This window comes from Eschrichtius robustus, chromosome 10 (genome assembly GCF_028021215.1).
Source record: "Eschrichtius robustus isolate mEscRob2 chromosome 10, mEscRob2.pri, whole genome shotgun sequence".
Taxonomy (NCBI): Eukaryota; Metazoa; Chordata; class Mammalia; order Artiodactyla; family Eschrichtiidae; genus Eschrichtius; species Eschrichtius robustus.
Window position 1 is genome coordinate 75,153,761 of NC_090833.1, and position 265,494 is coordinate 75,419,254.

Below are 265,494 nucleotides of genomic sequence, written 5' to 3' on the forward strand. Positions count from 1 at the left end.
CCTAATAGGTACTGGATCCTGCCTGCTAGGATTTGAGCCCAGGCCTGACTAGCTTCAGAACCACACTTTTTCCATTACCCGTGCTCTGTCCGCTGGTAGTGGTAAGCCCCAACATGAGCAGTGAGCTCTCAGTGACCAGTCAAGCCACTGTGGCTGGCGGCTTTGGCAGTTAGGGGTCCCAAGATGTTTCCTGGATGCTCTCATGACCAATGGGAGCTAGGTCAGGAGTTTGCCCCTGTAAGGCTTAGTGTCCTGGGAACAGATGAATTATCTATTCTTGAAGGCAGGGACAATCAGAGGACCTTTTTCCCTGGTGTTGATGTCTACCTAGTAGTGAAACTGACTCCTCGGTGACAAACGAGCAGCACAATCCTAAAAAAAAAAACCAGTCAACCACAAGCACAGGAAATGCTCAACCAGTGCCACCCTTGGTCACAAATCAAAAGATAATGGGACTGAAATAGTCTTCCTGAGAACTCATTGGAACTTTGACCACTTATGAAAAGCTGAGGATTGAAGCTGCATTTTTACACAGTTGCTGGAAACACCCCTAATAATTTCAGTTGCACAGGTTCAGGCTAAAGCCAGAGACCTCATGGTACGTTCTTTTCCTCAGGGAAGTAAGTCTACCAGAGCAGGGGGAGATTTTCATTTTCAATTTAGAGATTTCAGTATAGTTTAAACGTGCTACTGTTGAATTTTAAAATATAATCAAAGGGGAAATTCCACAGACCTTCACTTTATATATTTTTCCTTATGATCAGCCTGCAGAAATACGAAAACTGCCCAGAGCTCATGTGCACTGAAAATCATCACAGTGTCATTTGTAAGAGGAAAAATGGAAACAAGCATTCAATAATCTGGTAATGATACGTACAATGTTACAAATTGATTTTATTCAATTTTTTAAAGTTTTTAAATAATCTGGTAATCCATGTGATTAAAAACTATGTACACACACAAAAAAAACTATGTACACATCAAACATATTTCAAATACTAATTTAATAATATAGGGTAATATTTATGATTTGTTACATGATAAAAAATAGGGTACAAAAACAGATATTCAGTCTGATCCTGAAATGCGTGTGGTGTGTGTTTACGTGTGTGTGTCAGGAAGGGAATACCAACAGCAGTGATATCTGAATATGTATAAAATGCTTTCCTCCTTACTTTTATATCTTATCCATTATTAAAATACATATATGCTAAATGTAATGTGGTACCTCAGCAGATTGGATCCTGGAACAGAAAAGGAATATTAATGGAAAAACATGGAATCTGAATAAAGTCTGTTGCTTAGTTAATAGTAAGGTAGCAATGGTAGTACTTTAGTTTGACAGCTGTACGATGGTTATGTAAGATGTTAACACTTGGGGAAGCAGAGGATAAGGCTATATGGAAACTCTCTGTACTATCACCGCAACTCATTTATAAATATAAAATTATTTTTCAAAATAAAAAAAATTTTTAAATACATATATGGCAAGCCACAGTGGAACCATAGTGGCAGAAAAGCCGTTCTTCTTTATTTGTAAGGGCTGCATAATTTAGCATGTATAAACTGTCTCATTTTCTAGATGTATCTTGTTCTTCCACTTAGACTGTTAACTTCTTATGGGTCAGAGCTATCTTGGGCTTCTCTGGTGTTCCCCAGAGAGCACGTAGACCAGTGCTGGGCTAAGGATGTACAACCAAGACCAACAGCTTCATTGGTTGGTTGACTTGTCCTGAGAAAGAAGACACCAAAAGGGACACCAAAAAAATCCATTGTTGTGCCACTTTTCTCCTTTTCTTTCAAGCACTTATGGCTCATTTCCAAGTGTATTTTAGATGAATGATAGAAAATATTAACAAATTAATAAGTTTGAGCCATATGAAATTGCATTTTTAGGCCAAAGATGTCTAATATTTACATCCATATGGTGCAACTTAAATAACAAGTATTTTGTGTTAATCACTGAGGGAGGCCTTCAGAGGCAATACCTTATAAGCAACAGTCTACACTTTACAGCCATTATTATTTCCATGAGTTCCTCTTCTACAGGGTTTGCTATTTTTCACTCTCAACTCATGCATTTTCTTCTTCTCCAAAAGTTATATGAGCAGTAAAAATCTCCCCAGTGGTTTGGAACTAATTTCTGAAACACCAATTCAAAAGATCACATGTCCTGACACACTGATATGTCTTGATTAGTTGTGAGGTGTGTAGCAAATCGTTCATTATTATTTTTTAATCCAAAATGTACAATGGGTTTGTCTTGTGCTTTTTCATATAAATTAGAACAAATTCAAGGTAATCCTTCTAATAGCCTTATACTCACACTCAGTCACTCTCAATGTGGTTTCTTGAGCAGGGAAGAAAGAGGTGCAAGAACAGCCAGGGCTCTGGGAACCATATACACCTGGGTGTGTCCATGTGGCATGTGTCAACAAAGCATCATCAGCCTGTGCACATCTGCACACGGAGGGAGGGTGAACACCACTGTTGTAAAGACTTAGCAACTGCTACATGTTCCGAATTCAGAATACAAGAGTCTGTTTAACTATTTAACCACACATGAGAAGTTGATGTGAAAGGTATATGCAACCTGACATCTGTAAGAATATCTCTTGGGCTTATGGTGACAATCATTTAAAGCAGTGCTTTTTAAACTTTTTTTAAATTAGGGATGACTTTTCTTTAAAGAAAAAAAAAAAGCAATCTTACAGTGTGTTTATTTGTACAAAAATTCTTCCTGAGTGCCTACTACATGCTAGGAAGTGCTGTGCCACAGTAATTAATAAAACAGATGTTGTCCCTCTGCACAAGAAATTAGTTGTAGAGACAAACAAAAAGTCAGGCAAACACTAAATAAAGAATTATAAGGAGTCAAAGTGTCATGAAATAAATGAACAGGCTCCAGGTGAGGGGGGGACCCACTTAGGCAGAGAGATCAGGGAAGGATTATTTGACGCAGTTACGTTGAAGGTGAGACCTTAAGAATCGGAAGAGGACAGCCACGCAAATAACAAGGAGATGGTGCAGGAGAAAAACAGAAGTCCCTGAGGCTGGAAAATAAAAATGTGTACTGGTGCCAGTTTGCAGAACCATGTGATTTCCCTCTACTGATGCTTGCTTAGCAGACAAGGTAAAGGACACAGAAGACATATTTTGAATTGACACAGAATTGGGAATTGGCAGTGAGCGTCACTAAAGGTCTAAGATGTGATAGAAATGAAGGTGCTTTGAGAAATATGCAAATGTTAACATTCGGTAAGAGACCAGAGAGATCCAATATTTACCTATGCAGAACCTTTTTTTAATACTCCTCTGCCAGCCTTTCCAGAGGTCTGAATGTTTCTTATCCATCACAGAGACACGGAGACACTCAGAATTGTCGAGCAGATTTCACTAAACCTGGAGGTGTCTGGAATAAAAGTGAAGTTCACATCATCAGGATTATACCATTTCTTAGAAGACAGCTGTCATCTATATATCAACAAATGGAGCCTAAGGCAGCACTTTCTTCAGTACTTTTCTGTGATTCCATCCCCCGCCTAAAGGAATATTGCCAAGTCCGTGATAACTTGCCATGTCTCGCATATTATCCACTATTAACATAAATCAAGTTTTCGTGTTTGTAATTTATGTTTCAGCACTTAGGGAATACCTTGCTAGTTATTTTAGATAGATAAATCAAATCAAAATTTTGTTAATAAAGTATTAGAAACGTCATAAGACCTCTGATTTATTTAAAGATGTCTAACATTCTTGATCTCCATTTATTTCAAGTTTTAGGAAGAAAAATGGTTAGCTGGATCATCCTGCTCTTATTTTTATTCCTTCATTTAGGAGATTACATCTCAGCTCCAAAACCATTTTTAATAATAAGATATGCAATTTTTAACTGTTGATCTTTTTTAAAGAATAAACACGATTAAGATTAATTCATGCCATCCCAGATATACTCAAATAATGGATTAGTCTGTATAGCACATTGGATTCACGTCTGATAGCCAAGCTTTTTTTCATTTTAGCTTCATCCATATACTGTATACAGAAATTTACTCCTTTGTTTGCATAAAAGCCAGAACTACTTATGCAATAGAAGGAAATGAATGTAGACTGAACACTGCTAGGTAGCATATACCAATTACCCAGCTTACAAATTGTATACATTTACAGGGAATGCCTAGGATATAGCAAATTAACACTATAAAACAAAAAGCAAATGGTGTCCATGGATTACAGAGAGGTCTTTTTCAAATGTAGAGTGTCAGGAGATAAGACTTAAATATATGGAAAAAAAAGGAAAAAGAGCAGCCGAAAACTTTTGGAGGTGATGGGAAGGTGTAAAGCACAGATTGTAGTGATGGTTTCACAAGTGTATACTTATTTCCAAACTCATCAAGTTGTACACATTAAATATGCACAGCTTTTTGTATGTCAATACCTCAATAAAGTGGTTTAAAAAACAAACAAAAGAATTAAACAAATGGAAGACACTGAAAGAAAAAGACAAAATCCGGATAAGCACACAGAGGAGGAATGGAATGGAAACTTTCCTTTTCTAGCAAAGAGTTAGATCCATGCCAGATCTCAAGTCAGAAGCTGATTCTCCATTTTAGGTGCTGCCTTATTTACACTTTCCCTCTGGGAGTCCGAGGGACAAAAGGTTTGTCGTTGACCTTGGAAATAATTAGCAACATTCTTCATTTACTACTTGACTCATTTTTGGCCTCCCTGCACTGGTGAACATGTATATTTTAGACGCTGATGAACACTCAGACAAAACAACGTGATGGAGTTAGTCACTGCTTTTACAATTTCAGAGTGGACAGCTAAAGGATTCATAGTCTGGGATCATATTGGAAGAACTTAACATTGATTTGTCTAGTATTTGCCAAATAATAATAAGCAACAATATTGAACATCCAAGTAACATTTAGTGTAAAAGTAATAAATAATTCATGACATAAAGGTTAAAAATGCAAAAAGAAGCTTGCAGTTCTTAAGGTCATTCTTACTTGGTGTTGACTAAACAAAGCATAGTGAGTGTGGGGGGGCGGAATTTAACTAGGCTCAGCAACTAAGTAGCCAGGTGACCTAGAAAAACTCAGGAGCTTCAGTTTCACTATGGACAAGGAAAGAGTATGAAACAGTATGACTTCTTAGTACCTCTTTTAGCTATAAAGTTCTATGATTGATCTAAGAGCCATGATACAGTTGCCTTCCATTTAGTATAGAATCTTATACATTAGTTTCTGCCTTCTAAGTATGCTTAACTAATTACTGGATAGTCTAATAAAATACTACACTTTTTAGCTTAGGTCTTGCCTGAGAAATACTGGACCATACTATTGAAAGAGGTCTTCAAAATTAGTTATCTGTATAAACTCCAGCCTGAAGTAACATCCTCCTTTCAATTTCATTTCTATTCCTTACATGACTTGTTCAAAACCAAAAGAAGTCAGACACTGTTCTCTCCTCTCATTTAGAGGAATTCAATACTCTATTGCACACACATTATTCATTGTATTCACACTACACCTTGCACACATATTATAGAATTATCAAAAGAGTAAAAAGAATCGTATGGTCAAAGAACAAATGGTACAAATAGTGCAGTTTGCCACAGTGGCAATTTCAAAACCTCTAAATATTGTAAAGGTTAAATAAGGAAGAGAAAGAATTGCTTACTATGCCCAAAGAGGCATACCTGGGTACAATTAGGAAAAAAACAAAAGAGTAACAAGGATTCTCAGTAATACCTAATACACACCGAAGCCATTTCTTAAGGAAAATAAAGAGGAAAAATGGTTAGCACTAAGCTTAAACTGGGAAAAGATCAAGTTGCAGACTATAACTTTAAACAGAGTTTTATAGGATGAGACAACCTAATGGTGAGTCTTTTTTATTTCTTCCATTTTCAAATTCACAATTTCTGTGACTCCTTCCAGAGAGGTTGCCAATACCATACAATGGTAATGAAAAAAACAAATGAACAACCAGCAGCTACAAGAATGAAGAAAGTCTCTGTATTCCTACGCCCTCAAAGTTAAAATCCAGAGTCACCATTCCAGAGCCTGTCCAATAAGATAAAAGAGAAAAATTCAGATACTTGAATTTAGTCCCCAAAATCGCCCTGCTACATAAAGTGCTTCGCAGTCCTTCTCTCTCTGAAGCTATTGTCATGAGCCCTTTCCATCCCTGTTCCCATTAACACAATAGCATAACTGCCTCTGGCACACATGGGAAAAATGTAGTAGCGCCTCGATCTAGCCTTTCCAGTTGCAGGGAATCCAGAGAAGGCTGCAGTGGAAACACACGTCTACTTGCCCAGTAATGCTAGGTTTTACCTGTAGAGTATGAGTGTGTAGAGTATGAAGATGTAGTGGGTTGGAATAGTCAGGCAAACCAGGACGTGGAAGATCTGACTTTGCCTAATGACCTAAAGAGAAAGCCACATACGCCCTCCAATTTCTTGGGCGCAGAGAGAAAGGAGACTTGGTCTGCCTCTCCCAATTCCTGGACATCCCTTTGCTCTGTTTGGTGGGACATTAGGTGTCATGTGGCCCTGAAGAGAGGCCTCAAATCCCATATCTAAACTTTAAGGAGAGGGACTTCCCTGGTTGCACAGTGGTTAAGAATGCAGGGGACATAGGTTCAATCCCTGGTCCGGGAAGATCCCACACGCCATGGAGCAACTAAGCCCATGCACCACAACTACTGAGCATGCGCTCTAAAGCCCGTGAGCCACAACTACTGAGCCTACATGCTGCAACTACTGAAGCCTGCGAGCCATAGAGCCCATGCTCCGCAACGAGAAGCCACCGCAATGAGAAACCCATGCACCACAACGAAGAGTAGCCCCCGCTCACTGCAACTAGAGAAAGCCAGCGCGCAGCAACAAAGACTCAGTGTAGCCAAAAAAATAAATAAATAAAATAAACTATAAGGAGGAATATGTTATCGCGAGATAGGGAAGTGCCCCACTCCCTTGCTCTAGCCATGGCTTCCTCATTGCACCCAGGGATTCAGGATGATGGAACCAGACTCATGAGAACTTACTGCTTTATGATGACCTTCAACATTAACACTCTAAAGAAAAGACAACTTATTTATACCCTAAGCTCAGAGTATAGAAGCAGGAACAGTTGTGTATCTCAACCTTTGCCTAACCTGCAAAGGCATCATTGTGACGGTCCTGCCCAATCTCCTTGAATTTAACCTGTGAACAGAACATTCAATGTGTAAGGTTCAGGCATCCTTCTTCATTTCTCAATTACTCCTCTTTCAAATCCAGGTTTTTCTTGGGTCTCTAACAGCTTTCAAAAGTATTTCAGGCAATTCCTAGTTTTCTACCAAGGTTGAAGGGGCTAGAATGAAATTGGTTAATGTTAACACTAGATCCAGCACCCAGCACAGAAGAGGCTGGGATTAACAGGGATCCAGTTACCTGCATCTGACACAAATGGCCTTTTATTTTAATAAACTGCCTGTACAAGAGGCTTTCTAACAGAGCAAGAAAGAAAAGAAGCTTATGATCTGGCAAAATGTTCTGAGAAGTGTGCTAAGTTTGAACTCAAATTGAAAAGGACCTTATTAACAAAGTAGTCTTTCTTAGAAATTGAGCCACAATCTTATTAGGCTCTCAACATCTAAATGCCAGTTAAAACCAATATACAGTCGGCACTCCACATCTGCAGGTTCCCCATCTGTGGATTCTAGCAACCGCTGATGGAAAATATTTGAAAAAACATTTTTTCAGAAAGTTCCAAAGAACAAAACTTGAATTTGCCATGGCTAGCAACTATTTGTGTAACATTTACATTGTATTAGGTAGTACAAGTAATCTAGAGATGATTTAAAGTATACAGGATGATGTGCGTAGGTTATATGCAAATACTATGCCTTTTTATATAAAGGACTTGAGCATACGTGCATTTTGGTGTCTGGGGGGAGGGCTGGAACCAATACCCTACAGATATCAAGAGACTTCTGTAGTAGATAGAGAAACAAGTTAAATGAACCTTAAGGAAACTTTAACCTCAGAATGTAGGACACTCTACAGGACTTCTGACATGGTTTCTCCAATAAATTGATGCCATTAAAAAAAAAAATGTGTGTGTGTGTGTGTGTGTACTGTTTAGAATGAATAAAATTTTAAAGATGTAACAACCAATTGCAACTTGTAGACCATAATTGGATCCTAATTTGAACAAACCAAATATTAAAAGTCACTCATGATAATCAGGGCAATTTAAACCAGACTGAGTATTAGATGATATTAGGGAAAAGCCTTTACCAGTTATAAGTCTATCCTGAAGTATTTACACATGAAATGACAAGCTACTTGAAATTTTCTTTAATGTCCTCAAGAAAAAAGTGGGGGAATAGATTAAACAAGATGGGCAAAATGTTGATTATTGCTGAAGCCTAGTGATAGGTAGATGCAGTCCCTTCTAGACTCTTATGAATATTTCACAATTTTCATGATTAAAAAAAGGTTTTAAAAGATAATGCATTACCATTAATCTAAAAAACTACATAAGTATCATTATTATAACAATTTATTGCAGCACAAAATGGAAATAATCTAAATGTTCTACAGGAGAAAAAAAATTTTTAATCTCTGATAAACCAATCTGATGAAAACTAGGCAGCCATTAAAATGACAATACAGAAGAGAGAAACAAAGAAAATGGTTATGGAATTCTTATTTGTAGAATAAGGCCTACATTCACATTACAATCACAACTCTTTCAAATATGTGTGAATATAAACAAAGAATAGACTAGTGTATAAGAAATATAAAATAGCAAGTTGATGTGTCATAAAGTGGTGAAATGTTTTTCTTTTTGGTGATATAATACTGTTTCTGAAACAAATAAAAAACTGATATGAACAAAACAACAAAAATTGATATGGACCTACATATGCTGAAATGTACCCTAATGCAATGGAAACAGCACTGGCTTTGGAGTTAGACAATCTGGGCGATTTCTTTAAACAATCTGAGAATCAATTTCCTCGTCTCTAAAATTAATGTAAAATATTGGCCCTTTAGGGATGCTACAAGGATTAGAGATGTAAGTAAATATCTACCACAATACCTGGCATGTATATAGTAAACATTCTGTAAACAGTATTTACTACTATTATCATATTAAAAATGGGAGAGTTTTGAAAAAAAAAAAAAAAAAAAACAGATAAAAGGTAGGTGAGCTAATGGTGAAATGGCCGCAGATTTTCATGGTGGTATGGCTTTTACACAAAAAACGAAGATAGGGCAAAATGCAAGGAGGTTTTAAAATCTTATCTGGGCCAGTAGGAGGTAAGGATGAGCTGGAGAGGGGCCAAGGCTTGGATGAGGGCTGGTGTAATGAGGCAAAAGAGGCCACGGAGAAGAGAATAAGGTCACCCTACAGGAAGAACGGGAGCAGCATGTAACACCACATTCAAATTACCCTGCAGCTTCAAGGCAAAAACTATAGTTCTAGAGGAAGGAGAAGGAGGGAAGTAAGAAAAAGTACCTAGAGGACCCCAAATCTGAATAAGGTACAAGAAATTTAAGTACCTTATTTGGGGGCTAGAGAGATGGGGCTTCTTGGCACTAACAGACAATCCCTAACCGGGATGATTATGATAGATGATAGAGTTTCAGAGCTTGAATGACCTGGAGTTCTTATAAAATTATCTCATCCTGTCTCTCCATTCTACAAGATGAGAAAATTAGGTCCAGAAAAGGGAAAACTCCAGGAACTGTGACAAGATTCTATGGCAAAGCTCTGCCTAGGATGCTGGCTTATGAACCTGAGACCAGGGTCCTTGTCCTACCTCATCATGCCATCCTTCAGGATGGTTCAGCCCATAACCTCACCAAGTCAATCATTTTTTCCCATATTTATTAAACATATGTAGCCTTCCATGTCTTCAATAAACAATACAATACAAGCAGTTAATCTCTTCATTAATATCTTGCACGTCAGAAGCTCCCTATTAACTTCAAATTATTTTGTTGCATGAAACAAAAGAGAATGTACTGAATGTTTGTTTATCAAATGTGCCATCAGCACCTACTATGTACCACGCACATAAAAATGAATGGCACAGACCCTGTCGCCAAGGAGCTGACAATCCAGTGAAAAAGACGAGCATGCCTGCATAGAAGCATAATCCTACAGGTACAGGTTACAATGCTTGTGCTGTGGAAATGAAGAAAATGGAGCTCATTAGACCTGAGATGGGGGGAAAGGAAGAGAAAACTTCATTGCAGGTGATGCTGGAGGAGACCCTGAGGATGAATAGTTGGTCAAAAGGCAGGGACAAGAAGGTGGCTGGTTCCAATACATGCCTGGCACAATAGCTTAGTGAGAGGTGGTAAGGGAAAATACAGCAAGTATATACAGGAATGAGAGTTGGGTGGGACTTGTGGTAAGAAAAATCAGTCAGGCAAACTGGCAGCAGAGTCAAGACCAAAATAAAAACCAACCTCTTTTAAGTTGTAAGAAAATATAAAAGAGAGGGAGAGAGAAGAAATGTATTTCCTATCTCTGAGCTCTAAGTATAATCAGGTGATTAAAAATGAGTCATTGACAGCTGAGGTATAAGAAGACTCCAAGAACAGAGCTAATTCCGGTCTTGGAGAGATTCCAGCAGCTGCCAGCAAACCTACATCTGGGGGTGCTAGTCCTGGGGTGTATATACAAATTCTGGCTTCCTGGCAAAAATTCCTTTATTCCCTTTTTTTTCTGGGATCTGGCCTCTCTTCTTCTGGCTTGTCCCCCCCTTGCTCTATAGATCCGTTGTGGTATTTAGATTAGATATTCCAACCCAAAAATATTTGGTCTCTCCTCCCTGGACCTGTATGACTTTCAACAAATGATCCTTCAAAACTACCCGATGATGACAGCCCTCAATACACAGATGCTCCCTCTCTAAAGAACAACGTCAATGAGCATCAAATTATAGGGACATAGTATTACAGGGGGGAACTATCAATATATACTCAAATCCAAAGTCTACTCCAAGGAAAACTTTATGAGAGCTGCAAAATACATGTGGGCCACACAGGAAGGCGAAGTGAAAGTTCCTGAGGAAATGGACCACTTCCTCGAAGCAAAAAAGAGCAGGAAACGAACACTGCTTTATATGTACCCCCTTTGTGCTGGGCACCACCATGGGTACTTTACACATGTTACTGAATGTTTTTCTTCCCTTCCTTCCTCATTTCATTCAGTTTTATTCTTTCAAGTATCTCTCAGTAGTTTATACACATTATGCCATTTCTACTAAGGATGAATTTGGAGATGATGAGAACAAGGAGACAGCCAGTGCTAGAATCAGAGAAAACCTATTTCTTCAAACTCATGTACATATACTCTTTGTAAGAGTTCTTACTAGTTTTCAGATGACAGAGCATTTAAGGATATACACTGATATGAACATTAGTATTTCTTAAAATACATTGTGGGCATAAAGAATGCTAAATACTCTATGGGTTTTGCCTTGTACCAGCACATTCTTCTGTTCAAAATGAGTACATTTTCTGAAACTGGTTGCTGAGATGAGAATGAAGCCAGGAAGAAGTTAAGAAAGCTTTATGAGGACTTAGCTCTCCCACCTGGCAGACTCTCTGGAGACCACCCAGCAACCCTGACAAATGATTTACATTCTTCTCTGTTGCATGCTTGCCTGGGCCTATTAGACTATTACAATATTAAAAGGGTCTTGGTACCTGTCATTATTAATTTTAGAGAGTAACAAGGACATGCTGAGCCATAGTATTGATAGATTTGTAGAATATGTTAATCAGAGCACTCATTACTCAGCTAAGTTACCATTTTTTTTCAGATGGGCTTTCTCCACCAGTCATTTTTGATATTTAACAATTTGTCATTTCCAACTATGCACACTTGTTCCCTAGAAATCTATTTATAGGGACTTCCCTGGTGGTGCAGTGGTTAAGAATCTGCCTGCCAGTGCAAGGGACACGGGTTTGAGTCCTGGTCCGGGAATATCCCACATGCCGCAGAGCAACTAAGCCCGTACACCACAACTACTGATCCTGCGCTCTAGAACCCGCGAGCCACAATTACTGAGCCCGCGTGCTGCCACTACTGAAGCCCGTGCACTCTAGGGCCCACATGCTGCAACTACTGAGGTCGTGTGCTGCAACTACTGAAGCCCGCACGCCCTAGACCCCATGTTTCACAACAAAAGAAGCCACCGCAATGAGAAGCCCACGCACCACAACGAAGAGTAGCCCCTGCTCGCCACAGCTAGAGAAAGCCCGTGTGCAGCAACGAAGACCCAATGCAGCCAAAAAATAAATAAATAAAATAAATTTTAAAAAAAGAAATCTATTTATATACATATTTTGTAATGTCTTGATAGCAATGATTTATTAAACATTTGTGCCTCATCACGGAAGGAAAAAAAATCTTCTGACAAGTATCTGGAGAATTCAGCTAAGAAATGAGTGGATTATGAAATGTGGCATAAAAATAATATGTTTCTGCTTTTGAAATGAGAAAGCTGAAGCATAAAGCTAGATGAATTCCTAAGAACTAACATGCATGAAGATCTAATCTCTTCTTATTCCAGAAGCTTGAAAGGTACCAAGTTTAGATTTGGGGTGTGCATTTAACAAAGGCAAACTCAGGTATTTTTCTGGGTCAGGGTAAACAACTCAAATATAATTGAAAAAGTAAGAAATATTTTTCTGTTACCTAAAATACAAATTCTCTCTTCAAGTAATGATTGTTTTGTTTTTTTTGTGGGTGAAGGCCATCACACCCATATATCTCCCCAGTCTTTTTATTCTCCTCAATCTATTTCCACGATCATTTCTAAAAGATCAGTACTTTATCTGCCCAAAACAGAGATGGTGGTAGCAAAACACATAAGCCACAGTCTTAAGTCAGAGAGGCTTATGCTTCATACCCAATTATGTATAGCACAGTCTATGTTGAAACACCCAGGATGGTTCAATGCTCACACTATACTTCAAACAACTGTGTTACTGCTTACTTACTGCAGTAGCCTGGCTCTCCAGGACAGGGGCTCTGATGAAAGGGTGAGGAATGCAGGTGGAACCAGAGAAGAATTTGTCTGGTTGCAATATCACCATCACTATTTACAAAATACCCCTTAATGTGGCTTTAAGCAGAAACAGAAATGTTTTCAATTTGGAGGCTGAAGTAGCCTCAACTGGGCTTTGTCTAAGGTCGTCTCTATCACAAATCAGGTAGTGATATATCTCTTTTTTGACATGGCCATGGCTCTTCATGGCCCAGACTCATTAAATGACAAGCTAAAATAACAACAGGGACTTCCCTGGTGGTCCAGTGGATAAGACTCCACACTCCCAATGCAGGGGGCTTGGGTTCGATCCCTGGTCAGGGAACTAGATCCCACATACTGCAACTAAGAGTCCGCATGCCACAACTAAGAAGTCTGCATGCCACAACTAGAGATCCCATATGCTGCAACGAAGATCCCTCGTGCTACAACTAAGACCCGGCACAGCCAAAATAAATAAATAAATATTTTAAAAAATAACAACAGACTGCTTTGTTTGTCCTCTTGAGCCAAAACTAAAGTGCAGAAAAACCTCAACCAACCCAACCAACCAAACAACAAATGAACTGTTGAGGAAGGTGTTTTCCATTTTCAATATTGTACAGTTCATGTTTAAACTGACAGTCCAGATCTATTCTCATGACTTTGGAGAAGCTCACATTTTTCAATTGTACAGTGTAAATCTCAGCCCACCTCCCCAAAGTATTGAATAATGAATTCTGTGAAAAAAAACATATAAAATGGGATGCTCTGGAAATAGGGTGTTATAATAAACCCATGATTCTCCACAAACTCCTTCTTACTTTCTACTCCTGTCATTAGACATCTGAAAATTAGTTCTTTTTCCATCCTTTATATTCAGAATATAACTGAAAACTCTTCGGTGAGTGAGCCTTCCAAGTGGGTTCATTTATCATTCTGAAATCAGTGATCAGTCCACGTTACAGCAAGGGTGAAAAGTGTGATAGAAAATACAAGAGAATGTTGACACCATAAGTATCCTGAAGCCGTGGCTTTCCCATTTTGTTCCTGACACAAATGCTTTCTCTTGTGATCTTTTTCCTAAGATTTGAAAGTGGGTGTGGCAGGGATAAGTGAGTGTGGGTGTGGGTGTGTGCGAAGAAGGGATGAAGAATATGGCCATCAAGGGCTCTGGTTCATTGACATTTGTTCCATCGTGGACTGAACTAGTAATATGCTTCATGTCAGCCTTGTTGGCCACACAGTAGCTCTCTTTGTCTCAGCCTTAGTAACTTTGCCACAATAATACAACTGGATGATGCTATGAACTGTACCACCGCCCCCCCAGATTCATGTGGTGAAGCCCTAACCCCCAAAGTGCTGGTATTTGGAGATGGGGTCTTTGGGAAGTAAACAGGCTTAGGTGAGGTCATGAGGGTGGGGCCCTCATGATGGGATTAGTATCATTATAAGAAGAGCCATCAGAAAGCTTGCTCTTTCTCTCCCTGTGGATGTACAAAGAAGAGGTCAAGTGAGCACCACTGGAGATGGTCATGGTCTGCAAGCCAAGAAGGGAGACCTCCCCAGAACCCAGCCATGCTGACACCTTGATCTCAGACTACCAGCCTCCAGAATTGTAAGATAATTCATTTCTGTGTCTATGGTATTTTGTTATCACAGCGCGAGCTGGCTAAACCAGGTGAAGAGACAAAGACATTCTGGGAAGAGTGATCTCCATAAAGATATAGTTGTTCTAAATGCAATGGACAGTTATTTCATCTCCTTCGTACTCGTATTTAAGAAAGTTTCATTGAAATAGACATCCCTTGGCCATGCCCAGGGCTACCACCCTTAGAACAGGAAACAGAAGGATAAGAACTAAGGAACAAGAGGGTGGATACAGCCCTTCTCAGGAGATGGAGCAGTCGATGCCATTTTCTATATCTGATGTCTAGTCCAATTGCAGCAGGTACAAGCAAAGGCACTTCCTGATCCTCCCACCGGAGAGGCCAGCACTGGGGCAGACTGTGGGCCAAAGAGCCCTTCTGCACCCCATCGCCACCCTCCCTTGCCTCTGTGGTACCGGGAAGTGAATTAATTGAAGAGCTCACCTGCCTCCATCAAAGAGTAACTTAAGGAAAAGAATATAAAATGAAAAAGAAAGTATATATATATATATATATATATATATATATACACATACATATACATATATATGTGTATATACATATATATATATATATATATATATATATAACTGAATCACTTTGCTGTACAGCAGCAATTAACACAACATTGTAAATCAACTATACTTCAATTTAAAAACCTAAAAAAAAAAGAGTAACTTAAAAGGGGAGGAAAACTACTAAATTCCACTATACAAACCAGGTTTGTTCAGTTCTTACTTTTGCAAATCTGAAGCATTCTATTTGACTACTTGTGGTTCTGTTACGTTAGGACTTGTGCAAGGCCAAGATAGCTAGGTTTACTAGCTGCCAAGGGTCAAAAGTGAAGAAGCTCTCAGAGACAAATAAGCTTCTAATAAACTAAGTTTTCCCTGCTTTAAAAAAAATAAGAATAAAATGTCAACGCTGTGCAGGCAAGTTTACAGAGATGGAAATGAAAGCTCTGCCTATCACCACAAGCTTTATTTTTTTTAATAAAATTGATTTGGATCAATTTGAGATAACTGCTGGGAGATGCCAGGTTTTATTTTAGAGACATCATTTGTTTTTGTTTCTGATCTGGGCTCAAAAAGGAACATTGCCAGTGTTTTTCCAGTGGCACAATGCTGTTCTAGAAGAATTGAAATAAGAAACCGTACCTGCATAATCTGCCAGAAAACACATGAGAGGAGCAATCAGCTCTGGGAAGAGTTGCTCTGAATGAGGTTTTCCTGGCTGCTTTAGGCCATGCTGTTTGTCAGTCTTTCAAAATTCAAGTCATTACCAGATGCTGATCTACTATAATATTGTGATATTTTATCTGATTACACTTACCTGATTGTGCCTTATCTGCTATTTGCCTTCCCATTATTCCATGTATATTAAATGCAGGTGCTTTTATTATTCTGGGAGCTAGAAAGTGTTGACTGCTCTGAATATAAATGGGGATATTATATCATTAACTTGCTCCAAAAGCAGGGCCATTCACTGTATAAATCACATGCAAGGCACCTAGTGGAGACACAATAAACCATAATGTCTTGAGAAAGAAAGCAACGAGGAATGGATAAGGAGATAAAAATTTAAGACATTGTTAAAGAAGGGTAATCTTCAAAACCCTATTTGGTTCTTTCAAACCAGCATTTGTTGATAATACAACCTTTATATTAGAAACTTTTTTAACTTCATAAAAAAAGCTCTGGGGGGAGGCATCATAACATAGAATGTTATCACTATTGGACTGCATAAAAACATGATCACTAACCTTCTATGGCTTGTCTAGGTTAGAACATTTTGGGAGTACCAGTCTAAACTTTCAGAGACGTATACTCTGCTTTGGCAGATACAGTCTTACCCTCCCTGGGTTGTTCAGCTTAAACAAGGTGAGCAAATTGCCAAATGCTTTCAGCACTTCCAGACATTAAAAGGTGAATAGTTTAGAATCTGGTTGCAAATTTCAAAGGAAGTAATATGCAGCGAATTAAGGCAGAACCGTGACCACGTGCGGCTGCCCAACAGTCTGGGGTTATACGCTCTGCTTAGTTTCCACTATGTTGGCCTCACTAAAAAGTTAATCCACAGCTATTTAAGTGGAAAGTTTCAGAAAATCCATTTTCAGAGCAAATGTTTCAATGAGACACTGCCCTCTGTTGGATAGACGACTATCCGATGGCCTGTGCATTTATCAGAGTGTCAGATTCCTCCACCATGTAACAGCTGGGAGCCAGGCCTTGGAAAGGAACACAGGTGACACTCTGCCTGAAGCAGGGTGGCCAGAGTCATCATCTGACTATCAGATCTGAACATACGAAGACAGAAAAGAACAAGTTATGAGGACAACTGGGAACAGGAGGAGTAAATTTCTCTCTCCTGTGTCATCAAGGAGGATGTGGTTTCTGCTCTCACTTTCCTCCCAAATTCCGTGCGAGCAGACGAAGCCCAGCGTGTGGATGCTATTCTTGTCTCCCCGCCCCTCACTGTTACTTATAAATGCACAGAACAGTCCATTTTCTTTTAACTAAACAAACATATGTTTCAAACCTCTTTAAGTCAAGGTTGCTCTTTAATCAGAGAATCCTTTATTATTCTTAAATGATAAGATATTAAATATCTTAAATGATATTATTCTTAAATGATATTATTCTTAAATGATTCATGTTCTTGAAAACAAAGCATGAATATGGAAGATAGTCTGATCTTTTCAATAATCCCATGTTTATACATATTTTCTCTGGAAAGACATTGTAATGGGTTTCTTGTAATGTGATGTTGGGGCTCAGGGCAGGATACCCCAAAATATGCCACAATGACATATTGATTATTTTGAATTGAAGTTACTTGAGAAGCAGAGGACCCAAGGAGGAAACTCTGATGTTCCTCTGTCTCCCTGAAAGCAGGAAATAAATCTCTCATGTGAAAAGTGCAACCCCTGCATTTGGAAGTAAGACAGTCTTACCGCAGAGATGGGGAGTTTGGGCCGAGAAGCTTCTATAAACAAACCTTGTTACTTCTTTAATTTACTACCACAAGACCAAACTCTGTTTAGATTCTTCACTAATTAAGCACCCAAAGCCTAAGTGTCTTTGTCCTGTCAATTCCTCACAAATTGTTTCTTTGACAGTTTATACAACTCAATATCAAAAAAACAAACAACGCAATCAAAAAATGGGTAGAAGACCTAAATAAGCATTTCTCCAAAGAAGACATACAGATGGCCAACAGGCACATGAAAAGATGCTCAGCATTGCTAATTACTAGAGAAATGCAAATCAAAACCACAATGAGGTATCACCTCACATGGGTCAGAATGGCCATCATTAAAAAGTCTACAAATAATAAATGCTGGAGAGGGTGTGGAGAAAAGGGAACCCTCCTACGTTGTTGGTGGGAATGTAAATTGCTGCATCCACTATGGAGAACAGTATCGAGTTTCCTTAAAAACACTAAAAATAGAGTTGCCATATGATCCAACAATCCCACTCCTGGGCATATATCTAGAAAAGATGAAAACTCTAATTCAAAAAGATATGAATACATGCACCCCAATGTTCATAGCAACATTGTTTATAATAGCCAAGACATGGAAGCAACCTAAGTGTCCATGAATAAATGAATGGAGGGACTTCCCTGGTGGTTCAGTGGTTAAGAATCCACCTGCTAATGCAGGGGACATGGGTTCAATCCTTAGTCCGGGAAGATCCCACATGCCACGGAGCAACTAAGCATGTGTGCCACAACTACTGAGACTGCACTCTAGAGCCCATGAGCCACAACTACTGAACCCACATGCCACAACTACTGAAGCCCGCACACCTAGAGCCTGTGCTCTGCAACAAGAGAAGCCACTGCAATGAGAAGCCCATGCACCGCAAATCCACCAGAGGGCAGACAGCAGAAGCAAGAAGAACTACAGTCCTGCAGGCTGTGGAACAAAAACCACATTCACAGAAAGATAGACAAGATGAAAAGGCAGATGGCTATGTACCAGATGAAGGAACAAGATAAAACCCCAGAAAAACAACTAAATGAAGTAGAGATAGGCAACCTTCCAGAAAAAGAATTCAGAATAATGGTAGTGAAGATGATCCAGGACCTCAGAAAAAGGATGGAGGCAAATATCGAGAAGATGCAAGAAATGTTTAACAAAGACATAGAAGAATTAAAGAACAAACAAACAGAGATGAACAATACAATAACTGAAATGAAAAATACACTAGAAGGAATCAATAGCAGAATAACTGAGGCAGAAGAACGGATAAGTGACCTGGAAGACAGAATTGTGGAATTCATTGCTGCAGAACAGAATAAAGAAAAAAGAATGAAAAGAAACGAAGACAGCCTAAGAGACCTCTGGGACAACATTAAAAGCAACAACATTCACATTATATGTGTCCCAGAAGGAGAAGAGAGAGAGAAAGGACCCGAGAACATATTTGAAGAGATTATAGTCAAAAACTTCCCTAACATGGGAAAGGAAATACTCACCCAAGCCCGGGAAGAGCAGAGAGTCCCATACAGGATAAACCCAAGGAGAAACATGCCGAGAAACACAGCAATGAAATTGGCAAAAATTACAAAGAAAAATTATTGAAAGCAGCAAGGGAAAAATGACAAATAACACACAAGAGAACTCCGAAAAGGTTAACAGCTGATTTCTCAGCAGAAACTCTACAAGCCAGAAGGCAATGGCATGACATATTTAAAGTGATGAAAGGGAAGAACCTACAACCAAGATTACTCTACCTGGCAAGGATCGCATTCAGATTCGATGGAGAAATCAAAAGCTTTAAAGACAAGCAAAAGCTAAAAGAATTCAGCACCACCAAACCAGCTCTACAACAAATGCTAAAGGAATTTCTCTAAGTGGGAAACACAAGAGAAGAAAAGGAACTACAAAAAGAAACACAAAACAATTAAGAAAACGGTAATAGGAACATACATATTGATAATTACCTTACATGTGAATGGATTAAATCCTCAAATCAAAAGACACAGGTTTGCTGAATGGATACAAAAACAAGACCCATACATATGCTGTCTACAAGAGACCCACTTCAGACCTAGGGACACATACAGACTGAAAGTGAGGGGATGGAAAAAGATATTCCATGCAAATGGAAATCCAAAGAAAGCTGGAGTAGAAATTCTCATATCAGACAAAATAGACTTTAAAGGCAATTACAAGAGACAAAGAAGGACACTACATAATGATCAAGGGATCAATCCAAGAAGAAGATATAACAATTGTAAATATTTATGCATCCAACATAGGAGCACCTCAATACATAAGACAACTGCTAATAGCTATAAAAGAGGAAATCGACAGTAAAACAATAATAATGGAGGACTTTAACACCTTAGTTACACCAATGGACAGATCATCCAAACAGAAAATTAATAAGGAAACACAAGGTTTAAATGACACTATAGACCAGATAGATTTAATTGATATTTATAGCACATTCCACCCAAAAACAGCAGATCACACTTTCTTCTCAAGTGCACATGGAACATTCTGCAGGATAGATCACATCTTGGGTCACAGATTAAGCCTCAGTAAACTTAAGAAAACTCATATCATATCAAGCATCTTTTCTGAACACAATGCTATGAGATTAGAAATCAATTACAGGAAAAAAAACCTGTAAAAAATACAAACACATGGAGGCTAAACAATACGTTACTAAATAACCAAGAGATCACTGAAGAAATCAGAGAGGAAATCAAAAAATACCTAGAGACAAATGACAATGAAAACATGACGATCCAAAACCTATGGGATGCAGCAAAAGCAGTTCTAAAGAAGTTTATAGCAATACAATCCTACCTGAAGAAACAAGAAAAATCTCAAATAAACAATCTAAACTTACACCTAAAGGAACTAGAGAAAGAAGAACAAACAAAACCCAAAATTAGCAGAAGGAAAGAAATCATAAAGATCAGAGCAGAAATAAATGAAATAGAAACAAAGAAAACAATAGCAAAGATCAATAAAACTAAAAGCTGCTTCTTTGACGAGTTAACAAAATTGACAAACCATTACCCAAACTCATCAAGAAAAAGAGGGAGAGGACTCATATCAATAAAATTCGAAATGAAAAAGGAGAAGTTACAACAGACACTGCAGAAATACAAAGCATCCTAAGAGACTACCACAAACAACTCTACGCCAATAAAATGGACAACCTGGAAGAAATGGACAAATTCTTAGAAAGGTATAACGTTCCAAGACTGAACCAGGAAGAAAGAGAGAAAATGAACAGACCAATCACAAGTAAAGAAATTGAAACTGTCATTAAAAATCTTCCAACAAACAAAAGTCCAGGACGAGATGGCTCCACAGGTGAATTCTATCAAACATTTAGAGAAGAGCTAACACCTACCCTTCTCAAACTCTTCCGAAAAATTGCAGAGGAAGGAACACTACCAAACTCATTCTATGAGGCCACCATCACCCTGATACCAAAACCAGACAAAGATACTACAAAAAAAGAAAATTACAGACCAATATCACTGATGAATATAGATGCAAAAAACCTCAACAGAATACTAGCAAACAGAATCCAACAACACTTTAAAAGGATCATACACCATGATCAAGTGGGATTTATCCCAGGGGTGCAAGGAATCTTCAATATACGCAAATCAATCAATGTGATACACCATATTAACAAATTAAAGAATAAAAACCATATGATCATCTCAATAGATGCAGAAAAAGATTTTGACAAAATTCAACACCCATTTATGATAAAAGCTCTCCAGAAAGTGGGCACAGAGGGAAACTACCTCAACATATTAAAGGCCATATACGACAAACCCACAGCAAACATCATTCTCAATGGTGACAAACTGAAAGCATTTCCTCTAACATCAGGAACAAGACAAGGATGTCCACTCTCACCACTATTATTCAACATAGTTTTGGAAGTCCTAGCCACAGCAATCAGAGAAGAGAAAGAAATAAAAGGATACAAATCGGAAATGAAGAATTAAAACTGTCACTGTTTGCAGACGACATGATACTATACATAGAGAATCCTAAAGATGCCACCAGAAAACTACTAGAGCTAATCAATGAATTTTGTAAAGTTGCAGGATACAAAATTAATATACAGAAATCTCTTGCATTCCTATACATTAATGATGAAAAATCTGAAAGAGAAATTAAGGAAACACTCCCATTTACCATTGCAACAAAAAGAATAAAATACCTAGGAATAAACCTACCTAGGGAGACCAAAGACCTGTATGCAGAAAACTATAAGACACTTATGATAGTAATTAAAGATGATACCAACAGATGAAGAGATATACCATGTTCTTGGATTGGAAGAATCAATATTGTGAAAATAACTATACTACCCAAAGCAATCTACAGATTCAATGCAATCCCTATCAAATTATCAATGGCATTTTTCACAGAGCTAGAACAAAAAAATCTTAAAATTTGTATGGAGACACAAAAGACCCCGAATAGCCAAAGCAGTCTTGAGGGAAAAAAACGGAGCTGGAGGAATCAGACTCCCTGACTTTAGACTATACTACAAAGCTACAGTCATCAAGACAATATGGTACTGGCACAAACACAGAAATATAGATCAATGGAACAGGATAGAAAGCCCAGAGATAAACCCACGCACCTATAGTCAACCAATCTATGACAAAGGAGGCAAGGGTATACAGTGGAGAAAAGACAGTCTCTTTAATAAATTGTGCTGGGAAAACTGAACAGCTACATGTAAAAGAATGAAATTAGAACACTCCCTAACACCATACACAAAAATAAACTCAAAATGGATTAGAGACCTAAATGTAAGACCGGACACTATAAAACTCTTAGAGGAAAACATAGGAAGAACACTCTTTGACATAAATCACAGTAAGATCTTTTCTGATCCACCTCCTAGAGTAATGGAAATAAAAACAAAAATAAACAAATAGGATCTAATGAAACTTAAAAGCTTTTGCACAGCAAAGGAAACTACAAACAAGATGAAAAGACAACCCTCAGAATGGGAGAAAATATTTGCAAATGACTCAACGGACAAAGGATTAATCTCCAAAATATATAAACAGCTCATGCAGTTCGATATTAAAAAAACAAACAACCCAAACCAAAAATGGGCAGAAGACCTAAATAGACATTTCTCCAAAGAAGACATACAGATAGTCAAGAAGCACATGAAAAGCTGCTCAACATCACTAATTATTCGAGAAAGGCAAATCAAAACTACAATGAGGTATCACCTCACACCAGTTAGAATGGGCATCATCAGAAAATCTACAAACAACAAATGCTGGAGAGGGTGGGGAGAAAAGGGAACCCTCTTGCACTGTTGGTGGGAATGTAAATTGATACAGCCACTATGGAGAACAGTATGGAGGTTCCTCAAAAAACTAAAAATAGAATTACCATATGACCCAGCAATCCCACTACAAGGCATATACCCTGAGAAAACCATAATTCAAGAAGACACACGCACCCCAATGTTCACTGCAGCAGTATTTACAATAGCCAGGTCATGGAAGCCACCTAAATGCCCATCGACAGACGAATGGATAAAGAAGATGTGGTACATATATGCAATGGAATATTACTCAGCCATAAAAAGCAACGAAATTGGGTCATTTGTAGAGACGTGGATGAATCTAGAGACTGTCATACAGAGTGAAGTAAGTCAGAAAGAGAAAAACAAATATCGTATGTTAATGCATATATGTGGAACCTAGAAAAATGGTACAGATGAACCGGTTTGCAGGGCAGAAATTGAGACACAGATGTAGAGAACAAATGTATGGACACCAAGGGGGCAAGTGGGGGGGCGGTGGTGGTGGTGGTGTGATGAATTGGGAGATTGGGATTGACATATATACACTGATATGTATAAAATGGATAACTAATAAGAACCTGCTGTATAAAAACATAAATAAAAAAAATAAGAAGCCCATGCACCACAACGAAGAGTAGTCCCCACTCGCTGCAACTAGAGAAAGGCCACGTGCAGCAACGAGGACCTAATGCAGCCAAAAATTAATTAATTAATAAAAAAAAAAAGAGTGGATAAAGAAGATGTGGTATATATATGCAATGGAATATTACTCAGCCTTAAAAAAGAATAAAATATTGCCCTTGGTAGCAACATGGATGGACCTAGAGAATATCATACTAAGTAAAGTAAGTCAGACAGAAAAAGACAAATATTATATGATATCACTTATATGTGGAATGTAAAGAATAATATGAATGATTTTATTTATAAAACAGAAACAGACTCACAGACATAGAAAACAAACTTATGGTTACCAAAGGGGAAAGAGAGTGGGGGAGGGGTAAATTAGGCATATGGGATTAACAGATACACACTACTATATATAAAATAGATGAGCAGTAAGTATTTACTGTATAGCATGGGGAACTATACTCAATATCTTGTAATAACCTATAATGGAAAATAACCTGAAAAAAATATATATATGTATATATACCTGAATCACTTTGCTATATAACTGAAACTAACATAATACTGTAAATCAACTGTACTTCAATTTTAAAAATTTATTGTTTCTTTGTTTAAAAAGTATAAAAGCTGCTTGCTTTGGTCACTTCTTAGGTCTCTGTGTGCAAAAATTAACATTTGTTTCTCCTATTAATCTGTCTTGTGCCAATTTTATTACTAGTCCAGCCACAGAACTCAAGAAGGGATAGAGGGGGAAATTTCCCCCTCCCTAACAGTGAATAAAATTCATTTATTTGTTTATATATATAAGAAATTTAACTGGATATTATTTTACATAGCTTAGGAGATCCATCCTTGAAAAATTGTGAAAATTAGTGAAAAAGTGAAATAAATATCTTAAACATAAAAGCTAAAACTATAAGACTTTTACAGCAGAGTATAGGAGAATATGTTCATGACTCATGAGTAGTCAAGATTTCTTAGGTCACAGAAAGCAATAACCACAAAAGAAAACAAAAACAGGCTTCATCAAAATGAAAAACTTTTGCTCATCAAAAGACTCCATTAAGAAAATGAATAGTCAATCCAACAGACTTGGAGGAATCATTGGCAAAACATATATCTCACAAAGGACTGTTATCCAGGATACACAAAGAACTGTGGCACTTCAACAATAGAAAGACAAACAACCTATTAAAAATGGGCAAAAGATTTGAAGAATCAAAAATATATGTAGCTGAATGGCCAATTAGCACATGAAAGAAGTGCTCAACATCACTTGTTATCAAAAAATGCAAATTCAAACCACAAGGAGACAGGACTACACATCCATCAGAAGGGCTATAGTCAAAGAGACTGACACCAGTCATCCATGGAAGCAGGGACACAGCACCTGGAGCAATGCTATCCACGGTGGGGTAAATGACACAACCACGCTGGGAAAAGGGCTGGCAGCTTCTTCTAAAATGAAACATACATGTACCCTATGACCAGCAGTTCCACACAGAGGTATTTACCCAATATAAATGAACATACGTTCACAAAAAATACTTGTGATGTTTATCGTGGCTTTATTCATATAGCCAATAACTAGAAAGAGTCATAGTGCCCATCAACCGAAAAACAGATAAATACATGGTGGTAAGCAATGAAACTAGCAACACAAAAGAACAAATGACTGATACATGAAAGAACATGGATAAATCTCACAAGTATTATTAGGCAGAGCAAAAGAAGTCTTACACAAAAGAGTATATATGGTATGATTTCATTGACATGATGCCAGAAAATACAGAACGAATCTACAGTGGAAAAATTTCAGAACAGGGGTTGCCGCTGGGGTTTAGAGGAAGGATTCACTAGGAAGGGGAGTGAGAAAACTTTCTGTGTTCTGTGTCTTGATAGCTTATATGTGTATATACGTTTGCCAAAATGCAGCGAATGTTCACTTAAGATGGTGCATTTCATTGTAAATGTACATCAAAAGAAAAATGTCAGCAAATATTAAACTCTAATGCTAATGATATGCCTCTGAAGTATTTAGGGGAAGTATACTGATGTCTTAGATTTACTTTGAAGTACATCACAAATACAAAGATGGGTTTATTTATGGGATTGATAACTAAGTAACAAGGCAAGTCCAGTAAAGTGTTAATAGTAGAATCTAGGTGCTGGGTATGTGGGTGTTCACTGTAAAATTCTTACAGTGTTGCTACTTGTTTGAAAATTTTCATAATAAAATGTCAGAAAACATGAAAAAAAAAAGTGAAGTATGACATGCATGGCAGTAAACTTCCAGTCTGGCTATTTATTAAGGTTCAAATTACAATTGTAGCAAAGGCTTATTTGCTCAGGTCTTAAAAACACACAAACAAGCTTAACTTTATTAAATTCCACAAAGCAGGGAGTTTTGCCTATTTAACAAATTATAAGCACCTAGCATGGTGTCTGGCATATAGGAGGTGGTAAATAAATATTTATGGAATGAACTTTTTTACATATAATTCTTAATCAGACTATTTCAAGGCTTTCAGAAAGTGAGATGTGATCTAAGCAATTCAAGTGTCTTCTACAGCTCAGCCCATGATCAGAAGTATTCCTAAACTCAGTATAGATGATTCTTACACTGGTTAATATTAGTTGCCTAACTAAATTGATTTTTTTTAAGTTTTTTTTTTTAATTAATTAATTAATTTATTTATGGCTGTGTTGGGTCTTTGTTTCTGTGCGAGGGCTTTCTCTAATTGTGGCAAGCGGGGGCCACTCTTCATCGCAGTGCGCGGGCCTCTCACTATCACGGCCTCTCTTGTTGCAGAGCACAGGCTCCAGACGCGCAGGCTCAGTAATTGTGGCTCACGGGCCCAGTTGCTCTGCGGCATGTGGGATCTTCCCAGACCAGGGCTCGAACCCGTGTCCCCTGCATTAGCAGGCAGATTCTCAACCACTGCGCCACCAGGGAAGCCCCTAAATTGATTTTTAAATGATGATGGGAGATAATAAAATACAAAGAATTTCAAGAGTTCTTGTAGTTTATTGATCTAAAACTGAGTTTGGCATCAGAATTATCTGAGAGTTTTATAAACATTACAGTTTTCTAGGCTATACTTTGGAGATTCTGATTCAGTAGTTCAGTAGATTTTTAAAAAGTCCTCATGTAATTTCATAGCATATCTAGGTGTGTCAATCAATGACCTTGTTCATTTTTTTTCAACTACTTCAAATATATCTTCCAAATAAATGGCAAGAGAAGTAACTTTTATTTAGCTTTTTCCACATACTAGGTACTGTTCATGTTATCCCATTTAGATCATACAATGACCCCTTCAGGTGAGTATGATTAACTCCACTTTACAGTTTGGAAAATTGAGACTAGGCAATGTTAAGTAACTTTGACTCAATTCCTTACAGCTAACCGTAGAGGACCCAAGATTTGAAGCCAGATGTGTCTACAAAGCTACAACCCTAGAACTAACCTTTTCAAAAAAGATAAGGGGAAAAGTTCTTAGAAAAGTTAGTTTCTCATCTGGCATTAGCAACTGTGATATCATGCAGCAAGTTCTTAATTTATTACTTAAATGCCCATTGGTATAATCTCAGCCTCTGTCTTGTTCCAGTATCAATGGAAAAGAGCAGCTAATGTGACCGTTTATATACAGCTTCCAGAAGAGCTTTGGAGGGAGGGGGGAGGAAGAGAGTTCTAGATCTTTATACTTCAATTCTTTCTATACCTAGATTGCTCTACTTCAATTCCTCAGAGTTCTCCAAATAAATGTCCCAAATTAAATATTGCATTTTCCTCTCTCTCACACACACAAAAATCGTATTTAGCTCTTCACTGTTTAAACATATCTTAGGCAAACTGTCATCTGCCTCACTGCTAGGATAAAGAATTTGTGGTCAAGGTCAACAGTAAATTGCTACCTCCTTCCTGGATTGCTGAAGTGACTGTTTGGGCTTTAGTTCTTTTAAGCTGTTTCCAGGTTTGAAGACAATCTAATTACAGACAATACCTCTTCACACACACACACACACACACACACACACACACATACACACGTTTTTATTAAGATTTTCATATTCCATATTGTGTTGCACATTATAAGTCAGGGTCTTTTCTCAGGGACATTTGGGATCAGGAATCAGGTGTTGAAAATTTAAAACCTCCATCCTTCATTATATGGTTTCACAGCAGAGGTGTTCTAAGTCTTGGCGCTGTTCTCCCTGCAGGGGGCTCAAGACATCCTGCTGTTCATCCCTTTCAGAAGAGCACTGTCTCAGCCAGACACACTCTACTGCCGAAAAGATCAAGCCTTCCTGGGTCCAATTCCTTTTTAGTGCCCAACTTTCCTCTTTTATCCTAAATATCTCCTTCTAAGGAGGCATCACTGTGCACATAACGACTTCATGTGATACGTGAAAGAAACATAAACCCTAATCTGCTATAACAGCCTATGATTCTTTCATTAACAAATAAGATAAATGCCTAAGTCACAAAAATAGATGTTTTTTCAATCTTCCTGAGCTTCAGATTCTTCAGCTATATAAAATAAGGAAGTACATTCCATGATCTCTATGATACCTTCCAGTTATAAAATTTTGGTATTAGACCAAAACAGGATTCGTTGGTTTGGAGAGGGTTCTCATCCACTTGGTCCTTAGAAAGGGTGATACCAAGTGAAAATCAAGATGCACTTTCAATAAATACTAGCCTAAATTGGGCAGGATGTTAGGTTAGAGGTGTTGCACAAAACTCAGAATGTGCCTATACGTAATAGGTACTCAAACCATTTTTGTATTAATCATAATTAACATTTATTGAACACTTTGAATGTGCCAGGCACTGGTCTAAGAAATTTACATATATTAACTTATTTAAACTAACAACTCTTTGAGCTAAATACTATTATTACGCCCCATCTCATAGATGAGGAAAACTGAGGCACAGAGAAATGTGAGGCCAAAGGTCACAAAGGTGCCAGGATTAGAACCAAGAGGTCTGACACCAGAGCAGAATTAGTATTTGGTTATACTCTGAGAAAACTACCCGGTACTTGAGGGTCTTTCTGGAATATATTTTACTGATCTAACAAGTGGTGGCAAACTCATGACTCACTAGCTCTTCCTGCATCTTTGGCAGACATCATTAATAGATCATGGACCACCTAGAGGGGTGGGATAGGGAGGGTGGGAGGGAGGGAGATGCAAGAGGGAAGAGATATGGGAACATATGTATATGTATAACTGATTCACTTTGTTATAAAGCAGAAACTAACACACCATTGTAAAGCAATTATACTCCAATAAAGATGTTAAAAAAAAAAAAAATAGATCATGGCCTCCAGGTGGGTTCTCAGAATGCTTTGTAACATAGAGCTCAGAGCAGGCCTTCCTGTCATTTGGAGTTGACATGTGAGAAACCTACTATCCCTCACATAAGATAGACCACTGACTGAAAAAGAGACGTATATACAGCTACCAATTATCTGCCCTTACTTTACTTTCCCATTAAATGAAAATACCTACTTGGCACTTGCTCATGCACCATCTATGATTAGTGACTTCTATGCTATTGGAGCACAGCTAGAAAATGTAAAATGCCTCTATCAATGATTAATGATGCTCTTACCCACTGCGTGCAGCTACTCAAGTGGGGAGACGCTGCTTCCCCTGACATTCACAGACGGTCACCAATGGCATTCAGGAACAAACAGGGGCAAAGTGGTTGATGGTGTGTGGGCGCCACGCTTCCCCAGGGTGGTATTCCAGTGATCAGACAAAACCTCCTGTCACCATCAAGGCGCTTTGTTTATTTTCTTGGCTCATAGCTCCAGCATACATTTTAATCTATTCAGATCCTCGGAGCCAGGAAACCATTTGTATGGGGTGTGAAAAAGTCTCTGGTTCCAGAATTAACTTTGTCTCTCCATAATCTGAGAAAGTTAAGAAGGTCCCTATCCTAAAATTATGTCCCCTTGTGATATCCAAAATTCCAGTTACCAGCCATTCATAGTAGAAAATCGTAACACAAAGGAAAGAGCCTGGCTTTGGCGTCAGACAAACGAACCTTGGCTCTGCTATTTTCCTGTGTTATTGTGGGCATGGCATCTAAGAAATGGGGAGAACAATCACTCCCCACTGGTTTCATGGTGGAGGACAATGTATGTAAAGTACTTGGCACAGTGCCTGATACAGGTAACTCATTATCATTATTAGTATTACCATTACCTTTACTGCTAGCATTGCCATTTCCCTGGGTTCTCTCTTAAAATGTCACTGCTCTTGGTATGTGTAATGTATTAAGTCCCCACTGTCTTTGTTTGATGGGATTTCTTCCCTCTTTGGGGCCCAGGCAGCACTGATGGCACTAATCCCCTCAGCAGGAAGGACACTTCAAAAGAGGCAATGGGTTGCCAGAAAGGCACTTGGCCTATTTCACAGCTCTGTCTGAGGACATCCATTCCAAATTAGTTAACATTCCCCATACAGTACCTTTGCCCCTGCCAAGGGCCATACTGAAATAAAAATCTTTTTAAAAAAATACCTCAGCTTGTCCAAATGTAAAGAGGCAGTAAAAAGCAGAGCAATGAGGCAAACCCTGTATGAAGGCTATTAAAAATGTGACACAATTTTTTAAACTCTGTTTTCAAACTTCTAACCACCCTGCCTGCCTACACCTGCCAAAAGCCTGAGATAATAGCTGATGGCACCTTAGGGACCATTTCAGGCATCTCCTGGTTCCTCGTTCCTCATATGCAGAGATGCATAAAGGACTGCTTGGGTCCATATCTCACTTGAAAATTCAAATCATATTCACTTGCTTTTAGATCATCTCTTTGTTCATTTATAGAGCCAGGGAATGTTGCTAGGTTCCAAACAGGGAAACAGGGGCTGTTAGGCAACATACCTATCAAACAACTACAAGTTTAGAGTCCCTGCAGCATATTTATAGAGAAACATGGCAAGGGCAGGAAATGTCTTTGGCTACCAAGGTTATACTTTTATACAAGGCAATTGACATATAGATAGATAGATGATCTCAAAGACACCACATAACCCAGCCTCATAAATATGCCAAAAATGAAACTACACAAATATTTTATTGGCAGGTTTTCACAGATCTGATGAGGTTTTCACTGATGAAATCTATACTTTCTCATCTCACGACATCAGGGTCAAATTCAACTCACGAAACAGTCATGGCAAATTTCCATGATAGCAAGCGCAGTCGAGTGTCTAGAAGCAGCACAGGGGCATCTCTCACTGAAATTACAATGTGCCTCCACACACCAATGCTCAGTGGTTGACCAGTTAGTCTCTGTTAGTCTGTAAAAATTTCTTGACCTCCAGAGACTCACTGAAATCCAAGGGTCTGGATTAGAAAACCCACAGAGCATTCTTAAAAGTCAAGAGAAGTTGAGTAGCTCTTTGCTTGCAGACTAACTCATCCATCTAGAGATAGATCTCTGCCAAATTCTCCGTGATTCTGTTATGCTGTTATTTATGAGGACGGTGGCATCACGTTTCAGAAATTACCATCCAGTCAGCACCGATGGGTATGTATTTTTCTTGCTCACTCAGTGGCAAAACACATATATAATAAATTCTTAGGAACTTCATCTCTTTCAGGGAAAGTCGAAATAACTGCTGGCTCAGTGGTCTGCCACAAAATCTATTCCTGGATAAAAGGGAGGTCCACCCCTTTTTTATTGAAGTATTTCAATACTTCAGCATTTCCAACAAGAACAGAGGAGTACCAATGAGAAGCAAAATAAGAAACTATGTTCCATGACTAAGAAATTGTTTCTGAATATTTTTATACCATTTTAAATTTGTTCTCAATGGAAAGATGGCAACAGATTAATTGCCCACATGCCCATTTGACAAAAAAAATTTTTTAAAAACAAACTTATTTTACTTTTATGGCTGCAGATAGGAGTTATTAACCATCTGTCTTTGTATTATTTACACATTATACGAATAAACATTATTTTACAACCAGAAAACAGTTATTCATAGAATTGTACATTTATTCCCCAATAATTCTTCTTTGCCACTTTAATAAGGGCCTAAAGTTACCATCATTTCAACTCTCTTTAAAATTCATTACCTATATTACTAAGAAAAACAGATGGCAATACAGTTGTTTCATTGCAAATGAAGAAGGCCTAAAAGAGATTTTTAAAAAATTTATTAGCAGTATCAATTATCTCTAAAATTAAGAGGGAAAACTGACAATCTAAATTATAACTCACACTGTTAGAGGAAACGAGGGTAACACAAATAACTACCAGTTGACGGCTGCACTAACTAATACTCTTACATAGGCAAGTATCCTATTGCATAATAACAAAACATGGATAAACAATTAACATTTTAGTTCTCTACCTCTATGAAACACAGAAATGAGTATGTCTCCAGAATCAGACAACACATCATATAAGATAAATAGAAAGACAGTTCTTTGCTATGTAGGGTGAGGGAATAGAGGAAAATAGGGGTAAAATGAGGCAGAGAGATAAGGCTTCAGATCACCTGAAGGGAGTATGATAAATCTAGATTTATTAAGACTAGAGAAACACCCTAAGGAACAGAAGTCAGAAAAAACTAGCCAAAGACAAATCTGCACTGAAGACAAACTCTGACTTGCACTCTAAACCAGAGACAAGAGAGCGACGCAGAAAGAACTCTGCAGAAGTGCAGAGGCCTTCTCAAGTACTCAGCTGAGATTGAACAGGGAATGCAGGTGAGGAAACTGCCAAGGCCAGGAGAAGAACCACCATAAGGACAGGAGGTAATAATGCCCAGCATTCACACAAAGCTAGGAGCAGTGCCTGTTCACAACAGCCAGACTGGAACCTCATGACTCACAGAGCGCTAGGCTAAATACACAGAGGGCTTTTCTTCAGTAATGAGGACAAATTACACCTAGCATAAGCGTGTTCCAGTTGGGCCTAACAAATCTTAAAAGCAAGAATGGAAAGGATCAAATTGTTTACAAGTAACTTAACTATGTCCCAGTAAAAAGGCTCAAGACCATTTATATGAATAAAAATATCCAGCACCCAACAAAGTAAAAGTCATATTGTCTGGCATTCAATCAAAAATTGCCAGGCCTATGTAGAAACTGGAAAATGTGACCCATCATTAGGAGAAAAATTCATCAATTGAGACTAACTGAGAACTGACACAGAATAAGCAGACAAGGACTTTTTAAAAAGTTACTATAACTATTTTTTATATTTTCAAAATGTTAAACAATGATATGAAAAATATAAAAAAGATGCAAATCAAACTTCTTAAATTGAAAATTACAATGTAAAATATGAGAAAGTATTAGATGGGATTAACAGCAGGTTAGATATTACAGAATAAAAGATTGTGAATTTGAGAGACGAAGAGAAAAGAGACTTTAAAAAAATGAACAGAGCAGCAGTAAGCTATAATAAAAACTTAAAGTACTCTATATATGTGTAATGGGAGTCCCCAAAAGAAAAAGAGGACAATTAAAATTATTTGAAGTAATAATGGCTGAAAATTTTCCAGATGTGATAAAAATAATAAACTCACAAATCCCAGAATACCAATGAACCCCAAGCACAAGAAATATGAAGAAAACTACATAAAGCCACATTGTAATCAAATTGCTCAAAACTAGTAATAAGGAAAACTGTAAAAGCAGTCAGAGAAAGACATGTTATATACAGAGGAATAATAATGACAAGAGATATCTCACTGGAAATAAGCAAATGAGACCACAGTGAAGCAACATCTTTAAAATACTAAAAAAGACAGACAATTACATGTATTGCCAAGGAAACTGGAACCTTAGTACATTGTTGGTAGGAAAGTCAAATGGTACAGTCATTGGAAAAAAGTTTGCGAATTCCTCAAAAAGTTAACCATAGAGTTACTATATGACCTAGTAACTCCACTCCTAGGTATGTATCCAAAAGAAATGAAAACATTTGTCCACACAAAAACTTGTACATGAATGTTCATAGCAGCATTATTCACAGTAGCCAAAAAGTAGAAATAACCCAATAATTAACAAACTAATGAATGGATAAATGAAATGTGATATATTAATACAATGGAAAATTATTTAGCCATAAAAAAGGAATGGAGTACTGACATATGCTACAACACGGATGGATCTTGAAAACAACAAAGCCAGATATAAAAAGCCATGCATTGTAAGATTCCATTTATGTGAAATATCCAGAATAGGGCAAATCCATACACAGAAAAGTATATTAATGTTTGCCAGGGGCTGGGAGAAGGTGTGCATGGGAAGTGACTGCTAATAGGTATAAAGTTTCTGAACTGTACACTTTAAAAGGGTGATCTTTAGAATTCCCTGGTGGTCCAGAACTCAGCGCTCTCACTGTGAGGGGCCTGGATTCGATCTCTGGTCAGGGAACCAAGATCCCACAAGCCGAGTGGCAAAGCCAAAAAAAAAAAGAAAAAAAGGGTAAACTTTATGCTATGTGAATTATATATCAACAAGACTGTCAAAATAAAAAAATGATAGAAATATAGTGTGGAAGATATCTAAAAGGTGAGAGATAGTGTTACATATCATACACTATGTGCAAATACATATAAAAAATAAACTGCAATGAAATTTAAAAAAATAAAGTCAGAGATTGTAATATTGGATAAAAAAGTAAGACCCAACCATATGTTACCTACAAGAATCACAATTTAAATATAAAGACACAAATAGATTAAAAGGTAGGATAAGATATACCATACCAACGCTAATCAAAAGAAAGCAGAAGTAGTTATAATACTAAGAAAAAAATAGATTTCAGAGCAAAGAACATTACCAGGGATAATAATGTTATTCCATATGATAAAGAAATCAATTTTTAAAGAGGATATAATAATCCTAAACATCTATGCACCTAATAACAGAGCTTCAAAATACTTAAAATAAAAATGACAGCATTACAAGGAGAAATAGGTAAATCCACAGTTATTGTTAGAGATTGTACAACTCCTCTGTAGTGGGCAGAATTCTAAGAACACCCCCAAAATTCTCACCCCCTTGCTATAAATGCCCTGTATAATTCCTTACCAAAACCTGTAAATCTGATGGAATTTCACTCCCATGAACCTGTAAATCTGATGAAATTTCACTCCCATGACTAAGTTATGCTATATGGCAAAAGTAAAGGGATTTTGCAGATATAATCAAGGTCACTTATTAGTTGACTCTGAATTAATTAAAAGAGAATTATCCTGGGTGGGTCTGACCTACATAGGTGGGCCCTTTAAAGTAGGGTGTAGAGATTAGAGATGGAATAAGTCAGGGACTCTGTCCTATTGGCTTTAAGAAAAAAAGCAGGCCATTGTGAGTTCTACAACTGCAAGGAAGTTGCCAAACACATGAGCTTAGAAGAGGCCACCAAACCTCAGATGAGATCGCAGCCCTAGCTGACAACCTCATTGCAGACTTCTGAGACCCTGAGCAGAGGACCCAGCTAAGCCATCCACAAATTTCTGACTCATGGAAACCGTGAGATAATAAATGTGTGCTGTCTTAAGCCCAATTTGTAGTAATTTGTTATGTGGCAGTATAAAACTAATATGGCTCTCTCTCAATAAGTAAAAAAGTATACACAGAAAATCAGTAAGAACATAGAAGATTTGAACAACACTATTAACCAACCTGATCTAATTGACATTTATACAACAACCCACCAGACAACAGCAGAATATGCATTCTTTTTAAGTGGTCAAGGAATACTTACCAACATAGCCTACCAATATGGCCTATTTTAGACCATACTACAAATCTCAATAAATTTAAAAGGATCCAAGTCATAAAAAATATGTTCTATGACCACAATAGAATTAAGTTTAAAATCAGTAACAGAAAGATTTTAGAAAATCTCCCAATATTAGGAAACTAAGTAACACATTCCTATTGATAAGTAACCCCTGAGTCAAAGAAAAAATTAAGACGGAATGATGCCGTCAGAATATTGCAAATCACTGCAAAGAACGAGCAGTTATAGGATCACAAAGTTTTAGGTAAAAGAATAACCAAATGTACACTTAATTATTGTATTTAAATATTTTAACATGCAACTATTATAGAAGACAATGAGCTTCTATTGCAGGTCTAGAAACAGGATTGTTATACTATCAAATATTTTTCCTACAAGCTGACAAAAAGAAACTGTCTCTTAGCCTGATGGCAATAAAAGACAGAAGATGAATCATTGTTTGTGCAAACCAATTTATTTAGTCACTTTGGACTGCCGTTATTTATTACTTGCCAGCACATGCTGTTAGTTCAATTAAATACAAAAATTGTAAGTTCTCTTTTTTTTCCCACCTCCATCTTTAAAAAAAAAAAAGACACAAATTTAAAACATTAAAAGAACATTTTAAATTTATTGTGTTTCAGGGGGGCACCTTCAAGATGGCGGAGGAATAAGACAAGGAGATCACCTTCTTCCCCAAAAATACATCAAAACTACATCTACATGTGGAACAACTCCTAAAGAAAACCTACTGAACGCTGGCAGAAGACCTCAGACTTCCGAAAAGCTGAAAGGGTCTTGGTGCTCTGGCCAGCTGTCAGGCCTGAGCCTCTGAGATGGGAGAGCTGAGTTCAGGACGTTGCCACCAGAGACCTACCAGCCCCACGTAATATCAAATGGCGAAAGCTCTCCCAGAGATCTCCATCTCAACACTAAGACCTGCCTCCACTCAACGACCAGCAAGCTACAGTGCTGGACACCCTATGCCAAACAACTAGCAATACAGGAACACAACCCCACCCATTAGTAGAGAGGCTGCATAAAATCATAATAAGTTCACAGACACCCCAAAACACACCATCGGACGTGGTCTTGCCTACCAGAAAGACAAGATCCAGCTTCATCCACAAGAACATGGGCACTAATCCCCTCCACCAGGAAGCCTACACAACACACTGAAACAACCTTAGCCACTGGGGACAGACACCAAAAACAACGGGAACTATGAACATGCAGCTACGAAAAGAAGACCCCAAACACAGTAAGTTAAGCAAAATGAGAAGACAGAGAAACACACAGCAGATGAAGGAGCAAGGTAAAAACCCACCAGACCTAACAAATGAAGAGGAAATAGGCAGCCTACCTGAAAAAGAATTCAGAATAATGATAGTAAAGATGATCCAAAATCTTGGAAATAGAATGGAGAAAATACAAGAAATGTTTAACAAGGACCTAGAAGAACTAAAGAGCAAACAAACAATGATGAACAACACAACAAATGAAATTGGAATCAATAGCAGAATAACTGAGGCAGAAGAACGGATAAATGACCTGGAAGATAAAATAGTGGAAATAACTACTGCAGAGCAGAATAAAGAAAAAAGAATGAAAAGAATTGGGGACAGTCTCAGAGACTTCTGGGACAACATTAAATGCACCAACATTCTAATTATAGGAGTCCCAGAAGAAGAAGAGAAAAAGAAAGGGACTGAGAAAATATTTGAAGAGATTATAGTTGAAAACTTCACTAATATGGGAAAGGAAATAGTTAATCAAGTCCAGGAAGCACAGAGAGTCCCATACAGGATAAATCCAAGGAGAAACACACAAAGACACATATTAATCAAACTATCAAAAATTAAATACAAAGAAGAAATATTGAAAGCAGCAAGGGAAAAACAACAAATAACACACAAGGGAATCCCCATAAGGTTAACAGCTGATCTTTCAGCAGAAACTCTGCAAGCCAGAAGGGAGTGGCACGACATATTTAAAGTGATGAAAGGGAAAAACCTAAAACCAACATTACTCTACCCAGCAAGGATCACATTCAGATTCGATGGAGAAATTAAAACCTTTAGAGAAAAGCAAAAGCTAAGAGAATTCAGCACCACCAAACCAGCTTTGAAACAAATGCTAAAGGAACTTCTCTAGGCAGGAAACACAAGAGAAGGAAAAGACTTACAACAACAAACCCAAAACAATTAAGAAAATGGTAATAGGAACATACATATTGATAACTACCTTAAATGTAAATGGATTAAATGCTCCAACCAAAAGACATAGACTGGCTGAATGGATACAAAAACAAGACCCGTACATATGCTGTCTACAAGAGACCCACTTCAGACCTAGGGACACATACAGACTGAAAGTGAGGGGATGGAAAAAGGTGTTCCACACAAATGCAAATCAAAAGAAAGCTGGAGTAGCAATTCTCATATCAGACAAAATAGACTTTAAAATAAAGACCATTACAAGAGACAAAGAAGGACACTACATAATGATCAAGGGATCAATCCAAGAAGAAGATATAACAATTGTAAATATTTATGCACCCAACATAGGAGCACCTCAATACATAAGGCAAATGCTAACAGCCATAAAAGGGGAAATCAACAGTAACACAATAATAGAAGGGGACTTTAACATCCCACTTTCACCAATGAACAGATCATCCAAAATGAAAATAAATAAGGAAACACAAGCTTTAAATGATACATTAAACAAGATGGATTTAATTGATATTTATAGGACATTCCATCCAAAAAACAGCAGATTACACGTTTTTCACAAGTGCTCATTGAACATTCTCCAGGATAGATCATATCTTGTGTCACAAATCAAGCCTTGGTAAATTTAAGAAAATTGAAATCGTATCAAGTATCTTTTCCAACCACAACGCTATGAGACTAGATATCAATTACAAGAAAAAATCTGTAAAAAATACAAACACATGGAGGCTACACAATACACAACTAAATAACCAAGAGATCACTGAAGAAATTAAAGAGGAAATCAAAACATACCTAGAAAGAAATGAGAATGAAACCACGATGACCCAAAGCCTATGGGATGTAGCAAAAGCAGTTCTAAGAGGGAAGTTTATAGCAATAAGTCCTACCTCAAGGAACAAGAAACATCTCAAATAAACAACCTAACCCTATACCTAAAGCAACTAGAGAAAGAAGGACAAAAAAACCCCAAAGTTAGCAGAAGGAAAGAAATCATAAAGATCAGATCAGAAATAAATGAAAAAGAAACGAGGAAACAATAGCAAAGATCAATAAAACTAAAAGCTGGTTCTTTGAGAAGATAAACAAAATTGATAAACCATTAGACAGACTCATCATGAAAAAAAGGGACAGAACTCAAATCAATAGAATTAGAAATGAAAAAGGAGAAGTAACCACTGACACTGCAGAAATACAAAGGATCATGATAGATAACTACACGCAAGTATATGCCAATAAAATGGACAACCTAGAAGAAATGGACAAATTCTTAGAAAAGCACAACCTTCAGAGACTAAATTAGGAAGAAATAGAAAATATAAACAGACCAACCACAAGCACTGAAATTGAAACTGTGATTAAAAATCTTCCAACAAACAAAAGCCCAGGACCAGATGGCTTCAAAGGCGAATTCTACCAAACATTTAGAGAAGAGCTAACACCTATCCTTCTCAAACTCTTCCAAAATATAGCAGAGGGAGGAACACTCCCAAACTCATTCTATGAGGCACCATCACCCTGATACCAAAACCAGACAAAGAAGCCACAAAAAAAGAAAACTACAGGCCAATATCACTGATGAACATAGATGCAAAAATCCTCTATAAAATACTAGCAAACAGAATCCAACAGCACATTAAAAGGATCATACACCACGATCAAGTGGGGTTTATCCCAGGAACGCAAGGATACTTCAATATACGCAAATCAATCAATGTGATACACCATATTAACAAATTGAAGGAGAAAAGCCATATGATCAGCTCAATAGATGCAGAAAAAGCTTTCGAGAAAATTCAACACCAATATATGATAAAAACCCTCCAGAAAGTAGGCATAGAGGGAAGTTACCTCAACATAATAAAGGCCATATACAAGCCCACAGCCAACATCGTTCTCAATGGTGAAAAACTGAAATCATTTCCACTAAGATCAGGAACAAGACAACGTTGCCCACTCTCACCACTATTACTCAACATAGTTTTGGAAGTTTTAGTCACAGCAATCAGAGAAGAAAAAGAAATAAAAGGAACCCAAATCAGAAAAGAAGATGTAAAACAGTCACTGTTTGCAGATGACATGATACTATACATAGAGAATCCTAAAAATGCCACCAGAAAACTACTAGAGCTAATCAATGAATTTGGTAAAGTTGCAGGATACAAAATTAATGCACAGAAATCTCTTGCATTCCTATACACTAATGATGAGAAATCTGAAAGAGAAATTAAGGAAACACTCCCATTTACCACTGCAACAAAAAGAATAAAATATCTAGGAATAAACCTACCTAAGGAGACAAAAGACCTGTATGCAGAAAACTATAAGACGCTGATGAAAGAAATTAAAGATGATACAAACAGATGGAGAGATATACCATGTTCCTGGATTGGAAGAATCAACACTGTGAAAATGACTATACTACCCAAAGCAATCTACTGATTCAATGCAATCCCCATCAAACTGCCACTAGCATTTTTCACAGAACTAGAACAAAAAGTTGCACAATTTGTATGGAAACACAGTTGACCCCAAATAGCCAAAGCAATCTTGAGAAAGAAAAACGGAGCTGGAGGAATCAGGCTCCCAGACTTCAGACTATACTACAAAGCTACAGTAATCAAGACAGGATAGTACTGACAAAAAACCAGAAATATAGGTCAAAGGAACAGGATAGAAAGCCCAGAGGTAAACCCACGCACATATGGTCACCTTATCTTTGATAAAGGAGGCAAGAATATACAATGGAGAAAAGACAGCCTCTGCAATAAGTGGTGCTGGGAAAACTGGACAGCTACATGTAACAGAATGAAATTAGAACACTTCCTAGCACCATACACAAAAATAAACTCAAAATGGATTAAAGCCCTAAATGTAAGGTCACACACTATAAAACTCTTAGAGGAAAACATAGGCAGAACACTCTTTGACATAAATCACAGCAAGATCCTTTTTGACCCACCTCCTAGAGAAATGGAAATCAAAACACAAATAAACAAATGGGACCTAATGAAACTTAAAAGCTTTTGCACAGCAAAGGAAACCATAAAGAAGACGAAAAGACAACTCTCAGAATGGGAGAAAATATTTGCAAATGAAGCAACTGACAAAGGATTGATCTCCAAAATTTACAAGCAGCTCATGCAGCTCAATATCAAAAAAACAAACAACCCATTCCAAAAATGGGCAGAAGACCTAAATAGACATTTCTCCAAAGAAGGTATACAGATTGCCAACAAACACATGAAAGGATGCTCAACATCACTAATCATTACAATAATGCAAATCAAAACTACAATATGGCAGCACCTCACACCGGTCAGAATGGCCATCGTCAAAATATCTAGAAGCAATATGTGCTGGAGAGGGTGTGGAGAAAAGGGAACCCTCTTGCACTGTTGGTGGGAATGTAAATTGATACAGCCACTATGGAGAACAGTATGGAGGTTCCTCAAAAAACTAAAAATAGAATTACCATATGACCCAGCAATCCCACTACTGGGCATATACCCAGAGAAAACCATAATTCAAAAAGAGTCATGTACCACAATGTTCATTGCAGCTCTATTTACAATAGCCAAGACATGGAAGCAACCTAAGTGTCCATCGACAGATGGATGGATAAAGAAGATGTGGCACATATATACAATGGAATATTACTCAGTCATAAAAAGAAACGAAACTGAGTTATTTGTAGTGAGGTGGATGGACCTTGAGACTGTCTTACAGAGTGAAGTAAGTGAGAAAGAGAAGAACATATACCGTATGCTAACGCATATATACAGAATCTAAAAAAAAAAAAATCATTCTGAAGAACCTAGAGGCAGGACAGGAATAAAGATGCAGACGTATAGAATGGACTTGAGGACACGGGGAGGGGGAAGTATAAGCTGGGACGAAGTGAGAGAGTGGCATGGACATATATACACTACCAAATGTAAAATAGATAGCTAGTGGGAAGCAGCCGCATAGCACAGGGAGATTAGCTCAGTGCTTCGTGCCCACCGAAAGGGGTGGGATACGGAGGGTGGGAGGGAGCCACAAGAGGGAGGAGATATGGGGATGTATGTATATGTATAGCTGATTCACTTTGTTATACAGCAGAAACTAACACACCACTGTAAATCAGTTATACTCCAATAAAGATGTTAAAAAAATAAAAATAAAAAATAATTAAAAAATAAAAAATAAAAATACATTTATTGTGTTTCTGTTATTTTACTTAGGCATTGTTTATTAAACATTCTGCAACAAAGCAAAGACTTTTTCATTGCTTTGACTCGTTAAATTAAATGTTTACAGGGACTGGATATGGAAACATAATTTGGAAATTTGGAAGCTCTCCTTTCAGCATAATACAAACACAAAAATTTAAAACAAGGCACTCAGAGTGTTCATTGCAACACTACACTGAACTGCGAGAAAGCTAGAGACAGCAAACTCATAGCTATTAAAAAGTTGGATTTCTTGACTTGATTTCTTAACTTTCAGGTAAGTTATAATATTCATACTTGTTACATACATAGTATACGATACTTCACTCTGACCATACCACAGGGTTCTCATCATTTAACTGCAACCAAACATTTGTTAAAAATCTTGTTCATATCAAGTATCAGACACATGGGGGAACATGTTGCTATGGAAAAAAATGATATTTGGAGAATCTGTCAAGAGAGTAATATTAAGCACTGTATGTTAAGTAAATGTGCCACCTACTCCTGCCAAGCACTAACACCTGTTATCCCTAATTATGTTCCTCACTGAGTTTATACCTTTAAAGTGTCAAACACAGCCCACTAGTTCTGGGGCTAATTTCAGTTTTCAGTGATGAACATGTTTTATGCTTCAAATGACATTATGTGGCCAACTACCAAGGAATACTCAAGTCCATTTTCTCTATTCTATTGTTTCAGTGAACAGAAAGTACATATATTCTAACTGCAGCTAGGACTCAAAGCGGATATGAGAGAATATAACAGGATGTTTTCAAATAGTTACCTAAAGATGATGTCTCATTTATCCAGTAAATCAAGAAAAGAAGCTGCCCATATATATAGTCTTCTTATACCCAAACATCTGCTTTTTACACTTTACAACAAAACTTAAATTTGCAAACAATTCCACACGAACTCCATTTCTTACAGACTCAGATTCATCATTAGACACATCAGTTATCACACTGTAGTGTGATACTTAGAGCAAACAAAACCTCCTGAGTGTGAAACTATTTGCCCCTGCACTAAATGGTCTCCAAGGACCACGGAACCAGAGCTCTTTCACTTCTTTCATTGTGAGCTGTCATCTTTCCTACTGGATGTGCTTACTCCGCACATCTGCCAGCGCTGTCTCCTACCCTCCAATATTCTCTGAGCTTGAAGAATCAGCAACCACAGTTAACACACAATTCTACGATATTAACACTTTGTAATTTCTCGATTATATGTATTAAATCTTAATATCTTAAGAATATCAACCCTACGGCTTTCATTTGTACACACGCTCTTTTTCCTCCAGATTGTTTGCCTTTTATGTTTTTACTCCTTATACAGATGGTCCCCAACTTATGATGGTTCGACTTAGGATTTTTCCACTTTATGATGGTATGAAAGCAATATACATGTTCAGTAGAGACCGTACTTTGAATTTTGATCTTTTCCCAGGCTAGCGACATGCAGTATAATACTCATGATGCCGGGCAGTGGTGGGGAGCTGCAGCTCCCATCAGTTACACGATCATGAGGGTAAACAACCGATACCTTTACAACCATTCTGTACCCAGACAGCCATTCTGTTTTTTACTTTCAGTACAGTATTCAGTAAATCACGTAAGATATTCAACACTTGGTTATAAAATAGGCTTTGTGTGAGATGATTTTGTCCAACTGTAGGCTAAGGTAAGTGTTCTGAGCATGTTTAAGGTGGGCTAGGCTAACCTCTGATGTTCAGTAGGTTAGGTGTATTAAATGCACTTTCAGCTTACAGTATTTTCAGCTTATAATGGGTTTATCAGGCCATAACCCCATTGTAAGTCAAGGAAGCTCTGTATTCTTGACAACACTGAGTATCTTAACAACACACTGTGTGTGTGTGTGTGTGTGTTGTACTGCTAATTTGATCAACAGACAATGATTTTAAACATTGGAGAGCAAGGCAAAATACCCAATAGATTACGTCTAGACACTGAGGTTCCTCTCTATACTTTTCTCTTTTGTCCAAGTTATCTGCAATAAAGCTCTAATGCTGCAAATGAGAAATTAGAAAACAGAGCTTTAAAAAAAAAAGAAAGAAAACTTTGAACGCAAAATCACCTAATGTTCATGTACTTTTGATAATTTAAACTGAAGCTGTGGGAAAAACAGGAGGAAGAGAATTAATATTTGGGTGACATATGCACTGAAATGATTGTGGGGAATGGGGGAAGGAAGTGGCATGACCAAAAGCTTTAATCTTTTCCTGTAACGGTAAAACACTAATTCAAAAATGAAGTTTTTTGAAGATCATGTACAAAAATAGACATTCAATTTGTTGGTATTTTGAACTAGATCTTTGATATCTCATCCAATCAAAACTTCTGTTTCTCTGATTCTCTATGATTATAAAATTCTCAATTATATACTTTAAAGAAAAACAGGTTTCTAAACATAAAGTTTTTGACATTTTTTTAAATATATAGGTTGAGAATACAACAAAGAATTTAAAAATTTTTCTCAAATAATGATCAGTTAAGGAAGAAAATGCAGAGCAGGAAAATGAAAAAAGAGTGAAGGAAAGAGTTAATATTTATAGCGAGGTGGAAGAAAAAAGGGAAGAAAAGCAAACAAAGAAGATTTACTAAAAATTTTGGTCAGTAGGGCTGTTTCAAAACAGACACACCAACCAAGCTAAGGTGGGTAGCTGCACCCCATGGTCTCCTATCCATTTGTTAGATCCATAAGCTCTAAATATAAAGTTCCTTCTCTTACCAATCAAAACTCTATTTTCTGATAATATCTAGCTAATAAAGACAAATAATTTCAAACTAATTCACAGTAAAGTGTGCTTAAGATTGACAACTCACAATGTTTAAATACATCGAGCTACAATTTAAAAGTTTCTGAATTCCGGGGCTTCCCTGGTGGCGCAGTGGTTAAGAATCCCCCTGCTAATGCAGGGGACACAGGTTTGAGCCCTGGTGCGGGAAGATCCCACATACTGCGGAGCAACTAAGCCTATGTGCCACAACTACTGAGCCTGCACTCTAGAGCCCGCGACCCACAACTACTTAGCCCACATGCCGCAACTACTGAATCCCGCACACCATAGAGCCCATGCTCCTCAACAAGAGAAGCCACCACAATGAGAAGCCCGTGCACCGCAATGAAGAGTAGCCCCCGCTCGCCGCAACTAGAGAAAGCCCGCATGCAACAACGAAGACCCAATGCAACCAAAAATAAATAAATAAATTAAATAAATAAAAGTTTCTGAATTCCAAATCAATGCACTAATAAAGGTTCATTTTGGAGATTCAGGAAAAAAAAAACTGCCAATGAAATGTCTCTCCTCCACTAAAGACTAGCAGGCTTTCCTAAAAAAAAAAAAAAAAATCAATTAACATTTAATTAATATATAAGTGGAAATATGAAAACCAAGTTCTTATAGTTGTCACATGTCGATATAATCATGTTCCATAACTGGGAGGGATTGATTTCATTTACTCAACACAGAAAAGAGTAAGTATTTATATAAGACTGATTTTTACCATAGGTTAAAATTCACATTAAGTTTTGACAAAAGAGTCTAAAGATTAAGTGGAAAAAGATGATATCTGAAGGTATATTGAAAAGAGAATAGTCAATTGTATGAACACATATTTTTAAAAAAAAGAGGGACGATTACTTGTCCTCCACAGTTTCATAAACATACAGTATTTACAGTTATCATCTTTGGTTCTTTCTCATGTGACTACAGCAGCAGTTTGATCAACTAGTGTGCAGCAAAAATCTTTTTGCAGATTTCAGAATGCGTAAGAATTCCATTTATGCATTTAAATGTTAATACCAAGAACTATAAAACATGAAACCTGATTGAAAAATGCAGTATTTTAACCTTCAAATCTGGCTGTAAATAAAATATACATAATAAACATTTTTTCTCTTTTTACATATTGCATATTTGACATAGATGTAAATAAGAAAATTTATATAATTGTGAATAAGCCAAAGGCATAATCAGATTTTAATTTGATATCTTAAGTGTTCCTGATATAGTCTCCATGTTTACTAATAGAAAAATTCCACAAATAAGCTATTACACAGATATTTAATACCAAAACAATTGTGTTACAGTAATCAACCACATCAAGCTATCTTTTAAACTAAAAGACAGAGAAAAACTTTATGTAATAATGGTACTGACACCTTCTGAATCTCTTCTCAGGCAGAGTTTTTTTGTTTTTTGTGACCATGTTATAATAGATTGATAAACATGGCATATGATAATACCAATTTTTCATTAATATGGTGATTTTAAATATCACACTAAAGATAGAATCTTATTTAAAATCCTACACCAAATGTATTTAGAGGGAAAAAAAATCAGTTACTAAAACTCGTAGCTCTCTTTTGGCCCCAGGAAGTACGTTCCAGGCAGAGAAGATATACGAAAACAGAAGACTAATGAATAAATATAAGTTATTCAAAGAATAAGAAACAATTTATCTTTTAAAAGTGACACAGTAAATTCAATTCTCTTCCCCCCAAATTTTAAAACATTAAAATATTGGTTCTCTGAATCTATAATGTCATATCTTTTTATTTTTGTACAAATGACTTTTAATCTTAAGAGAATAAAAAAGATCTTACAACTGACAATATCTATTATAAGAATATACCTAATAAAGCTAATTCCCTTGCTATTAAGGAGCAGTACTAACGTGTTTTACATTCAGGGTAACAACTGCTTCTACCAGATAACAATCAAGCTTTGGTTTTAAAATAAAAATATAACTTTGTTAAAATTAACAGAATAATTTTAAGAATTCTTTGAAATAATTCAGTAAGATATCTCATATATATATGTCAGCTCTCCTTTATATAAAGTACATTTTTATTTGTATACAATGAAGACTGGCTACGTATCTTAAAAACACAGGGGTACCCTGGGAAGATAGTGGTAGCAAAAGCAAAAGTTTTTGAATCTCTACATAAACCCAGGGAGAGCAATGGAAAGAAAAACCGAAAACCATGGACAACATTTAAAACAAGGCTAAGTACAGGTATGCTACAACCTCAAAATATAAGTAGGTAGAACAAACCACTAACAAGTCCTATGACCTTCATAATATCAGCACTTCTGTAGGAGAAAACAAAGGGAAGCCAACGGGGCATCTAACAGACCTGATAATAGGAGACGCTCAAAATAAGTAGAAATCAGGTGAGGCAATTTGAGACAGCAACTGAAGGTGGGATGGGTTTTGCCTCTAATAATAGCAGGTGAATGTGAGGATAATAATGTCTCAAAGGAGGAGGAGCACTCTAGAGCCTAAGCACTTCTGAAACGGACCAGCCAGGGCTCCCTTCTAGGAGAGAGTCCCACTAAGAAGAATCACTTGGTGGTAGAATCAAAACTGATCAGGATAGAGGAAATCAACAGATGGAAAGAGAAGTTCAAGTAAAGGTGGGAAAGGGGAACAGAGCTAGGAAATCTCTGAAAGCAAGGCAGCATAATTTTGAACACTAGAGAACAAAAAACAAAGAAGGGACTTCCCTGGTGGCGCAGTGCTTAAGAATCCACCTGCCAATGCAGGGCACATGGGTTCAATCTCTGGTCCAGGAAGATCCTACATGCCGCAGAGCAACTAACCCCGTGTGCCACAACTACTGAGCCTGCATGCCACAACTACTGCATGCCACAACTACTGAAGCCCGTGTGCCTAGAGCCCATGCTCCACAATGAGAAGCCACCACGATGAGAAGCCCATGCGCTGCAACGAAGAGTAGCCCCCGCTCGCTGCAACTAGAGAAAGCCCACATGTAGCAATGAAGACCCAATGCAGCCAAAAATAAATAAATAAAATAAATAAATATTAAAAAAAAAAAACAAAGAAAACCAAAAGCAGTATGAAGATAGAAAAGCTAATCTGAACCAGGTTCCTTTTAAAAGTTCAGAAAAATGAGCTTCACTAAAAATGAGAAACAAAAATATCAAGATCAAATCCTATGCTATATTGTTATAAATAAAACAGAGAATAAGGAACAGAATAACATCCCTCCAGACAATAAAAGTACACCAGAACGACCCACAGAACATATCAAAACTATTACCTTGGATTTTAAAATGAGATTAAAGTCATTAAGAAAATGATACAAGCCATTAAAAAATGAAATATGAATCAGAATTAGAAATGAGGGGACAGAATTTAGGGAGAAATTGGAAATAAAAGAAAAATATCACTCCAGAAATGAAAACGAAACTAGAAGAAACATAGGAGTGAATAAACATAACAGATAGTGCCTTAAGAGAAATAGGTGAAAAGGGAAAAAAATTTAACTCAAAATGAGGATAAAAAAGGTTCACAAGAAAGTGACATATATTGAAGATAAGCAAAGACACATGGCAAATAACAGGAAATCCGGAAGAAAACCAAAGCAAGGGCAAAAGAACAAATACTACAATAAGAATTCAAGTAAATATTTGTAAAATTAAAAAGAATGTGAAATTACGTAATGAAAGAGCACACGGCATATTTGAAAATACGGGCACAATAACTAACGCCAACACATATTCTCTTTTTTTTTTTTTTTTTTTTTTTTTTAAATTGTATTTATTTATTTTTGGCTGTGTTGGGTCTTCGTTTCTGTGCGAGGGCTTTCTCTAGTTGCGGCAAGCGGGGGCCACTCCTCATCGCGGTGAGCGGGCCTCTCACTATCGTGGCCTCTCTTGTTCCGGAGCACAGGCTCCAGACGCGCAGGCTCAGTAATTGTGGCTGACGGGCCCAGCCGCTCCGCGGCACGTGGGATCCTCCCAGACCAGGGCTCGAACCCGCGTCCCCTGCATTGGCAGGCAGGCCCTCAACCACTGCGCCACCAGGGAAGCCCAACACATATTCTCTTAAAAATTACTAGAGTGAAAGAAGAAAAACACATGGTGACCTAGATAAGCCAGCCTCAGGTGTCACAGATTCTAGTCTACCATCATCCTTGTCTACTCTCTTTCACACCTTTCCACTTGAAACCAATTAATCTAAGCTTGGATTTAAGAAAAACAAAAACTCAGAATTGACCAAAGCAAAAACAAGTTAAAAATTCAAGCAACATCTGCTTAAACGTATACTAAACACCACATTTGCCACTGCTCTCTCATGAAAGTCCACCGAAATGATAAGAAAATTTTGGAAGCTGAAGCACAAATGAGTGGAATTGACTTAGCAGGTGAAGAAGTTTGCAACCTGAAGGGCTGTAGGAAACTAAGAAGCAACTTGCTTCTAAACACAAACCCAAGTAATGAAGATCCTAGGTTCCTCCAAAGACAGTGCAGAGGGGAAAACGCGAAAGTTGGTTTCACAAACAGGCAACCCTTCATTCACCAACTCCACAGAAAACTCTGGCAAAGTTGAAGCATGAGATTCTAAACTCAGGCATACCAAGCAGAGCTAAGGGCATTCAGGAAAAAGCCTTCAGAGCAAACCGTGGATATCCTCAGGCAGCCCCAAAGAAAAGCGAATTGTACCAATTAACCAGCCTCATCCATAAACAGGGCTTCCAATCAGCTTTATTGGGGTCTTACTAATGAAAGCAGCTAAACATCACCACAGATATAAGGAAATTTGAGAAAACCTTAGATAGAGAGGAAAACAAACAAGAAAAAAATTAAACTGAAGGAACTAGAGGCAAAAAAGCAGAAGAAAACTTGAAAACAACCACTAAAATTAACATCCTCAGACAGGTACAAATGTTTCATCCACGAAACTATCAAGCACAAGGCCAAGGCAAGGGTCAAGCAAGGCCCAACAGACTTAGCCATTAATGAAAAACAACAAGCTCTTTTTAGATGCAGGCAGCTTATTACTTACACAGTGAAGTAACAGTAGTCAAAGGTGCCAAGTCCCCATGGCCTTTGGGTAGGGTGACACCACAGTAAAAGGAACCAGACGCAACAGGATTAACGGAACACTGCTGCTGAGGCGCTAACGCAAGGCTGCAGCTAAGAAATTTTATAGCCTACAGCTGTGCCCTAAGTGGAGCAAGATAGAAAGTCTCAAGTCTCCAAGGAACCAGGGAGGCAGATGGGAAAATTGCCTCAAGACATCCTTCTGCAAAATAGGGAGCTTCCCTCAAGAAGAAAAGGCTGATGAGAAAATGTTCTTGTGACGGCTCCTTACAAGACTTGACTGTCTGACCACGTTCCTAGGAAGATAACAGGGCATTGCACCAAGACTTAGGCCAGGAGGTTCAAGCCCTGACTGCATGGCCTACGGGGATATGTGCAAGGTCACCAGAACACCATGGAGTGGAGCCATGGCCCTACAGACACAACATACTGCTACTTTTAAAAGGGAATATTCAGAGAATTAAAAAATCTTTTGGATATTAAAAATATGATAGGAGAAAAAAATCATTGGAAGAACTGGAAGAGAATATTAAGAAAATATATAAGAAAGCAGAAGAAAAAGATGGAAAAGAGACAGTGAGAAATAAGAAATTTTAAAATTAGGCCTAGATATCCACATCTTAATAAAAGGAGTTCTAGAAATAGAGATTAGAAAAAATTAGAGGGAAGGAACTTATCCAAGAAGTAATATTAAAAATCTTCCCAGAACTCAATGACGTGAATTTCCCTTTTAAAGAGTCCATCAATGATTAACTCAAGGATGAAAAAAGATCCATCCTTTAACACATCATCAAGAAATTTCAGAATATTAGGAATAAAGATAAGACACTAACAGCTTCCAAAGAGAAACAAACAGGTCACACATAAGTATCAAGAATCAAAATGACAAATGACTTCTCAATAGTTTCAGTGGAAGTTAAAAGGCACTGGTGCAATGCTGTAAAATTGAAAAGGACAATGATTTCCAGCCTAATGTCAACACTCACATAATGTTTCACTTGAACATATGGATAGAATTGAGCCATGCTGAGTCACACCAATGAATCAAAACTATTTATTCTTTATGCAGTTTTTCACAGGAAGCTGTTGGAAGAGGTACACCACCGAAATGAGGGAATAAATGAAAAGAGGAAGACAGGATTCAGGAAATGGGATATTCAGCATGAAAGAGGTGAAGAGCAACCAATCCAGATTAGCATAGGACAGAGAGCCCCAGGAGAAATGTCTTTAAAGAAAGAAAAAAAAAAAGCTAGATTACATGATGTGTTTGAACCTACTAAGAGACTGAAACTCCTGGAAGGTAGTTAGGGTACAATTTAACTGCTACTACAGAGAACACTGAGCAAATGAAAGAATAAGGTCATTATAAATTAATTCCAAACAGCTTAAAACAAAAATTGGAACAAAAAAGGAAATCTAATTACAGATACCACACAACCCAGTTGTGAAAAACATTTACACAGTCAAAATAGTATAAATATTGAATGCTAACTGAACCAAAACTGTGATGTAACTGCACTAAATTGGGAGGATGAGAGAGGAAGCTACATTTTTAGGGAACAGGGAGAAGGAATAGAGCTTAATTTTCATATTCCAAAATAGGTCAATAAATAAAATCTAAGACTGAAATATCAAGGAAGAGCAAAAAGTCATGTTACTTAGAAATACAAAGATAAAGTTTTAAGAAGGCTAAAAGATTTGAAAGTGGTTACCTCTCAGTAGCAAGAGCTGGTGTAAAAAGAATAGGGAAGGGAGTACTGTTTTTCATTATAAGCCTTGGAAAAAAAATTTTGGACTTAAAACTATCTAAATATTTTGAAATAAATAAAGCAATAAGTTAAAGATAGCAACCTAAGTTTACAGGCCAAAGTGAATAATTCTAGACAATACTTACCAAGTGACCCTGACAATAAAGACTAATAGGTAGGACTTCCCTGGTGGCACAGTGGTTAAGAATCCACCTGCCAGTGCAGGGGACAGGGGTTCGATCCCTGGTCCAGGAAGATCCCACATGCCACGGAGCAACTAAGCCCGTGTGCCACAACTACTGAGCCCATGCACCACAACTACTGAAGCCCGCACACCTAGAGCCCATGCTCTACAACAAGAGAAGCCACTGCAATGAGAAGCCCACGCACCACAATGAAGAGTAGCCCCCACTCGCCACAACTAGAGAAAGCCCGCATGCAGCAACAATAAATTAAATAAATAAATATTGAAAAAAAATAGGTAAAAGAAAAAAAAACTGGATTATTGTTCATATCTAGCAACCCTATGGGACAAAGAAAGATTAGACTGTTTCATTTTGAATAGGGGGAAGAGGAGGGGAAGCCCTAAGAAATACTTGAACTCAAAAGAGTTCCCTAAGTTTTGCAAATTTTATGGTATTTTCTACTGGACTCACAGGATGTTACAGCAGAAAGAAACCTTATATATTGGCTAATGATTCATCTCTCCCATTTTATAGTTACTTGTCCAAAGTTACACAGCTGGTTTGGGCAGAATCAGAACCCTCTGTTCTTAACTCTCACACTCTTGTCATTTTATCACAATGCATTTTAAAATAATAATTAAATATCAAGGAAATTGAGTTCCTACTGATATATTCATTAGCACTTTTCTTTTTATTTAAAAAGGGAGACTACTTGAATATAAAAAATGTAAAAATATCTATTAGTTTTAAGTTAAATCATATTGGTCTTTTACTTTTAAATAATTAGATATTATACAATAAAGGAAAAGTATCTATAACCAAACTCTTTTCCTATTTTTTATGATGAAATGGAACTAAGAACTTTTAAAACTTTCAGGCTGCCATCTATATTTTGCTTAAATTGTGGGTTCACTCCTGCTTTCTCTACCTTGAAAATGGCATTGAAAACACATATTTTATTGCAAATTGTATTACTATTCAAATGACTCAGAACACCTTTATTCAGATAGCTAATCATGCCCTAGGATCTAACGATTTGCTGAAAGTAGGTTTTGACAACAAGATTTACAAGGAAAAGATATACTGCCCTATAGTTTTAAGGAACTGATGGTGTTCAACAAAAGGATTTGAGAGTGTTAGGTGATTTTCATAATTATTATGCTACACACTGGTAACCTAGTGATAGGTTTTTAGGATATACCTTGAGTGTGTGGATTAATAGGAACATCAAAAAGTGGGCCAAGGCCTAATGCAGAGGACCCATTATTACCAGTTGCCACCTATCATTCAAGTCTTGGGTCAAGTTCCTAGTCAAATATCAGAATTACCTGACTTTGGATGGAAAGTTAGGCTGCCAATTTTTTTTCCTCTTAATCACTAATTAAACATTGCCTAAAATTTTTCTTTACCTTGGCAAAAGGGAAGAACTAGGCATAAAACGAAGCAGCGCTCATATGTTTATTAATCAGTCTATTCCATGCTAAAATCTACACCACAACATTCCTACACCATAACAGTTTAAGATTCTGAACAAGACTAAACACCTTTGAGGTAGTCAGTAAATACCTGTGAGCTGATGATTTAAATGACAGCATCAGATCAATATATATTTTCCCATATATTGATCCAGGCATTTCTAAAATAACCTTAGGGCTTCCCTGGTGGTGCAGTGGTTGAGAATCTGCCTGCTAATGCAGGGGACACGGGTTCGAGCCCTGGTCTGGGAAGATCCCACATGTCGCGGAGCAACTAGCCCCGTGAGCCACAACTACTGAGCCTGCGCATCTGGAGCCTGTGCTCCGCAACAAGAGAGGCCACGATAGTGAGAGGCCCGCGCACCACAATGAAGAGTGGCCCCCGCTTGCCGCAACTGGAGGAAGCCCTCGCACAGAAACGAAGACCCAACACAGCCAAAATAAAATAAAATAAAATAAATAATAATTAAAGGTGCTAATAATTAAAAAAAAAAAACCTTTAAAATAACCTTATTCCTGTTCTCTAAAGCCATTCATTTGCAAAAACCTCTCGTCTTTCAACATTACAAAAAAAAAAAAGTGAGAAAGTTGATTTTCCAAGGTAAGAATCCACGCAGCCTCTGATTTCTTCAGTTCCTTCTACCTCACACACACCCACTCTAGTCAAATGTCCTCTAAACAATTCTGCAGTGAATATAGCACACAATGCTTCATGAAGGTGGTGATTTTAATCAGCTACAAAGCACTCAGACCTTTTTCTACTCCTATGTTTGATCACACAAAAGTCATCTACTGCATTTTATAATTAATAAGCAGCAATAAAGTTTATTCTACATTACTTTGTTATTATTTTAACTTTTAATTTAAGTTGAAATAGAAACTGATTTTTTCATTTTGAAGCAGTAACTATGAGAACTATTTAAATCATATCCATGTTTATCAACCTAAGAGAAGCATTTCAAATGATATAGGCCTCTGTCCTTCATTAGAAAGATTCCACAAGAAAAAAAAATGACAGCATTATTTAAAGGCAAGTTCAGGAACAACAAAAATGAATTTGTAACTGCAACTCCAGTGTTTCATAAATACTATTTTCATAAGAAACCCTCTAAAATTTACATGTAATTAAGCCAGCTAATAAGACACAATCCCTGTAAGTTTTGTGTATAAGGAAAATCCTCATACAACATTAACAGAACATGGCTTATAAATAAAATATACTGTTTCTGTTAGCAAATATAAAAACAACAGTTCCAGATTTATCTTTTAGAAAAAAAATTAATTTATTTTAAGAGTCTCTGCCTAAATTTATTTTGGTATCAAACAACTACAATTAGTGATGGGGCAAGCATCCATAATTGTGGCAGGATGTTAATTTATTTACAAAAACTATACAAAATTAGATTAATTATTACATCAACTTATCAAAGCTTCCTGAAATTAATTTCATTTTTGGAAATGTATCAAAAGTCCTCAGATCCAGAATGATAGTCTTTATAATTTTTAATTCATGGAATTATAGCACATCAGATCTTCAAGCAAAAACATCGGATGAAAGCCTGTACGATAAAATAGTCTCCTTTTCCTAATAGCTTGGAATGTAAATTAAAATGTGTTCCCTTTTTATTGAAGGAAAAAAACTGAACTAAGCATCCAGTAATATCAAATACCTGTTAGAATAACTTGTCTGCTGGAATTAAAGTTGGGCAATTACTTCTACATTGTTAAAAAACGCTTTAAATTAAGTCCTTTTTTTCTTTTATAAAGAAAGCGTTTCTAAGCCATTTTGGATCTCTAAGTCTTGTAACAAAAATGTCACTCAGTTTCTACTAGCAAGTCCACACCCATAGAAGGCATCTTCAACGCAGTACATATTTTAAAAGTGCATATAAGCATAACTAAATTTCTTAAATTGTTAACAAACCTAGGAGCAATAATTTAATATTCTATCGCAAAATACAGGTAGCCTAAAGGCAACATGCTTGGTCAATCTTTCATAAACTTTTTGGTTTGATGCCAAAACATTTCAAAATAAAGAAAAGAATACCATGACTCTTTGCTAATGACTTTTCAGATATTAATTTGCAGATATAGCTAAATACTCATCTAACAAAGTATCCAGGTTACCCAATATTTGCCATGAATTCAGAAAACAATAACATATATAATACAAAAGTAACAACAACAAAAACATGTATTTTAGGCCTAAAATGAGTTTATCTAATAAGAGTTACATGAGAAATATCATGTAAGACCCCAAATAAACTTTAGATACAAAATTATATGATGTGGCTTTGTTCAAACACATCTAATATTCAGATACAATTTAAATAAACTAGGCTGGCTTTTTTATATCACCAGCTTTCATTAGGGCTTTAATAGCTCTTGCCCTCATCTCAAGTTCTAGCAGCTCCAGCTGCTGTGCAGAAGGCTGAACATCTTCTGGTGGAGGAACAGTCAGGGTGGCGGCTTTCGGTTCCTTTGGGCTAGACTCTGCCAGTCCCAGAATCTCATTCACACTTTTCTCAATGTCTTTCTCCAGGTCATCTATCTGACCAGCTTCACTTTGGACTGTATTTTCTGAGACCTCAGGAGCAGCTGCTTCTTCATTGCATGGGCCTTCTATGTCGCTGTCATAAGCATCTGCATTTATACTGAGTACATCACTATCTTCCCCTTTGCCTGTAACAAACAAAAAAAGGCAAAGAACCATGTAACCTAAATGCCCTGATCAAAATTTCCTTTCTGTTTATGATGAAAGGGCTGCTGTGACCCCCACCTCCCATCATGGAGTCCCAAATACATTCCATAAACCCCATCCCAACCCCCTTTTCCCCTGACTCAACTTCCTTCCTCCCTTCTTCCCTTCCTCCCTCTCTCCCTCCCTCCCGCCCTCCTTTCCTTCCTTCCTTCCTTCCTTCTTTCCTTCCTTCCTTCCTCCCTCCCTTCCTCCCTTTCTTTTTTTTTCCGCCCCCGCATAGACTGTGGGACCTTAGTTCCCTGACCGGGGATTGAACACGGGCCCCAGCAGTGAAGGCGCTGAGTCCTAACCACTGGACGGCCAGGGTTCCCCCCTTCAACTTTGAAAACAGATCTAATTTAATGTAAATTTTAATGTATTTTTCATTCCAATTTAGAAGAATATGGAAGCACTGGGAAAGGTATACCATCATATGGATGTCCCTGATCAAGTTTCCTAATTAAAATATCGTAACACTTTAGACCACAGTGAAGCCTCTACATTACAAAATGTTGACACCCTTTGGATAGAGTATCGCTTATTACTGAAGAAGCAAAATTCCATTTGAGAAGGAGTTTAAAATACTTTGCCTTATAAACTACAAAAAAGGAAAAATATCACTGGCAAGCTGGACACCACGTGCATTGCAATTATTCCAAAGCTTTTCATATACTTTTTCAAACACTTTGTTCTAAATCAATAAATTAAAGGAGAATGCCTAAGGCCACTTTCTAAGGTAAAATAACTTTTCACCAGGAGGATTTTAATTAATAAAGTTAGGATGCCATAAATTTTTAAAATACATTTGTTATAAAACATCTATAACTGATGCTAAGAACTTGCACATAAACACAGATTGTAGCCCTCAACCACCTTGGCCTTGGACCATTACTAAAGTCCATGAGTTATTTACAACTTTGAGTGCTCCCTTATACCTCCAATTTATTTATCTTTTAAATTCCTAATATGTCTTTTAAAAAGAAAGTAATGATCCCCCAATTGTTAGCTTTGTTAGTTTTCTTGTAGTAGGAAGAACTTATTTACAAAACATAGATTGACAGATGGAAAATTCTGATAATAGAATGTATAAACAATTCTACTCCATGGATTTTAAAATAAATGATTTAGTGACCTTGATTCTCCTACACACTCTCTCAATGTTTCAAAGGAGAAAACTCTTTATGAAAAAACTTTTTTCAATTATATTTTCTATGGGTTTGTATCAAACATTTTTAGAGGGCAGAGGTGGGGTTTGCTTTATTTTTTTAATCAGAAACAGCTATACGTGTTATTCACTGAAGAAATGGGGTTCTATAAATTTGGTGTTCTGTTTACATTAAAAATTATCCAAATCCAAGTGATCGAGTTCTCTGTACCACAGTATTGGTAAAAGCATTTACAAGTTCCATCTGCCCATTATACCTGCACCATGGATGCCAAAGCTTTGTAGAATCTGTACCTGAAATAATTTAGCATAAGCACTTCACTTCACAAATGTGAAAATAAGGTTAAGTGATTTGTACAATGTAATCTGACAAACTATGTAAAGATCTAGGATCATACTTCAAGTCTTTTCACTATTTCTTAATTTTCTTCATTCTACTGACTCACTTTTAAAGTACAGCTTGCAAATATATGAATACATTTTCAAAGATAATTTACTCTCATCCTAAGTATTAAAAATTGCAGGCTTTTTTGTTGTCAATTATGATCCTCAAATCAGAAGGGGTATAACTTGTACACTCTTTCTAAAAAAGTAACTTTAACCTAAAATGCCTCATTCTAAGCCCTCAAAATATCAGTGTGGTCACGTTCTGTCCTTCCACACCCCCATTCTGCGTATGTGAAAATGTGTGTGTGTGTGTGTGTGCACGTGCATGTGTGGAAGGGGGAAGTGAGCACACATTTAAATTATAAGACAATTCTACAAAAGAGAATCTTCAAGTTTTTACATGGGCTTAGGAGTCTGAGAGTAACAAATCAATCTCAGGGAAATTATTTGTACTCCTCTAAAATAAATAAAAACAGTTTCACTGTATGCATGATGTTAAAGTAAGGCTATTGAAATACACCAAGAAAAATAAAAGACAGGTGGGTCTGAGGTAAAATAATACAAATGTAATTGAAAATATTAATAAGAATTCAGACTGTTAACTGTTAAAGACATTACAATAAAAAATGGCTCAGGGAAGAGAGCAAGCATAAAATTAGACCCAAATTACTGATGTCATAAAGCAGCAAAATAACTAAAGTAACTAGATGTGGTACATATATACAATGGAATATTGCTCAGCCATAAAAAAGAATGAAGTAATGTCATTTGCACCAACATGGATGAGCCTAGAGATTATCATACTAAGTGAAGTAAGTCAGAGAGAGAAAGACAAATATCATATAATACCACTCATATGTGGAATCTAATTTTAAAAAAAAGATACAAATGAACAGATTTACAAGACAGAAATAGACTTACAGATATTGAAAACAAACTTATGGTTACCAAAGGAGAAAGGTGGGGGGAGTAATAAATCAGGAGCTTGGGATGAACATACACATACTACTATATATAAGATAAATAACCAACAAGGACCTACTGTATAGCGCAGGAAACTACTCAATATTCTGTGATAACCTATATGAGAAAAGAATCTAAAAAATAATGAATATATGTATATGTTTATGTATAACTGAATCACTCTGCTGTACACCTGAAACTAACACAACATTGTAAATCAACTATACTCCAATAAAATTAAAATTAAAATAAACAAATTAAATTTAAAATTTTAAAAATAAAATAAAGTAACTTTAAAATATACACAAAGAAATAAGAGGGTATGATATATTCCTTACTAGATTATATAAAAGCGCAGAATTAATGTAACATGGGTCGCCGCTAAAATACTACATACCGTTTAGAGAACTTCAGAGAAAAGCAGTATAACTAAAGAAATGAACCAAATAACTTAAGGGGAAGGACTAAAGGAGTTTAAGAATTTGGCTAAGCCATAGTTATAGGAACACAGAGTAAGAGTTAAAATATTTTTCAGGGAAAAAGCAATAAAGAGTTCAAGGATTTATTGAGCATTCATCTCGTATGGTTGATCCCCTAGCCAACTACTCACAAATATACATTCTATTCCATTTTCCTCTGATTTGTATACATTCATAATTTCTCTTTTCTTTTGTTTTCCTGCTATCTTCTGTGCTACCAACTTGATTCATACCCTAGTCAAACTCTACCCAAGTACCAAAGTTTTTTAAATAACAAATCAATCCATCTAGATTCAGTACCTAGACAGCAAAATGAATCAATCACTATCTAAGTTCATCACTAACACAGATGAATAAATGGAACAATTTATCAGAGAAAATATTTGTTTATATTATTTAATGAGGCATAGTTATAAACATGGGATAAAACCATAAAGGGAAAATATTTCACAACTAAATAGAACACCCAACACTCTTTAAATATTTTACTGACAAGGAGAAAATTTACAACTACAAAAGACTCAATAACTTTAAAATTAATATAGTTTCGGTATTTAAAAAAGGGAGTGTACTACATAATAGAAAAGCTAAAATGCAATACCTGTATTTTTATTATCATCTATAACAAACCTCAATGCTTGAAAGCTACAGAGATTCTCCTAAGCTAGATAAAGGAAAACATTTTATGTTTTATGTTTGCTTTTTGTTAAAGTAAAAGTTTTAATTATCCAAAGTAAACAAACATAGAAGAATTATTAAATATTTTGAGTAATAAAAATTAAAAAGGACTTTTAAGTTATGCAACATTTAAACCTTGATAGGGCCTATATTATTCCACTCGCAAATAATTCAACATATCAGAATACTTTTAAGGCATAAAATGAAAGCATACCTAATGTTATGAGTGACTACATGCTTGTGAAACTTCTTGATAGTGAGTTATTAAATTAAGCCAAGAGACAAACCCTAGGACATGGAATAATTAAGTATCTGTCTGAATTCCTGATAAAGATGGCAAATTGAGCACACATATCTAATTCCTTTCCCTATCAAGAATCCACTGAAGTGACAGAAGAGAGATACTTAAAAATAATAGCATAAAAACTGTAAATTAGGACTTCCCTTGTGCCACAGTGGTTAAGAATCCACCTGTCAATGCAGGGGACAAGGGTTTGAGCCCTGGTCCGGCGAGATCCCACATGCCGCGGAGCAACTAAGACCATGCACCACAATCACTGAGCCTGAGCTCTAGAGTTCGTGAGCCACAACTACTGAACCCAAGTGCCACAACTACTGAAGCCCATGTGCCTAGAGCCCATGCTCTGCAACAAGAGAAGCCACCCAATGAGAAGCCCGTGCACCGCAACGAAGAGTAGCCCATGCTCGCCGCAAACTAAAGAAAGCCTGCACACAGCAACGAAGACCAAACGCAGCCATAAACAAACAAACAAATAAATAAATAAATATATTTATAAGAAAGAAAAAAAACCCTGTAAATTAAGTGAGGATGCAAATAACAAACATCAGTCCTTCCTAAGTAAAATACAAAATGGAGAATCCACAAAGGAAAAATATCAACAAATAAAGCTAAAAAAATGTAAGACTTCTGAGAAAGAAAATAGACTACAAATAAAATTATAAGACGGGGCAAACCTATAAGAAAATATTAGCAAAATACATTTTTTAACAGGACAAATGTAAGAATATATACGACGTCTGGGAATTGTTAGAAATAACTAAAAACATGGGCAAAGGATAGAAACGGGTTAAGCATTTCACAAAATATGAAATACAAAGGATCAATAAATATATAAAAAATGATCAACATAATTTTTAATCAGGGAAATACAAATTAAAACATTAAGATATTACTTTTTACTCATTAGTAAAAAATAAGAATTTCAGCCATCTGGAGAAAAAATAATAAATTGGCAAGATGCAAAAATGATCAAGACACATTGTTAAGTCAAAAAAGTAAGCTAAAGAGTAATAATCATACTATGTTAAAAATAACAGAGCGCGGGTGGTGAAAACCTAGCCAGGGTGGGAGGCGGCGTGGCTGCAGCACGGCGGGGAGGGCCCCGCCGGTCGCCTTCTGCAGCCGCGTCTCCGTCAGTTCCCGTCGCCGTCACTGGGGCGCCGTGCGGCTCCAGTCCGGGGCGGAAGCTGCGGCCATCGCGGCGGCCGGATCCGCGTCCCGCCTCAACGCCCGGAGGACATGCGGGAGAGAGAATGAGCCAGAGGGACACGCTGGTGCATCTGTTTGCCGGAGGATGTGGTGGTACGGTGGGAGCTATTCTGACATGTCCACTGGAAGTTGTAAAAACACGGCTGCAGTCATCTTCTGTGACACTTTATATCTCTGAAGTTCAGCTGAACACCATGGCTGGAGCCAGTGTCAATCGAGTAGTGTCTCCTGGACCTCTCCATTGTCTAAAGGTGATCTTGGAAAAAGAAGGGCCTCGTTCCCTGTTTAGAGGATTAGGCCCCAATTTAGTGGGGGTGGCCCCTTCCAGAGCAATATACTTTGCTGCTTATTCAAACTGCAAGGAAAAGTTGAATGGTTTATTTGATCCTGATTCTACCCAGGTACACATGATTTCAGCTGCAATGGCAGGCATTTACTGTACATTTCTCCCGAGAAAAGAGTGAGATCGTGTCATCTCATGCTCCCCATCCGCAGGTCACTTCCTGTAGAAATATGGACTAACTTAAACCTCGTTTTACCGCAATCACAGCGACCAACCCCATTTGGCTTATAAAGACTCGGTTACAGCTTGATGCAAGGAACCGTGGGGAAAAGCGAATGGGTGCTTTTGAGTGTGTCCGTAAAGTGTATCAGACAGATGGACTTAGAGGATTTTATAGGGCATGTCTGCTTCATATGCTGGCATATCAGAGACTGTTATCCATTTTGTTATTTATGAAAGTATTAAGCAAAAACTACTGGAATATAAGATTGCTTCTACGATGGAAAATGAAGAAGAGTCTGTAAAAGAAGCATCAGATTTTGTGGGAATGATGCTAGCTGCTGCCACCTCAAAAACGTGTGCCACAACTATAGCATATCCACATGAAGTTGTAAGAACAAGACTGCGTGAGGAGGGAACAAAATATAGATCCTTTTTTCAGACACTATCTTTGCTTGTTCAAGAAGAAGGCTATGGGTCTCTTTACCGTGGTCTGACAACTCATCTGGTGAGACAGATTCCAAACACAGCCATTATGATGGCCACCTATGAATTAGTGGTCTACCTGCTCAACGGATAGCACCACCAAGCTGCTGTACTATAAAGAGGGAAGACCAAAAGATACAGTGGACCATGGAGTACCGAAGCCAGCTTGGTGGACAGAAGGAAAATAGTGTGGGAACATGGAACTATACCTAAGTGGAAGTTTGGTTGTAGGAATTAAAGTAATCATAACCACATTACTTAGTCTTTTTAGTAATGTGAAAAAAAACCTTGGCTGCCTCCAAGAAAAAGCCTTTAGAAGCGCTCCTTCTTCAAAATTGCCATTTTCTCTACCATGTCCACAGGACACAGCTGGCATTTTGTTGATTTATGGCAATCAGAGTATAGTGTTTGTTCCATGAGCACTTTTCCAGTCTTCTAGACAAAGCCATCTGTAACTGTATAACTATCCAAAGATAGTATTGACAGTCATAAATTTCTAACTTCTGTATAATTCCTATAAAATTGAAAAATAACAATGATAGTAGTATTTTCACATTTCCTTGAGAGGAGCTGGCACTATATTTTAAAGTTAATCATTTGGCATTAGTAGTCACTGTTTTTGATGACAAATGAAGTAGTGTCTAAACATGTGTTTATTTTTAGCTTTAAAGTGTTTTGGTTTCCACTGCTCACAGGTGCTTTATGTTTAGCATAATGTGAACACTTAAATTGTTAATGTATCAACTTAAATGGTAATAGTTTGGGACACAATAAACCAGTAAAATGTTGATTCTTGGCCATTTCAAAAAAAAAAAATAACATAAGTTATTAATAGTGGTTTACTTCTGGGGAGGGGAGTAAAAGTAGAAGGGGAAGAGAAGAAATTGAGTTTTCCAATTTTGCTCTATGAACATATGTATTTCTTCAACCATTTCTAAGAATATAACCTTGTAGAAAGTTTAAAAAAAAAAGTTATAATATTAAATAAGAAGAAGGGGTATCATCTAAAAAGAAATTTTGCTAGATTTTTACAAAATGTAAGTAGGCAGGATAAAATTGACAGAAAAATAAAAGCAAAGCAAAATCACTGCCAAAGACACCACAGATAATTCTTTCTTAGAGAGTCTTGGAAGCAAGAAAGAGTTGGCTTTGAAACATACAGCAAGATAATTAAACTCATTCAGAATAGTTGAGTCAACTGAACCCTTCCTTCCTTCCCTCCCCTTCCCTGCCACATGCCCAAGCACTCTATTGGGAGGTCTACCCCATTCACTTACACTAAAGAGATCTGGTAGAGAAATATAACTAAACAGCTATTGAAGAAACCCAAACCAGCTACCAGAAAAACAACAATAAATGAAGGACCAAGATGAACAAAGGAGGACATAAAGAAAATTTAGGGATCAGAAGATATTCTACTGGAGGAGAATGAGGGGTTGGGGTGTCTACTTAGTATCCTTATGGAGTTTGAAGTAGACACTGTAGCCATAAAACAAGTACAGGGTGCAATGAAAAAGGACCAGAGAACAAGAAATATTATAGTTTACAATTACAGTTATCAAGAGCAAACATTCAATGGTTGTTGAAAGACAATGTTTTTTTAAAAAAAAAACTTTCAAAATGTAGAAAAGAAATAAAAATATATTTAAAATATGCAATAAAAGTTAAGAGATGAGGATGAATGACTCACAAGTCCAACAACCTAATATAATTAATTCAACAAATATTGTTCAGCACCTACTATGTACAAGACATTGTTTTAAACACTGAGGAAACAGCAGTGAATTTTAAAAAGTCCTCGCCTTACCATTAAGTCATAGGACAGACACTATAAATAAATCAACATCAGGTGCTATGAAAAAAATAAAGCAGGATAGAAGATAGTAGCAGAATGCTGTCATAGAGAGTGATCACTGTGCTTTGATACAGTAACAGTTGAGCAGAGACTTAAAGCAACAGAACAAGTCAGAAAGCAAGAAGAGAGGGAGTGGAGAAGGAAAATACTATGTATAAAATAGATAACTAATAAAAAACCTACTGTACAGCACAGGGAACTCTACTCAGTGCTCTGTGGTGACCTAAATGGGAAGGAAATCCAAAAAAGAGGGGATATATGTATACATATAGCTGATTCACTTCACTGTACAGCAGAAACTAACACAACATTGTAAAGCAACTATACCCCCCAAAAATAAAAAAATAAAAATAAAGAAATAAGAGAAGAAAACTGATATGAAACAAAGAAGACTTTCACACTGAAAGGGTCTGCCAAGAGCATCACACCTAAGACACATCCTGTGAAATATCAGAACTCAATGATAAAAAAAAAAAAGTTCTTAAAATTTCTGAGAGGAGGGAAAAAATAGATGTCCAAGAAAAGATAGCCTCAAGAAATCAAGAGCATTCTTATCAGCCACTGTGGACAATACATTCCAATGGCTACTGACATGCTCACAAAAAGGAGGAGTAATGACACACTCTGTGTCTCGAGGACACAACACTGCTTCTAAATATTCTTGTTAAAAGATTGAACATGAATCTGATCAAGCCTCTATATCTAATTATCAATTTACAGAAAAATAATGTTAAATAAAACATTGAGATGCAATCAGTAAATTCAAACTGAGAAACTCCGACAACCCAGCTTCTTCAAGAAATAAACTGCAAAGAGAGGAAGAAAGGGAGAGAAAGGGGAGTAGATTAAAAAGAGACTCAGTATCATCCAAATGCAATGTAGGGACCTTATTTGGATCCCGATTCTTACACATATAGTTTAAAAAATACTATAAGACAATCAGAGAAGTTTGAACACTGAATATTTTAGGATTAAAATTACATCATGACTGTTCTGTAATCCCTAATGAAATAATGGAACTAGACAATACTAAATCGCTATTAAAACCATTAGGCTGACAACACCTGACCCAATAGATAAATCTTAATATCACAATACCCACCAATGAACAACTAGGTTAAATTTGAACACTTTCTGAATACTATCTGATGATTTAAGAAATGCTACTTTTTAATGTATTATGATTATGTTTAAAAACCCACCTCTTATCTTTAAGAGATACATTGATACTAAAATATTTACAAATGAACTGAAAAGATGTAGGATTTGCTTTAAAATAACATAACGGGTAGGAAGCAGGTAGGAATATAGATGAAAAAAGATTAGACATAGGTGGATAACTGTTGAAGATGTAGCTGAGTACATGGGAATTAATATTCCTATTTTCTTTCCTATTTTTGCTTGAAAATTTCCAAAATAAAAAGGTTTTTTAAAGTAAATTTTTATTTAGAAACCTGTAACAACAGGTTTTAATACACACACACACACACACACAATGGAGAAGAAAATGAGAAAATCGAAATCCAATTTTCCTATCAAACAAACATAGAGTTGGTTATTAGAAGGGTTAAACTATTTTACTTTTTATATTTTAATTAGTTTTTCTCATCTGATTTGAAGTTATTCACGTTCAGTGGTTATGCCATTTAGAACAACACATTTCACCATCCTTCCCTCTAGAATCTCAACTCCCCAAGGCCTCCGGCGTTATCAATCTGCTGGAATCTCATTAGTAACAAAGCGTATGATATATTGGACAGCAGTGGTATGCCCCCATGGATTTCTTTTCTTAGACTACAGATAATTTCGGTTTTAAAAATTTTTAAGTTATGAAGAACACACTTTTAATGTATTCTAACTGTAGAAAGTCAGCTTGATAACTTTTAACATTTTTAGTGAGTTCCAGCCTTTTCAAGAAGCCAAAACTTTATTTTCTGAAAAAGAAACAAAACTGTTCTTTTAATATATGAGAATAATTTTTTTCTGGATAAGCCTTCAATCTTCCTCTCAGCAAAACTAACAGATCTTGGCTATTTTTTTTTCATGCAGTGTTTTAAACTACTGATTTAACTTTAAGTGCATCATGTTAACCATCATATTCAAAACTTAATCATGACATTAACCAACTATTACTCATAAAAAAGAAAATGCAAACAATTTAATACAGAAAAACTGTCTAGTATTCTACCAAACCCCTTGAACTATCCATTAAATTTCTGGATAAGTGATTGTCTGCTAGCCTGTAAACCTAACTTTTAAGAACCACTAATCCAGAGATTAGTCCAAGAATCAATAAATATTCACTCAGTATCTATTTACATAGGTGCTGTAAAGGCCACAGAAGTAGGCCTTACAAAATGCCACAGGTAGTGTAGACTAAATATGTGTGGCAGGATTTAAGACACAGGTTTTGCCTTCATGGTGCTTGAGGATGCTTAAAATATGAACATCACACTTTAAAGTGCTAAATTGTACAATATAAAGTATAATAGAATATCACAGTATATAAAGCAATAGTGAAAAGTCAAGGAGATCTTTACAGACATGTATTATTAAGTAGGTCTTAGAATCTAACAGGTGATACTGACAGGGGAGGAAACTCCCAAGTGTGAGGGACAGAATGGACAAAGGCAAAGTGTTAGATCTAAACTCAGTACAATATGTGAGCCTAACAGAATAAAACGCAGACGTGAGAATATAGAAGAGGGTAGTACCCAAAACTACTGCCTCTGAAGACATCACCATTCCAGGACAAAAAGCACAGTAGGAACCTCCTGCCAGCCTTTTACAATGGATCAGGTAAGTAAATATTTTGGGGTCACACTGGGGTACAATAACAGGCTAACACATGAGAGATTCCTGACCACCCTTCCTCTAGTAATCTGAAAGTAAACAGGAAGAACATATGTTTAAATGTCATTCATCACTTCTCCTACCATTTGATTAAACAGGATTCTAACATGAAAACATACAAAGGGGTTAAAAATGAAGACAGAGTAGCGTATTTACAAGCACTGCTGTTTAAAATCAGGCAACTGTTCTCCCCAAAGATTTGTTGGAACTTATGAATTTAAAAGGGCATCACACTCAAATATTCTCTGCTTGTAACATCTCAGTGCTCCGCAATCTGCCCATCCAAGGAAGGTGTTCTTAAACTCACCATCTACTTCACAATATGCCATGTTTCCTGCGACACTGCTTTAGTTTGTTTAAATATAAACATAAGCTTACAAAGAGATACTAAAGACTTGATGCTAATTTTAGATAATGTAAAAGTATCTTTTATATACTCATGCAGAAAGCAGCCAGTCATTATCAGTACGCCAAAAAAGTGGTAGTACATTTCATAAAACATAGAAATCCTACCCTAAAATTAAAAACACTTTCATTAAAGAAGTAGGAAAAATAATGAAAACTGTCAGTTTCACCCTAATTCTTTCCATAAAAGAAAATATGTGGAAGTAGTGAGAGCCTTTGGAAAAAATAACTATGTCACCTTAGAGTATATGGTACTGAAGGCAGAAAATGCAGTAAAAAGTGTCCTGTATGTTTTCAGAATGGTTGGAAAAAAGGTATAATCTCATGGGGAAGGATAGTTCAAGAGTGTAGAAAGATGCTCAAAAATAAAACTCTATCCAAACATTAATTATCCAAATGAGGAAATATCCAAAGAAATATAAGCTACAGAAGAATCTCTATGATGACCACATATTTTATAAAGGGCACACGATCAATGCTTAATATAAAAGACTGGTATGAATCTATACAAGCAATATAAACAAAGCTAAAGGCTAAGGGAAACAAACCAAAACATGGCTCAGTTTTGTTAAGACCAGAAAGAAAAACAAGCTTATGAGCAACTCACTCTTTGGGGTAGGTGGTAGAATATTAATGGATAAATATAACTAATATTCTATTTCACTTCTATCTTCTTTTTAAGAACCTTGTACATACTGGACAGGACAGAAGAGAAAGAAGGAATTCTTTTAGTCATCTATCCATCCACTTACTCATTCAAAAGAATATGAGTACCCACTATAGACAAGCAGTGAAGACTTAAAGAATCCTAAGACGTAATCCTTTACCTTACAGTACCTAAATTTAGGTTCTCATAAATGCTTCTTGAATTGAAAACAATTATTAATTATTGGACAGTGTTATAACAGAAGTAAATAAACAGGCAACTATGGACTTTAGTTAGTAATAATGCATTAATAGTGCCTCATCAATTTTAACAAATTTACCACACTAATGCAAGATGATAATATGGGAAACTAGGAGAAGTGGTGCTAAGTGGGTATACAGGAGCTCTGTACTTTCCACTAAATTTTTTGTAAACCTAATTTAAAGCTGTTCAAAAAATTTTTAAGTATTAGTTTTTAAAAATAAAAATAAAGCTTGTTAACTACAAGCTCAGTATGTATCAACTATATGATGTGGCAACCAAAACGGCTGATTAAATCATAGGCTAGGTGTGAGGTGTATAAAAAGTTCAGGAACTGCTAACAAAATTGATTTCAAGCCTAGTATTTACATCTTTCTTTTGGTAGCAGCACTTCTATATAAGGAGGTGCTTTTCCCAATGAACTGGATGAGAACATAGTGGCTGAAAAACGCAGAGGATCCAAACATCTGAGGAAGGTTTGGAGTATGCAACCTCCAAAGTAGCTCCCCTAAGAGTGTGTCTAGGATCCTATGAAATGTATCACAAGATAGAATGTTTAAAATGAGTACAATTTAAAGAAACATGGAAATAAACATTTCTCTCAGAATACTGAAGCAAATTCATAATTTCATTCTTGATAAAAAACACACAGAGCATTATGCATCCAAAAACCTTATCAGTTTACTTTTTTTTTTTAATCCAGAAAAGTCTCACATTCAAATGCAACAGAGGGGCCTTCCAAAGGTACAGGAACAGTATGGGCTAATTTGCCATATAAAATGTAATTTTCACCCTTTCATTCAACTACTACTCATAGAAAGAGACAAATTAAAAAGCAGGGAGGATCATATTGGTGTCATTGCCGGTAATAACTTGTGAAAAAGCTCAAAGGAATGAGAAAAGAAATGTAAATTCTTATGCCACACCGATGGTTACACCACAATCTCTTTTTACTTCACCAATTGCTGAACTGGATAGCATTTCCCCAGAACAAGTTTTTTAAAATCTTTTAAAGAAGTTAACTCATGTTGAAAAGCTGCATTCTGTGAATACGTATTTGTTAGAGTCAGTCAAGGAGATAATCAAGGGCAAGGAGAAAAGGAATTAGACTCAAACTTTGAAAACAAATCAGTAGTACACATGCTTCTCTGCTTCCAACTCCAGAACAGCCTTCTAACACTTTCTTTTCAGTCTCCCCTCAGCTCTCTAACACTCCTACCTGCAATTTTGGTTTTCAAAGGAAGAGGCAGCACAGAGCTCATCTGCCAATCCAGAGACTTCTTCATGTAAAACTTTTGGCCTACAAATGCTACTTAATTAACTGATGATCTTCATTCTCTCTCCCTTTACAGTGCAATAAAAGTCTCTGATGACATTTTTCTCATTATCTTTTCAATTTTTTATAACTTGTACTTATTCCTTCATGGTTGTAAAGTTCTTTTCAGCAAAACTCAACCCCTTTGTAACTGCAAACTGATTTCTTCATTCTTTTTTATTCTAGTGCCTCTCTGTACCTACCTTCCCTTCTCCTAGTGCAGTACTACCTCAGAACAACAACAGAAGCAATAAGAACAAAAATTGAGTTTTTCCATTTCTCTCTCACCTTAAGGACTCAAATAGTCTCACACAATTTTATGTTTAATATCTTTGCTAAATGATGGAAAATATCCCATATAAAATTTAATTTTTTTGAAGTAATAAATGAATACATTATGGCCACCATCAATCCTTTATAATAGTCTAAAAGAGTGGTCTCTCAACTTCATTATTTACATAAACCTATCAGTGAAAACATTTTTAAGTACCTGTCCAACTACATATTTTTTATTTACTTATAAATTAATACATAATTAATATGAACCATTACAATTACATATATGTAACTGAAAATTTTAAAAGGGAGAGGTTTAAATATATAAGTTTATATGTATTTATTTACTTTAGAAGCTCTAGTATTTTCATCTTGCATTCCCAGGGAGTGTGTATAATTACACTGTGGTGACCAGTGGTCTGAAAGGCTGAAAGAAGCCCAAAGAAAATACCTATTCTAAACTTTCATCACATGGTTTAACCACTGAAAACAATTTTCCCCTATTAAAGTCTACTTTTCAAATTCTTGAAGCTCTCAACAAGATAATTCTTAAAGCTGTCTATCATTCATTAACTGTTTTTTATTTATTTATTTATTTATTTATTTATTTTTGGCTGTGTTGGGTCTTCGTTGCGGTGCACAGGCTTTCTCTAGTTGCTGTGAGCAGGGGCTACTCTTGCTGCGGAGTGCAGGCTTCTCATTGCAGTGGCTTCTTCTGTTGCAAAGCACGGGCTCTAGGCACGTGGGCTTCAGTAGTTGTGGCACGCAGGCTCCAGTAGTTGTGGCTCATGGGCTCTAGAGCACAGGCTCAGTAGTTGTGGCACATGGGCTTAGTTGCTCTGCGGCATGTGGGATCTTCCCGGACCAGGGATCAAACCCGTGTGCCCTGCACTGGCAGGCGGATTCTTAACCACTGCGCCATCAGGGAAGTCCTATCATTCATTAACTCTTGAATTAGAAGGCCAAAATATAATTGCATGAGGCAACTACATTCCTTTAAAAAAAAAAAGTGACAAGATTTGAGTCTAACCACAGCAAAAGTCTGTGCATTTTGTGTGTGTGTTTGCACATATTTCTCTAATAGAAAAGAGGAATAATTTGCACATGAGAAAGTTAATGTAAAAGATTCAGAGTAAAATGTAGTCAATGTCTTATTAATTTTCATCATTTTATACACCATGTGGTTACATTACTTATTTTTATAACTGTATTCAAATGAATGCATCTTAAGGAACCATCATACAGCTTAAAGACTAAAAAATCAAGCATCTTTTTCTCTAATAGAAAAATGTAGAGATAGAAAAAATTGTATATCTCATTCTTCTTCCATTAAACAATTTAATAAAACAGTTACTAAGAAGCACTCTTCACAAGTGCAGACACTGCTCTAGGCCCTGTTCTTTAGAAAATCTGATAGAAAGGAACTTCAAGATCAAGGCCAAACATCCAAATATTTAAACATTGTGAGCATCTGCTCTACAACAGCACCACCAAGTGGCCATTTGTGTAACCTGTGTTCAAACACCTTCAGCAATAGGGATGTATCTCAGAAGGCAGCCCAATGCATTTTCTGATACATCTGATTATTTGAAATAAATATATCGATCCAAACATGTTTAATGATAACCTTATCTACTGGCCCTGCTTTTATTCTCAAATTCTCAATACAGAACAAGCCTAATCAGTCTTCTACTTAATAGCCCTTCAAATATTTTAAAGGGACTACTATAAACCTCAACTCTTCTCGTCCACCTAAATACACAATTTTAACTTAGCTATTTAATCATGTATAGTAAAAAAAAAAAACTTCTCATAACAATTTCCAAGAAGGAATGCAAACATAAGAGCTTAATTCTTGAAGTTACAAAGGAGAATAATTTGCAAAATTACACATACCCCAGTTGTAAACTTTAAAGCAAAAATTTTAATTGTTTTAATATTACTAAATGTCTTAAATTTATTTATTTATAGATAAATATATAGAAGAGAATTCATTAAGATTAGCAAAGATTTGTTTGATATTTTTAAAGTATTTTCTATGCATTGAAATACCTTTGACAAACAGCAGTTTCATTTTTTCTTAACTGTAGCACAAATGACTAATTTAGAAAATTTATATAAACCATTCTTACACAACTACCCTTCTGCTAAAAATGAATGACTTAGGACACTAATCCTAATCCTAGTTTACTACAGGACCAATCAATCAACTAGTAGATTATATTTACATTTAAATGTTTGCACAGTGAAGGTGAACGTTAGTGTACAATCTGATACTCACCTTCAGCACAGCCAGTTTCATAAATAAATTTCCTATTGATAAGATAAATAATACCAGTACTAGACAAAGAAATGCCAATTCCAATCTACCTAATCCATAGTCACTGTTTCTCAATACTGAGTATTTTAGAAGCTGAAAAAACTGAAAATATAATTTAAATAACTTGTCGGTATCATATACCATTAATAAGGCATATAAGATTTATTTTATCCTGAAAGAACAAAGAGAAAATTCAATGCTGCTTTATATTTTGGTCTACTGAGCAAAGGGTTACTTTAGTACTAAATAAGCTTCAATGAATTTTCTTAAATGGTCAAGCCATTAAATAAAATGACAACGCATTCACAAGGAGAATTATGCTCTGTTTTTATTGAGCTAATAACCGTGAGCAAAAATAGAAAGTTACAGATAATATTAAATCAATTTTGAAAGTCCTGCATATTAAAAACAGACAATGTTATTAGTTCATTTAAAATAAAGGCAATAATCTTCATTGAGCCTGTCAGGATTTGTTTCCTGGGGTACCTCACCTTCTTGGTTAACTCCAAGCAAGTTAGTTACTATCTGGTTCAGATTTCAGCTATACTAATATTTGTCTGTAAAAAGTTCTATATAATTGAATCTTCTAAATAACTTACGTTTATCCCATTATGCAACAAAATGTTAAATTTTAACCATTTCATAGGCATTCTTCTAAAAGACTTCACTTATTTCTCTGCTTTCTAAAAAGAGCTGAAATTTAATTTAACCATTTTCTACAAATTTAGTTACAGTATGAACATGAACTGTACTGCACAATGGTAACTGCTGTGCTTGGATCTCCTGTTTCCTCTCCTCTGCTTGCTGTCACTTACTGATGACAGTGTGTTCTTGATGTTTCTGAGGCTGAGGTGAGAACCCAAGAGTGTCTATAAAGGCTCCTGAGCATAGAAAACTAGGCTTTGTGATATCTGGTTACTGAGTTATTTTTCTCTCCTTCTTCACCTCCATCGCTAATTTTCCAATGACTGAAGTTACCATAAAAAAAAAAAAAAAATCACAGCAAAATAGGCTGTTAGCACCAGGAAGGGAATTCTGAAGAGAGCTCCAGGTGCCTGAACACAGGAGCAGAAAAACCCCTTCGCTTAGAGGGCAGCACTGGCTAATTTGCACAATGAGGTCTCCATTCTTTTTTCCCTGGGAACTGGAATCAACTTGCCCATTCTAGACTTTTCTATCCTTTATATGGCATTCTTTTTTTAAATTTATTTTTCAGGATTTTTTTTTTAACATCTTTACTGGAGTATAATTGGTTTACAATGTTGTGTTAGTTTCTGCTGCAAAACAAAGTGAATCAGCTGTATGTATACATATATGGCATTCTTCTCTCCACAGATAATTTAATAGCACAGTCTCCACACCCCCTGCTCATTAAATGCAAAGAACAGAACAAAGGCAGAAACAACAGCAGTGCTGTCAAATTACACATGGGGCATAAGAGTTAAATGACCATGACTACATTATATGGAAACGATGTGTGCTTGGCATGTATTGATACACGACAAACAAATGTAAATAAAACTATGAATCTGAGTTTCTGTCTGTGGGGGTGCTGAGAAGGAGTAAGGGCACAGAGATGTAATTTTGTCTGGCACTGGAATTCTCAAAATCATCAGAAATATTTATAAACACCAGAGTACGTAAGTTAGAATTACAGAAAATCTACATTTTGTTCTCACTACATATAAACTGAAGGAATCACAAAATTAATTAATCAACTTTTTCCCTTTCTTTTTTTTTTTAAATACATATTTTGTTTTTTTGTTTTTTGTTTTTAATTAATTTATTTAATTTATTTATTTTTGGATGCATTGGGTCTTTGTTGCTGCACGCGGGCTTTCTCTTGTTGCGGCGAGCGGGGGCTACTCTTCATTGCGGTGCGCAGGCTTCTCATTATGGTGGCTTCTCTTGTTGCAGAGCACGGGCTCTAGGCACGTGGGCTTCAGTAGTTGTGGCCTGCGGGCTCTAGAGAGCAGGCTCAGTAGTTGCGGTGCACGGGCTTAGTTGCTCGGCAGCATGTGGGATCTTCCGGGACCAGGGATCGTACCCGTGTCCCCTGCACTGGCAGGTGGATTCTTAACTACTGTGCCACCAGGGAAGTCCCTCCCTTTCTTAATTAAGCATTAGTAGTACAGGCCACGGCTTAAAAAAAGAAATTCTGCCCAAGTAAACTGATGACCTGTTTCTCTCTACCAAATAAGTTCTTATGATTCAAGTTTTAGAGAGACTATTCTAAGCCATCAAAGACTAGTTGCCTACAAAATAAACAACATAACCCTCTTGGCTGCAACAGATTCTCACTGCTCTGAAGTAATTTTTATCAGGAAAATGGAAAAATGTGACGTAATCTTTGACTAGCTAATAAAAATTTATTTTTACATTCAGTTTTCCCTACTAGGCATGAGAAAAAAACAACAACAAAAAAAGACATCTAAAAATTAGCCCTATTCATCTACCTGGCTTGAATAAATAACAACTACCATTTTACTTCTGTTAGCTGGTAATGTCAAAAATTACTGATTTATAGAAAATAATATATGAGGAAGAAAGTAAACAAGGACAAAATATCTAGCAAAAAAAACAGAAAAAAGTTACCCTATAAAACTTTTTTCCCCATATACAACCCAAAGCTATCCAGTTAACACAGAGCTACACTATCTTGGAGGTGAGAATACATAATAGATTACGGAATTAAAACTATTCAAAAATGACACCTTTCTGTTGGCATCTGTAACCATACAGCACTAAGACAAGAACCACTCCAACGGCTAAAGGAGTCATGAAATAAAGGATGTATATCTTACTCTTGATCTTAGACTAAATAAACTATTTTGTTTCCCTATCTATAAAATGGGGGCAAACTGGAAGACTGTGAAAATTTATTATTGGTAAAATGCTTATAATTTTCAGGTAAAATGTTACAGAAAAAGTTAAGTATGTGATCCATACCTTGTCTTAATTCCAAACCTTCAGGTTGCTTGTTCTCTCTCAGGGATGAAGTAGAATCTATACAGGTGTCTTGTCTGAGGAATGAAAATAAATAAAAACAATTTTTTAAACATTATTCAGTGAAGTAATATTTACTGCTGAGGTTCCTAGAATTAAGTTATACACTTGAGAAGACACACTGAATTCTTCTCAGCCCCCAGGGTACCATTCAGTACATTCTGGAAACTCAGAAACATGTATACAAGTGTCAGAAGCAGCGGCTATAAACTACTACCAATTTAAGTAGTATACTTTGTAAAATCAAGGGACAAACCTGGAATGAATACCGAGGTTAATTTCCTCTCCCTTCCAATACTCTGCAGGGTAGCTGATGGGAGAAATCATAACTCACAGAAGAATTCCAGTAATTTTTCAAGTTCAACTGTTAAATTTAATGTGTACGCTGCCATTCAATTTATTTTATATTCATCTTATTTCATACCTCAAATGCTTTGGTGTCTACAGGATGTGGAAAATACATATCTTATTTGTAATATACATATGTAACCAAAGTAAATGGATTATGTATAAGATCATGCCATAAAAAAAGTTCTTGATTAACTATTTCTGCAAAAGAGCTGTAAACTAAACTAATACTCTTTCTTAGAGAGCATTACACCATCATAATATTGATGTTACAAATACTTTACAGCAAAAGTCAAGACATTAATTATTGTAAATATTCAAAATAACTGTTTTCTTTAAAATACACATCTATTACCTTCTGAGAATTTTTACACACACCCTAAGACTAACATACTAGAAATATCTCGGAAATTTTCATATTCACAAAACTTTTTATATCCACTTAATAACAAATCCCTCAAATAACTAAAGGATAAAGACTTGTGATCATTTCTTTGAGAAGTTTACAATTTTCTTTCCAGTCAACACATTTGGCACTTATAAGCTTGTTCTGTATTAGAACTTTACTAATACAAGTACAAACTCAAATAGAAACTTTGAAAATATTTAACTTGGTATTATGACATCGTAAAGATTTATAATTGAGATAGCTCCATTTTTTATCCTTCTTTCTGTCTAATGTCGCCTACTCAGATTTTATTCTTTCACCAGAATGACTAGCAGATCCCAAGGAGGATATCAACAACACCCCCTGGCAATCTGGGGGCAGATTAAATGCCAATATATCACATTAAAAGCTTTGCAAAGGGGACTTCCCTGGTGGCACAGTGGTTAAGAATCTGCCTACCAATGCAGGGGACAAGGGTTCGATCCCTGGTCCAGGAAGATCCCACATGCCACGGAGCAACTAAGCCAGCGCACCACAACTACTGAGCCTGCGCTCTAGAGTCCACGAGCCACAACTACTGAAGCCTGTGCACCTAGAGCCCATGGCAAGAGAAGCCACCGCAACGAAGAGTAGCCCCCGCTCGCCGCCACTAAAGAAAGCCCGCGCACAGCAACGAAGACCCAACTCAGCCAAAAGAAAAAGAAAAAAAAAAAGCTTTGCAAAGAATAAAGTTAAAATATGCCACCTCAAGCCTTACGTCAAGTTAGATTTTACCTACTGGGAACATTAATCTATTTCTAAGTATATTCCTTTAGAGAAAATGTTTGTTTGCTCTTATACCTGAATGGCACTTATTTCTCTTCTAAACACATACACCTAACATTTTTAAAAAATGACTTGAACAAAAACATAATGTAACATCAACATTAAAAGGACCATGGGCATTTGCAATACCTAATAAAGACACAACATCACTCACGCAATATTATAGCTGAGAATGTATAACCTATATCATGAGGAATCATCAGACAAACTGCAAGTGGAAATGAGTAATGTTCTACTAAAAAGAGGGAGGGGAGTTAAAGTCAATGTTATAAAAGACAAAGAAAGGCTGTGGAAATATTCCAGGTTAAAGGAGGCTAAAGAGTCATGACAATTAAATATTATAACTGACTTGAGACTGCTCAACTGGAGGGGGAAAACATTATAAAGGATATTACTGAATCAAGTCAAACTAAAATACTGATGGCAGATTGGATAAAAGTATCAATGTTAAATTTACTAAAGCTGAATTTACTGAAGTTAACAATGTATTGTGGTTATACGAAAAAGAATATCACTATTTTAGGAAAAGTACAATGTAGTATTTAGAGGTAAGGTGTCATGATGTATGTAACTTAGCCTCAAATGTTTCAGAAGAAAATATACAAGTATATAAAGAGAAGGTGTGCAAATGGGACTAAATGTTAATAATAGGTAAATCCAGGTAAAGGATATATGTATGTTTCTTGTACTATTCTTATTCCTGCAACATTTTAATAATTCTGAAATTATTTCCAAATAAATTTTTTAAATTAATAATAATGTAGTGAAATGCATTATTTTATGCATTATTTGATTTTCTCTGTGAAAGCTCCTTGAATCGCCTTCAAATAAAACTGGACCCCTCTATAAAGACTATCTCTGCCGTCATAAACAAATTTTTTTACTGCCCAAAGTGAATGTTTATAATGTTCTGTTTTCTCTTAAGTTGGATTTGATCAGGCTGTTGAAGAAAGTCACCAAAAAAAACTTCAGACAGTAGAGGTAGTACACCGCCTTGTGGCTGAAAAGTGAAAAGCTAGATGCTTTTACATCAGTATCATCGGAAGCTGAAAAAATGTTTCAGAAAATAGTTTGGAATTTTAATTTTTCCAAGACATAGATTTGCAACTAAAATTATCATACGCATTCAGAGTTCTGTAATGCAATTTAAAGATTTTCACTAAAGAGCATAAAAGGCAAGATGGAAACAAAAAAGGAAATGTCTTAAAGTGTAAGAAAATTATGTCTCCCCCAACATAATAAAACATACTAAGTGTCAGAGTTAGGAAAACTAAAGGAATTCCAATTTATATTTAAATGACATTTAAATATATCTATCAAACACTTTAAAACCATATAAGAATTTTATAACAACTGGAGAGAGAAGAGGTGAAGAGAAAAAAGGTGGGAGGGAAGGAACACACTAAAAATCTGGCTTGGGTTAAGAATCTTGCAATGCTTTTTGTAGTCTTTTCCATTAAGAAAAAAAAAAAAGCCAGTTTTTATTTCCCCAATTCTCTTCTCCCATCTGCAATGCTCCTTAAAGCACCTTAATTTACAATCTTGGCCTTGAAGTATAAAAGAGCCCTGTATCTATCCTTGGGATTTAAGTTCTCAAACCAACATCAGTCCAACGTTCTTTCTTTTACTCCAAATACGGTTCTACGCTTGATGCTTTCCTATAACTCCAATGAATTTGTTTTTTAAAATCAAAGTAATACACTGGGGAGATCTGTAGGACTTGATCAAGAAAAACCACACATGTGAATTACTAAGGTTTAAAATATATTGCTAAACAGAAAAAAAAAAAATCAATTTCTTGTCCAAAAGAAAAATACTGGGAAGAGACCTCAACAGAAGGATAAAGAGAGAACCAAACCAGAAGGATTCCTCCCATTTTGGAAAAAGTCAGCTAACAAAGAATCAGGCAAACTGGCCTAACAATAGATATAACCCTTGGTTCTCTCCACTATCCTGGGAGTAAAACTAGAGGCTGAATGATGCCAGCTTATCATCTTATGAGCTTTCTACTATTAAAAATGAGACAGGCCAAGAAACTAGAGTAGCCAAAACAATTTTGAAAAAGAATAACCAAGTTTAAGGATGCACACTATCACATTTCACGAGTAAAAAGCTACAGTAACCAAGACAGTAATGGTATTAGAGAAAGGATAAACATCTGGATTAATAAAACAGAAGAGAGTACAGAAACAGATCTAACACATATATGGTCAATAGTTTAAAACAACAACATAAATGTGTATCACAGTTCTGTAGGTCAGAAGTCTGGGAGGGGTCTCACTGGACTAAAATCAAAGTGTCCACAGGCTGCACTCTTCTGGAGACTCTAGGGGAGAATTCATTTCCTGCTCATTTGGGTTGTTGGCATAAATTTGTTCCCTGAGATGGTAGGGCCAAAATCCCTGTTGCCTTGCTGCTTACCCAGCTTCCAGTCAAGGTCTTCTCATGTCACATCTCTCTGACCTACTCTTCTTCTGTCTTCCTCTTCCGCTTTTAATAACTCAGTGTGATGAGACTGGGATAACCTGGATAACCCGGGATAATCTCGCCATCTCAAAGTCCTTAACCTTAACCAAATCTGCAAAATCCCTTTCCTCAATATATAAAGTAACACATTTTTAAGTTCTGGAGATGAGAGAGTCATTTTTCTGCCTACTATATTACCTGAACTGGAGAATGGATAAACAAACTGCGGTTCACCCACGCAATGGAATACCAACTACTCAGCAAGGAAAAGGAAGGAACTACTTATACACACAGCAACATAAGTGAATCTCAAATGCATTATGCTAAGTGAAAGAAGCCTATATACTGTATTTATCTATATGACATTCTGGAAGAAGAAAAAGTGTGAGGACATAAATCAGGTTGTCAAGGGCTGGAGACAGGAGAAGGAGTGGACTACAAAGAGCCATGGGGGAAATTCTGGGGATGATGGAACGGGTCTATATTGTGGCTGTGATGGTAGATAAATTTGTCCAAACCCACATAGCTATATAGTAAAAAAAAAAAAAACAAACCAAAACATGAATCTTGTTGTATCTAAATTACACTTTTAATATTTTTTAAGTTGGGGTACCACAAAGTCTTAGAACAAGTTCAGAAAAATGAAATCACCTAGTACTCAAATGTAACCCTCAAACACTATGGAATGGAGCAAAACAATCTTTCTCAAAGGGCCTTTCCAAACAGCAAATAAATTCACATCTCTAGTGTTTCCCTCAGCAAGCTTATTCCTCAAGATAGCAAAACTGAACCCTTGTTTCCATTTCCTTTCCCCAAATAACAGAATTCCAAAAATCAGTTACCATACTCCAGTTTCTCTGATCCATGATTCTCTAAGAGTTCATCCTATAAATTGCCCCCCACAACTCCAAGTTTTTGTAAATAAGTCAATTCTCTAAATGGGGGCTCTAATCTATATAAAAGTGACTAAAGGGAATCACAGAGGTTCTCCTCTTTGTTCTATCCCTATATTACTGCTTTCAAGCCTTTTCCAGTTTTAAAAATTGTATGAGACCACTTTACAAGTGCTTTATTTAAAGGTGCACAAGTAGAATGTGCAAATATCCTACTAATTTGAATGTGGAGTCCTATCTAAGCGTTAAGTCGCAATGCTGTCAATGATTAGTAGTACTTTCTGTGAAGGTTTTCTGAAAAACGTATCCTGTTATTTCTGATAAACTTATTATATAGAATAGTCTGCCTAAGTATTACAGCTAATTTAGAAGGACACAAGAACATAAGTGGGGTACAGATAACCAATTTATTACCCTTTACCAGCCAAAAAGCACACAGTCAAGCCCTTTATAATACATATACTATGTCTAAAAGAATTTAGCATACAGAGTAATGGCAATTTAACAAATTGATCTCATTTGTGAAAAAATTCCTTTTATGCTTTAAAATATGTATACAATAGTTTTCTCTTAAACTATGTTTGTAATAAATGAAAAAGTTAGACACTTGCAAGCAATAAATTGTTTTTAAAAAGCAATAACAGTAAAGAATAATAATTAAAAATCACAATGAATTCTTTTGCTTTCTTTAGGCTTTGATAAAAGGAATTTGGGGAAGGGAATCCCCAATACTCATCAATGTAAAGTGGAATTTTAAGAACAGTGATTGTGTGATTCAAAGTAAAAATTCAGTGATTCAAAGTAAAAATTCTAGAGCAAATACAGCAACATTTTTTCAATGCATTTCAACAAGTACTATTCTAAGCACTTTACAATCTTTTCTCATTTAATCATCATCACAATCCTATGAGTAGATACTGATATTACTCCTATTCTACAAACAAGGAAATTGAGGCCCAGAGAGGTTAACTAACTTGCCAAAGGTCAGAGAGATAGTAAGCTGTGGAGTTCTGCTGCTAAAAATGCAGGCAGTTTAACTCTAGAACCTTCATTCTTTACATTTATGCAGACTTTCTCCTACTTAAAGAAATAGTTCTCCAAGTGGTAATATTAAAAATTATACATAGCCATCATCTATATCTCAAAGTAACAGGTCAGTTTTCATTCAAAATTTGACCCCAAGACCTCATAGGAAAATACTTCTTTCTATTGGAAAAACTAAGATATGCTATTAAATCATTAAGACAGAATTATTATTTTACAGTGGAAAATTTCAATGAAAAGACAAGACATGAGGCTCGCCGCTCGAGGCGCGACGTGCTGCAGCTCAACGTCGCGGTTTCCCCCCGAGGCTTCCGAGCTAAGCCTTGGTCGGATCGAATTGGCTGTACGGCCGTCACCTGCACCGCGGCCCATTTGCGGTCGGAGGAATCGGGCCCTAGCCGGCCGCCGTAGCCACCTCTCTGTAGTGGGCGGGGTCAAGGCCGGGTCACCCCCGCCGGAGCCGCCGCTGCCAGCGACATGTTCAAGGTAATTCAGAGGTCTGTGGGGCCGGCCTGCCTGAGCCTGCTCACCTTCAAAGTCTATGCATCAGCAAAAAAGGACTCATCTCACAAAGCTGCTGTGAAGGTTACTGAGCTTTCACTCTACTCTGTTCCTGAGGGTCAGTCTAAATATGTGGAAGAGCCAAGGACCCAACTTGAAGAAAGCATCTCCCATCTCTGACATTATTGCGAACCATACACAAGAAATGTACTCCCAAACTAAGCCCAAGATGCAAAGTTTGGTTCAGTGGGGGCTAGACAGCTATGAATATCTCCAAAATGCACCTCCTGGATTTTTTCCAAGACTTGGTGTTATTGGTTTTGCTGGAGTTGTTGGACTCCTTTTGGCTAGAGGTTCAAAAAATAAAGAAGCTGGTGTATCCACCTGGTTTCATGGGATTAGCTGCCTCTCTTTATTATCCACAACAAGCCATCGTATTTGTCCAGGTCAGTGGGGAGAAATTATATGACTGGGGTTTACGAGGATACATAGTCGTTGAAGATTTGTGGAAGGAGAATATTCAAAAGTCGGAAAATGTGAAGAATTCACCCGGAAATAAGTAGAATACTCCATGCTCTGCCCATTTTAATCAGTTATAGGTAAACATTGGAAACTCCATATGGTAAACCAGTATTTCTACAGAAAAATGGCAGAGAAGTTAGTATTGAATGTAGTAAATTGGCATTCTTCTTCAGGAGAAACTATACTAGGCCTCTTTGTTATCTTGGGTGATGCCATACTCCAAGTGGACTAATCTGAAGTTCTTTCACCTAGAGATAATGTATAAGCCTTAGAACTCCTCATTCTCATGTTGCTATTTATGTACATAATTAAAATTCTACGTTAAAAAAAAAAAAAAAAAAAAGACAGACATGAGCAAATACAACTGGTAACCAAAATAAATTCCAAATGAATAAAAGATTTAAACATTTAAAAAAACCATAAAGTACTAAGAGAAAGTATGAAAAATATTTTTTATAATTTCAGAATAGAGAAGGACTTTTGTAAATATAAAACACAGAAACCATAAAAGATTGATAAAATCAGACTACATAAACATGAAATATTTATGCATGTGCAAAAAAACAATAAAAGCCATAAACAAAGTAAAAAAAAAAAAAGCAACAAGCAAAAAGAAAAAAAATTGCAACCCACATCACAAACAACGGATTAAAAAGACCAGAGGGGACTTCCCTGGTGGCGCAGTGGTTAAGAATCCGCCTGCCAATGCAGGGAACACGGGTTCAATCCCCGGTCCAGGAAGATCTCACACGCCGTGGAGTAACTAAGCCCATGTGCCACAACTACTGAGCCTGTGCTCTAGAGTCCGTGAGCCACAACTACTGAGCCTGCACCCTAGAGTCCGCGAGCCACAACTACTGAGCCCGCATGCCGCAACTACTGAGCCTGCATGCTGCAACTACTGAAGCCTGTGCGCCTAGAGCCCATGCTCTGCAACAAGAGAAGCCACAGCAAAGAGAAGCCTGCGCACCGCAATGAAGAGTAGCTCCTGCTCGCCGCAACTAGAGAAAGCCCGTGCACCCCAACAAAGACCCAGTGTGCCCAAAACAAATAATAATAATAAAATAAATTAATTAAAAAAAAAAAGACCAAAGCCCTCTACCTACATACACACACAAGGTAAACAAAAACAACAAAGCTCACAGATAAAGGAAATTCAAAGAGCTTTGTAATATATGGAAAGACAGTCAATTTCACTCAGAGAATATAAATTAAATTCCAGTGAGATATCCTTTTTTACCTATCAGATGAACAAAGATCAAAATGTTAGATAACATTATATTAGCTAAAGTATATGAAAACATGTATTCCACATTTTGGGGGAGGGGTATAAATTGGTTTAAACTCTGAAAGTCAATTAGGCAGTACCTATTAAAATTTCAAATGCTCAAACATCTGATCCAACAATTAACTTATAGGACTTTATATAATCACAGAAGAACAAGATTACTTACATACAGAGATACTCATATCATATACAGTAACAGAAGACAGTAAACACTTAAATGTCCAGAAGAACAAGATTACTTACATACAGAGATACTCATATCATATGCAGTAACAGAAGAGAGTAAACACTTAAATGTCCATAGATAGACTTTTGCTATATTCAACAACGGAATAGTATACAGGTGTGTGTGTGTGTGTGTGTGTGTGTGTGTGTGTGTGTGTGTGTGTGTGTGTGTGTGTGTGTGTGTGTGTGTGTGTATGAAGCCTTATATGCACTAGGTAGAACAAAATCCAAGAAAAGTCATACTATTAAATGGAAAAAATTAAACAAAAAAAGGTATGGAACAGTTTGCACAGTATGCTACCATTTGTGTGACGAGAAAAACTATACATACACTTATCCATTTGTAAATGTATACAATTTCTCTGGGAGGATACAGAAGAAACTGGTTTACTGTGGTTGCCTACAGGAAGGGATTCAGAATGGGGAACAGAAAAAACAGTGAGACTTATTTTCACTATATACTTTTAAAAACTTTATACTATGTGCATGCATTTACCATTCAAATAAATAAGCTGTTAAATAACACACACAAGATACATGGCTATGTGAGAAAATGTCCTTATTTACTGAAAATTCAAACATAAATATTTAGAATCAACTTACAGTACTTCAAGAAAATAGATAAAACAAATATGGAAAATTGTAATCAGTGTTAGGCCTAGGCAACAGTTATTTGAGGGTTTCATTATACTGTTCTCTCTACTTTTCTATACACTTGACACTTTTTGTAATCAAAAAATAAAAATAAGAACAACCTAATACAGTGAAGTCCCTTTTGTCTAACTCAGACAGATGATATCACTTAACTGAAAAAAAAAATATTTTATTAACACAGGGAAACACTTTTAAAAGTCACATATAGGAGGAGCTTCAAGATGGCAGAAGAGTAAGACGTGGAGATCACCTTCCTCCCCACAAATACATCAGAAATACATCTACATGTGGAACACCTCCTACAGAACACCTACTGAACGCTGGCAGAAGACCTCAGACTTCCCAAAAGGCAAGAAACTCCCCACGTACCTGGGTAGGGCAAAAGAAAAAACACAGACAGAAGAATAGGGACGGGACCTGCACCAGTGGGAGGGAGCTGTGAAGGAGGAAAGGTTTCCACACACTAGAAGCCCCTTCGCGGGCGGAGACTGCAGGTGATGGAGGGGAAGCTTCAGAGCCACGGAGGAGAGCGCAGCCACAGGGGTGCGGAGGGCAAAGCGGAGAGATTCCCGCACAGAGGATCGGTGCCGACCAGCACTCACCAGCCCGAGAGGCTTGTCTGCTCAGCCGCCGGGGCGGGCGGGGGCTGGGAGCTGAGGCTCGGGCTTCAGAGGTCGGATCCCAGGGAGAGGACTGGGGTTGGCTGCGCGAACACAGCCTGAAGGGGGCTAGTGCACCACAGCTAGCCAGGATGGAGTCCGGGAAAACATCTGGAGCTGCCGAAGAGGCAAGAGACTTTTTCTGGCCTCTTTGTTTCCTGGTGCGCAAGGAGAGGGGATTAAGAGCGCCCCTTAAAGGAGCTCCAGAGATGGGCGCGAGCTGCGGTTATCAGCGGGGACCCCAGAGACAGGCATGGGACGCTAAGATTGCTGCTGCCGCCACCAAGAAGCCTGTGTGCAAGCACAGGTCACTCTCCACACCTCCCCTCCCGGGAGCCTGTGCAGCCTGCCAGTGCCAGGGTCTCGTGAGCCAGGGACAACTTCCCCGGGAGAACACACGGCACGCCTCAGGCTGGTGCAATGTCACACGGGCCTCTGCCACCACAGGCTCGCCCAGAATCCGTACCCCTCCCTCCCCTCAGCCTGAGTGAGCCAGAGCCCCCGAAGCAGCTGCTTCTTTAACCCCGTCCTGTGTGAGCAAAGAATAGACGCCCGCAGGCGACCTACACGCAGAGGCAGGTCCAAATCCAAAGCTGAACCCTGGGAGCTGTGCAAAACAAAGAAGGGAAAGGGAAATTTCTCCCAGCAGCCTCAGGAGCAGAGGATTAAATCTCCACAATCAACTTGATGTACCCTGCATCTGTGGAATACCTGAATAGACAACGAATCATCCCAAATTGAGGAAGTGGACTTTGGGAGCAAAGATATACATATTTTTTTCCCTTCTTCTCTTTTTGTGACTGTGTATGTGTATGCTTCTGTGTGTGATTTTGTCTGTATAGCTTTGCTTTTACCATTTGTCCTAGGGTTCTGTCTGTTTTTTTTAACTTTTTAAAAATTTTTTCTTAATAATTATTTTTTATTTTTTATTTTAATAACTTTATTTTATTTTAATTTATTTTATCTTCTTTCTTTCAATTTTTTCTCCCTTTTATTCTGAGCGGTGTGGATGAAAGGCTCTTGGTGCTCCAGCCAGGCGTCAGGGCTATGCCTCTGAGGTGGGAGACCCAAGTTCAGGACACTTGTCCACAAGAGACCTCCCAGCCCCACATAATATCAAATGGCGAAAATCTCCCAGAGATCTCCATCTCCACGCCAAGACACAGCTTCACTCAACGACCAGCAAGCTACAGTGCTGGACACCCTATGCCAAACAACTAGCAAGACAGGAACACAACCCCATCCATTAGCAGAGAGGTTGCCTGAAATCATAATAAGGCCACAGACACCCCAAAAGACACCACCAGACGTGGACCTGCCCACCAGAAAGACAAGATCCAGCCTCATCCACCAGGACACAGGTGCTAGTCCCCTCCACCAGGAGGCCTACACAACCCACTGAACCAACCTTAGACACTGGGGACAGACACCAAAAACAACGGGAACTATGAACCTGCAGCCTGCGAAAAGGAGACCCCAAACACAGTAACTTAAGCAAAATGAAAAGACAGAAAAACACACAGCAGATGAAGGAACAAGGTAAAAACCCACCATACCAAACAAATGAAGAGGAAATAGGCAGTCTACCTGAAAAAGAATTCAGAATAATGATAGTAAAGATGATCCAAAATCTTGGAAATAGAATAGAGAAAATACAAGAAACGTTTAACAAGGACCTAGAAGAACTAAAGAGCAAACAAACAATGATGAACAACACAATAAATGAAATTAAAAATTCTCTAGAAGGGATCAATAGCAGAATAACTGAGGCAGAAGAATGGATACATGACCTGGAAGATAAAATAGTGGAAATAACTACTGCAGAGCAGAATAAAGAAAAAAGAATGAAAAGAATTGAGGACAGTCTCAGAGACCTCTTGGACAATATTAAACGCACCAACATGCGACTTACAGGGGTCCCAGTAGAAGAAGAGAAAAAGAAAGGGACTGAGAAAATATTGGAAGAGATTATAGTTGAAAACTTCCCTAATATGGGAAAGGAAATAGTTAATCAAGTCCAGGAAGCACAGAGCGTCCCAAACAGGATAAATCCAAGGAGAAACATGCCAAGACACATATTAATCAAACTGTCAAAAATTAAATACAAAGAAAAATATTAAAAGCAGTAAGGGAAAAACAACAAATAACACACAAGGGAATCCCCATCAGGTTAACAGCTGAACTTTCAGCAGAAACTCTGCAAGCCAGAAGGGAGTGGCAGGACATATTTAAAGTGATGACAGGGAAAAACCTACAACCAAGATTACTCTACCCAGCAAGGATCTCATTCAGATTTGATGGAGAAATTAAAACTTTTACAGACAAGCAAAAGCTAAGAGAATTCAGCACCACCAAACCAGATTTACAAAAAATGCTAAAGGAACTTCTCTAAGCAGGCAACACAAGAGAAGGAAAAGACCTACAATAACAAACCCCCAAAAATTAAGAAAATGGTAATAGGAACATACATATCGATAATTACCTTAAATGTAAATGGATTGAATGCTCCAACGAAAAGACATAGACTGGCTGAATGGATACAAAAACAAGACCAGTATATATGCTGTCTACAAGAGACCCACTTCAGACCTAGGGACACATACAGACTGAAAGTGAGGGGATAGAAAAAGGTATTCCATGCAAATGGAAATCAAAAGAAAGTTGGAGTAGCAATTCTCACATCAGACAAAATAGACTTTAAAACAAAGACTACTACAAGAGACAAAGAAGGACACTACATAATGATCAAGGGATTGATCCAAGAAGATATAACAATTGTAAATATTTATGCACCCAACATAGGAGCACCTCAATACATAAGGCAAATACTAACAGCCATAAAAGAGGAAATCGACAGTAACACAATCATAGGAGGGGACTTTAACACCCCACTTTCACCAATGGACAGATAATCCAAAATGAAAATAAATAAGGAAACAAAAGCTTTAAATGATACATTAAACAAGATGGACTTAATTGATATTTATAGGACATTCCATCCAAAAACAACAGAATACACATTCTTCTCAAGTGCTCATGGAACATTCTCCAGGATAGATCATATCTTGGGTCACAAATCAAGCCTTGGTAAATTTAAGAAAACTGAAATCGTATCAAGTATCTTTTCCGACCACAACGCTATGAGACTAGATATCAATTACAGGAAAAAATCTGTAAAAAATACAAACACATGGAGGCTAAACAATACACTACTTAATAACCAAGAGATCACTGAAGAAATCAAAGAGGAAATCAAAAAATACCTAGAAACAAATGACAATGAAAACACGACGACCCAAAACCTATGGGATGCAGCAAAAGCAGTTTTAAGAGGGAAGTTTACAGCAATACAATCCTACCTTAAGAAACAAGAAATATCTCAAATAAACAACCTAACCTTACACCTAAAGCAATTAGAGGAAGAAGAACAAAAATACCCCAAAGTTAGCAGAAGGAAAGAAATCATAAAGATCAGATCAGAAATAAATGAAAAAGAAATGAAGGAAACGATACCAAAGATCAGTAAAAATAAAAGCTGGTTTTTTGAGAAGATAAACAAAATTGATAAACCTTTAGGCAGACCCATCAAGAAAAAAAGTGAGAAGACTCAAATCAATACACTTAGAAATGAAAAAGGAGAAGTAACAACTTACACTGCAGAAATACAAAGGATCATGAGAGATTACTACAAGCAACTCGATGCCAATAAAATGGACAACCTGGAAGAAATGGACAAATTCTTAGAAATGCACAACCTCCCGAGACAGAACCAGGAAGAAATAGAAAATATGAATAGACCAATCACAAGCACTGAAATTGAAACTGTGATTAAAAATCTTCCAACAAACAAAAGCACAGGACCAGATAGCTTCACAGGCGAATTCTATCAAACATTTAGAGAAGAGCTAACACCCATCCTTCCCAAACTCTTCCAATATATAGTAGGGGGAAGAACACTCCCAAACTTATTCTACGAGGCCACCATCACTCTGATACCAAAACTAGAGAAAGATGCCACAAAGAAAGAAAACTACAGGCCAATATCACTGATGAATATGGATGCAAAAATCCTCAACAAAAAACTAGCAAACAGAATCCAACAGCACATTAAAAGGATCATACACCATGATCAAGTGGGGTTTATCCCAGGAATGCAAGGATTCTTCAATATATGCAAATCAATCAATGTGATACACCATATTAACAAATTGAAGGAGAAAAACCATATGATCATCTCAATAGATGCAGAGAAAGCTTTTGACAAAATTCAACACCCATTTATGATAAAAACCCTCCAGAAAGTAGGCATAGAGGGAACTTACCTCAACATAATAAAGGCCATATACGACAAACCCACAGCAAACATCATTCTCAATGGTGAAAAACTGAAACCATTTCCACCAAGATCAGGAACAATACAAGGTTGCCCACTCTCACCACTATTATTCAACATAGTTTTGGAAGTTTTAGCCACGGCAATCAGAGAAGAAAAAGAAATAAAAGGAACCCAAATCAGAAAAGAAGATGTAAAACAGTCACTGTTTGCAGATGACATGATACTATACATAGAGAATCCTAAAAATGCCACCAGAAAACTACTAGAGCTAATCAATGAATTTGGTAAAGCTGCAGGATACAAAATTAATGCACAGAAATCTCTTGCATTCCTATACACTAACGATGAAAAATCTGAAAGTGAAATTAAGAAAACATTCCCATTTACCATTGCAATAAAAAGAATAAAATATCTAGGAATAAACCTACCTAAGGAGACAAAAGACCTGTATGCAGAAAGCTACAAGACACTGATGAAAGAAATTAAGATGATACAAATAGATGGAGAGATATACCATGTTCCTGGATTGGAAGAATCAACATTGTGAAAATGACTCTACTACCCAAAGCAATCTACAGATTCAATGCAACCCCTATCAAACTACCACTGGCATTTTTCACAGAACTAGAACAAAAAATTTCACAATTTGTATGGAAACCCAAAAGACCCCGAATAGCCAAAGCAATCTTGAGAACGAAAAACGGAGCTGGAGGAATCAGGCTCCCTGACTTCAGACTATACTACAAAGCTACAGTAATCAAGACAGTTTGGTACTGGCACAAAAACAGAAATATAGATCAATGGAACAGGAATAGAAAGCCCAGAGATAAACCCACACACATATGGTCACCTTATCTTTGATAAAGGAGGCAAGCATATACAGTGGAGAAAAGACAGCCTCTTCAATAAGTGGTGCTGGGAAAATTGGACAGATATATGTAAAAGTATGAAATTAGAACACTCCCTGACACCATGCACAAAAATAAACTCAAAATGGATTAAAGACCTAAGTGTAAGGCCAGACACTATCAAACTCTTAGAGGAAAACATAGGCAGAACACTCTATGACATACATCACAGCAAGATTCTTTTTGACCCAGCTCCCAGAAAAATGGAAATAAGAACACAAATAAACAAATGGGACCTAATGAAACTTAAAAGCTTTTGCACAGCAAAGGAAACCATAAACAAGACCAAAAGACAACCCTCAGAATGGGAGAAAATATTTGCAAATGAAGCAACTGACAAAGGATTAATCTCCAAGATTTACAAGCAGCTCATGCAGCTCAATAACAAAAAAACCAACAACCCAATCCAAAAATGGGCAGAAGACCTAAATAGACATTTCTCCAAAGAAGATATACAGATTGCCAACAGACACATGAAAGAATGCTCAACATCATTAATCATTAGAGAAATGCAAATCAAAACTACAATGAGATATCATCTCACACCGGTCAGAATGGCCATCATCAAAAAATCTAGAAACAATAAATGCTGAAGAGGGTGTGGAGGAAAGGGAACACTCTTGCACTGTTGGTGGGAATGTAAATTGATACAGCCACTATGGAGAACAGTATGGAGGTTCCTTAAAAAACTACAAATAGAACTACCATACGACCCAGCAATCCCACTACTGGGCATATACCCTGAGAAAACCATAATTCAAAAAGAGTCATGTACCAAAATGTTCATTGCAGCTCTATTTACAATAGCCAGGACATGGAAGCAACCTAAATGTCCATCGACAGATGAATGGATAAAGAAGATGTGGCACATATATACAATGGAATATTACTCAGCCATAAAAAGAAATGAAATGGAGGTATTTGTAATGAGGTGGATGGAGTTAGAGTCTGTCATACAGAGTGAAGTAAGTCAGAAAGAGAAAAACAAATAAAGTATGCTAACACATATATACGGAATCTAAGGGGAAAAAAAAAAAAAAAAAGGCCATGAAGAACCTAGTGGCAAGATGGGAATAAAGACACAGACCTACTAGAGAATGGACTTGAGGATATGGGGAGGGGGAGGGGTGAGATGTGACAGGGTGAGAGAGTGTCATGGACATATATACACTACCAAATGTAAAATAGATAGCTAGTGGGAAGCAGCCGCATAGCACAGGGAGATCAGCTCGGTGCTTTGTGACCACCTAGAGGGGTGGGATGGGGAGGGTGGGAGGGAGGGAGATGCAAGAGGGAAGAGATATGGGAACATATGTATATGTATAACTGATTCACTTTGTTATAAAGCAGAAGCTAACACACCATTGTAAGGCAATTATACTTCAATAAAGATGTTTAAAAAAAAAAAAGAAAAAAGAAGAGTCATGTACCAAAATGTTCATTGCAGCTCTATTTACAATAGCCAGGACATGGAAGCAACCTAAGTGTCCATCGATAGATGACTGGATAAAGAAGATGTGGCACATATATAAAATGGAACATTACTCAGCCATAAAAAGAAACGAAATTGAGTTATTTGTAGTGAGGTGGATGGACCTAGAGTCTGTCATACAGAGTGAAGTCAGAAAGAGAAAAACAAATACCGTATGCTAACACATATATATGGAATCTAAGGAAAAAAAAAATGGTCAGGAAGAACCTAGGGGCAAGATGGAAATAAAGACACAGACCTACTAGAGAATGGACTTGAGGATATGGGGAGGGGGAAGGGTAAGCTGTGACAAAGTGAGAGAGTGGCATGGACATATATACATTACCAAATGTTAAATAGATAGCTAGTGGGAAGCAGCCGCATAGCACGCATAGCACAGGGAGATTAGCTCGGTGCTTTGTGACCACCTAGAAGGGTGGGACAGGGAGGGTGGGAGGGAGGGAGCCGCAAGAGGGAAAAGATATGGGGATATATGTATATGTATAATTGATTCACTTTGTTATAAAGCAGAAACTAACACACCATTGTAAAGCAATTATACTCCAATAAAGATGTTAAAAAAGAAAAAGAAAAAAAAAGTTACATATATAATTTAAGCTTTTTAGGTTAAATTAAAACAGAAATGTATCTTCATTCATCAGTCTTTGGATATGAAGCCTTATCTTTGATATGAATCCATGGAAAAGAGTTCAGGCTCATCCTACTCATATAAGCCATTGATTACATCTCTACTTTTGGCTTATTTAAAACACAAAAATCTGAGTGCAGAAAAAAATAACCCTTTTTATTTATACAGTGCTGCCCAAACTTTTACTGTTGTTATCCCACAGCTAAAAACAACTGCACTTTGAGTTTTTCCAAAGCATTCAGCGTGATCAAATAATCTTTTTATAGTGATATTTCACCTGTTTTTGCATATAACTATATTGTAAAACTACAGTAACTGCATTGGAAACAAATACATGTGACTCTTGGTAAGCAAAAACTTCAAATGGTGGGAGAAGTGCACCAGCGTATTAAAGAATAATCATTAACAAACAGTTTAGTGCACTTAACATCGGTGAACTTATTTTTCAAGTGAAATGGAAAAGACAGTTAATACAAAGAATCAGATAAGTGATTAAGAAAATCTTAAATTTTTTTAAAAAGTGATAAGTGAAGAGCAGAGAAAAGGAAAACTACCTGCTTACATCTAATCTAGTGCTTGAGCAGCAAGATGAGGCATTAAAATGACTGATGGGAAAACAACAACAGATACAGTTTAAAAATCAGCTTTCTGTAACACAAAGAAAGATTTTTTGTGTGTGTAGACAGTTACAAAACCAGAAAATCCTTCCCAAGACCCTCAAAATTCCCCAACGGAAAACACAGTTGCAATTCAAATGAAGAGCCTATCTAAGACCTCTGAGAAGCTCAGGCCCTCCCATTCCAAGGAATGTTCTAAAGATTCTAGAGAGGTGCCTATTTGCTAAATATTTAAAAAGAACTGGGTCAAGATCTGCTTCAAAGTTATCAAGTTGAAAGAAGTTGAAAGGAGGGGGTTAAAAATAATATGGGAGGAAACATAGTGGGTGATAGGTATTCAAGCGTTCATCGTACACTGAAATTTTTCATAATAGAGTTAAAACAAGTAACTGTTACAAAACAATCTCATACATTCCAGAGTGGGTTATATGAGTTAGATGAATCACAGGTCAATTTCTGAAGGTATTATTCCTAATGAGCCCGGGTCTAGGGTCTACCTGAGGCTTATTTTTGTATCTATTGATAAAAATGTTTACTTAATTACGTACTGTAGATTTATGTTGCCCATTAATACAATGCTCCGGAGCACTGTAAATTTTATTCAAATGCTTTATTCCTTTGAAGCTTAATAATAGCAGTTTATGAAGGACTCTTTTATTCCCAACAAGTTTAGTTTTATTGACACTTACTGAGAGTTCAGCATTTGGCTGAGTACTATTGCCCCTTTGAAAGTTACTTATACATACGTAATCCAAGGACTGCGTTGCTTGAATTGGAACAAATCAAACTCAGTACTCTAATGCCAGCTGAGCTGAACCCACAAGACAGCTCTAACTCATCAAAAAGGACATGAATGTGTCTCCCTTACTAAAAACAAAAGAAAAACTAACGCTTTTTATTCAACTAACAAACAGCATCAGAGTTCTACCACGTATCACTATTAGGGTTGTTGTTCAAATTATATGTATTACCTAAAAGCTCTAAGGCCTGTTCAGGAGTATCTTACTTTTTCAGGAAGTTAATCATCCAAAACTAGAATCTGATAATAACTAATTTAGAACATGCCCATCCTCTGCTAAGGAGCAGTGACTAGGATCAATAGTTCCAGAACACTCCTACAGAACCTACTTGGCAGTATACCTTAGTTTGAGAATCTCGATTTTTAAATTTCTTTGCCTTCTAGAACTGGGATATTATCTCATCACTGCTTATTATCCACAGAGAACTACAACTTCATTTCCACTGACGTCTCCCTCAATATCATTCACTAAAAGCATATTAATTTAAAATTCATAAAGGTATTTATTAAATCAATTCTAAAACACTGTTAAGATTTCCCTAAAGTGTTTGTATTTTTATTCTTTTTATATAAAACCTCAATCCTGATTATTTTATTGCACTATTCAAGACTTAAATTTCATTACAAACATATTCTTTAGGGTGTAATCATCTCACATTATAGGCCAAGCTAATACCTGTTCTCATTTTTAGTGCTACTTTAGCTCTAATAAAGCTTCTTTTCCAAATGAAGAGAGTGCTCTGATTCCAGGCATATTACCTTATTTACTTAAAATTGTTGTTCTTGTTAAGCAACTTGTAATCTGTAACATGTGCAAATCTTGTCACAATATCTAAGTTTTAAAACACTGCAAAATTATAAATGCTAAAATTTTTAGACTATCTCAGTACAATACAAAGTTGCTCATTTACTTACCTAAGGTGAACTAAAGTGACAGACAATCCCATCCCTCACCTTTTTAAAAATGAAGGTATTTAGAAACTACGAATGTTCCATCTTCATAGTTCCTGCATCTCATTCCTATTAAAATTGTTATGTTAACACTCACTAATTTCAAGTTTCAAAGTAGTACACTGTCAAAAATTTCTTATAACTACTACTTTCTTTTTCCTTTAGGTAGTAAAAAAGAACTATTGTAAAGTAAGTATGAGTAAGCAATCAAAATTTTAAAAAGCAGTAGAGATCAAAAGAGCTTGGGGGAAAAAACATGTATTTGAAAGCTGACCTTAGAAGATAAATATAACTTAAAAATATAAAGCTAACAATGTGAGGAGATCATATAAAACTGAAAATATAAATTTAGATTTTTTTCCCTTGTGCATAAACATTTGTGTGTACTTCTGTATTTTCAAACTTTTAATGGTTTACAAGAAAAGTAATTTACATAGGGCATATTAAATACCATATACATACACATACGCATACATATACCTCATACTGAAGGTTGTCACTTTACAGCTTCTTAGATAATTCTAAGAAGCTATTAATGTTATGTCCTTTCCCATAAACACCACAATAAAAGCACACAGGTTGCCGTTAAAAGAAAATATCAAAATTTTCACGTGTCTTTAATACCATAGACTGCTTTATCTAGACCTATTTAAAATTCTTTTTGTTCATCAAAATTGGGATAAAAAGGTAAAGGTGTATGTCTCAGTTGATAAGACACTGACAAACTGACAGAACTGGTTCCAAGGCAAACCTTTGGCCTTTATGTATTTTCCCTTGAATCAGAGTTTCATTTTCTAGACATTCTGTACATTAAGCACATAGGCAAATGAAGTACTATGTGGCAAAATGAAACATATGTATGCCACTCAAAAAGAGAGTACCTACTCTCAGCTCCAAATTTATTTTGCCCTCTCAGGAAAGGTTGCTTGATCTGATTTTCAAGCAACTCAGAAATCCAAACTTTGGTGTGTTATCACTTGATTTTTGAATGTTGGAACTATTTGAAAATTTTTAAAATATTTAAATTGAGCAAAACATCTCTATGGTTACAGGCAACAATCTAAAACTCTGGCTTATGTCTAGGTTTTAATCAAGTACCTTGCATAGTTTTCTATTGCCACTGTAACAAAAATCACCACAAATTTAGTGGCTTAAAACAATGTGAATTTATTATCTTACAGTTCTGGAGGTCAGAAATCCCAAATTAGTCTTAACGACACTAGAATCAAGGTGTAGGTAGTGTTACATTTCTTCTGGAGAATCCATTTCCTTGTCTTTTCCAGCTTCTGCAAGATCACCTGCATTCCTTAGCTTGTGGCGCCTTTTTCCATCTTCAAAGTACATCACTCCAATCTCTGCTTCCATCATTCCATCTCTTTTAGCTGCCTTTGACCAGTTAATTACTCCCCACCACCAATGTTGCATGCGTGTGTGTGTGTGTGTGTGTGTGTGTGTTTTTGGTTTTTTTTGGTCTAAATGCATTTGCTAGAACCTCCAATCGAAACACTGAAAATGAATGATCCTGTCTGATTCGTCATTTAAATTCACCAAGTGGGTAGTTAAGCTTGGTAAAATGGTCATTATCATATCTGAATAGTTTTCTACTATATCTTTTTTACCTACAGCTTATATTAGAAATGACTGCTGAATACTAGCAAAGGCCTTTTTAGCATCTACTTATCTGACCATGTAATTTTTCTCCTTTAATTTGTTGAAATGAATTATGCTAATAGACTTTCTAATTAAGTCTCCTGTAAATTCCTGGAGTAAATCCTACTTGGTCAGTAGCATAATTACCCACTGATACACTGCTGGATTCTATATGCTAATGTTGTACTTATAATTTTTATATCTATATTCACAAGTGAGAAGGCCTATAATCCCCCGCACACTTTTTTGGCACTATTTATGAAATTTGGGATATTAAAGCTATGCAGAAATCATAAAGTAAACTGAAGATCTTTTCATCTTTTTCTAGGGCTTGGACTAATTTAAATAACACAGGTGTAATCTGTTTGAAAATAGTTAACAGATGGCATTATTGAATGCTTTATTAGCCGTAAACACATTACATGTATCAACTCATGTAAATAATAATTCAGTTGTGAATTCACCTTGTCTTTTTCAACAGATCTCTGTTCACCTTTCTAATTTCTTCTTCGTTAATCTCTTCAAGTTTTCCACTTTTGGGAGAATTTGGTTAATTTGTATTTTGATAGAATACCATACATTTGCTCGCTTCAAGTTTGTTTATACAATGCTGCATGTGGATTCTCATTATTCTTTTAAACTCATACATGCCTATGATTCTGTCTCCTCCTTTCTCACTAATCTCAATTTTAATTGCTCTCTACTTACTTCCTTAATCAGACCGAAGAAGAGTTTATTTTATTTTCTTGTCTTTACAAAAATCAAGTTAATAAATATAAATTTAATTATCCTTTTGTTTTCTGTTTCTTAGTTTTAATGTTTACCTTTGTTGTTTCATTTTTCCAACTTTCTTTTGGTTTATTTTGTTATTTTTAAAACTCCTTTAAGATGTGAACTAAGTTCCTGGGCTAGTCATTAAGCTTTTCTCTCTCATATCTAAATCTTCTCTTTAAATTTAGCTTTGAAATACTAACAATCAAACAGAGCACATGAATTCCAACTGGATCCTGGATCAGAATCAGTTAATTAATTAAAATAAATAAGTAAACTATAAATTTTTTTAGTAATTGGGGAAATTTTATATGGGCAATATATTAGATGATATTATTTAAATTACTGTTTATTTCTGAAAAGTGATGATGGCATTGTGGCTGTAAGACTCTTATTTTTAGGAAGTGCATACTGAATTGTTTAAGCATGAAATGTTATGACATCTGTAACTTATTTTTTAATAGGTTATGAGCTGAACTGTTTCCCCACAAAGAATTCATATGTGAAACCCTAACCCCAGTGCCTAAGAATGTTGACTGTTTTGGAGATAGGACCTTTATAAAGCTAATTAACTTAAAATAAGGCCATTATGGTAGGTGCTAATCCAATCTGACTAGTGTCCTTATAAGGGGAGACTAAGACACAGGGAGAGACACCAGGGGGACACACACAGAGAAAGACAACCAAGTGAAAAGGCAGCAAGAGGGTGGCCATCTGCAAGCCAAGGAGAGAGGCCTCAGAGAAAACAACCCTGCCAGTACCCTGATCTGGACTTTCAGCCTCCAGAACTGTGAGAAAATAAATTTCTGTTGTTTAAGCCAGGCAGTCTGTGGTATTCTGCTATGGCAGCTCTAGCAACCTAATACAAATGGCTCTTGGGGAAAAAGGATAAATATAAGGAGAGAGCAAAAGCAAAAATGGCAAGATGTTAATGTTGCTGAATCTAGGTAGAGCGTATATGGATGTTCATTACATCATTCTTTCAACTTTTATATAAGTTTGAAGTTTTTCAAAATAAAAAGTTTGGGGGAAAAAATTTCACTGGGAAATTTATACACACACACATACATGTAAGTTTGTATTTGTTTGTTAAAGCTGCCATAACAAAATACCAAAGGCTGGCTGGCTTAAACGACAAAAATGTGTTTCTCACAGTTCCGCAAGGTAGAAGTCAAAGATCAAGGTGTCTGCAGGTTTGGTTTCTTCTGAGGCTTGCAGATGGCTGCCTTCTGGCTGTGTCCTCACATGGCTCTTCTCTGTGTGTACCCAGCCCTGGAGTCTTCCAGTGTACTCAAATTTTCTTTTCTTATAAGGACAACGATCAGATAGGATTAACTTAATCACCTCTTTTTTAAAAAAAAGATTTATTTATTATTTATTTGTTTATTTATTTTATTTTTATTTTTGGCTGCGTCAGGTCTTAGTTGCGGCACTCGGGCTCTTTGTTGCCGTGCACGGGCTTCTATCTAGTTGTGGTGTGCGCGTTTTCTCTTCTCCAGTTGTGGTGCACAGGCTCCAGGGCACATGGGCTCTGTAGTCTGAGGTACGTGGGCTCTAGTTGAGGCGTGCGAGCTCAGTAGTTGTGGTGCGTGGGCTTAGCTGCCCCACGGCATGTGGGATCCCAGTTCCCTGACCAGGGATCGAACCCACATCCCCTGCATTGTAAGGTGGATTATTTACCACTGAACCACCAGGGAAGTCCCATTTACCTCTTTAAAGACCTTATCTCCAAATGAGATTACATTCAGAGGTGGTAGGGGTTAGGGATTTCCACATATGAATTTTGAAGGGACATAATTCAGCCCATAACCAGGTGTTTTCTCCTTATCCTTGCACTTACAGTCTTAAGTCTTTAAACCAAAAATTCTAATTCTATCATTTCTTCAATACTTTTCTAGCTATTTGTTTCTCTTTCTATAATTTCTATTATGTTCAGGATAGGTCTAAAATTGTCTTCCAGGTAGCCATGAGTTACACATAAGGATTTATACTTTTTGTGTGTGGTTTTTTATTATTCTGTATTTATTTATTCAACTTGATTTCTTAGGACAATGATGTAGCCCCCAGTCATAGCTAACCTCTTTATCAGTTTGTCTCCTAAGTTTAGGAATACAGAATTTATTTTTAGTTCCTAAAACTACATTTGTGGGGACTTCCCTGGTGGCACAGTGGTTAAGAGTCCACCTGACAATGCAGGGGACACAGGTTCAAGCCCTGGTCCGGGAAGATCCCACATGCCGCAGAACAACTAAGCCTGCGTGCCACAACTACTGAGCCTGTGGTCTAGAGCCCACGAGCCACAACTACTGAGCCCACGTGACACAACTAATGAGCCTGTGCTCTAGAGCCCGAGCCACAACTACTGAGCCCACGTGCCACAACTAATGAAGCCCGCACACCTGGAGCCCGTGCTCTGCAACAAGAGAAGCCACCAGCCCCCACTTGCCGCAACTAGAGAGAGCCTGTGTGCAGAGACGAAGACCCAACGCAGCCAAAGATAAAAAGATAAATAAATAAATAAATAAATTTATTTTTAAAAAAAACTACACTTGTGCTCTAATTGTATTTCTTTGAGAGTTTTTATTATTTTGTTAAAGTTTTCTTTCCTATAGTCTATTAATTCTGTGTTCCACAGAAGCTACCTATTCAACTTCTTCAGCTTCATTTTCCTCTCTCAAATTACTGAATTCCTTTAATTGGTCTTTGCCTACTCGTAACTGTTCCCTCAGCATCTGGACAGCTCAGACTACTGTTATTTATTAGAGAGTAAAAAACCAGCAGGTAATAAAAAACATGGAAATTTTCAGCACCAAGGACCAAACATGTTAACTAACTTAGCCCTCTGTTGAAGCACTGGAACGAAGTTTTTTTAAGTCTGCCCACCAGGTTCAGTTCTCTTCTATAGAGATTAACAGGACTGAATTGTCCCTTTAAGCACAAAGCACATAGCAAATGTCAGGAACATGCACTAAAGCCAGCATCTTCTCACATTAACTCCTTGTCCCACCTTCACTGTTTCACACTGCAGTATATCTCCCCATTCATAACTAAGATTATTAATAATAAAATAGCAAACAAATAATAACAAACAAGTCACATTAGCTCATTTAATCCCAATAATCCTATTGAAGCAAGGATTACCCACATTTTACAAATGTATAAAGTGATTTTAGGGAAGGTTAAGTGTCTTAAAGCCAGGTCCATTAACATGAATGCTTATATAATCTCTTCAGAACTAACATTCCTCCTACTTCCACATTCATTTGTGTGACCTCAGGCACACAAATCTTTCTGGGCCTTATCTTTCCATTTGTAAAATGATGATGCTAATACCACCTACCTCACAAGGTTGTTGTACAAACCCAATGAGTGAATGAAGGCATATAAAGTGATTAGAACAGTGTCTGGCATACAACACTTACTGGCTCAGTAAGTGTTAGCTTTAATATTATTATTTATCTGGCATCTTTAGCTTATTTGGCATCTTCTAGCTTAGTATTATTATTTATTTGGCATCTTGTAGCTTTTTTTTTTTTAAAGCCTATATTCTCAAATAACTCAAAAGAATCCCAATGATCTGGCACTTATCAGGTCCACAAGTGGCTACTATGACAGTTTTGGGTAATATTTGTGATTGCTTAACCTGCTCATTGCAGCATTTAAAAGCTAACATGATCTGTCTTACAGTAACATTGTAAAAGTGGGTTCTTCGCAATAGTCACTTTGAATCTAATCACCAAAAATTTTTTTCATTAGAAAAAAAATTTTTTTAAGAGAATTAAGTTTCTAATCTGATTGGCTATCCATCAAATGGCTTCTAACAGTAAAAAAGGTAGCATTAATGTTCAGGTGTGAACAATAAAGGACTTAAACTCGACAACACCTCAAAAACCGGGAAAAATAAACAGAGGCAAACAAAGAGGCAAAATATTTGCCTTAAATAAAGGCAAACAAATGTAATCAAGCAGAAGTTGATGCTCTGTAAGAAACATCAAGAAGCAAGACGGTTAATTTAGATAATTTAAGAAACTAAGGACTTCCCTGGTGGCGCAGTGGTTAAGAATCTGCCTGCCAATGCAGGGGACACGGGTTCGATCCCTGATTCAGGAAGATCCCACATGCTGCAGAGCAACTAAGCCCGTCATGCACCACAACTACAGAGCCTGCTGCGTTCTAGAGCCCGCGAGCCACAACTACTGAGCCCACGTGCCACGTCTACTGAAGCCCACGCGCCTAGAGCCTGTGCTCCACAACAACAGAAGCCACTACAAAGAGAAGCCCACGCACCGCAATGAAGAGTAGCCCCCGCTCACTGCAACTAGAGAAAGCTTGTGCACAGCAACAAAGACCCAACGCAGCCAAAAATAAATGAATAAATAAATAAATAAAAAGAAAAAGGAAAAAAAAAAAGAAACTAAAAAGTACTAAAAAGTGACAAGCCTTGTAAATGGTTAAACTATCTGAACTAGATTAGCATACTACATAGACAATTTAAAGCTAAGTATTTTGAAGGAAAATCAATAGCAAGACTTTTTAGAAATGTGTACATTTTCTACTCTGTGGGTAAGTATCAATCATCCCGTGACACTCCTAGGCAAGATGTATGTGATGACCAAAAATCTACTGATTATGAGGCAACCAAGATACAATGATTTCTTCAATACTTCAGTATAAGTAGATTATTTGATGCCCTCTACAGTTATAACATGAAATTAAATTATCTTTTTTCAGTGATACTTACCCAATAGCATTGTATTAGAAATGAAATTATACTCAAGGTTTCAGGTTAAATATGTGCTACTTATTTATGCGACTGCCTCTGGTTATCTGTTTTTATTTGTGCTACTGCCTATAGCCAAACTCTGCAAACAGAGATAAAAGTCAGTCTTTGGCAACTACCAAAAAAAAAATTGTTTTAGTCAAAAATCATCAATAGATAATAAAATCAGTTGGTGAAAGTTTGATGAGCCCATGGCAGAGCAGAATAATCTAGAAAAAGAAATTAGCATGTTGCTTCTTGATTAGTCAGCATCCCAAAACATCAGGTATTTTTCATCATCACAATAATCAAATTATATGTACCTATATAAAGTGAACCACCTTACTATCTCAGCTGTGAAAAGAAGCTATTATCACCAAACATTAATAGGTATGTAGAAGATATTCAGCGAGATAAAGTCTTCTAAACTACTAACATAATGTTTGGTAGAGTAAGTATAATACTTAATAAACAGTGGGTATCACTAGTGATACGTATATTCAAATTCCAAATGAGAAATGTGATTCTGCTTGAGGTTGGCATTGTTGCAGTCCTATATCTGAGCAGTAGTTTAAGAAAATCACCTTAATCCTGAAAGCAATTAACTTCATTCTCATGTATACCAAAAAGACTAATCATTACAAGTAAAAAAAATCAATCCAACATTGTTGAATCACTTTATATAAATATAACACAGAAAAACAATCACATTCTTGAGGTAAGAAATCACCAAAGGGATAACAAAGAAATTCTGAAATAAAAATGAAAGTTTTTAACTTACTGACTAACTAAATCAGATCCCATCTTAGAGCCATCATCTGCCTCTTCTTCCACATCAGAGTCCATACCATTGTCACCTTACGAATGACATAAAAAAAACAGAAAGCATGCTCATAGAATGTCAGAGTGATTTAATCATTATACAGAAAGTGTCATGTATAAACTGACAATTAAAAAACTTGAGAGTTGCTGAAAGATGACATCTTTAATTGCCTATATTTAAAATGCCTTATTAGGTATTTGTCATTGCCTTCCCTTTATCTATTTTATAAATGTACAAAATATATATAAGCAAGAATGTGTGTACATATAATACTTACAAACTATACACACATGTATACATCTATTACCATTTTACATTTAAAAAAGATGTTATCTCTGGAAATTGAAATCCTCCATTTTTTTGTTCCTTCTCTTGTAATGCTAATGCTAATATCCTTGTAGAGTCCAAAAAGAAAAGCTTTAAAATCCAAAATTCTACAGGTAATATATACAAAGAAGAGTCTTACTTCAGGCAGACAGATGAATGTTGGCAATTCTTCTAACTCTGCATTTGGGACTTATTAGAGCAGAAATGGTATTCAACAGATAATTAAAAGCAGTAAGAATATAAAGCAGAAAATTTTAAAATATTTTAAGAGAAGGCTTTGCCTTCTCAATAAGTAATTTTTTTACAGCATTTTGGGTAAACATTTTTTATTTCATTTTTTTATTGTGCACAAACTTAATGTTCTTACCTACACAACTGATTTGGAAAAACCATACATACATCAAAAAGTCCATTCCTGAGATGCTATTCTGATATGTAAACTATATTTCTGTACAAACAGAGGTAAAAATACTCAGTGATTACCCCATAATAAAATTAAAGTAACAGTCAAGTTAAAAAAAAACAACAAAAAAAAGAATACCTCAGGATTTATGCTAAGCATAGTATTAACCACTAAGTTACCAGAAGGTAGAAATACGCATTCTTACCCTCAAGAATCTTCAAGATTTTTTTTTCAGACAGGAGCTCTAACTGTTCCTGGCACAGTTTTTTAATTTCTTCTATTGAACAGTTCTAAAGAAAATGACATTTTAAAAAATGCATTTATATAACACAGCACCAATGTAAACTAGAAAACAGCAACCATTTAAAAAAAGAAAGTCTGCTAAGCAAAATCCTACAGTAAAACAAATTAAAAGTCACATAAATTTTTTTCTGGGATGAAATGTGAAGACCTGCCAGTTAACATGTAAACATTATAATTTATAGAGTTTTGATTTGGATATATAAAGTCATGTTTATTATGAAAGAACAAACTGAAGAATAAGTAGGTGCCCAGATATTCTTAATAGCAGCCTACTTATGTTAGGTAATACCTCTAAAGGCTTAAATATTCAAGTCCTAGTTCCATACATCTTAGATATATATGATGTTGGGCTTAACTTGTCCACGGCCTTTTTTCCACATCTGTAAAATTAGAATACCATGTATTTCCCTGAATAATTTTCAGAGATAAATATATGAAAACATTTATGAATTTAATGAAATATAGGCTATTACCAACTATCATTGCATACTCTTACACAGCAGTACACTACTTCTTAAAGCACCAGAAAGAATCAGTATACCTCTAACTTAGTTACTTAAACTGCCTGTATTTAATAGAATAATTTCCAGAAGGTCAAAAAATTCCTTACCTAAATATAGTAAAGTACCCTATTTCTTCCTGGCAAATTTTTAAATAGACAAAGCCATTTACGGTTCTACAAAATCCCTTCTTTATATCTTTTTGAAGTAGCTCATATTAGTTGAAAACATCCAATTATAATTTCCATTAAGTAAAATGATTGCTATAAAAAAAGTGTTTGTATATTTCTGTATATGTGGATAGCCTGATAATGTATGTAATGAAGTACCTTTAACACATCAGGAAGCATCTTCTGTAACTTCTTCTCTCCTATGATACAGAAACACTGCTGAAGCATTTCTTTTTTGTCTGATATATAGAAACTAACTGGTTTTAATGCCACAGTCAGGTCTAATCCACCTTCTTCAAGGTCACTGTGCTCTGCCAAGAATAACTCTTTTTCCAGAGTTGGCAAAAGATATTTGGCTTCCTAAAATTAAAAGAGATAAAGAACCATTAAACAATAGAAATATGTCTATAATGTCATACATTTTCATTTAATAAAATCTTCGTTAAACATTTCCAAATTCTTTTTTTGCACAAATTATTTATTTAAAACCATAGGAAAGATTATTTAATTGCTCAGTATTCTTTGAAGTTACTCTCCACTCTGTAATTATCAATAAATTGAGAAAAAGTGAAGAGATAATATCTTAGGACACACAAATGAAAATATACTCAATACTGAATGATTTCCTACAATTTTAGACTTGTGGAATACGATATTCCTCCAGTAGACAATTCACCCAAGAATTTTATGTATGCGTTGTCATTCTTCTTAATTCATAAAAAGAAATGGGATAGCAGCAAAAATGTTATAAACCACAAATATTATATAATAAAGTATCATTGCTTACCAGAAGCTATTGTCATTTTTTAAAATAAAGATTTCTTTTTTAAAAATATTTATTTATTTATTTTTGGTGGCATTGGGTCTTAGTTGCAGCACACGGGCTCTGTAGTTTGCAGCGCGCAGGCTCTCTAGTTGAGGCGCATGGGCTCAGTAGTTGCAGCGTGCAGGCTTAGTTGCCCCACGGCATGTGGGATCTTGGTTCCCCAACGAGGGATCGAACCCGCGTCCCCTGCATTGGAAGATGGATTCTCAGCCACTGGGCCACCAGGGAAGTCTCTATCATTTTAAAAACTGTTATATATCTAATGATATTCAAAGCAGGCAAGTAATTTAAGACATTTCAATCAATTTTACTTCCTATCTCCCAAATCTATCCAGTCTCTCCAAATCTACTGCCATAATCCTGATCCAAGGTACCATCCTCTTTTTGCCTAGATTATCTGTAGCACTTAACTGGACTCCCTACATCTAATCTGAGGTCTTGCCAATCTGTTTTGTATACTGTCACCAAAATGGATTTTATAAAATGCACATGTACTCATCCTTCCTATTTACTGATATAAGCTGTCAATGACTTCCCACTGTTCTTAGGGTAATATAGTCTATTAGGTCCTTCATACTCATTGTGTTCCAAACACAACGACCTTGTCTGAACTACTCAAACATAAAGTGTTCTCCCTTCATTTCATACAGGCAGGGCTTTTGTACACACTGTTCTTCTGTCTAGGAGAGTCTTTCTTCCCCACTTCCCCATCACTCTATACTCCCAAGATCAACAAACTCAGGTATCAATTTAAAAGTCATTTCCTAAGGAAAATCCCTAACTATATTATTCAAGTAGGTTTCCTTTTTATACTTTCTAATGCAATTGTTTAAAATGCAGTTTAAAAACAGGCTAATTTTAAAGAATACTATGATAATTACACTGAAAAAGCAAAGGTTAGCTCTTGTTCTAATTGCTCACAAAGCAATTCAGGTGTTAGCAAGGATGTAAAGGAACTGAACTCCCATAGAGTGCTAGTAGGAATATAAAATAGTGCAGCTGGTTTGGAAAACGGTTTGTAGTTCCTTATAAAGTTGCCATACGATGCAGAAATTTCATTCCTGGATATATATCCAAAAGAAATGTAACCATAATTACACAGAAACTGCACAGAAACTGGCACACAAATGCTCACAGCAGCATTATGCATAATAGCCAAAAGTTGGAAACAATCCAAATGTCTATCATTTGATAAATGAAAAAATTAAATGTGGTACTAGCCACACAATGAAATATTATTCAGCTACAAAAAGAAATGAAGTACTGATATGTGTTAAAACATGGGCAGACTCTGAAAAAAAAATATGCTAGGTGAGAGAAGCCAGACACAAAAGATCACATATGATTCTATTCATATAAAATGCCCAGAACAGGGAAATTTATAAGTCTATAGAGGGGACTTCCCTGGTGGCTCAGTGGTTAAGAATCCGCCTGCCAATGCAGGGAACACAGGTTCGAGCCCTGGTCTGGGAAGATCCCGCATGCCGCAGAGCAACTAAGCCCGTGTGCCACAACTACAGAGCCTGCGTTCTAGAACCGCAGCCACAACTACTGAAGCCGGCACGCCCTAGAGCCCGTGCTCCGCAACAAGAGAAGCCACCACAATGAGACGCCCACACATCGCAACAAAGATTAGCCCCGCTCGCCACAACTAGAGAAAGCCCGCGCGCAGCCACGAAGACCCAACGCAGCCAAAAAAAAAAATCTACAGAGATAGAAAGTAGATTAGTGATTGCCTAGGGATGGAATGGGTATATGGGTGTAGGGGTAGTAGGGATGACAGCTAAAAATTACACATAGGGTTTCTTCTGGGGATGATGAAAATATTTTAAAATTGACTACAGTGATGGTTGCACCACTCTGTGACTATACTCAAAAACCAGTGAACTGTATACTTGAAATTAGTAAATTGTACGGTATGTGAATTATACCTCTATAAAGCTGTTAACAACAACAATAGGGAATGCAATACACAACAAATATTATGGCACTATTGGAATTTTGCGATGTTCTCTACATGCCTAATATATAATGACTTCTTTTTTTCTTTTACAAATACAGTTACTTCTCATGAGAAGTACAGTTTAGTTCTGTATGCAAATGCTTATAGAATCCTTATTATTGGTCTCCCCATAATAATAAAGAGTACTAAAGACATGTACACTATTTAAGATGAGAATGGTGATATCCAAAACTGAATCTAAAAGGGGTGGAAAAAATGCATAGATCTCTAACTATTGAAGAATTTGGGGAAAAAAAGATGGCGGTTAAGGGAAAAAACACTACCCCTAGAAAAATCCACCAGACCCCGATAGCTGTATGGTCCAACAGTCAAGTTCCAACATATCTTTGAGAAAAAGATATAAACTACTCTGGAACACACCAAAAAAAATGCAAAGCTTTCCCAACTCAATCCATAAGGTTACCATAACCCTGATACCAAAACAAGACAGGATAACTACAAAAATAAAAACAATAAGCTGATTTAACTTAAGAACATAGGCACAAAAGTAAAAATACTGAATTTCAGCGGAGTACAACAACCAAATCAACAAATCAAATAGTATTTATCCCAAGAATGCTGAGGACAATTCAATATAAGTTAACTTATCAATAAAATTACATAATCAGATTAAGAAGCAAAACTACTGATCACCTCAACAGAATGCCCTAAAGGCATCTGATAGAACTCTATAACCCTCAGAAAACCACGAATTAAAGAAAATTTCCTTAACTTGATCAAAGGTATCTTTCAGAACCTATGGCAAATACACTTACTGGTGTAAAATTAGAAATGTTTCCACTACAAAAAAGAATGGGAAAAGAATGCCTACTATGAACGCTTGTGTTCAACACTATACTAAAAGCCTTAGATTAAAAAGAAAGAAAAGGACTTCCCTGGTGGCGCAGTGGTTAAGAATCCGCCTGCCAATGCAGGGGACATGGGTTCGAGCCCTGGTCTGGGAAGATCCCACATGCCGCAGAGCAACTAAGCCCGTGTGCCACAACTACTGAGCCTGCGCTCTAGAGCCCGTGAGCCACAACTACTGAGGCTGCGTGCCACAACTACTGAAGCCCGCGCGCCTAGAGCCCGTGCTCCACAAGAGAAGCCACTGCAATGAGAGGCCCGTGCACCGCAATGAAGAGCAGCCCCCACTCACTGCAACTAGAGAAAGCCTGTGCGCAGCAACGAAGACCCAACACAGCCAAAAATAAATAAATAAAAATTTAAAAAGAACAAAAAATAAGAAATATCAGGGCTGAAAAAGAATATATATATGTATATGTATAACTGAAGCACTTTGCTGTACACCTGAAACTAACACAACACTGTAAATCAACTATACTCCAATAAAAAATTAAAATTAAAAAAAATTTTAAAATAAAAAAAAAGAATTCAGGGCTGACAAGAGTTAATAAAGAGGCTGCATATCAAACGATTAATGGGGAAGCACTGAGACTTCCATGATTTTCCCTTCATTTCTGTGTTGTATACATTTAAAGTATGTATTCATGCATTTGTTTTATAATGTAAGCAAACTTTTTTTAAAAAACTTTACTATCTTGCTAGGTCGATGGAGCATAAAGAACATGGCTTTTATAATCAGATATTGCATTCGAATGTAGGCGTTATTAACAAACTGTGACTGTGGGTAGACTTCCTTAACCTCTTTGAGCCTCAATTTTCTCATCTTGTAACATGGAGGAAGAGAGAAATAAAGCGCGGCTCGCAAGGGCACTGAAGGGTAGTTCCTGACCCATACTTTTCAAGGAGACTGAGGAGACCACAGGAGTGGAAGAAGCCAAAAGCAGTATGAGTCAGACGATCGGTAAATTCGGAAACTTTAAGTTCTAGACGTGGGAGTGTGGGGTTCAAGGGAACTCAGGAGCATGAACTTCAAACACGGGACCCCTTAGGATCGCAGCGCTAACATGAGATACCTCCGGCTCCGCATCCCGCTGCCACATTCCGCTCCTCGCCCACCTTCTTCCGGAAACGCAGCCGCTTCGAGAAGCGGCGAGAAGAGCACGCACGCACCTGCTGCAAGGAGCCGGAGACGCTGGCAGATGAGTCAGTGCTCCTCCGCTTACGGCGCTCACTGCGCTCCACGCTGCTCCCACCCCAGCAGCTGCCGCCGCTCCCACCGCCAGTGACACTTCCACTCAAGCTGGTGTTCCCACAGCAGGTGACGCTCCCGCAGCCGCTGGCGCTCCCGCAACCGCTGGTGCTTCCACTGCCGCCGCTGGCGACGGCGGGAACCGGGTCCGGCGCCGCGAGCGCCGCCGCCGCCTCCTGACCGCTTCGTTTGCGCCGCTTCTCCCGGGAAGACTTCTTCCCAGTCATGATCCCGCCGCTGCAACCATCCGGGGAAATCCCGCCGCTTCTGGATCGACCGAAAGCCTGCCGCAGCAGCTAGCGACGGGCACGGGCGTCGCAGCTTTGACGTCACTTCCGGCCGCATCGCTAACGTCAGGAGGCGTTTCTGGAGGCGGGGCCGGGGCCAATAGCGCTGCCTCCTCCAGCCGAGGAGGTAAGCTTTAGTTTGCGTCAGGTGAGCAGCGTGGGTGGTCTTTTGTTGTTTGTTTTCATACCCCTACAAAGGGCCCAAGGCGGAGCATTACAACAGCTCTTTGCCTTATTGACACTGTTTTTCAATCTTTGTCTATATACAATACACAGTAAGGTAAAAGGTATATTGTTTGATTCTCCAGTGTCATTTGTCTTTCAATTTTTGTTTGACGCTAACAACAATAAAGAAAATTTAAGGGAAATCTCATTATCCTCATCACGTGGATAGACTTTTTTTAAATGTATTTTAGGGAGTTGTACAAGAGTTGGGTCTTCTGCTTCTTTGTTTTTCCCATTAACACTACTCTCTGGGCATGATTCCTTTTCGCTCTAAAGGCCCTTGACGCTTGTATTTATTCTTTCTCAATTTATTTAATATTCAAGTACTGGCGCTTAGGTTGTTGACAGCCTGGCCCATTGTCAGAAAAATGCTGCTATAAATAACTTAAGAAAAATTTACATTATTTTGTACTCAAAAAAAAAGAAATTGATCAAAGGATATCAGCATCTTATTTTTCTTCTATTTAATCGAGTTCCTTTGAAAAAGAAAGGCTGAACCAACTTAGAATGTCATGCATATACTGAAATCTTTTTAAGAATTTGTTCTAACACATGATAATAGTAGTTTTAACTTGTATTCTTGACTTACAATGTTGAATACTTTTCCACTGTTTGGAACACTGTTTCCTCATCATCAAGTAGTCCGGTATTGTTTAACCATTTATCTACCAGAATAAGTATAGCGACCTGCTAAATGTAAATTAATTCTTTATGTTGGGGAAAGAGGAGCAGGAATAAAATACTATTGGCATATTAGTGTTGCTACCTTTTCTCTGTTCCTTCTTTCCTCATAAACTGCCGTTTCACACTAGTTCTTGGTTTTTTGAAGGAGAGGAAAACAAGAAGAGTTTAGTAGTGGAGGTGACCAATAAGGAGATCCCAGACCATTTTTTAAAGGGATTTGAGGCAAGAAATGCAAAAGAAAAGGAGCAGTGTGTGAGGGCAGCAATGGAAAAGAATAGAAGAGAATTTAGGGACTATTTCCGGAGATTATGTATTTCCTGCACAGAGTGCATGAGGGACAAGAAAAAGACGAGTGAGTTTTTGAAAATAGATTATGGGTCATAGTTTTATGATTGTTAGCTTTTGTGGGCTGCTGTGTGGGATTTTTGGATCTAAACACAAACCAAGTTTTAAAATCAGAGATCAAGAACACATAAAAAAATGTGTCACCGTTTGGCTTGGGTGGTCTCAGCTGAGGCCTTTAGCCACGGAAGGAAAAAGGTAAGGATAGGGCAACACTAGCTGGGTGGTAGTAATTTTCTAACTTTCATTGAGGTGATAGAAAGCAGTTGAAAAAAGAAACCTCCCTTTGACCACATTCCCTACCTGTCTCAGTCACTCAGCAACTATTTAGTAAGTGCCTAAAACAAACCAGGTTGCAGGGGCAATCCCAGGTCTGGGAAAATAGCTGTCTCCACTCCCCATTCCACCCGTATATTTGCCTTCTAAAGTCAATGCTGAGGCCAAGCCCACTGTGCCCTCAGGAGTTCCATATTGGCCTCATTAAGTCTCATGCCTGAAAGGAATGGGAGTATTACAGTATATTCACAGACAGAATAAATACATAAAATAAATAACATGTAATGGTTGTGACCTTGTTACGAACTGAATTATGTTCCTCTAAAATTTATATGTAGAAACCCTAACTAACCCAATGTAACTATATTTGGGGTAGGAAGTTTAAGGAGGTAATTAAGCTTAAATGAGGTCATGAGGACAGGGAAAGGGCTTTGACTCATGGTGTGAATATGTCAGAGACATCACAGGTTGGCTGAGAGTCAGTGAGAGGCCATTGTCTATTTAGGTTGAACCATATGAAATTGCCTTTTTTGTAGGTCAAAACTGGTTGAATGGTGACAGTTTCATATGGTTCAACCCAATATTATAGAGCTTAAGAGGGCCAGCACTAAATATTGTTATGAACTTAAAAGCTCTGCAAGCAGATGCAGGACTGCTTTTCTGCCCTGGAACAAATATACGGGAGGGTAGACAGAGATTGGGATTTATATGCCATTTTTATAACTACTCTTCAGCAACCCAGTGAGCATTAATCACAGTGATTGGCTAGGGACAGGATGCATTAATGCTGGGGCCAATCAGTACTTCTCTGGAATCTTATAAAGAGACATTAGATGAGAATTTTGCTCTTTCATCTTAAATGATGAACTATAAGGAAGTTACCTCATAGCTGCTAGTTGTCATGTTCCCTGACCTGGGAAGGATGCTACGAGAATGAGACCAACAAGAGACACTTGCTGGAACAAGACACAGAAAGTCCTAATGGTGTCATTTTTCATCAGTGAGCCAATAATTTTTTTTTTTAAGCTGATCTGTTACTTTCTGTCACTTGCAATGTAGAGTCCTAATTAATACAACTTACAACACGTAAGATGTTCCATGAACAGCATTTTTTTCTGCTGCCCCATATCTTTCCTAGAAATATACCCTCCGAGACTATTCAAAAACCCCACCTCCACTCATCTTAACTACATCTAAGGTTTCACTTCTTATTTAAAACCCTTCCAAATCACTTGCATTCTGAACCCTGCTAAGATTAGCCGCTTTTTCCTTTGTAACCTACTGTTCTCCCTACAGAGCAACCAAAACTGTCTACTGCAGGCACTTGCTAATATCTTCTTCAAAATACTGTTAGTTCTCATGAACAGAGGCTGTGTATTACATATCTTTGTAGTCTCAACATATAATACAGTATCTGGCACATGCTAGAAACTCAATGCTTGTTAAACTCTGTACTGAGAAGTTGCAGATCCACACAGAGCTTCTTTCTATGTCGCCACTGTGGTAAATGGCATTAATGGCTCCAGGTCTTCACCTCTCTGTATTCATGCCCTTTGCCATGTAATTTGATAATGTCCTTCTGCCACTGACTAGAGACATAATTCCTGCAAAGTGGAGTCAGCCATATGACTTGATGAAGCCAAGGGGATATTAGCAGATGTGCAGCAAGCAGTCTCAAAAAAAGCTTGTGCAGTTAGGATGGTCCACTCTTGTGCTTCCACCATCACCATGAAAATTATATACTCAGACTAGCCCATTAGTCCCAGGAGAAAGAGGAGACAAATTGGGCTCAGCTGCCCCAGCTAAGCTATCCAGTCAAGTCCAGAGTAGAGTCACAAATGAGCCTCGCCAGGATCAGCCAAACCCCAAACTTGTAACTCCTGAGCTAAATAAATGCTATCGTTTTTGTTATTGTTTTCTGTGCAGTATTACTGTGGCTATAGTTAACTTATATGCATACTTTCTAGACTCCCCCTGCCCCCTCTTTCCTTGTATTTCTCTGCTAGTTATGAGAAGGACCTTCAACGCTGTTTGATATCAAATGAGTCACTGTTCAATGCTACAGCTGTAGGATGGGTAGATATGATTCTTATATTCTAACAGAAATGCCTTTATATTTCATGGTGAGGTTCTGTGGCATTATAAAGAAGTGTAAGGATATTTGTGTTTAGAGTTCCAACCAACTGCTTTCATTAAAAAATCATCAGGACACCACCACCCCCTACCACCTACATGGGCACTTTTTCCCCCCATAGCAATAAAATCTAGCATTTTTCTTTTCCTTTTAAATATTCTTTGTACACAGCAGTCACTTTCACTGTTAAAGAAGATGTTAGACTTGGTTAACTTTGAAAGTAATGCTTGATAAACACATTATGTGGCAGATATTTTGCTAGGCTTTTTTTTTTTTTTTTTTGGCTGCGTTGGGTCTTCATTGCTACGTGCGGGCTTTCTCTAGATGCGGCGAGCGGGGGCTGCTCTTCGTTGCGGTGCGTGGGCTTCTCTTTGCTGTGGCTTCTCTTGTTGCAGAGCATGGGCTCTAGGTGCACAGGCTTCAGTAGTTGGGCTCGCAGGCTCTAGAGCGCAGGCTCAGTAGTTGTGGTGCAGGGGCTTAGTTGCTCCGCGGCATGTGGGATCTTCCCGGACCAGGGCTCGAACCTGTGTCCCCTGCATTGACAGGTGGATTCTTAACCACTGCGCCACCAGGGAAGCCTGTATTTTGCTAGGCTTTTACACAAATATCTTATTCTTCTATTTTATGAAATCTCAATGTAGAGATGTGTAAACTGGGACTGAGGTTAAGCAACTTGCCTTAACTCATTAGTAAGTGGTGGAAATATCACTGAACTATATGGCTTTTTAACTCCAAAGCCACTACTCTTTTGCTATATTACACTGCATCTCTGGTTGCTCTTACTATTGAAATTTTAAATGATGTAGATGTAAGCAAACATTTCTTGAATTTATTAGTTCCTTTGAGGACACAAGAATGAAAGAAATGTGGTTTGAGGACTTGTTTCAGGCCACCTTTTTCTGCTCTATGTATCAACCTTACATGCCACTACCAACCATCATAGTTGCTATTATGATAAAGTGAAGTGGCTACTACAAATCGAGATTTTTCTCCATATGGATATCCAGTTTTGCCAACATCATTTTTTAAATGTAATTTTGTTGTTTTGTTACTACTGACTTGTCAAAAAAATTTACTTGACCTCTTTCAGTTTCTTCACCTGTAAAAGTAAGATTACTAGCAGTACTTGCCCCATGGAAATAATGGTAAACATAGGAAATAGCATAATGTACTTGCTTAATGCATGCTATTTAGTTTACTTAAATTCATCTGTTCTTTGCAATGCTGCTCAACTGGTTGGTTTTAAATACAGTTGCAAACCATTGAGTAAACATTGCTATATCATATGCCTTAAATGTAGAGTGATGTTATCTCTATCACATCATATCTAATGAAAATATCATTGCCACTTGGACATTATACTTTTCTGATTTATTATAAAGTGTCCAGGAAACCTAGGGTCAAGTTTTAAGTCCCAGGAATTCATCTTAGGCCTAGGATCAATATCAGCCTACCTACTTTACAGAAGTATGTTGGTCAACCTTCTCCTCTAAAACTTCCATTACCCACCTTATTCTGAAGGCTATTTTCCTCCATGACAGGCACGAGTGGTTTACTTTTGCCCTCAAAGTCAAGATCCTGCCTTTCTTAGTATCCCTGGAAAACAAGCATCCTAATTTCAAATATTAAACAAATAAAACCTGATAACCACTTTGGGAAGCAGACAGGTGGAAAAATATTTAAGAACAAGCAAAACTTTAAAAAAATGTTCCCCCATCTTTGCTGAGATGGTAACTAGAATGCCAACTATACCATTTTTATTCTCCTAACCTCCTTTAGTTAAGGGAAGGAAAACATCATTAAGGAAGCTCAGATATGATGCAATCAAGTAAAAAAAAAAAAATCAAACAAAAAACAGGTACTAATCACCTGTGAATATTCTAGCCACAATAGTCAAATTTCAATCTAACCAAGCCTTTGGATTTAGCTTTCGGTTTATAGGAAATAGGTGTGGCAGGCAAATTCTAAGAGGGCCACCAGAGATCCCTCTCCCTGGTATTCATAACCTTGTGTAATCCACTTTTCTTGAGTAATTAACTTCCAAGCAATAGAGTATCTTGATGTTGAGGGGATGTCATGTTTGTGATTAAATTATAAAGATTCTTGTTGGTCCTGCTAGCAGACTCTCTCTTCCTGGCTTTGATGAAGCAACTAGCCATGTCAAGGAGGCCCACCAGGCAAAACTGATGGCAGCCTCTGGCCAACAGCCAGCTAGGAACTGAGGTCCTTAATTCAGCAATCAAAAACAACTGAACACTAACTACTTAAGTGAGCTTAAAAAAATGCATCCTTCCCCAGTCAGGCCTTCAGATGAGACCCCAGCCTTGGTGGGCACCTTGATTGCAGCCTCATGCGAAACAAAGAAGCAGAGGAACCAGCTAAGTTGTGGCAGGATTCCTCACTCACAGAAAATTTGAGATAATAAATGTGTGTTATTTTAAGTCACTAAGTATTGAGGTAATTTATTAAGCAACAGTAGGTAATACAGTAGGGTTATAAGAATATTTTTTACAAATACAAAACAGGAGTAGTTAACATTCTGGATTGGCCAACACACTTCAAAGTCAATGATAAAAAAAAAAAAAGGAGATGGAGGAACTGTTGTAGATTAAGAGACCAAACAGCCATATAACCAAATAACTAAATCCAATACATAAACCTTGATTTTTTAGATTAGATCCTTTAGAACAAAAGTTATAAAAAACATTCTTAGGACAATGAGGAAATTTGAATATACACTGGATATTGGATGTTATGAAATTACTAATTCTTTTAGTATGTGGTTATTAATAAGAATATTCTTTAAAATGTTTTTTTCTTAAAAGATGCATAATGAAGTTATTTAGTTGATAAGTGTGTTATTTGTAACTTATTTTTAAATAATTTCAAATGGAAGTATTAACAATAGAGATAAAGCAAATATGGCAAAATGTTAACTGCAGAACCTAGTTGGCAAGTCCATGAGTGTTCATTGTATGTATGAACATTTTCATTAAAAAATTGAAACGAAACACATGGAAAAATGAAGTTAAATGAAAGTCTTCAAAATTGTATTTATAATGACAACTACACTCTGTGCTACAGACTGAATGTGCCTCCTCAAAATATGTTGAAACCTAATCTCCTACGTGATGGTATTTGGAGGTGGAGCCTTTGGGAGGTGATTAGATCATGAGAGTGGAGCCCTCATGATTGAGGGGTCCCCAGAGAGCTCCCCCCTCCCTTCTGCCATGCAAGGACACAGGAAGACAGCATCTAAGAGCCAGAAAGTGGGCCCTTACCAAACACCAAATATGCCAGCACCTTTATCTTGGACCTTCCAGTCTCTGGAACTGTGAGAAGTAAATGTTTGTTGTTTAAGCCACGAAATCTATGGTATTTTTGTTGTAGCAGCCGAAACAGACTGAGATACTGTGTATAATTTTCTACAGAAAAATGCACTAGAAATTAGAGTAATTATAAATTATTTTTTTAAATGATTGAATAACATTTCCTATTCTCAGGTGGGTAATTTATATCTCAAGACCTCTAGGAAGGATGATACGTCACAAATGATCCTCTATACATTTTATTATTTTTTCACAAAATAACCATAATATACAGTGATAAGTGCTAAGGAAGCCATAACCCAGTCTTATCCCCAGAATTATCTTTGTGAAGAAGGTTTTTAGCTATGCTTCTTCCATTACTTTAAGATTATGAGGTAGATAAAAAAATTTTGTCACATTGTTATAAATTCAGCTAGTCATGAAAAAAATATCATAACATGCTCATTTTATTTATTTATTTATTTTTTGGCCACATCGTGTGGCATGGGGGATCTTAGTTCTCTAACCAGCGATTGAACCCTGCCCCCCTGCAGTGGAAGCGTGGAATCCTAACCACTGGACAGCCAGGGAATTCCCTAAAATGCTCATTTTTAAAAATGTAATGCCAGAGGGACTATAATAGTTAATGAATTAGAGACAATGATAACTTAGCTCTTTTGCAGGCAACTGTTTCTAAGGCAATATGAAGGACATTAACTCCAAGACGTTTACCACTGGAGGTGATTTGGCAACATTTATCAAAGTTTAAAAATGTGCATTAACTTGACCCACCAATTCCAAGTATAAAATGTATCCTAAGGAATTAGTAAGAAACTTGTGAGATTTGCCATAGCATTGCTTGATAGCTGAAAATAGGAAACAATGTCAGATAATAGGAAATGGGCACATCGATATAACATAATATTATATTTATTAAGGTGGAAATATGTGTACTATATGTCAAGTTTAAAAATCAGGTTATTGAACAACGTGTATCATACAATCCTTTTTTAAAAAAATAAAACATGTTTACATACCAATTGATATGGCACAAGATGTCAAGAATGATTCTCTCTGGGTAGTGGAATTATCGGCAATTTTTATTTAATGTGTGTGTTTTATTCAATGAATGTGTATTTTTCTATTCAGAAAAAAATAATAAGGGAATCATGGAAAAAAGTAACTTAAAAAAAATCTTTAAAACAATTAGATCACCACTTATCACTTATCTTTCAAGTGGGATTTTTTTTCCTTTTTGCTAAACTGTATTTTGTAATTTTTCTTCAATAAACATGACATAACAGTATAATAAAAGTGGTTATAAAAACACTTGTACACTAATGGGAAGCAAACAGTGTTTACCATTTGCCACCCCTTACATTTTGAAGAGTAAACTCCTATTCTTAACGAAGACTTTACATCCTACCATTATTCAAAGGTACCTAGTATTTCAAAATATTGCAGATAAATTGTACTTACAATTGCATGCTAAACATGACATGTTAAAAAGAAAGCACTGTATTGTAAGCACTGAACCAGGCTGACCCAGTTATACTCTTAATGCAGTCATTTAACTTTGACTTAACCCCCTAGATCCCAATTCAACAAAAAGCAAAGCACGGGTAACTAATGGAACCAGCAAACAATATTTAACATCTGGGTACACACCAGAAAATTGCAATTTAATACTTAGCAAAATATATATCCCCTCAATTTACATTTTACCCATTCTCTTTTGATATTCCAAGTGTTTTTCCTTGGATTAATCTAGACAATCAAACCATTCCTCTCTTATTGGGGAAGAACTGTTCTTCTTAGACTGCAATTTGGCATTCCAAATCTGGCAAGCCAGGAAATTCATGGTTCTATATATCATAAATGTTGGGAATCATGCTCACTATTTTAGATTAAGAATAGTTTCACTTCTCTTAAGAAATTAAGGTTCTCTTAGACACAATAATTTATATAATTAATGGGTTGGTTCCCTCTTGGTGTTAGTTGCTAGGATGTTCATAGACAAATTTGTGACCCCCTCCCTCTCTAGGAAGTATGGCATGGTTTGTACTTTTCCTTTTTTCCATCATGATTCATCCCACTATCTTTACTTCTGAAAATAGAGGTAACATCACCCTACATTTAACAGGATTTGGGAATTAAATATCAAAGTGTTTATTAGCACTATACCGGGACCCTGTTAGAGGCTCAAAAATACTAATTTCCCATGACAGTCTCTGGACTTGCAAATAACAGTTTGATGTATTCTTGCTCGCTCAATTGCCTGATAATATTCAACACATTCCAAATTCCCTTTGATATAATGGAAATGACCAAAAATAGACAATCAGATATCGAAATTGGAATGAATAATGAAGTTACCTCAAATAGTGAAGGGGAAAAGAAACTGGATCATAAGCCTGTAGTCAATTTGGGGCTCCATCCGTCTGAACTGATACACATAACACAGCTTAGTAATTTGCTTTTACTTCAACTAAAAATGAGCCATCAAACAAACTTTCTATTTACAAAGGACTTAAATGAAGAAATTATATCTTTTCAATATATGGAATAATTTATAACAAACTTAATTTTAAAAATTCTAAAGTAGTTGTCCTAAAACAAGACCTTGAAATCAATCAGTGCTGTTGAAAGAATCCAGCAATGAAAATGAGTAGAGCAGAAATTAAATAAAAGACAACCACCAACAATTAACAGTCTGGGGTATATAAGTAGTAAAGCAGATTACATAAATAAAAGCCCTTGTCTTCTCCTAGTTGGCTAAGGTAAGGGAACTACACCACTGTAGTTGTGTTGCTGTTGGTCACAGATCATTCTTAATTTATCTCTGAACTATTAAAAAACCTATCCCCATTACCCAGGAAAATTTCACAGTTTATCAGTGCAAAAATTTTATTTCTCCTTTGTTTCCCCTTCCCCGCCCCCACTTTACAAGATCTGAAATTTTACTTAATCCACAGCATTCTTTTCATCATCTGTAATGTCATGTGAAATGTGAGGAAAAAAAATACTTAACAATTTAAAATCTCAGTCCCCTAGCCCACTGTTACAGTAAATTTAGGATAAGTCTACAGCATTCACTTACTTTAGCTGGTTCTGATACCGAGGCATACTTTTTTATTTGAGAATCAACGCCTAAAGATTTGGCTAATTGTACAGCGTTTGAATCATCACTGATAAGTGTCCCAAGAGCCACAAGAAGTCTAAAAGTGGCTTCCAGGTCTTGTACAACTTCCAAGACTGTGCTAATTACTGACAAGCACTGAGCTTTCCCTTCAATGTTATGGTCTTTATGAAAACAAACAGAATAGTTCAGGGTTAATGTAGCCAGAGCAATGTGAATGTTCTTATTGCTCCCTGATTTCAGTTCTATTGCATGGGATAGTAGTGATTCCCTCTGGGACATCATGAGTTTTTGTCCTGCCTGGCCAACAAAACAATTGCAAAAAGTCCTGAGAGCAAGCAGCTGGTTTGCTGGCTTTCCTTTAGGGTTCAGAAGACTGATGAGATGGCTGCTGAACCGAGCTCCTTCTTTTTCATTGCAGAAGTTCTCATTCACACTGGGATGTTTAATTGACAACCGAAGAATGTCAAGTGCAGGAAAGACAATATCTATTGAAAAGAAAAATTCATTAATGTTAAAAAAGCATTTTAAACATTAAAAATCATATGCCTGCTTTACAAAATATGTATACTTCTGAAACTTGTGTTAACTAATTTTTCATATTTATAGAGACTGTATTTATTGCTACAAGATCACATTACTTTAAAAATATGGTAACTCTCCTGGGTTATTAAAATAGCTTGACATACAGTGAGTATTCAATAAATCTTTGTGCAAAGAACAGGATTGGGACCTTGCTTTTAAAAAATCCTAAAACAAGACCAAAGAATTGAGGGAAAGTTCTTTATAGGAGAATTCCAGTTCACAAATGCCAATAGGACGCTTATTATACACACTGGTGGAAGGATTTATATTTAAGGGACTGGGTAGACACCATGTAAATGAATGCACTAAACAATCTTAACATCATTAAAACTGAGGAAAGCAGAAATTATGGGCCCTGTGATATAAAGGTAGTATGCAACATCATTTATAAAGGATATTCACCTGAAAAAAACTACTGAACCAGAATCTAATTATGTCTAGCAGGAAAAACAGAGATAGAGGAACACATTAAGTGATCAGCCAAATTCAAAATATGGGACATGTTGCAGGAAAAATGATTTTTTTCTCCAACAAATCAATTACATGAAAAAATAAAGGGGAAGAGGACACTTTTGGAATAAAAAGAATTAATTAACTAAATAAAAGAAAACATACTTATAGCAAATGTTTGTAGCCTATGTTTAACAGGTCAGATAGAGTTTCGTGGATGGCTTGCAGGGAATCCACAAATGCTCTGAAAGAGTATACAAAATGGTCCATGTATGGGATCATTACATTACCTTCAGATTCTCTTAAGGTATGTGACCAAAGCAAGACTATGAGTTACAGTGGTATAGTGAATCCTTTTTGTGAAGTTTTTCCCAATGCGAATTTCGACTAACATGTCAACTTTTATTTAATCTAAAAACACCAGTAGTATGGATAGAAATTAAAAGATATACTTTCTGCTTTCTAGTTACATTTTAAAGAGTGTTTCTGTACCTTCAGGCCAGTTAACAGCTTTCCATAAAATCTGAAGTTGCTGGGCTGTGGGTTTTTCTGAAGAATTATTACATATTAGAGATAGTATCTTTTCAAGAAGTACCAAGTCATCCTCAGTTAACTTCTTCTCTTCCGATGCAGTTCCATTAAGTTCCTTCAGTTTACCTAGAACCCAAATCCAAACCTTCAATATTCTCTAACTGTAATTAGGCAGATATATCACATAAATGCCAACATTTTCAATAAGAGTACTCTACCACACACCATGAGGAGGTAAGACTTTTCGCAGCAATTATCAAAGACCATAAAACAAGAATAATGCCTGGGAGTAATTTTAAGCTGAGTACAGTATAGAAAAAGAAAGATTACTGTGATGATTTTTATTTTACCTGTTGTCTTCTAAGATCTTCTAAAGCTTTTTGCTTTGAATAAGTTTTTAAGTATACCATATTATCATTTTGAATGCTTTTCAAAGTAATGTTATGTCATATATAAGTCAATCCCCTACTTTCTCAGATAGAAAATTTATAACAACTTTTAGCCAACTTATGGCAACTTCTATGACTGCCAATGAAAATAGTCAAAAAGCTAAATGTGTATTTATATTTAATTTATTGACTTAGTTTCATCTGTACATTTGACATCACATTTTTAAAAAAACATATTTAATTTGCTTCCCACCATACTGCCATTTCATGAAACTATTTCTTTAAAACTCTTCACATGCATCTTCAATATCAGCATCTTTGTCATCATTAATGTTACTTTGAGTCATCTAACACTATTTCCTCAAAAATTTTCATCTCCAAGAATAAAAAAGCCCAAATTTCCATCACAAAAGGTTTAAGAAGATACAATGTCCAAATTTACAAATTTTTATCAATCATAACTGGAAACTTGGATCTATTTCATTATTCTTTGGCACTAAAAATTGCTTAACACTAACAAAATATTAAAACAGTTTATTAAGGGAATGCAAAAAGCAAGAGATCTTTTATATTTGTACAAGAGTTTAAAAATGTCAAGTTGTCTAAAAGTGTGTATACACTTCTTTATTGTTCAAAAATACAGCAATTAAGAAAAGACCTATGAATGATTTTTATAAAGATAGTATGAAGGATGATGAGAAACAAAACAAAACAAACCCCCCCAAAACAATAACATCCCTGTCATATATTCAGGTATGTATGTTATCTTATCTCAATAGACTCTCACCATAATCTTTGAGGAAAACAGAGCTAGTAATACTCTCAGTCAAAAATAAACAAACAAACAAAAAACAAAACAAAACCTAGTCATTTTGTTCTGAGGAAAACATTAACAGAAAAAGCAATGAAAGCCAACTGAGCAGTTTCATTTTTACAGACAAGATCTTTGTTTTTTAAATGCTTCACTCGTTCGTTTTCATTATTTTTTTTCTGAAATCAGTTAAGAGCTTAGGGAATGCGACTGATATTTTTCCCCTTTAATTTTTTTTTCTCATTAAAGTCATCAGAAAGCATTTACTTATATTTGTGTAAGGTTTCTTATAAAGTATTAATGTCCATTATCAGATCGTGTATTTTTAGTTGACTTAATTGTGTAATACCAAAATACAAGTCTCTATCATGTAAGCACCTGATTCCCAGCACATGCTTAGGAGAGAAACAGCCTTGAGAGCAACTCAAGGAGTCTGTGGATATGTGAGAAAACTATTTAATTAAAATACACTTACCTAATATTTGTGTAGGGTTTGCTTGGTCAAAAGTGACAGCCTCTTTTTTAGGAAAATAAATATTCACTGTCTTAGATGCAGCTGATTGGTAGGCACTGTTCCCTATTTACAGAACAGAAGAAGGTGAAAATCATTCAGAGTGGTCAAAAGCAAGATTTTTCTAACTGACTTTTGTTTTCAAAATTACTGAGATACATAACTATTCAGTGCATGCAATAAAATAACAACCAACTTCAGAAAAAAAGAAAATAAATCCGTAAGATTTTATATACTGTATATATTTGTTAATATAATAAATTTCAGTTTTTGGAATGGGAGCTTCAATGTAAAACAAAGCCTTTCCATTTCATATTTTCTACTTCTCTCATATTTTTAAGATTCAATGTAAATTGAAAGTTTTTAAAAGATCAAAGAACACAAAACAATTATGAAACTTTCCATTTCCTTCTTCTCCAGGCATACTGATCTCTCTTTTCTCATTCCAAATCATGTAGTAGGCATTGTCATTTTCTCCAATAATTTTCTACATCATTTTTATAAATCCCTCCCAAGTTGTAAGCTCCTGAAGGGCATATGTATTTACTTCTTAAGTCCCCATTATAGCAACACTAACTCAGTATCTGATGATGAATAACAAACTGCCACAAGATGAAAATTCAACAATACTCAGTGAATAAAAGCTACTTCAACTAAAGCATAATTTAAATCTAATGTATGTCTTACATTCATTTCAAATCTTAATTTATACAACATTTTTGTTCTGACGTAAAATGAAGGTATTTTGCAAAAAATATGAATAAAACATTTTAATCTTCTGAGTATATTAGGAATAGAAAGGGGGAAGGTAGATAAATGAAGAATGAGGTAAGTGCACAAAATTAATTCTAATTGCTTACAAAGCATTAAAATATTTATTGACATGATCAAAGACACTGCCTGTACTCCTGGTTGTTAGAGTCTAGTTGTGGTAAGGAGATTGCAAATCAAATATCGTCCAAACAATTAAGTATAATGAAAAGTTCTCTGAAGGAAAAGTATAGGATGCATTGAGAGCTTATGATAGACTAGAGGATCTAGCAAGAGGTGTATGTGCATACCCAGGAAGTTTCACTGAATTCATTTAATAAATACTATACTGCAAAATTAAATAAAAAAGAAAAAGGAGGGAAAAAGCCAAACAATAATTAGTGGTCAAAATAGCAAAGTAGAGGGCACAAATATTCCCAAAGAGAACAGCGGTACCAAACTCCTGAGGTAGAAAACTGCATGCCATGCTCAAGACACTGATGCAGGCCAGTATGGAAGAAAAAAGGCAGAGAGGAATGTGATGCAAGGCAAGAGAAAGAGTCAATGGGAAGCTATTACAGGGTTTTAATCAAGGGAGGGGCATAAACAGAGGACGACTGAGAGACCAATTTGGAGGCCATTATTTCATTGGTCTAGGTGAGAGATGACAGTGGCTTAGATAAGGTATACAAAGGTCCATTACATACACCAAACTGTTAAAAACTTTAATTTCTTAAAAATGAGAGGAAGCACTGTTAACTTTAAGACTCTTTTGTAATACAACAGGTATAACATTACTAAGAATTTATTCCGTATAAAATGATTTACATATATTTCGTAATTTTAAACTCTTATTTCTAGGAAGTAGATATAACTTTACAAATGAGAAAAAGAGAGGCACAGAAACACAATGACTTGCTCAAGGTAAAACACATAAAAAGTAGTGGAACTGAGATTTGAATCTAAGCATTCTCACTCCAGAGTCCTTAATCTTAATTACTTACTACATTAAACTTCAATACTGCCAACCCATGTTACTTTCACAATGAAAAAAATAGCTTAAAAATCATATACCAACTTAGTTCTCAAGTAGAGTGGTGGGTTTATGAATATTTTATTATGCTCAATAACATATATGTCACACATATTCTCTTGTCTAAAATAATAAATAGGGAAATATATATGCCAAGATATCTGTCAAGCTTACAAGAGGTGAACCACAAATTCAGTTCTGCGTTTTACGGCAGCCTATACAGAGTAAAAAAGTATGCCTGCATATGTTCAACAATGCTAAACAAGTAAGATGTGTCAGGGTCTAGGCTGGATACTAAGAATAAAAAAAGTTAGTTGCTCAGGGGAAAGCCAAATATTCCAGGCCTAAATAGTAAAAGCAAATTCTTTCCTGAGTCCTCTCAATGTGTAATGTAGTAAATAATATTCTAAACACATTAAGTATATAAGAATGAAGCGGAAGAGATGGGAGTAACTCAGATTTTGTAAGGATAGTGAGGAAACTAGCCTTAACACAGTAGAACAGCAGTTTTCAATCCTGGCTGCACATAAGAAAATTATAAAACTACTCTTGCTAAGACCCCAACCCAGAGCAACGTTAGATCAAGTGAGCATCGCTGGGGATGAGGTTGAAGTAGTTTTTCTAAGCTCCCCAGACGATTCTAATGTGCAGTAATGACACAATTCTGAGAACACTCTAAAAGCCAGGTCAAAAGTTTGGTCTTGATTTACTGTATAAAAAGTTTTCCAGCAAGAAGAAGATGCCAATTTCCTTAAACTTTCATTACATAAAAGTACTAATGAATTAAAAAAAAAAGAGGAAATGAAAAATGTGCACCTGTAAATGGATCAACTCCAGCCATGGTAGTTCCCATACTTGCAGACACTGGTACATACCGACCACCACCTAAAATGCAATAATACTCCTAGTAAGCACAGGTAACGGCAAATGATAAAGTTCAAACTGCTCCTTCTTTACACAGAATGACTTATTTTCATTATTAGTCACACTTCAGAATGACATCTTAATAAAACAGTTGTAAATTTAATACAGCAAAATGCTTAGAACAGTATCTGGCATGCAGTAAGACCTCAATAAAATTAGCCGGAAAAGTAATTCACAAGTTATAAAATAAACATTACATGCCTTATATACTATAATTATAGAAGTTTAATGAATTACAAAAGCATTAATAGATTGGAGAGAAAGAAAGTCAAAAGTTTCCATAATGAAATGTGAACACTATTTTATTGAAATAGAGACGGGATTAGTTGGCACATAAGACAAATAGAAAAGAAGCTAGGTAAGAGTTAGGGATGCTATAATAGCCCAGTCTCACATTTGAGAATACTTGTAGCTGCTTTATTGAAAATGGAAAGAAAGAAAGAAACAGGAAAAACAAGTGCAGAGAGAGAATCAGCAGGATGTGGAGATGTTCGGAGTCCTGGATCAGCCTTTGTGGGAAGAAGAAAGATGAGCTATTGTTCTAGCCCCTCTAAGCTTAATATTCAGGAGTTGGTATAACCACTGCAACAGATACAGAAAAAGCAAACAAAACTAAACAACAGAACAGATGTGAACAGGATTCATTAAAATAATGAAGAACACAGAATAAGTGGATTTGCTGAGTTTTTACCATATGCTGGCTAGCATGCTAAGCATCTTATATGCATGAATCATTTAAATATTAATTAGAGATCATTATTATATAATATTTTAGAAGAGGAAGGCTGAATAATTTGCCCAAGGCATTATTATGAGGCAGAAGGTAGTCCTACATTGTTCCAAATGTGGTTCTCTGACCACTTGAATGAGAGTCACTGGTTCAATATGCAGACTCCCAGGGCCTGCCCATAATAGCCTAATAGTTCTCCAAATTAGCTTCACTTTAGAAACCAATAGGGAGCTTTTAAAACTACCTAAACAGCAAACCACATCCAAGACCATATAATCAGAATTCCTGGGGAAGGGATCCGACTCTGAGTATTTTTAACCTCCTCACTAATCTAGTGTATCAGAATCTCTGGGTGGGACCTTGCAATAACTAACTTAAACAAGCATCCCATATGATTCTAACTGACATTAAATGTTTGAGAATCATATAAATGAGGAAAAGAAAAAAGAATTAAGATTAACCTTAAGTTAGAAGCAAGACGGGGAATGTTTTGGCCCCAGTGCTGTTGGTAAAACTGGAGGAACAACATCAACAATAGTAATAGCTAACATATATTGAGGGCTTAAATATATTCCAGGCATTTTGCTAAACATTTTATATGTACTATACCACTTAATTTTTATAATATCTCAATACGGCAAACGTTTTTACCTTTTATAACAGTGTGGTTCAGTTAACCTATTAATTCCATTAATTCTCTTGGACTTTTAGTATGCTATCTTGCATATCTCCATAATCAGTGCATCTTCTGAGTTACTGACACTGTGCAACAGTGAGACATGCTCCAGTTACGATGGCCCCAGTTGTTCTCTTGACTTTGTTGGTACTGTTTGAAGCTTGGTATATTCTTTCTGTTCCAAAAAACAGCTGCTAATGAGATTCAGGAACTCTGTCGTTCTAAGTTTCAGAGCATCACTGTGCCTGAATATGCTGATAGAGAAAGTTATCATCTTATCTACTCTTCAGATCTTTACTGCCTTTTCAGGGTCACCAAAGACTTCCTTAATAGCCATCATGCTATCACAACATTTAGCTTGATAGTTGGTTTCTGTAGTACACTGGTACACTGCACAGGGTACGGCTATTTATTTGCATCTGGGCCACCAATGCATTCTCAGGAGAAGGGAAGCTCACTGAGAGCAGTTCACAACTTCATGATACTGACCCAAGCTTGTGTGTTGGTCCCATCTAAGGTTTAGAAAGGACTATACGGTCACTTTTAGAGCTCACAGTACTAAGTCTGCAAGGCCAATAGATACCATAAATACTACGAATTTCTTCCCAAATTTGGTATATTGTCCAGGAACTCTGGCTGAAGATCTGCAAGGCCAATAGATACCATAAATACTACGAATTTCTTCCCAAATTTGGTATATTGTCCAGGAACTCTGGCTGAAGATCCAACAACAGCATCATAAAATACATCAAATGCTATTCTGAAAACAGAGATTTCTTCAGTTGCATTAAAGTCCAATTTTTTTCCAGTAGTGTTGATGCTGAGGCATGCATACCTTTGGTAAATAAAGTCACTTTGAAGAGACACCAACACTTCCAGGGCTTCATGAAGGCCATTAATAACTTAGATTAGGTAGACTAATCCTGGGTAGCTGGGTGGACTGTCTCCTTCCATGCTAAAGGCAAATTATGCCTGGGCAAACTTCTTGACTGCACTGCTCCATCCAATCTCAGGGACTCACACGGCTCCTTCTCTGCTCGTGATCAGTAGCATCTCGCCAGTGACAGCACTCAGGCTGTGTCTTGGTTGGTGGATTCCCCTATTATCTAATTTCACAGATAAAAAAAATAGGCTCAGACAGGTTAAGTAACTTGCCAACTTCTCACAGCAAGTAAGTGGTAGAGCCAGATTTTGAACCAAGGTCTGTCTGACTCTAAAATCTATGCTCTTAATGACTCTGCTCTCCTTTCAGGAAGGACCGCTGGAGAAAATGATGAATTTTAATAATATGTTATTAAAAGTCATGAGGAAAGCTATAGAAGTACTCGAGGAAAAAGAAAAAATTAGAAGTTAAAGAAAAGGAGATCCATCAAAATTGGAAACACAGAAAATAAGGGAATTATCAGTTATGGATAATATCTTCAAAATGTAAAGCTATATAATACAAAATGTTATACATTTAGTGAAGAAAGACATATTGATCAAAACTGCTTCCCACCTGTAAAAGGATCTGCTGCAGGCAGTGTGTTAGAAGATCCTGATGAAGAGCCTGGAACATACCGACCACCACCTGTGCATGCAAACAAAGAAAAATCTGAAGTACGCCAGAATCCTGAATTTCATAAACGGCACAATGCTTACATCAGAAGACTCTAAATGTGGGGAGAAATAAAAGAGCAAGGCTGTCCCATGACAGAGTAAGAGGAGTTATAGTCAGAAGTCTTATAGTTGGAAAGGTTAGTAAGAAACTAAAATTTCAGTGATTCTCCAAGTTTTGTTTTTGTTAACTTTAATCCTTTATTGTATCTTAGCTTCTGCACTTAAATATTAAAATAACTAGGAATTCAAACATAAAAAGATAAATTGTAGTTGGTCTCTGACCTAAATAATATACACATACAATCAGTTCCTGTTCCTATACGAATTCACTAGAATTCCTGCTGCTGTTGTTGCTATTAAACCACAGGCACCAAATGTGAATCTTTTAGAGAACCCCTGGGTTCATTAATTCATGTGTCAAACAGTGCATTCAGTGCTGAGATTCAGCAGGGAACAAGATTGCTTGTATCCACTGAAGCTTACAACCTACTGGAGAAAATTACAAAGGGGATGAGTGGTTCAAAGGAAACAGATTTCCCATGTATACATTTACAAATGTGTGGTGTGTGTGAGTACGTTTTGTTAGTATCTCTAAGGAAATAATCAGAGGCATCTACAAAAAGATACATCTAAGGATGCTGATAGAGTTTCAGAAGAGCAAAAAAGCCAAATCGTTGTTAGATTTCCAGACAGAGCCAGCTGCTTTAATATCTGTCCTCCATCCCACAAGATAGCTTATACAATACAGTACTCTTTTGTACTGTAGACTGATATTCCAACCAACAGAAATATCCAGGTAATAAACTTTTTTTTTTCTTGTTCTGTCAAGTGCATCTGCTGGGAGGGTCCTATCATTTATAGTTCGTGGTGAATCAGTCTGATAATCTGTTTAAGTCAACATGCAGGTGAGATTAACTTTATTATGTGAACGAACAATGGAATTTTGAACTAGAAGGAGAGGAGATAATTTAGGAGCATGAAGCATCTGTGAGGGAAGAAGAAAAAAAAAAACACCTGAGACTAGAAGAGGATATGGGATCCTTGCAAAACAAGGAAGAGCACTAGCACATGAAAGATAGAGTCAGAAATAATAGGAACCCATTAACAATAAAGTGTCAATTTCAAATTTTTATTTAGAGCTAGCCCTATATCTAAGAAAAGATAGATATAGGGCCAGCTCTATATCTATCCTATACCATGGCCTCAGTTCCCAGGGCCCAGAGCTCAGGCTAATACCTCTAGAATTAAACTCCATTTCCAAGGATCCCAGACTCAGACTAATACTACTGGGATTATAATACTACTGGCATGAGAACCTAATACCATTAATAACATTTTAGACGCTGTATACTATGTTATAAACAACTGACTTAAAATGAACATGTGGAATACAAATAACATGTAAACTAAAACTACCCATAGTTCAGTTCTAGATCTGATACATAACTAACTAGTTTAGCCTCATGTGAAAACAGAATTTCTATTTACTAAATTTCACCAAAATATATATTTTAAAAAGAAGCAATAACATGAAGGAACTTACAGGTTTCTTTTCATTTCAAATGACTGAATTAGTTTCAGTTTAATTTTATTTAGTTTATAGTGTGGCTGTATTTTTGAAAGAGAACGATTTACAATTGTTTCCATAAATACGAAATTACTATATAATTTGAGCCTCAAAAATATATATCTGCAGCAAAAACCTGCTGTAGATCTTGGTTTTTATTTAAACAGCTAATCATAATAGGTGTTTAAATACAACAAATAAAGAAAAAAAATAATCAACATTGGTGGAAGTATATAAGACTTAATACAAACCCTAACTTACCTGTAAACGGATCTGAAAAACTGGGGTTCCCAAGTCCCAACATTTGACCTTTTGTGTTATCAATAATAAATTTAGCCACCTGATCCAAAAACATAGGATTCAAATCATTCTTCTGCAAGAAGTTGTATGCAGTTAACCAGGGATCATCAGTGATGTTATATGGCAGTTTATATGATGGTCCACCTTCGTTGACATCAATTGAGAAAACATAATCAAACTCCTTTAATAGGAATATAGAAAGGAGATAAGTGATTACTATCTGTTCACATAAATTAATGACATACATAACACAGATTTATTTTAATACTTATAGTGATAAACTTTCTCCAAAGCACAATTTTAAAATCTTCCACTTGGCAAATAATGTTTAATAGCAACCATATGCATGTGGTGCAAGAATAGTAGTTCACTGGCAGGTAGATGTGGGGGATGGATTATTACTACATATTAATTGTAAGACCAAAGGATGGTTTCCAATTAGTTGATCTCAAGGCCAAAAGTATTAGCTGTTACCTTACCCTACTCATGAAAACATGCTGGCATTATAAGCACAGCCCTGCAGGGTCCCTCATGACCTGTCAAGTTAAGTATAGCTAGGCACAAAGCAATAGATGAAAGGTGACACAGAAGCACCTAATCCAAAATGGTTGGGAACAGCTTATCTATGTAACTACCAGAAGGCAAATAATGGCTGTGTCCATCACAAATGCAGCTCTCTCTACATGCAAAGATATTAAAAAAAAAAAAAAAAAAAAAAAAAATCTACTTCAAGACTGAGAATCTCCCCATTGAAATCTATTTTTAAATGTCAAAACACCAAAGAAAATTTTATTAGCATGGGGAAAGGGAAACGAAAACTTTTAATTTGTCTAATGCTTTAAGATAATAGCAATTAGAAAGAAGTCGACATACTTTCCCTTCATATAAAACTTTTCCAGATGTCTGCTGATTAGCACCAGATGAGCCAACAACATCACCAATTTTTATCCACCTCCCTTCACTAACACTCCACTGATAGGCTTCGACTTTCTCCCCATCTCTGATTAGGCGAGTCTGTCCTTCTCTAGTACCTTAAAATAAAAATTTTAAGAATCAAAGAGAGAATGGCAGAGTAAAATTTACAAACATTAGATAGAAAAGTTTTAACATTAAACTTTATATATAAAAGAGAATATGTATTTTGGTTTAATAGAAAATTTTATGAAACAAAATATTTTAAAATGTAATTCTACTGGAAACTGGCCAAAAAGAAAATAATGGTTTAAAAGAAACTCTATTGCGACTTCCCTGGTGGCGCAGTGGTTAAGAATCCACCCGCCTGCCAATGCAGGGGACACGGGTTCGAGCCCTGGTCTGGGAAGATCCCACATGCCGCGGAGCAACTAAGCCCGTGTGCCACAACTACTGAGCATGCACTCTAAAGCCTGCGAGCCACAACTACTGAGCCCACGTGCCACAACTACTGAAGCCCGCACACCTAGAGCCCGTGCTCCGCAACAAGAGAAGCCACCGCAATGAGAAGTGAGAAGCCCACGCACCGCAATGAAGAGTAGCCCCCTCTCGCCGCAACTAGAGAAAGCCCGTGTGTGGCAATGAAGACCCGACGCAGCCATAAATAAATTTATTTTTAAAAAAAACTCTATTAAATAAAGGATGGTTAAAAAGATGTGATTCTACTAAAAAGTAGCTGGCTGATCGAGAATAAAACAAGTTTTATTAACGGGTATCTTCTGACAATACTTCATTTCAGTAGATGATTCTCCATTCTTCTAGCTGATCAGGCCAAAAAGAGTAGAAGAGTGTGATTCCTTTCTCTCAATTCTAATCCTTCAGCAAATTCCATCAGCTCTATCTTTAAACTATAGCTAAAACACTACCTCTTCTCACCACCTCCATTGCTACTGGTTGGTACAAGCCACCATTATTTCTCAGTTGGACTGATTCAATGGCCTCCTACTATAGGCCCTGGAGCCCCCTAGAGCCTGTAACACTGGCTGTTTATTCTGCCTATGACATTCTCCACACAGATGTTAGCAAGATTTGCTCCCTTGTCTCCTTAAGGACTTTACCTGAAAGCCACATTCTCAACAAGGCCTTCAGTGGCAGAGACTGCTAGCTGTCCTCCAGAGATTCCTGCTCCTATTCCAACGGGTACAGCTGTAGCTGTCTAGTCGAAGACTACCTTATTCCGCCCCCTTACATTCTGTAGTCCCTAGATTACACAGAGTAATGGTCAGTGGAATCTGGGTGGGTGTGATAAATGCCAGTTCTAGGCCTAGTCCATCGTCTTCTACCCTCCCCTCTTATGCTGTCTGGTGGCTGAATACCTATAACCAAGGGGACCCTGCAAGCACATGATGAAGATGGTGATTTCAGCATGGGTCCCTGAATGACCTAGAGGAGTAAAATTATTCTACGAACATGTTCCAGCATACCCTGCTGTCAACTGAACTTTAAATGTGCAACAAATAACCTTCTCTTGTGTTAAGCCACTGACATTTTAGGATTTATCTGTTACAGCAACCAGTGCTATCCTAAGTATTATACATTTCCTGACCACTGAATTTAAAACTCCTGTTTTATTTTATTAAAACTCAACGCCTGCTTTACTTTTCCCATAGTACTTATCTGACATACTTGTATATTTACGTATTAACTTTTTAATTATCTGTCTCCTCCTGTAGAACATAAATTTGTGAGAACAGAGATTTCTGTCCCTTTTGTTATCTGTATTCCCCAGAGCTTAGACCAATGCAGGGCAGACAGTAGGTACCTAGTAAATATTTATTGACTGTGTATATATAGAGACAAAAACATTACATTTTTGCAAAGAACTGTAAGAATATTAAAAACATGAAATAATACAGTGGTGTTCAAACTTTTGGTTTCAATATTTCTTACAGTCAGAAATGTTATTCAGAAGTCCAAACAGCTTTTTTTTAATGTAGGTTTTATCAGTTGATTTACTGAATTTGAAATTAAAAATGAGAAGAGCAAAAAATATATTTACTTCATGGAAAACCGTAATAGATCCATTACATATTGAATAAATAATAGTTCAATGAAAAATAAGTATAGTTTTAAAAATTTAGTGAGAAGTCTGGCATTGTTGTACATTTTTGTAAATCTCTTTACTGTCTCTCTTAATAGAAGACAGCTGGATTATCATACCTGCCCCTGCATTTAACCTGTTGCAATCTGTTGCTTGGTTGATGTATACAAAGAAAATCCAGCGTCACACGGATAATACAGTTGAGAAACAGAGGACTAGTTTAAAAGCCTTTTCAGAAAAATGTGGATATTCTACAAGTAGTAGATCCTAAAGGTTACAAATTTAGAATCTGAAACTATATCAATGAATTTTTCATGCTCTATTATACTAAAATGCATTGGTCTATCTTATACTTTGAACTGTTCTTTTACCCATGTATGATTTTGTAAGACCATGAACTGGTCATTTGGAAAATACTGATTCACTGAGCTATGCAGATCTTCCATATGATTACACATTTTATTATTCAATATAAAAAAATTGCATTTGTTACTATTACCACTAATGTCACAAGTTTTCCAAAATTTCAATTTTCATTTGGAAGTCTGAATTTTATCTTTGGCAACAAATGCTGTCAGTTGTTTTCCTTAAAGTGACATTCTTGCTTTGTTCACTTTCAAAAAAATATCTGCCAAATACCTAAGCCTGAATAACCGTAGTCGTTCTTTGAAATAAAAATGGCATTCCCTGAAAAAAGGGAGAGTTCAGCCTGCAACTCAAATGACTGCAGAAGTACTTATCCCTGAGGCACATGGTCCTACGGTAAACTGTATGTGTACTTTACACTTTGTCATCCAGAATGTTAAAAATGACATGTACTAAAGGGCCAAAATGTAACAAAATTATTTTTTAATGCTTCATCAGGGACACTCTTAAGGGCAGATGGCATTTTTTTTTTTAAATGACGACTGCATAGCAGTGAAGAACACCATGACTACCTGATTAGTTTGGTGCCACTGCCTTGATCTATGTACTAAGGAGCCAGCAGTTTTACCCACCACCGCTTTTATACCATAAATGTAGATGATAACACAGTGTAAAAGGCAAATAGCATCTTAGTATTATAAAACTAGCTTTGACCACATGGATATCCTGAAAGGATCTCAGAATCCCCAGGGGTCCACAGACCAAGGGATCATGGATTTATCCAACCTAAGAGTTCATTTGAGACAACTACTGTCCTCTGATTTTAAACTCAAATAATCCCTAACTCATTAAGGAGACACTGCTTTATTTAAACTCATTTTTATTTTTAGTCTGTACAACCTCTCAGAGAATCCAATCAACCAAAAGGTATTAAATGAGTGACTTCCGAACACCTACTATATATGAGCTAAGTATCAGGTGATTTATTTAAAGAAAAAAAGATTCCTGTTTATGGGGAACTTAGCTCAAAGTCTTTAAAACTGTGAGGCAGAGGCAAAAAGAACATGATTTTTCACTGTGGTTATGCATAATAAAAAGTCTCAAAGATCAGTACCTGGCAATGAGACTAATACCGAATGACTTAACAAAACAATCTTTTTTTCTTGTCACTCATTATTCCAAAAGGCAAACATGGTAGCATTTTTTACTACTAGATACATTGAAATATTTACCAGGTTCATTCAGATGTTCCCTCCCAGGAAGCTGCTCAGCATTAATGTCCCCTAAATCACCAGTTTTGGAATCAATGGTTGCCTGAGAGAGTTCTCTTTCAAAAGCCTTGATTTCCTCAGCACTTGCTGTCCGATCCTCTGATTCTGTAAACACTCTAATAATACCATCACTATAAGGAAACAGAAACTGATTTTAAGTCACTGCCACAGTAGGTTAACATTATCACACTTCAATAATCCAAAGCAAAAATAATCTGCATTTGTGAATATGAAAAATGTTACTATGTATTTATTGCTGAGTATAGAACTATGCTGATTTCAGCACACTACCCTCTATTACTTTCTAAAGCAATGGAAAGGGTGGAAAAAGACTATTTAAGGAAAAAGTTACTGGCAAAGAACAAAGAAATATGTACTTAAAACAATTTTCAATTCCAAATTAAATATTTACCATCATAAAAATCTACAGACATAGTATACACTTTTAAAGTGAATATTACACACATAGGTATTATGGTATAAAGAAGGGTAGTAAACTGTTTAACTTATAAAGGGCTCAAATACCCAGCATAGGGCTTAGAAAATACTAGATGCTCGATGTCCGTTCATTAGAAACGCAGGGAGCCTGTCCTTACTATGCCATTAACTAGCAATGTAACCCGAATCAAGAAAAAAAACAGTTTCACCTCTGGACTAGATGGCAGTCTCAGCCTCTATTCTCAGAAAAATGACTTCATTTCCATAATTTCTCTTTGTGAAATTTTGGGGTAGGGGAGGCAAGTTAGCCACTTTCAACTGTACTAATCCTACTCAACTCTACAGAAAAACTTGCTTACTTAACCTTCTACTAACAGCAGTGTTACCCCTTTATTTTCTTCAACTTTAAATGACTTTAGGGTGAAAATAACTAAACCAACAAATCAACCTGTGGCCCAGCCAAGGAGTAAAATACATCCGTTTTATTAGACACTGTATCCCTTATGGCTGTCGCCCTTTTTCCTCTTGCCTTCAGTGCCACAGTAGTCTATAATCCTTTCCCTCATCCATTTCTTCAAAAAACTCTTTATCTGTCTCCTCTCATTTACCTTTTTCTATCATTTTCTATGAAAATGTGATGTCAAAAAAGTCACTACTAACATCTTTCAAAGCAAATCCAAAAGCTTTCCTAACTTTCCACTCCTTAACCCCTCATGTACTTATTGACACTGATCACAATCTCCCTCCAAAATCTCTTTTCCATCTCTGAATTTCAACATCTGGATTGCTTTTTGTTTAGGCTACTGGCTTCTCTTTTTCTACCCACAGTGTATCACAAGTTCAGTCTTTAGTTCTGTTCCTCCCCTTCTATGTTTCTTCCCTCAGAGAAAGATGCCCTATTGCTTGACTCTGGAAGTTCTGTGCCAATCTTGATTTTCAGTCTCAGTTGCTACACTAGGACCCAGTCCAAATGCCCATGACCAATCTGCATGAGTGTGGCTTATCACCACTTGGATCCCAGGAAGTTATCACCTTCTTCACCAAACCAATTCTCACTCTTGTCCATTTTTATTAATGTGGACTTCTAATCATCCGAAGTTTGAAACTCTATCCTTTTCTGACATCTCCCCCTTCTGATCATTTTCCCTCCGCATTATCTCATTTTCTGGTCTTTTATCCATTAGCACTGCAGGGTCAATATTTCATAACTTTACACCTACTACTGCAATTGCTGCCAGCTTGGTTTCCTGCCCATTGTCACCACTAGTTAAATCTAACCTACGTATTTAATAATTCATAAGTTCTGCTTTAATCACAGCACTTCTTGCTCAAGAGCTACAACCCTTTAACCCCAAGCACTGAATCTAACAAATGCCGGGCATTCCAGGTTCTCCATAATTAAGCCCCACCCTACCATCTTCCCCTGTCATCCACTGTTCCCCAGCATTGTTCCTCCACCATTTTCCTTCATTATCTTTCAAAACCCAATTCAAATTTTTTCTCCAGAAAGTTTGCCCACACCAATCTCTAACTTCTCTAATTTCATGTTTCGACTGCACAACTTACAGTGCAATACTATTGTAATATATCGTGTATCATTAGTGCAAAAGCTGTTATACCTACTACTGTTTTGTTTAGTAACACAAATGTGCCTGTGGTCTCCCCAATTCACCTGAAATTCCTATGGCTTATCTCTGTGCACTCTAACACTTACCTAAGGCCTAGACACATATTATTGATTGACTAGAACATGAATACCTCGCACCAACCACAATGTCACCATTGTCTAGCACACAGCAGCACCATATAGACTGAGCTGGAAGTCGGATTGTTTGAGCACATTCCCCGTGTTTCCAGATTCTCAGAGATCTGTCTTCTGCTGTTGTCACAAAATCTAAAATTAATGAATACAGGAAAAATTAGTTTGAATAAATAAAATTAAGTACATTTATATATACCACCTTTCTAAATAGGCATACTGATTTTTAAACCCCAAAGTATTTATAAATTACAGCTTTAAATTTTATGTATTTGTCACTTATACAATATACAACTTCAAAAAATCACATTTTTATATATTTCACATCTTACACACTATACTTTAAACCAATAAATTATAAGAAGTCTTTCCTCAGATGCCCAAGAACTTTTTACAACACACCATCAAGTCTGAATTAATATGAAGATGATCATACAGTTTTCTCCTTTAGGAAAAATATACTTATGAAATAGTTACTAAATTATTCAAGTTACAGTTAGTAAATTGATTTAAATCATTAGCCCTCCGCCCCCCACCTCAAGATGGAATAGAACAATGCTCAATGCTCAATACAAAATTTAAAATATGGGGCTTCCCTGGTGGCACAGTGGTTAAGAATCTGCCTGCCAATGAGGGGACAGGGGTTCAAGCCCTGGTCTGGGAAGATCCCACATGCCGCGGAGCGGCTAGGCCCGTGAGCCACAACTACTGAGCCTGCGCGTCTGGAGCCTGTGCTCTGCAACGGGAGAGGGCACGACAGTGTGAGGCCCGCGCACCGCAATGAAGAGTGGCCCCCACTCGCCGCAACTGGAGAAAGCCCTCGCACAGAAACGAAGACCCAACACAGCCAAAAATAAATAAATAAATAAATTTAAAAATATGTGGTATAAGACAGTCTTACCTTTACAATTTGGAAAGACAGATATGCTATAAATATAATTTGTATGACCATAAAATACTTCAAGACACTCGCCAGTGATTTGCCACCTTCTAATACTAGCATCATTTGCACAGGAGAGAAATTCTGTTTCACTCAAAATTGCCAAGCCTCTTACACAGTCTTCATGCCCTGTATTTAAAAAAAAGAACAAGATTAATCAATAAAAATGGATCATTTGGTTGATGGCTCTATGTATTTTATTAACATTATAAAACACATACCAGTGAATATTAAAAACCGATTTTCAAGTTAGAGAAATACTTTTATTTTTCCCGGTAGAAAAACCTGATAGCCAAAATTTGTATTGTAGGCTTGGCAGTATTTTTTATCACCAGTCTTGGGAAGTTATTCTATATTTATCATATCTTCTCTAAATTATTTCTTAAAACTTTCTTAAACCCCTCCAGAAATAGGATTCTGATCCCCACAATTTTTTTTAAAGAAAATCCTTTATTTATTGATTGATTGATTGGCTTCATGGCATGCGGGATCTTAGTTCCCAACCAGGGATCAAACACGTGCCCCCTGAAGTGGAAGCTTGGAGTCTTAACCACCGGACCACCAGCGAAGTCCCCCAATTTTTACTCGACAATTCAACTTTTCTTCCCCAATAACAAGAGTAATTCATAACATACACAATATTAAAATATAAACAGATATATAACAAAGAGTAAATATCCCCTAAATTTCTCACCACATAATACTGAGATTAATATTTATAAAGCACCAAGAAAAGAAAAACTAAGATTACAAAAAAGATTTCAATTATTTAAGAGTTTGAAATAAAATCTTTATCACAGAAAAGTAAACTTTATTAAAATGTGAAATAGGTTGAGAGAGATTAATTTATCTAAAACCACACAATCAGTGGCAGAGCTAAAGCAAGAATTCAAGTTTCCTGCCTCTTATTCCTACTTCTTTTAATTCAACCAAAACATAAATATAAAGCCAAACATTGTTGCTTTACCAAGGGAAATATTTCATAATTTATATAAATGCAGGCATTAAAATGATAAAATAAAAATTAATGACTATTGATTTTTTAAAAGGGCAAGAATTTATGGAATGAAAACTGCTTGTGTTATGCTGATTGTATATATACATACGTGTGTGTGTATTTATTCCTCTCATCAAAGGATATTAAATGTTTTTAAAAACTTGATAAGATTCCATTTTTTTCAATATTGAGGCACTGTAGATGCCACTACAATTTTTTTTAAAAGACAAAACATTCTCAGAAGTTTGTGATCTAATAAAGGAGACCAGAAGTCAAAACCTTTCCCATGCTCAGTATTTCCTATGCTGATTCAGATTAGCTATAACAGATTAATAAAAACTTAATACATATGTATATATGTTGTATATGGAAGCAGAAACAAAGGGATGTTTAGTTATAACTCACTGCCCATTTTCCACCTACAGATAGTTTTATCTGCACAAAGGGACTTCTTGAAGTATTATCCAGGATGCTGATCAACTTTTAAGGAATAAATACAAGGAAAAACAAACAAACAAAATCATACCAAAAACGTTAAGTGCCCCACAAATAAATCATCAGTTCTAATATTAGACAGCAGATGCCTCGTTTTAGGAGTTATTTAATAGCTGAGGTTTTAAAAGACTACCCATCTGAAACCACAACATAAACAAAGCCTGAAAGTTGTTATTATTAAACAATGTACTTCAATATTAATAAAAGCACGACTGATGTTTTCCTCATATATGAAGATAACACTACTGACCCACCCTCAATAAGACTTATGCTTGGAAGTTTCAGGCTGAACTTGTTCAAATGACAACCAAAACATAACTGAGTACCAAAAATTACATATATAAAATACACAGAAGCACATACCCATATTGTAGCTATTTGTTAGTCCATATCTGGTCGTTTTATGAGAGGTCTCAGTACATCTTTTAAAAAGATATTACAGGGCTTCCCTGGTGGTGCAGTGGTTAAGAATCCGCCTGCCAATGCAGGGGACACGGGTTCGAGCCCTGGTCTGGGAAGATCCCACATGCCGCGGAGCAACTAAGCCCATGCGCCACAACTACTGAGCCTGCGCTCTAAAGCCCGCGAGCCACAACTACTGAAGCCCGCGCACCTAGAGCCTGTGCTCCGCGACAAGAGAAGCCACCTCAATGAGAAGCCTGAGCACCGCAACGAAGACCCAACACAGCCAAAAATAAATAAATAATTAAAAAAAAAAAAAGATATTACATATTAACTGTCAGAAAATTTACATTCACCCAAGTTAAATGGCTAAAATACACTGATGTTTTTCAAATACCACTTTAAAACTTCTAAATTTTTGAAAAAAATCACCTGTGCAAATAGGAAGCAAAGAGATTACAAAATCTGTCTACTCTGATCTTACCAGAAAAAGTCCTCTCGCATCTTCCAGCCTTCCACAGTTTAATGGTCTTGTCTGCTGATCCAGTTAACATTAAGCCCTGCTCAGGTAATATCTTTACTGCCCATACTGCAGCTGTATGACCCTGTGAGAAAAATGGGTATTAAGTTAAATTGCCACAGAATCATCATCTTTAATTATTTTCTTGAATATTCACATAGAACTACTGTACCTGTAAGGTCATCATGCATTTGTCATTCAGCCAGACTTTAGCAGTAGTGTCCCATGAGCCACTAAGTAATGTCCCAAATTTTCCAGATGAAAGACTACAAACTAAAGGGAAAAAAGGCATTAATTAACACATTTTCATAGAGAAAAATGCTCAACCTTGCTAGTTATTAAAATACTACAATTTTAAAAACACTTTATGAAGTGACAGTATTAGCTAATTAAGGCTCAACTCAATGGAAATGCAGAAGAGTGCAGCGGTCAAGAGCACAGACTCTGGTGCCAGGCTGCCTGGGTCCAAGTCCTAGCTATACCACTTAGGAGCTGTCTGACCTCAGGGATATTACTTAACATCAGATTCCTAGACTGTAAAATGAGGGAGCAGGATTAAGTGGGTTGCACAATCCCTTCCAGTTCTAAGAAACTACACAGGAAAATAATGCAAATGATTTTCAAACGCTATTTATATAGTTATTTAGGGTCACTTTAGTTAACATGACAGAAAAAACTAGAGTTAAGCTGACTCATTTCATTACTCAACAGTAATGAAATGGTTAATTTAATGCCTTATGATCTTGATGTAACACTGTACAAGCTAAGAATTATAAATACGAAAAATTATCTAAAAACATGGAAACAAAAAAGACAGAGTTCTGATTAAAAATGGCAGATTATCCACAGTAATGCTATAAATGGTATTAATCTACAAGGACAAAGAAAACAGAAAACAACATAACTAACTTAGCAAAATGGAGGTTACACAGAAAGCGATGAGAAGCAGAGTAACTGGCCCCACAGAACTGAAACTAAGTATCCAGCCACTAGGTTCCACAGAGGATGGGGCTAAGCAGAGGAAATGAAAAATGAGAACACTGATTCAAAGGCTGCACACAACAGAGTGAAACACCAGACCTCTCCTCTCAGCCTACAGTGTCAGGAGAGTACTTCCTTATCCACTGCAGGAAGGAGACTGGAGGTTTATTCTCTGGAGGAACTGAAGCAGCGTTTCTAGACTCTGGTCACCAGGCATAATAAAGGGCTGGAATAAGGAACCCTAAGAAACACAAGGGGAATAAGCAGAAAGTCTCCATCCTGAAATGTGGTACCTACAGTCCCCCTGCTCCCAAAGTAAGAGGCAGGAGGACTGAATAATGTTAAAGAACTCCAGATGCAGACATTCGAGAGGGTTTCCATCTAAAAAGTCAGACCATCAGATCACCCTTTAATGAAGCCCACCAATCATCAAGCTCCACCTACACGAAAGAGAAAAACCAAAACAAAGAAACAGAAAAATAAGGGGCAAGGGGTTTGGGGGACCCATAAGAAACAAATCCAATTTCAGGAAGCAGAAGAAAAATCTCCAATACAATATTATTTGCAAACAGATATATAAAAAAAGAACTAATGAGAGAACAAGAAAACTAAATGCTAAAAATAAAAGAACCAAACTGAAAAAATAATAATAAAACTAGGCGGAGAAAAGTCTCCTGAGAATTAGACCCAAAAGGCAAATATATGAAAAATAGGAAAGGATAATTAAGAATGTTAGAAAGTAATTTCAGAAGGTCCAACATCTAACAGGGATTCCAGAAAGAGATAATTGGGGAGGGAGAGGAGAAAGATGAGGCAAAGAACACAGAAATAGTACAAGAAAGATTCCTAAAAATGAAGGTCATGATATCTAGATTGAATGAACCCACAAAAGTGCCCAATGAAAGGCACTTTGAGAAACAGAGATAGACACGCATTGTGAAATTTTATAACATTAGAAATAGAGAAGACTCCAAAAGTTTGGGAGGGGACCAGAAAAGTGTCCCATAGAAAAAGATGGGGAATCAAAATAGCATCAAACTTCTAAATAACACTATACACTAAAAGACAATAGAGCAATGCCTTCAAAATTCTGAGGTTAAATGGTTTTAACACAGGATTCTACATCTAGCCAAAAAATCAAATATTCAATAAGACTAGAATAAAGCTATTTTCCAATATGCAAATACAATATATTTAACCCCCATGTCACAGCTTTCTTAGGAAGCTGCAACAGCTGTATTACACTAAAATGAAAGAGTAAGTTAAGAATGACAAAAACATGGGATCTAGGAAACAGGGAAATCCAGGATGACATTAGCCCAGGTAGTACCAATCCAACAGAAGGCTAGAAGGTTACAAGAGGAAGTTTCCAGGAAATACATGGAACATATAAATATTTTAATGTGTGTGGTAGCCATTAGTGATATTCATCAAATATTTTCTGCTCTTCACCTTCTAAGCAAATGCTAAGACTGAACTCCCCAGTTCCTTTGGCTTTAGGCATGCTACATGACTTGTTCTGGCATTGAAAAATGAGCAGAAATAATGTTACTTCCAGGTGGAAGCTTTAAGGACAGGTGCACAATGAAGCCATGCTCCCTCCCCACTACTCCAATATCTATGAAAGCACATGTTGCAGTGAAGCTTCTGTCATCCGGATCCCTGAGTGATTACAGGAGCAGAGCCCCCTGCTGCACTGGATCTATAAGAAGCAAAGCAAACTTACTGCATTAAGCCACTGTGATTCTGGAGATGTCTGTTACCACAATGTCACCTAGCCTACCTGACTGATTCAGAATTAGTAGCAAAGGTGAGGCACTGCTGAAGCAAAAAGCTGAAATATATGGCAGTGGCTTAACAGGCAGGTAATGAGATTATTACCACAGAAGAGAAGGCTGGTGCTCCTTATCATGTAGTAAGGAACATCTGGTAAAGCTGTTACCGGCAATAACTCAGGACATGACAAACTTGTAGTCTAAAGAAAGAGGTTGGAAACCAGGACTTCAATGATGGGTGTCGCTTACTATTGGCCACATTTGGCTAGGTACTAAAAGAATGGAATGAGATCAAGAACTGGCTGGTTCCCAGCCAGAAATGAAGAGTCCAAACTTAGGGATTTACAGAGTTGGAAGAGCCAATTGCTTCTCAAGCCCAAATGAAAAATGTAAACCCGAGAAGGCCTTTCAGCAGCAAAGGACAATTGAAACCCAGCCATGTAACAGGAACAAATCAAAAACACGGCCATCCATCCTGCCAAAACTTCCAAATGGATTTAAAGCATTTTCAAAGCAAAGAAAATTAAGGTTGTTGCCCTGAAAATAAATGCTTTCACCTGGGAAAATAGCTCAGGGAAAAGAACCTAAAGGTTCAGCTTTCCAACTAAAGTCTGAAAGGCACAAGGTTTCAGTAGCTAAATATGAAGAGGCACACAGGGAAAGAAAGAAGGAGAGATGGGGAGTAATACAGCAAATCTAGACTACAGCTGAGGTATGACTACTGACAAAGAGATCTGACTGGAAATCAAACAGGTAAAAAATATAAGTTTTTCAAAGAGTTATGCTGCCAATAACTAAAAATGTCCGTGACTGTTCAAGACTTAACATGACCCTTGTGCACCTAGCTCCCACAGGCAGAAAGCAAGTTGAAAAAGCTGGTTAGTCCCCAAGGAGGGTTAATGTGACCAAGGAGAATAATAGAAAAGAATCCCAGGGTGTTAAAGGAAAGCCATGAAGAAAAATGGATTGGGAAACCCCTTTTGGAGAGCAGAGGAAACTGATCACAAAAACCTATCACTCCCAGAGTAGGGGGTCCTTGAAACAGTCACCCATCTGAATTTCAGATGACTACAGATTAGAAACTGCTGTCTTGCATTGTTCCCTTTTCTGAATGGGAGTGCTTCCTCTGATTACCCTCAATATTCCACAGTTGTATAGTGAATGAATGGGTGACAGGTAACTTGTGTTTTTTGGTTCACGGATCTCCAAATTTAAGAGGAACTATGTCTGGACCTGATGTAGAAACACCTGAGCATCATTTCCCTGATGTTTAGAATACTATGTATCGTCCAGAAATTCTTAATTTTGAACTTGATGCTGCAACTGGATGGGACTTTTGGCTTCTCTGACATTAAGAGAGAAGTGGGTATATTTTGCCTGCAGAAGAGAGAGCAAGCTGAATAACCAGTAACCAGAGGTAAACTGTGGTAGCGCTCTCTTTTTGGGCCCTGGCACTTGCCCCGAAGTGTGGGATGGCACTTTCCTCCTCCATTACCTAAAACCGCAACTTGTAAAGTAACTGGAAACTGTTATATATATATATTGACTAAAAAACAGTACCACTCTACCATTTAGAAAATAAAATTTGGGCTAGAAAGCTAACAAAAAAATGACATGACATAACGATGTCAATCATTAATTTCTTCATCTCCTACTCACTGATGTGGTAGGTTTTAAATTTAAAAAAGAAAGAAAGAAAGGAAAGAAGGGAGGAAGGGAGGGAGGAAGAAAGGAAGAAATGACATTTGGCCTCAAACCATCAAGTAACTTAACAAAATAACAAAAGATGACCTTATGATAAAGTAGAAACAAACCAGGCAGAAAAAATACCCTAAAATGTGAAGCAGTATTTTTACTGCACAGGTTTCTATGAGAAACACCTCAAAAAAAAAATCAAGATAAATATGATTACATAAAATAAACTTTTGCATTACAAAAAGAAAAAAAGAAAAACAAGAACATATATAAAGTTAAAAAAAGATAATGAAATGAAAAAATATTTGTAATTTGTAGCAAAGGATTAATAACTCTAACTTATAAAGGACTTTTAAAATGGCCAATAACCCCACATTATATGGACAAGAATATAGTTCTCAGGAAAGAAAATGCCAACAGCCCTTCTGTATATGAAAAAATGACCCCTCCATAATGAGAGATGAAAATTGCCCCATACTAAAATACCATTTTTCACTTATTTTGGCAACAATCTAAAAATCTGACAACATACTTTGTTGATAAGGGAAATAGGGACGTATATACTGCTGTTGGAAATGCAAAAAAAGTTTTAACACCTAATGTGGGGATTTGGCAATAACAAAATTAAATATGCATTTACCCCTTGATCCAGAACTAGATATCATACCTAAGTTACACTCACAAAAGAACAAAATGACAGATGCACAAAGACACTTGCACCAGCAAAAATTTGGAAACTTAGATATCCATCAATAGGGGACTGGCTAAATAAGTTAAAATAGCTATAGTACAGCTATACAGTGAAATACAATGCCACAGTAAAAATGAATGACGATTTCTATATACTGAAATGAAGTAATCCCTAGGACAATATTATCAAGCAAAGTAGCCAGGGCAGAAAACTGCAGTAAGATACCTTCTATCTAAGAAAGGGGCAACATAAATATACATACATATTTGCTAATTTTTTTTTCAGAAAGAACAGAGTTAATAAACAATTAGTTACTTATAAGGATGGCGGGAGAAGGCAATATAGACAGAATCCAGATTTCTCTGAATGCACCATGTTGAATAGTTTTTTCTTTGCAATTACGTATGCTTTATATAATTACAAAACAAAATTAAGTTAAAAACAAATCCTGGTGAGCACCACTACAACTCAAATTGAGGTTTTTAAATACTATCTCCCACTAAAAGAAAAACATAAGGCTTCTTGGCAAAATGGCTGATTTCAGGTCTAGAACATTTTGTACTACCAAAAGCAAGGAAGACCACTGAAGGTCTTATCAAGAGGCCACAGGAGCCAATTTTTTAAAGAGGTTTCCAATGATCAAGTATGGGACAATTTGAGAATCAAAAAAGAAAAAAAAAAGATGTTAGGGAATCAACTCATTCTGAAACCCAGTAAAACAGGTGACAGAAGGGGCAAGAAAAGCACTTATCCTGTCTTCTCTGTGTAAATGTCTCACACTGTAACCAAAGAGTTGATGTGAAAAATGCTAGCTATTAAATCCAGAAATAATGGTAGAACTAGAGTATAATTTGCAAACTTTAATGAAATATTGGATCTATGCAATGATCATCAGTAGATGTTAAAGACTTATTTTCAAAGGCTGATGGGAATTTTATAAAGAATGGATGAATCTTAACATCATGAAAAGAAATATTACATGCCTCCTGTTGTGCTACAACAGAAAGTATACAATTCTTGCTCAAAACTTGAATCTGAATCTGATCAAACTTCTAGATCTAACAGCTTACAAGACTACAGGACTGAGGAACATGAGGCTAGAAAAATGAGGCTTTAACCAGCAGAGTTCAGATTACAGGAAATTCTATAGGTAAAATAAGCTGGTTTCAAATAGAGAGGGGATTTAAAAAAAAGAAAGAAACTAATAGATCAAAAGACATGTGGACCTTGTTTGGGTCACAATTCAAACAAACTGTAAAAAGAAACATTTGAGACAACTGGGTAAATTTGAACATTCACTGGATATTTGGTAACGAGAAATTAGGTTTTGTTTTGTTTTAGGTGTGATAATGATATTGTTTTTAAAAAAGAGAGAGGGACTTCCCTGGTGGCGCAGTGGTTAAGAATCCGCCTGCCAGTGCAGGGAACAAGGGTTCGAGCCCTGGTCTGGGAAGATCCCACATGCTGTGGAGCAACTAAGCCTATGCGCAACAACTGCTGAGCCTGCGCTCTAGAGCCTGCCTGCCACAACTACTGAAGCCCATGCACCTAGAGCCTGTTGTCTGCAACAAGAGAAGCCACCGCAGTGAGAAGCCCGTGCACCCCAATGAAGAGTAGCCCCCGCTCGCCGCAACTAGAAACAGCCCGCACACAGCAATGAAGACCCAACGCAGCCAAAAATAAATAAATAAATTAATTAATTAATTTTTAAAAAAAGAGAATCCTTATCTTTTTGAGGGGTCAGCAAACTGTGGCCTGTGGGCCATCTGTTTTTGTACAGTGCACAAACTAAGAATGGTTTTTATATTTTCAAGTGGTTGAGAGAAAAAAAAAAAAAAAGGTACTTGCTGACATGTGAAAATTATATGACATTCAAATTTCAGTGTCCATAAATAAAGGTTTATTGAAACACAGACTTGTTCACTCGCTTATTTATTGTCAGTGGCTGCTTTTGCACACAATGGCAGAGCTGAGCAGTTGTGAAAGTGACTGTATGGCCTGCATAGCCTGAAATATTTACTACCTGGCCCTTTACAGAAAGTTTGCCAAACCCTATTGTAGTGCTATATATTGAAATATTTACAAATGAGATAATATATTGGAAATTTCCTTTAAAATAATATTTTGGAAGAAGCAGAAGATGAAGCAAGATAGGCCTTGTGTTGATAATCCTTGAAGCTATGTAAATACATGAGTAGAAAAGGTCATTACACTATTCTCTTTTATGTTTGTTTATATATAACTTATTATAAAATACTATGTCTCTACTTTTGTATACACTTGAAGATTTCCTTCAAAAAGTTTAAAAAAATCTGTATCACCCTGTATTGAAGATTTCCCATACCTACACACAAAACATTTTACAAACTCCTTAAAGAAATTAAGTTTAGAGTGCTTATGGGCCATACTATTTGCTTACAGATGTCCCAAACTATTCCAGATACATAAAAAAAAAGTAGTACACATACTGCATTGATTAAGCGTATCATTTTATAACAAAGAGCTGTTAAGCAAACACAAATCCAGGAATATAAAAGAATCAGACATACAAATCACAGAAAATGCTGTTTAAAAGTATTAAATACTCTCAAATAATGATACCAGAACCCTAAATACATTCCTTCTGGGGCTTCAATTTGCTGCATAAATACAGACATAACAGCCCAAAGATAAAGAAGTGCTCTCAGTTTTCCTGAGTAAATGAATTTCTTGCACAAGATAGCTGAAAAACCAAAATTACAAAGTATATAAAACCATAAACTCTTCCTTTTTACATATATGATCATGTCAGCCTTTACTGATGACAATAAGTCTGTAACAGAGAATTTGCAGAACAATGATGATCCAAAAGGTTTTCACTATTAAGCCATAGCTATAGGTAAAAAATAATAATAATAAAAACAAGGGAAAGCAGATATAAGAATTTTATCTTCAAAAGGATGAAACTTATTCAAACAGAAAAATACCAAAGCATTATACTCACCAGTATTTTTGTGACCTTTTAGTACATAAAGTGGCGCTGGACTCTCCAGTGAGAAAATGCAAATATTGTGGTCATTTCCTCCAGTGGCGATTAGTCCATGAGGGTACATGTCACTTGAAGGTATGATGCATACACAAGAGACAAAATTGGAGTGGCCACTCATACAGTGCATTTCTGTAAAGCCCCTGTTAGGACTGGAAAGACATGATAATTAATAAGATATACATTTGTCCTCTGACTTAGCCTAGGACAGACGTTGTCAAATACTAATTTTCTTTTAGTATCTAGGTTGAACTTTATATACTACTTTAAGAATCTATTGTTTTAAATTAAATATTAAATACCTAATTTGTCTTAGCTACTACAGAGGCTTAATCAGATTAGGAGAAGTTTAATTAGTGTTTCACTGTTAAGAGTATGTTAATTAACAGAAAGAACAAGGAAGTAAAGGAAAGGAGACAAATATCGTTAAGTGGTTTTATTTTCCCTCCATCTGCATTTCTACTGATCAGTGATTGTTACCGTAAGAAATCTCTGGTGAAGTGAAACATTCATTCAATTAGGATAATGGAATCTACTACCAATAAGCCGTAAACACACTGAGGACATTTGCACACTGAAACATTAACTTAGTACTCATTAGTATAGCGTGTGTATCTAAATAGCTAGACTATCAATCACTTCCAATATGCAAACTAAAGGAACTAATACAGGGACATATAAATGACTGCTCTAGGGACACAGCATATTAATAACTGCCTGGGAATTAGAATGATTACCAATTTGTTATACACATCCTTCACTTAGCACCACTCCCTTACATAACAAGTCAAACAACAGATTATGATATACTATATGTGGAAGGCAGTAAGTTAGCTGTAGAGGGGGATAAAAGAATTATATCCCTGATTCAAGCTAAATCAAGGAGTTTGTGATCTAGCTGAAGGAGATAAAACAACTGTACATAAAAGAGAAGACTCCCAGATAAAGACTGCACACATGCTTATCTATATTCACTCCCTTCCCAAACACCACAACAATATGTATAATGTATATTTTATATCTATCTAACCATCTATGTATATTTTAAGAAAGGCATAAACCCACAAGGCCAGAGAGAATAAGAAAAAAAAGAACAGAAATATAATCGAATACTGAAAGCTGACAGAAAAGTAGTAAAGGCCTTAGGATACTTGAGAAAAATGAGTTCTAAGCAGGCATCAGGGAAAGTAAGAGGCCCAATTTACAAATGAATCTGCAGAAGGCTCAAGAATTAGCAGCACTATGTATCTCTAGGAAATGGGAACAAAAAACTAGAATTAGGAAGACTAGTTGAAAGTCTTTGGAATCAGACACAGAATCATATCAAAAAATCTTCAAAGTAAGGTATTTGGTAGTAGCTATTTTTAACTTGTTTACTTTATTTTGGTGTTTTTTTTTTTAAGTGTGGTCTTAGAAACCTTTTTTTTTTTTTTTAATTAATTAATTTATTTATTTATTTTTGGTTGAGTTGGGTCTTTGTTGCTGGGCACGGGCTTTCTCTAGTTGCGGCGAGCGGGGGCTACCCTTCATTGCAGTGCACGGGCTTCTCATTGCGATGGCTTCTCCTGTTGCAGAGCACGGGCTCTAGGCGTGCGGGCTTCAGTAGTTGCGGCTCGCGGGCTCCAGAGCGCAGGCTCAGTAGTTGTGGCACACAGGCTTAGCTGCTCCGCGGCATGTAGGATCTTCCCGGACCAGGGCTCGAACCCGTGTCCCCTGCATTGGCAGGCGGATTCTTAACCACTACGCCACCAGGAAAGCCCTAGAAACCATTTTATCAATAAGCCCAAAGAAATGTAAAAGATAGGACATGTTTAAAAATCTATATTATATAAACCACTAAATCTACCTAAATGTGTCCCTTAGCACTCCCCAGTACAGATGGATGCTTGTGTGTATCTACCGTAGTGATCTGTGAAGCTCTTAATGGCAGAATCCAGACCTGGTTCTTCCCAAGTTTGTAGCACAATGTTGTACATGGTAATCATTAAGTACTTCTTGAATCAGTGAAAAAATGCTTTAAGCATCAAGAAAAAAAAAAAAAAGACAGACACTCCAGCCAGACAACTGCCCCTCTTGTACCCAGCAAAAGTCTTAAGTTTTTTTTTTTAGAAAAGGTGAAAGTCTTTGGCTGGGGGTAGACACAAGGCACAGTTGAGCCTTGGGGTATGAGAAACATGTACATTCACCATGGAGGCCAAGACCACCAAAGACAAAACCTAGAAGCCAGGCAATCATCCTCTAGGCAGGAGATCAGCCCTATGAAACAGTCCAGCCAGATAACCCTACAGTGAAGCTCATAACCATGAAGCTCCACCAATACACAGATCTTCCCAGGAGTTTTTTACTTCTCCCCCCCTTAATGGAAAGCACAGAATAAGAATTACCAGACATTTGGGGTAAAATAGTGACCAAAACAAACAGGGAGGGGAAATAACCAATTTGGAGGAAACAGACCACTAAGGAGAAAATAACTTTAAAAAACTCAGCATTGCCATCCTTAGATATAAGATACTGCAACCATGAAACAAAAACATAATTTCACAAGAAGTTAAGGCAACTTCTGAGGAAGTATAGTAGAGAGAGAAAGAAAGAAATTTATAGAGAGAAATTAAAAAGCAATTTAGAAACAAATTCAATATATGAATAAAAAGTTCCAGAAAAGAGGACAGAGAAAATAAGATGAAACCAAAGAATTTAAGAAAACGTCCCAGAACTTATGCACATGACTTATGGACATTAAAAAGGACCACACTTAATGAATGTGAAAAATGAATGAATATAGACCACCTCCCAGAGAGAAAAAAAATAATAGGTCAAGAGTAAGAATGGCTTCAGACTTCTCAACTGTAACACAGTGAATACAGTGGAGCAATGGCTTCAAAATTCTTAAGAAAATTAGGAAACTACAATGCTACAAACATTTAAATTATTATTCAAGTAGCTAGGCAGGCTAAAATCATGTTCCAATTGCAAGGTCTTAATACATTTATTATCACTGCACTGTATTTCAGGAAGCTCCTGGAGGATGTGCTCCAATAAGGTGTCAAGGAAGAAAACCAAGATAGTTAAAGGATATTGATAATAGAAATCTAACACAAGAGGTCCAAAAAGGGATTCTCGAGAAGACAGCGAAGGGAGATCCCAGGATTAGCTGTGGCACCAGAGGCAGACAGACCAGGTCAGAAAGTTTTCATCATCAGGAAAATGAAACTGTTATATATCCAATGTGTCTAGAGGTCTTGAGAGGAGAGTTAGACAACTAACAAACAATATGAAGTTGAATTAGTGATAAATACATAGACAGTTAAGCAAATGAAAACCAAAAATAAGACAATTATTAGCTATAGGGAGATCATAAAATTGTTCAGGAAAAGTTATCATAGTTTATTCCACAGCTCACGTGTAGATAGACTCTGTACAGTCACAAAACACTGATATAGTCTACATTAAATTAAACTATGTTATAAGGATCAGGACATAGAAAGGATGCATATGTGATGGGGGTTGGTAGAGGGTAGAAATGAGAGCTAAATTTTCATATTCCATAATAAGAACAGAAAATGCTAAAACAGAAAACTAAAAGAAATTTTAAATGAAAAGAAATAGCAGTATAGCACTTTATATACAGATATGGAAGCAAAATTCAAAAATAAGCCATTAAAAGAGATGAAAATTTTGCCTCCAAGAAAAGGGAATAGTGGGTTGGAGGGTAGGAAGGGAATGGCTCTAATTTCTTAAACTCTGCAGAACTACTTGACTAAGGACCCAAGGTGCTGAGTGTTTACATGAGGGAGAAGTCACTCCAGCCTTGGCATGGTCAGGGAAAATTAACACATGATGTTGAATCTGAAATTGGCATCTTTCAAATATGGGTAGTTTTCAAAAGGCAAAGCAATCGTTGGTGACAGACTTGGGAAATCCAGTTTACTATGAGGTGGGCTTCTAGAGGCTTGAAGCCGTCTGCAACAATGGCATGTTGACTGGTTCAGTTCAATGTACAACCAAAAAATGGCATCTCCATTCTGAAGTGCCTTCAGAAGACCCGGAGGCTTCCTCGGTTTTCAGTGGGCTCTTGTGAAAGATGAAATATCTGGTTTAGTCCACCCTAGAATAGAACTATTTTGCCTCCTTGAAACTAAATTAAATCCCCCCATCATTATCAGTCCATCCCTACATTATCCACCCCAATCCAGAGCCCTATCAACAATGTACATGAGAAAATAAAAATGTTTACTACTTGGCTCCAAACATTTTACTGCACTTCATTGATTTTATTAATATACCATGAAATAAATAGAAATTGTCAGGATGTCAGCCTTGAGGACACTTTTTATCACACTAAAGGTACGGTTGAGACACTAGTTAGGATGCCTAAGAGTGACTATGAGATGCTCTACCACAGCACTTGGAAATGAGAGGAAAACAACCTTATCTCACCAATCACTCACTATGGAGCCCTGTGCCTGCTACAATGCAGGCTCCCAATCAGTGTTAATTGAATACCACATGAATTCTAAAAAACAAAACCGAAAGACAACGTGAACTAAGTGAAAAGAACCAGTTTTCAAAGAGAGGGTCATTGCAGCTCAGTTTGTCAAGTTCCTGTGATGCAGTGATTTAAGCTCCTGTCAACCTAACACAGTCCTACAATGTAAAAGTTTGAGGATTTAGCTGTTCAACAGAATTCAACTATTACAACAAGCATCCTTTAGCTACTCTTTACTGCAATGTTCATATCCTACTGGGCATGTGCTTCTACTGAACAAAATTTTAAATGTACAAGCTTAATCAGTAATTTGTACTCAAATACACAGAAGTTATGTATCAGTGTTACCAAGTGGTTTGGAATATCACAGAATCTTAAGCATTAGAGAAGCCCTTATCTAATTCAATATAGGAGTTTCCTCTACAATATCCCTAGTTTAGTCTGTCCTATTTTGGCTGCACTACTGCAAAAGCCTCTAAACAGGTCTCCTTCCACATTTATCCCTCTGCGATTCATTCTCCACCTGAAGCTAGCAGAAACTTCTCCACAGGTAAATCAAATCATGTTGTCCTCTGCTTGAAACTCTGAAGGCTTCCACCTACTAACTTCTTTCCTCAGCCCTCTTCCCAGGGCATGATCTGGCTCCCGCCAGCCTCTAAGACCTGCCCTCACCTCACCGTTCATTCCCTCCTGCACATTGGGAATTTCCTCCTTCTCAATCCAGGGCCACTGTGTTTGCACCTCCTACTGTCTATAGTGCTCTTCCAATTCAACCCTTCTGGTTCCTCACTCCCTTGACCACCTCAAACTCAGTATCATTTAAGAAAAAAAACAAATGCCAAAAACACCTTCCTCAGAGAGGTTTCTTTCTTTCACATCGCTCTCCACTCAATTCTGTATTTTATATCTATATTTGTTTTCTTCATAGTACACATGCCAATGTGCAATTATTTATTTGGTTGTTTCTTCATCCATCTTCCCTCCCAGACTGTAGGCAAGATCTATAAACACAGGAAACCTGTCTGTCCTTTTATTCTTCTTCAGGATCACAAATAGGAGCCACTCAATAAACAGTTATCATCTGAATTTATGGATGAAAATGTATGGTTTCAATGAGTGAAACCTCTGATGGGAGAGTTACTACCTGAAGTAACTTACCTCAATTTTTCCCTATCTGAACTGAAATCTGTCTTCCAGGTCTTAAATTTCCTGTTACAACAACTAAATCAGGGCTAAACACTTGAACTTGATTTGGACTGGACCTTAACCTTCTGTTTCCTAATATTTTTTGATTAATCTCTCTGAAAATCTTTTGAAGGCAGTGGGCTTTCTCTCCTCAAGAAAACCACTCCCTCACATCCAGAAAACATTTGAGGGGTTTCATCCCCTCCGCCCAAGTCCATCACATACCCCAGACTAAGAAAGTCTGAGTTGGACAACGTGGAGAGGAGCCAAGGCAACGTTTTGCAATGCAATTTTTGAGAACCTTAATTCTCAAATTTGAGGGAAGACTACAGAACAAATTCCAGGGAAAGAAGAGGACTTAACTTAATTACACATGCCAGATGCTTCCACATGGCCTCATTAAGGAGGGTGCATCTGGCGTCAAAAGTTTTTCAAATCGAAAAGAAACACAGGAAATCATCGTCCACAAACTGAAGCCACAAAAAATAAGAAGTTCGTCCAAGGTCACTCAGTCGTTTAGTGGTCAAGGTAGGACAAGAAAGTAGGTCTCTGTTCCCCCAACCCGGTGTTCTTTCCACGTAAACCTCACTAGTTTCTTACACTGCGTGCCCAGACTGCCAGTGCTCTAAGAACTAGGAGGGAGCGTGGACCGTCGGAAAGGCCGGGAAGAGAGGAAGAGAGCAGGATAGGGCAGGGAAGGGTCACTCTCTCCCCAGACGCCGAAGGAAGCTTGCAGCACAGCCGCGTAACAGCGGGACTCGTAGCGCTTACCTGTCTGGGACCCAGAGGCGGGTGGTGCGGTCTCGGGACACGGACACAAAAGCCCCCGGTGGATAGAGGCAGCATACCAGGCCCCGCACGTCCAACTCGTGGCCCGGAAGCGAGCAGCTCAGCCGGTACCTGGCGGCGCCGCTCGCCATGGCCCTAGTAGGTCCGGCGCCCGGTGCCCTGGCACCGCGCGAGATCAGTCCGCCGGGGAGGCCGGGCGTGCAGCGCGAGAGGGCCCGTAAGTTAGGGGCGTCGGGACCGGAAGAGCCCGAAGGCCGGTGCGGAAGGGCGGCCGGGAAGGGGCGCGCCCAGCGGGCCGAGTGACACAGCAACCCTGACATGCACACCGGAATTCATCATCGGCCTTAGCCCGCCATGACGCAGAGTGTGTGCGTCCCGACTGCTGAGGCCGTTGAGGAGCCGAGGCTCGATTCCCTCATGCGCGCTGGACCACCAGCGGAGAAAGAGATACCACCGTCCGGTCCCTCGGAGTGGGCGCCTGAATCCCGGTCCTTTCCGAACCCGCGTCCTCGCCGAGCCCCGGCTGAGCTTTTTATTGTAATGCCGGATGTGGACCGGACTACAAATCCCACAATGCCACGCGCCAGCGGGGCGTGAGTCGTAGGCGCGCCAATCCGGGTATTTTAAATCTTGGTCTGCTGTGCTGAGGGTTTTGTGGCTGAGTGAGTTTGCGTCGCTTGTAGTGTTGGGGACTGGCTTACGCCGCCGATTTCCCCAAACCTTCTCTGCGTAGTTTCCCGAGATTTTTTTTTTTTTCAATCTAAACTTTTTAAAATTAAAACGAGAGAGCTTGGGGCCAAGTTGGAAACAAATCACTTTCCTTGAATTCTGTGAATACTAAACCGGGTTTTTGGTACTTAAAAAAAAGTTTTATTTTACGCGTTAACTCAAAGATTTAAAATTTTCTCTCAAACTGTCACATCTCTATACAAATGGAAAATGCTGGGGCTAACTTAAATGTCTGAAAACACTAAGGGAGAAATGTCAGTAGCTTCTTTGTGAGACAACATACGGAATAGTTGGACAGTTAGAGGTTGTATGAGAGGATGTATCTTTTTCTTGCTACTCTTCTAGCAGAAAAGTTTTCTGCTGGGGCTCTGGAGCAAAAGACAGAGTAACAAGAGAAAAACAGGTGTTTTAACGTGTACCTCATATATACAAGGGAGAAATTCAGAGATGAATAACTCAAAGAGGTGACGAGAGCTTGGGCTTATATAGCATCTTAACAAAGGAACAATAAGTTTTTACACAAGCGATAAAAGAAAAGAACTTTTAAATCTTTAGAGGCAGCAAATTATGGGAAGCCGACTATATGGGAAACTAACAGTAGTTAAAGGTTAATTACTAAAGTTTTTATGTAGATTCTTCTGGTGCAGTCTCCAGGATGGTAAAGGTCTAAAGTTGTCTCCAATGATTAACTTTTGTCCTTCCTGGTTAAGAAGCAAGGAGGGGCACTTTGAAAATTTATATTCTGCTTTTAAGCAAATAGCAGGATAGTAGAGAACTTTTCCTGTACCTGCTTTTCAATTGCCTTCCCCTCCAAATAATCCTTATAATACCAAAGTGGCATATTTTGGGATGGCAAATTCTACCACCCTTCACTACAGCGACCATAAGGATAACAAATGACCACTACAAATATGTTGGTCTCAAATGGAATAATTACATGAAAATGTTTTACAAACTTTGAGAACTCAGTCACATGACATTATTTCATTTTGTATTGCACTGATTTTAACCTACTTGAAGGCAGGCATACAACAGAATAAATCTGGGCATAAAAAATGTATGCAAGATGGGAATAATGTGAAAATGTTAAAAATCCAATATGTATGTATGTTTAGAGCTCCCATCACATTTTTTTTTTTTTGAACTCCCATCATATTTAAGCTGTCTATAGGAAGACTGGGAAAAAAAACAAACTGCAAGTTACTTTTATTAGAGAAGTAGGATTTGAGACGACATAATTCTCATTTTTTTAAAAACCATGTTTAAAAAACATTTGATTTTAAAATAATTATTTTAAGACCACTTTGCTTTTAATTCAGCCCTCCTCACAAAATAACTCTGAAAGGAAGCCTAAAGGTATAAAGCTTTCAATGAAATGAAACATATGGTACTAGAATCGCATCAATACTTAATGCTGTATCGTGTATGTTGTGTTCCTTCCTTCTAACAGGAAGGAAACTACTACTTACGAGAAACAAAAAGACTGTACAATGAATGCTGCCTACCACGGAATAACTTCAAATAATTCTTATTAAAAAGTCTGATGTATTACAAATGATGTTACACAGCGATATGATAAAACTCGCTGGAGTGAGTTCAGGTCATGCACATAATCAAGAGAGGTTACTCTGATTACAAAGAAAACCAAGGTTTTTAAATAAAATACTCTTTCCTAGCCAACTCGCCGTTCTCCCTGTCTTCCAGAGGTATCGAGGTAACGAACGTTAGTCCTCAAACCTCGCGAGATCATTTCACTCTCGCTTCGCTGAGCGAAGGCCGAGGATTGGCCAATCAGGAGGAGGGGGCCTCACCGCGACCAGCCCCCGTTGCCAGGAGACGCGAAGGCACGCGGCCACTAGGGGTTAGGCCTTGAGGGCCCAGGAAAGCTGCGCGCAGGTGAGCGGGGCGTCTCGGGTGAGCTAACGGGTTCGCGGGCCCGACTGGAGGGCTACGCGGTGGTGGAGGGCTCGGAAAGAAGTGCGAGTGCCCTTGAGTCGTGCGACTTCGCTCCTTCCGCGCCCTTCCGCGGAGCGACCTCCCTCCTTCCGCGCCCTCAGCGCCGGCGGAGGTGAGAAATCCCGGGTCCAAACTCTCCCTCTTTGCCTCCCTTGCCGATTATCTTCGCCTTGGAGATGCTGATGCGTTTCAAACAAAATAAATCCAGCTCTTAGGTGTTCTCCTCCGCCAAGGAAGTCCCATTTCTAGTCCGGCAGAGCGTGAGGAGAGACCTCAAACAGTCCCCTGAGGAGACCTGCCAAGGCGAGACCAGAGGGAACGATCCGAGCGCCTCAAAGAGAGAGTTCACTGTGGGCTGAGGGATTTTACTCGAAGTAATAATAGATTTCTGTCTGTTGGTCAGAGTGGAAGGGACTTAGCAACTTTCCACTTCTTCATATATGTTAAAATGGTTGATTCGGGGAGGATAATGATTGTAATAATTAGGAGCCAGATGTTTCATGTAAAGTATCTGGAATCGTCACAACGGCTGTGCAAGCTAGAGCTCGCTGCCACACTGCAGATGAGGAAACACGTCCAGAGGGGATAATATGGCTGGTAACTGACGGAGCTCCGTTAGCATCCCTAAACTTTCTGGAACCTCTCTGGTTGTGTGAATAACCCCAGCGATTGTGTGAACATTTGAAGGACTAACCCCGGAGTTAGTGGCATATTTATTATTAGTGCCCCTCCCTTTTATTTTACCCGGTGGAACTGATCTAATGCTAACTAAACTTTTTCCACGATAGTAAAGCAGTGGCAAAGAAAATCAGGTGGAAAGTCTATATATCGTACATTTTCTTAAAGTTCCTCAGGAAAGCTGGATTAACACTGACTAATTCTGCTGGAAACAGGTTTATTGTATTAGCTTTCTCTGGGGGAAACCGTTTTGACCACAGACCTTGTCTGCCTTTCAAAAAGTTGTTTCATGAAACTCACTTTTCTATTTGAAATAATAATAGTAGTAATTCTACTACTTTGTCCGAAGAGTTCAAAACGGCAAGAAAATAGAATCACGGAGCTAGTTGGAATGGGAAGGTTGTAAGTTTGGCGTGAACATATTAAATATAAAGTGATAATGGGATATCTGAATAGAAATTCCCAGTAAACAGTTGAACACTTAGAATTGGTGCCCAGTTTAAAGGACAGAACAGGAGATACTGATTTATGAGTAATCAGCCTAGTTCAAGTTATAAGAAAAGGATGAAATATTGTGGAGAGACGAGAAGTAATCCAAGGACTGATCATGAATGATGCTAAGGAAAGCCAGGGAAGAAGTACTGGGCATGGGCTATAGAAACTGAGAACCCATTTTAGTTCGAGAAATGATTTGTTTCTTTTTTAATAATTTAGTAAATTTTTGTAACTGACAATGCCTTCATGTGGGAGGAAATTCAGACGGTACAAAAGAACAGAAAGTTTTTGCCTGGCACTGAGATATATGCTGGGGGTATAAAGATAAATAAGATCCAGCTCTTGCCTTCAAGGTAGAGAAATACTTAAGCAGATTATTTCAATTGGTGTGATAGGTCCTGGGATAGAGATGTGTATGGATCCATCGTAGCATTTAGGTCAGCCCTGTAAATTCAAATTGAAGAAGGTGGGGGTGGTTATGGTCTGGTCGTTGAAGGATTCCTAGGGAGGATAACAGGCAAGATGTGTATTATGCAAGGGAACCACTCAGGAGGCCAGTATAATAATCCACTTGAGTCCATGAGGCCATGAACAGTACTATAGGAATGGAGAGGAAGTTAGATTTTAAACATTTAGGCATAAAATCAGTAGTAGTATTTCATTAGCTATGGGAAATGAGGAAGAGGCAGAAATCAAGGACTACGTTTCTGGCTTGTATGGATGGCTAGGAGTTGGTACCAAGAGGAAGAGCAGATCTGGGGGCGATGACAATGAGTTTACATTTAGATATATTTATTTTGAAATCCTGATGATATATTGAAGTGGAAATGTCGAGTAATTATTTGGATATAAACACCTAGGAGTGTGAGAAGTCAGGACTGGAGATAACGGTGTTGTGAGTCATTAGCTTATTAATTGTTAAGACCCTGAGTGTAGATGAGGTGGCACAATGAGAGCTTAAAGAGGAAAAAGAAAAATAGACTGTGGATGATATCTTGGGAAATGCTGCTAATAAAGGCAGGTAGAATAAGATGGAGACTGAAAAAGGAGAAACAGAAGAGGGGAGTGTCACGGAGATGGTTTCATGTAGGAGTGGACACCAGTAACAGAGAGATGACATTTACATTCCTAACTGCATTGGCAGGAACCATTTGAATGGAAGAGTAGGAATCCAGGAGATACAGGAAGTGGAAAAAGTAGAGAATAATGGATATAAGCTATTTTTTAGAGTTTGCCTGTGTAGAAAAAGGACATGTAAGACTGTATTAAAGGTGGTTTCAGGTTCAAGAAATTAGTTTTTAAGGTTAGGAAAGAATGGAACATGATAACAGACTGAAAGAAAGGAGACAGTTTAAAGACATACGTAAGAGCTGGATAATGCCCCAAAGGAGATTGGGGCAGGGGTGAGGGAGAAGGAGGTTGGCAAGGAGAGGGAAGCTAATGTCCCAGAGGTATGGGATCAAGAGGATAAATCAGAATAGAGACTGATCTTGAATGAGAGAAAGGATGGCTATTGAGATTGGAGGTCAGGGTGTTTATAGGTAAGTGTGTGCTCCAAATGTGATAGATTTCATGTCTTAATTTTCTCAATTATGAAATTGAGTCATCTGCTGAGAGTGGCAGGGACAGACTTAATTGGAAAAGTGGTTAAGAATTGGAATCATCAAGGACAGAGTAGCTTATAAAGGATAAATAAAATAATTTCTGAGATGAGGGTCCATCTAAATTTGGTGACTATGGCTTTGCAGTTCTCCAGTCTGTACAGTCTTGGGATTTCCATCAACAGTGTTCAGCAGTCCAGGTTGAATGTAGAGAATGGTTTCTGATTTTGCCAGAAGGGTTGAAGAAGAGTTCGAGGATGCAAATTTGTTGATGGTGCTCATGAGACAATAATTTAATATTGAGAAAGAAAGGAGTCCTTGAAACTGACCTCCTCAAGGTCACTAATGGTTTCTTGGATGGGGATTCCAATGGACATTTCAGTATTCATCTTACTTGAATTCCCAGCAGAAAATGGCATTGACCATTCCTGCCTTTTCTTGGCATCTCTGACACACACTCCTGGTTTTTTGTTTGCTTTCTGAGTCTTCGTTTTCAGTCTCTTATACTAGTTTCTCCTCTTCTGTGCAATCTCTAGGTATTGACATTCCTGAGGCCAGAGTCTTGGGCACTCTTTTTCTCCATATTCTGTCTCTAGTTCAGTATCTTTAAAACTCTTTTGAACATGACCTATAATAGGACATATATTTTACATTATAGACCAGTATACACATGTGTGTAAATTTATATAAATATAAATGAAAAAAAATTTAATGAAACAGTACTCTTCCTATGTGCAGTGAACTCTCTTGTATTTTCTATTTTATTTCATATTTAAACCATATTGGTCATAACCTGCTAAATTGTTTTCATAAGCTACTAATAGGTTGTGACCCATAATTTTAGAATGCTATTTTAAATTATTAGCCAAAACTTTAAATAATAATATATTCTGATGAGTAAAGGAGGGGGCTGGTAAACTGGGAGAGAATGAGTGAATAAAGGAAACAGTTTAAGGGGAGGTGTAGTGAGAATAAAGGTGAGAAAAAAAGGTAGAAGGAGAGGAAATTAAGGCCAGAGAATAAAGTATTTCAATTAAGATATTTGAGATGAAGCAATTCCAGATGATGACAAGCTCCAGCTCTGGCCATGGCTATGAATGACTAAAATAGAGTTGAAATGATTCTGAAATTTAGGTCAGGGAACTGTGAAGCTAGAATGTTACATATTGAATCCAGTATCCATGTGGAAGTCATCCAGGATGTTGGTGGTACTGGAATAGAGGACTGTGAACAAAAGATTTTAGTAAACATGGGGGAGAGATTAGGAGGTCCCTAGATAGAAGCAACCAAGAAAGATCCAAGGCAATATAGTTGCATTATTTGGTCCTCAAGGGAAGAGAATCCTGTTTATTTTTTTAAAAACTTGGAAGAATAATGTTTTGACAGTGACATTGTGGAGCAAGGAGAGTGCGGTGTACTCCTTTGCTTTGGAATTGTGGGACAGGAAGCTAAAACAGCCTTCACTACCAAAAGCATTTTCAGGAGAAGACGGGAACCTGTTAAGGCAAAGTGTAAAAGGAACTATTTATAATAGGATTGAGAATATAAAGGAGTTTATTATAGACCAGAAATCACAGAGAAAATATCGGCAGAGAAGAAGGATACTGGTTTTGCCGGGAGAGAGAAAGCTTACTAGAGTATGGGATGAGAGTCCAAGAGAGAAAGCTATCTAGAGGGGCTTGCATTTTGATAAGATAACAGGGAAATGAGGAGGGCATGTTGTAATAAATGATTTCATGGTTCTAAATCGAACATTATTGTCAAATCTGAACAGAATTAAAGCGAGCTCAACCTTGTACGTAGTGATACCTGGAATGGCAATTGGCAAGAAAAGTCATCATGGATTAAATGTTTGAAGGAAGGGTATGCAGGTCACTACTATCTTGCTACAGAAGATACCAAAGGAGACCTATTCCTTGTTTCCAAACAGTGGTTAAAGTGAGCAAGCAATGGCCAGTAATCACAAACCTTCAGCAGCTCGCCCTGTTTCTCGAGGTGGGATTGGATTGACAGGAAGGCCTCCTTCTGGAATACGACCCCCATCAGGAAATATTCGAGTGGCAACTGGAGTAAGTTTAAAACAAATTATTGAATTATTATGCGTATATCCTGGTAGAATTTGGAAAGCTTGTCTATAATAAGAGATTCTTCTTTGTTTTTCTTTATTCTATAAAGAAAACATACTATTATATAAGTATGTTTTTTGGAAAACATCTAGAAGTATAAATGTGGGAGAATGTTTGAAAGACACTGTTAAGAGAAAGAGGCCTGCTCATGCTGATATTCAAATTTATTTTAAAGTTACAATAATTTAAGTGGTATAGTGTACTGGTGCCAAAACCAAGTGAAATGGAAAAGACCAGAAATGGAATCAAGCATGTAAGAATTTAATTAATGATTAAGGTGGCATTTCAAATTAGTTGGAAAAACATGGAGTATTCAGTAGTGCATGCATTCAGTAGTGCATTTCAAATTAGTTGGAAAAACATGGAGTATTCAGTAGTGCACTCAAATAACTGGTAAACCATTTGTTTTAAAAAACCAAATCCCTCCCTCACACAGAATTCTAGATATTTTAGAAATTTTATATTTAAAAAATGAAACCATAAATGTATTAGAGGAAAATATAGGTAAGTATTTTGTATAAACTTGGCATAGGCTAGGCCTTTGTAAAAATAAAAGGAAACATCAAGTACTGAAAAGGAAAGTATTTTTATATTTATATATTTGAATTTACAAAAATTGAAAACATCATAAAAGTTAAAAGAAAAATGACAAACTGGTTAAAAAAAAAAAGTATTTGCAACATATATGTCATACATAGAGTTCAGACTCTTAAAATGAAAAAAGAAAGTTTACTCATTTGTAAAAGCTCTTTCTGTATTAAAGCTATAAATCCTATGTCCAATCAAAATTCCTTGAGATTTCTCTTGGGGTAGGGGAAGGAATATCATTGTAAAACTATTCTAACATTCACCTAGAACGGTACAAAGGCAAAAATAAGAAAAAGTACAATACTCTAATATAAAAATATAAGTAATAAGTAAAACAGTGTTCTGGTTGCTACAGCAGCCTAGAAACAAACTCTAGTCAATGTTAAGAGCTTAACGTAAGATAGAGAGTGTCATAAATCAGTGAATCAGTAAGAGAAACACACCACGTTAGAAAGAATTGGTAAACTTTATAAGCTGATAATTCTAAGCAGAATAATATCCTGTAAGGATATTTATTACATTTTCATTATAATTATAATAGTGAAAATTTGAAAACAGCCTAAATGGCCTTACAACAGGTTAATCTTAAATAAATTATATGTCTATCCCTATAATCGGCTATTAAGTAGCCTTTAAAAATTATTTTCAAAAAATATTTCTGGAAATAATATATCTTTATAGTACAGTATTAAGTGAAAAAAGCACTGTGGTATCAGTTTAACATAAAGATATATATATATTTATATTTACATAGAAAGAAATGAATACTCCAAAATATTCATAGTTATTTCTCTGATGCTCACAAGAGATGGTTTTGCCTGTCTCATAAGGTGCATGTGAGGTACTCAAGCTCGGGCGGTAGACTAATTGCAAACTAGAGATAATGTTGGGTCCCGTGTTTAATTCATAAGAAGAGCAGCAATTTTTGGAGGGAATAATTTTGTTAAAGTTAGGTTTTCTTAAAGTTTTAAGATTTTTCTAGAGTTTTAGGTAATATTATCAACATCATCATCAACTTATACTGAAATGATTTTTCTAAAGTCTTCATATATATGGTACTGAGCTAGGGTATCTTTTTCTATTATTCTAATAGTAAGAATTTATGCTTATTAAATATTTATAAAAGGAATCTGAAATATATTGGCCACCTACTGTTTGCCAGGTTCTTTAACTAATTTTTGCAATTACTAAAATAGTATTGCTTGTTGTAAAACATGCAAAGGAAAAGTGTCAGAGTTCCCTCCTTCTACCCCAGGTATAACCATTGTCTAAGGTGTGATGTGTATCCTTCTAGACCTTTTTCTATCCATTTACAAACACTAACACACATCCATATATAATTGTATGGTTTTAGTATTTTCCAAAATGAGGACAGTGCTATATGTATACATTCTTATTTATCTTGTCCTTTTCTTTCAATAATGTATTATAAATATATTTCTGTGTGAATACATGAATATCTACTACATTCTTTTTAATGTGTGCAGTTTTAATTTATGCTTTCTTCTCTATACTTTCATCTGGTAAATTTTTTTTAAAGTGATATAGTTATTTGAGTAGCTGTCATAATTATGCTTGCATAGAGCCAAAGAGGAAATTATTCAGAAGGTTTATCCAAGGAGAGATTTAGCATTCTTTCCCAAAGATCACTCAGGATAATCCTGAACTCATTTCTTTTGAATTTGTAGTTGACAGTATTCCTGTATACAGTGTATTCTTTGGAATGTGTTACTGTTCCTGGCCCCCATACTCAAATTAATTACCAAGTACTTCTCAGAGTCACTTGAGAACTATGTTAGCTGATAGAATTTGAGGCTACCAGCTAAAAGAATTAAAAACAATCAAAATCAACCAGAATGGTTGTATCTAACCTCTATCTAAAATTTCTACTACATATTTAAATCTACTGCTTTATTCTTTGGCAGAGAGTGAGAAAAAAGAAAAGAGGGAAAGGAAGATAAACAAAAGAAGGGTATCTTGGAACAGTTTCAGGCTGTCCTTTATACCTTCCCATGCCTGTACATACTATATGAACTGACAAGAAGGGAGTCTTTTGACCTTTCCTCAGGGTGTATAATATTACACTAGATTCTGCAGACCTGAAGTAGAGAATCATGTAGAGTAATAATATGAATGCTTGCTGAATGATGGAAACTCTTTAATACTTATATGGCTATCTTGTGATGTAATTATATCTTTTTTTCTCAAGATGAAAATTTCTTTATTTTTTTCTGATTTTAGTGGTAATATATACTTACTGTAATAATGTTGAAAATATGAAATTATATAAAACATAAAATAAAATTAACTATTATATAGGGATAAACTTTGTTACTATTTTTAAATGTAATCCTCCAGACTTTATTTTACAAAAATGGAATTATAACCATTTCCTATGGTTAAATAAGAACAAATAGGTGGACATTTTGCTCCTTTCCAGTTTGGGAGTACTATAAATACATCTACACATAGAATTTTAAATTTTAAAGAAATGTATTATTTAATTATCATAGAATTTTAGATGTTAATTTTATCTAATATTTCAGACATTTAAAAATGTAAGGAAAATTTTACAAATTATATATAATCTTAGTTTTTTTTAATATTCTCTTTGCAGTCTTAATATTAGAGGCACAGTCTTTTTCTTGTTTATTAAAACTGAATCTTGTTTGTCATTTAGATGCCACCTGGAACAGCAAGACTGGGCTCTCGTGGTGGTCCCATAGGGACAGTAGGAGTTCTGTCCTCTCAAATCAAAGTTGCTGATCGTCCTGTGACACAACAAGGTTTGAGTGGAATGAAAACTGGGATGAAAGGTATCTATTTTAAGAAGATGAGTATATTTTGTACAAGTATTACAGTATCATATTACTAAATCAGAATTATAGACTGAAAGAGGCTATTTTACTCAATTCTTATTCCTTGATTCACAAAATTGTAAGGGTTAAATAAAAGAATGAATGTGAAAATTCATTGTGAACTAGGGAGTTATATACATATATTGGCTATTTTAATCTTCATTTTTCTGAACATAGAAGTTTGCTATAACGTTTCCTAAATTGAAGTATAGTTGATTTACAATATCATGTTAATTTCAGGTGTACAGCACAGTGATTCAGTTATATATACATATATATGTATATATATACTCCTTTTCAGATTCTTTTCCCTTATAGGTTATTACAAAATATTGAGTAGTTTCTTGTGCTATACAGTAGGTTCTTGTTGGTAAACTTTGCTATAACTTGAAGAAATTTGAAATAATTTGAAGAAAAGAAAAGCTCAGGAATAAAAATTAGATTTCTAGTACTATATAGAAATATTCTGAAATACTTTTTTTTTTTTTTTTTTTGGTTTCTATACCAAAATGACACTGGTAAGGCATTTGTGTATGTATGAGAAGTGAGTCAAGAAGTGTTACTTTTGGTAATAATTAATATTCCATTATAATGCTTAAGTAAGGAAGTGAGGCTAGCACATGGATTTATACTACATCTCTCATTATGCCTCTCTATGTTTAGAAAGGCATAATAATAACACTATATGTTATGATTCAGAAAGTTGGTCTATAATATATATATAATTCAAAGCATGGTGAACTGTTTTATAATGAGTTTTTTATTTTCTGTATTTGTGCAAATGACTTATCAGGGATGAAGATACTCTACTGGTACAAAGTTAATTATAAGATATCATACTACCTTCTGTAATACAGTATATCATGCCTTTCAGGAGACTTAAATTTTCTTACTTGTATTATAATACCCTTAGCTCACTAAATATTAAAAACCAATTGATTACTGGACTTCCCTAGTAGTCCAGTGGTTAAGACTCCATGCTTCCGATGCATGGGGTGTGGGCTCAATCCCTGGTTGGGGAATAAGATCCTACAAGCTGTGTGGCGTGGCCAAAAGATGAAAAAAAAAAATTTTTGATTATTTAGAAATGCTTGCTTAATAATTATCAATACTGTGAAGGAAAATGTGTCAAAATTTTGTAGTTGTTTAGTCTTTAAAAATGTCTCATAGCAGTGTTTATGTTTAATATTACTTATTTAAAAACAAGGGTAGAAACATACTGCAATTCTATAGAGAATTCATCAAATTTTATTACTGTATTAATTTCTCCTTTAAAACAGAACCAGTATCATTTAAGATAGTCATTTTCTACTTCAAAGCCTTGTGCGAAAGAGTTCTAATTGTTACCATCATGCACCACTATCTGCTGTGACTTTTGTTCTTACCTGTTCCAGTTTCTCATTTCCCATTCTAGCGAGACATTCTCTCCCTCTTCTCAGCATAGACCTCAGTCAGTACTCCCTAGTCATTTCTCTCATGCCTTGCAGGGCACTTCACCTCTCTCAAGGTTTGGGACATTTAACCTAGGAATACTTTTTTAGTCCTACTGAAATGTAAGATTATGTTTCTTTCTAAAAAGTCTCTGAAAAAATTATGTAAAATCATAATATCTTGCCTACATTGAGAAATTTGTAGTCTAAATCTGCACTGTCCTTTATGATAGCCAATAGCTATATGTGGCTATTTAAATTTAAATTAATTAAAATTAGGTAAAATAAAAATTCATTTCCCAGTAGCACCAGCCATATTTCAAGTGGTCAGTATTCCCATGCAGCTACTTTATTGGACAGTGCTGCTATAGAATATTTCCATTGTTGCAGAAAGTTCTTTTGGTTAGCCCTGTTCTAGACCCCCTTAGACCCAGTTTCCATTCAGCCAACCTGACCTGTAGAGTCCACTGTTTTTGTTTTTGTTTTTTTGAGCCCGCTGTCCTAACACTATTTGTGGTCTTAATTCAAGCTTCCATTATGTCATGATGCTAAGATATTCTCTTTTCTATTTCAGTGCTTCTTCCTTATTTTCAGATTTACTGGGGCATTTGTGAGCACTATTAGAGAACTGTTGAGTGTAATTCTGGTTGTGCTTTTGATTTGCTATTTTGGTGGCATTTTCAAACTGAACACTAATACTTAAAAAAATGTTTTTTAGGTCCCCAGAGGCAAATTTTAGACAAATCTTATTATCTTGGGCTTCTTCGGTATGTTAAAATACTTTTTTTCTATGCATGATCATGAAGTTTTAACTACGGCACTTATTAAGATAATTAGGTTGTAAAGCAATTATACTCCAATAAAGATGAAAAAAAAAGATAATTCGGTGTCTGTTAATTCCTAAGAATTTTGTATTCTAACATCATTTTTGGTTAATTTGGCTGTAAACAGATGTCATCACAAAATGTGGTGATACAGTTAGGCTGAGGTTTTAAATTTTATGTATTTGAATGTATGTGAACTATATATTTCAAGTTCACTGTTTTTCATTTAATAGTAATCTTTTATGCTTTTTTCACTAGTTATTCTGAAATATATTATTCATACATATATGTATTAATGATAAAATATATATGCTTATTTATAATATATTTAGTACAGAGTTTTAAGTAAGTATGTATTTGGTCAGTTGCTATAAATGTGGCCTAATTTTAATTAATTCATAAGCTTTGTTATATATCTCTAAGTATGCAGCTCTAAATTAAGAACTCTTTTCTCTTTCTATACCTACCTTTTTCTCTGCTCAGGTGTCCTACTTTCTTATCTCCATTTTTCCATTACACTTTGTTTTCTTGTTGGCTCATCCTCTATATCTTCTTTCTCTCTGACTTGCATTCCATTTAATGCATCCTTCTATCGTGTCCTGAAAGCTCTGTTTTCTTTCTTAGTCCTTAATTCTTTTGTTGTTCAATTACCTGAATCCTTTTGATTCTCAAACTCCAGAAGGCGATAGGAGAAGGGTAGGTTTTCTCCATCTGTCCTCAAAGCTGCCATCAGTAAGAAAGATAGTGAGGCCATCAGTTGAATAGCATCTTTTGATATCCAGCCACTTTTTAATCAAAAGAAGGGGAGGTGATAGAGCTATTTCTCATCAATGCATTATTGCCTCTCTTCTCCAGGATTTGTGCTTCTGTATTAAAATATAGTTTTACCTATTTGTGTAGTTGACTGTAGAGCAGTGGTTCTCAATTGGTAGTGATTTTGCCCCCCAAGGAACATTTGGCAATTTTTAGACACATTTTTAGTTGTCATAATTAGGTTTGGGGGGTGTGCCACTGGCATCCAGACCAGAGATGCTGTTAAACATCCTACAGTGCACAGAATACCACCCCCCTACCAAAGTATTATTCAAAGACCTAAAATGTCAATAGTGCTGCTCCTGAGAAGCCCTGTCCTAGAGGGTAGCAAGAGCTGTAAGGGTGACAATTAGGTATCTACTTCTGTCTTAGATTGTACCAGTTTGCCCAGGTTTCCATTCCAGTCCTGTTTCATCTTTTTTAATGAATAGAGAACCTATATCAGTTTATCAGTTGGGATATACCTCCTTAATCAAATAAGCCACTTAAATTGTTTTTCTTTTTTTAGTGAAATTTCACAAAACCATTTATATTATTGTTACACATTTATGAAAAGTTTGTTTCGTTTAACTAGAGAGACTGTTTTCTGGATTGGAAATATTACTGACTTTTTTATTTCTTTTCACTTAGAAGTAAAATAAGTGAACTTACAACAGAAATCAATAAACTTCAGAAAGAAATAGAAATGTACAATCAAGAGAATTCAGTATATTTGTCATATGAAAAGAGGTGAGTAATTTTGCAGTTAAAGTATGCAAGGTATGTTTTTATTATGAGTAACATTTAATGTAGTATGTATCAGGAGTTTAATACTGAATTTGTAGTTATACATAATATTCATAATGTTCATCTGCCTATTTATGTATTTATGAATGTTTTTATTTTATGTTTCCAGAGCTGAGACTTTAGCTGTTGAAATCAAAGAGTTTCAAGGACAACTAGCAGACTACAACATGGTATTTGTTCTTTTCTGAATTTCTTTTGAATATTTTCATTGTTTTTTACCAATTTAAAAAATGTTACTTTAAATACCAAATAATACATGAATACATGCGTAGTGAGAATGATTGAAACCATAGAAAGTGTAGATATTAAAGTTTCCCTTTGCTTTCTCCCTCCTTTCCCTCCCCAGAAATAATTTGGCTTAACAGATTGATAAGTATTCTTCAAGCCTTTAAAAAAAAAAAAAAAAAAAAAAAAAAGAATTTATCGATACTTAAAAATACAGAAACATGCACACTTTTTTTCCCTAACAATGTTAAAATAATAATTTTTAAAGTAGATAAAATTTATTGGGTACTAGCAATGTCATTACTTTAAAAATGTTTTTGTCTTTCTATGGAGTGTTGTCATCATGAAATTTTAAAAATTTAATTACTTAGTCCACAAATTACCTTCATCAGTATGTTTCATTCAAAATACAGTGTTTGCCTTCTGTCAAAATAGAGTATCTAACATAAACATAGTTTTGCTTCCTAATGTGGACTTCCAGAAGATGCTTCCTAATGTGGATTTCCAAAAGAAATGATCCCGTTGGCAGTGTTGATTACTGCCTCAATCTTTGGGGTAATCTTGGCCCCATGAAAATTTCTAGTGGCAAAATTTTCTTCCTTCCTACTCTGTAGGTACTTTAGGCAGCAGTGGTCTCTGGACTTATTGAAAACTTTTATCTCACTTCTCCAACTAAAAGATAGTGTTACACAAAATAAGAAACATGCCACCATAACGGTTAGGTAAATTATGATATACCTACTTGATATTGTTACATTGTACTCATAAACAAAATTTCTCTGATTATAGTATATTGTAATTCTCACATTTGTTGGACTTTATAATCCATAATATTCTGTAAATGATGTTCTGTTCTAAATATGAGAAAAATAGTTTTTTATAAAATATAAAAAGACATTAGATGAAAGGGATTTTTAGTTGTACTAGAATGCATTAGGTAAGTTACTTAATATAAAAATATTAATAACATGTAAAATATGCTGTTTGTAGGTTTTTCTCTGATACAGAGAAAGCAGTTAGTTAGCCAGGTATCTAACATATAGTAAGGTCTCAATAAATATTAGAGCTCATTAGCACTTATTATTCATACCACAATTGAAAATGTGATACATAGTAATATATATTACATTAGGAAAGCATAGTCTTTTAAAATCAATTACATCCAAATAGTTTGCTTTTAGTAGCCTCCTGTTCAGATTCTGGCTCTACAACTTGCTAAATTTCTGTATCTGCAAAATGTGGACAAAATATCTACTTCATAGAGTAATTGTGAAAATTAAGTGAAATAATACATCTAATAAGTTCAGAACAGGGTTTGGTACAAGGTAAATAGGTAAATATGTTTGCTATTCCTGTCATTGCCTAACTCTTTGAAGTAGGCTAACTAGTGTTCTGTTTGTGCCTTGCCCTGTTGTTTTTTTTTTAATTTTTTTTTTAATTTTTAGAAGACCAAGAAAATCATTTTACATTTACACTGGTGTAAATTTGTAAATCCGTTAACACTCCTCCCCACTGAAAAGAAAAAAAAAGAGAGAGAGTGAGAGATCTTCCCCCAGATTTTGTCTTCTCAACATCCTTCTTTATAAGCTCAGACATCTTTTCAGAGCAGGCAAAGCTCTTTGAGGTACGATCGGCAGGAAGAGTAGTTCATTACTGCCTACTTTTCCACCCTAAAGATGTAGTTTATTGATTGCCGTAATTCATAGTATATGCTTACATAGCTCAATATTTGTTTTTGTCTTAGAATGTAAAGTACTTGGAAATATTAATACTTAAATGACTACTCATTAGTTGTAAGATTGAATACCTATATTATGGATTACAGAGAAAATTTATGAAGACTAATATAATATGTTTTTTTTAATACTTTTGTTTTTAGTTGGTAGATAAACTTAATACCAATACTGAAATGGAAGAAGTAATGAATGATTACAACATGGTAAGAAAATTTATAAGTATAAGCAATAGATCTACATAGCCTCCAAAACAAAGCATTTTTCTCTAGAAATAATTTGATAAACCTTATGTACCTTGGAGATAGGTATTACTCTGATCCTAAATACTACTGTTATAGTTGAGTTCCTTTAGTTGCTCTTTTAAAATTTCTTCCTGTTGGTTGGCTCTCCCAAGTGGATGCTTCAGTGTCTTTCTACAAGGCTGTGTTTGAACTGGTCTCTCACTAAGCATTAGTTAGGGAGTCCCGTCTACTTATCCTTGTATATAAATTAGTTTGCAATACTTCTGGTTTAATATTTGTGCAAATGGAGCTGAGTACTCAATGCAGAGTTTTATTAGAAAGGGAGAAAATGAATAGTTATCATATGATGCCAGACATAATACTACTTTTGATTAGTAAATGAGAATTTGTGTTCTGTGGTCTTGGATTATTTGGTAGAAAACAGTAAAATGATAATTGCTAGCTTAATTGATTATAAACATTTGGAAGAAAATAACATACAACTTATAGCATAGTTTATAATTTATACAATCAAAGACTATTTTATAAAAGCATAGGATTTATAAAATGACTTTTCTAAATTGGGATTCTATTAATAAAAGCAATGATAATGTAGTGAAATTATTCTTAGCTTTAGAACACAGGAGAATTCCCAATTTAAAAACTGTATTTTTAATGCCAAATGTAAAAAGGTAAAATCTTTGTGTTTTTTTAGTTTTTTGAGATGGGTCCAAATTCTAGGCTGAATATGCACAGGTAGTGTCAACTAGGAGTACTCAGGTAAAATCCTAAATGATTTAAGAATACAACTTGCATTGGGTGTAAATTTAACATATTACTAATCAACTATTGAACACTTAATAAAATCTTGAAATTCTGTTTACATTAATGAAGTTTACATTAGATTACTTGACAGATCAGTAAACAATGAATATTTTTGGTGTGAGATTACAATGCCTGTGAAAAAGACCGTTTCTTTGTATTTGGTGTTTGTAGTGGTTTGTTAAATGAAGCATACTGTATTTTTTAAAACTTTGCCTGTGCCATTATGATTATTATAATAATCTCAAATTGGTTCATAATCAGAACAACCTTTAAAGAGATAGTTTGGTCTAATGGTAATTTTTTATCAATAACTTTTGTGTTAACTCTTTATTCAGCTTAAAGCTCAAAATGATCGAGAAACACAAAGTATGGATATTATATTTACTGAAAGACAAGCGTGAGTACAGTCCATTTAGAAATCAAACAGATTTATAAGTGACTTGTATAAGGTAGTTTAACTTCTGAGCCATTTATTTCTTTACAATTTTGTTAATTGGTTTTCCCTGATGTATTTTTTTATTTAAAAAAGTTGAATATTTGCAATACAAATTGTATTGTTTATGTATCTTTTTTTTTTTTTATTTTCATCTAGTATTTTATTTTTTTGGCTATGTTGGGTCTTCGTTTCTGTGCGAGGGCTTTCTCTAGTTGTGGCAAGCGGGAGCCACTCTTCATCGCGGTGCGCGGGCCTCTCACTATCGTGGCCTCTCTTGTTGCGGAGCACAGGCTCCAGACGCGCAGGCTCAGTAGTTGTGGCTCACGGGCCTAGTTGCTCTGCGGCATGTGGGATCTTCCCAGACCAGGGCTCGAACCCGTGTCCCCTGCATTGGCAGGCAGATTCTCAACCACTGCGCCACCAGGGAAGCCCCCTTGTTTATGTATCTTATCTTCATTCAGAGAAATAAAATTTCTATGTCTTGGAGTTTAAAATCTAAGATGGATAAGAACATCTTCATCTCTACCATTTGCAATTTTAACTTGAGCTCTTTTTTTTTTTAAAGATTTGTTTATTATTTATTTATTTTTTATTTTTGGCTGCGTCAGGTCTTTTTTTTTTAACATCTTTATTGGAGTATAATTGCTTTACGATGGTGTGTTAGTTTCTGCTTTATAACAAAGTGAATCAGCTATACATATACATATATCCTGATATCTCCTCCCTCATGCGTCTCCCTCCCACACTCCCTATCCCACCCCTCTAGGTGGTCACAAAACACCGAGCTGATCTCCCTGTGCTATGTGGCTGCTTCCCATTAGCTATCTATTTTACATTTGTTAGTGTATATAAGTCCATGCCGCTCTCTCACTTCGTCCCAGCTTAATGCGTCGGGTCTTAGTTGCGGCACGCGGGATCTTTGTTGAGGCATGCAGGATCTTTCATTGCGGCACGCAGGCTCTTCATTGTGGTGCACAGGCTTCTCTCTAGTTGTGGCACACGGGTTCCAGAGCGCGTGGGCTCTCTCGTTTGCGGCACGTGGGCTTTAGTTGAGGCACGTGAGCTCAGTAGTTGAGGCACGCAGGCTTAGTTGCCCCGCGGCATGTGGGATCTTAGTTCCCCGACCAGGGATCTAACCCTCCCCCCCTGCATTATAAGGTGGATTCTTTACCACTGGACCACCAGGGAAGTCCCTAACCTGAGCTTTTTAACTAATTCGAATTATGAGATTGAAACCCCAGTCTAATGAAACGCACATTATTATTCAGTGGGCTATTTATATTATTTCATTATTCAATTATTAATTGATAATTAGTTGTTATATTAGTAATCTAATCATAGGCGTAGATTATTTGTGCATCTTTTTTTTTTTTAAAGATTTAGCTGCTTCAATTTAAGCAGAATGTTGAATATCTTTTTTTTTTAATTTAATTTAATTTATTTATTTATTATTTTTGGCTGTGTTGGGTCTTCGTTTCTGCGCGAGGGCTTTCTCTAGTTGTGGCAAGTGGGGGCCACTCTTCATCGCGGTGCGCAGGCCTCTCACTATCGCGGCCTCTCTTGTTGCGGAGCACAGGCTCCAGACGCGCAGGCTCAGTAGTTGTGGCTCACGGGCCTAGTTGCTCCGCGGCACGTGGGATCTTCCCAGACCAGGGCTCGAACCCATGTCCCCTGCATTGGCAGGCAGATTCTCAACCACTGCGCCACCAGGGAAGCCCCCTGTGCATCTTTATATATAACCTGGTTAAAGACCAAATACCAAGTAACTTTGAGTTTGGCTATAAGGTAAATGTGGCAGTGACAGTAATGCCTACAAAGATAATAAATGGATGTAGTGTAGTTATCTTAGCCCATTTGGGCCGCTATAACAAAATACCATAGACTTGGTTACTTATAAACAACAGGAATTTATTGCTCACGGTTCTGGAGGCTGGGAAGTCCAAGATCAAGGCACCAGTATAGTCCTATTCTGGTGAAGGCCCTCTTACTGGTTCATACCTAGTGCCTTCTCAAGGTATCATCACATGGTAGAAGGGGCTAGGGAGCTCTGTGGGATCTCTTTTATAAGGGCACTGATCCCATTCATGAGGATTCCACCCTCATGACCTAATCACCTCCTAAAGGCCCCAACCTGCTAATACCATTACCTTTCGTGGTTAGGATTTCAACATATGAATTTTGGAGGGACACAAATATTCAGACAACAGCTTTAGTTAACATAATTATTCTTTATTGACTTTTTGACCTTAATTATTGTCTAAAGCAGTGCAAACAGAAGATGAGCTATTTGTACATACTAATACTGCACACATTTTGTTCCATAAACTTATCAATATTAATTTCCTTGAGAGCAAGGATAATAATTAACCAAAATTATGTAACATCAAACATACTGTCATATTACATCTGCATGTACAGTAAATATTTGATGAAGAATAGGATGTTAAATATAAGGATGAACTATTTGAAAGATAAATGTAATTTTCTATTGATGAAAAACAAAGGAATCTCATTTTTCCCATCTATCATTTGATGCTACTATAAAGTGCTATCTTTTTTTTTTTTTTGGCTACACTGGGTATTAGTTGCGGCATGCGGGATCTAGTTCCCTGACCAGGGATTGAACTCAGGCCCCCTACATTGGTAGCACGGAGTATTAACCACTGGACCACCAGGGAAGTCCCTAAAGTGCTATCTTAAAAATTACAAATATACTGAAAGTCTCTTCCCTTTTACAAAGAAAATTCCGTATTCATGGTGACCAAGCACTTACTTGAAAACTTCCTTTTTGTTGTTGTTGTTCTGGTTTTAGACCATTTAGCAAATATTTATCATTTACTACATATAAAATACTTTCCTAGGTACCTAAAGAATAAGAAATAATAAGGTATAACCTGTTGAGGACCTTATATAGTTTAGAACATTTAGGTCCTCACTTATTTCATCATTTATCTGCAAAGTTATATGATACCCAGGTCAGATTTATAAATATTATATGTACATGTTTTATAGATATTTTATCCAAAAAGATAACTCCCAGATTATAAATTTAAGAATTTCATAGGTTTTTATGTCTATTTGGTTCATTTGATTAAGGAAAATGTTCTTAAAATAAAGTACTTTGTCCTGAAAATGTCAGCAGTTTCAAAACTTAATATCTGTAGTTTGTAACTAAGGCTGAGTGAAATAGGTTCTCCTGACCCTTTAAGAGGAAATTTAAATTAAAAACAAAGTTATTTTTATAAAGTTTATTTTTATATATCACAGGAGGATAGATTTGTTTCATGTGTTAGGGTCAGATAGCCAACATCTTAATAACACGAGACTTTACCTTGACTCTGTACATTCAAAGGGAGCAGGAAATGTCATACCTTGAGAAAGCAGGTATAAAAATCTTGTTTTTATTCTCTTCTCTTTTAGTACCACCATTTACTGTGGTATGAGACCATCTAGTTTATTATGGAACACCTATTTTTAATAAATTGGTTATAGTATATAGCCTCAATATGTTACTATGACGCCTGTGGCTTTAATTCAGTTTCATGTGCCTGCTTGAACTAATGATTCTCTTCCAATTCTAATGTCTACACTTTTCTAGTTTGGTGTTAGCTAAAATCATTTATCCTTTAAAAATATATGTAATTTTAATTTTAAACCCATTTATTTTTCTTTGTTTAGTCAGATATCTATTGAATACCCAATATTTAATTATAAGAGGCTTTTGAATGTAAGAGATGAAAGGTAGTTTTTGCTCATTCATATCATATTTCATTTTACTACATTTCTCAAATATGAAGATTTGCCTCAAATTAAGAAACGATATTTTGGTAAAATGACGGGTTATTTAGAAAAAGATGCCGTATATTTTTAAAGTTATCTCACTCTTATAATTGAGATTTAAAACCATAACATATAATTTACATTATCTGTTAGGAAATATTACACGTAAGACATTTATATCTTTTATTGAAAACGTGTTCCTATAAATACAAATGCACATGACAAATGAGTCAGTTCTTTTATTTCACAGGGTGTTATCATCCAAAACAGTTTTTATTTTCCTCAGTAGACATTTGAACTGAATTTACTATTGATATAACCTTAAACATGACTGCTTTTAGGATATAATGTACATCTACATTATTTTTAGTCTCTTTTTCCTGAGAAAGTATCAGGTATGTACATGTGTTAAAAACTTTATGTTACCGAGAAATTTGAACATACACAAAAATTAAATAGTGTATTTTACTCCTATGCACCCGTCTCCATCAGCTTTCATCCAACCCTGCTCCATCCACACCACTAGACACTGTTCCCTTCCCTGTATAATGATGAAGAAAATTTAAAACCCCATATTATTTAATCCATAAATATATTTCAGTGTTTTAGAGATAGTCCTTTCTCTAAAAGGTATAAATACTGTATACTAAATTTCCCCACATATGGAAGGTAAAAATGATAGATTTTGTTACAGTTTTTAATGCCGCTATTTGCATTAAGTTGTTAAAATTATGATTGTAGCCAACTGTTTATAAGGAATTGGCAAATAATTCACCTTAGACTCTTCCTATAATAGTCTCAAGGCCAGTGTTCTTTGGACCATTATTGTCCTATGAGCTATTAGTAGCTATACATCAGAGAAAAGGTTTTGTTGTCAAGGAGGTTTGGCAAATTCTTAATATTTTGCTCTTGAAGAGCAGAGAGCAGTTTAGTTTAGTAAAGCCTTGGGTAAGTCCTATAGTAAAGAAACTTGTTTGACTTTGTTTAAACCCAGTATTTCCTAGTAATTCTATAGTAGTTTGACCATGTACCTTTTAATCCCCCACCCTGTAAATACTTCTGAATGTCTCTCTGGAAGTTAATGTTCTAGAAGACTGGGAAACATTGCTCTATCTACAGCATCCCAAAGAACTGACCACGGACCAACTGAAGATTCCTCAGCCACAGCACAGAATCATTTGAATAAAAATCTCCTAAAGAGAGGCAGAAATAGGTATTTTTAAAAACAAGATTCATAGATGATTCCCACTTTGGAAGCCACCATGTTATTCAATTGTGACAGTCATGCATTTTGATGACAGTCTTTCTTTGTAACAAAAATCAAGAGATTGTGCCTGGACGTTGTACCTGTGCTTTAAATCACTACTAAATTTTCAGAAATTTGTTGTGCCAATTCAGGAAGCATTTAAAAAAATTTAAAAAGCATTTTCCAATTCCATGAATTCATTCTATGGGCATAAAATCAACCTTAGTGTGTTGTCAGTTTAAACTATCTCTGTTCTTCACTTTGACTTGTGATAAAATTCCAAAATCTTTATTTCTTTACTGATTCCAATCAGTAAAACTTTAATATGTATTACATCACATACCTGACTAATATGAAAATCTGTTCATTTTAATTAATGAATAATTTACCTTAGGCCTTTTCCTACTGTTATGTATGGTCCCCTGAATACTGCTGAGAATAGTAATGCTAGTATTTCAACTGTTAGCTAACAAGGAGTGGCAGTTACTGTATTTGGACCTACTTGCACAATGCCAATGAGAAGAGCATAATTTTGTGATATTTATGTGTGTTGCAATTAATACGATGGTCTACTAGCTATAGTTCAGTATGTCATGTATCAAAATCTCCATGTCTGAACTGTGAGTGAGCTGTTAACATTTTTTAAAGAATCAAACATTGAAAGAAATTAACTTTCTTCACGTAATTCATGAGTATCTATGTATTTGTCTTCAATAAACCCATCATCGTCTACCACAAATTGATGTAGTTGTTCAAATATTACTGTAGTTTCTTCGTAGCTTGTGTCTGCTATCTGTGGAGGAGGACTTGGATTTCCGGTAAAACTATCTTCATAGGTTTCTGCTTCATGCTCTTCCAGGCGATGATGATTGTAACTAAGCAGAAAATTATACCATACTGGACATTTGATAGCAATTGAAATGAGGAGTGAAGTCATCAGTACAGTGACTACAACACTGACAAGAAAAGCCCAGCTTTTTCCTTGAGTTTCACGTTCTTAAATGGAATACCGAGAAAGAGAGGGTGGGGGTAGTTTTGTTAAATTGACAAAAATAAAATAATCATAATTACATGTCCTAATAACTCCCCAATATTGGTATTAGAAATAAATGTACATAATCTTCTTTAAGCAAAAGTTACTAAAACTGCCAAAAATAAAGATATTTCATATTGTGGTGAAAGAATACCTTTTTTCAAAATATCTACCTGTCTTTGCAGGTATTGTTTATCCATTCACCTAGGGACATTATTGATTTATACCTGTTAAGAATTGTGACTTAACTAGTTAATACCAAGGCTCAGAGAAGTTAAATATCAATAATCTGCATAACGGCATTTGACTGATAACTAGCAGAGCCTACTTTAGAAACCCAGTGTTTTGTCAGTCTTTTTTTGGGTGGAGGAATTGTTCTTTTACATTGTTTCTAGAAATTTAAAATACAAAAAAATAATGAGAACTATCTCAGTTTATTTGGTATGCTATCCTCAGCAATATTATTATTCAAAACCAGTACATTACCTGAATTTCTTGTTAAGTTGTTCAAAAAACTATTAAATGTTGAATTGCTAATGGACTGAAAATGAATGTAAAGATCTTCAGTTATAGATGAAGGAAATTTTGAGTAGCATTCAGCCTTGTAAGGTACTGTTTTGATATTGTAGCACTTCAGTATATCCGGATAGCTGCACATGGTGATGTTCTCATTTTCTGGTAAATTAGAAAGAATAAGATTTATTATGGAAAATAATATTATTATGGTTAATAAATTATTATGGTTAACAACATTTTATAATTTTTTATCTAGAATTTTTTGACATATTTATCTGTTGTCATTAAAGATATTATAAAAAGGAAACTGTTGTATTTGCCTAGAAACACAATGAGGGAAATGCCCATTTCTGTTTATTATGTTATAAATGTAGCTTAAGTGCAGTATCTGTTTATTGTTTAGTTTGTCTGTGTTAGTAAAGTAAAAATGTTATGATTTAGATTATGGTGAACATCTGGAACATGGCATGTAGTTTAGAAAGCAGGGCACCTGTTCTCACCTACTCTCTGACAAGATATCCTAAGAAAAGGAAGTGCTTTTAAAAATTAGTCTTATATACTGGAACTGCAAACTTAGTATACAAAGTGACAGTTTCATCTCATGTGTATATAGAACATTTCAGTTTCTTTTCTTCTTTTTCTTTTTTTCTGGACAGGCAGAGGGAGAGCTTGTATTCAGCAATTGCTTTTCAGTGTTTCTTCTTGTTTCCCTTAAACAGGAATAGTTTCCTTTTCTTTTAGACATGAAACAAGAGACTTTTCTGGGGTAGAACAATCCAAAATCAATCACATTTTGGTTTTGACTAATTTAAATTATGATTGCTTACCTAGTGTCACATTCGATGTGTTCAACCAGTTTTGCAAATTCAGTAGACTACAAGAGCAGTTCCACGGATTTCCGTATAAAAGTATGAATTCCAGATGAAACAGTTGTGGTACATCAAGATAGCTTATCAAATTGCCTTGCAGATTCAATAGTATCAGGTGTTTTAGAGGCACAAATATATCAGGATTCAGTTGAACTATTTTGTTTTGGCAGAGATATAACTGTTTTAGTTTATCTAAGCCTGTAAAGGCACCCTGTTGAATTATGTGGATGGAGTTTCTACAGATATTTAAAATTTCTAGATGGGAGAGGTTACCAAAACTATTATTATGTAGGATAATGACATTGTTCTCAATCAAATAGAGCTCGGTGAGTAAAAAATATGTCTGTAGAACTCTTGTATCTGTAACATTCAGAGTAATTTGGTTATAACTGAGGTCAAGTATAGTAACATTTTTATTGATATTTGCTGGAATCAAAGCATAATTCTTTGCAGTGAAATTACATTTGACTTCCTAAAAAGAAAATTAGAAATGCATTAATAAGGAAAAATGCTAGCAGAATTTCCCAAATTTTCATATGCAGGCAATTAGACATTAGAAGGAAATACTTTTAGAAAAAAATCTACTATCTAATCTTTTGATGTTAAAATATGGAAAAGGTAAAGCAAATACTTTTTTTGTATTAGGATGGAATGTTGAAGATTAAGGAATTCTGATATATATAATTGAGGAAGGAGATCCTAGTTTGTCATACAAGTATCTTCCAACTGTTATTGAATAATCATTACAGAAAGAAAATATTGGTATATTGCCATTTATATATGTGGAAATAAATGGTAAATAATAATTCTGTTAACTTATTTAGTATTTCAGTGTGCAAGATTGACATTTATAATGAGAAAATAATGTAAAAATGTAATTTTTAAAAATCAGAGTTACCAGCACTACATCTAGGACTATTAAGTAATTAAGAAACAATATTCAATATATACCTCTATAGGGTTAACAGCTCAAAATTTGGTGTTTTAAAAGAAAATATCTTGTAACAGAAATTGAGCCATGTGTTGAATTTAAAGAGTCAGGCAACAGGAAGAAGTGCTTTCCTTATGTGGATATAAATCCAAAGAAATAGTTCTTGTTTTGACTGGTTTTGCAGTTGAAATGTCCCCCAATAATAATAATAATAATGTAACAACAGCAATTTCCCTCATAAATATGTGGTTTTTTAAAAAGTTTCCTACATTTTAAAGTGTGTTTTTTATGTCTTAACTAATCTCCGGTTTTGTAGTGAAATTTTACGTATTTCGCCTTTAGTCAGCTTTTAAAGAACTCAGTTTTTTAAAAAATGAAGACTGCTTTTGTCAAATTAGAATCTGGCTCAGAGATCACATGTTTTGAATATACACAGCTAACTAAAGAGTTTGTTTTGATAGCTTGATTTTTTTCTTCTTTCTTTTATTGCCTTCAATATTTTACTCAATCTACACAAAGTGTACTTTTGAAAATATTTTCACTAGCTTGATTGTAAAAACTTACGGTTTTAGACGTCTGGCTTTCGTCTGATAACAATAGCATGGAGAGCGGCCAAAACAAGATTGTGATGCTTGTGATTTTCATATTGCAAGCCTGACAGAAAAGAGAGTATTTATATCTCATTAGGAGACTAGAACATTAGAGATTTTTTAGGACATTTTGATTTCCTTTTTTCTCCTTTTAAATCTATTTTTTCTTAAAATATATAAAATATGAAACAAGTAAATATCCCTTCACCCTCCCTGCACTCTAATCTTAAAAAACTGGAAAGCTCTTGGGGAGAAAGAATGACAGTAATTTTCAGGGTGTCTCTTTAGTTCCTAGATCTATGGAAAGGAACTTTAAAACAATTGAAGTGGTTGTACATTTTAAAATTTTAATATATGTGCACAAAAGAAAGTCCAGAAGGATATATATTTATGTATATATACACGTTTAAGTATATGCTTATATTGCTACTTCTTGATTTTTCAATTTTAGGCATTATCTATTGATATTATCCTTTGACTTAACAGTTTGGGAGATGAGAGTTCTCAGCTTTCTTTTAAACACTCCCTACCTTCATCTTCAATGCATCAAATATATACTTACTGTCTCTTTACTCTCCGAGCATAGTCATTTGTAATTTTGGTTAGATGAGTACTCAGTGTTTATACTGTCAGGAATGTATAAAGCTGTCAATGACTGAGCCCTGTTAACAGGATTATTATTCTGTTCCTGCACACTTATTTTCTCTAATTAATTGTCCTGGTTTTCTTTTCATGTGCTTAGGGTTTTTTTTTTTTTTTTCTCATTAATTTATACCCAAACTCTCGCTAGCAAATCACTCAATAGTTTATGTATATTAGATAGTTTAATCTGTTTCATTTGCTTGAAGAAGTCTCTCCCAGAGCCTGCTGCCATGCTCTGATCTAGATGAGCTGATCACTAGGCCCTCTACACAGCCGTTGACTTCCACTCTCCTTCCACCCTCATTGTAGAGACTCCCTTTTGCCCTTGTTACTGGATTCCTGTTTTCTAGAATGCCCTGTCTTGGATTACTGCCTTTTTTCCATGGAGCTTCCTGCAGGAGCTTCCTGAGAAGGTCCATAGACGAGAATTTTTTTTAGACCGTGAAAAATATTTTGGCTAGAAATAGAACTCTAAGTAGGAAATAATTTTCCCTCAAAAGGTTGATGGCGTTGCCCCATTGTCTTTGGGTTTCTAGTATAGTCATCCCTCAGTATCAGCAGGGGATTGGTTTCAGGAGTCCCTGTGGATACCAAATCTGTAGATGTTCAAGTCCCTTACATAAAATGGTACAATATAATGAATACAGTGGACCCTTCGTATCCACGGGTTTTACATCTGTGGATTCAACCAACCATGACTGTATTACTGTTAAGAACTGTGATGCTATGCCGTTCTAATTCTTTATCCTTTTATGTAACTTGCCGTTTCTTAACCCCAAAGCTTTTTCTTTGCTCTACAATAATATATAGTTAGAGGTGTATAGTATAGTGATTCACAATTTTTAAAGGTTATACTCCATTTATAGTTATTATAAAACATTGGCTATATTCTCTGAGTTGTACAATATGGCCTTAATATGGATATTCTGAAATTTCATGATCCTTTGTGAGAGTCTGCTTTCATTCATGAAACTGGGCAGTTGGTGGGCACTTTCAATCTGGAAACAATGGGAAATTTCCTAAATTATTTGATTGATGGTATTGATAATTTTCTTCCTCATTAAAAAAAAAAAAATCTCACTTCTCTTTCTAGAACCCCTTTAATTAGGTGTTGGATCTCCTGGTATGATTTTCTAATTTTTTATGTTTACTCTTCCACATTTCGTCTCTGTGTGTTTTTGCTCTGCTTTCTGGAACTTTATCGTCAAACTCTTCTATTAAAGTTTTCTTTTTCCTGTCATCTTCTTAATTCTAAGCTCTTTTTGTTCTCTGAAAATTTCTTTTGTAGTATACTGTGGTATGAATATATTTTTTTCCTTGTTTTTTCTTGTTGTATCTCTTGTTTTCTTTTTCCTTGAATAGCCTTTGTACCCTCAAGTTGTGCTTTTCCAGTTTATTTTTGTAAGTATCCTTTATGTTAGAGGTTTTCTTTTGAACTTTGTGTATCTGTTAATATTTGGTTTAGGGCTTACATATAAGAGTGGGAAACGAAAAACCTGATGGGAAACTGTGCATTTGTGTGGTTCTTATTAACTTTGTTATTATTTTTTGGCCATGCCGCATGGCCTTTGGGATCTTAGTTCCCTGACCAGGGATCGAACCTGTGCCTCCTGCAGTGGAAGCATGGAGTCCTAACCACTGGACCACCAGGGAACTCCCGGTTCTTATTAACTTTAGATCTTACTGTAGAGTGACCCTAATGGACTGTTTTTTGGGGGAATCCCTAAATGTCATTATCTTTAGATTGTTTCTCTTGGGCTGCTTGGATTCCCCAAAATGACATTTTTAATCTGCTGCCTGAAAAGGTGAGGCCAAGTAGCCAGCATTCTGAGAGCTCAATGGTGGAAAAGGTGGGTTTATCTCAGTAATTAGTATGTAAACTTTAACTTACTCTCCCTGCTTTTGGCATAACGTCCCTGCAGTCACTTGTGCCTAGTGCCTAGATTCCATTTGTTTTCATTTTCCCCAGAGCAAAAAAACAAAAGCCTTATTTTTCTGCTTAGGTAGGAGAAGACCTTTACCTGGCTGGGCAGTGTCAGGGAGAAAGACTTTCAACTATGTTTCAGCCCCTCCTTTTCTACTTCCAGAATATCTGGTACTGCCAATCTGTGGGCCATCTAGGGATTCTGCAGCGTAAATTAAGTGGCTTCTCAGCTTTCCCCACTGCTGGCTTGGGAGAATTTTGCTTTCCAAGTCAGTTTGCACTTAACTTTTCGCTTTCTAGTTTCTAGATTTTATTGCTGTTGTTTCCTCTTCCATTCTTTTTGTCGTTATGAGTTTATATACTTCAAATTACCTTTTATTTTCATTTTAGTAGGGTTTTGGACAGGATTCAAAGTTAGTGGGTACATTCAACATGCCATGTTTAACTGGAAATTGCCATTTATTTCAGTAATTCTTCTTACTAAATACTTTCCATTTAGTTATTTTATTCATGACCTTGATATTTCTTATTTTTATTTCTGTTTTCTTAAAGTCAACATTAGAAACTGCTGCATAAAGCAACTATATTCCAATAAAAATTAATTTTAAAAAGATCTATTAAAAAATAAATAAATAGGGACATCCCTGGCGGTCCAGTGGTTAAGACTTCACCTTCCAATGCAGGGGGGTGCAGGTTCAATCCCTGGTCGGGGAGCTGAGATTCCACATGCCTTGCGGCCAAAAAACCAAAACAGAAAACAGAAGCAGTATTGTAACAAATTCAATAAAGACTTTAAAAAATGGTCCACATCAAAAAAATAAATAAATAAATAAATAAATAAATAAGAAACTGCTGCAAACAAATGATCTGTTTGAAATGATATGAATATGTCCTGTTACTATCATCCTTAGTGGTTAAAATTTAGTCTTTTGAGCCTTCTTAATAGCACTTGTTACAATTAGTGGTTAAAATCCTTAGTGGTTAAAATTTAGTCTTTTGAGCCTTCTTATAGCACTTGTTACAATTAGTTGCTTATGATTTTTTAGGAAAATTTATTCCATGAGAGCAGGAGGTAAGAAACTACTCGGTGAGCAAGATTCATTTCAAGTTACTAAAGTCTGTTGCTGCATTAGCAATGAGGAATTTATTGTTATGCCAGTACTGGTCTATTCTAGTTAACTTCCTCATTGCCTTCCATCTGATGATCTGTTTATTCCTTTTCCACTTTCTTTCTTTCCATGGCTAAATCAAAGTTTGAAGAAAAAGCCACTGTTCTCCTAGATTTTACAGTTTGAATGTAGATCATAATAGAATCCCTTTTAGAGTCAGAAATGAATTCAAGCTATCACTTATTCCAGACCACTGCCCACTAAAGGGGATCCCTAAATCATATATAAAAGGTAGTTTACCCGTATTTAGTGATTTCTAGGAATAAGTATGCAACCTCCCCAGTGGCTTGTTTCAATATTTCTCAGTGGTGTAGTGAAATTCTTCCTGATGTTTTTGTAGGATGCCCATGTGGGTAGGGCAGTGGTAAGGGAAAAGTGCTTCTTTTTTTTTTCCCCAGGAATAAATAGGATAAGGATGAATAAAGGAAGCAGATAGGCTACAAAGAAAATTAACTAAACTAAAGAGTTTATGTGGAATAGAAGCAGCCAGAGAAGGTAATGGAGGTCAGATGGGACTGTGAGACTTTGTGAAAATGGAGACAGAGGATTATCTTGTATTTATTATCTTTATCATTTGCGTTATACTAATAATTGTCTTCTCCAGTATGCTAAAGTGAATAAAATTGTAAGGGTTAGAAAAGGAATCTTTTTTTTCCTTCTATTTGATAAATTTTAGAGTTAGAAACTATATATACTTAGAGCTTAAGGTAGATTCTGTACAAGAAAGCAGTCAACAGATCTAAACCATTATTAGGTCTAAAGCTATGAAATGCATTGATTGAGCTGCAAGGTCCATGGGGCTTTTCATATATTTGTACATGTTTTGAGAGGGGAAAGATTGAAAGACGGGGTAGACGGATGTTGACCATCACAACACTAAATAGACAAATCCTTAGACAGCAACATTTGCTAGCTTTATTGGCTATCTTGAAGACATCAGATTGGCAGAATAACTAGCCGGTAGATTATGCAGAAATTGTTCTTGAGTCAGTTTACCCTATTTAAAAAGTTGATTTAAAAGGAAACAGTTATTATTGCCTTTTTCTCCCTTTGGATTTTTTTCTCAATTTGATATTTATTTTGAAATGATATGTGGGCTTGAGTTTAGTGATTAAAAAATAGAGAAAACATGGAATATCAGGTTTTTTTAAAAACTATCTTACAAAATTAAGTGCCCTTTTATATAGCCTATAACCTATATTACAGAAAAAAAGATTTTCACAAAAGGAAATGGTAGATATTGAAAAAGAAACAGTGTTCTTCTTAGTGCAGTTTCAAGTACAAGTTTCTGAGAAGTTTTTGGTCGTGTACTTTATATGACTATTATATACCATGAAATGAAAAGATACTGCAATTATTTTGGTTTTGTTAAATAATATGTGTATACTGTAATACAGTTTTGTCATTAAATATTTTAGATACTTATACCAGAATTCAATGTATTTGGAGTAAGGTATTAATAATTCACAATTAACTTCTCTCTTGCAATTTTATAGAACTTTTTTTTTTCAAATTTAAAATCTTTTATAATGGAAACTATCAAGAAAAAACCTCTAAGTAGGATAGTCATTGCCCAGTTTCAACAATTATCACCTGGTAGTCAGTCTTTTTTCATCTTACAAATTTGTTTTTAAGTTAATATCACTTCAAAATGCTCTGTGATTAACATATTTCAAAATAAAAAGATCTTATAAATTTTATTGGCTAGATGAAACCTTTTTTTTTCCAAAAGAAAAATAATTACTTTTTATTACATTATCAATTTATTTGGGAAAGATTTTTTGGCCATGTCCCAGGTTTATATTTCTAAGGTAGATCTTGTGAAAAATACAATCATGTTTTCTGCTCTTTCATCAGTTATTAGAGACAAAGATTTTTGTATAGACTTAACAAGTTTAAATATGATTTTAAAAAATTCAACAATAATCACCAAACCTATAAATATATAAGATCTTACCTTTCCTTTTTTCTTTTGTCTCTGAGACTGGTGTGTAAGGAGTCTACTCTCTTTCTTCCACAGCATTTAAAAAAAAAAAAAAGTATGTCATATGATTTTATTTCACTTTGTTTTAACCTTTGTACCCAGTGAACAGGTGGAAAAAAAAAAAGAAAGAAACTAGACTTCCTTAGCAAAAGATTGACTAGAAGAATAATTTCTTAAAGTCATCTTTGACTTTTTTAGTGTAACAACTAAGGTGGCTTGCTTAACCTTTGTGATTCTTAATTACTCTTAAAAAATTTAAATATTAACAAATTTACTTTGTGAGTTAAAGTATATAATATTGAGAATGCATAATTTGAAAGATACATTGCTGAAGTGATTTAAGTGTTGATCCTAAAGGTATTTTGTGTTTTGAAAGATTCAAGTTGAAAAGATTCCACCAAGTTTTGTATTCCACTGAGTTTCAACTTTGTTGTTTACTCATTTTTATGACACCATCATTGGTAGTTTTACTGCCAAGTTATAACAGGAGCAGACTGCTCAAAGCATCAAAAGACCCGACCCTTGGCCATTATGTGGGCTTCAAAAAATCGGTTACCTTCCTTGTGCTTCCTTGTGTAACTTCCCCTCTGTAAAATGGACTACTTTACAGCATTAGTTCCCATCTAACTGTAGTAGATATATCAGGCAAAAACATGGTTAAGATTCATTGTTGGTAGTAAATAATCATGGAGTTCAGAGTGAGTTAGATCCAACAAACTTCTCTGGGCTTCAGTATCCTTAATCTGTGAAACAAAGAGATTGAAATAGATGATCTTTTCTATTTGAAATTTCTATGAGCGCATATACCCGTATAAATTGTAGCAGCAGCAGACACATTTTTTTATGCTATAGTAATTGAGGCTCAAAGTGAAGACATCACTTCCTGTTCAATAATGAGACAAAAATAAATAGAAATTCCAGGTTGTCTGTTTCATTATGTTCATCTTTTATTTGGTTATTATGAGATGCTGTCTGTAGGAAAATTTCTGAGTTTAGATTATCTTATTCTGGTACTAGGGTATGAATGTGTAAAGTGTGTGGAGGATAGATATGTGGATCTATGAGGCTTAGTTAGTGATTGTGAAAACTGTTAACGATATCTACATTTGAAAGAGATTGAATAGAATAATTATATTTTGAAACTCAAAGTAGAAATTTATAATATTGAGACTGAGAATTTATCATCAAGCAAGCTTTTTATATGTAAATCTTGAAGTATTTACATGACAACTAGCATCTTACCTCTATTTTTTTCAGAATTTTTCTCTACCCTATTTATAATTGATCTTGCATAGGTAATAAGTGGCACATCACTGGTATTTCTTGTGATTATATGATAAAGATGGTTATTGTTTGTAATTAATTTCATTACTACTACTTACATGATTAGACTTGTAATGTTCCTGTTATATTTTCAAGGCAATTAGCTTATTATTTTGCAGTGCTAAAGTACAGTTGATAATTTGTGAAATATCAATACCAATTTTAATTAAAGCAGTAGATAAAAGGGAATTTAAGCAAAATATATTAATCTAAAGCTATGAATTTTTTAATCAAATTGCACTGTTGGTCTTCCTACTCCCCAGTGCAGTCAGAGCTGTGTTACTTGAAATGATTTATGTGGTAAACTTCCATACAAGATTTCATTTGGTCAAAGAATTCTATAGCTAAAAGATACTTGAAAACCACTATTCTAAAATGTAACTCTCTTGTTTGTCTTGAGGGTATGATAGCAAAAAGTGCAAATACTTTCTCATATGTATAAGACTTTAAGGATTTTCTGTGATAATCTTTGTGTTTTTTTATAAGAAAGTAAAGTGGAGAATAAGGAAATACATGGATTTGGGGATTGAGAAGAGAAGGATGTAAAATAAGTCTGTGTTTTGTTTTATTATAAATTTATTTGTTTTTGGCTGCGTTGGGTCTTCATTGCTGCGCGCGGGCTTTCTCTAGTTGCGGCGAGCGGGGGCTACTCTTTGTTGCGGTGAGTGGGCTTCTCATTGCGGTGGCTTCTCTTGTTGCGGAGCATGGGCTCTAGGCACGCGGGCTTCAGTAGTTGTGGCACACGGGCTCAGTAGTTGTGGCACACGGGCTCAGTAGTTGTGGCTTGCAGGCTCTAGAGCGCAGGCTCAGTAGTTGTGGCGCACGGGCTTAGTTGCTCCGCAGCATGTGGGATCTTCCTGGACCAGGGATTGAACCCATGTACCCTGCATTGGCAGGCGGATTCTTAACCACTGCACCACCAGGGAAGTCCCAATAAGTCTGTGTTGATGGGGCCAAATTTTGTACAGGTCAAATAAAATTTTTGTGTACGTTTATAAGGACTTTTAGATCACAAACTATGGTTAAATAACTTTTAAGTATCCTATTTAATTGAGACTGAGTAAAAGTTAATTGATTTTTCCCCTCAATATTGTAAGAGGAATATTGTATACTTTTGATTTCAGGAAGGAAAAACAAATTAGAAGTGTAGAAGAAGAAACTGAACAGGAAAAACAGGCAGCAGAGGGCATTATCAAAAATATGCCTCCTGAAAAACAAGTCAAGTATATAGAAATGAAAACCATGAATGAGAAATTGTTGCAGGTAATACTAATTACTACTCTGTGCTGGGCATATAGCAGTCTTACTACTAAAAATGTGATCTGAAGGTGGGCAGCATTGGCATCCCCTGAGAGCTTGACTAAACCTACTGATCAGAGTCTTCATTTTAACAAGATGATTCATATGGACATTTGAATTTAGGAAGCACTGATCTAGAAAATTTTGTTTTCTTATGTTGCATAACGACCTAGCTTTTACTCTATTATTCAGTTCTATGCATCATTCATTTTTGCAGGTCATAAAGATACATGAAACACTTGTTGTTTAATGAACTTTTAATGAAAACATTAAAGGTCCTCATACACCAGAGCCATATGGATATTTACTTTCCTTTTCTTCCTGCCTAATAAACAGCAAGTCGTTTACTTGCTATGTCCTTAATTTGAACAGCTATTGTCCCCTAATTATGGTGTTTAAATAAGCAATTTGGATGCCTGCTGAGGGATTATTGAGAATCCTCTCAACATTCAGTCATGGTGGTGACTCAGATTTGCAAGGTAGTGCCCTTTGATGCCCAGATATCCCTTAACCAGTTAACAGAGAATTAGTCCCCACAAATGCCAATAATGAATGTAGTTCTAGTTTCTCAGATAATCCTTTATTGACAATTTAATATAACTTTTTATTTTAGACAGAATTTATAACATATAATGAAACATTGTTGAAAGAATATTATAAAAATGCCAAAATATTATCAAAATATAGCTAATATCACACAGGGGTGTTTGAATGGGTTGGTTGGCCCTTGAACAACTTGGGTGTTAGGCACACTGACCCCTGTGCAGTTTAAATCTGTGTATAATTTATAGTTGGCCCTCAGTATCGAAGGTTCCACATCCATGGATTCAACCATCCATGGATTAAGTAGTACTGTAGTATGTATTTCTTGAAAAAAATCCACATGTCAGTGGACCCATGCAGCTCAAACTTGTCTTATTCAGGGGTCAACTATAAACAGTTCAAGGGTCTTATCCCTAAGAGTGAGCCATATAAATGGCTACAGGTCTTGGCCTTAAAAGAAAATAGGCAAAAGATATGGAAATATGGTTAAAAAGACAAATAAAAATTATAACTTTAAACAGTACCATCATTAATTTGAAGTCTTCTGATATTTGATATTCTCAGAACACAGTGATGATTCACTGTGAAAACTTCTGGCTCCCTTTAAAAAGCTCATAAGTATTTTAAAAGGTAGGTCATGGCAAGGTTTTTAGTAATAATGAAATAAATTGGCAAAAATAGAAATAATGAATGTTAGTAAATTCTAGTCAGATTTTAAGATATGGGTTGAAAACATTTACAAAATTTACTTTGTCACATCTGTATTTGAAATGTTGAGAAAGAAATTATTCTTAATGTAATTTGCATATATATTTGCTTTTTTTTCCTTCTTCTTAGGAATTAGATACACTTCAGCAACAACTAGATTCACTGAACATGAAAAAAGAGAGCTTGGAATCTGTAAGTAAAAATCAAGTAAAAGTTTTCATATTACTCCGCTACAAAAGAAAATTCAGTTAAATATATTAATGGAACTCATTCAGGTACATATTTATTTAGTAGTTTACTAATAGGAATGTAATAATTTTTTTTCCTGTTCAGGACCGCAAATATCTTAGTTTAGTAAGAAAACAGATTCAGTTATTGAGTACCTACCCTGTACAAAAATCATTCTGCCTTGCTGAGGCACACAAAATCTAATGGTAATTTAAAACTACCAATGGCATTTTTCACAGAACTAGAACAAAAAATTTCACAATGTATGGAAACACAAAAGACCCCGAATAGCCAAAGCAATCTTGAGACAGAAAAACGGAGCTGGAGGAATCAGGCTCCCTGACTTCAGACTATACTACAAAGCTACAGTAATCAAGACAGTATGGTACTGGCACAAAAACAGAAATATAGATCAATGGAACAGGATAGAAAGCCCAGAGATAAATCCACGCACATGTGGTCACCTTATCTTTGATAAAGGAGGCAAGAATATACAATGGAGAAAAGACAGCCTCTGCAGTAAGTGGTGCTGGGAAAACTGGACAGCTACATGTAAAAGAATGAAATTAGAACACTCCCTAACACCATACACAAAGATAAACTCAAAATGGATTAAAGACCTAAATGTAAGGCCAGACACCATCAAACTCTTAGAGGAAAACATAGGCAGAACACTCTATGACATAAATCACAGCAAGATCCTTTTTGACCCACCTCCTAGAGAAATGGAAATAAAAACAAAAATAAACAAATGGGACCTAATGAAACTTCAAAGCTTTTGCACAGCAAAGGAAACCATAAACAAGACCAAAAGACAACCCTCAGAATGGGAGAAAATATTTGCAAATGAAGCAACTGACAAAGGATTAATCTCCAAACTATACAAGCAGCTCATGCAGCTCAATATCAAAAAAACAAACAACCCAATCCAAAAATGGGCAGAGGACCTAAATAGACATTTCTCCAAAGAAGATATACAGATTGCCGACAAACACATGAAAGGATGCTCAACATCATTAATCATTAGAGAAATGCAAATCAAAACTACAATGAGGTATCACCTCACACCAGTCAGAATGACCATCATCAAAAAACCTACAAACAGTAAATGCTGGAGAGGGTGTGGAGAAAAGGACACCCTCTTGCACTGTTGGTGGGAATGTAAATTGATACAGCCACTATGGAGAACAGTATGGAGGTTCCTTAAAAAACAAAAAATAGAACTACCATATGACCCAGCAATCCCACTACTGGGCATATACCCTGAGAAAACCATAATTCAAAAAGAGACATGTACCACAATGTTCATTGTAGCACTATTTATAATAGCCAGGTCATGGAAGCAACCTAAGTGTCCATTGACAGACGAATGGATAAAGAAGATGTGGCACATATATACAATGGAATATTACTCAGCCATAAAAAGAAACAAAATTGAGTTACTTGTAGTGAGGTAGATGGACCTAGAGTCTGTCATACAGAGTGGAGTAAGTCAGAAAGAGAAAAACAAATACCGTATGCTAACACATGTATATGAAATCTAAAAAAAAAATGGTTCTGATGCACCTAGGGGCAGGACAGGAATAAAGACGCAGACTAGAGAATGGACTTGAGGACACGAGGGGGAAGAGTAAGTTGGGATGAAGTGAGAGAGTAGCACTGGCATATATACACTAGCCAATGTAAAACAGGTAGCTAGTGGAAAGCAGCCACATAGCACAGGGAGATCAGCTCGGTGCTTTGTGACCACCTAGACGGGTGGGATAGGGAGAGTGGGAAGGAGACGCAAGAGGGAAGGGATATGGGGATATATATATACATATAACTGATTCACTTTGCTATATAGCAGAAACTAACACAACATTGTAAAGCAATTATACTCCAATAAAGATGTTAAAAAAAAAACATACAAACAAGAGACTAAAAACAAATGAAGAGGGAGAAGTCAGTTCATTACTTTAAAGATGTAAAAGCTTGCGTTTGTTTTATTATTTGTTTATTTAAAGCGTTTTTAAATTCACAAAACATGTTTTTTATTAAAAAATTGAATAAGATGAAAGTAAAAATGCCTATTTCTTTTCCCTCTTTCCAGACAGAACTGCTCTCACATTTATTGAGTGATTACTATGTGCTTTTTTTGAGCTCTTTACATATGTCACCAGCATTGTCATTTTATCTTCACAGCAATCCTATAATCCTACCTTCATTTTACTGTTGAGAAAAACCTTAAGTGGGATGTACACTGGATATGCTGTCTCCAGCTTTTTTTTTTTTTAACCTAACATTCTCTCTTGAATGTCTATTCATGTCAGCTCTTAAGATATCTTTCTCATTATTTGAAATTACTGCATTGTATTACATTGTATGACTATATATAGCACAGCCTTGTAGATGACTAGGTTGTTTATATTGATAGTTTTTTGAGATTATAAAACAATGCTGTAGTGAAAACACACATTTTATGCAAAGTTACTACGAGTGTATCTTAAGATAAATTTCTTGCATTGGGTCAGAAGGTGCAAACTTCTAAAACGTTGTAACATTGACAAATTGCCTTCCAAAAAAGTTCCATTTTCTACTCCTAATCTCAATGTATGAGAGTGCGTATTTCCCCCTGTACTCATTAACAGCTGCATTATCCATGCACCTTTTCCATTTTTACTTGTTTAATAGTTTAAAATTAGTATCTTGTTTTAATTTTCATTTATTTATACAAAAAGTTGAGTATCTCTTTATATATTTGTTGGCCAATGTATTCTTTTTCTGCAAACTACCTTCCCACTGTCTGTACATCAAATCTTGCCTGCCTTTCTTGATTTCCTATGTATTCAGGCAGCTATAACGATGAGAGGATTAGTAACAATTGTAAATTGACATGATTGCTTTCACCTAGCTTGCAAAAGAAATAAACCATGAGTATTTTGTAATCATTCTTTTGGAAATTTGCTATTGAAAAAACTAGTTTGCTTAAAAATATTAAGACGATTTTCTATATCCAGTTGTCTACATGTGGGTACACAGAATTTTTATTTTCTTTGATCTCTGTGGTAATAAAAATATGCTTCAAGGAATAAGGACTGCATTTATATAGTATTAATACAGCCAGCTTTCAGAATTCCTCACTATCTTTTTAGGGTGTGTAGGAGAGAGTTAGGTCTTATTTCATTGGCAGATTTAGTTTCCACAGGAAGAGGTGTAGGGTATAACCTTGGAGTTAGTGCTTCTATTGATGCCACTCTACTTTGGCATTAGTACATGTATGCCTAAAATTACATGAATTTAAAGAAATTTACAGTATTCTCAAATGAAGAAAATGTAGATCCTAATTCTGTTTAACTTTAGCTGGATTCCTTTGTGGGTCTTTTTGGTGCGGGGGGAGATTTGTTCTTCACGATAACATCATGTCAAGTATCAATCAAGTCGTGTTTATTGCATATCTGCTGTATGCTCCCTACTGTGCTAAGTATTGCTGATTCAGTTCATAGGAGTGTGAAAAAAATCAGGTGAAAGGTCAACATGAGCTTGAGTCTTCAGGGGTGGTTTTATCAAGATGCAATAATGAACATGTCTATAGGTGGTTAAGCAAAAGGGAAGGGGAAGGTACTATGAAAAGGGATACATCAAAATGTCTGCATTTTTTCTATCGGTATTTTATTATCATGCCTTTTCACCTGAAGCTAATACATTAGTTAAGCTGTGTATATAACCCTTTGCCTATGGACTTTCAAACATTTCCTCTTGTTCACTTTTTCCTTTTTTTAAGATTCCTTCTCTTTTGCTTTCAAAAAGGAGGAGGTCTCCCCTCTTAAAAATCTTGTTCATACTGTGGGCCTGGTTTCAGATATCATTAACTTTTTTTTTTTTCATGATTAACTTTTATTTTTGTTAACTTAGAAAAATTATTTAGATATCAGATCATCAGTTTTCTCATCTGTAAAACAGAGATGATAGTACTATCTTACAGAGTTGCTTTGAGTGTTAGAGATAGTGTATAAAAAATATGAAGTATAGTGCCTGGCACAGAATACGTGCTCAATAAGTAACAGCTTCAAATGTCATTTTCATCATCATAATCACCACTACCACCAACATCCCTCGCTCTTTTGGTTATCATTTAAAATGATCACATCCCTTATTTTCTCTTTGTGAACAGTAGAACAGTGGTGAATACATGATAATTTTACTACTCATGTCTATTAGTTTCCTAGTGCTGCTGTAATAAAGTATCACAAACTGGGTGACATAAAACAACAGAAATTTTCTTGTAGTTCTGGAGGCTAAAAGTCTAAAATCAAAGCATCAGCAGAGACTTGCTTCTTCTGGGACACTAGGTAGAATCCTTCCTTGCCTCTTCCTAGCTTCTGGTGCTGGCTGTCAATCCTTGGCATTTGTTCCTTGACTTGTAGCTACAACACTCCATTCTTTGCCTATATCATCAAATGGCATTCTCCTCAGGTGTCTCTGTTTTTATCTCTTCTCTTCTAATAAAGAGCAGTTAATACTGGATTAAGGTCCACTTTAATGACCTCAAGATAATCTTAACTTGATTAAATCTGCACAGACTCCATTTCAAATTAGGTCATGTTCACAGGTGCTGGAGATTAGGACTTCAGCATACATTTTGGGGGGACATAATTCAACCCATAACATTGTAGGAAAGCATATATATGATCTATTCAGGGGAAAATATCTTCCCTCTAGAGATCAGTTCCTTGGACTTTGGATTGGGTTTTGTGGTTAAAGTTATACATACATCGTTACATTTTCTTTATTATCTTCCCATTGGTAAAGATGTCTTTATCTTTGTTTAGGTCTTATATTTAGAAAATAAAATAAACTAAAGCTACCACCTTCTTGTGAATCTTAGACTGAAAATTGCTTATGAAAGTATATAGGGATTTATTTTTATTCTTCCATGTTTAGAAACGTGCTTTGTAGCATTATTGAGTACTCTAGGTTCTTGATGTCTCTATTTAAAGATGCTGGTAGTTTAAATTTGTCCTTAGTCTTATAAACTGAAAACTATTTGAATAGTTTTTGATAAAATACTAAAATTATTTTAATTCTCTTCAGGAAATAGCACACTCCCAGGTAAAACAGGAGGCTGTATTGTTGCATGAAAAACTTTATGAGTTGGAGTCCCATCGAGATCAAATGATTGCAGAAGACAAAAGCATGGGATCCCCAATGGAAGAGAGAGAGAGATTACTTAAGCAGGTAGGAAAAACAAACATACTTATTTTATTATGTCAGGATTTGGTAAATATATCAGTATGTTTTATTTAAGGCATATGAATTGAACAGAAAGCTAATAAGCTTATTTTCTTAAAAAACAGTGAAAAGTGAACTCCATCTAAATTAATATGAACTGCTTGACCAAGAAGATCTAGGTAAAAGTCATTTCTCAAATAAACTTTTTTTTTTTTTTTACTTAAATCCTTATTTTATATGGTCTTCATGCATATTTTGGTCATTTTTTCATGTTTTGGATCCTTATAAAAAAACTTGAAACTCTTCTTATTGGTCAGTAAATAATTAATCTTATTGAAGATGTATTCCATTATTTGTTTTGGGCCTCATATTTAGAAAATGAAGTGCCCCAAGGCTGACGACTTTGTGTGGTTATTTCTATCAGTGCCACCATGAAGTGAATGGAATTAAAATGTCCTGTGAAATCACAGTATGTCACCATGTTATGTCACATGTGTTCAGTAGCTTTCTTACTATCCCAAGGCTGGCTTTAATTTAGCCTATTGTTTATCCTGAGACACCCTAAATATACAGCCCTTAGGAGCCTATATATTTGGGAGCACCTCTAGTCAGGAACCTACAAATGGGACTCCTTTGTGGTCTTAGATTGAATCCAGTGGGTTTGCAGGAACCTTAGGGATCAACTCAGGAGCTATTTAAGTGTTAGAATCATTCTAGAAAGGTATCAAAATCTAGAATCTCTGAAGTTCCTTGGAAAGAGATCATTGAAGGCAGGGGATGAAGAGTGATCTTGGGATAGAATTTCTAGATAGAATACAGAATGACTAGTTAAATTTGAATTTCAGATAAGCAGTGAATAATCTTTTAGAATAAATATATATGTAAAGATAATAAGTGTATTCCAAATACATACCACAAAAGTTATTCATTGTTTTTCTGAAATTCAAATGTAATGGGGATTGCTAAATCTGGCAGCCCTACCATGTGCGTGGGTTGGGGGTGGGGAGCAGGGGGAGCAGGGGTGGGGAGACAGGCTCAAAAATCCTAGATATTTATGTAAATTGATCCAGGCCTGAAGTTGTGTTAACTTCTTGGTGCCATGTGGATAGGTATGGATATTTATCAGTCACCACTCTTCCTTTGAGGAGGAAAGAAAAATCTGTGAATAATTCCCTAATGATGTTCCTTTTAACTTCAAAGGTTGAATTTCAAGAAATAAGTTCAAAGCGACTAGATTTGATATTTTTGTACACACCCTAGAAGGAAAATCTCTTTAAGATAGCCTAACAATGAGTAATTCTTTAAATTCTGTTTTCTCTTTATGCCTTTATAGGTTAAAGAAGATAATCAGGAAATAGCCAGCATGGAGCGACAGTAAGTACTTCTATACTAGGACATTTTATATTCATTTCTCATCTTTTAAATTGCATTCTAAATGTGTAAGAGGTGCATATTGTTACAGTCATTTTTTCTGTGATTCACATTGACAATATTGATGCAGCTTTCAGTTTGATTTATAGCTTCAAATAATTCTTTGAATGTTTAGTTAAGAGCCATTACATAGTATAATTGCTTTTTAAAAACAGCTTTATTGTGATATAATACATACCATACAATTCACATATTTAAAGTGTACAATTCAGAGTTTTTTAGTATATTCACAGAGTTGTGCAACCACCACCTCAGTCAATTTCAGAACAGTTCAGTCACCCCAATAGAAACCCATATCCCTTAACCATCACACCTCTCATCCCCCATTCCCAGCCCTAAGCAACCACTGTACCTTATGTCTCTGTAGATTGGCCTGTTCTGGACATTTTATATAAATGAAAGCATACAATATATGGTCCTATGTGGCTGGATTCTTACACTTAGCATAATGTTTTCAGGGTTCATCTGTGTTGTAGCATGTATCAGTATTTCATTTCTTTTTATTGCCAAATAATATCCCATTGTGTGGCTATACCATATTAATTTATCCGTTCATTAATTGATGGACATGTGGATTGTTTTTATTTTTTGGCTGTGATGGATCATGCTGGTATGAACAATCGTGTACATGTTTTTGTGTGGACATATATTTTCGCTTCTCTTGGGTATTTACCTAGGAGTGGAATTTACCTAGGAGTGCTGGTTCTTACGGTAACTCTATATTTAACTTTTTGAGGAGGTGCCAGACTATTTTCCAATGCAGCTGCACCATTGTACATTTTCACCAGCAGTGTATAAGTGTTCCAGTTTCTCCATGACCTTATCAACACTTGTTATTATCTGTCATTTTTGATTACTGTGTAGCCGTCATAGTAGGTGTGAAGTGGTATCATTGATTTGCATTTTCCTGATGATTAATGAATGATGTTGAACTTTTTTTCCTGTACTTATTGGTCATATATGTATATTCTTTGGAGAAATGTCTATTCACATTCTTTGCCCTTTTTTTCTTGTTTTTTTTTTTGTTTTATTTATTTAGTTATTTATTTTTTATAGATCATTATTGGAGTATAATTGCTTCACAATACTGTGTTAGTTTCTGTTGTACAAAAAAGTGAATCAGCCATATGCATACATATATCCCCACATCCCCTCCCTCTTGAGCCTCCCTCCCACCCTCCTTATCCCACCCCTCTAGGTCATTGCAAAGCACCAAACTGATCTCCCTGTGCTTTTGCCCATTTTTAAATTGGGTTATTTATTGTTTTATTATTGAGTTGTAAGAGCTCTTTATATATTCTAAATAAAGTCTCTTATCAGATAAATGATTTGCAAAATTTTTCTTCCATTATTTGGGTTTTCTTTTCACTTTCTTTATGGTGTCCTTTGAAGCACAGAAGTTTTAAATTTTTTTTTAAGACTTTATTTTTTTAATAAATTTATTTATTTTATTTGTTTATTTTTGGCTGCATTGAGTCTTCATTGCTGCGCACAGGCTTTCTCTAGTTGCAGCGAGCAGGGGCTACTCTTTGTTGCGGTGCCCGAGCTCCTCATTGCAGTGGCTTCTCTTGTTGCGGAGCACGGGCTCTAGGTGTGCAGGCTTCAGTAGTTGTGGTGCACAGGCTTATTTGTTCTGCGGCATGTGGGATCTTCCCATACCAGGGGTCGAACCTGTATCCTCTGCATTGGCAGGCAGATTCTTAACCACTGTGCCACCAGGTCCCAGTAGTTTTAAATTTTGATTATATCTGGTTTATTTATTTTTTTCTTTTGTCGTTTGTGCTTTTGGTGTCATATGTAAGAAACCAATGCCTAGTTCAATTTCATGAAGATTTATGCGTATGTTTTTTTATTTAAGTGTTTTATAGTTTAGTTCTTATGTTTAGATCTATGACCCACTTTTAGTTAACTTTTGTGTATGGTATGAGGTAGGAGTCCAGTTTTATTCTTTGCTTGTGCATATCCAGTTATCCCAGCACCATTTGTTGAAATATTCTTTCAACAAATATTATTTAATGTTCTTTCTCTGTTTAATTGTTTTGGCACCTTTGTCAAAAATCAATTGTAGGGGCTTCCCTGGTGGCACAGTGGTTGAGAATCTGCCTGCCAATGCAGAGGACACGGGTTTGAGCCCTGGTCTGGGAAGATCCCACGTGCCGCGGAGCAGCTGGGCCCGCGAGCCACAATTACTGAGCCTGCGCGTCTGGAGCCTGTGCTCCACAACAAGAGAGGCCGTGATAGTGAGAGACCCGCGCACTGCAATGAAGAGTGGCCCCCACTTGCCACAACTAGAGAAAGCCCTCGCACAGAAATGAAGACCCAACACAGCCATAAATAAATAAATAAAAATTAAAAAAAAAAAAATCAATTGTATATAGATACAGGGTCTTATTCCTAGGCTCACAATTCTATTCCATTGTCTGTCCTTAAAAGGATATGTCTGTCCTTATTCCAGTGTCATACTGTCTTGATTACTATAGCTTTGTAGTAAGTACAACTGCTTTTGTTAAAATTTTAACCCATATAATCTTCTCTCAATGGTAAATTTTCTCTTATTTTCTAACTTTTCAGACAAACTTGCTAACTTAGTTTAGTTTATATAAACCTACAAAAAGAAGGTTGCTAAAGATTTTTTATTTTCTTAATATCACAAGTAAAGCTCAAAAGAAGGCTGGGGAAGGGTCTACTGTTGAAGTCAGGCAAGCCAACATTCTCAGAACACACTTGTACTCTAAATACGAATCATGAAAAAAGATTTTTCTCTCAAAATTTATAATATTGTCCTCAGAATAAAGCATACTATTTATTGATATTGTTTCTGCAGATTCGAAAAGATTTAAGATTTCGTAACATCATTACTAAATGTTTTTACTGAATATCTAAATTGTCGGCCATAAATTCATTAAATAATATTTTCAACAGGTTAACAGATATAAAAGAAAAAATAAATCAGCTTAATGAAGAAATTAGACAACTTGACATGGATTTAGAAGAACACCAAGGTAATTTTAAAAATATTTTTATGATGTATAATATAGATACATAGCAGTATTTATACAGTATTAACTTGGGCCTCAGGGACTGTTTACCTGGGGTTTATTATTTAATTCTTTGTGACATCACTAAGTTTAACTATTAAAATACTAAACTGTTAAAATATTTAGTAGTAGTAACTAAATATTATAGTAAGTATTGAATCATTTAAGTAATATTTTAAATATTATAGTTAGTATTGAATTTTAATAGTAACTAAATATTTTAATAGTAACTAAATATTATAGTTAGTATTGAATTATTTAAGCCAACTAAAAACTTATATAACTTAAAATGGTTATATAATGGCAAGAGTTCATTTTGTTTTGCAAAGAAATTTTTTTGTTAATTGGGATATAGTTGTTTTACAATGTTGTGTTAGTTTCTACTGTACAGCGAAGTGAAGTAGAGTTCCCTGGGCTATACAGCAAGAAATTTTTTTTTTTAATCAAGTAAAATGGTTTAAAGTTGCTCACAGATTTCTAAGTTATACTTCTTCAGTATTGTCAGCTATTAACTGGGGTAAGTGGTAGAGTTACAGGGGAGTGAGGATCAAGTCACAAATATCACAAAAAATGCAGGAAGAATTATTCGCTAGGGGACCCACTAATGTGGTGGCAAGTACTGATTATTCCAGTCCTCTCTCAGCTTTCCCCAGCAGTGGGATTTGAAGAGCCAAGGCAGGGACCAGAGCACTTGCGGTGGAAATGCTGGGGTGGGGATTTGGGAGCTACAGAGTATGTGTGGTTGAGGGAAGAGTTTGGGCATCACAGGTTCCTAACCAGCTTGTCTCTAACAAGGGAGGAAAAGCTGGGTTACTATGGCACTTTAATCACAGATTAACTGCAAACCAGTTAATATGCTATTGAATTATCAAGAGATGACTATATATTCTTATGAGTTAGATATTCTATTGTAAATAATATGCCTATTATGGCTAAAGAAACATTCATAGCAGGGGAAAAGGGTGTTCTTTTCCTAAATTAATTTTTTATTTCAATTTTAATGCAGTGTATTAGTTTTATTTATGCATTTTATTGATTTATGAATAATAGCATTAGCTACTATTAATTGATTACTTACCTGGACTGGTTACTTTGTGATCTTTGCAGGAACACTTTGAAGGCTTCTGACCTCTTTTATGCTTGTTGAAACTCAGAGAAGCTAGTAAGGGGTAAAGTCTAGATATAAACCAAGTTCTCTTTGACCCCAAAGTGTTATTTCTATTGCCCAAACCTAATCTTGGCTTTCTGATATGAAGTGCTTTATTTGTGAAATAAAAATATTCTTGTGAAATGCTTACAGTCTTATTTACATGTGGCTACATGTAAACAAGACATCTAAAATCAGACAAACTTTAAGTCCTGGTTATTAGGTAAGTAAACTTATCTGAGCTTTCATTTTCTCATCTGCAAAATGAATATAGTGGTCCTACCTCACTAAGATTTACGAATAGTAAATGGTACACATGGAAAGGTAGGTTCACAAAAAATTGTTACTAAGGTCATGTTGTTTTCTTTATTAAATTATTTTATTGCTTTTAATTTATGTAGATCTAGTATATAGATTTTCTTTGTTAATAAATTATTCTGAGAAATCTGATAATGTTCTTGATTTCAGATGCTTTATGGGATACAGTTTAAATAATAGTCCTCCTTCTAAATTTAAATTTCTAGCAGAATTCTATTTATTTTTCCTGTAAAATAACTCATTTGGGGGTAACAATTTATTATTAATTGCTAGTTCTACGATAAATAGAATGCTTTGAATTGTAGCTTCCCTTTTCCTTTTTGTTTTCGTAAATTCTTTGTCCTTTTTTTTTTTTTTCTTTTTTTCTGGCCGCACCACAGCTTGCGGGCTCTCAGTTCCCCAACCAGGGATCGAATCGGTTCCTCCTGCAGTGGAAGTGAGGAGCCCTAACCACTGGACCACCAGGGAATTCCCTGTCCTTTTTGATTAATGTAGAAAGGCACAATCTATAATGTAATGTAATAGTAGCAAAAAAGCATATATATATGTACATATAAAAATATATGGGATATATAAATATTATGTATTGTATGTTCACATATATATCAATGCATTAGTTTTTTGTTCTTCTACTACACTTTGATCATCCTGGATTATTGGTTCAGCAGCACAGGGGTTTTTATTAGAAGGTCACTTGTTAGTTCAGGACCTCATTATTTCTTTCCTGAACTATTTCAGTAGTCTACTAACTGGTCCCCCGACCTCCAATCTTGCTCCCTCTCAGATTCATCCACCACAGTGTTGCCAGAGTGACTTATGTGAAATGTGATTCTGTATCATTCTCCACTTAACAGTGGTTCCCCATGACCTACAAGATAAAGTTTAAGAATCTCTGTATGGCATTCTAGTCCCTCCATAATCTGGCCTGTACATTGTCAGCCTCCTCTCCTACCCCTCAGCATCTCTATCCTTACATTCTAAGAATAATAATAATAATAATCTACCAGTGGTACCTCACACCTCACCCTCTTTATCATACATCAAAGGATTGTTTCATGCTCAATCCTTTGCTCCTATTATTTGTTCCCTTTTCTTGAATGTTCTTTTCCCTGTTACTTACTTTACTAACTTCTCATTTTTTAAGATCTAGCTCAGCTATCCTTTCATATCCAACATAGTAACCCTAACTTCTCTCCCTGACCTATTTCTGGGCTGGGCTAAGTGAGTGATCCCCTCCGTTATCAGAACACACGGCGTAAATGTACTGACCACTTTACTTTACCACTTTCTACTTAGGTGTTTGTCTTTTCCCTTAGGCTATACATCCTCCAGGGCAGGGACTGTGTCTTGTTCACTTTGGTAACCTCTTTCATCAACACTGCCTGGGAAAATAAACATTCAATAAGTCTTTGTGGAATGAATTAAACAGTCCTGTATTTTATTTATATATTTTTTTAATAATTATTATTTTTTTTGGCTGCACCGTGCAGCTTGTGGGATTTTAGTTCCCCATCCAGGGACTGAACCCAGGCCCTCAGCAGTGAGAGCATGGAGTCCTAACAGCTGGACAGCCAGGGAATTCCCAGTCCTGTATTTTAGAAGGGAAAGATTTGTAGAATGAATTAAAGGTGAGAGTTGGGCTCTAGTCACTTCTTTGGACCCTCTAGTTCTTAAGATATACAAATGCTCTCTTATCTACAGAGAGAGCTTGATTAGTTAGCAACAGTTTTATTACTTTTTAGAGGATTCCTACCTTCGATTTATGATTTCCAGTAAAGAGGTGGATTCTTATCTACATCTGCATTCTCAGCAGTCCCTTGACTCAAGATTGTGGATAATCTGCTCCTTAAGATGTGGAGGATTATCAAGTTATTTTGACTTTCTGGTCCATACTTATCTCTGTCCCCAGCTTTATTCCTTCTGGCCCATTTTATTAATTTCTTAGATGTTACCTGGTTTCTTCCATTTATGGCACCTGTGTGTAATCCAGCTAGGCCACCTTTTGCCTTGTAGGGGTTCTGGTTAACATAACATTTAAACCATAAATGTGTTTGTACATGTCTGACTTTGTTAGCACTTGCTCCAACCCTTCAGTTTTCAAATAAACTTTTAAAAGGTTTGTATAATTCATTCTAAATTTAAAGGCATCCTTTGATACTGGTTTAGGTACAGTTATGTTCTCTGCTAGATATTAATGGTGGTCCTGTAATCCAACAGCTTCTTCAAGTTCATCATATTTTTGCACTTTTTAAGTCCTTAAAGTTATAATTTGCTAAAAGTTACATTGTCTCAAAGTTAACTAAATAAAATCAATTAACAGTTATTTGGCTATTCTACAAAAATCTTCATTATTCCTAGATTATCAGTTTCTGTGACAATCTGGATAATGCAGAAAAAATCCTCATAATACACTTACACTTTTGACCAATTCTAGATGGGCTTCTTTGCTCTCAAATCTTTATTTAGTCTTTGTAAGTAATTTTTAAAGGTGAAATAATCTCATAACAGAGAATTTTCATTATAATAAGATGTCTTTACTTTTTTAAACTGCTGGGGGATTTAATCCTATTATGTTAAGTATTTGTTAGACTTCACCCCTACAGTAGTTTTACTTTATTGCTGGATCAGGTAATTTTGTTATATGGGTTCTAAAAATATTTAGGTTTAAATATGTGTACTATCCTATATTTTAGCAGGAAAGGAATTGTTACTATTTTTGCTAACTAGAAGCAGTGAGAAATAGCTCTATTGAAAGTTGTTATATGGTCAGAATTCGGCTACAATCTGCATCATTATTAAAGCAGAGCACTATTGGCAGATGCCATGCTACTTTTCAGAAAAGCCTGATTTCTCCTGGAATCCATCCTGATTTCTCCTTTCTCAGCTGAAGTGCCAACCATTAAATATTTACTTAATTGTTGCTTTTTAAAATGCTCCTTCTGTATGAGAAAGGGAAAGTAATGGAAAAGGCGTTGTAGCTCTAGGTGAAGGCAACAAGATAATAGTAGCCTATATTCTCATTCAACATAAGATATTATTTTTATTATTCTTTTACCTAAAGATTTACTTCTAACATATAGTTGAGTAATTAGTTTTTGATAAGGTAATTGTTGACTAAGAAAATTTATTCTCACCACAAATTAATTTTTGTATATTTCATATTGAAGGTCCCTCAAAGTAAATGGTGTTTATTGGTCCACTTAACTCAGGCCTCTACTGTACTCTTCACTATATTCCGTTAAATTCTAAAAAGAGCAGTGTTACTATTTTAAGACACGACAAAACCTTTCATGGTGTAGGAACACAAAATAAGTGATTGTCTATGCAGAACTCCTGAGCCTTTTGAAATTTGGTTAATTCTCAGCTTTACCCAGTGCAGCTTAGGTTTAGACTTTCTCAGGTCTGCTAAATTAGTTACCATTTGTCCATCTGCTTCCAGCTTCCACAATTTTATTACTATTGTTTCCTCTCCTATTTTCCTCATTGCTGGGAGTTTGACCTTTAAAAATTATTTTTACTATAATTTTAGTGGAGTTTGGGGGGTAGGGCAGGTTAGGGTTAGATGTGCATGTTCAACCTACCATCTTTGTCAAAAAATTACCAGTTATAAACTTACCCAGAATTTCTTTTTTTTTTTTTAAACATCTTTATTACAGTATAATTGCTTTACAGTGGTGTGTCAGTTTCTGCTTTATAACAAAGTGAATCAGTTATACATATACATGTGTCCCCATATCTCTTCCCTCTTGCGTCTCCCTCCCTCCCACCCTCCCTATCCCACCCCTCTAGGTGGTCACAAAACATCGAGCTGATCTCCCTGTGCTATGCGGCTGCTTCTCACTAGCTATCTATTTTACGTTTGGTAGTGTATATATGTCCATGCCACTCTCTCACTTTGTCCCAGCTTACCCTTCCCCCTCCCCATATCCTCAAGTCCATTCTCTTGTAGGTCTGCATCTTTATTCCCGTCTTGCCCCTAGGTTATTCTGACCATTTTCTTTTTTTTTTTTAGATTCCACATATATGTGTTATTAGCATACGGTATTTGTTTTTCTCTTTCTGACTTACTTCACTCTGTATGACAGTCTCTAGGTCCATCCACCTCACTACAAATAACTCAGTTTCATTTCTGTTTATGGCTGAGTAATATTCCATTGTATATATGTGCCACATCTTCTTTATCCATTCATCTGTCGATGGACATTTAGGTTGCTTCCATGTCCTGGCTATTGTAAATAGTGCTGCAATGAACATTGTGGTACATGACTCTTTATGAATTATGGTTTTCTCAGGGTATATGCCCAGTAGTGGGATTGCTGGGTCATATGGTAGTTCTGTTTTTAGTTTTTTAAGGAACCTCCATACTGTTCTCCATAGTGGCTGTATCAATTTACATTCCCACCAACAGTGCAGGAGGGTTCCCTTTTCTCCACGCCCTCTCCAGCATTTATTGTTTGTAGATTTTTTGATGATGGCCATTCTGACCGGTGTGAGATGATATCTCATTGTAGTTTTGATTTGCATTTCTCTAATGATTAATGATGTTGAGCAATCTTTCATGTGTTTGTTGGCAATCTGTATATCTTCTTTGGAGAAATGTCTATTTAGGTCTTCTGCCCATTTTTGGATTGGGTTGTTTGTTGTTTTGATATTGAGCTGCATGAGTTGCTTGTAAATTTTGGAGATTAATCCTTTGTCAGTTGCTTCATTTGCAAATATTTTCTCCCATTCTGAGGGTTGTCTTTTTGTCTTGTTTATGGTTTCCTTTGCTGTGCAAAAGCTTTTAAGTTTCATTAGGTCCCATTTGTTTATTTTTGTTTTTATTTCCATTTCTCTAGGAGGTGGGTCAAAAAGGATCTTGCTGTGATTTATGTCATAGAGTGTTCTGCCTGTGCTTTCCTCTAAGAGTTTGATGGTGTCTGGCCTTACATTTAGGTCTTTAATCCATTTTGAGTTTATTTTTGTGTATGGTGTTAGGGAGTGTTCTAATTTCATTCTTTTACATGTAGCTGTTCAGTTTTCCCAGCACCACTCATTGAAGAGGCTGTCTTTTGTCCACTGTATATTCTTCAGGCTCTGTTATCGTCATTGTTCTATCTTTTCTCTGATCTCACAAACTGACTTTTGTACTTCGATGGTAAATTTCAATGGAAAACTAGTATAATTGCTTGGAAGCTTTGGACAGTCAAAAATGCAACATAACCCCTTTCAGTCAGACTGACCCAAAACCCAACACACTATTAGATTTTCTGTACACAGACCAGGTGCCCTGCCGGTATTGCCAGAGCTGCCACCAGTTAGGAAGCTATAAATTGAGAATTTTTCCACTTGACAATATTAAATACCATATTGTTTTTCACCCCAAGTTAGGTTGTAAGCCCTGGAAAAATTCAAACTTGTAAATTTTTGTTATCTTTCAAGGAAGAGCCAGGGATGCTCTGTTAGAAAAGTGACTGTATTTAAGCCATGGATAAAACATTCTTAAGGGAATTTTGGTTTATATTGTTAAGATACCCAGAATTTCTGAAGAGTTTTAATCACCTTGAATGTACTTCATTTTATGGGTGTGTGTGTGTGTGTGTGTGTGTGTGTGTGTGTGTGTGTGTGTGTGTTGCCTCAAATGACCATTCTCGTGTATTGTCATTAACTGTGCAAATTATCAGTCAGCATCTAGGAGGTTACCCCTTCCTACTTTTTAAAAATTTTCCTTAAAGTAGTTAAAGTTATTTTAAAGACTCCAATTAACTTATTTTTTTAATTGTGTACTTTTTATATACAAATCTGGTGTGTACTTAATGTGGAAAATTCAAGCAATACGAAAGTGTATAAAGTAAAAATCATCTCCTTTCTCCTCATACTCATCCCATTCTTCAGAGGTAATCGTTGTTTACAGTTTGATATGTATAGCCTTTTAGACTTTTTTCTATACGTGGCATATATATATATATATATTTAATGTATATATATTTAATTGAGTGATACAGTTCTTCTGAGCTGAGTCTTCTCTTTTAACTGTATATAATGAACATTCTTCCATATGAGGATGTATATACTTCATTCTAAGAAGTATAACGTAGTAGCCAATGTCAGGGCTTTAAAGCCAGACTAAGAATGGTCCCTGGCATATATTTAAGTACTTACGAAAACTATTAGCTATAGTCATGTTGATATTCTTGTTAAATAGTATTAGCTGTATCCACATTGACATTAGGTTGTTTCTAATTTTTCACTACCAAGAACAATGCTGCAGTAAATAACCTTGATACATACATGTTTGTTAATTTGTATATTTCTATAGGCTAAATTTCTAGAAGTAAAATTTTGAATAGAAAGTTACTTATGTATACAATTCTGATTATTTTTGAAAATTTCTTTCCAGAAATGGTTGTACCAGTTTATACATCCAGCAGCAGTATGTGAAAGTGCTTCCTCACCAGTGCTAGTTACTTCTCTGACGGTTCACTGTTCTCAAAGGCCTGAATTTGTAGTACTACCATGATCCACGAGGTGGAGCTAATTTTCTGGACATCTGCATGCTCAGACAAGGCTTAAGGAACACAGTTAACAAAGTACAGTCACATTTCTCACCAAGAAGGATTTTTGGGCATTATTGCTCACTACAAATTATCCCTTCAAATTTAGAGTACAGTGTCTTCCCAAAGATTGATAAAATCTTTGATAAAATGGCATTGATAAAACCACAGAATATCATGTGGTTATTAATACAGCATATCACAGACATCTAAATATCTAACAGCTACAATGTGATAAATATGTATCATAATAGAAGTATGCATAAAATGCTACAGGATCATTGGATTACTGTCCTAAACTTCAAATGCATTCATTGCAATTTACTCTATAATTTATATGCTGCTTTCAAGAGTAGTAAAAACATAAAATACAACCCTTTTCTTTGGTTTGTCTGTAGGATACTTCTTCCTACTCATAGTTCCAAGGCCCAGGTTAGAAGCTTTTATTCTCTGATTATGTCAGGTAAAATAGAATTTATAAAGACAATAGTTTTGTTCTAGAGCACGGGTTCTGCAACCCGAATGCCAGGATTCAGATCTGGGCTGTGCTGTTTTACTGGCTGATCTCAGACGTGCTACTTGACCTTTCTGTACCTTAGTTTCCTCATCTTTAACGTGGGGATAATAACAGTACCTACCTTCCTTTTAGGGTTACTGTGAGGATTAGATGAATGGAGCGTGTGTGTGTGTGTGTGTGTGTATGACTCAGAATAGCATGCAATTTAAAAATTGCACATAAATGTTAGTTATTGGCTGTTATTATTAATGCTATTTATTTATTTATTTTTAGTTTTTTTTAAACAGCTTTACAAAGGTTTAATTGACATACAATAAAGTGCACATATTTAAAGTACATAATTTGATAAGTTTTGACATATGCATCCACCTGTGAAACCATCACCAGAATCAAGAGAGTAAACATACCCAACGGTCCCCAAAATCTCCTAATATGCTTTTGCAGCCTCTCCCTCCCACTCCTACCTGCCTCCCCAAGTAACCGATGATCTGGTTTCTGTCACTGTTGATTAATTTACATTTTCTAGAATTTTATATAAACAGAATCATTACTATGTACACATTTTTCTCTGGTCCTTCACTCAGCATAATTATTTTAAGATTTATCCATATAATTGCATGTGTCACCAGTTTGCTCCTGTTCATTGCTGAGTAGTATTCCACTGTGAAGATAAACCACAATTTATTTATTCATTCTTCTTTGCCTGACTTGGATTAATTATTTTTAATGATTCTATTTTATCTTCTTTATTGGTCTTTCAGTTATAATTCTTTGTTTTGTTATTTTAGTGGTTGCTTTAGGATATTGTGTATATCCTTAACGTATCACAGTCTACCTTCATGTTATATTATACCTCATTATGTATAGTATAAGAACCTTGACAATGGCATGCTTCTACTTCTCCCTTCCTGATCTTTGTGGTATTGTCATCACACATTTTCCTTTTACATATTTTATAAGGTAATAACTACATAGCTATTATTTTTGACAGTCAATTACATTTTTAAAAGATTACTAATAAGGAGCAAAATCTTACTATTTACCCATGTAGTTACCATTTCTGCTGTTCTTCAGTCCTTAGTGTAGATCCAGATTTCCATCTGGGATCTTTCTCTTTCTGCTTGAAGGACTTTAAACATTTCTTGTAGTTATGGTCTGCTGTTGATGAATGCTTTCAGCTTTTGTAGGTCTGAAAATGCCTCTTTGCCTTCATTTTCAAAGGATATTTTTGCTGGGTATAGTCAAGGTTGACAGATTTTATCTTTCAGTACTTTAAAGATGTTGGTCCACTGTCTTCTCACTTACATTGTTTCTGATTAGAAATCTCCTTTTTTTTTTTTAACATTTTTATTGGAGTATAATTGCTTTACAATGGTGTGTTAGTTTCTGCTTTATAACAAAGTGAATCAGTTATACATATACATTTATCCCCATATCTCTTCCCTCTTGCGTCTCCCTCCCTCCCACCCTCCGTATCCCACCCTTCTAGCTGGTCACAAAGCACCGAGCTGACCTCCCTGTGCTATGCAACTGCTTCCCACTAGCTATCTATTTTACATTGGGTAGGGTATATATGTCCATAAATACACTACCACTCTCTCACTTTGTCCCAGCTTACCCTTCCCCCTCCCCGTGTCCTCAAGTCCATTCTCTAGTAGGTCTGCGTCTTTATTCCCGTCTTGCCCCTAGGTTCTTCATGACCGTTTTTTTTTTTATTCCATATCTATGTGTTAGCATACGGTATTTGTTTTTCTCTTTCTGACTTACTCCACTCTGTATGACAGTCTCTAGGTCCATCCACCTCACTACAAATAACTCAGGTTCGTTCCTTTTTATGGCTGAGTAATATTCCATTGTATATATGTGCCACATCTTCTTTATCCATTCATCTGTTGATGGACAGTTAGGTTGCTTCCATGTCCTGGCTATTGTAAATAGAGCTGCAGTGAACGTTGTGTACCTGACTCTTTTTGAATTATGCTTTTCTCAGGGTATATGCCCAGTAGTGGGATTGCTGGGTCGTATGGTAGTTCTATTTTTAGTTTTTTAAGGAACCTCCATACTGTTCTCCATAGTGGCTGTATCAATTTACATTCTCACCAACAGTGCAAGAGGGTTCCCTTTTCTCCACACCCTCTCCAGCATTTATTGTTTGTAGATTTTTTGATGATGGCCATTCTGACCGGTGTGAGATGATATCTCATTGTAGTTTTGATTTGCATTTCTCTAATGATTAATGATGTTGAGCAATCTTTCATGTGTTTGTTGGCAATCTGTATATCTTCTTTGGAGAAATGTCTATTTAGGTCTTCTGCCCATTTCTGGATTGGGTTGTTTGTTGTTTTGATATTGAGCTGCATGAGCTGCTTGTAAATTTTGGAGATTAATCCTTTGTCCCTTGCTTCATTTGCAAATATTTTCTCCCATTCTGAGGGTTGTCTTTTCGTCTTTATGGTTTCCTTTGCTGTGCAAAAGCTTTTAAGTTTCATTAGGTCCCATTTGTTTATTTTTGTTTTTATTTCCATTTCTCTAGGAGGTGGGTCAAAAAGGATCTTGCTGTGATTTATGTCATAGAGTGTTCTGCCTATGTTTTCCTCTAAGAGTTTGATGGTGTCTGGCCTTACATTTAGGTCTTTAATCCATTTTGAGTTTATCTTTGTGTATGGTGTTAGGGAGTGTTCTAATTTCATTCTTTTACATGTAGCTGTCCAGTTTTCCCAGCACCACTATTGCAGAGGCTGTCTTTTCTCCATTGTATATTCTTGCCTCCTTTATCAAAGATAAGGTGACCATATGTAATGCTATTAATTTATAAACTGAAACTTCAATAACTTTCCTGGAGATTTTCCCAAAACATATTTGGAAAGTATTTTCCCCAGGATGTACAAGATAATATATTCAGTTTATCATCTGGTATCTGAGTTTCAAATGGCATCTTTACATTGCTGTTTTGCAGTTTCTCAATATACATACAATGAAGAAGAATGAATCATTGCTTATTGTTCAATTTGGGGATTGGTTAAACTATTCATTAGTATGGTGGTATTATCTTCAGACCAGGCACTTCAGCACCATCTGAAACTTGTTAGAAATAAAACTTCTTGGACTCTGCCCCAGACCTACTAAACATGAAACCTTGGGAATAGGGCTTAGCAGATTGTGTTTCAACAAACCCTCCTGATGATTCCAACGCATGCTAAAGTTTGATAACCACTGCTTTAGGAAATAATTAAGAACTTACATTGTGTTTAGTATACATGCCAAGGATTACTCATTATACCATCTGATTTTATGGACATTACTCTGTTGAAACAAACTTCTTCATAGTCCTTTTTATTTTCTTTAGAAATGGTGAGGCTTTAGGCAATAATTTAACTTTTACATATTTAGAGAATTTTTATTGTATATATTTTAAATGTCTCTAGTAGATAGAATAATCAGACCTTGTCTGCATAGCTGTAAAGAAACTTTCCTGCCAAAATTTAAAACATTTTGTTGAATGTATAATTGATAAATTGGGTGAAACTTGAAGCTAAATGTTAGTTTAAAACATTAAACTTAGATGTACTCATTTTAGCGTACCAGTTTAGCATTATTTAATATATTAGTTTATCACTTACTGCTATAGTGATGTGCGAAAAGTAGGTGAGAGAGAGACTGAATGTAAAAAGATGAAGTTTAATAGGACTCCAAAACTAATTAAAATTGAAGCAGGAGTGGGGGAGGAGAAAGTGCTGTAGCTTACTAAAATATGTGAAAATGTTAGAGGGGGTTTAGATAACTGCTCAGTGTGAATTCATGTGATAGAGCCTCCAGAACAGCTGGAATCCTAGATTGCATTAACAAAAGATGAATATGTGGACTATGAGAAGTGATAGTCTGCTTGGAATCCTGTTACTTGGCATCATACTTTAAAAGGAATGAAGAAGAACTGGAGTAAGAGTAGAATGAACAGAATGATAACAAGACTGAAACTATGCCACATAAGGAACACTTGAAGGTACTGAACGCTTGAAGGTACCGGGATATTTAGCTTGCCTCAGAAGGACCCCAAGTGCTAGAAAGGAAAGAATCCTACCTTCCAGCAAAAGTACCTCTGTGTTTATTTTTGCCCCTCCTCTCTAATTTTATTTGCTATCTGCTACTTTTTCTCCTCTAAAATCAGTAGGTCTGCTGACTTGGGGGCCTTGCAGCCAGGGGAGTCACTAGCATGTTCCTTGTTGTACACTGATCATGAGAGAAGATTGAGGTAGCTACCTGTTCTGGAAAATGGTGATCAGACCCTTCTCCAGGGTCAGAACTGCTTCTCAGAGTATAAAAGCCAAGATTGCTCTGTAAGCCTTGATTCAAGAGAACATTTTATGATAGAGAGGTAAAAGAGTCAGATGACCTTACTGACAAGTGAGGAGAAAGGTGGTTATGGTGGTACTCAGCCCTTTAGTGCTGGAAGAAGAACCTAGTTCCCTTACTCCACTGGCTGGCTATAGCTGAGAGTATCAAAAAGCAATAGTGTCCTTTCTGCAATATCCCAAGTCTTTTGTAACAGTCCGTACTCATTTCTTCTTTCCCCCTTATAAGGGGAAAGAGGCCTGAATTTATAGTGGAAATTTTTGGGTTCTTGTCTTACTAGAGCATAAATTTCTTGAAGGAAAATATCTTATTCATCTCTGTAATTCCTCCGTTACCTGTTAAAGTGCCTTGCTGATATGATACTTTCTATGTAAAAGCCTCCTGAACTCTTTTCACCCATCTGGTTATCATAGTACTTCATATATAGCTTAGTTACAATACTTATGTTGCATTGTAACTTTTTGCTTTTGTTCACCTAACAGATTGTACACCCTTCTAGGATAGAGTGGCAACTGTCTTGTTCATTTTGATATCCCCAACACCTGTTATAGTATCTGGCACATAATAGGTACTCACTAAATTTGGAAGAAGTAAATTATGTAGAACTATGATCACAGCAAATACTCAGAGTTTGAGGATAGCTCTAAAATAACCCTCATTTTATGAACATGTCCTTTTCCTTCTCCTTTGGTCTCTTCATTGTTGATCTTTCTACAATGATTAGACCCTTTTTCTGGCCTGCTTTGCACCTCCAGTGTGATAGCTGATTAGCTTCCCCTGTCTATGATCTTGTCCTCTCCTATAATATTAAATCTAAGGATAGATTTGGTAACAAGCCCTATTTTTTACCCTACTTTAGGACTGCCCACATCTGTACATTGCCTCTCTTGAGAAGCTCAGATATTAATCCACTAACTGAGAAATCACAAAATAGAGGAGTTCACTAGGGCCCTGATCTCTTCTCTTTTTAGCAACAGTGATATGGGAGGAGGTTTTATGAAGCTTGGGAATTTGCTAAGATATATGGGAGCTCTGTCCTAACTAATCCAGCTGGCCAGCTGTATAGCTGGGAGACATTGACCAGATATGTCTTCCAGCTCAATCTGATGGCAACTTGGAGCATGGATTTGAGGGGAGAAGGAGGGAGGACTCTCCCAGGTTTCTGACTTGGATGATAAATGTATGGTGAAGGGCTTTCAAACATAATAGGCAATACAGAGGGGTACAGACTTTGAGGGGGAAGACTGATGCATTTAATTATGGATATGCTGTGTATTAGGATGTCATGAAACGTGCCCACATGAATATATGTAGTAAACAATTGGATAAAACAATCTGAAAATTAGGAAAAAGGTCAAATTTAAGAGTTTTTAAACCACAAGAATGAGTGGGATTTCCTTGGATATAATGTAGCATTAGAAGTCAACGAAGAGCAGAATCCAGAATTTAAATGAAGAAAGGGAAAGTTATGAAGAGAAGACAAAGAAGGAATGATCCGAGAGTAAGAAAAACCAGAAAAGCCCAACCCCCAAGCAACAAAAAACATAAGCGGAAAAAAAATTGGAAGAAGAAAGGATGTATCAATAGTGTCAAATATTACAGAGTAAGATAACTTGAAACTGCCCCTTGGATTTAATAATTAAGGAGTCATATAATCTTACTGTGAACAATTTCATTGGAATGTCAGGAGGAGAAGCCTCATTGCAGTGTCGTAAGGTCTAATAGCAAGATGAGGAGCTGGAAACAGCATGTGTAGGAAATTCTCTTAAGTTTAGAAGAAGAAAGATAAGATGGTAGTTAAATGCCTATAAAGCCTAAGATGCAGGCCTTCTTCTTAATCCCTTAATGCCTGACCAGTCTCCCAGGAGGACAACTTCTCAGACAGCCACACAAGGAACTAGGACTTTTTTAGAAACCTAGGCCATGGCAGATTCAGCAGATACTAGCTTTTCTGCTACTTCACATATGTTATATATTTACGAGCATATCAGCCTCCTATGAGGATATTCCAGATCATGTATGCTGCAAGCTCATATTCTTTCTCTTTGTTTCCCACCCAAAAACTATTGCCATAAATTACTGAATGGTAACATCATTATAGGGCTAATCTTAATCTGTCTATAATATACTTTTCAAAAAAACTTAATCATATACAAACTTTGTTATTAGTAAAACAAAAACATCTCTCCCCTTCCCCTTACAACTAATCATGCTGCGTCAGTATGCTCTGAGACCATTGTTGATCATCTGAACTGATCAGTAAAGTTGTTAATGCATCCAAAGTCTTAGAGTGAACCAAATGTTTCCCATTCATTCTGAGTGTTCACTGGCTGGGAGTTCATGACCTCTGGGTATTTACTATCCTTATACAGTAGCTTTCAGCTTTTTACTACGAGTACTGGTGGTGGGGGCCTTGACAAGGTTTTCTCTGTATAAGGGTTGTCCTCAGTGAATTTGGGAAAAATGTTTTCAGACCAGAAAGCAGAAAAGCTGTCTGCTGACCTGGGTCTCTGACTTTGCCATCACCTTTGTGTACTCGTAACTCACTTCCCACCCAAGCAAGTATACGATTGGAAGTCCATAGCCTCCATGTAATTAGGGGCTCTATTCTGACTATCTGCCTCCACTCCCTAATGTTATTGCTGCTCTAGCCGGTACTTGGCAAAACCGTAGAGCTTATAGGAGGATATATAGAACTCAGGCTGACCAATGGGTTTTAGCCTCTGGACTCTTAACTATTGGCTCCCGCATTTTCTTAGAACTCTTCTTCCTAAAGTCCTTCTAAATGCCAGCTTCTTACCAGGAACACCCTTAGGAATCTCTTATTCTCTCCATCTTTGCTGGGCATTGTCTTAGTAAGCTTCCTTCGTTTCTCCAGAATGCTAAGATCTAACTGACTTTAATGAAGCAACTGTACAGATTGGAGCAAGCACAAATTTATTCTGCTTTCTCTACCTGGGGCCCGGGGAGCACAGGACTGCAGCCATCTCACTAGTTCAGGAAAATAGCCCTGGGCCTCCAAATCTCAATTTCTGTTACACTGAAAATCCTGTTTTTCTAAAATAATCATGATCCACCTCTACTAATGGTCCCTTTATGCAGCTAAAGTGTCCGATTTCATCCATCTGTACGGGCCATGGATTTTTGCCCTTTTAATCATGTCTTTCACATATATTAAATGCAACATGTCTAAAACTGCTGCAAGCAGTTTCTTCCTCAATTTGCTTTTTATTTATTTATTTTTCAGTACCACAATGTCCTCAATTGCCCAAGCCAGAAACCTGGGAGTCATACTTGACTTCTCCCTCTCTGACCCACACCAAAATCCTCACCTCACTCTGGCTCTTAAACGTCTCAAATGAAAATCCTCTCCCTTACATCCTAATTGCCACCAGGCAGTCTTCATCTTTCATTTGGATTACTTTGACAACCTCCTAACTGGTCTTATTGCCTCCACTCTTACTTCTCTTTTATTCTCCAGATCAGAAATGCAAGTTGACAATTTTATTCCTCTGCTAAAAATTCTTCAGTAATCTTTGCCCTTAGGAGAGAATCCAAACTTTTATAACATGTGTCTTATAAGGTCTCTCATAACCTGCCTCATCTTTGTGCCACTTTTTCACTTCACATTCTCTGCCTCTGAACTCTTTCGGTTTTTTGTGCTACCATATTCATCCTCACTTTCATATTTCTGTACTTATAATGCTTTGACTTTCAACTCCTTCTATATTTTGACCAAGTAACTCCTATTCATCCATTCTTTATAATGCAGCTTAAATATTACTTCTTTAGAGGAAAATTTCCTGAATCCCTGAACTAGATTAATTGTCCTTGCTGTGTGCTGCTATAGCACCCTTTACTTTCATATGATAGCACTTAGTACATTTTAATTGTTAAATCTCTAGACTTTAAGCTCTGTGAGGGAAGTAACCCTGCTATCTTGTTTGCTGTTATGAGCTATTCAGAGAAAAATGAAATTTCATGGGAGCTTATGTTTCCCGTCACCAGTGTGTTCATGCGTAGGTTGAATAGCTCCAAGTTGGAAGTGAAATAGAGAACCATTGGAGAGTCTTTCAGTCCTTTCCAGTCAGGGGATTGTTCTTTCCAAATAGTCAAACATACATATGTATATATATAGCTGTTTTGAAAGACCCTGTAAGTCAATGTAAATGAATTTCACCTAATTGAAAATACTGAATATTTAATGACTAATGGCATATAGAGAACCTAAGAGATATTTCTAATTTAGAGTACTATATCTTGAGTTCTTGAAACTAATGTTAAATTTTTTATCTCTTATAGGTGAAATGAATCAGAAGTACAAGGAGCTAAAAAAAAGGGAGGAAAATATGGATAGTAAGTGATAATCTTATAGATGTGAAAATATATTCTCAGACAGTTGTTCATTTATACTGAATCAGAGATCTCATTTTGAGAAGATATAATGACTAATAATAGAAGTGCAGAAGTGTGGACATTCAAAGCATTTGCCTTGAAGTTATTACTAAATATCTAGCATAGTTTAGATGGGTAGAGAATTCTAGAAAGATTTTGTACATGTGTATGTATTTGTATGACTGTATGTTAGGGATAGATTCTAAAGCTAATACGCACATTTATAGTCTGTATAGAGAGTCTGTAGACCACTCATTGATTGTTGAATGTTCTCTTTTACATGCTTCACCTTTAATATCTTTCACCTTTTTTTAAGCTTTTCATAGTACTTATCTCATTATTTATTAGCCCTCACCTCTGATTTTGTTTCTTGGTTCTATCACTAACTGAAGCTTTAGTAGCCTTCTATTGTAGCTTCTCATTCACTTTTTAAAAAAATCTGAATTTGACTTTGTAAATAGATCTTCACTTAAACTTATGTTGTACATTCATAAGTTTATCAAAATTGACTATATTAACGATTACTGGTTTCCTTTTTAAATTATCATTTTTCTAAAATCTGACATTTTTATAGGTCTGAGGTCAATTGTTACCTTCATAGAAACATGTTATAAAGCAGTAATTACCAACTCTGGCTTAACGATATCCCAAGATTTCTTTAAAATCTCAGCAAGTACCAAAAATTATCTCAAAATTAATTTGTTGTTTCATGCTAATAGTAAAATTATTTTAAGTTAATTTTTGGAAGATCCATAGAAATATTTTAAGAATGTAAATAAGAGCAAATTATGTACTAATTCTATGTTAGAGAAGAAAAAGGAGGATTTCTTAGAATATTTATTTGTAACAATAAATTACTAAACTTACTTAGTTGAGACTAATTTGGCATTATAAAATACTCAATTTTCAGGTTAAAAATGCAGTTAGTAATATTTTCCAAAGTAAAGTTAGTGGCTATTTATAGATGTTAATTGTAGATGTATCAATGAGATCCTAGCGTAAAAACATAGGATTTATTCTCATCTCCATTTTATCAACTGTTACTTCTGAGCCTGAATTTATAAATTTTTAGTTTATTTGTATTAAGGTCATAACAAACTTTAAAAGTCTGAAAGTATGTAGAAATGTTCTTATTGAGTAATTTAATTACCCTTGGGTTAATAAAAAATTAAACAGTGATAGTTTAAAATTTGCCTTGAATTTCTAAAAAGTACTTTTCAGACCTACAAATCAGAGCTTATGTAGTATTTAGCTATATCAGCAGTAGCATCTCATCATATTTTTCAATTGGCAGCCTTTATTGAGACTTTTGAGGAAACTAAGAACCAGGAACTGGAAAGGAAGGCACAGATAGAAGCCAACATTGTTGCACTCTTGGAGCACTGTAGTCGAGTAAGTACCATGTGCCTGTCTTTAGTGTCTTCGTTATTTTTACTGTGATTACCTTTCTAAATACAACTCAAAAACTGCAGTGGTTCACTATTATGTAAGAGTACAGGATACCTAATGAGTATCTTGATTCCTCAAAAAATGTTTATTGAGGGCTTCCCTGGTGGCGCAGTGGTTGAGAATCTGCCTGCCAATGCAGGGGACACAGGTTCGAGCCCTGGTCTGGGAAGATCCCACATGCCACGGAGCAACTAGGCCCATGAGCCACAGCTACTGAGCCTGCACGTCTGGAGCCTGTGCTCCGCAACAAAAGAGGCCGTGATAGTGAGAGGGCCACGCACCGCGATGAAGAGTGGCCCCTGCTCGCTGCAACTAGAGAAAGCCCTCGCACAGAAACGAAGACCCGACACAGCCAAAAATAAATAAATAAATTAATTAATTAATTAATTTTTAAAAAAATGTTTATTGAGCAGCTACTATTGTGTGGTACCATAGGAGGAAAAATGCATGGTCTCTTTTCAATATTCTAAGTGTTTTAAAAATCCAGTCAGTTCCTAAAATAGAATAGTTGAATTTTTTCTGCAGTAAAATAAAGCAAATGTAAAAGAAACAATTCTGAATTTTAATTTAACCTCTCCTTATTGAGAAAACCTGACTTTGAATCTCACTGTATTCTTTTATAAAATATATATATAATGAATGATGTACTTCAAAAAAGAATACCCTTTCAAAACATCCAGTCCTTTGGCAGCATTTTCAAGAGTTTTACTGGAAAGTTAAATCAGTGGAATTTTTTCCACTTTTATGTCTCTGCAAATACAGAATATAAATCGTATGAAACAGATATCCTCTATCACCAATCAAGAGCTGAAGATGATGCAGGATGATCTCAATTTTAAATCCTCTGAAATGCAGAAATCACAAAGTACGGCTAGGAATCTGACTTCAGGTGAGGAAACAATCTAGATTTTAATATCCTTTTTTTCTGTAACAAACTGGAACTTTTAGAATCTAATGTTATTCTCTTTGATTTTTTTTGAAAGACTGAGGATATAATTTATGATTGCCTATTGCTGCAGTCATTCATAGGCTCAGAATTTTGTGTGACTTTTCATATCAACTTAATAGTAATTCACTGGCATATTCTCATTCATTTAACATTTATTGAGTATTTGCTTTATGCCTTTGCTGTAATTTGGGTATACAGGGATTAAAAAAAAAAAAATCCACTCTGTTTCCTCAAGAAACTTGCAATCTGGTGGAATGACAAACAAACAATTGAAGTGTAATGAAACAGTGTTATGACAGAAGGATAAGGAGCATTGGACATGCACAGGGCTCATATCCACTGTGGTCTTGGGTAGTTAGGAGAGGTATCCTAGAGGTGGTAATGTTTTAATTATAGTTTCAGCCATTATGACTAACATGAGACTAGAGCAGCATTGTCCAAAAGAAATGTAATGCCAGCCACATATATATTTTGAATTTCCTAGTAGCCACATTAAAAAAGTAAAAAGAGACAGGTGAATTTTAATAATATATTTTATTTAACCCAGTGTATTCAAAATATTATCATTTCAACATGTAGTCAATATAAAATGATCAATGAGATTTTACAGTTACAGCCCATCTCAATTTGGACTGGACACATTCCAGTGCTCAAAAGTCATATGTGGCTAGTGGCTGCCATTTGGATAGTGCAGGCAGGGATTAGAAACAAATATACATAATTGAGCTTAAAGAGCCTAGGATAAAGTCAAGTCAAAATTTGTATAGCATCTTTGGTTTTTTGAAGTGGCGGATTCTAACTATGATGGTGTATGGTGACTTTGAATTAGCTATGTTTTATTTATCTACTTGAAATTACTCTGGCAGTTTGTGAGATCATGGAGAAGGAAGACGCTATTTGCTAACTTAAAGATGTTGAAAGATTCCCAAACTGGAATAGTTTCCATGATATCCCTTTATCTGGAATCCCCAAATCTAAAAAAGCTCTTTACAGCAAAACCTAACCTGACCTGAACTGACATGAGGCTATTTAATTACCTTACCTAGTGTGACTGTTCATACTTTTTGCTGCAGAAGTATATTCATCTACCTGATGTCGGGTTGCTGCCTCAGACCCTGTCATGAAAGTTATATAATAATCAGTATATACACTATATTACTTTTCTAAAATTCAAAGAATTCTGCATTCTAAAACACAACGGCCTAGGAGTTTTATATAAAGGATTGTGAATCCATAAATGCATATTGAACGCAATTAATATGCAGTTGAATTTAAATTGATGATATAGGTGGAAAACTGTACATTTATTTTATCTGCCCAGATATGCTTAAAGTTTGTTTGCCATAGTTTTATTTGTATATCTGAATTATATTCCACGTAAGTAGAGAGGTGCATTCTAAATTTGATTTATACCTACTGTTGGTTTAACTATGAGTATTTTTTTAATTGTGATAAAAAACACACACAATTTACCATCCTAACTATCTGTAAGTGTACAGTATGGTAGTGTTAACTATCTACACATTGTTATGCAGCAGATCTGTAGAACATATTCATCTTGCAAAACTGAAACTTATACCATTGAACAACAGCTCCCCATGTCCTCCTCTTGAGCTCCTGCTAACCACACTCTACTTTATGTTTCTAAAAGTTTGACTATTTTAGATACCTCATATAAGTGGGATCATGCAATATTTGCCTTTTTGTGACCACTTTAGTTCACATCATAATATCCTCAAGGTTCATCTGTGTTGTGACACGTGACAGGATTTCTTTTTAAGGCTGAATAATACTCTGTAGTATGTACATACCACATTTTCATTATTCATTCATTTGTTGGTGGACATTTAGGTTATTTCCACCTCTAGGCTATTGTGAAATCCTGCTGCAGTGAATGTAAGTGTGCAAATATCTCTTCAAGATCCCATTTTCAATTATTTTGGATGTATACAAGTATGAGTGGTTTTACATCTTTATTTTCTTTTTTCTATAAGCTGAAGAATTTTATGTTTAATTATTTCATCTAAGAAACTTCTGTTTTGTGTTTTAGACCATAGTTTTAAATTTTTCATTTTCTAAGGTCAATATTAATTCAACAAGTTTTTCCCTCCTTTAAGCTATCTTTGTATAATGGCTGTCGAGAAACATACATCTTTTTAAAAGGGTAAATATCAATACCAGGAAATGAATTCAATAATCAGGACTTTGTATTCCTTTCATACTTTTATACTTTGTGTTTACATTTCTTTTAAAAACCTAGTCATTGTATTTTCTCCAGAGATGTAGAATTAAAAAAGAATGAGAACTGGCTTCAGTGGAGATGAAAATCCGGTTTGTTACTTTGATAAGGATTTTACTGAAAATTTCCCTTTTGAAGTTTGCCTTATCTGACCCCTACAATTAATTTCACTTAGTCAGTTATTTTTAAGCGTTAATTTAAGCCAAGCATATAAATTGTTCTTCCTGTCTTTCCTTAACACCATCCCCCACAAGAAACGTTTTCTATCTGGAACTCACCATAAGAGGTTTATAATATTCTGGTTCATCTTTCGGAGATAATGAATTTTACATTCCCCTTTTGTGAACTGCCTCCCTTTGACCCTTGAAGTTATAACTGGAACTCACCTGATTTTCTTAGTGTCCTTTATGCTTCTTAATGGGGCAATATCACTCCCAAGGGGGCAAAATTACTGCCTGGGGGGAGGGTAAAAAAAATTTTAGGTACTAACTGTAAAGGTGTGTGGCCCTCCAAAGGGTCACTGTACATAAACAGATACACATCTGTAATATAAACAATTCATGGGAGGTGACTAGGAAAACAGTAGTCTACAAAAGACTCCTTAGGGGGACAGTAATGAAAAAAAAAAAAAAAGGTTAAGAAACACTGATAAACTGCATGAGTAAAGAGACAAGGAACCTGTCAGCGATAGTTTTTATTTATATTTTTGGAGAGGAAACGCCAGGGAATAAACAAATGCGCTGATGGCAGAATATTTCAGGAACATTTCCCCAGGTCAAAGTGGGTCCTTCTGAGATTTTGCTACTATGTACACACTACTTGGTAAACTTTGCAACTTCATAGCATATCAGAAGGAACTAGTCTGCATCCTCTTCCTGTCTCTTCTCTTGGAGAAGCTTTTAGCTTTTCATGGGGTCCTGCGGTTAAAGGAAGATAAACTTTACCCTGTACCAACCAACCATTTTCTCCCTTTCTCTAGGAAAAGCAGTATATATAGTTTAAAAATGTATTTCCCTAATATATCTTCAAATTAAACTTGTGGTTAGATTTATATAACTTTTCACCGAACAGCCAAAATATACAAACTCAGTACATTTCCCATTTAGAGCGCTGAAACACCATAAGCTTCAGTGACTTTGATTCTCAACTATTTCCGACCCTAGTAGAAATATTAATCCAACAAAACCAAACCCTCTCAACAACATTTCAGTCCATACGTTGATACATCTTTTAAAATAACATATAGTCAATGTGGTTGAAGGAAATGTTCACATTTAATTATACCAACTTAGGACAAATTTGGTTGGTAACAACCTCCTTTCTTAAATCAATGTCTTTTGAAGCTTTTTTTGTTTGCTTGTTTTACTATTTGGTATTTTATACTCTATGTGATTTTTGTTATATTCATAAGTAGAGAGTTGCTCGATTCTTGAACATGATGTTTTTATTATAATGTCACCTTCCAGGTATATTTTAATCTTTCTGATTTCATAGGCAGAAGAGGAAGGTTTAATAGCAGCTTTGTATTGATTTTTCCATTAGAAAATCTGTATAGGTAATAAAACTTAAATTTATTAAGTCCAAGTAAATTTTGCTAAATCTTACGTGAAGAAACCAACTTACTTACTCATTGCCTGCCCTGTATAAGAGAGACATCCTGGTAAGAAGGAGTGCCAAAAATCTATGTATAAACTCTAACCAAATCCTAATCTGACTACTGAAATGTGTATGCATTGAGTAGGCTTTATGGGACCTAGGAAAAAGCAGCAGCTAGAAGTTGAAAGAACTGAGTACAGAAATTTAAGATGCTACCCACTCCAAAGGAGAAAAGTTTAGAGATTTATTTAGTTCAGCAAAGTTAATTGCTTATTTATAATATATATCAGCACTTTTCAAAGGAGCAAAATACAAAGTCTCTACAACATGTCATTTAAAATGTCCATTATACCATAAAAATTTACATTTAGTAAAAATGAAGAAAGAAGAAAATGTGAGTCAAGGGGAAAGGCAGTCACTACACACTGAACCTGAGATAATCCAGACGTTGAAATGAAAAGGACTTTAAATGTTTATAAACATATTTAAGGGCTTGAGGGAAAATAAAATCATAAAAAATGAACAGATTGGAGAATCCCACAGAGAAATGGAAATTACAAAAAAGAACCAGGTGAAAATTCTAGAGTTGAAAATATAACTAAAATGAAAAATTCACTGACCTTAATAGAAGATTGAGGACAGCAGAAAAAAAAGAATCAGTGAACTTAAAGATAAATAAATAGAAATTATCTAACCTGAAGAAGAAAAAAGAATGAACAGAGCCTAAATGACCTGTGGGACAGTTTCAAGCAGTCTAATTTACATGTAATTGTAGTCCCAGAAGGAGAGGAGGGACAGAGAATGGGGGAGAAAAGATAGTTGAAATAATGGCTGAAAATTTTCTGAAAATTTTCTGAAAAACTTAATTGTACAGATCTAAGAAGCTCTTTGAACCCCAAACAGGGTTAATGTAACAATTCCTTACCTAAGCACGTCATCATCAGACTGCTGAAATGCAACGATGAAGAGAAAACAATGAAAGGAGCCAGAGAAAAATAATATGTATACACAGGGTACAATATATCCCACTATGAGATTAAATTTTATCATAAAAATCATTCTGAATTTTGTATTTTACTCTGATATATGTTACTTTAATATAAAAATCTTCTACCCCTAAATCTAAGTAATTTAAGGAAGATGTTCATATTTGGCTTTTGACACTCTGAAATACCACTGTTTTTTTGAGGGTATTCATATTCCTACTTTAAACTAGAGGAAAAGTGAAGGTAAAATGTTCTAAGATGACAATGCATCACTGTATGCCTCTACAAATAAGTAACTACAGGATGTATTGGATTATTCCCATGCCTATCCCTGGGAACACAGAAGAGAAGAAACTGGCCAAGGCAGGTTTGAATCCAGATTTCTTCGTCTAAATATACAGGATATATATTTCAATTCCATTTTAGTATCTGTTTCTGAGTTAGCTGAAATCAGATTTTATTTTGGTAGCTATAAGGAAAGCAGAACAAAGGATGATGCCTGGGGAAAGAAGCCTGAAGTAGCAAAATTGACCAAGTGTTACTGTTCCTCTTCCCACAACTCACTGTTGCTCATTGAGGCATCTTTGGATCATAAAGTAACATTTGCTATTGTAAAAAATGAACCTTTCATAAAGGTGATAACAATATCACTCAGCACCAAAGCTTGACTGGCTGTTGACCTTGGGCAATAATTACCTTTCTAAGCTTTAGTTTCCTCATATAATAAAATTTACCCTCGCCCAGGGCTATTACGAAAAGTAAATCAGATAATATATAAAGCCAGGCACATTCCAGGTTCTCAGTAATACTGGTTTCCTCTTAAACCTTTCTTTCCCTTTAAAACAGAGACTTTTAAAGCCAGCATCACAAAGTTAAGAAGTCTCTGAAATAGAGAAGGTAGGTATTATATAATCCTACCAGAATGGAATATTTTTTAAAATACTGTTTTCTGATTATAAATGCAATTCATATTCATTATAGAGGATTTAGGAGATATAAGCAAGCATAAATAAAAACTAGAAATACAATCCCACTATCAAAAGTTTATTACTATTAAAATTTTGGTATCTTTTTAGTCTCTTTTCCATATTTTATCACATCTTGGAAAAAAATAAAAAGCCTTTTCCGAATATTCTCTGCCCAGCTATTATCCCTCTCTTTCAAAGGTTTCACAGTCAGATTTCTTGAAACCTTCATATCACTCTTGATTCCATTCCTTTCTGTGAAATCTGTTCTCAGCAGATACATCCAGGTTCTCCTGGTCAGTAAATTCAACACATATTTTGCCATCTTTTTTTTTAAATCTCTAAGTAATATTCTGTACTCCAGACCACTTCTTTATTCTTGAAGTATCTTTTCCCCATGACTTCTGATTTTTCTCTTATTTCTTTGGTCATTTCTTATTCTATATGGATCCTTCATGTTAATTTATTTTAAAAATTTGGTATTCTTATAGGTGCAGTCATGAATCCCTTTCTGTTGATGATCTGAACCACTCCCATGGCTTCAGGTGCCATCTCTATGCTGGTGGTTTCAGAATCTGTATCTTCAGAGCTCACATTTTTCCCTCTGGGTTTTAGACCCATATTTCTAGATATGGACATCTTTACTTATCTCTGTTTGGATGTTTCTGAGGTATCTCAAACTCAATAAATCCTAAATCGACTTCAGTGTATCGTAAATCCCTCCAACAGATAAAATTTGTATGTCCCTCTGCCTACCCTCCCATACACTCATTTATTCAAGTTGGAAACAGGATTCCACATTTTCTCTCACTCAACTACTGTATCCGGTCAATTGCCTGTTTTGTTAATCCCAAATCCCTAATATTTCTTGAGTCCCTTCAGATCTCTCCTGCACTGTTTCTTCATTTATTTTTATCTGACATAACTGTATATTTTATATATATAGTCTTCTTCCACTGGAGTATAAGTTCTTTGTTCGTTGCTATATTCCCCATGCCCTTCTATTTGCCTGGCACATAGAAAGCATTTATTTAATAAATATTGGGTTTTTTAAAAGATTTTTTTTGATGTGGACCATTTTTAAAGTCTTTATTGAATTTGTTTCAATATTGCTTCTGTTTTATGTTTTGGTTTTTTTGGCCATGATACATGTGGGATCTTAGCTCCATTACCAGGGATCGAACCTGCACCCCCTGCACTGGAAGGTGAAGTCTTAACCACTGGACCGCCAGGGAAGTCCCTAAATATTGTTTAATGAAAAAAAATCCCCACCAGTCTAAGATTTCTTGCCTAGATCACTGAATCAACACTTAACTGGTCTTCCTGCACATAGTTATGCTATTTCAATTAATTGTCCACATGGCAACTAGAGAGAACTTTCTAAAATTTAATTATGTTACTCTCTGATTTGAAACTCATTGATGACTTGCCATAGCCCTTAGCATAAAGTCCCAACTCCCTATCTTGACTTAAGCCCTTCATGAACTGAAATCCTTCAATTTTTCAGTTTTCTCTCCTACCACCATCCACTTTGAACTTTGGGTTCTAGTCATACTGAACTTCTCTTATTTGCGCAGAGGTACCATGCTTTCTTACCTGTAGACTTTTTTGCACATGTTGATTATTTTCTCTGGAACACTCACTTTTTCCTTTGTATGGTTGATTCCTAATCCTTAATGCCTTAGTTAAAAGGCATGTCTTCAGAGAATTCTTCTGACCAATACCACATGTTCTATGGTACCCTGTATTACTCTTTTCATAGTAGTTATCCAGTTTACTGTAAATGCTTATTCAATTTCCTAATTTAACCTCTAGAATATAGCTCCTCGAGTGAAAACAATGATGTCTCTGTTGATTTCCATTATATCCTCAGCACCTGGCACATAGTAGATGCTCAATACTTTTGAAAGAAAGAAACACACACACACATACACACACAGGCAATCTTCGTTATTTATGGATTGTGTATTTGTAAACTTGCTCTCTCACTGAAATTAATTTGTAACCCCAAATTCATATTTGCAGCACTTTCACGGTCATTTGTGAACACACGCAGAGGTGAAAAATTGGAATTCAAATTTGAAAAATTTGAATGCTCGAGTTCCCAGTGGAGGTTGATTAAGGCAGCACTATGCCTTCCTGCATTAGTTCTCATACTATAAACAAGAATCCTTTTCATGGTATATTATTTAATGTCACTTTTTTTTTTTTACCACACTTCTGTGTGTTTTTGCTAGTGCTTTTGCTATTTAAAATGGCTCCCAAGTATAGTGCTGAAGTGTTGGCTAGTGTTCCTCAGCGCAAGGCTGTGATGTGCCTTACAGAGAAAATATGTCAGTTAGGTAAGCTTCATTGAGGCGTAAGTTGGCCTTGAGTTCAATGTTAACAAATCAATAATATATTAAATAAGATATTTAAAGAGAAACATACATAAAACAAGGTTATGTATTAGTTTGATGATAAAAGTATCATCAAAGTTGATAAAAGTATCGTGACCAGAGACTCACAGAAACCTAATCCTGTTATTTCCCACAGGAGTTCAGTATTTGCTAACTCAATGTTTACAATAACTTTACAGAATATAACTACCACAAATAATGAGAACTGACTGTATATGTACTTATAAAATTTTGCTCATAACGTTTCATAACTTGATTTTTTCCCCACATAACTGTGTGTATATGTCATGCACATATTAAAAATGATGAATCTTTATCTCATGTATTATTAAGTAAGAAAAAGAACTATGTGTGTTCTTACATGTTTGTATGAGAATGGAGACAAATGTGATTAATATACAACAAGTTATGTTGGTTACCTGGGGGGTGAGTAATTTTTTAAAAATTTATCTTTGTATTGTCTCACTAGTTGCAGTGAACGCATGTTTCTTGTGCAGATACTCTTGTAAAACGTGATTTTTAATGATTGCATTTCCTTTTGTGTAAGGAATAAAATTTCGACTAATTAATGGCCTTGAATCTTCCTGCGTTTCAGATAGTCAGCGTCTACAGTTGGATCTACAAAAAATGGAGCTACTGGAAAGTAAAATGACTGAGGAACAACAGTCTCTAAAAAGCAAAATTAAGCAAATGATAACTGATCTGGAAACATATAATGATTTGCCAGCTTTAAAATCATCAGGTGAAGAAAAGAAAAAGGTAAATGGTAACAGTTCTATGAAATTGTAATTCAAGTTGGTTTTTTCTTGATTAATTTTAATAATATATGTATTTTTTTTAATTTATAAAATTTATTATTTTCAGTTGACTGATATATAATCTAAGAAGAAATAAAGAAGTTTACATATATAGTAGGAATATAGAGTGATTTAAGTTTCAAAACAAAAGACAAACATTGAAAAGCAACCAATAGGCTACTTCAAATATAAACTTTGTTAAATGCAAATTTGATTACGATATTTCTCTACTTAAGACTTCTCAGTGGCTTTTCATTGCCATTTACATTAATTTAAAGTAAATCTGGGGCTTCCCTGGTGGTGCAGTGGTTAAGAATCCACCTGCCAATACAGGGGACACAGGTTTGAGCCCTGATCGGGGAAGATCCCACATGCCGCGGAGCACCTAAGCCCGTGCACCACAACTACTGAGCCTGCGCTCTAGAGCCCGCAAGCCACCACTACTGAAGCCCGCGCACCTAGAGCCCGTGCTCTGCAACAAGAGAAGCCACCGCAATGAGAAGCCCGTGCACCGCAACGAAGAGCAGCCCCCGCTCTCTGCAACTAGAGAAAGTCCGCGCGCAGCAACGAAGACCCAATGCAGCCAAAAATAAATAAATTAAATTTAAAAATTTACAAAAAAATTAAAAAATAAAGTAAATCTGGTGGAGTACAAACACATATGACAGCCCTAATGAGTTATTATTAATATAGTTAATAATAATTTAGTTTATTTTAATTAAAAGGATATTTTTACAAACAGGTTTTAGAGTAATTATAGCCTTGGTAGAATTTTATCAGAATATTATTGAAATTGTTTAAGTCAAATGCTGTTTATATTGGTTTACTAGGTATCTGCTAAAGGCTGTTATTTACTTCTGTTTGGATCTATCTAGAAATTGCATCAGGAGAGAACAGTATTATCAACCCGCAGCAATGCCTTTAAAAAAATAATTCAGAGACTAAACACAGAATATGAGACACTAAAAACACAATTGCAAGAAAACGAGACACATTCTCAGGTAAAAAGAAAAAGAAAAGACTGAAATTCATTTCTATTTTTAGGCTATCTGGCCTGTTCTCTTGATCTATATTTTCACTCCCAAAGTAATCCATTCCTTTTTTTTTTTTTTTTTTTTTTTTTCACCTGCTTTATTTACCTTCCAGATTTTCTGGCTTTGAAGATAACTAGATTCTGTATAGTCTCCACTCAGAATGAATTTACTCCTGCTTTCCTGACTTCTATAAACCTATATCAAAGGCCAGCTCTATGCTAGGCACTGTTCTGGGCACAGCCATTATGGTAATGGCTTTTAAAAATTTCAAAAGTAAAGTGTTTTTAATGCAGAAACTTTAATACATAAATGCTGCAGATAACAAAAATGAGCCGTAATGACTAATATCCCACCACCCAGGAGATGATTCTGTGGATATGAAGACAGATATTTATAGTCTATATTACTATGTTATGTGTACACTTAGTTTATACATATACATACATAAACATTTATTTCTGTATATTTATAGAAATGGTACCATATTGTACCTATTCTTTGGAAACTTGTTTTTCATTATTAACTATACATCATAAATACTTTACCTTGTCAGCAGATTTTTTTAAAATATGATTCTATATAATATTTGACTATATGGATATAGCATAATTTACTGAGTCAGTTCCAAATTGTTGGACATTTAGGTTATTTCTCATTTTCAAACTATTCAAATAATGCTATAAAGAGCAGTACTGTTCCTGAATTTCTTTATTTACATCTCTGATTATTACACAGGATGCATAGACAAGCCCCCTTTTCATATCACTCATCCTGTTGATAATTACCTGAACAAGGTCCAAGGTCTTCTACATTGAGAGCTCTCTCTAAGGGCAGAAATGATGTATCTTTCCCTCACTTTCTCCCCAGCACAGTGCTAGTGGTTGGCAAGTAATAGGTGTTCAATAAGTATTTGTTGGAGGATTAAATGAAGCATGCGTGTCATATACAAAATCAGTAATTATGGTCTGATAAAGGTTGGTCATTCTCACATCTAATTATCTACGTTAGCAATTTGCAGCTATGATTTATTAATGCTAAATGCATTAAATTTTTTCTTCCTTCGTGTACTAATATGATGATGATAGACAACCATCATTAACATTTTGGTATAATATCCTTGTAAATTTTTTTTCCTTTGCAAGTTATACACCCTTAATTATATTGTTTTTACAAATAATGAAATCATTCTATGCATATGCTCTTTAAGCATTTGTTTTCTTAAGTGTTTTCAAGCGCTTTTTTTGATGATATTTTTATGGCATCAGCTATTTCATTGTGTGGATGTACCATTTAAAAAAAAGATAAACCTTATATTCTTCTTGAAAGGGGTGGACTCTCATCAAAGTTTGCCACAACTACTAAAAGCTTAGAAGTCACTAATTTACATATTTCAAATTTATTCGTCAGTTACTCTGTCTCTACTTTGTAATATACAGGCCTGGATATAAACTTGTGAATAGCAAAATTATCCTAGTCTGTTTAGAGTGGGAATGGATACTGGAGAAGAAACATAAGAAAAAGTTTATGAGGCCATTGTTTTATGGTTCATAGGAAAAAATACTGATATTTCATGTGGATTTTTGGCCCTCCTCTTCCACTGAATGGATGATTTAAAGAGGAAAACATTTGACAAACACAATTTCTTAGAGCCAGTCAGTGGCTACCTCATTTATTCCCACATTAAGCGCTAATCTTATTCGTAACCCCACGTACAGGAATTTGTAACATAAACCACAATTTACAATGCTTCTCTGTATTATTTGTTGCTTTTTGTGAATCCCAACTGTTTGAATCACATCCTGGTCTCTCTATCTTTTGCAGTTATTTACTCAAAAACTGGCTTTTGAGATCTGTAATTTTTACAATAGACCTTTTTTTTTTGAGTGGTTATTGATTTGAAATCATTTAAACACATTTATATTGGAAGAAACTGTAAAACTCCTAGAAAACATAGGGGAAAAGCTCCTTGACATTAGTCTTGGCAACAAGTTTTTTATTATAACACAAAAAGCACAAGCAACGGAGGCAAAAATAAATAAGTGAGTCCACATCAAACTAAAAAGTTTCTACACAGCAAATGAAACAACAAAATGAAAAAGCAGGATGGGAGTAAATATTTGCAAGTCATACGTCTCATAAGGGGTTAATATCCAAAACATATAAAGAACTCATAACAGACTTTTAAAATAAGTTGCAGGAAATAAAAGACAGATGTGTGCTTCATGACATCCTTGGAGCTTTAAAGGCAAGTAACTGAAATAGATGTATAATATAGAAGGAATTTGACCATCTGACACAGTGTTGCTTTTATATCATTATTCATGTAGCACTTAAGGGGTCTGCTGCATTATAAGGCCACCCCTTTGTATGAAACAAAGAGGAAAAATTTGGTACTTGACTTTGCAAAAGGTTATTAGAGATTTATTGTCAAAAAGTGCTGACTGCTTCCTTAAGTCCATCTTAACTTCAAGGCTCTATCAGGGGAAGCTAGATCTGATTTAGTAGCATTAAGTCACAGCACATACAGTTCATATAATTAATTAGTTATGATTCATCCTAATATCTAGATTTATCTCTTTGGAGGAAACAATGGGATGGATGCTACATTAAGACTGAACTTACGCCCTGAAAATAATTTTAACATGAGATTAGAAAGAAATATTAATAATGCTGTTTCAATTATCAGATTTTTTAAAATGATTATTACTTCTTGGAAATGTCCAGGCACAACATTATTTTAATGTTTCATTTTTCAGACTGTCCTTTGTTTAGGAAAAAAACTATGTGCATCTTAAAAAAGAAAAACCATAACCCAGAGTTACAAGGTTAATTAAATCAGAAAAACAATTTAATTCTATAACAGTAAAATTGTCTTTGGAGGAAGCAACCATCAATATAATATCCACATTAGCTTCCTGTTGATGCAGAAATTATTGTAACAGTGCCAGCTTTTTACCAGCCCTCTTATAATCTTCACACTGCAGCTCTGCTCTTATCACAGCCTGTGGAATTAGACAGGAAATTTAGCCCTGGAAATAAGGAAGTTTCTCCTATATAGCTGAACCTTTGCAGTATTAGAATATATAGTACTTTTGTGGCATTAGACCTTCAGGTTTCAAGGAGAGATTCCTATCATGTCCCATTCTTCTTTTTTAAGTTCTTTTAGGAAAGGGAAAAATCATAAAGTGTCTTTCAGTTGGTATGTTCATTGGTATAATAAATAATTTCCAATTTAAGTAAACAGAGTAAACCTGTTGTCAAATTCAGCATTGTATTATTGTATTTACTGTTATTTAATTTTTTTTTAATTTCTTTTTTGTCTATCATGGCTTTATCTCAATAAAATGCAGGGAGTTGAAAAGATTTAAAATTGGGGGTGTTTTTTTTCTTATTGTCTCAAAGGGGTGTATAATTGTTTTGAATATGGGCACTGGTTAACATTTTTCTTTTGTGTTTTTAGCTTACAAATTTGGAGAGGAAGTGGCAACACCATGAGCAAAATAATTTTGTGATGAAAGAATGTATCCTTTAAAAAACTGCGAATGAGCTTGACTGAGTGATTTTTTTTTTTTAGGAATTTCTTTAAAGACTGAAATGAAATTCAGTTCAACATCAAATACCTAATATGTACAAAACACTGGCTAAACTTTGTGGGAAATAAATGAATAAGACTTAGTTTCCATTCTATGATAGTGTGTGTGTGTGTGTGTGTGTGTGTGTGTGTGTGTGTACACCAAACTAATAGAAAGGAGACTGTACAGAGCCATAGTGTGGCATAGTGACTAAGTGCACAGGTTTTAGAGTCAGGAGGTCTAATTTTAAATATTGACTCTACTACTTATAGGTTATGGACTTTGGACAGTTTACTTAATTGTTTAAACCTCAATTTTATCATCTCAGATACAGTTAATACTTCCTTCTCATGGAGTTGTTGGGAGAATTACATATAACCATATATATGTATATACGTATATATGTATGTATAGTCATTTGTTGTTATTTTTAATGCTGTACCTTGGATATCTGGGCAGCAAAGGGAGAGATAAACCAAGTAGTGTCATGAGAAATTTGACCTTCAAGCTCATCTGTGTTTCAGCCAATTCAGCTTCATCTACCAAGATAGTACTATGTCCCATCTTATTTCTATCAAGATGGTTCTTATATTCAATCTTCTTGCTTGTCTTTTTGTATGGACATAGAAGGAAGCAGCTGCTGAGGACAAGTATTGTGGAGTTGTAAGAAACATTTCCCCAAAGGTTGTTTCCTAGTCCCTTTTTGACCTATTTACGGACATCTCTGCTTAGAGAACTAGATCCTGACTCACTGGTTGCATAGGTTCTCCTCTAGGACACTACTGAACATCAGCTCAGGGCAGCATGGACCCCAGCTTACCTCCAGATGAGATGCTTTAAGGGCTTTATTCCCAGTGGTTGTGCAACTTATTTTAAACGCAGAAGATTCCCATTCACAGTATGATAAAGTCCAGAATTCTGGTTTTGTGCAACATAAAGTAGGTGATTTTGAAACAGAGTGAAGTCTAGAGACTTGCCTGAAATTCTGTGTGGTACTCTAAAGGACATAGTTCTTCTGAACGTTGAATTGTTCTACGACCAGATTAAGATTGAGATGAATAACATGTTAACTCTAAAAAAGATTTTATACCATAGGTGAACTTTTTTGAAACAAGTTTTGCCTGGCCTTTTGGGTTTCAGTTGATGCTTAATCTGTTTTTTTTAATAACTATTCTAATTGTGTTTTTTTGTGCCATCTTCAGTTTTCAATAAGAAAAATACTGGTACAGTTCGGGTCCTTTCTGAGTCACAAAATTAGATTAATATTTGTTTTGATAATGTTTCCCCTTAACTCATGTAATTAGTCATAGCAACCAAGAGTCAAGAGAGTGATTACCGGCCAATTATGAAGAATGTGACCAAGCAGATTGCAGAGTATAATAAAACCATCATGGATGCTCTACATAGCATGAGCAGAAACTGAGTCTGAACCAACTACAAGTCTCTATAGAAATATCCTCTTGCTGCTAAACTTCATACATGCCAGATGAAAAATAATAGCTTACCCTTGAAGAGTTTTACCTAAAATTTTTGAATGTTACAATTTTTGTGGCCTCTTTGAAGTGTGAAATTTTAAATACTATAATAGTTTAATAAATAGTTTACTTATAAAAAAGTATCGTCTCCTTTTATATTTGTATTTGTTTTGCGTGGGTCATAAAATGTCTCAAAGAACCAGGAGATAAACGAACTAAAAGTGGCCATTGTTACTCATTTAGTTGGTATAATACATTTATGGCAGCACATGAGATCATCTTTTCATATGTCAAGCCTAGGAGGGGTGTATGGAGTATGATTCTGATTTAACACTTATCAACCTTGCCAATTTTTGCTTCTAGAAAAAGTAAGAATAGAAGGGAGATATTTAGTTTTGAGCTTTACTTCTCAAATAGGGTATATTTGATGTGTTTTAAGACATATAAAGTCACATGTAAATATATAACATTTTCTATAGATCAGTTATTCCTAAAGATTTCGAATTAAGACTTTTAATCTTTGCATTTTTAAAATACTTTCTCACATGTAAATATTTGCTAGGAAAAACATGAAATTTTAAAGAAATGTTGTACTTATGGTCGGCTCTTTTGGACTATGGCTACTGCTGTTCATTTCCACCGTGGAGTATGCATTCACTCTTTAGTACTATAGGAGGACTTAAGTAGATTAATTTATAAGCATTGCCAGAACATTTGAAAGGAAAAGGTGGAAGAAGTAGAATTGTGTTATAGGAATCTGGGAGACATTATGGTAACTAAAGATGTATCCTCTCTTTTGGGCAGGAATGAGTCACCTTGGCCAGCATAAAATATTCCTTAAAACTATCCTTCCTTTGCTCTGATCTCATGTTCATCAAGTTATTCTTCTTCTCAGTATTCATGAAACACAAGCATATTAGTTTCTTTTTTAAAAGGCTTTATTGAGATACAATTTATATACGATTAAAATACCCACGCATGTTGCTTTCTTGAAGTAAATATCATTAAATTATTCAACTTTAGTTCTGTGTGAGTTTAGGTAGAGGGGTGAACATTTTTGAGTTTGATTAATTCTGAGTTACTAGTATGGCTGAAGATCTTGCACAGTGATAAATTCATTTAGGTGGCATTTATAAAGTGTGTCCTTCAGATCCTGAGTTCCTCAGATTTTTAATAAGTGTTATACCACCAAAGGATTCATAGTGAAAGGAATTTGGGAAACATTATTTGAAACAAAGGTAAATTGTTTTCTTTCTTCTTGACTGCTCAGAACCCTTAATGTGCTAATGTGCAGTAAGTTCAAGAAGAGTATATACTATTAATATTAGAGTCTTTTTTTCTGAGTAGTGGGATTGTGGATCTTTTAATCTTCGTTGAACTTTCTGATATGTTCTCAAAATTATCTGTGATGTACATATAATACTTAGACATGCAATAAATATTTGAATAAAGTCATATATACAGTTAGTACTTTAACTTGTAGAAAGGACATATGATAGTTAAGACAACTCTGTAGTTATTGAACTAGAACTGAACCAGTCTTTACCCAGAAAGGAAGTAGGAGGAAAATTGCCTATTCATTAAATATATGCATTTGCATTATAACAATGAGAAGTTCGGCAGAAAAAAAATTTGAAAATTTCTTGAAAAAAGCAAGGTTCTCAACTTCCATTCTAAATTACTCATATATGATATTTGGGGAACATAATTGAGCAGGATTTCTTTAAACTAAAACGTGTTATCTGAGGGAAATTCTTGACTAATGTCTCTTCCTTCCTCTCAGAGCTTTTCAACAAATCCGACGAGAATATTCTCTCTGCTAGGATAGACCTGGAGGCTACTATCTGCATGAACCGGCTCTTCCTCAGTCAGTCACATTGCTCAGTGAGTTTCATTCCTGTTAAAATAACACCTTGTAAGTCATGTGGAAAGAAGCTGCAGACTGAACAAACATGCTGAATAGTCTTACTAATGAAGATCAACATGGGAAAGTTAACAAGTCTTTGTTTTTCCCGTCCTTATCTTTATCAGTAAATAAACATGAGTTCTTTATACTCTTTTTCACTAATGGGAGTCCCTGATTTGGACCATATTCTGGTTTCTTGTTAATGTGTAGAATTCAGGCAGGGTGAGAGGATTAGAGCATGGAGTAGTGCTGTTCACACTGGAGATGAAAGAAGATAGAAGATAATAGAAGCTCCAGGGGTTCTTGCTGTCCCCCTGCCCAATTTCTCTGTTGTTCTTTCCTTTAGCTATATGATTCCAGCATAAACAACCTTAATAAATTAGAATGTTTAGACTTGAAGTAAGAAGAAATCAAGATGGACTACTAGAGAGTACCTTTTTAAATAAAAGCAGGTTGTGTCTTTAAATTGCAGATTCATAGTTTGAGAACTGAGATTAAACATCTTTAAAAAGACCGGTTTTAATACAAAGGTAGAAAAGTTAGGAAAGACAGATAAACAAAATGAAGAAAATAAATTACCTCTGATCACACTAGTCTCTAGATGTGCATCTCTATGTCTTGTCACTCATATCTATTTTTCATTATATACTTACGTATTTTTAATAAAATTAATATCATACTGTTCTTAAACTTACTTCTGCTATTTATAGTTTTGCAAGCATTTGTTCGTGTCATTATATATTCATGTACAACAACATGTTAAATTGCTGCGTACTATTTTATTATAGGAGTACTTTCTGAAAACAAACGCCATGTTATTGAATGAAGTTTGAGGGGTGGGGTTAAGTGTAAGCTTTGACTAAGATAACTGAGTTTGAATCACAGCTCCACTACTAACTTGTCATGTGACCTTGGGAAGTTACTTAGTCTCTGAATTTCAGTTTCTTCATCTATATAATGAAGTAGTAGTGCTTAACTCATAGGATTGAGTCAGAGTATGCAGGGTCCAAGGCTTTTGACACAAAAGGCTCTCAGAAAGGTGGCGTGCTTAGCAGTGTGCAAGAGTGCTTGTTTTCCTGCACTCTCACCACCACCTGCATTATCCAGGTTGACGTTGCACTACCTCATTTGTTTTAGTTTTTTAAAGTAAACCAAACTGCCTCCATTACTACAACTAGAAACCTTGTGTTTTAATCAAGAAAGCACAATGCAGAATGTGTTTTCATACTAAAAAAGAGAAAACAAAATATAATTTTAAAAACTCCATTAAAAATATTTATTCATTATAACTTTGTAATAACAAAAGCTTAATGCTTACTGCTTATATTTAGAAGATAATAGATTATACTTTGCTGCCTCAATATCTTCTCTCATAACATATTGTAATGAATTGCTGCTCTGAAACCTGACTGTATAACCTTAAGGGGCATAGGAATAACCTGTGTATAAATAACCTAGTCAGTAAACAAGGCTGTTCTGCCTGGTCACTTTATCCTCCTCTAGGTCAGAGTGATTACACATAAGGAGAAGCTGTGTCATGGGAGGGAAAATAACACCCATTGGAGAGTCCAGTGCAGAGGAGAGTTTGGAGGAAGCATGAGTCAGAAGGATTTGAGTTGTCTCCTACCTAAAAGAGGCTTAGACACACTAGATGAGCATTTCACAAGAAAAATATAAAAACTAAAATGAGATTTTCAAAATTAACTTGTTTTATTTCAAAATCTTTTTGTAAAACGGTATTCTTACCATGATAACAACATAGTAATACCATGGAAGAAAGCAAACTTAATTGATTAGAATTGTATTTGGCATAGGGTCAAGAAAGAACTGCTGCTAGCCAAACTGAAATATTATTTCTGTGTTGTCACTTTCAACAGATAAACTCACCCTATTAGAGGAAGTCTTGACTGACATGACGGTGAAAATATTTGGAAGGCAGCTATGCTCATCACTATACCACCAACGCTGAAGGTGAAAATATTTGATACAGTCCATAAGCTCAACCTGAATTTTTTTTTTTTATCAAAGGAAACCATAGTTCATTTTTAAAAGCCTCTCTCAATCTTTAAACAGCTTCTTGTTAAAATGAACTTTCCCTCAGTTTACTGGAGTGAGGGAGGGCCACCTTAGAGGCCAACCATTACCACTCCATCCACGCCCCAGCCAAGGACAAAGCAGGGACCTTGTGTCTCAGGATTAGGGGAAATGGTTAAGAAGGAGAGGAAGAGAAAATTGCTTTTCCAGCCTCTCTAACTTCCCATGTAGCCTACGGAGAAAAGCAAGCATCCCTTGGGAGGAAATAACAAAAGTGCCAAACAGTAGATGGATGGATGAAACCTAAATCCCTGCAGTGTACTAGAGCTCTTGCCTTTATAAGCCACATAAGCTCTGTCCCTTGTTCATGGTGGTTATCAGAAGGCCACATGGACATTTACTACCAATTGGCCCTACCTTCCTGGGGGCCTCTAGCCTTGAAGGTGTTCCTTGGCTCAGTTCCTTTTTCTGCCAGAGATATCAAAGTCAGAGAAGGGGGGCTGGTGAAGCTGTAAAAGTCCAGTTGCCTTGTTTCCTTTTCCTGTGGCACACTTGAGGTAGCCAGTTAGACCATAAGAGGTATCCATAAGAGACCCTAAGAAACAGCTAATTGAAAGAAGTGTCAGGTAATAGATAAGCAAGCTTCTTACAAAACCACTCACCACTGTATTATCTCTAAGGTGCCCCCACGTCAGCCAAAAAAAAAATGATAGAAGGCCTCCATAAAATAAACATTCAAAGTTTCTGTGATCCAGTATCTTTTTATTGAGCACAGATTAGATTTCCAGGACAGGTTTTCCTTATCACATACTCTGATTTGTCAGACTTTTGATTCCTAAGAAATTTCATGACCTCACTGTGCACTGCCATCCCCCTGCCTAAACAATAACCTCAACAAGCCATATCTCTTAATTACCTTCTTAGTAAGTATTAAGGTATGACCTGATGAAAAGAATTTTTTAAAGAGTATATTGGATTGATTGTCTGAAATTCCATACCAAGCTAATGTTTTGACATTATGTGGTCACAGCCTCAGAAATGTAAACAGAAAGGACATTTCCAAATGCAGACTGGAGAGGAGATTTAGCACTAACACATCGCACCTCAGTAAGGAAAAATCGCTGGAATTTTGACTGCCACACGGGTCAGACCCTTTGTCCTGTCATCTGACTTTATCCCTGTTTCATCCATGGTGCTAAAAGCATCCACCATATAAGTATAATTAGTCATTTCTTTAACTTTCCTCACTGAAGCAGCTGTCTGCAAAGATCTTCCTCACTTACTAGAAGAAATAATACCCCTTCATATAACCCAAGCTAGTCATACACTTCCTGTGGATCTTTCCTTCACCACCTTTCTCTTCTGCTTGTACATAATTATTGAGGAAGGCAGCATAATGGAAAAGGCATGGGACTTGGAGTTTGCAGAAGCACCCATGCAGCTCACTAGCTGAAGAATTTTGGGCAACTCATTCAGTCTCCCTGAGCCTATTTCCAGGGTTATTATGAGACTCACATGCATCTAATATGTGTGAAATTACGTTAGTGTATAAAATACTATATAAATAAAGTAGTAGTTACTATATTCCCTTCACTTGTACCACTACCTGCATGCAAACATCTGCATCAGTACCCATCCTTCCCTCTCAGAAGCATAATTGCCCCTTCTCAGAAGCATGTCTTAGAAGCATAGTTTCTAAGTCTTTCTAGAAGGCCCCTCTCTGTTCAAGACTAGTTCCTACACTGGTGCTCATCATATCCAGTCCAGATTCCTTATGAATCTTCCTTTATTTTCTATCTTTCATCCCCTTCCTCCTATGGCTTTAGCCTTTTCTCCATTGATTTCATCCTCTCAATGCAGAAACACATTCATCTTCCATTATTTTCACATTTGAAGTTCTTAAAAGACTAGTTTACTTCATACCCCAAGCTTTTTTCCAAACACTACTCCCTCTACTCCACTGAAATTGCTTTTATTAACGTAACCAATGCTATCTTTTTTTTTTTTAACATCTTTATTGGAGTATAATTGCTTTACAATGTTGTGTTAGTTTTTGATGTATAACAAAGTGAATCAGCTATATGTATACATACATTCCCATATCTCTTCCCTCTTGTGTCTCCCTCCCACCCTCCCTATCCCACCCCTCTAGGTGGACACAAAGCACCGAGCTGATCTCCCTGTGCTATGTGGCTGCTTCCCACTAGCTATCTATTTTACATTTGGTAGTATATATTTGTCCATGCCACTCTCTCACTTCGTCCCAGCTTACCCTTCCCCCTCCCCATGTCCTCAAGTCCATTCTCTACATCTGCGTATTTATTCCTGTCCTGCCCCTAGGTTCTTCAGAACCATTTTTTTGTTTGTTTGTTTAGATTCCATATATATGTGTTAGAATACGGTATTTGTTTTTCTCTTTCTGACTTACTTCACTCTGTATGACAGACTCTAGGTCCATCCACCTCACTACAAATAACTCAATTTCGTTTCTCTTTATGCCTGAGTAATATTCCATTGTATATATGTGCCACCTATTCTTTATCCATTCATCTGTCGATGGACACTTAGGTTGCTTCCATGTCCTGGCTATTGTAAGTAGTGCTGCAATGAACATTGTGGTACATGACTCTTTTTGAATTATGGTTTTCTCAGGTTATACACCCAGTAGTGGGATTGCTATCTTAATTACTAAAGTTAGTGGACTCCTAGGTTTTATTCCAGTAAAAGTTCTGTGTAGGGTTTAAAATTAGTAACCACTACCTTCTTGAAACTTTGTCTTCCGTTGCATTTTGTGACATCATTTTCACTTAATTCTTCTACCTTTTTGTCTACTCTTCATTCTTTTCCCCAGGCATCTCTGCTGCTTCTACAAGAGGCTTAGAGAATTTTAGCTTGCCAAATTGAATTCTTTCTTCTTGGCTATTGGAATTATCTCAAAAAGAGTCCTATGTGTCAGGCTCATTTCATACTTTGATAATGATTTTGTGATTAAGATAACTATATAATGAAAATTGGATCATGACTACTTATTTCCCATAGACTTCTAAAGTGTCACTAGATGTAGATAAATTTTAGTACAACTAATGAGTTCAGTTGTGGCCTCATCTAAAGGTAAAAAAAGCCACAGTAGCAGCAATGAAAACAACAAAAATCCCATTATTAAACATTCCCTGAATGCTATTGTTATTGTAAAGTATTGCAGTCATTTGAGCATCTTATCCTCATCTGGTACTATTGGGCCACAAGTATTTTCTTCTCTCTTTAAGGTAGGCACCAGGTGGTAGGAAGAACTTCTCACTCATTTCTACTAAACTATGAGGTCTTTCACCAGGCTGTGAGCTCCCTGCAGACAGGGATGATGTCTTAGTCATCTGCATCCTCTCTGCCAAGTGGACCACTTGGCACATAAGCTCACAGTGAATGCTTATTGAATTGAATTAGTTTGGGTGGGTTACACTAAGCCAAATTGAGAAGGCATGAGAGTTGCTTTGGAAAGCAGTTTGAAAGTATCTTAAAATGGTAAACATAGAGTTACCATGTGACCGAACAGTTCCACTCCTAGGTATATGTACCTGGGAGAGTTGAAAACATACATTCACACAAAAACTTGTATACAAATGTCCTTAGCAGCATTATTCATAATAGTCTAAAAGTGGATACAACCCAAATATCCATCAACTGATGAATGGATAAATAAAATGTGGTATATAAATATGGAACATTATTCAGCCATAAAAAGAAGTGTAGGGGCTTCCCTGGTGGTGCAGTGGTTCAGAAGCCACCTGCCAGTGCAGGGGACACGGGTTCAATCACTGGTCCGGGAAGATCCCACGTGCCACGGAGCAACTAAGCCCGTGCGCCACAACTACTGAGCCTGAGCTCTAGAGCCCGTGAGCCACAACTACTGAGCCCGCGTGCCACAACTACTGAAGCCCATGCACCTAGAGCCCGTGCTCTGCAACAAGAGAAGCCACCACAATGAGAAGCCCGCGCACCGCAACGGAGAGTGGCTACTCACCGCAACTAGAGAAAGCCCGCACACAGCAGAGAAGACCCAATGCAGCCATAAATAAAATAAATTAAAATAAATAAATAAATAAAATGGCCTGGCACTTAGTAAGCTTTAAAAAAAAAAAAAAAGTGTAGTACTAATATATGCAACAATATGGATAAATCTTGAAAACATGCTGAGTGAAAGAAACCATTCAAAAAGGCTACATATTTTATGATTCTATTTATATGAAATATTCAGAATAGACAAATCCATAGAGACAGAAAGTAGATTATTGGTTGCCTAGGGATGGGATGGGAGAGAGTTGAGTGGGTGATAACTAAAGGTACAGTGATTATTTGCGGCTGATGAAAATGTAAAATTGATTGAAGGGATGTTTGCACAACTCTGAATATTTTAAAAAATCATATAATTGTACACTTTAAATGGATTTTATGATATGTTAATTATATCTTACTTTAAAAAAAAGAACACTTAATAAAAGGGAACCATATATAAATCTAGACTAAAAGTCTTTGGTTAATGTGGAAGTGACTCAATAAAATTACTCATTATTATTTTGTTTTAAATGAGGGGGCATAGTAGTTGTGGGACAACTCTCGTTACTCAAGAGCCCTTTGAACATTCTCTTGGATTTCTGTTGAGAAGCAGAAATGTCAAAAATTATGTTCCTCCTCCCTAGCACCACTATTGTAATCCAAGGACAGCTTTTTGAAGCTTATTCAAAGACAGGCCAGGTTTCTGTTCCTCTTGGGAATATTTTGATGATGGATGGATGGATAGATAGATAGATAGATAGATAGATAGATAGATAGATAGATAGATAAATAGATAGATGATTACACCACTTGGGATAAAAACAAACAAGTACAAAACTTGCCCTTCTGTAAATGTAATTCAAAAGGAGTTCTTTTTTGTGGACCTTTGGAATTCGTAAGAATTTTGATAGCTTTTCTGTTATACTTTTGACATCTCAGTAGTTGATTCTGTCTTCTCTTTTACTGTGGTTGAGGGAACATCTGTTGAGACTCATCATTTAGGCTCCCATTTGCTAGCCTTTTTTCTAGGGTCAATGATTTGTTTATTTCTAGGCAGAATTTTTTAAAATAAAATGACCATTGCTTCTCTAAGAATGTATCCCCAAAAAAAGTAAAAGTGAAGGGGTAACTGAGTCTGGTACAGACTTAGAGCACCTGTGCAGCTGGTACAATTGTCAGTCATTTTAAGCTCTGTGGAGATGCACTTGGAAAATGGGGGACATATCTATCTATCTACTCTTCCAGAGAGAGCTAGTGATTAAATAGATAGTGCTTTAAAAATGTTTTGGATTAAAGATATTTTAATGCATAAATATACTGTAACTCATTCAAACATGTCTATTTAGGAATGAAGCTCTTTGATCTTGGACCCTGTAAGAGGAAATACTGCCCTGATGATTTAGAACAGTGCTGTCTGATAGAAATATAACATGAGCTACAAATGTGAGCTAAATATGTAAATTTTTAATTTTCTAATACCTACATTAAAAATGTAAAAAGAAACAGGTGAAATTTGTTTTAATATATTTCATTAACTTAATATATCCAAAATATTATTTCAACATCTAATAAATTTAAAATTATTGAGATACTTTATGTATTGTTTTTCATTCTAAGTCTTTAAGATTCGATGTGTATTTTACACTTACAGCCAATCTCAATTCAGACTGGCCACCTTTCAAGTGCTCAATAGCAGCATGTGGATAGTGGCTACAAACTGGACAGCATAGATTTAGAATTTAGAACTTTTTATTCTGATTATAGCAAGGGGATGAACCATAGGAGGCAGCCAAATGGCAGTTTTGTTAAATAGAGGAAGACTGTCCCATAAGGAAAAAAAAAACTTTCCTATGTCAGATTATAATCTAAAGTCGGACTTTTTGCATTCCTTTGATGACTCTTAAATTACTCTTACAGACATATTTCATTGAAAAGTAACCTTAATTGGTCAAATGAAGAAAAAAATATATGTAGTAGTTAGAAATATTTAATTATTTTCTTCTGAATGGAACCTCTGAAAGAATCTGACAGGCCAGATCTTCTGTAACTTCAGTAATTGAAAAGAGCAGAGAGTTTGTGACCTGTACTTACATTTAATAACTCCAGTATTCAAAAGCACGTTGCTACCTATATTCTATGGTATAAATATTTTATATGATGCCAATATCAATAATATTTTCTTCATTTATCCACGTACCTAAATAGTAAACTTTAATTGCCAGAGTTGAAAAGCTTTGAATTACAGAGCTATTCTAAGAAAGCCTCTAAACTGAGACCTTCTTTGGAAAAAAAAAATCAGTACAGGGGAAACTTCTTCTAGTTTCTCCTCCAATGCCCCAACTTCCCCCATCAAAAAATAGTATATCTAAAAGTCTGTTTGACTAAGTATACCTTTTATTTAAAATAATATTTACGTTGGGAACAAAAAGAAAGTTTAGATGAATTTATAGACAGTTCTCAATAGGGATTTATTTTAACAACATGATTTTTTTGACACTTAGCAAATTATCAAATATTGTTATTTAATAGTGTGTGAAATCGGCTGGGTTACACAAATAAACTTACATTGCAGTCTGCTACCTCTTGAGCTCTGCATGAAGCTCTCCCTGCCCCCTTCCCAGCCACACTCTGGCTCCCCAGGCCTTCCTCTCAACCTCACAGATTTCTGGCACTAGTATCAGCAGAGGAAAGACTGAGGATGAAGGCAAGTGGATTAAAACAATGGGGAAGGGAAGAAGACAGAGTAGGCGAAGTACCTTGTGACCTTAAAATAACGAGCCACATTTTCCTGTGTGTCTGGTGAACTGTCTTTAAAGACAATTCCAAAAAAAAAAAAAAAAGCTATAAAAATGTTTAAAGGCAACATCCTTCAGCTAGGAGCCTGCCCTACCAAGTTTGCTGCTTTGGAGCTCAACACACATCTGAATTTAACGGCAAAGCAGATTTCAGTACGTTTGGAAGGTGAGGAATGGGGGTGAGGTGAGGATTAGTCTTACTGTTTGAAAATCATTGTTTATAAGTCATATTACGATCTATTGAAATAATTGATAAAAGAAGTAGTGTTCCCCCTGCTCCCATCTATCATAAAAAATAATCAGGTCTTCTTGGTTGAGATGGAAATAAATTTCCAATTTTGTTTATTCAGGGTAAAACTCTGCTGTGTGCCTCTAAACTTTTCAAAATTTTTCAGTTTTTTACACGGAAGCAACAACACAGTGAATGAGCAAAGAGTGAAAACTTCAATGCAAGTAAGATTTCTAAGTAGCTGTGGTACACAGAATTAAGATTTTGATATCCTAATCCCCAGAACCTGTGAATATGTTACCTTACATGGCAAAAGAGACATTGCAAGTGTAATTAAGGATTGAGATGGGAAGATTATTCTGGATTATCTGGGTGGACCCAGTGAAATCACAAACCTCCCTTTAAAAGGGAGGCAAGAAGGTCAAAGCCAGAGAAATAAAACATGAGGGTTAGAAGCAAATGTTGGAATGATGTACTTTGAAGGTGGAGGAAGGATCTATGAGCCAAGAAATGCAGGCAGCCTCTGGAAGCTGGGGAAAGAAAGGAAACAGAATCTCCCCAGGGCCTCTAGAAGGATTTAAACCTAAGACGTCTCAGACTTCTGACTTCCAGAACTGTAAGATAATAAATTTGTGTTGCTGTAGGCCATTAAGCTTGTGGTAATTCACTACAGCCGTGATTTAAGCAACATATGCCACAACCCTCTGCAATTACTTTTTCACCAATTATAGTTTCCATCCTCATACTTATTTGTCATAATTTCATTGCCAATAGCAGGAACTTCTAATGGTGTGAAGTCCATCATATGAGGAAAGCAAAACATATCTGTATATATAAAGCCAACCATACCAGCAAGTAAGGCTGCCTGTTTTCATTTATCAAATTCATTCAACTAATGCTTATTGAATAAAGAAGTGAACAAGACCAACAAAATTTCTGCCCAGATGGAACTTACATCCTAATGGAGGAATAAACAAACAATGCAAGTTCATGTGATGATAACTTTTCCTGGTAAATGTCAATACTGGCTGATGCTGGAAAATTAAAGTAAGTGTCTCTTTGTAAACCCAACTGCCAAGTTCATGAACCCTTTACTACTACAAAATATGTTTTTCCTGAGGCATTCAAGTAAAACCTCCAGGGGTTCTTCAAGACATCTCATCTATTTCATATCAACTTTCTCAAACTTTATGGATAATCAATTTCTAAAGTGATTAAAGGCATAAGTGAATATCACAGCTTCTGTCCCTAGGATCCATCTCTAGCCTAAATGCCGTGTTCTGACCAACACCCCAGAATAACCCAGGACTGTTTAGTCTCACATTGGCTCCAGAATGTCTGTATGAGAGGGCCTTAAGGATTGTAATTTCATTGAAAGTGTGGCTAGGAGACTTGTCTTAAAGCTGTATTTGACTAGCAAGCACACAGTTTATTTGGGAAATAGTGATATAGATTGGGGGTGGAATTCAAAAGCTTCCCCTAAGCTACTCTTTGGTACTGCCACTACAACACAGGTAACTAGAGAGCTGAAGAAGATCTAGTTACTGCCATGGGCAACTTGGGAGAAGTTCTGGTCCAAATGAAGGGAAGGTTGAGCTCAAGGGAATCAAAAAGCACAGTTAGCTAGACATATGGCACGTACCAACCACGTTCTGTTAATGTGCTGCCTTTGCATTACTTGGGAGTAGAGCACCTCCCAACAAAATGTGGAAGTATACTTTTCTTACCTTTATGCCTGAAATAATTAACCAGTAACCATCTCAAGTGACTATAAGTGATATTTAATGGAACTGCACAGGTAGTTTCATACTATCTATGTTTTTGCCCAACAAAATTAAACTCCAAGTAGGAAGTAAGTCTACATGCAAAAACAGATTTAAAATTAAGAGACATCCTTCAGGGACTTCCATGGTGGTGGTCCAGCGGTTAAGACACCACGCTCCCAATGCAGGGGGCCTGGGTTCGAGCCCTGGTCAGGAAACTAGATCCCACATGCCGCACCTAAGACCCAGTGCAGCCAAATAAATATATTTTTTTTTTTTTAAAAAGGAGACATCCTTCATTCCTTTATTTCCCTTAACCTTTATATTCAATTTAACAGCAGCTTCTAAAACTTTATCTCCAAAATATCACCTGTTTATTCTATTTATTTTCATTTCTTTTATTATAATCCCAGTTCAAGCCACCATCATGTTTTAGTTAGACCTTAACTTTGTTCAGTTAGGGTCTAAGCAAAAGTTAAGGTCCCTTGCCTCTCTACAATCCATTCTTTAAGAGCAGCCATGTTAATGCTTTTGATTTTATTGAAAAAAATTTAAAACTCAGTAAATACAAAGAATTTTACAACAAATGCTAGTGTACTCACCACCTGGAATTAGTAAGTTATTAATATTATGTCTTTACATATGAATGACATTTAAATATGATAAAAATAGGTATTACATGTATTGTGATGTCATCTTTGTTTCTTTCTTCAGCCCCATAGCCCAGAACTAATCACCACCTTAAATTTGGTGTTTGTCCTTCAAGGCTGTTTTTATACCTTTACTTGATATATGTGTTTATAAACAAAATATAGAATTGTTTGTATGCTTAAAACATCTATATAAAAGCTATCATTCTGCACCTTTTTTTCGACTGAACATTACTTTGTTGAAAGCTATCCATGTTGATTCTTACAAATCTTGTTTATTCATTTTAATTGCTGTGTATTGTATTCCACTGTATGAATAAAATACAACCTACTCTTCAGTTTTGCTACTGATTGATGTTTAGGTTGCTTTATATTTTTCTATTTTTGGCCGTGTTGGGTCTTCGTTGCTGCGCGTGGGCTTTCTCTAGTTGCGGCGAGCGGGGGCTCCTCTTCTTTGTGGTGCACGGGCTTCTCACTGCAGTGGCTTCTCTTGTTGCGGAACACAGGCTCTAGGCGCATGGGCTTCAGTAGTTGTGGCACACGGGCTCAGTAGTTGTGGCACACGGGCTTAGTTGCTCTGCGGCATGTGGGATCTTCCCAGACCAGGGCTCGAACCTGTGTCCCCTGCATTGGCAGGCGGACTCTTAACCACTGCGCCACCAGGGAAGCCCCTAAAGTAATATTTTTAAAACACAAGTTAGATCACAGTCTTCCCCTGCTTAAAACCTCCAGTGACCTCCCACTGCTAAACATTTTGCCTTGACCCACAAATCTGTTCTTCATGATCTTGGGGAAACCTTTTCTGATCACCCAGTCGAACACACCGCCCCCTCCTCCCGCCTGGCAACACTCTATTTACATCATCCTGTTTAATTCTCTTCCCGGCACGTATGTTTTTATCTCTTCATGATATGTTCTTCAGTGTTTGATTAATTCCCCCCACCCCCCGCTACCCTACTCCAACCCAACTAGAATTTGAGCTTCATAACAGACAGGACTTTGTCTTTTTTACTGTGGTACCCACCAGTGCCTTGAACAATGCTAGTGCACACTTAGGTTTTTATTAACAAAATGAAACAATGACCTTACCATAATTCTGTACAGTTTGTAGTATATATTGGTATATAATAGAACGTGGACCCATTCTCAATAATGCTTAGAATAATGCTCTGTATATGGTAGGTTCTCAACAGATATTGTTTGATAAATGGTTTGTTATTTTTGTCATTATCATAAAATTCTGAATTAAGAAACTTATGCTCAGTGTTAGATAGTAAAAAAAAAAAAAAGTGTTGCATAGTGAACAAAAGTAGGTAAGCAGCATTCATCATACCATTTTTCTTGATGGGGTTTCCTTCTTTCCAGATATACTGCATATCATAGAAGCCCTACAACCAGACTTATATCAGCTAAGAAGATTGGGATATCACTACAACAGCCTTTCCAGGAGAAGAAAGGGTTACAATACAGAGGAAATCTGGTTTCAGAACAATGGGGAACACATATAGAATAGTGGTCAAGAGCATGGGTTCTAGAGGTAGTCAAATCCGGGTTTTAATCCTGGGTCTGCCACTTGTTAGGGTAACCCAGGACCACCTACCTTCTCTAATTTTCTCTAATTTTAGCAACTGCAAAATAAGGAAAACAATGTCGTCTTTATAGCATATAGATGAAATGAACTGATACAGTAAAGCATCTGCACAGTGCCTGCCACCAAAGTGCTCAATAAATAGTAACAGTTAATATTATTAAATGGAAGTTATTATATATTCCCAGATGTTATATAATGTAAATACAGAGATTTTAACTTTTAATGGCATTTTAAGACTACAGTCTGGTTATAATGTACTAAGGAATACTTTTTCACTGTAAGAACAAATTGCCTTAGATGATTTACTTCTTGTCTTGACTTCTGGTTTTCATTGATGAATTATTATAGATTTGTGCAAATTTCAAGCAATATTGACTAAGCTTTTTATTTTTAAAAGTTCATTACTTTACTGATACATTTATATAAATATACATAACATTTTAGATAATGCATAAATGTGATCATATACATGTTTTCATAGTGAAGTTTTTTTTTAAATATCTCTCTCCCCCCTCTTGAGCCGCTTTACACCCCATTCCCATAGTAGCCCGTGCTAATAGCCTAATATGTATCCATCCATTTTTTTCTCTTGATTTATCCAATTCTGTGCAAACTATTCATAATATACTTATATACCTATGCAAATACAGGGTTTTTTGATTATTAATTTTAAAAATGAGACCATATTCTCAAGCATGTTGCTTTTCTCACCCAGCAATACCCAGAGGAACAATTCACTTGGGTATAATGTGAACTCATATTTTAATGGCAACACAATATTCTATGATTTAGATATAACATTATGTATTCAGCAATCCCCCAACTTCTGAGCATCCATTTTGTTTCCATTTCTGGCACTACAAATTATGCTACAATAAACATATTTATATGTCTTTATCTACTGATGTGTTTATTTCTTTGGGACAGATTCCCAGGAGAAGGATTGCTAGGTTGGAGGACATGTTTATTTTTAATTTTAATAGATATTGACAAACCTTTTCTACCAACAGTAAGAAATGTAAAAACATTTTGTGTCACTTTTACAGAAAATGGCACTTGTACATAGTAGTTTTGTAGCAATAAATGTGACATCTTTTTTTAAAAAGAGAACAAACTTCTGGTAAGGAAGTTTCAAACAAAAGAAGCATTCCATTGGGATATGTCCTCCTTTTTTAATTACTGTAATTGGGAAGTAGAGTTGGGTAGGGGATGGGGGCAGGGAGCAGGAGACTTGAAGAAGAAAGGATACTGAAATAGAAATCCTTCCAAGTTTACTTTCATCAATAGGTGACTTTCCCCTCCATAAGTGTGCTGTCCTAAAACAGGATGTCTGAGCATCCTGGTAATACACGGTTGTATGGCTGTTACACACTTTTTCTTGCAAGTTCAGTGGCTTCGTATTCTTTTGGCTAAATGTTTTGTGGTGTACAGAATGCTGAAATATAACACTTAAACATTTTTCACTAATTTCCTCTGGTAAGAAGATAGTCTATCTTGTGAAAGTTTAGATGATGCTATCAAGTCCCTCAGGAAGTTCAAAGTTAATCGTTCAGTTCACTACATTTATAGTGCCTCTTTGTAGGGAGTAGAATAAAATACCATCATTTACTTATTGGAATGAAAAACATCTTGATAAATTTATCAAACTGTTCCTGTTAATGGGAAGAACACTAATAGATGCTAGTTAGCATTTTGAAAATTTCTCCTTTAGTAATTTCCATGAGGAAATGTGAGTTCTGTGCACAGTAGATATATAATAAGTAAGAAATATTTATATACTTAATTTGCACATTTACTTTAAAAATATGATAGAAAGATGAAAATTGGCTAAAAAGGTTAAAATGGTAAAAACTTAAAACTGTAAAACCTCTTTCCTACATATCAACAGGAAAAGAGCCTGATTAATTCATGGTCAAGTGAGCTAATGACAAAGGATAGCATGAAGATGAAATTTGAAACAAAGATATAAAATTTAAATTATTTCAAGAATAAATCACATACTCCTACAAATATGTTTCATTAAACATGAAAATATAGTTTTCAATATAATTTTGTCGAAGTATTCTTAGCTTGCTTTCTCAACACATTGAGAAACTTAGGTAACGAGAATACTACCTTAATTTCTTATCACTTTCGTTTTCTTGCTTCTTGCATTATTGTTGTACTTAAGATGAGAGCATTCTGGAAAATATTTATGTATATTTTACTGAGAAATTTGTCAACTTTTTAAAGGACTAAACAGACTCAATTTTACAGTTTTTAAAAAATATAACAACTCAAATTAAGTGGGTAATATGTTCATGAAAAAGGGGAGAGATTCTTACTCTGTTCCTGCAAAAAGTCAGGGGCAGGATATATAATATTCTTTTGCAGTACCGTTAGGATTGTCTTTCTTCGTCAGCTCTAGGTTTGGATAAGCTCTAGGCCTGGTCTTCATCAGGTTTCCACTGAACTGAAGAGAAAGGAGTGAAGGTACAACCAGGCATATCTCACAGAGTGGGAGTGGCTAAGAAGTACCATATCTCTTCTTTTAAGTCTAAATCTTCAAAGAGGGTAATGATTAGAGGGTAGTTTAAACTATCAAGCCAAGGAAATGCACACACCTAATACCTAACTGTCAAAGGGGCGATTCACAGCTTGGTTGCATAACTGGAGGAGAAAAAGAATCTTTGGGATTAGAATAAACAAACATATATACAAACAGTTGTACAAGATCTGACAAAACTCCAAGTGGTTCTTCCCATAATTTGGAGGATTTTTTAAGAAGGGTGCCTAGACATCCAAAGGTTATCTAGTAACAACTCAAATTCAACACAAATCAAACAAATTATCTTCCTAACCTGCTCCTCTGCTTTTGACTCCTTTTCTGTATGACAGAGCCTATTAACTGGGTTCTATTTATATTTTGTATTCTGTTATTCTATCTGTATTTTTAGAGAAATCAGAACAGGAAAACCTCACTGAATTAACTCTAAGAAATTTTATGTAATATAACCTCTCCAGACTTCCAGTTCCTCATTTGTACATGAGGAATCAAGCCATGTAGGCCAAAAGAATATAGAACTCAGAAACCAGAAACATCTGTTCATACCCCAACTCTGCCACTTACCATGTGTGTTGTCTTGGAAAATTTTAGCAACTTATCTGCATCAGTCTCCTTGTTTTTACATTTTTTGACTTAATGATTTATCTGATAATGTTTCCATGTTTGTTGACATATTGAAGAAAGTTACATGTTAGCTTTAAGAGAGCCATAAAATTAGTAGACATAGATTGCATAGCTTGTATATATTGTAGTTTTTTTTTAAAAAATTAGAGTTGAAAGGCTCCTAGGAAAATGCTTCAATCCACTTGACTCTCTCCACAACCATGTTCCTGGCTGCCTCTAGCTGCCTCCACCTGAAATGTCCTACTCCCCATGTCCGTTATGTATTTTATAGCCACACTTCAAAGCCCAACTCAAGTCTCATCCTCTCACTGAAACCGTATCTGAATATTTCCGTGAAAATTAAACAATAATTGAAATTTCTGTAATAACAATACTTAAATTCATTATGTATTTCCACCCTTAGCAATGTATAATAAACCATTTGTTTTCCATGCATGACTTGTGCTTAAATTATTCGTTCTCTTATTTACTTCCTGTAAACTCATTGAAAGTCTACTATATACTCTGAGATCTAGGACTTTATGTAATGTTTCTTTGTAAAATGGGAATGGAAGTTCCTATTTCTTAAGGTTGTGGAAAATTGAATAAGATAACATATATGTAAGTGCCTGGCCTGTGTTATGGTTTAAATGTCTTTTTTCTTTCTTTTTTGTCAACAGCTATTTTATGAAAATTTTTAAAAAATGGACTTCTTAACTTGTTCTCAGAAATTAAGGATACCCTATGAAGAAAGCAGGTTTCTTTCTTTGTCAAAGGAAGCATATTGTAACTACCCCTGTCATTTTTATTAGAGTATTTCGGTATCTACTTGGAGATGTCACTTGAAAAAGTGTTCTAACTTTATACATTAATAGAATTCCATGATCAAATGTCTGGAATACTGGGACAAAAATAGTAAGGAGACTCCTTTTTCCCCACTTCCTTATGTGAGGTTGTTTCATACAATTGTAATGCAGTTGGATTCTTTTGTTACATTCTTTATACATTCTGAGATCCCCTGGCCTTCTAAACAATTTTTTAAAATTTGCATACAGTAAGGTTCACTCTTGGTTCAGTAAAGTTCTATGGGTTTGACAAATGCACAATGTCATATATCTACCATTACTATATCATATGGGATAGTTTCACTGCCCTAAAAATCCCCTGTGCTACACATATTCATCACTCTCTCCAAACCCCTGGAAACCACTGATCTTTTAACTATCTCTACAGTTTTGCCCTTTCCAGAATCTCATATGATTGTAATCATATAGTATATAGCCTTTTAAGACTGGCTTTTTCAGGCTAAAGACCCATGAAAAGAACTAGGGGTATAGAAATTGGTACTGAGCAAAGGTCCACAGTCTAGAAAACTATGAAATATCTGAGGGAATTGCTTTGATAAAGAAACAAAAGGAAGGAAGAAAGGTAGGAAGGAAGGAAAGGAGGGAGGGATGGAGGGAGGGAGGAAGGAGCAAGCCTATTTGGCAAGAAACACATAATTTTCTGATCACTAAACTAGTCCCCATAGAAGGTATACTTTCCAATAACCTTTCATGATGACTGACTCAGACATAGACTGTGTAAGAAAAATAAATGTAATTGTACCTTAAAAAAAAAAAAAAAAGACTGGCTTTTTAATTTAGTAATTATGCATTTAAGATTCGTCCATATCTTTATGTGGCTTGAGAGCTCCTCCTTTTTATCACTTAATAGTATTCCACTGTATGGATGTATCTGAATGTTTAAAAAATAGCATCCTGCTCTTGCTTCATGCATGCAATATCTTTTCATATATTTCTTTTTTATTGAAATATAGTTGATGTACAATATAATGTTACAGGTGTACAATATAGTGATTCACAATTTTTAAAGGTTATACTCCATTTATAGTTATTATAAAATCTTGGTTATGTTCTCCATGTTGTACAATATATCCATACAGCTTATTTTATACATAGTAGTTTGTATCTCTTAATTCCCTACTCCTGTATTTCCCCCCCGACCCTTCTCCCCACTGGTAACCACTAGTTTGTTCTATATATCTGTGAATCTGCTTCTTTTTTGTTATGTTCACTAGTTTGTTGTATTTTTTAGATTCCACATATAAGTAATATTGTATAGTATTTGCCTTTGTCTGTCTGACTTATTTCACTTAGCATAATACCCGCCAAGTCCACCCATGTTGTTGCAAGTGGCAAAATTTCTTTCTTTTTTATGGCTGAGTAGTATTCATATATATATATATATATATATATATATATATATATATATATATATATATATGTAAAACACATCTTCTTTATCCATATATATTTCTGATATTAATATAATCCTTTAAAAAATTTTGCCATTTCTTTCTTCCTTAGTAGTCTCTGTTTCTGCCAAGTTGCTTTTCTTCTGGCCTTTCTGTAGGCCTGTACTTTTACATTAAAGGCTTTCTGCAAATATCTGTTTGTCCTGGCTGTCTGTTTAAGAGTGGGACATCAAAAAACTGACTGGAAGCTCTGAGCATGAGTTCAGTGTGTTGCGCCTCTGTGCAGCAAAACTAGCGGAATGGTTTTGTTGGAGGTGCCCTACTGATATATCTGTTGGAGAAATATCAACATCTTCAGACTTATTCACTAGGGCTGGTCAGAATTCCCAGAGATCTGCTGAACTCCTGTGTGGAGAATAAACTTTTGCCAGCCTTCTGTGAGACAATGGGCGAAGAAAGCCCAAGGTCTAAATTCAGTTCAGAACTTTAGCTTAATCCTACCTGCTGTCTACAACTGTGTGGTCCAGAGTACCTCTCTTTTATACCTCCTCCAGAGAAAAAGACCTCTTTGACACCCCTGCCCCAGTCTTCTATGTGGTGGAAAAGGTATGTTTACTCCACTGTGTGGAGAGCAAGAAGAAATGCGTCAAGGATCTAACTGTTGTGTGGGTTTTTTGGAACAGCTTTACTGAGATATCTATGTACTGTACAATTCAGCTATTTAAAGTGTATGATTCAATGGTCTTTATTATATTTGCAGAGTTGTGCAACCATCACCACATCAATTTCATTTCATTTATTTATTTATTTGAAGTATAGTTGATTTACAATGTTGTGTTAGTTTCTGGTGTACAGCAAAGTGATTCAGTTACATATATATATTTTTTCATATTCTTTTCCATTATGGTTTATTACAGGACATTGAATATAGTTCCCTATACTATACAGTAGGACCTTGTTATTTATCTATTTTATATATAATAGTTTGTATCTGCTAATCCCAAACTCCTACTTTATCCCTCCCCCACCCCCTTTCCCCTTTGGTAACCATAAGTTTGCTTTCTATGTCTGTGCATCTTTCATAAATAAATTCATTTGTGTCATATTTTAGATTCCACATATAAGTGATATCATATGGTATTCGTCTTTATCTTTCTGACTTACTTCACTTAGTATGATAATCTCTAGGTTCATCCATGTTGCTGCAAATGGCATTATTTCATTTTCATGTCTGAGTAATATTCCATTGCACCACATCAATTTTAGAATGTTTTCATCAACTCATAAACAAGCCTGAGTCCTTAGCAGTCACCTGCCCCACCATTCCTCTCATCCTCCACTGCCCCCACTACCCCAGACCTAGACAACCACTAATCTACTTTATTTTTCTATGGATCTGCCTAGTCTGGACACTTCATATAAATGGATTCATACAATATGTGGTATTTTGTGACTCAATTCTTTCATTCAGCATAATGTTTTCAAGGTCTATGCATGTTGTAGCATGTATCAGTACTTCATTTTTTTTTTTTTTTTTGCCAGAAAATTCCATTGTATGGATATATCATATTTTATTTATTCGTTTGTCAGTTCATGGTTTGGGGTTGTTTCTACTTTTTGGCTATTATAGATAATGCTACTATGAATAATCATGTACAAGTTTTTATATGGACATGTTGTTATTTCTCTTGGGTATATACCTAGGAGTAGAATTGCTGGGTCACATGGTAACGCTGCAGTTAACCCTTTAAAGAACTGTCTGCCTGTTTTCCAAAGTGGCTGCACCATTTACATAATCACCAGCAATGTACAAGTGTTCCGATTCTCCACATTCTAGACAATACTTGTTATTATCTGACTTTTCCATTATAGCCACTCTAGTGTGTGTGAAGTGGGATCTCATTTTGTCTAACTCAATTTTAAATATACATTCAACTAGTCCTTAATTCCACCTTATCCTCACTTCCAGAGGTATAGGTAGTCACTAACTTACCATCTTTTAGAGGTTCTGCAGTGTATATTGCTTTCCCCTCCACCAATCGCTAAGCAGTAACATTTCTGTGCTTGTTATATCAGGTAACTCTGGCTCAACAGTTTTCCAGCTTCTGAAATTTTGTGGTTTCTGCCTTCTCTCCCATTTTCTTTGGCTGGTTGGCTTTATATCCTTGAAGAATTCATTTACTCTATTTTAATGATTTTGAGAGGGAGGAGTAGTTCTGCATATGATTAGTTCACCATCTCTAAACTGGAAATTCATTTTCAATTCTATTTGCCTATTGAAGTTTTTTGTTTGATGTTTTGAGGAGAATGAGGTTTAACAAACATTTCTTGTTTCTAAAAGAGGCAATCAAGGCATAAGCCACACTTGAGTAAAACATTACGTTTGGGAATAAATGAAAACAGAAGTATACTTGACTTATTTATGATGGTTCTTTTCTCTTGTGATCACTTAAAAATTATATGCACAATTACTTATATTAATTGTTTCATCTTTAAAATCAATCACTGAGATACATTATTTCAAGCTTCATATAAATGATGGCTATTAACTTCCTTTTTAAAGCTTTAAGAATATTAATAGTAATATTTATTTTGTATGTACTCTATCCCAGGCACTGTGCTAAGCATTGTATATACATTATCTCATACAATCTTTATAACATCCTCATAAGGGGAGTACTTTCAAACTGCTGTTACAGATAAGGAAGCAGAGGCTTAAATATCTAGTGTAACATACTAGGAAATGGTAAGCTTAGTCCTTTATGCTTGTTTTTCTGATCTTGAGCCTTGCCCTCTTAACAATATGCTGTGCTGTACTGGGGAGAACCTCGCCTGTTCAACTTACAGACAGTCTAGGTTGGTTAAATCTGCCATAGCATGAATTGTGCGTGAGTCTGTAGGTATTATTAATATGTATCTACATTTTAAATTAAACATATATACATGATTAAATAAGTTTTTGATTAAACAGGAGTTTTTCCTGCTTTGGATTTTCTGTCCTTTAAGCCAGGTTCAAGTATAGACAATTATCATCAATTAATATTATTAACTTAATGTGATGTTGGAATGCCAGTTTCAGAAGTCATTTCAAATATGGGCTTTCCGGTGTCAAGAAATTTATAGCACAGACAGACTCTTATGTCCCTGACTTAAAGAGTATTTTGCCAAATGCAGGGAGAAAAAGACCCCCTTACTTAAAAAAAGAAAAAAATTAGTTTCTATTTTGAGTTGTTTTGTTAAATTCCTCATTACAATTTTTTTTTGTTTGTGTCTCTATCTGACAAGGACTATGATGTCTATCTCAGTGGGTGGGTGTGACCGAAGAGATGATACACAATGTAAGGCTAATTTTGTTAGCTTTCTCCATCTCTTTCCCATTTCACTGAAGTGATTAAGAGAAAGAGCTTTCAAGACAAAGGGAAAACTTACTATAAAGGCCCCAAGGGGGGAATGGCTTGTGGGGCTATGAGTTTAGAATGTTCCAGGAACAGTGAGGAGGGCATTGTGCCCAAGTGCAGAGGGCAAGGGGAGGGCGGCTCCTATAAAGCCGGAGAGGTTGGCAGGATGGCTCCTGCAGGGTATGGCAGGCCACACCAAGAGTTCACAATACAGAACTGATGAGTAGTCATGAGTCACAAAGGGCAGGGACCTTCCATGGGGCAATGCCAGGCATCAGAGAGTACCTCATGACCCCACTACTTTATCCCCAAGGAAGCAGAGGGAGAGATTTGGGCCTGAGTGTCTAGCAATTTTGCAGGCAGTTTTAGAAGTCAAAGAATTACCATTTAGTTATTTTACAGTGAGATGCCTGTATTCCTGACTGGCCTGGTGTGGATAACTTCAGTTTCATCTATGGACACACATATGTGGACATTATAAATCTTATATGCAAAAAACAGACTTTTCAGAGACCTTTTCCTGGACATTTAACCCATCAGTGCTAATGGCACTGAACTGAACAAACTTCTGCTTATGTAGGAACTAGTTAAACTACCTTTATTTGGTTTTCAAATAAAGGTATCAAAATAAATTTCTCCAAACTGGAATGTCTCCTGAATAGAGTTTAAAGGCTTCGTATTTCATGTTTCAACTCTATAAACCTTTGTAAAAATAGCTGCTGGAGATGCATATGACGTGATTCCTGTTCTCAGGGAGCCCAAAGTCTAGTATAAGAGAAAGATGGGCAGACAGTTTTCTACAATGAAGCATGGTAGATTTATTTCCCAGTAGAGGCCAATTCAGCTTTTTCTACAGTTGTCACATGTGGTTGTTGATGTTTTTAAACCTGTAAAAAGTGTGGGTTATATCTGATGATGATGATGATACCTATCATCATTTTCAGGCATTACGCTAGATGCTTTACACAAATTAAATGTTATTTCCAAAGAGAGGCCCCTCCCCTACCTTCCCCCATTTAGCAGATGAGGAAACTAAACTTCAGAGAACTGAGTTAGCCCAAGGTGAAACGGCTAGTGTGTGGGGTCTGTGTTGAGTCCTAGGTTGGCGATTCTAAAGCCCCATACTTCCCGCTTTTCTACCAACTCCTTAAAAATTGGTTTCTATGATGTGTATCTGGATTGAATCAGAGACAATTTGGTAAATACTTTACCACCAACCCTCTAAGGACATTTGCACTGGTTTTGTTTTGAATGGTCAGACTGTTCTCTGAAACATGGGCCCTTCTGTATTCATTTACCAAAACTTCATTAAGTATCTGTGAGTGAAGCACTGTGCTAAATACTGGAGACACAAAGATGACTAAGACATGGTCCTTGCCTCTGAAGAACTCTTAGCCTAGAAGGGAAACAAGGAATTGTAAGGCAGATCGACAAGACTTTGCTAGAGTCATTGCAAAAAACTCCCTTGCTGCCTCTCAGGGTCCTGCCTTTCACACTCCTCTGCTCACTCTCCTTTCTCCATCTACTCCTTGTGGTCCAGGCTGCTCTGCATGCCATCTGGGTGAGCTCATTAATCCCCATGGCAATGCTCAGATTTCTCTCATGAGTTTCATACCAATGTATCCACTGCAAACTAAGCATCTATCTGGACTTGGCTATCCCATACCCAATCCAAGCCCATGTATCTATAATAGAATTCTATATGGAATTTTTTGTATTTCCCCACAAAAGAGCTTCATGTCCTGTGGCCCTTTCACAGTGAGTACTACCAGGTTCATATTGTTATACAAAACAGTAACCTTGGACTTACCCTAGTCTCCTCCCTCTGGGTCAACCCCAAACAGTCATTAAAATTAATATTTCTATCACTTTAACACTTGTCCTTCTTTCTACTTCTGATGCGATTATAGCCTTAATTCAGACTTATGACCTTTAAATACCACTCTGCAATAGTCATCTATCATGAGTTTTCCTGGCTTTAATCTCTGCAAATGTAACATGTGTATTGCTCTCAGAGTGATCGTCCTAAAATGAAAATTTAGTCATAGCACTCCTTGATTTAAAACCTTCTATTTCCCTTTGTTATAGACCTTAGTAGGGTATATCAAACCTGGACCCAGTTTGTTTAATGCACCTTGTCTCAGGCTAAGCCCTTTCTCAGCCTTATTTCAGCCTTGCTCAACATTACATTTCCCCTAACATGGTATAGTATTTTATACCTTCATGTTTTGGCTCAGACTACTGGTCCATTTGTCAGAAATGCCTGTCCTGCCCTCCTCCATGCCATTGTCATGATTCACCTGGTAAACACCTTAGCTTTCAGTACCTAGCTCAAGATTTCCTTCTTCTGTATGGCCCTTTTAGGGCAGAGCTAAGAATAATGAAGTAACCGTGAAGAACAGAGAATAAGTCTACTCTGATAAATTTCAAAAATTACCACAATATCAAAGTAGACTTCAGAACAATATTATCAGAGATAGAGATAGATATTAATTAAATAGAGATAAGTGAGTCAATTTACAAAGACACATGCAATCCTAAATATGAATGAACCTAACAAATAACCTTTAAAATACGTGAAGAAAAATTGATGGAATTTAAAGCATAAATACAAATCCATAATTATAGTTGGAACCTTTAACATTCTGCTTTCAGAAACTGACATAACAGGTAGAAAAGAAATCAGTAGGGATATAGAGGACCTAAACAACACTATGAACCAACTGGACCTAACTCTGATTTTTGGAATAATTCAACCACCAAGAGTAGAATACATATTCTTTTCAAGTGCACATGGAACACTCACCAAATACACCATATTCTGGGCCATAAAACAAACCTAAACAAATTTAAAAGACCTGAGTCCCTGCCTAAGGGGCTTATAGTCTATCTGGAAAGATGCCATATGTGCCAAGGAAATATCAGGAGAAGAAAAAAAAAGAATAAAAAGCCGTGAGAATTGGTGCCTCATGGCCTAAAGGATCCCAAAGCAAAGACTACTACAACTTTTACTGCCAGTGCCACCCTTTGGTATCTAACCACACAGTGTCTGATTTTGTTATTTAACTTTTCCTGTTTTGATGCATTGTCACTATGGCTGGGATTGTATAATTGTGAGCTTCAAGAGCAGAGACCACATCTTCTCTATGTGTCTCTTCCTACAACAATTAGTACAGTGCTTGCCACTTCGATGCTAAAAAAAATGGTTTAGAGTAAATGGGGTTCAGAGAGGGTCAGGTATTTTCCATGGCCATCAACTCCGCTCCAGACCAGAGTGGGTGTTGCCACTTTAACTGTGGTGTTCTGGCTGAAGACCAGGACTTAATTGTTGATGACCCTTCCTTTTCTGCTAGCCACTGTTAGGTGCAGTGGTTTCACGAAAAAAGTTCACGAAAGTCCTTAAGAAGACAGATGTGATGACTCTGGAGCTTCAGTGCCCACAGCCCTGCAAAAGGCAGAACGCCAGTGCTGCACTGCCAGAAGTCAACACCCCACCCTGTTTGCTCACCTCCTGGAGGCTGTGGTTCACCTGCATTCTGTTTCGTATTTGCCAATGGGTGTTTTAAGGTACATCCTACTCCCCTGGGTCCACTGTCTCAAGGATTTCCCCCTAATCATCTTCATTTGTACATATATATTCATTTTCATAATGTTGAAATTATAGAAATTATAAAGAAAATAAAAATGATCAGTTTTTCAATAACCCAGAAATAGTAACTTTTAACATTTTGTTGTATATTTTATACATATATAAGTATATAATATATAAATATACATATATATATATATAGAGAGAGAGAGAATGTATGCATGTGTATAAATTTCACGCTGTCCAAACTGTTGTTTTTCCCAATCAATAATACAGCATAAACATCCTTACATCTTTCCATGTCAGTATGCTTCCATCACAACATTTTGACATTTGTCTGGGATTTCACTGTGTACCATGATTTATATTAATAATCCATTTTTGTTGGCTATTTAGATTGTTTCCAGGTTGTGATTATTATCAACAATACTTCTGTAATGCCCTCATACATAAATGTTGGGCACATCTTTTATTTGGGCTTGGGTTATATCATAAAAGTGGATTTTCTGGGCCAAAGGGTATGCATCTAAGACTTGCGACATATTTGTGATAGTGACCTCTAGACATGTGATACCAGCTTATAGGGACATTGTATAAGTTATTTTCCACACCTGTTCACATTTTTAATTTATCCATTGCTATTTTGATTAATCCATCTCAAAGACTTTCAATGTTTTCTATAGATTTTTTTTTCACATATTAAGTACAAAAGGCAGAGACTAGAAAATGAAATAGCCAAGTGCCCTGTTTCTTTGCATATTTTGTTTGCTTGTGTATTGGTTTGGTTTTCTTTTTTGTGCTGCTATAAGTGTGTCTGGAAAAATCAAATTAAAGTAAGCTGAGTGAGCTTGACTAACGAGGAAGCCCCTTTCACTTCCCTGGAGCATGGCAGTGGGGTGCCCACAAATCCTGATATTATTACCACTATTCCGGAAGCACAATGATAAATGTCTGCATTTATCAGTGTCATCAAACTTTTCCATTATCTGGAAAGTTTCATTTCAAATACTTTCCTAAGGTCTGGGCATACCCTGTTGGTGTTTGTGATGTTTGCTACATTTCTCTTTATCTACTTTTTTGTACATTGTGGTCTAAAGATGAACTATGAAAAAAAGAACCAATTTGCAAAAATTGGAGGCCAAGAGACCAGGATTCTGATACGCCCTCTGCTACCCACAGCTGAGCAAGTTACTTAGCCTGTGTGGGACCTTGTTTCCTCATTGCAAATAGCTCTATATAACAATCCAGGGGTAGGGTGGTGGTTGTAGATGGGGAAGAAACCCATAGAA

General features: G+C 36.1%; 5 protein-coding genes, 1 non-coding gene and 1 pseudogene across 9 annotated transcripts; 3 read left to right on the top strand and 4 right to left on the bottom strand.

The window, feature by feature from the left end:
- Window positions 1-54,492: 54,492 nt before the first annotated feature.
- Window positions 54,493-109,514, bottom strand: CAAP1 (caspase activity and apoptosis inhibitor 1). Of its 2 annotated transcripts, none has more exons than XM_068552445.1 (6): window positions 109,028-109,108; window positions 104,419-104,619; window positions 103,492-103,576; window positions 102,515-102,590; window positions 74,953-75,026; window positions 54,493-55,844 (listed from the first exon to the last, which is right to left on the bottom strand). In XM_068552445.1, the coding sequence occupies exons 1-6, from the start codon at window positions 109,052-109,054 to the stop codon at window positions 55,498-55,500; spliced, it is 810 nt and encodes a 269-aa protein (XP_068408546.1). In that variant the 5' UTR covers window positions 109,055-109,108; the 3' UTR covers window positions 54,493-55,497. The 2 variants fall into 2 exon arrangements, with proteins under 2 accessions (XP_068408546.1, XP_068408545.1); XM_068552444.1 differs by lacking the exon at window positions 109,028-109,108 and adding an exon at window positions 109,125-109,514 and having other exon boundaries at window positions 54,496-55,844.
- LOC137770739 (solute carrier family 25 member 36-like) lies at window positions 60,946-62,575 on the top strand. The gene is given in 3 exon segments (XM_068553611.1): window positions 60,946-61,513; window positions 61,617-61,760; window positions 61,763-62,575. Coding segments are annotated over 3 exon segments (933 nt in total). The 5' UTR covers window positions 60,946-61,128; the 3' UTR covers window positions 62,167-62,575.
- Window positions 81,266-82,270, top strand: LOC137770183 (MICOS complex subunit MIC26 pseudogene; annotated as a pseudogene).
- A 7,878-nt stretch (window positions 109,515-117,392) lies between the features above and the next one.
- Window positions 117,393-155,800, bottom strand: PLAA (phospholipase A2 activating protein). The gene is made up of 14 exons (XM_068552275.1): window positions 155,265-155,800; window positions 148,781-148,974; window positions 140,828-140,928; window positions 140,620-140,740; window positions 138,203-138,370; window positions 137,301-137,436; window positions 135,066-135,235; window positions 131,328-131,485; window positions 130,416-130,635; window positions 128,487-128,558; window positions 125,475-125,543; window positions 122,840-122,941; window positions 121,126-121,290; window positions 117,393-120,086 (listed from the first exon to the last, which is right to left on the bottom strand). Exons 1-14 carry the CDS (start codon window positions 155,600-155,602, stop codon window positions 119,521-119,523), a joined length of 2,580 nt encoding a protein of 859 aa, XP_068408376.1. The 5' UTR covers window positions 155,603-155,800; the 3' UTR covers window positions 117,393-119,520.
- A 2,017-nt stretch (window positions 155,801-157,817) lies between these two features.
- IFT74 (intraflagellar transport 74) lies at window positions 157,818-236,883 on the top strand. Of its 3 annotated transcripts, none has more exons than XM_068552886.1 (20): window positions 157,818-157,907; window positions 162,672-162,810; window positions 166,136-166,271; window positions 168,462-168,510; window positions 170,011-170,109; window positions 170,276-170,336; window positions 172,271-172,330; window positions 173,509-173,570; window positions 190,741-190,879; window positions 192,296-192,358; window positions 197,468-197,611; window positions 198,939-198,979; window positions 201,959-202,038; window positions 219,242-219,295; window positions 220,629-220,726; window positions 221,546-221,672; window positions 230,513-230,676; window positions 231,590-231,715; window positions 235,209-235,269; window positions 236,625-236,883. In XM_068552886.1, exons 2-20 carry the CDS (start codon window positions 162,691-162,693, stop codon window positions 236,741-236,743), a joined length of 1,803 nt encoding a protein of 600 aa, XP_068408987.1. In that variant the 5' UTR covers window positions 157,818-157,907; window positions 162,672-162,690; the 3' UTR covers window positions 236,744-236,883. The 3 variants fall into 3 exon arrangements, with proteins under 3 accessions (XP_068408987.1, XP_068408989.1, XP_068408988.1); XM_068552887.1 differs by lacking the exon at window positions 157,818-157,907 and adding an exon at window positions 157,922-158,079; XM_068552888.1 differs by lacking the exon at window positions 231,590-231,715.
- LRRC19 (leucine rich repeat containing 19) lies at window positions 178,636-188,319 on the bottom strand. The gene is made up of 5 exons (XM_068552890.1): window positions 188,267-188,319; window positions 182,549-182,638; window positions 181,012-181,525; window positions 180,155-180,343; window positions 178,636-179,631 (listed from the first exon to the last, which is right to left on the bottom strand). The coding sequence occupies exons 2-5, from the start codon at window positions 182,627-182,629 to the stop codon at window positions 179,303-179,305; spliced, it is 1,113 nt and encodes a 370-aa protein (XP_068408991.1). The 5' UTR covers window positions 182,630-182,638; window positions 188,267-188,319; the 3' UTR covers window positions 178,636-179,302.
- Window positions 184,797-184,869, bottom strand: TRNAW-CCA (transfer RNA tryptophan (anticodon CCA)). Its single transcript has one exon. It is a non-coding gene; the product is annotated as a tRNA-Trp (tRNA).
- Window positions 236,884-265,494: the final 28,611 nt, after the last annotated feature.

What these genes read in the sequence shown, in the direction of transcription:
- CAAP1 (XM_068552444.1), bottom strand. Translation starts at nt 109,430, where the DNA reads ATGACTGGGAAGAAGTCTTCCCGGGAGAAGCGGCGCAAACGAAGCGGT. An exon ending in AATCTTGAAGATTCTTGAGG is followed by an intron (nt 102,591 to 103,491) that starts GTAAGAATGCGT and finishes GTCATTCGTAAG; the next exon opens with GTGACAATGGTATGGACTCT. An exon ending in AGGTTTGGAATTAAGACAAG is followed by an intron (nt 55,845 to 74,952) that starts GTATGGATCACA and finishes TGTTTGTTACAG; the next exon opens with GCAAAGGGGAAGATAGTGAT.
- PLAA (XM_068552275.1), bottom strand. Translation starts at nt 155,602, where the DNA reads ATGTCAGGGTTGCTGTGTCACTCGGCCCGCTGGGCGCGCCCCTTCCCG. An exon ending in ATGCGAGAGGACTTTTTCTG is followed by an intron (nt 138,371 to 140,619) that starts GTAAGATCAGAG and finishes TTTTAAATACAG; the next exon opens with GGCATGAAGACTGTGTAAGA. An exon ending in TGGAGTTGATCCATTTACAG is followed by an intron (nt 122,942 to 125,474) that starts GTGCACATTTTT and finishes TTCTGTAAATAG; the next exon opens with GGAACAGTGCCTACCAATCA.
- IFT74 (XM_068552886.1), top strand. Translation starts at nt 162,691, where the DNA reads ATGGCCAGTAATCACAAACCTTCAGCAGCTCGCCCTGTTTCTCGAGGT. An exon ending in TCTTGGAGCACTGTAGTCGA is followed by an intron (nt 220,727 to 221,545) that starts GTAAGTACCATG and finishes CTGCAAATACAG; the next exon opens with AATATAAATCGTATGAAACA. An exon ending in AAAACGAGACACATTCTCAG is followed by an intron (nt 231,716 to 235,208) that starts GTAAAAAGAAAA and finishes TTGTGTTTTTAG; the next exon opens with CTTACAAATTTGGAGAGGAA.
- LRRC19 (XM_068552890.1), bottom strand. Translation starts at nt 182,629, where the DNA reads ATGAAAATCACAAGCATCACAATCTTGTTTTGGCCGCTCTCCATGCTA. An exon ending in AAAGCCAGACGTCTAAAACC is followed by an intron (nt 181,526 to 182,548) that starts GTAAGTTTTTAC and finishes TTTTCTTTTTAG; the next exon opens with GAAGTCAAATGTAATTTCAC. An exon ending in CAACTTAACAAGAAATTCAG is followed by an intron (nt 179,632 to 180,154) that starts GTAATGTACTGG and finishes ATTCCATTTAAG; the next exon opens with AACGTGAAACTCAAGGAAAA.